Source organism: Falco biarmicus, chromosome 4 (genome assembly GCF_023638135.1).
Source record: "Falco biarmicus isolate bFalBia1 chromosome 4, bFalBia1.pri, whole genome shotgun sequence".
Classification (NCBI taxonomy): domain Eukaryota; kingdom Metazoa; phylum Chordata; class Aves; order Falconiformes; family Falconidae; genus Falco; species Falco biarmicus.
The window spans coordinates 101,706,114-101,994,471 of NC_079291.1; the positions used below are offsets into that span (position 1 = coordinate 101,706,114).

The following is a 288,358-nucleotide window of genomic DNA, read 5'->3' on the forward strand; positions in this document are numbered from 1 at the left end:
CCCAAAATATAGGTGCAGTCTGAGATTCATCTTAAGAAGTTAAGCATTAACTCTGTTCAAAATCAGATCTCTGCTCGTAGGAGAACTTGTGACTTTGCAGATACCCTCTTCTTTTGTATGCTTAAAGACTCAGACTTTTCAGATCAAAGGCTATGTCCTTTTGACTAGGAGGAGATCATTGCGTGAGGTGTTTTGTAAAGTAACTTGAATTGTTGCTTATGACAGCATGAAGGAATTCTTAAGCTGTATGGCCTAAAAGTATTGTATTTCAGGTGGTGTATTTCTCAAATACCAGGTTAGGGGTGAAGCTATTATTAAATAAAAGTTCAAAGGTATTGGTAAACTCATGCAAAACAATGGCAAGGCGTTTTTTGCACTGTCAGTGTACTTAGTAAAATGGGAAAACTCTTGACTTTTTTCTTTTTGTTTCCAGTCCATGCTGTACTTACACAGAGATTCAGCTAGTATGGTATATTTAGAACAGATAAGAACTTTTTAAAAAATCAAAACAATGATATACGTTTGTCCTTAACTGAGACTTTTAATATGTAAAGTACATGTCCAAATTCAGTTTTACTTGAGCTTTTCCCAGTGTTTGTTGTATTTGTGTGTTCACTTTGTCTTTTTAACTAATTTCCATACAGTAAAATTTCTTGAAGTAATCAAGCCCTTCTGTGTTATCTTACCTGAAATCCAAAAGCCAGAACGGAAGGTAAGTTAATACAATTTTATTCACAGGTTTGTATTTGTGTAATATAAAATGTTTACAGCTTAGTTTGCATTTGTGGGATTAGGATTTTATTTTTTTTCCTCTTCGGAGAATGGCAGCTTTAGGCAAAATTGTTTTTAGTGCAGGGCTTGTCTAGCACACCCTGTATTGTGGGTATTGTGGATACGGTTGTACAAGAATATATTTGCTGGTAAATGCAGTTGTGCAGTTGTGGTTATGCCACAGCAGTGAAATGTTGAAAGCAGTATATACCAGAGTGTAAACTATAATAGTTTAAAATAGCAACTTGAAAATCTTTGCTTCTTCAGTTCTAATCTGAGGTTATTTGCTAAGATACGCCTCTCTCTTTTTTTTTTTTTTTTTTTTTTCTCACCACAGGCTCTTTCTTAGAAAGATACAAGACTCATTTCTGTGAAAATACTAGAATTACTTTCCATTGACATAAGCTTGTCTATTTGGGTTAAAGTTTCAATAAAGCTTTGACGTTTTCCTTGGCCTTACATAGTATAAAAGGGATGAACAGTGAGTTATTTTCTTTAGGATGTCCTGTACTTTGTCCCTCATGAGAAAATCAAGTGTGCTTTAGCTACTATGAAAGTTTGCCTGATTGACTAGATCTGGTTATCTTGACAGCTTTATCATCTTTGGTTGCTGGTTTTTGGTTTTGTTTTTTTCCTTTAGATTCAGTTTAAGGAAAAGGTACTATGGACAGCTATCACACTCTTCATCTTCTTAGTATGCTGCCAGGTATGTTTCTTTCTCTTCTTTTTAAGGAAGAGCTAAAATGTTTAAAGGATATTATGAAGTCTCTAATCCATTTTTCCTCTGTTGGTTGGAAATGCAGATTCCCTTGTTCGGTATCATGTCATCAGACTCTGCAGATCCTTTCTACTGGATGAGAGTGATTTTGGCGTCAAATAGAGGTATGGCCAGTCTTTCAGGAGGGTGGGGTTTTTATAGCTTGAATCAAAACATCTTTGGACGTGTTCTTACGTTGCACTCCAACAACGAAAATATCTGAAGTAGAGGGGGATAAGTCATTTTATGTATTATGTAAAATCATAATCCAGGGTGGCATTGGGAAAGGCATAACTTTGTGGACAAAATGAGTTTATGGTTGGCTGTGTGCAATGTTATATGTACAAAAATCAAGGAGCATTTTGGAGTGAAAAGGATTAGGGAAGAATTACCTGTATTGCTGCTGTTGCTGTCTTTTGTATATATTTCAGGTGGTTTATGTTTCAAACCATATTACATGAGTGTTGTTTTCTGGGTGACATCTTTGAGTCTGTCTCACAGAAGACTAAAATTCATGATAATTTATTTATAAAGTTTATAAAATAGTTTATGTTTTTATATATATGTAGGGTTTATATATATAGTTTATATAGTATATATAGTTTAGATTATAAAAATAGTTTATAAAAAAAGCCTCTACGTTTTCTTGTAGAGGGAGTGGTGACAGTTTCTTGAATTCACTTTGTCATTATATATCATTTGAGCTATTTATTAGTTTATATCATAATGAGATGTGCCCATATGCATGCATGCAGCTTGGTGTACTCCTGAAAAAAGTTTGGGTTTTCCTGTTTAAAATTACAGATAATTAAGTGACTCATTGTCAAAGGCAGAAAGCAAATTCCTATCTTGTCCTGGTTTCAGCTGGGATAGAGCTAAGTTTCTTCTTAGTAGCTGATACTAAATCCAAAACACAGCATTGTATGAGAATAATGTTGATAACATACTGATGTTCTAGTTGTTGCTAAGTAGCGCTTATCCTAAATAACAGACTTTTCAAGTTTCCCATGCTCTGCCAATGAGTGGCTGCCTAAAAAACCAAGAGGGAGCATAGCCAGGACAGCTGACCCGAACTAGCCAAAGGGATATTCCAAACCATAGAACGTCATGCTCAGTATATAAACTGGGGGGAGTTGGCTGGGGGCCACCCATGGCTGCTCGGGAACTGGCTGGACATTGGTCAGCAAGTGGTGAGCAATTGTGTTGTGCATCACTTGGTTGGTTTTTTTTTTTTCTTTTTGGGTTTTATTCCTTTCTCTCCCTCTCTCTTCTTTTCATTACAGTTATTGTTATTGTTGCTATTGTAATATTGTGTGTTGAGGTAAGAACAAATTAATAATTGAAATACAAATTTTACCTTTTTCCCCCATTCTCCTCCTCATCCCACTGGGGGTGGGGGGAGTGAGCGAGTGGCTGTGTGGTACTTAGTTGCCAGCTGCGGTTAAACCACAACACTTGTTTGATGCGGAGTAAATCTGTTCTGGATAACAACAGTCTTTTTCAGTGAATGTGTTTTTTAAAAGGTACTAAGGAATATCACATTACTCATCAGACTGACTTTTAACAAGCTTCTGCTATTTAAACCTTTTACATTTGTGGAGGTTTGGAGTTTTATATTTTCTCCATCATGGCATAAAGGGTGGAAAAAAGCAGTTTTGAAGTTCAGAGGTGCCTGGGTATGGTACACCCCATTATTTTCTTTTGTTGCTCTTCCTGTGTCCGTCAGGTACATTGATGGAGCTGGGGATTTCACCTATTGTCACTTCTGGGCTCATCATGCAGCTCTTGGCAGGTGCTAAGATAATTGAAGTTGGTGACACCCCAAAGGACAGAGCTCTCTTCAATGGAGCACAGAAATGTGAGTAACAGCTGATATTCAAGGCTGATGTTCTAGAGTATCTAAACTTAACAAACAGAAAGTGTAAACTTACTGTGTGATGAATGTTCAAGTCGGGTACATGGGTTTCTCTCATGCTGTGTGTTCATGTTGTGCCACAGGTTTCTGTCTTTAATCAGCCTTTTACTGTCTGCTTTCTGGCTTGTTAGCTGTTTAGCTTCAGAAAGGTTTGAAAAGGAAAAATATCTGCGATTGGCACTGCTGCTGTAATCTCACCAGTTAAATTAAGTAATACGTAGACTGTGGGGACTGAACTTTTCAACTGTGTTGGACAGTGTTAACCTAGAAAAGTTACTATTAGGGTGTTTGTTCTAGTTGTTTCTACCTTGCAGTATCAAGCATGGCTTGTTCTCAGCAATAAGAGATCTCTGTGCTCAGTTGATAAATGGCTTTTAGAAAAATTTGAGTGTTCTTTAGCTATTTGATGCTGTATTGCACTATTTACTGATCTGTTCACTGGGAAAACAATTCATAAATTGCTACAGTAATATCATAACACCCTCAGTTTTCAATATCTAAAGCAACCTTCAGTGAAGTGTCTGTGTGTATTTGTATTTTTAGTGCCAGATTTCAGACAAACACCTTACCTTTGAATTTAAACATCCTGTGACAATGTATTCCTTCCCAGTTTTCTCTACAAAGAGAAAGTGGTTTGTATTTCTCTAATTGCCCACTGACCTAGATGTCCAGAACAAATATGTACTTTTTTCTTCTTATTCTACAGTGTTTGGAATGATCATTACCATTGGACAGTCTATTGTCTATGTAATGACTGGGATGTATGGAGACCCATCTGAGATGGGTGCTGGTATCTGCTTGCTTATCACGATTCAGGTGATTTCTAGTCCTCTCTTGCTTTCCCTCTGAAAGAGTCAAAAAGTCCACCTTACGGACTGCCTGCCCAACATGCAGAGATTGAAGTGTGCCTGCTTCCTCATTCATATATATATATATATATACACACACACACACCTTCCTTCTCTTTTAATACAAGTTACTTTTTTAACAAAATTTAAGAAAGGATGGGACTAATGCTGTATTTCTTTCTTTACTGTAGCTATTTGTTGCTGGATTGATAGTTCTGCTCTTGGATGAACTCCTGCAGAAAGGATATGGTCTCGGTTCTGGCATCTCTCTCTTCATTGCTACCAATATCTGTGAGACTATTGTGTGGAAAGCATTCAGCCCCACTACAGTGAACACAGGACGAGGTAATATGGCATAGTCTGTTTTCGTTACAAAATTTTTTACAAAAAAGGCAAAATCTATTTTTTGCAGTATGTCAACTTAAATGGCAAACGCTGCTGCTAGCATCTTGGCTGTGTAATTGCCATGTAGTGAATCTTGTTAATACAGCAAGTGCTCCTACACAAGGTGCAACTACAAAGACATTTCTCTTTAATTTTGTAGTGTCTTTCAAGATATTTCCTGAACTTGAATTTCTTACGGTGCCTCCATTAAAACTCAATAGTGGTAGACTGCCATTGTATTATGGTTGCTTCCCAGCTTACTGACAAATATCTGTTTCTTTCTGCACCTTGCATTTTTTTTTACTCTTTGCCCCAAAGACCTTATTCTCTGAATGTTACAGAAGGTGATTTTGTTTGGTGCTGTATAATAGAAAACATAACTGAGGTTATCGTATTTTCTGTAATGCAAACAATAACTTGTGTGTCACTGTGAATGATACTAGAAAGCATGCTGCCTCTCATCCAATTTTTTTGTTTGTTTATTTGGTGGGGAGGAGGAAAGGGGTAAAGACCTTAGTGAATGTCAGTATTTCTGGAGACCAATAAAATTATCTCATTTGATCATTGGGTTATGATTTAGTTTCTAGGCCACTACAGGGAGATTTAAAAAACAAATTTTGGACATACTGTAGCTGATATGAAGGATGGCAGTAGGAAAAGTCTGACAGCATGCTCTAGATGCAAGAGACTTGGAGATATATCCCATTCTGAATCCTCTAGTTCAGAAATATACCTAATGGGACAAAGCACTGAAGTTGGGAGATAATCACAGCACACCTAACTTGGTTTTTCTTTTCCTTTCCAAGGCATGGAATTTGAGGGAGCCATCATTGCTCTGTTCCATCTTCTGGCTACTCGTACAGACAAAGTCAGAGCTCTTCGTGAGGCTTTTTACCGTCAGAATCTCCCCAACCTTATGAACCTGATTGCCACCATCTTTGTCTTCGCTATTGTAATTTATTTCCAGGTCAGTTGGAATAACGAGGCCTGTGAAACTGTTGATATGGAAGTAGATCTGTAATCTGCTTCCTTCTATGAGAAATTGTATTTTCACTTTCTAGTGCCTTCAGAAGACTCATTTTTGTACCTGCAACGTTTGAATGTTCATTTAACACTAGCTTCTCTTAATCTTACTGTAGCCACATAATAGACTTCAGACCAACTTTGGTCACTGAAAAAAACCCCACATATGAACATGTATGTGCAGTATTGTCTAACCCAAATGCTCTTGCTTTTTACTGGAAAATACTCTGAAGTCTTCAAGCCTGTATGTCTCTTACTGTTTGTTGCAGCAAACTGCTGATGAATATAGAAGGTTTTAATGTTTCTTTTCCGGGACACTATGTTCAGTCTTCTTGAAACTTTAGATTTCTTCTGATGTCTGTGGCTTTCCATGCCTTCTTATATGTGTGTGTTTAGACAGCCCTGCCGGCTTCCAGGCCATTTGCAGAAGTGTTCACATGGATAGCCTTATGGGTAGAGTATGTGTAGTTGCACAAAATGATTGCAGGGGTTTTTTTCTGTTGCTGTCAAGGAATTGCAGTTGCATTTATGACCTGTGGTATGGGTTCATGCCAGTTGTAATGGGGGACTTTCTTTTGAAAACTTTTCAGGGCTTCAGAGTGGATCTTCCTATCAAATCTGCTCGCTACCGTGGCCAGTACAACACCTACCCTATCAAGCTGTTCTATACCTCCAACATTCCCATTATTCTTCAGTCTGCCCTGGTGTCAAACTTGTATGTCATCTCCCAGATGCTTTCTGCTCGCTTCAGTGGCAACTTACTGGTTAGCCTGCTGGGCACTTGGTCTGTGAGTATTCCTTCTAATCTTGCATACAGCTTTATAAGACCACCATTAAAATGCATGGTTAAAGAGATGGTCTCTAAATATTAAGGCACACTTCTACAGGTGGTCATGTACACTGAAATTAGCCATTTGTTTAATGGTAGAGTATGAGACCAGCTGTCTTGAGTGTAGATGTTAGGTCTCCATTTAACTTTTACCTTGGACTGTTCTTTGCTGTCCTAGGTATTTTTGCTCTTCGTTATTGTATTCGATTTCCACTTTAGAAACTGCTTGTCATAGTAAAGTTGAATCTCTGTGTGCTGCTGTACTGGTAATGATACACAGTGATATGAAGGTGATATAAATCCAGACATAGCCTAATGGCTAAGAAATAGTGAGGTCACCTAAGTTACTAAAGAAAAGGTGACTTCTTTCTTCTAGGACACGTCATCTGGAGGCCCTGCTCGTGCTTACCCAGTTGGTGGACTTTGTTATTATCTGTCACCTCCAGAGTCCTTTTCTTCAGTGCTAGAAGACCCTGTACATGCAGTTGTTTATATTGTATTTATGCTGGGCTCCTGTGCTTTCTTCTCCAAGACATGGATTGAAGTCTCTGGCTCCTCTGCCAAAGATGTAAGTTTTAAAATGACAAATTGTGTAAGCTTACGTGATGAGAACAAATGGGCTGTTGTAGGAATAAGACTGACTGTCTTCTGAAATAGCTATTTTGCTGGTAATCTTGGTAATATTTATTGTTTGTATTGACAGTGACTGTGTCTTTTTTTGTAAGTGGGGAGGATGGGGGCAGAATGGGGGTAACTTTTTCCCCGTTTTCTTTACTGCTTTTTCAAGAACAGCGGCAACAAAATTGCTTTCATTGGCATTAGGAAACTTTCAGCATTCCTGTGTAACATCTCATCAGTGCGAGGGCAGGCGAGGTAACAGGAAAGGTAGAAACTTTCTGTGCCAAGTAACAGATGCACTGTGTACAAGGCAGCTGCCACTTAACTTCCAGGTAAAGCTTGAATACCCATGCCTGGCATAGAGAATTCTTAACTTCTTTTGGGGGAAGATTAACTAGAGGTTGTTATTTTTAATTTGAGAGCACTGATAACAGAGAATATAGTGCAGCGCATTAATGTACCTGAGCCTAGCTTCTCAAAATTTCCATTTGCTACAGGATATTTGATATTCAGCAACTGTATCATTCTGAAATTGGAATTGGAAAACAAGATGGAAAATAGTTGTCATCGTGGTATGTTTGTATTGTGTGGTTTTGGGTAGGAAATCAAGCTTGGCAGCCATATGGAATAGCTTAATCCATTCTTTAACAAATATGTAATAGTTGCACAGTTACTGTAACAGCGTGAGCACTCTCTCATTTTGGACTTGAATTTAGCTGCTTGTCAGGCATGCAGGGAGGCACTCACAGCCATGTGATTTTTATTTCAGTATAAACCAATGTACAGCTTTTAACACTTTAATATACTTTCCTTATACTGAATAAAATTATTTTAATTTCACGTAAACAAGGCCATATAAAAATTGGTGAATCATTACTTAAATGTTCACTGTATGGTGGAGGACTGGTAGCTTAATCATCTGAAAGTGTGTTTTCTCAGTACATTAGATTCAGTGACAAGCACCTTTAGAAGGTCCCTTGCTAGAGTTTGTTACCCTTTGTTTTTAGTGAAATGTTTGCAGGGCTATATATTGTAACCCTGTGCAATTGCAGAAACCCAGTTTAAGAATAATGTCCCAAGAAGGCATTCTTTTAAATGTACGGTTTTTAATATGGCCCCACAAGCTGTTTCCCACATTCATTTGGACTAACTGAAACGGTGTGGATGCTTTATAGGATTGTTTTGCTAACATCTACTAAACACTAATCAGGAGAAGGGTAGGTGGCAGAACAGGAACTGAATGGTGTGTATGAAAGCCTACCAGTTTCCAGAGTTTCCTTGTCTAGGTAGGACTAGAATTATCCAAAAAGCTTTGTGTAATTGAGAGTGTGGAAAAGTGCCTGTGACTGCAACCTATCTGAAGTTAAAATACTGGATATTTTAAACTCAGATGAATAATATAAAAACCAAAACAATACCAAAAAACACCTAAACACACCACCATTTACTGAAATGTCTTGCTTCCGTTTTCCTTCCCGTAGTACTGAGTTCCATGGCCTTGGCAAATAATGCTAAACTTACTTGCTCCATTCCTTGATTGAATACAGGTTGCCAAACAATTGAAAGAACAACAAATGGTAATGCGAGGCCACAGAGAAACTTCGATGGTACATGAACTAAACAGGTGAGCTACACATTTCACAGGCTGTTTATGCAAGGTGTTATGGGGGAAAACACATGGCAAACTTTGCTTTGACTTCCGATTTCTAGATTCTAGAACAACATTCTTTCAGCTTCATAACGTGCGTGAGACGCAGAATATTGTCTCGTTAATGGAAGGGTGGTACAGTACAGCATATTCTCGCTTTACAGCTAAGAGAATATGCCTTAAGTTCTGGGGGTTGTATTTTCCTGTTCTTACTTCTTTTATAGGATAGCTAATAATGAGCATTTGAATTTACTTCACTACTTCAACCTGATGCACAAGTTGGTTTTTTTTACTGTAATTTTTAATGTGTTACATCTTGAGTACTGTTTTCATGCAGACCTTGCTTCTAAAACAAGTAGTTACTTAAATCTACAAGGTGCAGAGGTAGGCAGGGGTCAGCCTCTAGGTTTTCTAACTGCAGAGTAGGACCTATTCATCCTTCATGTTACAGAAAAGTTATCTTAACTTTAGATTTCAGTCGTCTGCAAATGAGTTGAAGAGCTAGTAACCATAAGCTTAATCTGTGTGCTTGATTGCATGGTAGACTGCAATACCTTCTCTTCTTAGCTTAGCATTTTTTTTCCCCTCAAATTGGGTTCAGCTTTTTATTTCCTTACCTGGTATACTGGCACTATTGCACACTTCTTACCTTGTATTGTGGACCCAGGAGAGAAGGGAGTATTCTGCTATTGACTCTTTTCCTTTCATCTAGTTTCATTCTTGGTTTTTTACCTACCTGGTTGGATTATCTCTGTAGTGTTCTTTCTGTTCTTGGTGGGATTGGTTTTCTACAAAAAAATCTGCCTCTTAATTTAGACACTTCCCTTAGATCCCATATGCCACTAACCCTAGAATATTTGTTAGTATCCTGAGCAAACCTGGCACCTTTTCTATTCTCATTTTGTGTTTTACAGGTACATTCCGACAGCTGCTGCGTTTGGTGGTCTCTGTATTGGCGCCCTCTCTGTGTTGGCAGACTTCCTTGGGGCAATTGGGTCTGGAACTGGAATTTTGCTTGCTGTCACTATCATTTATCAGTACTTTGAAATTTTTGTAAAGGAACAGAGTGAAGTTGGCAGTATGGGAGCTCTTCTTTTCTAAACCTAGCTTCTCATGGACCCAGGAAAGAGGGGAGGAACATTCTCAAATATAGCCAGTCAGGTGAAAAGAAGTAAAATAAACTTGATAATGCCATTCTATAGGAACACATATTTTAATAATGTTTCCAAAGCGCATTCCCTTATGTTCAAACTTTTCTAGCGTACTGTTTGCATTTTATAAATTGATGAGGAAATATGTACAAAATATTTTTTTTTTAAGAAAGTTGTTTGTTAATTATGTATTAGGAGAATCAGCTTTCTGATTTGGATTTAGTTCAATGACTCTTGAAATTTTTTTGGAGCCCCTTTCAAATTTAGTATACCTGAAGCTTTTACAGGTTTTAATAAATGTTTGTTAAATGAATGTTTGGAAGGGATTTTTTTCCATTTAACTTGTTTTTGCAGCTCCTTTGCAATGGTGGTCAGAAAAATCTCTCCCTCTGATGCTCAAGTTCCATAATTACAGTTACAAGCACAAACAGTGTTTAATATGTTCAGGTTTGTGTTTGGGGTTGTTTTTTCAGTATGGCAGATTTGGAAGGCAGTTGTTTCTTTTTACTAAATGATATCTCTAACTCCAAATGTTTTGTCTTGTAATCACTGCGCTAGACCTTGTCAGATGTTGAATATTGGCTTGAGACTGTTGTCAAGTTTCTGTATAAGGTGGGAATGTGTTCTTTCCCACCACCCCTCCTCTATAAGCAGAAAACTCAGGTCAATCTAGATTCTGCCAGAGTCTGTGCCTAAGAGTTGCAACTTCAAAACTTGGTCATACTGGCAGCTTTGTAAAACATTCTAATTAGTTTTCATTGCCATTAGTGGTAGTTCTGATGCTAGCTGAAAGAAATGGACGTTATGGCTGCTTAGATGCAAATCTGCTTGTGCTCTTTGCTAAAGCTAAGTTTCATTGATATAATTAATTCTGGTCTTGTAGCAATCGGGATGTTATCTGACTACTCATACCTAGTGAATTTTGAGTCTCATTGCCACAAAGGAGTGTGAAAAGAATGTGTGCTACTTGTCTATTTCTATAGGCCTAGATATGAGACCCTTGTCAGATAACTCTTGTAAGTTGCTTATGTGGAAGCCTTTTCCATCCTATAATGTCATTGATTCGAATGGTGCATAGAAAAGTACCTTTTCAGAAGGTATTGGGACTCCTGTTTTTGAAGATCACGCCTTCAAATTGGAGAAGTTACATTATTGGCTTTAATGGACCAGAATAATACTTAATTTTCCATTTTAATTTAGATTGTCAGTACTAATCAGGTGCCTAGGACCAAATGCAAATATCTGTGTACGAGTCTTGTAAATACACTTTTCCTCAATCAGTATTGGACGACATGGAAACCAGAATGAGGAGTTATAATATTGGAATGTTTCTCTACACTGCATCAACATGCCTTCTGTGCATTTTGGCATGTTCGGCTAACAGTATATGAATTACTGTTTCTGCTTGGCGTGTCGGGACTCTTACATACCCAAGGAGCACGGATGACATCCAGAAGCCCTTGTTAATGCACTGAGCTCAAATACCAAATGTGTGAGAAATCTGCAAATTCGGGATGAGATACACCTATCAATCAAAGTGAAACTCCTGGGGTGAGGATCACGATTGGGAAAGGGACAAAAAGTATTAGGATAAAGTACCCGTGAAATGCTCGCTACCAACCATTCACTATTACTTCACACTGTGTTCAATAATTTTCCTGTCTTTTGTAGAAAGTACTAGCATGCCACAGCACCATTTTGATGTGAAATAAGGGACGGTTAATAAGTGACTTTCAAAAGAGAGGGAAGGAGCGTGGTATGGTTCTTCTGCTTTGGGGATTTTGTTGTTGCTGGTTTTTTTTCCAGGAAGCCCAATACAAATTTTATTTTGAAATAAAAAGGACTCCACTTTTGGGCCCACAGCTCTGGCTGGGCTGGAGCTGTACTTGTATTTTTGGTCATATCTGTTTGAACCGGTTGCAGTTTAGACCATTAGCTCTTCAGTGTCTAAGCAGCACTTGTTCTATGCATCTGTACTTTTGTTGTCTAGTGGTGAAGTCTTTGTTATCAAGCAGCTATGTCCTCAAAGCAGGACCTGCTGGTCATACAGTGGACGTTCACAAAAAAGAAATAATACCTAAACAATCTGCTTTATAAAGAAATAAAGTACATCTTTGGAGCTAATGTTTGGCTTTTGGTGCTTTGAATACTGTTAAGGTTCTAACACTTGTTAAGTAACGTTGCCTGCCTACAAGACTCTGAGTGATCCCTCTCAGAACAGCTTGTTTAAGAGTGTCAGTGTAAAATAAAGACTAATTGTGTGTACTCCAAGGTCTTCTCTCAACAATAGGTTGCCAAAATAACAGAACCTTACCCATTCCTCTGGGCTTTCCTGTTCCAGAGGAATTGTAATTCAGAAGGCATTTCACAGGCAAATAGTGGGAGAGTGAGGTAATGATGCATCAGTTTTAACAAAAACTGTGTTTCCACATGAAATGCGTGCCAGTCTTTTTGTAGCATGACTTTAGTAACAGGAATTAATTGAAACAACACAACTCAAAGCTCATGATACTCCTAGTATTGTTTTGCCCTCTGAGTTTTTAAACTTAACTTGGAGTAAGGAAAAAAAACAAATTTCCTCCTGACTAGAAATACCCTAGTACTTAAAAGCAAATTTATGTAAAATACTGGTACTGGGTGCAAGAACTTTGTCCAAGATGCTGGTTGTGTATGAACAGCATTAGTCGTTCTAAACAGCAGTGTGATTTCTCCCTTGCTCTTTTACGTTCCCTCGGGAAACTTGCCTTAATAACTGTGGTTGCTGTAGGAATATTGTGTTGTTGCACGTATGATCAGAGAAGTAATTGAAGTCACTGTAGATGAGTTATCAGCAAGACAGCTAGGTGAAATACCAACACCGAGGCAAAGTCTGAGATCCTCTTTCTGCTGGTAGCATTTCAGTGCAAAATTATTCACACAGCCTCTTACACGCTCTCGATTTCACGTGAAAGCTTGTGCCACAGCACTGAAGTGCCGAGTGTTTGATTTTGTCCCCATCACCATTATTCATGAGGCCTTAAAAATCATCTGGTTTATTTCTAGTTCACTAATTCCTAGGGCCTATCTCCATATAATTTTGAGATGGTAAACAGAGAGACTTTTTTTTTTTTTTCTTAATTCCTTGAACGTTTTGTTTGTTGTTGGATATTTTTTGTTGTTGTTTAAAAACAAATTCCCTTTGGCTGCAACTGTAAAGGTTGTTGCCTTACTCCAAAACATTTCATGGCTCTGCTCCATCGATTTCTTCTGGGGATAACCCTGTCCCTGTACCGTAAACAGTCTGTGATTTGTGAAATAGATTTCTCAGCCAGCTTTCAGTAAAGGAGGAAGCCGAGTGGCCTAGTAACTGCTTTTCCTAATTATTCTCTCTTACAGCGAGCAATAACAAGCTTTAGGCAGCCTTCAATTTGATCACCACTTTGGGGAGTTGTGTGCAGGCTTTTGTAAGCTGCTGTTTGCTTACCGACGTGGCGTGACACACTGACAGGTCCTCAATCAGCCCTCGCTGCCTGGAATACTAAAGCTGCCTCCTGATGCCCAGCCGGGTGCTGAGCGGCCGTTCGAGCCCTGGTTATCACGAGCAGAGTGCTTTCAGGGAAGGTGTGCAGGAGAGGGACACCGATGACATTTCTGAAACTCTGTTTTGCTCGGTACGCAGCCTCCGGCAGCTCTCCCGCACGGACCCCCAGCCTCCGCCCGGCGAGGTCAGGGTTTGCACTGCGGCCAGGGCCGGCGGCGCTGCTGGCTCCCTCCCAGCGGCACCGGGAGACGTGCAGGTGTTCAAACAATGCCTGCTTGTTGTGGGGGGCCTGGCTCTGGGAAACGCAGCCCCCCCCCAGCTTCGCCAGCCCTTCCCGAGGATGGCTGCTGGCACACGGAGGGGAGCGCTCGCCCGCCGGGTGGCAATGTTACGCTGCGATTCGAGGCACCGGGTTCAAGGCAACTTGGGTCGGTGAAGTGCTGTTAAACCTGCTCCCAGTGCACGTTCTTCCCTTTGCTGCGGTGCTGGTGGCTGTCACAACGTCAAAACTCGGGAACAGAGTTAGCCAGTACTTATTGCACGGTATCGTATTGTATTCTTAGAACTGGCACCAGCACTGAGGCTGTTTGAAGCCGAAATGCTGAAAATGATCGCCTTCTGTTGGAGAGTTTATAATAATTAGAGTATTTTCTAGTATTCTTCAAGCACGCTAGGTGTCAAGGGGCAGTTGCTGTTACAGCCACTTAGTCGTCTGCGTATGGCTACAGGATTTAAGCCTAGACTGAGGCAGTTTATGGGATTGGAAGGAAGACCAAAAAAAAGAAGCATTTAAAAACAAAATCAACATCCTAAGCCGGGGACCTAATTAGTCAGCTAGACTTTAAGCTGCCGTTTTATAATATGTGACTGGATGGATCGGCTAAAATGGGAGCTCTTCTGTGGGCCAGGTTCTAGCAATCCTCTGGCTATTGCTAAGGTGATGCTAGCCAAGCTGGCAGCGCTTGGCAGAAAGGAAATACCCTGACAATTGGCACCTCCTTTGGCAGTTGTATCAGAGGGGCCAGAGACTGAATGAGCACAGACATGATACGCTTTGTCATCGCAGAGTGGGCTGTCAAGGTCAGAGATGGGATGTCTGCTCTGAGACATTTTTTTTGTTGGAGAACAGGAAGACTGGGCCAGTCAATTTTCCAGCAATACGAATACCTGAGAGCTTGAAACAGAGGGAACAAATAGAACAGTTAGGATATACATTTTTAAAAAGCTGTTTCAGACATTTTTTCGTATTGCTTTGGAGAAAATCCGGATACATGGCACATATAAAATCCCAGATTCCCCTTCTTATATGTTAAGTCTAAAGAGGATGATTCTAAAAATGGTGTGAGCAGTGTTGGGGGAATATTAGCTATCTGAAATCTGAGATGAGTATTATCCACTTTAATCTTCAGCACGTCTTTAGCCATTTGATGTTCTTACAGCTCTGATGTGTCTCTTCCGCCTGCCTGTGGTGTGAAGCTTTAGAAAAGAAGGCAGCTGCAGACATAAGGGAGAAGGAAACAGTAAGCAGAACGTTTTGCGTGATTAACTTCACTATGGAAGTGTGAATTTTCTATTTGTTTAAATAGCTTTATCTTTTGGCAATGCAAGACCAAGGAATTGTTGCTGCTGCTGGATTCCCAAGGGCTGCAGAACTATGCCTAATGCATCTAGAGCAAGGGCTTGCCTGCCGTGACCACAACTGTAGTCATTTACACAACGATGTGGGATTGCAGCGCTCAGCTGCGGCCAGTAACCGGTGGGTGTGTGGTGAGAGGCCAGAGCTCCATGAAGGAATTCTGGGAAGAAGCAACCAAGGCGGTGAGGACGCGTATCCTTTTGAAGCCAGGATGTACTCAACGTGAGTGTATCTAAGAATGCTCTTGAGCTCCAGGATTTTGATGATTGCTGGCAACAAATCGTGAGTGTGCTGTGCTGATGGGGGTGGTGATTAAATATTGCAAAGGGGTAGCTGCCTACTACATCTCCCCAGTAAAAGGAAAGCCCAGAATACCTGGGTACTATAGAAACTGATGTTTTGTTTAACCTTGGTATCCCAGCCTGACCTGGTGTTCCCTTTTCACTATACAAAGTTTTCTTAATATTGTACAGATGCAGAAGCTTGTAAGATAGGGAAGCGTGTTTGCTAAAAGTGCTTAGAAAAGGAACTAATTATCTCAGACGTTTGAGGATAGAGCTTGAACTGGTGATCTTTGTCATAAGAAGAGCTTTTTTTTAACCTGGCCCATCTTGCTTTGAGTAACTCTTGAAAGCAGGAGAGATTTACAAGGGGGCAGGGGGCTTTAACCTTTTTAGGTAGGTAGAAAAGAACTGCCTCTTATCTCAGCACCTCCTATTTCTTAAGCAGTACAGGCTAGTGGAAGCCAGCCAACATTTGGGATAAGGCTTATCTAATTTAATGATGGGACACAGTAACAGAAGCTGGGGGTCTAACACAACTTTCTGCAACTGAGGAACATTGCTGTCATTTTTATTTAGCTTTCAACACTCGTATCTCCCTTTTTGCAGTGGATAGCTGGAAGCTTCCATGGCGTCTCTCATGTGTGAAAAGAAAAGAGCTCTAGCTCTAGGGCAAATAAACTTGAAGGGTTGCCATTTTTCTGAAGTCTATTCTTTGCTATTACTTGTATTGCCGAAGTTGCTTGTTTTGCATGAGAGTGCCCATTTTGGTGGGTATTGGCTGTAATTATGAGAGAGATATTTGGCTCCAAAGGTTGTACAGTCTGAATAAAAAACATTTAAGAAAAAAAACAACCCACTCAAAACCCAAAGGAAATGCTGTAGAGAAGGACAGGACTTGTCCTTGGTCATACAGCTGATCACTGCAAGAGTCCTGACTCAAATACAATGTCTCTACCACACCATCTCTGTACATACCTCTTCTGTTGATGTTGCCTGTTCTTGAAGCACCAGAAAGAAATGCTAACTCTGTAGAGTTTGAAATACAGATTCAAATTGCCCTTGTGTATGTATATAAAGTAGGTGTCTTTAGAACATAACCGTGAGCAGCTAATTAATGAAGTGGTACACTTCATTCTGTCCTTAATCACCAAATCAGTGTGTCAGCAGTGAGCTCATGCCTGCAGGAAAAAGAGGGTCAGAGAATCAAGTGGTCCATGTGCCAGCAGGGTCGTGTTTTTCTTTGTTCTTTCAGAACTGTTGAGACATCACAGCCTTGATGTTATTTCATCCTTGTAGAATATCTCTACTTGTCCAGAGTGTTTCCTTTATGCATAGTCCATTAAGCGATGATCAGAGCTTTGAGCGCCTGCAATTCATCGAGTTTAACGCTTCACGTTTACTATAAGAGAAGGCAAAACCATTTCTCTGTGTTTTTGGTTGTTAAAAGTAATTGCTATAAAGTCTGGATCATCTACCCAAGCAGTGCAACAGACTGATGCTACCAGGGTTCTAGAAGGCTTTGCTGGAGAAATAATGAAATTGCCTGAAAGCTGTTACATTGCTACGGCCCAGAGAGCTTTGTTATGAGCATAATGAAGTAGAAGCACCCTCTAGATATCAGGAGAAAGGATCGTTATTTATCCTGGGCTCAAGCCCACAACTCGGAAGACCTGAATAAAAGCCTCTGTCCTGCTTTCTTGCGTTCCATGGGTGTGTCTGTGGTGGGAGGTTCTTGCATGAAACAGGTATTGCTCGTGTAGGAGCTTCAGTCCTTCTGTGGATGTGACCCTTCCACCATCCACACCTCACATTTCCCACTGATAATGTGCTGCAGCAGAGGTAAACACGTTGAAGGGCACTCTGTGTCCATGAGAATGGGGCAGTAGAGGAGGAAGGGAGGGACTAAACAGGACAGAATTGAATTTCTTCCTGTGGTTGTAGTTTACCAGGGCATCCCTGATGTGAGCTGAGGTGCTGCTAGCATCCTCCAACATTTAAATGGGAGACTGGGGTGGAGGGGAGGTAAGAAGGGAAACCCTGTCATCTGCATGTGGCCCACTGATGGGTTTATCTCTTGGCTCCTGAGGAGCTCTGCTGTGCTCTGGTTCCTGCTCAGGTCGGGGGAGCAGGGGGCTGATGGACTTTCAGCACCTGGCTGGATATCTAGGAAATTTCCATCTCTGTCCGATGTTCCCTGATAGCTGGAGAGGGAACTTGTTTGCTGTTTCTACAGTAACAGGAAGATTCTGTTATGAGGGGATTTGGCATGAGGAAAGTGTGAACAAGGACAGGTTCTGTCCCTGCTGCAGAGTCACTGTGTTACCTTATGGCTGGGTACCAGTGACCCTTTCTCAGATTGGGATTTGTTAAATGCCTTAAAGTATTTGTATGGGGAAAGCCATTCACGGAAGAGCAGTGCAGTCTGTAACGATTCACTGCTATGTGTTTTGCACCTTTTTCCATTGAGTGTTTCTGTTACTAGTAACAGTCCTTATGTTACTTGCTACCTTGAACGGTGGATAGCGTCCTGCTGGCCTGGTGGGTTTCCTGTGTAAGCTGTCTCACAAACACATCCTGAAGAACCAACCAGATCAAAACCGCCTGTCTAAGCACAGCCCTGAAGCACGTACAGCAGGCTAAGCTAGACCATGCAGCCTACTGCCCTGTTTTCAGGAAGTATGTGGGCATTGTACAGCCTGTAAGAGCCAAGCACAAGCATTGTCAGTTAGAGACCTCAAAAAGTCTCCTCTTCTCCCTGCCCACTGGCATTCACACATGAGACTGGTGCTTTCCGGCACGTGCAGGCGCTCCAAGTCAGCATCCCCCAGCCTGGAACCTTCCCAGCAGGTACCTCTGTCATCTGGAAGGTTGCTGCTTTGTTCCATTACCCAGCAGAGCTATTACTGCAGCAACAGAGTGCAGATCTGACCAGGCGGCAGCTTTGCCTTTCTCTTGTAAATCCTCTGGCAGGAGCCTGATGTGATTCTTGCCAAACACCTCTCCAAATGGTAGGAAGACCCAAGAGGTTTCATAAGCAGCATGAATGCCCGGAGATGTGGGCAGCAGAGGTCAGAAATGGCCTTTCTTCACCCTGTGTCAGAGCTTTGTGCTCACATAGATGTCTGCTGGAAGGCACGAGAGGCTGATGCCCATGGCTCCCAAGTCAGGTGGGGCACAGGAATTTTGCAAGCTTGTCGAACGTGACCTTTTAAAGGGCTTGAGATGAGCTTCACGCAATTTGTTTTCATCTTACAACAGCAAGAGCGCTTGATTTTCTGTAACACTGTTTTGCTTTATTTCTACCTAAAAGACTTAGCGATTCCTGGATGTACATTTGTAATTTTCTCACTTTCCCCTATGTACATGTTCCATGGGTCTTTAATTGCCACTTGATGACTGCTTACCTCCTGTCCCAGCCTGAGTGGGATGGGGTTACCCTGCTCTGATTCTGAATGAGGGAGTGTGGCTGGTGTTTCTGAAGACAAGTGATGATATGTGTGGATCCTCCTGGCAAGATCCTGCTTTCTGGATGGGACAAAGCAAATTCATCCTCTGAAGAAATCTATCTGGAAGGACAGGACCCTTTAGGAATATATAGTTATCAGTCTCTCTAATCTTAGGTGCCCATCACCTGTATCCAAGTTGTACAATATAGATGTCCAGAGGGGCCAGAGCCATTCAATAAAGCTGCTGCTATAGTTCTCTACATTAATACTGAGCTTGAGTGCATCACTCCTGCGGTCAGTGGTCTGGAAAACTACGTGCAGCTCTCAGACCAGAGAGAGCAGTCGGGATAATAAAGGAAGGCACAGGCTGAAGCAGCACTGGGATCCTGACAGTCACAACTTGGAACCCAGGAAAGATGTTTTTCTGGTGCTGGGGGATTGTCTTTGGCCTCTGTGGCAGCACTTGGCTTGCTAGTTCCCAGTATTTCCCTAAATATATTTTGGATTTCTGCAGCTCCTATTGTTTGTGATAAAGGGTTGGACAAAAGGTCCATTGATCAGGCAGTTCTTGTGATCCATCTCTGTCTGCCTCTCAAGGCAGCAAGTTTGTGATTGCAGTGACGCTGCAAAGCCACTGCACTACATCAGGCGGGCATAACTGCTGGGAGGAAAAGAGGTGCAAGAGCAGCGGGTCCAGACCTGGGGGTCCTTTTTCCTTTCTCCCCCCACGAATATGCGAATCGCTGTGTGAATACGGTGCAATGTGCGACAGACTCGGCCAACTCGCTCCACAACGAATTCAAATCCAATGGTAAACTTTGTTCCCTGCTAAACTAGAAGATGGAAGCGTCTGCCAGGTTTGAATGTGTGTGGCATTTGAGCCCTGTGTGGAAGATTATTACTGATAAAGATGCTGAATTTTATAATTATTTTTTTACAAAAGAGGGCAACTAAAGAGTGGAGAGGATCTTGTTTCTGGAAGAAAGCCCCTGAGTTTCTTAGGAAAAGTGAAATATCTCCCATAGTTGTTGTTTGAGCTAAACGTCTGCTTTTCTAACAATGAAAAATGATGTTTGGTACAATTAGATAACATATGGAAAACAGCCATATTGATTCAATTCTTCCTGTTTCTTTTTACTGTGTCGTATTCAAAATACAGCCCACGTTGGAAATGAAATCACATTGCATGCAAAGATTCTTGCAGTGACAGAGTAATTAAGTACTTTTATCCCTAAAATAGTAGGCAATAGGATATTGAAAATAAAAAGCATCAACATTGCTAATGTGTGTACAGAAAAGGAGGTGTTATCTTGTGGCTCTGAAGTAGAACTTAGATTCAGGCATAATAATGCAGATACACAAGAAACTTCTGTTTCAAAGAACTAGGTGGCGAAAAAAAGTGTGAGATTTCAATAAAGATTCATTAGAATGTGGTTAAGAGTGTGATATTAAGGACTGACAGTAAAATTGGTCAGAATTAGTTGCCTACTGTTCTAACTTATTTTGAGTTATTTTACTTACGTATTTTATAGAAGGCCTTTTTTTCCAAGTAATGGAACACAGAAGTAACATCGTGACTTTAAAACTTAACATGTAAAAGGATGTTGTTGTATTTTCCTAATTATTTTTTTTTACATTGGGCCCTGCCTGTTTCTGACACCTCCTGTTCCCAGTCCTGCTGCTGGGGAAGACGGGCATGGAGGTCACTCGGCCAGATCCAGGGACTCAGCCCTGCACTTGCTGGTGCAGAAGCTCCTGTTGTGCTGGGTCCAGGAAGCTTTGGAAACTGGGGTGCGAGGAGTGCGCATGGGCAGGCAGGAGCCGCTGGAGCTGGGGGCGATGCCAGGGAAGAGCTGCTGCGGGGTGCAGCCCCCAGTCTGGTCACAGATGGGACTGGAGTGGGAATGGGAGCCCGTGCCTCCCTGTGATCTCTGTAGGCTTTGGATGTGTCCACTTAAGCTTGTCTCGTCAGCTCATCCGTTAAGTGTGGAAGTCATTAATTTCACCCAGATGGAAAAACTGTCTTATGCTCCTGCTCCAAAGGGAGCCTGCGCTGGCTTCCTCCGCGTGATGAACGCACGCGGTGGTGGCCCTACCTGCTGCCGCTCGCCGACCTTCTGGCTCCTTCATCTCGCCTCTGCGCTGCCCCGCTCCGCTGGACTCTGCTGTCATCTCTCGTTTGCAAACCCTCACATCAGCGCAGCGCGGGGCCCGCTGACGGCTCTTGCCGAGGCGCTCTCCTCGTTGATGTGCGCGGCGGGAAGATGAAGGAGCGCTCTGACAATGGGGACATTGTAGCCGGGTTTCTGCACCCTGGCTGGGGAAATGAGCCGGGCTCCCCGGAGCCCCGCATCCCCGCTACCTGGCCGTCTGTCAGCCAGATGACGCGGGTCCGATGCCGCAGGCGTGCGGATGGGGTGTGGGAGAGAGGCTTTGGTGGGAGTGAATTGTGACGGCTTTTGGCTAGGAAGGTAATTGAGGGGAACAAAGCTGTTTGAGCAAACAATGCAATAAAAGGGGGTGCAGGATTTGAGGTCCCCCATGCATGCTGATTTGGAAAGCGTGTGGCCGTGGAGGTCTCTCTAATACAAATTGAATACATCATTTAATTCATAACTTGAAGTAAAACCTCTGCCTGGGGTTTTGGTGGATTTGCTTCTATACTCAAGCTCTTTTTTAATTCTTTCTTTTCTTTTACTGGCATCGGCTTCCTGGGAAGAGTGTTGCCAGGGAGCCCGCTGCGTCCTCTGGGGGTTTGTTCTTTCTTTTGCCTTTCTTCTCTTCCTCTGCCTCTTTCCCTTCTCTGTTCTCTTGTAATGCACAGCCTTTTTCAAACACTCCATCTCTCTTCTGCTTTTCCTCTTGCTTTCTCTGGGATTGCATCTGCTATACAGAGGGTTTATTCCTCCTCTACAGTTGTACTTTCTCTTGCCTTTAGTTAGCAGATTTCTGCCTTTCCCTTTTTCTTCCCCATTCCCTACATTTTCTTTCTTATTGCTCACGCTTTCTTCTCCTGTTTTGGGGAATTTTATTTTTCATTCTTTCCTTCCTCTTACCTTGCTGGCTTGCCATCCTCCCTTGCAATGTCTGCTCCTTGCTTATCAACCCCTTTCCTTCACTTCTGCCACCTCCTTATCCCCCCTGGTGCTGTACCTCTGAAGTGAGATGGTCCAGCTCGGGGGACAGCAAGCCGCCAACAGATTTGTTGCGTTGCTCCATTGCAGACCTCCTCTGCTTGGGCTCCTCCTCAGCAGCAGCAGAGCACCAGGCTCTGCTCAGTGGCTCAGCGACTCACCAGCACCACAGGTGGGCAGTGGTCCCTCGTGGAGGCGTCACCAGAGGCTGGAGAAGTTGGGTGTTGATTTCTCTCAGGGGCAGATCTCCTGGAAGCCAGTGCAAGAGTGAAGAACAGAGTTGGGGTACATGAGGTATCCCTCCTTCATTCACTTAAATAGCATCATCCTGCTGAGCTCGCCCAGCCGAAGTGTAAGGGTTCGCCTGCTGTTACCCTGTGCGATACTGGGTGGTTGGATTGCAGGATTCGGATGATGCTCAAACAAGTTCATGCGGGTGGCCTCTCGACAGGCAACAGAGGTAGACTGGAGTACGGTGGCCAGGCCAGAGGTGCTGCCCAGCATGATGGGCAAATTGTGTGCGTTTGGCTCTGGGCTCTGGGAGCTGGGCTGGCAACTTCATGTGCTCTAAACGACCAGATTTGACGTGTTGGTCTTTGCACCACCCCTACAAACGGACAGAAGTGTTACCTGCTTGAGGCCATTGGATGTTACGGGTACCTTGCCAGTTTTCTCCTCGTGCTGGCAGAGCTGAGATGGTCTCTGCCAACCAGCCTGACGGTCCATTTTGGAAGAAGCAATGCTGAGCCTTGCCCACACTGGCGTGGTGAAAGCAGGGATGTGGATTTATTTTGCTAGGCTGTCTGCACCTTCTCCCATGACCCGGTCAGACCTCGTCACCCAAGAAACATTGGGATTAATCAACTCGGATGGGAAACTTGTGGCGGATGCAGGATGTTGCAGTGAGTGATTTAGCTGAGGGCAGCCTCCATTCCTTCATTCGTGTTGGACGTGGCCAATGCTCTCATACAGCAGTAAGGGTCCTACACTGCCCCAGGTGCCGTGGGGCAGCCGGGATCCAACACCACGGTGCTCACAGCCCCACGTGTCCTGCTGTCACTTGTCGTAGGTTTGAGCCTGACGAAACCCCATTCCTGACTGTTCAAGCTCAGTCCCAGTGGTTTGGGAATGTTCCCTACTTTCTATTTTGGGCTGTATATTTTTCCAGACTTTTCCAGGGTGTGTGGCGTTTCTCTACTCCGTTGGCCAGTCGTGTTCCCCCCCCCCCCCCGAGATGGCTGCCTCTCAGCAGCAGAAGGAGCAGCTGAAGCACCACTAGGCTGGGCCACTGTAAAAATATTCTTTATCAAAAATGAGCATTGCAAAGAGCACTGTAATTCTTTTGACCACCCCCCTTCCCCTTTTTTTTTTTTTTCCTGTAGGAATATTTCTGCTATTTAATTAATTATTTTTTTTGTTTTAATATCTCTCTTTCCAGACTTTTTATTCTAGCCCCACTGCCTGCGATCCCTGCAGGGTGGGGGAGGAGGGCTGAGTGACAGGCTAATAACCTGCTCCGGCTCTCGCTCCAAGCCCAGTGGCAGGTGTCCCAGCGCCCCTATTGAATGCCACCATCCAAAAAAAAAGAAAAAAAAATTATCAACAATCTTCCTTCAACAATGATTTATTATTGCCATAATTTGCCTTGGTACAATGAGCTGCGGAGCGTATTTCTGCACCCAGCTGACAGGTATTTGATGGCTCCAGGTTCCTATTTTATTTAGTCCTGAGCCTAATATGATTTGGTTACCCTCGCCCCCTCCTCCCCATCCCTCTCCTCCCTCCCCACCCAACCTTTTCTCATTTTGTTTTGTTTTCTACGAGTGTGTGTTTCGCATAACCCTGGGCCGGCTGACAGCGCTTGTAAAAACCAGAAGTCGATCTTGCAGTGGCTTTTCACCATTAATCAAGCTGCCTGGAATTGGAAAGTAACACTGACAGGCTTTTATCTTGGAGAGAAGGAGGATGGCAGATGTATTTTATGGTGGATGAGCCTTCACGGCTTCTATTAGACTGGGACTTCAGCGGTACAAGGTGGTGGTTTGGGGGAGGAGGGGAGCGAGGGGGAGGAGAAGCCGGGGAGCAGCCTATAGATAAATAGATCCGTCAGTCAGGCGATGTGGAGGTCTCCAGGCGGCCAGCCATTGTAGGTGACAGAAAAGGCAATCAAAGACAAAACAAATCAAAAGGTACATCTTATCAGCAGCAGGCCAGCTGGACTTCCACCGCACTCGGAGGCCCCGCCGAGGGCAGGAGAAATTAATCGTGCTGTCGAGGCCAGAGAAATTGTCGCCGCTGAAGGTCCAAGTTCAGGCGAGCGGAGGTGGCCAACATTAAAGGAGAGGGAGAGCGGGGGGTGGGAGGAGAGGAGCGAGGAAGCGAGTGCTGCCGTCCCGCCACCTCGCTCCCTCCCTCCCCCCGGCCGCCGCGGGCTCCTGACAAGTGCATTCATCGTGCGATGATAGCTCGGCACCTATGATTGGTACCTTTAATAATATAGCCCTCGCTCAGCTGTCACCCTGAAAGAACAATTTTTCCTCCCGCTTGCCTCGATGCAAAGATACATCTGTAATGAGAAGGGTGACAGAAAGTAGGAGTGCGGGGAGCCAAGGAAAGTTTGGAAGAACATTAATCAAAAAGTGAAGCTGGAGGTGATGCCGGCGACTCGACGCGCCCGTGCCTCCGGCAGGGAGCCAGTGTCGGGTTTGAAGCTCCTGTCGTGTTCCCTGGCCTGCGGCACCTCGGAGCACCCCCAGCGGGGGGAGAGGGATCCTTTGCCCACCCTTGGAGAGGAGCAGCTTTGAAAGCCACCGTCCTCCTGCCCACCGGAGCTGGTTGTGATAAGAGGGGCTGGGGAGTAGCCCTGTGCGCAGGGAGTCCTTGGTGTAAACCAACACGACTCTGGTGTGCAATGGATTTACGCTGGACAGGGATCTCTTTTTGCCTCTGCTGCCTGGAGAAAGAAATATGTGATTGCAAGTCCTGTGAGTTTCCCTGCAGCGGGGACCTACTTGTGTCCTGCTCTGGGTAACTGGGACTCCATCCTTTGGATCCCAGCCAGACCCAACCCCATCCTTAGCATGGCTGTGCAGAAGCTGCTGTTTCCCCAAAGGAGTTTTGCCTTCCAGGGCATGGTGCCCTTGTCTCCAGGCTGGCCCCTGTCCCACCACGCTCTTATGGCTCCTCCTGCATGCAAGATGCTTGTGTGTGGCCCAAAGCCTCCCCAAAGCCCTGAGCTATGGACCGAGTTGCAGCGCTGTGCTGCCCGGAGCTGCTGCCCAGGGGTGCACCGACACCTTGCCCTGCATCACGGTGACGGATGTCAAGGAGCTCCTGTCACAGTCACCCAGCACTGCACGCACCCGTCCACCCCTCGAGCAATGGTGCCTGTGTGGGATCCACTGGGGAAGACTGTGGGGGGTGAGTTCCACCCCTGGCGTAAAAGAGAGGCCAGCAGCCCCGTGCCGGCAGGCTGGGGAGAGCAGCAGGCATGTACATCTGCGGGAGGCATGGAGGGGGCTCGTGTTTGTTGTATTTAAGGAACATGCCTATTTTAATTTAAGGGATAAGAGCGATGTCTTCAGACGCAGTTACCTCCTGTGGTTTTTAGTAGCTTTCCAGGCTGCTGGCTCTGCTCTGTTGGTGGTTGTCAGTCCCTCCCTGGGACAAAGCCCTTGGGCTTGAATTCTTCAGCATTAGCATTTGGCAGTCAGTTCTTTCATTCTGGGTATTCACTCTCTTGTACCTACAACCGATTTGCTAATCTGCATCTGTTTTTGTTTTTATCCTAATAAAAGTGGGCATTATATGCAGATCTGGATCAAACAGGTTTGTCTGTAAAAGCTGGGGGTGCTGCCTCTGCGATCCATCCTCTCAAATCCCAGAGGATCAGTATGAAAGCAGGGAGGGTTAGGCAGCATCTCCAAAAGAAGTACTTTGTTCTATATGGTTTCCAAAAATTGGGTGGTGATTACTCTCTGCCTTCTCCATGAACGCAGGTAATGCCTGCAGACAGTAGTTGGTGGGTGCGTGAACCATATGGCTGGCGTAAACGTTGGTAATAGGTGGTGGTGAAAACAGTCCTTGAGGAGCATTTCCCTCATCCATACAGAAAAGTTGAATCCAGAGTGGGTAAGCACAGCTCGTGCAGGGAAGCAGATCTCTGGTCTCCGTGCGGACCTCCTTAGCAAGAACACACAGAAGAGGAAACAGGTCCTGGACGCTTGGCTTGGTCTGTCCATCAGGGAGCTTTGGAGAACGCTTAAAGGATCAACTCTTTACCTATCCTCTCTAAAGATGATACAGATTCAGTTTGCTGGTGCTAAAATGAGGAAATAGTGCCTTTGCCTGGTAACGTTTTCTGTAGGCTGGTGTCTGCATGGTCTGGAGCTGTAAGAACAGGGACCTCTAACTCAAATGCCTGAGGTGATTTTGAAAACCGAACAACCAAAGCCTGAGCTTCACTGAGACTTGGGCTCCTTCTAGATACGGAGGTGGTTTGGGAGAACGTGATCCCAACACCTACATTCCTGAATTTCCACTAATGCTATCAACCTTAGCATGAGACCATCCGTTCATCTGAAGCTTGGGTTTTGCAGAGGTACTGTGCGTTTTTAATTCTCATGTGCCTGTGATCTCTGAAACTTAAGTGCCCAAAGTAATGGATGCTGGAAAAGTGTTACCTAAGAGAATGACTCATAGAAGATTGCAGTGCAAATCAGGGATAGAGTTGGGCCTTGAGATACCAGGACATGACTTCTGAATTCATTTCAGCCGTTACTTCTGTAGTGGAAGGATGTACGGTACGTGCAACACAGGCTTGGCTTCACGCTTTCAGAGCTTATCATGACTAGTCAGCTGTATCTCCAGAGTTACTGCATCTACAGGGGCTCGCGAGGTGGGAGATGCAGAACCGGCAGCAAACCTCTGCCAGGTGATTGCATCCAAATCGATGGGACCCTGGGAAGCGGGTTCTTTTCCAGTGCAGACAGTTATCGTGCTGACGTTACTCTCTGGGCTTGGCCGGAACAAAAAGCTTTCGGAGCTAAAACCCCAGGTCTGTTAGGGAATCCTGCATCAGCGTCCTAAGTGCTGTTGGGGAAACGGTGCCCCATCTCCTTTATGAATGAGTCTCAAAACTACAGTCCTAGGGTACGTGATGATACCGATATGCAAAACACACAGTGCAACCTGCACGCTGAGAAGCTGTTATTTAACGTTGTATTGCAATACTTGGGCAGGTACAGAGTGTAGGAGGCACAGCCACAACCAATGGCCTCAGCTAAAAATGTGCAAAATGACATTACACGAAATCCATCCTCCTAGTCTAGATCCCCAGTAGCCTCACTGCAGTCAGTGCAGGTTTGCAAGAATGTAAGTGGAGCCAGAGCTCCATTCGTAATGGAAACCTGGTGAATTATAAAACAAAGCAGGTTTCAAAGTGCTTTCTTGACATGCGTTAATCTCTTGCTAACTCTAAAGTATTGCACCAAAGAACTAGACACTGCATGAAATCTAACCAGAGAGGTTGTTACCTTGGGCAAGATGCATTTAAATGAGAGATGAGGTCATATTTGCATCATATTTATAGTTATGGCAGAGCACAGATATGTTGCAGTATTTTGATTGCTTTTGCAGATGGGATCAAATTGTCCCTTAATCGCATTAAAGAAATCAGGTTACGATCTGGCTGCTGTAGCACCATTCCACTAAGATGATTATCAATAACTTGGTCCTGTCTGCAAACACCTTAATGAAATGGGGAAACTACTCAACATAGTTGAATTTGCAGTGTAGAAATGACTCAGTCTTTGGTCTCCTGCTCTTACCACTAGACAATACTCTTCTTCTGGCTCATAACTTCTTAAAGCACGCACTGAAGGTCACAGGATAGCAAGCCAACCCCCGCCCTTGCCATGCCATGGTGAGTGTTCTTCCTCTGCTCCTCGGCAGCAAGCAGAGTCCTTGAGCCCTGCCATATCTCCTGGACATTGGTAGGGCTGAGAGACCCTGGAGTGATCGCCTCTGCTCCTCTCTGGCTCTTGACGTGGCAGGAGCTGAACTGTGCACAGCATGTTACTATGACTGCTGCGTTCACAGTTACCCCGTGGGGTGTTCTTGATCCCACCCGTGCTCGCTCCGTGCTGGAGAGGAGCAGTAATTCCCTCTGAGACAACGGGAAATAATTTCACTATGGTTGATTTTTTTTTTTTTTTCCTGGCCTAATCTGAAACACGTCAGCTGGCCAGAGCTCTCGCCTACTTTCCCTCCCCAGCAAAGGTCAGCACAGACCCTTCCAAGCTTTCACTGGAAGTAGCTCAGCAGCACCTCCCACACCTCCTTGCAGTCTGCATGCCATGGTCAGTGGAGGTCAGAACCAGGAGCCTATTGCAAAAGTCAGCATGACACCAGATCATGGAAACCACAGGTTTGTTTTAAAAAGGTACTTCAACCTACAAAGTATTGTTTTTTTCCTTCCCCCAAAGAGTGCAGTGTATTTTCTGATCTCAGAAGGTCCATTTCAGGAGGTGGGATGGCCAGTCCCCAGGAATGTCCCCTGCTAAGAGCTGCATTTGACACCAATATACTGCCCATCTTCACTGTAAAGATTGGAAGCTTTCCAGGACAGAAATCACCCCTTGCTGTGGGGGCACACAGCATCCCGGGCAACAGAGCCATGGCCCCGTCTGGGACCTCCAGCCATAACCAGGAAACAAACCAAGGAAATAGCATGTGCTTGGCAGACATCCGTTCTGGACCAGGAACAAAGTTCCTAGGCAGTTTTAAAAATCTCTTCTCATATGCATCATCTTTGTTACAATGCTCTGGGACTCAATTCAGTTGCCCGAATGTAGGTCGTGAGGTGAGGCACGTGCCACCCAGCCTCCCCAGCATCTGCAGGGGGTTGGCAGCTACGAGATGTGGAGCAGCACCTGCCGTGGCACCGTACGCCAGCCTGGGGGCTCGTAATTACATGTTGTGGTTTCATGTGTGGTTGCTGTCGCCCTTGGGCGATGTCTTCACTTTTGTGAGCGAGTCTGGAGTGCTTTGTGATCTGGCGACGCTGGTCTCGCTGTTCTTGAGGGCAGCGGTGGGTTCAATCGGGCTCCCTGGGAAGCCACAGATTTCGTTGGAAGTAAGATGAGGTTTTGTTATCTGCACCACTGCTGTGCTTGGTACCTGCTAGGTACCACCACTGCCTGTGAGGAGGTACAATAGCTCAGGTCAGAAAGCAGCGAGCCAGGCGCCAAGGGGATGAATAACCGACCCAGAAAAGGACTGTTACAGCCACAGGCGTGCTGAGCGCCCTGTCAGGCAGAGCTTGGTGGGGCTGGAGTCCAGTGTCGTGGGGAACTGGCAGCTGCAAGGACAGTGCCCGGGTCTAGGGAACCAGGGAATGGTGGGGATGCTCCTTTCGTCCTTGCTGAGGGTTGCTTGGCAAAGGTCCTTAACCAGTAAGTGGCCTTTGCTGTGGTGGGCACGGGGCTGCCCCCTCCCCCTGCTGGCCCCAGCAGCCGCCCCGGGCTGGCCATGAGCAGCTCTGCCTCGCTCTGCGCCCCCATTATCCCGTTATCCCGGGGCGAGGGGCGCAGCCTCGCTGGCTCTCTGCGGTGCTGCCCGCGCTTGGCCTGGGAACGGAGGCACGGACGTGTTACCCCACCTGCCTCCAACGGCCCCTGCAGCTCCCGCTCTCCCACGGGAGACAGGATCCGTGCGGGGCGGTGGGATCGAGGCCGTGGTGAGCGGGCATCAAAATCTCAGGTTGTGCCTTTTCCTGCTTTTCGTTGTAGACTCGGGAATGAGAGTTTTCTTTCTTTGGGAAAGAAAGAAAAAGCATCAGCTGCAGGTGTTGAGGCAGGTGCGAGCTGCTCTTCGCTTCCTTGCCATCCCTGCACTCCTTCCTCTCCCTGGCTTCTGATCTGAAATGTATTCAAGTCTCTTCTCTTTCTCCTTGTTTGCCTGGTTTTACATCGGAAAACTGTCACGGTGCTGTCAGCCAGTGGAGAGGGGCAGCAGCAGAGCCAGGGGCTGGTGCCTGGTTTGGGATGGGGGCTGGGAATGGGGGCTGGGACCCAACAGCGTCTACAAGGTCAAGTGAGCAGTGTTAGGTCCTCTCCTCTTTGGAAATCTTTAATTGGCACCCCCAAAAAAAAAACAAGTGAAGGTTGTTTAAATTGTTGTTTGTAATAAAAATAAATTGGTTCTTAATTTTTATTGTTTAAAGGAAAATAAGTCTGCTCTTTCCCTGGCCTGCTCACTTTATCACCATCTTGCCATTAAATAAATTCTGCGGTTGCAACCTTGCCCACTTCCAGGGTATCAGTGCTGTCTCTGCCTGCTGTTAATGACTTGCTTGGACGTGCACAATTAAAATATGTACACTGATGCACAGGCTCCAAGGCTATAAATCAGCATAGGAGATACTGATGGTGAACTAGGAGTCCAAAGCGTATCTATACGCAGCTCCCACAACTGACACAGAGCTGGGCACTTGCATTTCTTCCTTTTAAAGGTACTGAAATGTTAGGCAGGAAAAGCTCCTGTTTGCTTCTGGGTGCTCTGAGGCTGGACAAGGATAGTGGAGTTTAAAATAAATTCCTGCTGGTAATGACTCTTGATTACCAGGGTATCTGCTGCCAAAACGAGCAAAAGGCATCATCATCTTCACTCCTCTGGAGTGTTTCCCACCCTGAGGAATGCTGAGGGATCTCATGCTCCAAGCGTGTGTGCAGGCATCAGCACAGAGGAAGGGTCTCCTGAACAAGCATTTTGTTGGCCTGGCTACGGCGCTGAGGATGCAGGGTGTAAAACAGCTCACTGGCATAACACCCACACGTCCTCTGGCTGCCCTGCATCCCTAATCCCAAGGTTCTAAGCTTGCCTCGTGCCTGCTGTCCCCCAGCAAGGCCCTTACCCTGCTGTAAGCTGCTGCGCACGACCCAGTGCTGCTCTTCATTGGTACCCCAGTTTCAAACAGTAAAGGCCAATGCAAGAAGGGAATCACAAATTTTTTCCGTTGAGAGCATCTGGACCAATTTTTGAGATGGAATGTTTTCAGGATGTGAGTAGCCTTGAGTTTTCCTGACATCGGTGGTCTCCTAGGTGGGTCCGTTTTCAGAATGTCTCCCGTTTTTCTCATAAAGGTTAATGGCGTTTCAGATGCTTTTGGCCACACGACAACTAAGATGCAGCAATTTCTGCCCTCAGGATGTATAAAGGGGGGGAAGTCACCTCTCGGGTACTACCACACCGCGGCATGGGCTGAGGAGGCACAGACACTGGATTTATCTGTATCCACTGTCTCAGAGCAGGATCCAAGTGTGGCACCGCTCCATGTCGAAAGAAAATCACAGCTTATAATATTCAACTGGTCACTATAACCCCCACCCAACCCAGGTTTAATATTAGAACTATTTTTCACGTTGAAACCGAAATAGTACAAAATATGGGCTTGCTGTAATTGTTGTTAGATTATGTGTCACCCTGATAAGATGTAACAAATATTTTCCTACACAGCAGGGCCCGTTTCCCTGCAAGTAATGGATGGAGAAACTTCTCATAGTGTGTAGGCAATCGGTCGTAAAAACTTCCCTTTATAAGATTAATGCATTAAGTGCAACCTTTGTGGAAAGCAGGAAGAAAAGAATTAAAATAACAGTTTGTTCTTTCACATTTAATATTAATAACCAAGCTTATTTGGTGGGAATGTTCCTTGCCGCATGTGCGTTCCCCTTTCGAGGGGCAGCTTTGTGCCGAATAGGTATTTCTACGTTTTTTTGAAGATCCTTCAGCAGCAGCTGTTGTGTGTGGTGCAGTGATTCTTTCAACAGAACTATTTTTATCGGTAATATGAAAGACTATTTTCATGGGCAAAGCTTTGACACCAATAAGTCTGCTGGACGTCACTTAATAGGCTAGATAAACATTTGCTCACCATTTAGCGTAGAAGGATTTTCCCTTTATATCACAGCTTTACGTCTTTCGTAGACACTTAATGGCCATTAGAGAGATGGCACCCTCGGGAGAGCTCTCCGGAACCAGCGCTCGGTCAGGGATGAGGCCGGGGCTTATTTGCTGCTGTACAAACATTAACGTGCAGGAGGGAAAAGGGGGGCCCTTGCCACGAGCTGGTCTGCACCGACTCGGGTCCTTCAGCAGCAGAACGGTGTTTAGGAGGCACACGTCAGCAGGCAACAACCACCCCTCCCCAGCACGCCCTGCACCCAGTTCGGCTGCTGCCCGTAGAAAGAAGCAAGAGCCATTCCGGGGGATGGTTTGGTACCAGCTGCCGCAGAGCAGCATCTAACTTGGCAGATGTAAGGATGGTCGTACATGATGAAGTAATGATTTATTTTCTTTTTAAATTGCTCAAGGTTTGGGAAGAATGCCGATTTAGATTGATGGCTGCTGCTCCCCCCCACCCCTTCCCTGTGTATTTTGAGATCTTGTTTTCTTCCTGAAGTACACTTCTGTACCTGCAGTCAGTCTCAAGTGACAGGTCCCATCAGTCATGCAGTCAGCTATGAAACTGGGGTCGGACGCGACCGCTTATTGTCAGTGTGTGGCACGCAGTTCACTTCTTCCTAGGTCTCTGCTCGATAACTGAGGTCTGGTAGGCTATCCAGCTTGTTTTACAGAGGATTGCTAGTTTTACTCCTTGTCAGAACAGGTATTTCTTCCCAGTTTTACAGAGCTTGAGTTTTTATGAAGAACATTTTGTAAGCAAGGAATTGGTTTGCCAAAGGAGAAGCAAGAGCTTCCACCCTCTCCTGACAATGGTAGGCAGTGGGAACAGTGGTCTTAAATTTCATTTTTCCAGGACACACCACCCGTCGCTGCCCCAGTAGGTCTTTTGCTGCTGTGCAAACAGAACTGAATTTATCAGTAAAAAGCCGATGCCGTCAAACGTTGATTGGGACTTTGAACAGCTCTAGCATTAAGCATTATTTAGAGCTCATTGAAACTTCTTTATAAATCGATCAGTTAGGTATTTCAGAAAAACTCAAGGAAAAATGGTACTTATATTCTTGAATAACTACATTCATCACTGCCAAGAAGGACTTCCAAACTGCAATAGCAAAAAAAGGTACAATTTTGACCCTTCAGCAGCTTAATTCGCTGGGTCTCTTCCCATCATGCCATAGCACTACCACAGAACACGGCAACCCACCCCAGTAAAAAGGTACTTTAGAAGCACTGGGAAAATTAGTCTGATGGTGTAATTGCAATCTGTATTCATTTGGAATCAATGAGAGAGAGATTTTTAGGTTTGAAAGCAGGATTACTCCTTGGCCAGAAATATTCAGAGATAAACCAAAAATCATTCATTAAATATCTCTGTCGCTACTGTTTAGGTGCAGACACAGAAAAAGGAGTAGATAGATTATTTAAAGTATGAAAGCTAATTAGGGTTGGCTGACAGATTACTGAATTTTACTTTGAAGAATGGGGCAGGTTTTTACATGACTGAGATGGTAGAATGTGATCAAAACATCATTAAATCCGAACTATCCACCCTCTTTCCAGCTCTGCTTTTTTTTCCCCAGCAGTCTCTGCTGTCCAGTCCATGTTTTTTGGAGCCGAAAAATCATTAGCAATTTCCACTAACAGCACTTCAGCACAAGGAAGAGATGCCTCCGGAGCATATGGGAGTGGGGACAGTGGGTTTTAGCAGCTGGACTCCTTCCCCAACAACATGATGACTGAGCTTGCAGGTTAGTTTTAGGAGTCGGAATTCTACAGTTTTAACAAGGAAGCTCTGTTACATTTGATACACAGCAATTAAGCCACGTAAATGTATTTTATACAAACATGCATGCTATGGCTTTGTGATCATTTCAGCCTCTCTAACTACCAGGAACTCTTAAAAGAAAACCTCTTAGGAAAGCAAAATGAGTAATAGAGGTGCTTTTTACTTAAAAAAAAAAAAAAAAAAAAAAGCAATTGCCAGTGTCTGCCTAATGTAATGGCACTGAGATTCTCCCAGTGTGAGGAGCCAATGACTTGCTATGAAGGATCTGTAGAAGCTTTAGTAGCTTTATGTTTGGTACTCGTCAGAAAGCTTCTCATTTAGGAACATGGATTAAAATTTTTTATGAGCTCAAAGTATTAATTGAAAAGTTAACTTCCCCACTTTGCAGCTGCTAAAAAGGGTACCTAAAACTATGACAAGTTATTATTTCTTCCCTTCCCACCCTACCTTAAGAGCTACGTTTATTTAGGTAAGTGTACGTAAAGTGCTTTACATCACTAATGGTTCTAACAAAGAATGTGAGGCTAGACACTTTATAGGGCTTCTACATTTCTTCCCTACTTCATCTGTTTACATGGTTATACAGATTTGTACTTCAGTGTCACAAGGATCTTATTTCTTTAAATCATTTATCCTTAGAGTGCTGTGAAGCAATGAAGTACCCATGCTTTACAAACCAAGGAAGCATGCTTTGTGAACAAGAGACCAAGGCCAAGTTCCTACAAAGTCTCTGCAGAGCAGGATTTCAGGTTTTGCTTGTAAGTTTCTCCTGATCCTGGGTGTTAAAGAAAGTAGGGACAGAACATGGTGAAAAAAAAAAAAAATCGCCAACCATGATGGAAAGCAGTTTTTATTTAATCTGCTTAAAGAAAACCCAAAGAAAGGTAAAGTTACTCTGGTCTGGGAGAATGGCTTCAAGTAGGACCAAGGTAATCACTATTACTTATTTCTGCTTTCTCCAAAGAAGTCTTCAGAAAAAGGCCTACAAAAACGTAAACACTTTCAAAAGGTCCCATTGCTATTACTTTCCTTTGCTGCAGGTCTATTTTTGTGTTTCAGATCCATTTTGCTGATAATGGGCTTTGTTAATTCCAACTTGTTTTGACTGTTTCTCTAGGCAGGTCAACACCCATGGCAAACACATGCAAGCTTCCAATGTTCTAGAAATATTTTATTATAAAGCACTTCAGACAAACTGATTTAAAAAAAAAGTTCTCATCTGTAAAAGGAAACTATTTTAGAACAACATTCATAAAGAAAATAGACTGTTCTTAAGCATCAACTTCAGTTAGAGCTCTTCTGTAATGAAATCTAAAGACAAAACTGATGGGTCAAGAGCTATTAGTTTTATGCATACTCATAAAAGGGAGCCTAAGATGTTACACAGACATCATGGAGCATCTTACTGTTGGTAACGAAATAGGAACATTTGATAGTTAATTCTGGCCTGACAAAGCAGTCCAACATTTAAATATTTTTCAGTCCCAAAAGAGACATACCATTAACAATTCTCATTCAATAATTAAGCCAGCCCTGGGTAAGGGTTCAAGCCACTTCAAAGCATCTAACATGATAAGCTCTTTATTTCATGTACTTCTCCTGTTGATCAGCCAAGATTTTTGCTGAGGATTTGGCATCATAGAAAAGTTCATTTATTTCTTCAATATGCTCTTTCTCGATGCTGTCTTTCCCATTAATCTTGGCAAGCAGGTTAGCTGGGGTCAATAACTGCACAGCATACCTGTGATCAAACAGAGATGGATACATCATTACAATTCCGTGTGAACTGAATATATGTAGGCGTGGGAGATTTGTTAGGAAACACACAGCTCTACCAGCACGTAAAAAGTCTGCAAGACTCTCCAGCACATACATTCTTTAAAGGATGTAAGAGGAGGATTACCACTCTTTTTAACGTCAGCACCGCTAATAGACTGCGTTATTGCAAGTGAGACAAACCTCTCCCATACAAGTGTGAGTTATCCTACAGAGTTCTTAGACCCAATCACACTTAAGAGAAAACCCAACTCTGCTCAACTTACCTTAAGGTTGTCTTGGTACCAATTTCCCCTAAATGGTTTAGAGCTTCTTCACTAATATTAATTCCTTCTGTCTGAGCACGAAGTTTTATGATCTGTTGGGACGAATGAGTAAGTGAGGTACCAGCCCAAACAATTAGTATGCTAAACTACTTAACTTAGTAGCTGGAAACTGTCAGCTCAGAGATGAGACATACTATAAAACAAGATGGTGTGGAGAGTTGTCCTACTGTAACTTACCACTGAACTAGAATCTGTAGAACATTTAAGTCTTAGAATAAGCAAATACGATGTTGAAAAACAATTATCACAAAAGGCAAGTGAAGTAACATCTGGACTACTAACCCTTCATGATAACTGCATGGTTAGCAAAGTATCTCCTAAAGAGCAGAATAAAAGAACTTATACACCAAAACAGAGAAAAGTATGCAGGAAGTAAATGCCAGCTGGAGTCCTGTGGACAGCTACACCAGTTACTAAATTGTACAGTGAATCACTGCTGCTATACAGCAGAGCCCTCCAAAAAGCCCTACAGAAAGCTACGCCCCTTCCTTAGCAGCTCACAACACACTTTTTATTCAATTGACAAGAAGATGATAGTAAAATAAATCAAAAAGTTACTTTCTATGATTCACCTATTCCTACAAGAAGAAAAAAATCACTAAGAAGAATCTAATCTTTCAGGAACAGTCTCAGGCTCGTACCAGTTTGAAGATCTTTACAAAGTTGGAGAGCAAGATATCACCAATAAGCCTGAGCATATAAAGCTGTAACAAAAGTGGCACAAGTCTCTCGGTAGTCCGTATTACCAGCTGAGTGATAAGGGGCAGACTGGATAATGATGTTGTGTTGTAGTGCTGAGATAACTCGAACTGCAAGCCTCATATAATACAGGTATTTTTCACTTTGGCAGCTTTGTAAACAAGATATCAAGAAGCACTCGTTTAAATTAAGGCCATAAAAATGCGCTAGGGGAGTCAGGGAACAGAGTGGGGGAAAAAAAAAAAAAGAGGGGCTTGAAATGGCAGGAAGTTACGCTAAGATATTAATACCGAATATTGGCAATACTGCTGCAAATTGCAATTTCAGATTGAAATTCAGATTTTTGTCTATCTTTTAGATCACCTAAACATCACCTTCCTTTCATTCAAATACTGCTACTTAATTCCTCCCCTGCTAAAAACAAGGTATCTTGAATGCCACATCTTTAACAATGCTTTTTTCAGTAATTTTTTATCAAGCAACTTAGCTACAACTTACTGAAGAATTGGGGCCCAAGCCATTAACCCAGCAAATACATACACAAGCAAGCTGCTATGAAATAGGAAAACAAGTGTTTATCAGGTAAAATACACTAGGAACCAGAAAATCCCAGTTACAACCTCTAACATCTAACAGCAGACACACATGCAAAAGTTTGATTACAACAATACCTGACTAGCACATGCATAAAAGTGAATTTTCTCCCTATTCTGGTCGCACTAAGGTAACTTGTGGGTCTTGCTCTCACAGCAGCGCTACACAATGGGACTTCTACTTTACCAACACAAAGAGAAATATTTTGAACTGGTTTATGAACAAACTTTCAGTAGATACACAGACAATTCTTTTGCTGATAAAACAAATCAATTGTGAAAGGCCAAGGCAGTCTCACACAGAAACATGAGCAGTGAAAACTTCTTTCTAGCATGAAAGAAAAAAGGGAGCAAAAATAAATAAATTTATGAATGTCTTATTTTTACACACATACACACGCACCCCCAAACTATATGTAGTTAGAAACCAAAGTTAAGTGTAGTAGTTCCTCCTCTTCTCCCAAGAGAAGTAATCCAAAAGTCTTAATTTAAAGAGAAGGTGAGATTATCCGATTATGGGAACATAAAGTTTGGACTCTATTTTTAGCTTTAGGAAATGCTACTGTAAACACTTGCTTTCCCTCACCCCTGTGGAGGGTGGAAATCACAGCGCTTACCCAGCTCTTCTGAAAGTCAACAGTTCAGAAACTAGCTCTTTAACAGTGTATTATCTGTGTGATAATACAGCACACTAAGCAGGTATTATATATAGCGACCTTAACAAAAAGCAACTCAGAGCTCATACCCCTACTACCCTAACTACACAAAATTCACATACAGTACAGGGAAGTGCAGACAGCAGTCTTTTAACATCTCCAGGCTAAGTAAAAGTCACACTTTAAAATTTGTTTTGTACACAGACATAAAATAATTGTATTATTAAATCATTGGGGTGCTTCTACTGTAATCTATACCATAATGCTTTAAAGTGCCCTCCCAGGCACACAAAAAATCATCCTGAGAATGGCTCACAGCAGCCACATATGAAAAGCTCCTCAAACCAAGTGAAATGAAGCTTTGCCTCTACGTTTATATTCGATAAATGCCTCGGCTTCACCTTGGCACTTATCCAGCAGCAGGAGACTATTATCTTGTGACAACGCTCTCTTCCATTGACACTATCTCTTAAATAATACAAAGAATTGACATGATAAACCGTAATGTCTTTGCATTGTGTCACTTCACAGCATCGAGACGCTAATGAGGGAGGATCTTTGACACAATGCATCATAATGGCACCCAAGCATTATAATCGATACACACAATACATTGGGATGGCCCCACAGGAAAAGTTCCAGGCATTCAGAAGCCTATCTCTGCAACACTTGCTGTGCTTACATTTCCAAACTTGACCAGGAGCATGAAAAACCTCTCCGCTTCAGGCGACAGACCTAGGGGGTTACAGCTACAGTACAGGGCACAGAGGCAAACCCACAGTGGATGAAGCTGCGTTCCTCAGTCCCTCTCTTCCATGAAGGAACAGCCTGACGTCTGGGACCAAAGGTCCCAAGATGTGACACTTCATCTCATAGCAACTGGAAAAGCACTACCTGCTGGAACCTGCAAACTCTACGGGAAGCACATCTGTGCAAGAGATAAGCTCATCTAACAATTCATTGCTATTTCATGCAAGTGAGATGTCACTTTCAGCTCTAGATATGCTTACCAATACAACTCAGAGGGTGGGAATCAGGGAAATTGCATGCACATTTTAACCAGCTTACTGTAAATGGTTACCAAAGCAGCATGCATTTAGGAAGTGGTTAGCTTTCTGGCACAAACCCTGGTTACCACAGACAGCTCTATAGTAACAGAATATGCAGAAACACAGTAGTCAACCCGATAGACTAGAACTCTGGGGACTTTTTACAAGTTCTCTTAAAATGCTGTGCATACCTGCTTCATTTCTTGGGGTGTATACAACATGGTTCGGATAATCATTACTCTGTCCAGCAGGTCCAGCGGTATTCCATGAGGAGACACTACATCCTCTGTGCCTCTAAAGAGAAACCAAACAGAAAAGAGATCGAATACTATTCTGAGTTCTGTACATTAATTTGATTAAAATCAATAGTAAGTGACTACCCATCTACTACTCTACAATTCTTGTGTCTTCCTGCAGAGACACACTCCCCAAACAGAGACAGGAAAAATTGTAGTCTGAAGTTCATACTGGACAGCTCAAAGGAAACAAATACTATTTCTGGAGCTTTTAATATGCCACTCAAAAACAGATAAGAGGTGGTGCCTGTCTGCATTGTATCTTCCAATAGTCTTAACTAATATTCCAAGGCAATTTCTACCAAGGAACAAATCATTCCTATTATGTTGTTTAGCAGTATCAGTAGATATTATATACACTACCATCCATTTGGAGAACATCCCCTCTTGCTGAGCAAGCCTTTACTCTGTTCAATCCTTCTCCCAGTCCCTCCAGCGAATACTGGAGTGGTTCACATTCCATGCTTGCAACTCAGCAAATTGAGAAGTGGAGGTCTGCGCATGAAGGACAGAGCAGGATCCCCCCAACCATTTTATTTGTTTGACATGTAACACCCAACAGCAAAGGCTGCAGACACATCTACTTTTGGCTTTCCAAGATGACCATGATTTGCTGTGAAATCAAGAGTGAAGATATCCAGATTTCATGAGATCTACAGAGACTGCAGGTAAAAGCAGTAAAGCGGTGGTAGAGCACTACGTTTCTGAGTTTAGTGCTAGTATTTAAACACTGCAGCTTTGGCCATGGCTCTCCTTGGCAAAAGAATCAAAATGCCCTGCAATCATCCGCTGTACTCTTGAGCAGATGGCATCCTCTCCTCTGAAATGATTCCTTCTCTATGAGGTTACAGAATCAACTATACTGTCTATACAATTAGTATTCCTGCCTCCCAACCCCTTTAAGGGCTGTCAGCAGGCAAATCAGAGCATCACTAACTACTTGAGAGAGCAGTATACAGTTAAGAGCTTGCTTTTAAGGACTTAATTTAGCAATATTGGATCCAACTGTTACATGGAAAACTTCCTTTCTTAAATCACAGTTTTCAGATAACAAGATCTGCAGTGAATCCATGCTGAAAGATCTCCGTTTGCTCTACTTTTACAAGACAAGCCTTTTTATGCCTTTGCAAAGAGAGCATTGCAATGTCCACCTTGAACATTTTTGAACGGCTTATCACCTTCACTTCCAAGCAATGCAAACAGAGAAAGATTAATACCAGATGAGCCACTAAGAGGGAAAGAAATGGCTGGTTACACAGCTGAATTAAATCAATTTGAAGAGTAGCAATCATTGCTAATGACAGCTTGTTTAGACATAATTAGACCTAGACCACAAATTAGCAGTAGAACTTAAGAAAGAATGTGAAAGAGGAGAGCATTTTTACTGAACATGCGAAGAATGCATTGTGTGGGTGCAAAATACTGTAGTGGAGGCACGAACTTGATTGGAGATTAAAAACAAGTTAGTTGGCAAGACTGAAGAGTAACAGAAAGCCAGACCAACACAGCAGGAAAGAATGAAGAGTAGGGAGAGGCTGAATTGTAACATGGTTTAATAGTAAGAACAGTAAATTTAAGTCTGATGCAACGAGGAGACAAACAGCAAAATAATCCAGAAGAAGCAGGAAACTATGACATTAGAGGTTTGTAGTTCTTGTGTTTTCAATGTCCCTAATGTGCAAGCATCAGATGTGTAGAGGCATCCAATGAAAAAGGTAATTGTTATAGATCACCCAGGAAGTAAGACAATGCAGAAGCTGTTACGAGAGGGGTGTGTCAGTGGAGGTAAAAGGAGTAATTCCATCCTGCTTTAACTCAGTCGGCTCGGCATTAAGTGCTTGTCCCCTCCGGAAGCTCACATGTAGTTCTTGAGCTCTGATGCAGTTTGCAACCCATGTGTGGGATTATCACAGATGTCAAGAGACAAAAGCCTTCAAAATTGTCATTCTACTGCTTCAGCTAATTCCAAGATTTATGGACCAATGACAACCAGAAAATTCAAGTTTAGACATCATACCTGATAACACAGTTTCCTCGATTGGAAGCAAAGATGACTATGGGTGAAATGGAAGATTCCAGTGCTCGGTGCAGGTATGTGAAACATTCAATATCCAGCATGTGCACCTCATCTACAAAGAGTACACCTGGGACTAGCTCTGCGATGCCTTGATCAATGTATTTATTTACCACTTTATTTATCTCTCCTCGAAGTTTGTCTGAGAACAAAAGGAAACTGTTAGTTGTTGTACTGCTAGTGAACTATAGGTCTGTATGAAAGGCTTAAGGCAAGTAAAACGGTCCTTTTATTTTTTCATGCTTTGGTATCTTACTGCCACAAGGAAAATCTGTGACACTAAAAATTCTCTGGCATTCAGTCCTGTAACAGGGAGACATCTGTGCAACAAAATATTTCTAAACTGAACTTCTCACACTTCACTGGGGTAGTCTGTCCCCTCACATGGCTTATGAAAACCTATTATTTTTGTGGCTTTGGGGAGTTTGGTGGTGATGGCAGTCAGTCAAACTTCAGCTTAAACCATGAAATAAAGTTTCCAAGTATGGCTGAAAAGAACATAACTGAAAAAATAAAATATTGCTACTGTATTTCAGCAAAGATGTTGTTTAACGAAAAAAAAAATAGGGCTATATAAATTCCTGTGAACATATGGATCTCAAAGCTATTCAAGATGTTACATCAATAAATCTGACATTAGAATAAGCAACATGACCTCTGGAACAGATGAAATACTTCAAAAGACCGCCATTCAAGTTAGGTATTGAAACAGTCTTTGATCTAAATTTAGATAGTCACTTACTGAAACATTTCTTTCAAAGCAAAAAGGAGAACAGATCTTTCTGTAGATATTTTTTTCCCCAATGATCTGTAGGTAGGAAGAGTAGCACTGCACTTCTGAGCATCAAGTCAATAGACAGCTGCTACAGACGTGTCTAAACCAAACCAAAGTTAAGAGTCTTTGGAAGCCATTTTTCTGCCCCACAGAAATTCAATATGTTTGCCTCACATAAGAATGCACGTTAATAACGTTTTTTAGATTTTGTTGTTGCTTTGCAGTTTTGCTCTTTGTCAAAACTGTGAGCCTTGCACTCTCTTGCAGGTATGTTTTGAGAAGGGGGATGGCACTAGCATTCTGACCTCTCTCTCTCCAGAAAGACTGGTATATATTTTATCACCGTATGTGTGAACCAATACCATTGTATTCTTTCCAGCCGTTGCAATTCTAGCAGCTATATCACTACTTTTCAAAATCTGAGTACTTATGAATAAATACCACACAGGCATTCACAGAGATGCTGTGTTAGTAACCCCATTTTTAATCATTTTCTAACTGGCAAACATATAGGTTATGTTGATCTAAAACCACTGTGCAGGATTCATACCAGTAATTTCGGTTTTCTTAGGCTTCATCAATTGTCCCATCATAGAAAGGATGTCTTGTCCACCCTAGGAAAATAAAGTTACAGATCAGCTATGAGGTCTCATAGTCAACACATACCTAGAGAATTTTATAAATCAGAAATTGGTTAAAGAAGTTGTTTCTTGCAGTTAACTTGATACTTTATATCAGCAGTGGTGGATAATCTGTCAAAGGTTAGGTCACTTCACCGCAGCAGTATTCTAAACATAACTATTTAGATACCTCCTCACCCCTTCTTTAGCCTTGTCATTTGGAGAACATAAAAACCCCCAAGGAGATACCCTCTTTTAAAAACACTGGCACGGAGAAGGACTGAAATTGTCCGGGAACAGAGACTTGGATTGCCTGCATGCACGGTAGGTGTTCAACCTGTCAACACAGGAACAATTATTCTGACTTTTGAATAGCATGATTTTTATCAGATAAATGATTTTGTTGGAAAAAAGGATGTTTACTTTGAAATTGAGTAGTTAAGGGATCGTAGTATCATACTGTAGGGATGCCAGCCTTTAAACAAAGATATTGTTAGTGGCTTTTGTCTATGATATACATGGAATCCCCTCAATACCGAGTTTATGTTAAGATACAGTGAGGAGCAATTTGCCTATTTCCCATTTTTTTGCTGCAGTATGTTCAGAGCTCTATGAAAGTCACAAGAAGTTTAACAAGAGGTCATGAAACATTTCTGAAGCAAGCAGGGCCATCAACAGAATCCACAGCAGTCAAAACACTTTCACCTCTTATGATAGTGCTTGCAGGTTCCATTTCATGGCCACAAAACCATAAACACAGAACAGAATATATTAATCCACATTCAGAACTTTCAATAAATAGAATGATGCAGATCTAGCTGCTGCTACTTCACATCTGTAGACAACTTTCCTTCTGCAGAGAAAGTAATAATCTCTTTTCCTGGTCAAGAGGAGCAGCCCACACTGCTCTTTTTCTGCAAGGGATGGAGCAAAGAAGAGAGCTAGGTCTAGACCATGTATATACTGTGAAGGTAACAGATCCCAAATATCCTAGTGGAAGCTCTGGCTATAAGGCTGTTCTCTGAAGTGTTAGGAAATGTACTCTGCCAAATATTCCATGACCAGATGCACGAATCCTAATCTAGCAACTGCTTCTTTAAACTGTACAGCAGGGCCATGGAGGCAGTCAACTGCAGCACGACCTCCCTGAAGAGAGGAGAGGTAGACCAGCCTTCAAGATGTAACACCTACTCCTTTTCCTATAGTGGAATCTTTGGGGGTGATCTAGGACAGCTCAGCTTGCCACGTCTCCTTAATTACTGCAGTAACCACCACATCTATGTCAAATGATTTTTCTGTAAAGACTTCATCTGTGGAGTCAGATACCTGAGGTCGAGCATTGGCCACATCCAAGTCATGCAGGGTGACATCCTGAATAATTTCCTTTTTCTTGTGCACATCACCCTTTGGCAAGGGAACATACTCTTCAGCTTCAAGGTCAAATTCCGTAGCATAGATATCACACCTGCCTTGCCTCTGAGGAAAAGCAGAGAAACCCAGGTATAGAATTAGTTTCAGTGCCAAAACCTTGAGTGACACCAACTTGATAAAGGGCTTAGTTCACAATTCCAGTCCTGACAAGCTTCAGCTGACAACTCAGACATCCCACTCCCTGCTTAGCAACAGGCATGGCATACCCTATCTACTGATCAAAGCTCAAAAACTCTGTTGAAAAACACCTGATATTTTCAGTAGTAAGAATATTCCACTCCTCTCTCCCCTTCTTTTAACCGTATGCAATTCTTGCTAAGGACAAATCCAGCAGATTAACTAAAGATTGCGAGAACTGTTCAAGACTGCTTTGTAGGTGGGTGATTTATTATATGATAGAAAATATTATGCTCATCCATTAAACAGCAAGTATCGCTATACACTACTTTCTAAATCAGATATGAAAAGAATGCTAACTAATGCAGTATTCCCTTCTACATGTATATATCTTGTGGAGAAAATACCAGAGCGATAAAAGAAAGATTAAATACACTGCACGTGTCAGCCTGAAAATGACTAAAGTTGCTTGGTTTTTCCCCCTTCCCTTAAAGATGTCTTGATCTTACAGAAAAGAAAACTCATCCAGACAGCATCAGTGATAGCTTCCTTGCCAGATGACCTTAATTGTGAGCCAGATCACCATGTTCTTTCAGTGCAAGAGAGAATTTTCTCTCAAGATAAGGAAAACACTGGGCTCTCTTTAAAACTTCCATGTAACCATTTCATGTCAGTTAAGGTTAATAAATCGGAGAGCCTTCTGACAAAGGCAGAGAAAGGTCTGCAAGAATACATGCACCTGCATAAAAGTGCAGAACTTTTACCTTGACGGCTCCACTGTTTGCTTCAATATAAATAACATCGCCAGTTTCCACTCGCTCCTTCTGCAAGCTTTCAAATATGCTTGGGTCCAGCTGGAGGCAAGCAAACATTATAGTGGTCAAAACAGTTCCATTTTGTTATGGTAATCAAGGAAAAGAAGTTTCATCTAAAGCTCACTCCCACCAGACAAAATTAAACTCCAACTCCCCCCAACAGTACCTCTAGGATTTTATAAAGCTGTAACACCTGGAGTAGTGATAGAGAATAAATTTGGAAGAAGATGCACCCAACTTTCTTACCAAAAATATCTGCTGTCTGAAATGACGGTAAGTGCCAGAAACGTTATGATACCAGTTACTAACGCAGGATACGCCTTTGTGTAATGTGACAACATATTTATACCTAGGAAGCAGCAATTCTCTTCCTTTCTAGCAAAAATTCTATAAAAAATCTGGCTATAGCATTGAATTATGCTACTTGATTTCTTGAGTCTTTATCCTCTGTGCAGCTATGTGAGGAAGAGTGGACGTGGAATATGCTAGATGCTTTTGTTTCTCTCAGTACATGTTTATCCACTTTTGCTCTGCGTTTTCTTATTTTCAGGGTGAACAAATGCAAGACGATACTTAACAACAGAGACAGTTTTTCTGCTCTCTCGTACTCTGACAGGGGAATTGAACAACATGGACAGAGACTTGTACAAGAAAACAAAGGGAAGGTGGGTCTGAGCTGGCAAACTACCAGCTCAATTTCCAGTTCTCTATCAAATATTCACTAGAGCGTATCTCCCCATGTAGAAAGCCAAGATGTGACACAAAGAACCATTTATACTAAGGTAAGCAAGATTCCCCAAAACCATCCTCAAAAATTCAGTTGAGAGTCAGGAAAACAAAAATAAACAAGACCTTTCTCATATGTTTGTTACCATCAACATGAATTTATAGCCAGGGTCAGAGTGAGCGTATCACGGATGACACAGATCATAGTTCAGATTCCCAACTCAGCCCATTTTTCTGTGGTATTAGTAATGCTGCAAAATTGCACCAGGGTCTCTTCCTGCCTAAACTCGCCTTTAACTCGTTGAAGATACAAGTGTCTGCTGCCACAAAGAGAAGTAACAGGAGCCCCTGAGCAGCGGGGATATCTCTAATTTCAATTAGTAGGAAACAAGACTAATAGCTCAATATTCTACATAAAAGCAGAGAAACATCAGGAGTAGGATAAAGATATCCAGCAAAAGAAAACAGCCTCCTGGCGTCTCCATCTACAGAGATGGGGACCAAGAGCTTGAAATGGAAATAAGAAGTGCAAAATATAGAAGATGCAGACCCAAAATACTTAAGAAGACTTTTGAGACTACCATACATACCTTCAGCTGTTTGGTTCCCTTTGCAGTTTTGAGTCCTATAATTACATGGCTGATGGTTTTGCCATAGCCCCCCATAGGGTTTTCAGTCTCACATGGAGTTAGTTCTGTAACTTCTCCTTCATAAACCTCCTTGGTCTCTTTAATCCTCAACCCTGCAAGAAATTGTTTAGAATAGCTTCAATATATGAATCAATGGCTGTATACACTCAGGAGCCTGCTGCATTACTGCCAACAGAATGTAACATAGTATGAGGCTACATTACATTTACTGGTAATTTTTTACCTTTAACAATGGAAAGATTAATTATTGTTCTTCAATATTAAATGAGAATATTCACCCTGTGTCATCAGGATGAAAGTTCAGCCCAAGTTTTGATCTGCAAAGCAGTTTAGTAAACTCTTAAGAAATTATTTTCTTCCAATCATTATTACTAGTTCTTGAAGCAAATATCAGTATCTTCTCTCTTTTCACCCCCCCAAGAGTGGATTTGTTTGATCTGTTCCCCTACACTGAAGTCAGAGAAACACAACATCTTCTGAAACGAGTGGCACTAATATAACAGAGTTTTACATTATTTTTGGACCATCAGAAAACTCCTGCAAAGCAAAGCAAAAGACAGGAGAAAAAAGTAGCTTCATAAAAAACTTTACGTTTTAGCAGCTGAGCTAAAAATAACATAAATTGATTAACAGGTACAGTGTTAGAACCTCGTAAGATTGAGAAAAGGTTAATATATCATTTTAAATATTTTTCACGTTAATAGCAAAAGGAGAGCTAGATAAAATTCAGCAAAAACTGCTATAATGCAAATTTAAAACTATTTCAAAATAGCTGACAATGACATCCTTCATTTTCAGACAGCCGAGCAATCATCATAGTATCTGGGTATCTTCTATTCTAGTCAGAACCATTGTAATTAACTAAAGTTACTTTAAATTGATGAATAATACAGGGCTGAAGAGTTTTACAGTTAAGACTGTTCCAAAGAAAAAACACTATCATCACCACCACCACTACAATTATGCATACATTCTAACTACATAAAAGTTCAAAGAACCCACATCTGAAGAGACTCTATAAAGTATTTTATGAGACACACATGCCATACCAAAAATAATGAATGGGCTGTAACAAGATATAAGGAAGTCATCCTGCCCAGTCTGAGGCTATTAGGACTTTATAAAACTTTCCTTGTTCCATAACTTTTCATTTAGCTTTGAAATAGATCAGACACTTCACCAGTAACCTTGAGCTGCTGATAGGGGAATATAGAACTGACAAACACGAGTCTGTCTCCCCCTACTGGGCCCAAATTAAGACTAGGATCTGAAATGCGAGAAACAGGTTAACGGCGGATAGCATGGCAACTTCTTGGTAAAAAATGTTTCCTTTCTTTTATTTAGCACCAAATAAAAAGTTCTATGGAAAGTTAATTTCAGTAGTTTTTAAAATTTTTTTTCAGGTATGTCAAAACATCAGACAAAAAATTAATGAACCTTTGAGTTACAAAACTGACCTCATCACATAGGCTACACGTGCAAGGAATGTGAAGCAATATGGGGATCTGTAAAGTAAAACTGCTGGTGCTGAAAACTGGACATTCACAGGTTTCTTTTTCCTTTTTGTTCTGCTTTTAAACTTCCAGCACAATCTCTATTCTGCTCTGAAAAACTGGAAGCCCATGTGTGTTTGGGATATATTTTTCTATGCCGCTAAAGCCCGTCTTCCTGTTTCATTTAATCTGAAAAGAATTCATTTCACATGCTCAGACTGTTCCACAACACAAACCAAACATGAGTCAGCAAGGACAACCTAGAGATCTGCTTCAAAAGCATCCCTCTAATGTGCTCACATAGATATGTCTATAGAAATATTTACAGGCAAGCATGACCTGAACAAAAGTAATTGATGCTTTGAGATTGCTGCTGATTATCCTTTGTTTTCAAATGAATTTGCATGTATCAACTACAAATTTCATTCTCAAAAGAGTTCTTAAACTGAGGTATCTCCTACTTACAAATCAGATGAGAGTCCAAGAAGGCAATAGTGGGCGATTTCATTTTTTGGTTCAACAGAGTTAAATATGGAGTTAAATAGCACTTGTTTGATTTACCAGCAGATACCATTTGGAGACTCAGGGAACAGATACGCTATTTAAGTGGCGATTCCAGCAGTTATTTTTTACTGCAACTGAGCTCTAACATTAGCTACTGTCATACTTGCCAGCTGCTAATAAGCTCTATACAGGAGTAATTTCTCTCAAGTGAATTTTTTTAACCTGTACAATTCCATTTTCTCATCTCCCACTCCATCCCCTTCTGTTTCTTTTTATAAACTCTCTACTACATCCCAAACAGCACTTGGACATGAGACTATGTCAAGTCTGTTATTAAAAGAATCTCAACAATAATACAAGTTCTGTAAACTCAGAAACACACGTTTCCTTATACAGTGATGGGTCCAAACCAGTCAGATTCTGCTGTTTCCAAGAAGAAGAAAAAAAAAAAAAAAAAAAGGTTAAACATTCACGTTAATATCTCTGATTATTTTTATAAATTGAGGTGGCTAAACCCCCTGAAAGTAAAATGCAAAATATGAGCAACAGATGATGTACACAGAACCTCCTAGCAAGGAATCATATGAAAAACCAAAAAACCTAAATGAATACTTTAGGTATTGATTGAAATGTGAGCTGAAGCTTCTTTTGCACCCAGTCACAGCTGATACTGCGCTGTGCATACAAAATCATTTTTTAAGAAATGCACTCTTGTAAATTATTTGTTTACCAGGTAGGGAAGCTAAAACATACCTGAGATTTAAACACAATTAGTAAGTGTTCCATTAAGAGAAACTGTGGTTACCAGTCCTTTAAAATATTTCAGTTGGGTTTTTTTATGCTGATAAAAATATTCAATAAAGGCTGTGTTATGGAAATGTGACATGGAATTCAACAGAAAGGAATAAAACAAGTTCCATCTTTCATTAACATTAATATTTGTTTAGAAGTGTCTCTGTATTGACATTCAGGGAATGCAGGGAACTAACAATGTAGCTGGCTGTTAAACCTCAGAGAGTTAAAATACTGCTATCTCTAGAAATGACAACACGGATGGCATAAGTTTCATCCGTTGGTTCAGGTTTCCAAATCTCTGACAGGGAACTTCATCACATCAAGGAAATTTTGCAGACTATTGAGTCTCTGGCTTCCCTCCCCCAGGTCCTGCCAGTTTCATGGTAACTAGAAGACCAGGGACTACTTAGAGCTGCCTTCTTACAAAAGTCAATGGAATACTTTTGTTTCATTGCAAAACTGAGAGACTTCTTCCTCACTGCCATGAAATACTTAAATGAAGTCCAAAGGAAAACATGGTACAGAAACCAGGAAAATTAACTGTTAATACGTCAATACCAAAATCAGCTAGGCTATCTTTAGCCAATCCTCATACAAACAAGGGCCACTTCTAACTGCATTTATCAGTTGTCAGCAGCAATCACCTAAGAGATTTTAGATACTCATTGAGGTAATGCTGCAAACTTAACCAACTTCCATCAAGCTTGCAAAAGCACTCTAAAACTGAGGAAGACATTAAGTTAAGACATTATTTGTTTTGTTAGCAGGGAACTTTCTTTGTGCTCACTGTAATACCAAGTCAGGCTAACACTGCACTTGGGAGTCCCTGACTATGATTGTTCACTTAGTAGGGTGAAATCACTAAAATAAAAACAGGCAAGAGCATTTTTCCATCTACAAGTATTTCTGCTAACGTAAGAAACTAAAAATATTTTTTCTTTTAGCTTTATTCAGTCAGAGGCAAAACCAGATGAACCTAGAGGATGAGAGGAGAATCTGGGGAAGTAGAATAAACTGTAATACAGCAATTAAACTGTGGTTTATAAACAGAAAACCTGACTCCACTAACTGTGGAAGAGATTCACTAAATTAACATCAGTACTGAAAGAAAGAACATACCATTATCTGAAAAACCACCATGGCCACTGAAAAGTTTTTCCTTTTTAGATGACTGAGAAAACCCAAAATAAGTATCATGCAAACACTTAATTATTCTGTTTTTCTAGAGCTTACCAATTGCACGTCGGAAGTTTTCCATTAGAACTTCTGTTTTCTTGATCTCAGTAGAATAGACCTCACTTCCAACCATAGGACAAAAGGGAACTTTACTTCCCAGTTCCTGAGCAATAGCTAAAGCCAAAGCAGTCTTTAAAAAAAACAAACACAAAACCAACATGTTAATTTTTGTGAGAATTAACAAAGGATTCTTTCTGCACAGATGTAACTTTCCTCATCATATTACCTTCCACATTATCAACTATCAATTTAAGATTAAAAATGTTCTACCTGACATGTATTTCTCCATACAACCCTCCTCCTCCCAAACAAGTTAGGTGCACATAAAGTGACTTTTTTCAAAGACTAACAAAACATCTCTAAGGAACAATACTGGGATTTTGAATTTGACATCGAATACAAATGCAAAAAAACTTAAATATCACTGGAAAAAATAAACAAAGCAAAAAATATTTGGGCTTTTAATATAAAATTAACTTCTAAGACTCTTCTGCAGAGACCATATTACCTATTTGTTTGGTAACCTACAACAGGTGACTTCACATTAACGGTGCCTGAACACAACACCAGATTTTTGCCATGTTGATGACATGGCAAAAATCAAAATATAAAGCAGGAAGCCATCAATACATTGATTTTAAAAAAATTCCAGTAATTAAAACATTGCATAACTATTACCCTAAGCCGTTTTTTATAACAAATTACATTAGATACAGGAATAATTTCTTTCGTATAAAAGAAAAATAATAATACCTTGCCAGTTCCAGGAGGTCCAGCCAACAGCACAGCTCTGCCAGCCATTTTCTTGCTTTTGATTAGTTCCACTATAACCCCACAAGCCTGTAAGTTAAGTAAGTCTTTATACCAGTAACACAAGTATTTCTCTAATATCTTCTCTTCCAATATTACTAAAAGTGTTTAGAAATATTAGGTTTTGTGAGTCCGCTAAAAATAAAGAGGATTTCAGTTTCATGCACACAAAAAGGGAGGCAAGTTCAGAAAAACCCACTTCCTACAATCATTTTATCTCACACAGACACTAAAAAACAGAAAAAAAAATCACAGATGACGAAACTCAACCTAAGAGCACAGACTCCTTTCCCCCTCCGGGAGTTGCATGCATATATAATGGTTTCAAAATACGGCAGGAGATGCACCTTTGGCTTTCTGAAGGGCAGAGCAGCTAAAGCACCTGCCCAGGCCAAACGCCGGACTGAAACAGAAGCTTCAACCCCTACTTACACCAACTCTCTTCACTTTTGGTAGGTTTCATTGCTTTTTATACCTCGATTTCTACGTCTAAAACGCGGGAGGCAGCCACCAGCCCTTGCCGCCAGCTAATGCGGAAAAGTAGTGGCATAAGGAACAGCCTCGATCCCCATCGCTTCTCACGCAGCAGAGGAATACACGGAGGATCCGAGACGAAGACTTTCACCCACTATCGGGACTTCTAAGAACACCCAGCACAGACCAGGGCCCCTGAGACTGCCACCTCGAGCCGGGTGGGGGCTGCTGGGCCCCACGGGGGCCCTGGCCAGGCCCCGCCGCCCCCCTCGCTCACCTCCCGCGCATTCTCCTGCCCCACGAGCCCGGCCCCCGCCGGCTTAGCGGTGCCGCTCTCATCCAGCCCCAGCCCCTTGACATGGCTGTGAGCAGCAATGCGCTGCGTCTTCGAGGTGCTCTTCACCTCCTCGATCTTCATAGCGGAGCAGCACCGTACCCAAACGCCCACACTCGCCACACGCGGCCCGCGCGTTACCAAGGCTCCCGGCGCGCGGCCGCCCCCGCCCGCCCCGCCGCGCCATTGGTCCTTGTGGCGGCGCTCTCGGTATTCATTGGGCGCGGTGCATGCCCGTCACTGGCAGGGAGCGCATTTCTTTAGGGTCCGTCCACCCGTTTCCGTGTGCGGCGTCTTCAGCGGGTCCGGCTGGGTGCGAGCGCTGCGGCGGCATTGGGCCGGGGGGGGGGGGGGGGGGAGGAGGGAGAGGCTCCGGCCGTGCCCGGCCTGAGCGGGCTCCCTGTGGGGAAGCAAACGCAGGCCCTCGGTGGGGGCGCGGGGAGCAGCTAGTTTTTGCTCGGCAGTTTCTTGGCCTCACGTCTACATGAACACCTTCTGCCTTCATTGGACCTGACTGGCGCTGGAGCCAGCGCCTCCCACCGCGGCGGGGCAGGGTGAGCCCCGAGTGTCCCCTGGCTCGGCTCGGCGCTGGGCGCTGCCCACGGACGGTGGGCCAGGGCCTTTCTGGAAAACTCTGCTGGGTTTAGCTTACAAAAGTAAGCTGAGGCTTTTGAAGGGCACCTTCTGAATCCTTGTCAAAGACCAAGTAAGGCCAATCTCTTACCTGCTTGGTGTTGATCACTAACTTATATCTTTCACTGTAACTGCAAAATAATTCTATCCCATGTGCCCAAAACCTTTATGTAAGCACCTGAGGCTTTGACATATGCTGTATGTATGTAGCGTGTATGTTTCTCCTGAGCTTTGACCTATGGAAATGAGGAAAAATCCTCCACCTCCTCAGCAGGTAGTTTCGTGGCCTCACAGCCTTTACCCAACACTTCCTCAGGCCTGTGGCACTACAGCTTTCAGGGTCCTACAGCCTCTAACTGTGGGGCAGCTGTAGTTCTGCTGCACCTTCTATGTAGTGCTTAAAATGGAGGTCACTCACACTAAAAGCTTAGGTGAGATCTGGGAACCTACAGTTCCACTGGCTTCTTGTTTGTAGATATTGGGATCTGTCCCCCCTAAAAGAGGGGACTCTCTTCCTATGGATATATAGTGTTTTCTGTGTTTGCTCATGAAACTATAGCTGTGTGCAATGTTCAATGCCAATGGATTAACATGGTATGATGCAGGGATGGTGCCATCTCTGCTTTCCCGTGTGCTGCCAGGGAGAATTGCAACAGCAGTCCTGTGGTGGTGCAGGCAAGGAGAGCGGCTTTTAGGAAGGCTGGGAGTTACGGTTCAATTTTCAGAAGCCCGGTGAACAATATATATGCTATTCATTCCCTTTTTGTCTGAGAGCTTCCATTAGTTTTGTCATAAATGTCATTCAGCAAAGAAAAGGCTTTGCTATTTGTTGCTTCCTTTTTCCGTTCATTATTCTGTCAGTTTACATAATTAGTTTAAAATTGTAATTATAATTGCACACATATGTAGTTCAACACCTTTGTAAGGGTGTGCTATTATACAACTGTTTAAGAATTTTTTAATCTAACGAATATGAGCTCTCCTTTAAATAATTAAAGTGTGTATACTGTTGGACTCTATACATCCTCTCAGGGTCATATTAGTCACAGAATACAAATGTCTAATGCGTACTGAAGTGCAGACTTTTTTCTTTGTAAAAGAGCAAATATACAACTCTGATTTCTCTAGTGCATTAAACTGCCGCAAGTGTTGTGGGTAAGTGGTCAGAGTTCAAATTTCTGCCAGATCTGGCAGAATAATTAGTAAAGTCTTCTAAGAGCTCTGAAAGCAGTGATATTGTTAACAAGAGGTCCAGGCTAGGTATGGCTCTCCTTTTAAGAAGAGCTGGCAATAGGTGAAATACATGGTAATTTGTTAACTTAGACTGAAATCTGTCCGTGTTATCTTGTTTGATATCGCAGCTAGGCCTATTTTTGAGTTCATGGCATTTCAAAGACTATTTAATAATGTTTGCTTATTTCTTTTTGGTGAAATTCAATATATAGGAATGTAGATGGCAGGAACTGAGAATTGCTGTTAATCTTCATTATAACTAGGAGGAAGGATAGAAATATTCCATGTATGTGAAAATCAGATATGCTAATAAGTTTCTTTAACTTTAGAAATACAAATTCAATTATATAATTTTCCTGATGAAAGGTAGTAGGAAGCGTTGTTTGTCTACAACAATACGATGCCTCAAGTATTGGAGCAGAGCCAAAAACTTTAGTCTGCTGGTGACCGTTGCTGTTCAGTAAATAAAATCTACTGCCATGATGAAAGTAAAATTCTAGTATTGACCTGCAGAAAATATTATGAAAATTATTTGGGTTTGTATTTGCAGTGGGAGAGGATATTTCAATATAAAAAAGAACCAGTAAATAATTTTTGCTTGATAGATGTGAAGCTGGCTTCTCCCTCTTATTTGCTCAAGTTAGTATTAATTAACAGGGCTTACAATCATCCATAAGCTATGCATGGTTTGGCATAGCTCATTGTATTGATTGCTTTACTCGTTCCATATGTTCTTTGAGCATCATACTGAAATTGCAGTTAAAGAGTGAGAGAAGAGTACATTTGGGTGAAGGAAAATAAACAATAATCCTTTAGACCACACAGGATTAATTGTTTATTCCCCAGAAAGAGGAGAGTACAAGTGGAACTACTGGAAAGTTTAGAGCTTAAGCTCTTTTATAATTGATGTCTGATGTATTGTTGTGCATCAGTAGGAGGAAATACTGAACCTCAACTTTAACAAGTTTTTTGTGATTTTGAATATTTATCACATTGGAGGGGGAGGGTAAAATAATTTCATTGCAAAGCATGAGTCATCTTTCTCTTTTGTCCATGCCACCAGATAGAAGGCAAGTAGGTTGTTTGACTATTCTGCCCATCTCATGTTATGGATGCTTTGAGTATAATTTAATATTTCACTAGCCAGTTAACCAGAAAAAATAATACCTGTCACTAACAGTCTGAACTGTTATTCCCCAGGTTTAATCAACTCATTTTACCAACGTTTCTTTTGCCCCCCTGTTTGAGGTCTCCTATTTGGCACAGACGTCATGCGATACCTGATGTGGGAGCTGGAGACTTGAGAGCTGTTTTCCTAGACTAAATGTTTGAGGTTACAGGACGTGGCCTAGTTTCACATAAGCTTTCAAATTTCAATGGGACATGCTGAATCCTGAAACTGTCAAATAGTGTATTATTTTTGGAGTGAGAGAGAGAGTGTGTGTGTGTGTGTAAATGACCTTTACATTTTTACCCTATCCCAAAAGTCTGACTTCCTGCCCTTTCTCCCATGAGTCCATAAACTTTAGCAATTAAAGTGAACACTTTTTAAGGAAAAAAAAAAATCAGTATAGGAGAGAATGACTGGGAAGGAGAATGGTGTATTGTATTATATTAAGGGGAAAAAAAAGGAAAACTGCTAAATGCTATAAATGACTTGTTTCATGAGAGGTGTAGAAAAATCTGGAGAAGCTGGGATTCTTCCATTTTGCCATGTTCCCTTCTCCATCTTAGTAATATCAAGACCTCTGTGGGTGTGTGGGGGGGTCTTCAGGTATTTTTCCTGCAATTCTTTTGCAGAAAGATTTTTCTTACTCTTCATCAAAGCAATAGGAGTGATGAGTCTTAACAAATGACATCTCTCAATTTCCAAATCTGTAATTAATTCTAAAACTTTGTGAGCTGAGTGGACCTCTCTAAACACTGAATCAAAGTGCTTATGTCTATCAAATTTCTGCTTGATATTGATGATGTAAGTGTATTCATTTCACAGGCTTCAAGTGGTATGTTGCAAAATCATACCCACAGACTAAAATCCTGGAGACAGAAATATGTTCTGAGTGGTAACAATAAAACTGTAAACATTTTAGCACTTTTTTTTTCTTTTCCCTCTCCTTCCTTCCCACTGCCTTCCCTGTCTAGAGGGTGGCAAGTCTTTTCTGTAGCTGAAGGAAGAAAACTAAGAACAAGACTACAGTTCTACCTGACTCCCTTTCTTCTTGCAAGTCACTCATGAGTATAAGGTTATAAAAGAAGTGCCACCATTTTTATCTGAGCAGTGGAATTAAACCCATTTTCTTACAGATTTTTATCATCCTTCCTTAAATCCCTATAGCAAAAGGAATTATCTTTCTTTCTTTTTTTTTTTTTTTTGTCCCATGAGTTCTATCCAGTATCCCTCTCATTGTCTGAGCAAAATACAGCTCTTCATTTCATTAGTAATTTGGCAGCCAAGAAAAATGGGTCACACCTGAGCTCTTGCTGGAGCCTTACACTATGGGCCATTGAAATGGGCGCCTCCTTTACCTCACTGCTGGTTTTCACAAGAGTTACAGAAACATTTAAATCTGTACTTTGTCAAAGCTTGTTGAAAGTGGCAGTTATTTTAGATGTTCTGGATAATGCCTCATCTGGTAAGGAATCAGACCTTTTTCCATCTCTTCCTTCTGAACTCTTCTAATAATTAATGCCAAAAAAAAAGAATCAAATGGTAGGTAATATGATACTGGGATACCTATGTGGATTGTAACTGTGTCGGGCCTTTTCCTATGGGAATAGATTTGCAACACTTTGTCAATATGCATTGATGTAACAGATTGAGACGTTCAGGACAATGAAGTGTACGTGAGCCTTATGATTTGACAGGAAACTATTCCAAGTCTGGGAACTTGGTCTGAAAAGTGACATTATGCTTAATTTGGGTCCCATGACAGAGCTGCCATCAAGCTGAACTATTCTGCTCAAGAAGCCGATTAACTGGGCTAGCTCAGTGCATCGGCAGTACTCCTTGTGAGTTCATTTATTTCCTTTAGGGAGATAGCTGTCTCTCAAATAGCACTGAGTGCTAAGAGTGACTGATACTGGGATTTTCCCTGTCATGGAGTCATTGATTCTGTCACCTTGACTTCTGTGTGTTTGGGAAGGAGGGGTAATTTGTACCTAGCTGTAAAGCTCTGCAAACTCTTCTATATCGAAAGTGGTGTTATATGAAGTAACTTTCTTTATAAGAAAAAGCCTGGAGTGTGGAGTTAAAGCCTACAAACTAAATCCATGATGCTGACGACAACCTTAGGCAAGTCATCTTGCGCTTCTGGCTCATTCATTAGTTACTCAGATGTGAATACTAGATACTGTTAGCGATATATATTACTGCATAGGGAGAGCAAAACAGCTCTTCTCTCAAAGAAAAAAATCTGTAGAGTGCAGTGCAAGTCTAGTCTACTTGGACACCTGTGGGGGAGGTCCATCACACAGTATTGTTTTCTTGGCTTGTAAACAGCTGTTATCATTTGAAGTGGTACTCAGGACTACTTAGTGGTTGCTATTGAAAATGCAGAGCGTGTGTGTTAAGCTTTATCGTGTAATACATTTGGCCCTGTGTGCCTCCTGGGTTATCAGTAAAGCTAAGTGACTTAAACCAGTGAAACGTGCTCCTGCCCTTACCCTCTCAAAGACTCTCAGGCCTCTCCAGTGGTCATCTACTTGTTTGTTGGTTGGGGTTTTTTTTTATTGTTGTTTTGCAGGAGAGATGTTCATCCCTGTTGATAATCACGATTATTCTTAATCCCTTAAAGGTATGATTTTTAGGAAGCATCCTACACAGCATAAAAATGCTTTTACAGAAAAATAAATTATAGGAACCCAGAAATTGTTGATTTAAGTGAAAGGAGAACAAATTATTCAAATCTTGACCTGCTTTTTCAAGTGAGTTTGCAATGCCCAAGCAACTTTGAAGTCAAATCTGAGGACCACGCTTCCAGCAGTGGCAGGGTGGGGTTATCCTTGCAGGTGTGCAGTGACAGTGGGCTGAGCTAAGGCAGCCCTGAGTGACTAATTAGTGTGGGTATGATGAGAGCAAAGCGCCGGTGCCCCGGGGCAGCTGCAATAACCCCTTCCCCAGGGGCCCTGCGCAGCCTCTCGGCTCCATCCTCCTGCAATTAGCCCTGGCCTTGATGAGCCCCAGACCCGCACCTGGGGAGGGGGCGCCCGCCAGGTGTGTGGCCGCCGCTGTGTGTTGCTTTAATTGCCTCCCCCTGATGAGGCGGCCTCGGAGCCGAGGCCCGGGAGGGAGCCGGGAGGTCTCGCCCCAGCAGGTGCGGCCGCTGAGCACGCGAGTAGCGGCGGGTTTGGCCAGGCTGTGACACCGCCGGGACACCGCTCGGCGTGTGCGTGCCGGCTGGGGCCCGGCCGGGCTCTCCCGCCGCCCGGGGCTGTGGCTGCGGAACGGCGGCGGCGGGCCCGCGTTGCCGCAGGGGCGCTGTTGGGACGGACCGGCCGGGTGCAGCACCGTCATGGCCGCCGGGCCCGCGGCGCCCCGCGTCCTCAACGTGAACGTGGGCGTGCTGGGCCACATCGACAGCGGGAAGACGGCGCTGGCGCGGGCGCTGAGCACCACCGGCTCCACCGCCGCCTTCGACCGGGCGCCTCAGAGCCGGGCGCGGGGCATCACGCTGGACCTGGGCTTCTCCTGCCTGCGCACCGCCCTGCCGCCGCAGCTGGGCCCGGGGCCCGGCGAGCTCCAGTTCACGCTGGTCGACTGCCCGGGACACGCCTCCCTCATCCGCACCATCATCGGCGGTAAGGGGGGGAGCGGGGGTGGCCGCCCCTGCCCGCCCCGGGGCCCCGGTGGCGGAGAGGCCTCTGGGGGCGCCCCGACCCTCGGCGAGCTCCCCGCTTCCCCCGGTGAGGCGAGCGGGGCTGCCGCTCGCCGGAGCGTCGCGGTGCCGGGGGCTTGGCCTGAGTTAGCCGGGGCCCCGGGGGGATGCGGCTGTCCGACGGGGGGGGGAGGCCTGTGCGGGCCTCCGGTGGCTCACGGGCCTCATGACTTGGTTACACTTCGTGATTGCCCCACAAATGAAACGCCAGTGCTCTTCGAAAAGCAGCCTAAACGTGAAGCCTTTGAGTGCTCTTTGGACAGTCAGGCCTGCTTGGTTTTCTTATGCATGGGGAAAAAATAATATTGTGTATGGAGGCCTTCTTTGTGGTATTTAAGGGCAATATTAATTTCTAGGTTCTCACTTGTTAAAGCTGTCAGAGCTTGATATTCCCTGTGGTTGAGAGCTGTAGCGTGCTTGCTGGACATGCTTGTGCCAAACTCGAGAGGGGAGTTCTAATGTGATAATCTTATGCTTAGAAATAATTTTGTGGATTTTAGTAACTTTCTGGTTCGGTTTATGTAGGTGATATCGGAAGGTCAATCTGGTTTGCATTAGAGCACGTGTTAAATTAGCTCACCTTGTTCTGTGAGAAATAACACCTCCCCCTTCCACCTCTTGTAAAAAGCCTGAAGAGGCTTGGCTTGGCTAAGGAGGTGAAGGGGCTGCAGCTGCAGGCTACTGAAAGTGGTCACAGGTTGATAAACTGCAACTACAGGGACCTCTGGAAGCTAAGTTAGTTCCTAGCATGTCCTCTGCTGGTGTCTCTAGTGTCAACTAGTTGGTGGCTTCACAGGGCAGGCAGTGTATTTCTAGTCAGCTGGACTGAGGTTCAGACCTAGTTACTTTCTATGATGTGTGAATTAACCCTCTTTTGAGCAGACACGTTATTTGTAAATGTTGTTAGCAGTAACTGCATTGCATTTTTTAAATTTCTTTTGTATTGGATAACAAAGGTTTACTTGTTTCTCGGTTCCACCAGCAGCGAAGTGCTCTGTACCACTAATGCGTGCTCTGCAGCTGCAGGGGAGGAGTGACTGTGCTGAATCCCAGAAACCTGTGGTCTTCCAGTCTTTTGTACTTTACAATTAGCTATCATTCTTAAGTAATCGGAAGCACCTGCTTGTCTTCTGAGGAGCAAAGATTACTTTGGCAAACTTTTCTTGGAGGTACTGAATAGTGACTTGTAGTTAGACATTCCTTTTTGCCAGAAACTACTTCTCTCTCATGAAGAGGACATGGGGAAACTTGGAAAAATAGCTTTTTTTATCATTTTAACATTTATCTGGGTTGATTATTTGATACATAGACTTATTGTGGCTTCCTGTTGGTTTTATGAAGAAGCATTTAGTCACAGCTGTTTCCAGTGGTTGAATAAGTTACTCAGATTTCCTTATTGATGGGCCATGCTGGGAGAAGATGACTGTGGACAAGTGGACTAGGCTAGAAGGCATGATAAGAGTTTTCTTCGCAGCAAAAAAGATTCTTTACAGGTAGCAATTCAGACACATAAGTATATCAAACTTGCTTAGATCCAGTTATACCAGATTATGTGTCTTGGTGAAAACACTTGGTTAGTGTGACTTTTACTGCAATTGTAGGTATTAAGAAAGAACGGTAGAGAAAAGGCAGTGTGTTAATACTTAGCTTATACAGTTAGAAATCTCAGTTTTCTGCTTGATAGCATATGTGTATCTTTGTTTTCTTTTTACTATCAGGTTTAAAAGGTGAAACCTTGATGATAAAACCTGATCTGTGCCTGTGAGACTACTTAGGTGCTTACGGTTTTAGTATGGTTTGGTGAAACTCAAACTGAAGTATAGCATATCTTGTGTAACAGGATACATCCTTCAGTGTTTAAGTGTCAATATTTCAATATTGCCAACTTTTCTTGCTCTTCAGAAATGGAAAGCCAGGCCTTCCAGATAATGATACTTCAAAAACACAGATTGTTTTCATCTGCTTTCTAATCATGAGTATTCAAGGTTCACAATTTCAAGCATTTTCTTTGTAACCAGATATGCTACTACTTTTTTTCTTTTTGATGGAATCTGAGATTTCACTGTTAGTACACATTTTCTATATATAAGGTTTTAAAATAAAACATTAAGTGCAAAGTACTTTATCTTCCTGTGTTTATTCTGCACCTCGGATTTCTCATGCCTGTACAATACTGCTTTTCTGAAATTAAGTCCTGTGATAGCTATAGATCTGAGTTACCCTACAGAAAAGATAGAGGCGGGAGGGATGAGGGAAGGGGAGCTAGATGTGAGGAACCTAAGGGTGGAATGATAACAGAGGGCTCTGAAGAAGCAGCCTTCTCATATGTGTTAATCATGTGCATGCAGTGGAAGCTGTAGGTGTGAAAATATGTTATTGCATGTTCTTATTGTTTGAAGCTCACTTTTCATTGATAGTGGTGTAAACTAGTTGGCTCACCCCGAGTTGACCCCATCTTTCGGAAATGCTGTCTGCTGTGGCTAGGTAGTGCCAGCATTATTCAGTCAGGTCTCCCATGAGGGAGAAGGGGTTCCTTCTGAAGAGCTCCTTTATTGGCTTCACAGGGGAAGCCAGTAGTGGTGTGGTGTGTGTTTTTTTTTTTTGGGGGGTGTGTGTTTGTGTGTGGTTTTTATCTCAGTTCTTTTCTTCTAGGGTGCCACTTTCATCAGTGGTGTCCCAGGCTATCTTCCAGTCCAGTGCCTTCCTCTGTCATCTGTGTTCCCAGAGTGCTCTAAGGGTTAATTTCTTTGCCGTGCAAAGCTGATAAATCTGCTTACAGATGAAATTATACTATTTACCATTCTTTAACATATTTCTGTATCTAGCTAATTCTTGAAGTGTTTTTTTTCATGGCTGAATCTAGTGTTGCATTTTTGTCATGCTGTGCCAGGTAGTGCTTGACCTTGCAAATACTTCTCACAGTCACAGATGTTTATTTAGAGACAATACCTTAGGATTAAATGAATGCAGAATATTTGAGCAGTAACCAAATGGAATGGAAAATGCAAGTCGTATTTCATTCTGTGTGGCTACATTTTTCTTGCAAAGCTTGTCCTTGAAAACAAAACATATCAAATGTTAAATCAAAAGATACTTTTTCTTTTTAACCTGCATGCAGGGAATTGGAAATGTTGCAGACAGTTCCACCGAAGGCTGTCTTAAAAAGTTTTAGCTGGAAGGTGATAGTGAAGGTTGAAATGGAATAAATGATAGGCACTTAACTTACTACATCGTGGCTTTCACTTGTATTTAAACCACACTGGTTTATTCTTCAACAGCAGACTCTTGTGTGTCGGATGTAGCAGGAAGGTATTAAGTTATTGGGGACAGCAGTGTGACTTGGACTGTGTCATGTATTTTTTTTTTGAACAGCAAGAACAGAACTCTGTTTTACAATAATTTGAAGACTTTCCCTGTGCTCTAGCAGGATTTTGTCTATCATGTATCAAGCAATGCAACAAGTACTTTGTTTACAGCTGTTCATAGTTGATTTACTAAACAGAGAGAACAAGCCTGAATAACTGAATTTTGAGAGTCAGGTCTTTAGCTTGTCCCTGTGTTTAGCAGTAAGAAGCACTCGCATCAGCCTTATGTTTGCATTCTGCATGGAGGGAATGACTGCAAAATGCATTACTGTTATTTTTCATTGATACCGCTTGATTCTATTGCTATAGAGATTTCGAATGGTATTTTGTTAAAATTTCACACAGAGGTGGGGCAGTTTCTGTCACAGTCCTATGGGTTTGTTTTTAAGCTTCTGTTCCTTTGTTAAATTTCAGCTCTCTGGTCTTCCGCAAAGCTGATGCTAATGTCATCAAAGTAAAAGAAGAGTTGCTTTTACATTTGTTTGTTGCAGACCTATGCATTCAGTAGGGTCTGGAATGGTTTCTCAAATGAGTTCAGCAGTAAAGGGATGCCTGCAGAGAGGTTATATGAGTTAATCTTCCAGAAGAAATTCAATCTCCATATTTCATTTTAAGACCACTTTGCGTAGCAAAGTAGTTTAACCAGTAGCAGATTTTTTACTTGCTGATGGTTAATTTCATGCCCTACAAAGGGTCAGCACACTAATACAGAAGAACATGATTACCTCATCCTCTCTTCCCCCCGCACACGCAGTGAAGGGATACCGCAGTGTTTGTTTTAGGTGAGCTCTTGTCAGATGCCCTTTATCTGTTTGATTTTGAGATGGGTCCTCAAAAGAACTTCTAAAAAAGAAAGTTGTCTTTTTTTGGTTTTTGTTTTTGTTTTTTTCCTTTGTGAAGTTCAAAGGACAGAGTAGCCTTATAGTGTTTTAATTGGAAAGCTACTGCTTGACCTTGGTTGTCTAAACCTGGGGGGGGGGGGGCGGGGGCGGGAAATTCTGACAAACTTGTAGTTTTGTAATCCTTATGCCTGCCTGAACCTTTGACCCTTTTACTTTATAACTAGAACTTCATTGTCACCATTTGTCCCTGCAGTTCCTTTCAAAGAAAACAGCCTTCCAAGTGTCTGTTTCCACTTTGCTGCTGTGTTCTGTTAAGGAAGGGTATTAATTCATACCTGATACATTGGAGGGGCCAAGACTTTTGAACTTGCACAAGAGCTTGGGGAGGGGGAAATGAGCATAGCAAAAGCATGTCTTGCTGATGCAAATGAGTACAATGAAAACAGTCTTGGGAGATCAAGGGAAATGTGGTCTTGCTACCAGCATTCAAATTCAGTCAGATGCAGATTATTTGTAAGATTAACATAGCACAAAAACCCTCCTCTTTTATCACAGATTAGTTGTTTTGCCAAGTTTGTTGTAAGCTTTTAAGAGGATTTGTAAACTCAGGGTTACCTTTGCATTACTGTCATGAAAATACACTTCCATTGGTGTGAACTTCTGCTGGTTGACACCTTTGTGAAGATAAGACAATTCTTGTTTTTTCTGTTCCAGGTGAGTGAGCAAGTAGAGTTTTATAGTTGTAGAGTGTATATATGGATGATTTAAATTTTTGTGGAGGCCGCTTGCTATTGAGTGCACATGTAGAAGGGAAACCTGTTCTTCTCTGGAGCAAATTCCTGTGTTGTTCAATGGACACCATGCTGATCAGAGAGAAGTCACTGGAGAGTCTTGAGGAGTTTGGCTGCCAACTTGAAGTGAGAATAACGTAATAATGAACCTTGTTCTGGCGGAAAAATATTAAAATACAACTCATGTTATATAATTTATATTCATGATCCTTGATGTAGTGGTAGATCTTGTGGAAGTACTCATGGGCCAAGAGAGTTCAACTAACACTAATGTGAATGTTTTCCAAAGCCTATTAAACTTGGGTTCATGGTGCTTGTAAATTGCTGACATTGCTTTGTATTAAAAATGCAAATAAATAAACTTTATTTCTGTAAATGAAACCACTTTTCTCTTGAAACTGAAACTGTCTTTAATTCACTTTAAGTAATTTGGCTGGTGCCTGATACTTGTCTGACAAATTAAAGGAGTATTTTTATTGACATTTTAAAATGAAAGCCACTTTTTAAATTAAGGACCTATGCATAAAGATAAGGCAGCTGGTATAAAAATATTGCTGCTCTCTCCCCAACCCCCAAAGTGCAACTTTGTCTACTGGATATTAAGAGTGCACAAGAGGGCAGTGTTTGCCTGCGATGTGGGATCCTCATGATAAGTGCGTAGGGTAACAGGTCAGCATGGATGGAGTGACCGTACTGTGAATCGAAAAAGAATTAAGTAGAAGATTTGGAATGCAACTGTGGCTTAATTTTCCCATTCCTAAAGAAAATATCCTCTGTGCTTTAAAGGAAGGTTAGTTGTATTTCATCTGCAGTTCAGATAGTGCTTTTTATTGCTTATGCGATAAAAAAAGTGTAGTGTTGTCTTATGTGTTACATGAGATGCATATAACACAGGTGAGATGAAACAACTGGTTTTCACTGAGGCTGCATGTGAGCAGTATGACTCTTTATCCACATAAAGGGCTGGGTTTTTTTATTTTACAGTTAAGGAAAGTTTATCTAGTTTACCCTGTAAAGCAATTAGTGATGTGGGAACCATGGAATTTAGCGTACCCAGTTCCCCCCCCCCCCCCCATTTCCCTGAGTCATTTAATAACTAAGCAAAAGTAAGGTAGTTGTACTAAATCTGTTTTGAACCACTTCTGTGCAGTGTGGGGTTTGTTGTATGAGATTGAGTAGAATGAAATTTGTGTGTGTGTACACCAGGGTACTTTCAAATAGTGGTCTTCCTGTGTAATTTCTATCTTACTTGTATCATAACTATAATGATTCTAACTTCCTATTTATTATGCATCACTTCTCATTTCTGTCTGTGTTAATGTTTTTTTAGTGATGTGACAGTAGGACTAGTGTAATTGGCTGTTATGATTTCTATTCTATGTCCTCTTCTGCTTTTTTGACTTGAAGCTGATTTCTCTATTAAACTTACAAAGGTTCAACCAGCTCCTAAACTAAACATCAACTCTTAAGTAATATTAGAGAGCAAAGCGGGAAGTCCTCCTCTCCTTTTATGGGTTGAAAAGTTTAAAAGGAGTGAGAGAGCCATCGTCTTGCGATCTCAGAAGTTATAGTGAATGATCACGTTCTCTTTTATTTCTTGTTAGAATCCTGTCAGAAGTGTACAGTTTCCTGTGTTCAGTTAAAAAAAACCCCAACCTTAATTTTGCATATCTTGTTCTGAAGATGTGATTTCTAATTGAATTCTCAATCTTAAATGTAGACTGTATACAGGAGTGGCTTTATTGAACCTTGTTTGAATGATAGGTTGTCTCTTGCTAGTATAGGACAGTTTTTCTATAAAGCTTTTGAGTGGTTGTGTGCATACTTGCTTGTATACAACAAAATTGTGCTAATTCACACTTCATTATTTGACACAAAAAACTTGACAGCTTCTCAGGAAAACATAATAACCGAGCACTGTAATGGTGCTAAGTCTGTTTGATCATTCTTCCTATTGATTTAAAAACAGAATTTCTTTGTTCCATCATTCTGTGTGCAAGCATTCATCAAATAACCACATGTCCTTTCATTTCAATTTGCTTCATGTTTCTCCTTCTTGAAATTTTGTAAGCTGTTTGGGAGAGTGGTCAAGCTTTATTAATCCATGTTAGATGTTTTTAAATATCAGCTAATGTAGTGAAGTCTTATAAATACCTGCATAAAACTAGAACAACTCACTGTAAAATATGTAGCAAGTTTATAGTTAAAATTACCCTTGTCAAAATAAATTTAAAGCACATTTTTCTAAGTAGATTTGTAACTGATGATGGATATGTTTGGCTTGTTAAATAGTCCAATTCAGCAATTCAGTGGTCTGCTAATCAACAAACTGGCTTAGTAAGGTTCTACTGTATTTGTTCTACAGCTTGACTTAGCAGTTGTCTTCAATTAGTGGATGCTAGATAGCAGTTAAATGATACATTGCTTATGTATAGAACACACTTTTAATAGCTAGCTTAGCTTGATGGAGCCGTGAACTTAGCTTCCTTAATGTTCCCTGGTTGTTTGTTTTGTTTTTGTTGGTTTTTTTTTTTGTTTCTACTAGAAGTGATTATATATGTTCTTGGATGACTGTTATAAAGTGCTGTGTATCAAAACTCCTAAAAAACCAAAGCACAGATGGGAAAATCTAGGTTATAATAGTAAAGCAGACATACGACATCTAGCTAAGCGAACAAACCAACCCCCCACATTGTCATTGTTGAAGCCCGTTAAGTGGAGTAAAATTATTTCTCCATGTGACAGCTAGTTGTTTTCTGTCTGGGAACCCTAAGGTTGGCCTGGCAAGCTGAAGAGCAAGGACAGATGTTCTGTGGTGGTAGTTTCCAGCTGGATTCTTGAATGCATTGTGTTCTGTGGGTCACAGCTCATAACAAAGTAAAATTGAGTGAGAGCTCCAGCAAAGAAAGACTTGAACAACTTGTTTGATAGCTGTGATTGCAAAGATACTGTGCATACTGTGAGAAAATATTCTCTGTGCTATCTGTAAAATTCAGATTAAATAGCCATTCTGAAGTGCTTCCTTTAAACTGTTTGCTTCCAAAAAGCATTGCAGGCTAAGTAAATACCAATAATTCTTATTTCCCATCTCCTTATCAGTTATTCTACCAAAATGTTCTTGCACAGCCTATCTAATCTCTTCGAGTGAACATGAAATGGTTAGTGTTGGCTTCCAATTTGAATGACAATCTCTGTTTCAAATTTAAGCTGATGAATTCTACATTAGATTGTAATTATCAGCATTACCAGCACTAGGGGTGGTTGTGACCAGACAAACAAATATATTTATATATATATATATGTGTATCTCTATGTTGAATGTAGCAGCGGAATGAGTTGGTGAATAGTGGAAGAAAAGGAAATGGAATTGAGAGGATAGCTTAAACAAAAACAATAAATTGCATTCAGGAGCATTGTGGGGGTAAAAGATGATAAGGGGGACTAAAAATCAAGGTTTAACTTTTGAGATTTATGAAAGTTGACCTGGGTAGGAATTCAGGCCCCTTACCCCAAGTTCCATAGAAGAGATGATTCATTTGGCTTGCAGGTTTTCTTTAAAAATGTATTATTTTCTTATGCCATGGAAGGATCATGAGCATTGTCGTGTCCATGGCAGATCTGCTTTTTCTGCAGTGCCAGGAAAGTGAATTTAATCCAATCCCCTGTAGCACTTTTTTGTCTCCTGTGCCAAAGTTTTGCTTTGTTTCGTGTCTTATTTGGGTTGCAGCGTAAGGGCTTGGGTGCTCTTTTTAATTGTGGAACTTTGCCTTGATTTGTTCGGCAAAGATTCACCTGTCTATTTCCATTAAATTTATTGTAGAGCAGGTAACTATATTTTAGAGACATTTGCTGTATATGTAAAACTTGAAATGGTCTTTAAGAACCTGTTGAGTAAGGAAAAGCTATAGAAGTGTTAGAGAATTGTTGATAGAACTATCCAATTGTATTAACCACGATAGGCAATGGGAAATGTCTTTTTGTCATAGATATTTATTGATGCTTAAATTTACTTCTCTTATATTAAAGACTTCCCTTCCAGCAGTATGGCTTTGGAGAGGAAAGTTTCTGAAGCATGCAAAAACTGTGTTTTGGAGAAAGAAACAAAATTATTGTAGTTTTCTTTTTTTAGGATCAAGAAGAGGGGGAGGGAAAATGGTTTCCTTGTATTTGACTGTGCCGTTGGAGAGAAGACAAAGCTCAGTCTCTTGCTGACTAATGTCATCATCGAGGCATTTTTTTTCTCCCACAGAGCAATTTTGTCTCCGCTGAGACCCCCACAGCCATTGGCAAGACCATGGCCTGAGATTAAATCTCATGCTTGGGTGAAATTCTAATGACTGTAATTGTTTCCTCTTTTTAAGTCTGTGGTCCCTTCATCAAAGAGTGGTGCGGAAATTATGCATTTATGTTGTAAAAGGGAGGTCGTGATTACCTGAACCTGTGGTTGACTTCAGGGGATTCTGTGTTGTGTTCTGGCAGTGGTTATCCATGCTGACATTCTAGTATGTGAAATGATTTAAAGTGTGGCTTGGAGTATATATGTAAAGTAATAGTGGCACGCCTCAGTCCTCTCTGGGGTTTGTGCTGCTCTCGTTCGCAGTCACCCACTGTCGGGTGATTGCTGCCTCTCGGTCAGCGGAGTGCTAGCAGCTCGTGTGTTTTGGTTGTCTGTTGGCATAGGAGAGAAGGCAGAGTAGTAGATGTGGATCTAGGTAGGCTTCTGTGAATGATCTGTTCCAAAGGTAAGCGCCTAACCTGGTGCAGCCATGCAATAGTGCTGGAGTTGTCTCCCCCAAATTGCAGAGGGCTTAGGACCTCTCTGCAAGTGTTAGTGTTAACCCTCACTCTCCAGTGTTTATTGAAGGTGTTTGGCATCTTGAAGGGATCGCACCAGTATGGTAGTGCTGGTGTGGAAGAACCAAGCATGAGTATGTCTGTGAATGTGGATATGAAGAAAATTGCACACAATTTTATAGAGGTAGTTTGCCTGATCCTGCAAAATGGGAATATATGCGTGCGTCAGTGTTGCTGTGTGATGGGAAAATTCACAGAATAATTTTGTGTTATTTGACTTTATTGTGCAGTTCTGTATGTACACAATTTTGGAACTAACTTATTTGGAGGTTTGCTGCTTTGAAACAGCAGGACTGCTTTTGTGGGGTTTAATGTTTTCTTTGTTGTAATTTAAAGCCAAACAAATCAAATGTGAAGATAAATTTGTTTTTTAAACACAAGCCCCACTGTCCATTTCCTAACTTCTTTGGAGGTTTATGAAAAAAACACAGTTTTAGGAGTTTCTGCTCTAATTTATGAATTGTCCTTTAAAGATGTCAGAAGAACTGACCAAGAGGTGTTTAAGCAGAGAATAAGGAAAATTATTCAAATGGTACTTAATTCTAAGTGCTTAGGCTGCATTTAGAGAGTAAAGAAACCCTAAATAGTGTCATTCTTAAAAGCACTCAGCATCAGAATCTTTCCCTGCTCTCAGTGAGGCGATGTTGTACTTTTCAATACTCCAAACTGAATACCGAACAAAAAAAAGAAACCCCAAGTGTCAACAGTGCTATTCACTTAAGGACGCAGCCTTGGGCATATAACATGGTTACGTTGGCCACTGTCTGGCAATATTATAACTTAATATGATGATGTGCCTCACCTTAAACATTCCTAAAAGCCTGAAAAGCAAGTTTTTACACCAAAGTTATATGCATGTCTTTCATATAAATAAAATCCATAATAAAAAACCCTTGAAATAATTGTTCATAATATTTCTCCTTGTGTATGGTGTAATGACAATATTGCTGAACATCCAGCAGTCACAAGTCGGGTATTCCTAAGGAAGTTTAAGGAAATAGTTTTGTTCTTTCAGTTTGCTTGTGATAGATTTTGACTCTGTGGTGGGTACCAATGTGTACTTCTTTCCCTCAGTAGACTTTTCACCTAACAACTGAGATGATCCCATTATTTCAAGTGCTGTGATAAAGTTGTGGTGGCTGGTGATGTTTACCCATGTGTTTGTAATTGAGCTCTCAATTTACTCTCTCTGGTGTGTATTATGATATCCAGGAATGCTAGTTTTTTCTGTCCAAAATTGCTATTTAACTGGAATATCTTGTGGGGACAAGATTCGCTTGTCTGTGGTGCTGTGTAGTGCTTCTAGGGCACTATATATATTTTTAAAAAGTGTATTTAGTTAAATCAAACTGTATCAGCCTTTGCATGGAGAAAATACTCTTTTGAGGGAGGGAGGGAAGGCGTTTTGAACTGAAGTGAAATTCCTTAAAAAAACCACCCAAAACCTCAAAAACCCAGTAGCTGAAAGTCTAGTCCTTAACAGAAAGTTCATCTCCATGTGTGTTTTCATTACTGAACTATATTCACTAACAAATTGTATGTGGGTGAGTGTTTGGGTGGTTTTTTCATTATGTGTCCCTAAATGTGTGTTCTTTTTTGTTTTGAAGCTTTATTTATGGTATGAAATAGTTGATTATTCTAGTAATAGCCAGGACTGCTTTTGTGGGGTTTAATGTTTTCTTTGCTGTAATTTAAAGCCAAACAAATCAAATGTGAAGATAAATCTGTTTTTTAAACACAAGCCCCACTGTCCATTTCTTTACCCACCCTGCACCAAGAAACCAGTGAGTCTTTAACTTACTTTGATAGTGTTCCGTTAGTAACATAGTCAAATTAATGTAGTGTTTGAAGGTTATTTTGGTTACTGTACTTGTTTCTTTTCCCTTTGAATTTTAAAGATGTTTATCTTTGTCCCATTAAGAAAATGGTAGACAGTAGCTAGGAAAACTGTAGACCACATATAAAGTGATGCCAGGTTTATGGATTTTTTGGTGTGTTCTTGCATATAATTGAGTCAATCCTAGGTAGAACCAGAATTGACTAATGTGAAATTTAAATTAGTGACAGTATCTTTTCAAAGCTTATGCATACTGTTTTAAACCTTTCTGCAGTAACTTAGGGGCTCATATAAGAACAGTCGGAACAAAATAGTTACAAGAATGTTTGAGGTTAAGCTGTCTAATATTTATTTTAGCAGCCTATGATACTTCAGCAGCATTTTCACTTTGTATAAGAGAGCTAACAACTTTATAGCATCTCAAATGCAACGGTATTTACTGTTTTTATTGGACACTGAAAATTTTTAGAATAACAGCATGAAATCGTGAAAATGCACGCATTTTGGGGAGGCTGTTATTCTGTTTGGAAGCTGTTATGCTTTCTGTTTGTCCCAGCCTGTGTAGGTTCCCCTTTATGCAGTTTGTTCTGAAGTGGAATAAATAAGTTCTGTGAATGAGAAATGTGTTTCTGCTAAGGGGATGCTGAAGTGGGGTCTGAGGTTCCCTAATAAAAGACAAAAAAAAAATTAATGTAGGGATTGGAAGCATAGTACGGTATAGGTGCAATAAAAGCAGCCGAGATCAGCTCAGCAGAAACAGTACATTTATGAGAACTTGTCATAAGAAGCAGAGTTCTGTGGTTAACAGTCATGATTGAAATACAGGATGCTCAGGCAGTAGCTTACTGGTGGCAAACATGACTTTCTAGTGGGTCAGCAAAATAGCCCATCAAGCTAGTTTTCCAATATTAAATATATTCTGGGAAATATGGTTTGCTGCTAAGTGGTAGAAATCATTGGAAAATATTTTAAATGCCTGAATTGTAATCTCTCTTTCTACTTCTGTTAGCTCTGGGCAACCAAAAAAATTGAGCTTTAATCACCAAGGCTGTATTCTTTCTTGGCGATTTCAGCATTTCATTAAGCAGTGATTAGTACTCTTCAATTATGCATTCATTTATCTTGGTGATGCATTTACAGTTAGAGATAGTGTTGGTTTATTGAATTTGGCTGATGCCTAGCAATTTCAGCAGATTTTTTTTCTTGCCATTTAAGAACATGCAAGAAAGCAGTAGAGAGGGGTTTTATAGCCTTGGCATTGTGTTTAATGATAATCTTAGATTATTTTTTTTATTTTTGTGAAGAAAAGTGGAAAATACAAGGTGGGGTTTTTTTTCCCCGCTTAGAACTTTTAGAAATTCTGTTCTAAAGTCCATCTCCAGGCTTTGCCTTTGGCTGCTGGACATGGGTGGTTGGTGTTATGCCTCTTTCAGGTGCAAGGGAAGAAGCAGCGTAGCAGGCTGATCTCGAAGCTCGTAGTTGGAATGGATTTTTCTCCATGTTCCTAAGCTGGCAGTTCCACAAATGAATTAAATGATCTTTTTCCCTTTTCTTAAGGGGGGTGGGGGGAGAAGGAAAAGAGGAGGGACAGTGCTGTGGGAAATATGGTTGAAGAACAGTTTCTTGATACTTAAATGTTGTCCTTTAGGAGTAGGAGGAAGGAGGAGAGAAAAGGATTTCAATAAAAAAAAAAGGTGTCCTTGTTTGTTTTCTGTCATAACTGGGTAAGGATTAAATAGTGGTGGACTGTGAGTTGGAACGCTTTGAGGGAGGAGTGGTAGGGTTGCTGATAACCCACTTTTGCTTCACTTCTATTTGTTTCATGGGTTTTGTTTGTATGTCTTAAAATTATGCATTCCGTTTCCTTCTAGCTTTAACGGTATACAAGCTTGAGTTCTAGTTTATTAACAGAACTGAAATGAAACAGGCTTCTTTGCCTGCCCAGTGCTGCTGCAGAAGGAATAGACTATTGCTGCTATCTCTTGGTACTGAAAACTTCAAAGCTTTCATTTTGCTGGTGAAACCCTGCGTAAAACTTGTGTAATCTGAGATGTTGTGATTTAATTTTCCTTAGACAACAGAATCTAGCTCTTTGAGAGAGACAAATCTTCTCACTGTATGCTTAAATCTTATTTTTGTGAGTAAAAGAGAATGCTGTGTATGTTTAAAACATGGTGACTACAAATAAGAAATTTTTTTTAAAAAAATTGTTTTCCCCTTGTGGTCTCAAGTCTACCCCCTTTGTACCTTGCTCAACAGGGCACTCTAGAGGTAAAAATCATGTAAATGGATGCTAGTATTACTTTATCAAGGGAAGAAAAAAAAAATTAAATACACATTTATGTGATTTTAATCTTTTTTTTTTACTTCCATGTAGACTAGTAATTAAAGACACTTTTGTTTTCTCTACCTACATTACTTACCCTTTTCCTCTTCATACACTTTATTTCAATGTTGTGTTTTTACAAAATGGAAAGATAATTTTTTTCCTCAAAAGCAGATTAGCTGTGACATTTCAAATACTTCCAATAAATTTTTTTTATTAATTGTACTTTAAGGAAATCTTCTAACAAAATTTGATTTAGGTCTATAGTAAATTGTCAGTAAGAATATACTTAATAAAGTTCCTTTGTATTTCTCTTCCGTTATTATTATATGGTTCTTCCTTTGTATTTCTCTTCCATTATTATATGGATCTTCAACAGCAATTGTGTCCATCATTTGATGTGAAGACTAAAGTGGCTAGGTAACAAATGAAGCATATTTACTCAAGTTTATTTCAAATGAAATTCTCATTCAGAGTTTTCTGTCCCTTGTTCTGTAATCCTAGTTCCTACTGTCAGAAAACTTAATTTAGCATCTTGTTCTCTCTGAGTCTAGAAGATGTAGATCAGAAAGAAGACCTAACAAAATGTGAAAGCTAATAGTTAAGAATATAAACCCACTCATACAAGGCAAAAGCATCTAAGAATGGGTTTCTGCGAAGAGGGAAGTGTGTAATGTTTAGATATTATTGATGTGCTTTTGATACTGTTTTGTATTCTTGCTTAGGAATTTCTTCTCTTAACTCACCTGAGAAATTGTATCACGGAGTTTAGATTAGCAAGCACAGATGATTTTGCTGGGCTTCTGAGCACTTCATTTCTAGAATCCCATCCAAGCTAGATGGTAATGGCTCAGTGCCTGTAGTTGCTGCTTTTTAAATTTTTGCTGCGACTAGTGGTCTCCAGAAATGTGCTGGTTATGTTGTTCCATTTTTAAACACTGAAATATAAATTTACGGCTATGGCATACTTTGTAGGATCATTACTGCTTTGTATCCGTGTTATTTGCTTATTTACCAAGGATTCTTAGTCTGTTTGTGTATTTCCATTGAATAACTTGAGCAGTGCCAGCATTCCGAAGAGCTGGTCACATGAGCTTGGCAGGGCAATGTGTATTCTGCACAGACTTTGTTTTCTGTAGGCTTTCTTCCCACTTCCTGGGGATGTTGTCAGCCTCTGTTTTAGCTTGAAAATTTAGATTTAGATTTGGGAGAGAAGTTGTTCTGAATTATCAAATGAAATATAGGAGGGTGAGTGTGGGATGTGGAGCTGGGAGACCTATTGTACTTTTTTCTTCTGACTCTTCTTGGTCACAGAAGCAGAGCTCTGGTCTCGATAAAAGTTTTGATCTTGAGTGTTTTATTTAACCGACAGATGGGACTGCTCACAAACTTACTTTACACAAACTGCCACTACTACTTGTAAAATGCCTGTACCTTTGAGTCAGAGCTTGTGTGGCTTTTTTAAGTTGTTTGTTCATCCTAGAGAAAAGGCTGGAGGACTTGTTGCGAATTATTCTGAGAGATCGATGATAATCTAAGCATGTTGTGTTTTATATAGTATTTCAGCTGTACTGTGAAATCACTGTGCAGGGTTGTGCAACACAACTTCACATTTTGAAATTCTTCAAAATACTTATAGAAAACCTTTTTCTTTAATTATGAGGGGGTTTAGAGGTAAAAGGACTGTTGTTGTATGTTGATGGCTTCTGTATGTACACCTTGCAAGATCTATGGTTTTCTAAGTATAAAACTTGAAGCAATAAAATAACCTGGCTGTCTCCAAGTTGGAAATGTTTTCATTATTCTAGGGAGCAAGTGGTCTAAATTTAGCCTGGGAGCTTTCTAAAGCTGGCACCTTGTTTTGCGTTTATCTGTGAAGTGCCATGCACGCTTGCAGCTTTGTAGAGGTAACGGTTCAGAGCCCGGTTGGTTCCATGTAGCTTCATAGGAATGAACTCTGTAAGGAAGCTTGCATGATCAAGGTCCAAACTAGTGCAAACTCAGACCAGGGCTGTATTTTGCTCCTTAGTTGGCTACAAAACTTCATCCACGTGAGTATCTCTTAAGTAATAAAGTAAATAATTTAGAGTGTTTTTAAATTTTTTTTTAAACTAATTCCAAATTTCACTGGAAGAGTATATCTTTTTGTGACACTACTGTCAAATTTTTTCTTAAAAACCATCTGTTTATAAATCTTGATGCCTTAGCTTTCTCACTTTCCCTCCTCTTAGTACTGTTGAAAACATTTATACAAGCATTGCTACTCTCTCTTATCTCTGCATGATTATAGATCATAAAATTTCAGCTCCTCTTAATACAGCATAAATTATAGTCTTGGCAAGAATTGTGTCTAGTTTTACTTAGTAATTAGACTCTGCACTCCTTTCCTAGTTTATAGTGAGCATCACCTTTTATTATATTGAGAATGTATTAATGCGAAACACAAATATCATACAACCTGCAGTATCTGGAGTGCTTTGTGGCGTTGGCAATTTAGATAGTATATCCAGCATGATAGTTTGTTTTGTCCTGAAGTAGTGGGATGTGAGATTTACATGACTATTGACCTCTTGGGACCACTCTGAAATAAGGTGTGTATCTTGTGCAATCCTAGTCAGCAAAACTTTAAATAAAAATAAATACGCTGTCAAAAGTCCTTCTGTTGGGCTGGCAGGAAGGATGAAATAGTACCATATGCTTGATAATGGCTTCCTCGGAAGCTGTCCTCTGGCACAATCTGATGTGACTTGGTGGAACGACAAGCTATGCAGAATGCTTGTTATTGTCACAATTTGATATTGTATTATTAGTCGAGGCCTGATGTCTGCTGTGGACTGAAGACTAGAGAACAGGGTACAAAATAAATCTTTCTGGAATTTGAGTGGTGAGTCAAATTTATCTTTTAAAACAAACAGAAGTTACAGCCTCTTTGAATGTTGAAGACTCTGTTAAAGCGAACTGAGAATAAACCAACAGACCACTGCTGTGAATTTGGTTTCAAGTTTTAAGGTTGCAGTGGTTTTTCCTCATAAAGACTTTCCTTGGTAGTGCAATATTAACTCTTAACACCTTAGCAAGAACAATTTATTGGCAATGCTAACTCTTCAGCTACTCACCTCTTAATCTGAAACTTGTAAATTAACAAAGCACCTAATATTCCATCATTGCAGCAAGGTAGGTTAAGTGCTGGCTAGACTGTCCAGAAAAATTTGTCTTCCGAAGTATTGCCGTTTACTTTGGCTCTGGTTATCTGTGACAATGCAGAGAATGAAAGTGTCCTATTTCCCAGAGTTGGCATCCTTAATTTAATTGTGTGTGACTGATTTGTTTTAGAGATTTCTTTCTTCCCATGTGCCGTACTGCTATAGCTGTATAGTCATGCAGGTGCTTCAAATAAAACTTGGCACAAAACCTGAGATTGCTTGCAGCATGTCTTTCTTGACAAGCTTTTTTTACGTGGATGTATTTTTTCATCCTTGATGCAACACTGCTGTTCTGTAAGGGTTCTAATTCTTGTTGGTATTTGGTAGATGGTAAAGGTTTGAAAGTTAGAGTGTTAGTGTTAGAATTCTTGTAGAACTGCATATCGTGAAGTTGAATTAATTTCCCACTTTGCGTGTGGATGGAGTTGTATGCTGAAGTATATGATACAAGGAGCAATATAATTATTATTCTGTCTTTATTTTACCATTTGGTTACATGCTGCAGCAGGAATACCAGTGCAACAGTTTTCTGCACTACTGTCGCAGAAACCAAGAAACTCACATCAAAGTAGGGGTTCACCATGCTCCAAAGTACAGAAGACTCTGAAGGCTAAGTGTAGTATAGTCCTGATAATCTGAGGTAGCCACCTTTCTTTTCTAACTTCCCACTAGATATTGGTAGCTCTTTCAGTCGTTCTGGATTGAACTGCTTGGCAGAGAAGCAAAGCTGTGGTTGAATGCATGAGATACTAGTGTTGGAGATTTAAACTGAAATAGGCATGTTTATTGCTGTCGGTTCTAGCGGGTTTCTTCTTTGTTCCTTGTTTTCCCTCTTCCTTTGATTCTTAATTGTAGTGAGATTTGCTCTTCCTTGACTGACATAACTTTCAAACCTTATCCATAGCATTCTGTCAATGCAGGTTACTTAGCTCTACAGCCTTGATGTCATTCCATGGCTGGGCACCATGTTCATCTTTTGGGCAAGATGTTATGGCTCCTGGTCAACTCCGGGGTTCCCTTCGAGAAGAACTTCCTGACCCTTTGTACTTTGTACAGTATCTGCCTCGTGGGCGGACTGTGGAGCCATTGTCTGGAATGCGTGTCTAATGTGTTCCACTCGGACCCTCAGTTCATTCCATAATGTTAGCTTTAATTGGCTGTTTTTAAACTTTCATGTACAATTTGGTTGTACATGGTAAATTACCACCCTCTTTGCCTTTTCCTAAGAGCAAGAAGCTAGAAACTAGGCTGTGCTTTCCCTTGTTGCCTTTTACTATTGCCCTTCAGCTCTTTTAGAGGTAGCACTGGTGGGTAGTGTTTCTGTCAGAGGGCAGACCTTTTTTTATTAGTGGTTTTTTTCCTGTAATCTCCCAAAGGCTATACTTTTTAAACATTGCATTGTATTTTTTAACTGGCTTCTGCATTTGAAAATTTTTAAATAATTAATATTTGTTGTCCAAAGAAGTATCTTTAATAGCTGTTGCCTAGATCTTAGTGTGCCCCAGTGTGTGTCCCTTTTATCTTTTTTAGATATTCATATATTTTAATTTCCTTGTTTGTTCATATGAGAGCTTCGGGACAGAATCAGTCATATAACCAAGGTTTGTCTTTACTGCATAAGAATGCTTTTGTATGTGCTTCTGAAGTGTCAAAATTTATGGCATGAGCAGAATAATAGTCTCTGCTATTACACAGGTTTCATCCAGGCTTAAATACTTGATCGGAGCATCAGCAGAAGCTATTTTTGAGAAAGATGGGTAGTTTGGTTACATGAGGAAAAAAAAGTTGGCAGTACTGCATACAAAACAAATTTTGCAGTTCAAGCTCAAAACAGTGATGAGTCTCTTGTTCGTACTTGGTATGAATAAAGTAAAACAAAGCCTGCCTTTATCCTCCATAACAGGCTTATGAGCTCATGTTTCGGCTTTTCCTTTCCCCTCCCTTTCTGACATGGACTGTCTTTTTTTTTTTTTTTTTTTTTTTTCTTTCCTAAACAGTCAGTAACTCTCTGCAGTATTTTTAATCTCAACAAGACATCCAGTGGCTGATGATGCAAAAGCGTTGCATCAACAAAGAGGGGACGATAGTCAGAGCATTCCAGGTCTGACATTTTTGGCCAAGGAGCTGTGTATTGTGGCTACTGATTCCTCCCAGCACAGCATGCTTGCTTCAGGCAGGAGACTACATTTCATTGACTCCTGTTGTGTGCCTCCCTGCTCCTTATTTTAGGCTTCCCCAAGAAGTTATGACTGGGAGTCTCATAGTTTTAGATGAAAGAGCCTGTTGTCTTGTTGAATTATCTCCTTTCTGTCTATATCTAAAGCAAAGCTGGCAGGTAAAAAAAAAGATATGGTCAAACAAAAGCTCTGTTATAGTATCATCTTGGGCTGGATTAGAATAAAACTGAGAATGATCGAATGCGTTTTTATGTGTTTGTTTAGACTGCTTGTTTACCTCTAGTCCATTAGCACCTGGGAGTGGTACTGGACTCACTGCATTCAGCTTCAGAGGGGTTCCTGGGTGCTGGTGGGGTCTAACCCACAAAAATCTGTTCACTGAAATAAATAACAATAAGTATTTCCCCTTTTAGATTAAAAATTGTCCTTTCACAAATTGTGTATTATAGAATTTTAAAATAATATACATGTGTAATCATGGATATTGAGTAGTCATAAGCATATTGTACTCTTGGATTTTTTTTGAGATAAAATTGGGTTTAAAACCTAAACCACTTTAAATTTTTAATACTGTAATGCAACATTTTAAGCTAATGACTTTTTTTATGACCGAAGCGAATGCAACTTGTGAACCTTTTTGTTCACTAAAAGTATAGCAGATACCTTTAAAAATGGGTTTAAGAAGTTCCTCATGACAGCTAGACTTCTTGAATCCATATGAAAAATCTGCCTAGATCACATAATTTAGCCTTGCGGCACTGGTTTTGTTCTGCAAATAAACTATCAGAAATTGATTTATAAGCTAGTTGTTTCATAGATGTGCCTGTTTGTTATGTATGATTGTTGCTGTTGTAGTTTGTGTTCCTTCACAGCATAAAGCCTTCAGACATCTTTTCAGTTGTGTCTGTTAAACTGTTACAATCAGGTACTTCTAGTCATGAATTTTTCCCCAGTTTAATAAAGGCAACGTGGGGTAAAATTTGTTGATTTCTACCTGAATGCATCATTAACCATTACAAGAGGGGAAATTAGGGTATGGGCTTGGTGTCTTTTTTTTTTTTTTTCTTTTGGTAAATCTTATTTTTGATGCAAAGGCAGTTCTGTCGCCAGCCAGTCCAGCATGCGTAGACTCTCCCCCCCATCATAAAACAATGAGCACATTCAGGCACAACTCGTGTTTTCAGTTATTAAAAAACGGAGCCGTCTGTCTCTGCCTGTGACTTTAATCTTTAAGCCTTTATTCCCTGTACCCCACCCCCTCTTTCTTTCCCCAACCTTTTGTTTGTGAAGTGCAGAGCTACAGGATATGTGGGCCTGGAGTTTCTGAATGTATTGTACATTCCCCTGGCAATTACAGATGTTTATAACCCTGACTGATGTTATTTCAGTATTGTGGAGGGTGAAGAGAAAATTAAAGAATGCTTTTTTTCTTTGCTCCTGGCAGTCTTTAATTTTTTTTTTTTTTGAGGGGAGGGAAGAAGAAGAAAAATGTAAACTCTTAATTTCTTTTAAAAAATGTTGTTCAGCATCCTCAGATGGAACCCATCTGAAAGGTGTGCATGAATCTTCCCATAGCCTACTGTAACTCTTCTGTTGGGACAGTGCATTGCATGCGGTATTGTAAAAAAACTTAATGGTACTGGATTTTAGTACAAAATAAGATCCTTGGTGTGAGGTCCATGACCTTTGGGTACTTTATTTCAAAGACAGAGACAAGGTATCTTAGGACTTGAAATGCTTTAAGAGTAGACTCACCTTAATTTGTTTCCAGCTTTACATGGAAACTGGGTTTTCCTTTTTTGTAGAAGAATGATTTAGAATCTGTTGGACTGGAGACTTACTTGTGGACTGGCGACTTGCAGAACTGTTCAAGAAAATTTCTATTTGTTAGTCTCATAGAAATATGCTCTTGATCTGTACAAGGTTTAAAATCAATTTCTTATTGGTTTCTTGAGCTATCTAAAGCTGCAGGTGTGCTATAAGATTAATGTCCTTGAATTGACAGAGAGGGGAAGAGAAGGTAGTAGCAAATCTCTGTAATCAAAGTGTTAATTTGTGTGTTTCTTGGAGACCCCTGTGCATTTCATGATCTTCAGGCTAGTTGGCCTAAAGCATTGCATTTAAGTAGAGAAAACTTTAATTAGAGTTGTGAATTTCAGGGTGGTTCAGCAGTATCTTTAAGGTAAAACTTTCATACATACACAGTTTTCTGACTGCATGCAAACTGCTGTTTGTAGCTGTGCAAGTTCAGAGTTGCATGTCTAAATGTATATTCAGACCTGTATAGCTACACCTAGTGTGATGATAGTCCTTTTTTGTGACTTTTGCATGAAACTTCTTGTTGGCTGATCTTTCAAAGATATAGCAGAAGAATGAGCAAGAATTCACAGTGAGATATTCTTTGGCTAGGCAGGACTTTAAGAAGTTAACACAAAAGATAGCAAAAACATCTTACTGTCATCTAATATGAAGCTGACTGAAATATGCTTGAAGAAATTCTAACAGACATTCTAAGATGTTTCTAATTCAGTAATTCTCTTAAGCACCCAGAGGGAGGCAACAGATGCTCTGTAGTGACAATTCTCCAGCCCTTTGGGAGGAAAAAAACCTGGCTGGTCATTAAGCATAGCTCATTCTCTTTATCCTGAGATAATCAAGTACTCAGGTTGTGTGTTGCTTGTGTAAGGATTTCTGAAATGTGCTATCTTTTTTTGTGTTACAAGGCCGGGCATGGATGTGATTGAATCCTAGATATGCTAGCATAATGATACCATCTTGTAAGTATTTTAAAAGAACTTGGAAAGATGAAGAGCTGAGTGTGAAATAGCACTGATACAGAATAGAATTTACAGAAACTCACTGACTGCTGTTCAGGTGTCTGGCCTTTCCCCTCTCCAAGTCCAGTACTGGGCCTGTATGTAATAGTATATTCAAATACATACAGAAATAAGAGCACATTGTTCAGGAAACATTTCGGTCAGCTGTGCTGTTCTTGGAAGATGTGTGGGTTAAATTTTCTGAAAAGTTAATACAGAAGTTCACTGCCTGAAGCACGAACTGGTTTGAAGGAAAATGTGTGCATGTAGGCACTGTTCGCCTGTTTATGTACTGCTCTCCCTGAAACACTATCAAGTGATTCCAGTCATCTTTAATGTACCACTTTTCTCTTTCCAGTACAAACCTGGTTTCGTATGACTGTTGTAACTCATAACAATAGGCATACAGGTATATCCTACTGTAGGCTGAAGCCTTAGGATCCTGTAGTATCAGGGAGGTAGCAGGAATTTCTGTGGCTGTAGGTACTGCAGAGGCTTTCATTCGCTATTTGTCTCCATGTGCCAGTGTTTATCATTAGCGAAATGTCAGGTGTAACTTTCCTGAAGCTGGGAATTGTCTGTTTCTGTCTGGTGTGAACTGAGTTTTTAGAGATGGAGCAGAAGACTTCAGATGTGTGGAAATCTGGCAGAACTGGGAATGGGCTTATGTCCTCATTCATGCAGGTTCAGTGCCTTCGTAATTCTTCCAGATGCTTGATTCTTTTTATACTGTTTAGCCACTGTTTTCTCCTTCTGATCTTGGAAATAGCTTCAAAGATGATGTCTGTACTCTTTGAGGGATGGAGTGGGCAGAATGGTCATACCTTGTAGTCATATTTTTTGCAACATATTTAGCATTATCATATGCAAATACGTTTACCTTTTTTTGGGCTTTGAAACCTGGCGGGAGATCTTGTAGAGAGCAAATGTAAAGCTGATATGAGTAAAGACTATAAAAAGGGTATTTTTTTTTTTACATGTAGTTTCCTCTAACCTGTTTGCTTTTCAATGTTTACTGTAAAGACTTTATGGACCTTCAGGAACCATTTATGGTCACTATGTGAGGCTCAAGTGAGATGTTACATTAATTCTTCAGAGCAGTGCAAAAACACACATGGCCTTGACACCAAAGCGCAATACCTGTGAATAAGAAGTCTGAAACTTGAACTAATCATTCATCAGGACATGGGAAAGTTTACTAGGACCTTGAGCGCACAATATCATCTGGGGAGGTCAAAGCGAGGTTCTACAAATATCCATCTTTTATTTTGCACCTTTATTTTTCCTGAAGCATGAACAACATAGAGTGTTGATTTACTGTACAACTTACTGCCACATTGTTTCGGAAACCGTGTTTTATGAACTCAACAACGCTAGATGGAAGGAACAGGGCACTTCATTGTGAACCTTGAAGTTTTTGAGTCTGACATGAACTAGTGGAATTATAGGTGCCATTTTCGTATGTCATTTGGGAGCCCAGAAATTTGACATGACTTTTTCTTGTGTAGATGTTCTATGGTCTGGGTGCCAAATTATGGAACCGAACCTCTTTGTGCTAGGGGTAATACAGGGATGTAGCACAAAAAGAAAGTTACAATGCAGATGGAAACCACTTGGTTTCTTCTGTGCATTGTTTTGCTTTCAAGTGTATGAAATAACAGTTTTTCCTACTGTATGCTGTGGATTGTATTCCAAGGATGATGGGCTTTATAATGCTGTTCAGCCTAAAATTTTAGGTAACTTCCACTCTAGTTTTTTGTAGCATCCTAAATATTTAACTTTCCAGCTTTACTGGTATTTGTATTTGCATATACACATATATGAATGACACTTTAAAAAGTTAATGTTTGCTAACTAATTCACAATTTATGCACTTTAGACTTCAAGCCAAGAAAGAGAATAATGCAGCTGAAATACCATGGTGTTGTGTAATTCAGCAAACGCTGACTTTTTTTGTAGCAGTCATCTGTGTCTACTTAGAATGATTGTTGCTTTTTCAAGATATGTAGGTATTTTTTAAACCCTACCACAATTAATGTTTTCAGACTTAAAATAAATGGAGGTCTCTTCTGGACTCTATTCAGTTTGTGCCTTGTCAATATAGAAATTCATATCTAGTAATAGGTGATATTGCAGAATAGGATTTTGCTACGTATGTAAGAAGGATGATATCTTCTCTCATGTGGTGCTTTACTTCCATTTTTATACATGCTACGTATTACGTAGCATTTCTTGTTACAAGGATTATTTACTTTACTATAGATAATGAGGGGAGAGTGGTTTTTTTTTTTTGGTGGTGATTTTCTGATTTTCTTCAGAAATATTTTGAAGAACAGGAATTGAAATGCCAGACCCTAGTAGTTACTCAGCTAATTTGGTACGTTTTCTTTGGCAACAGTCAAAGCGAATGTTTCAGAGGGTCAAAGCAAGAAAGTCAATGATGGAATGAAGTGTCCTTTGCTTTAAGCTTCATCCTAATGCCTTTTACACAGGGTGAAACCATAAATGTTTTATAAACAATGAAAATTCATCTAGCTGGATGTAGCTTTAAAAATCTTAATTGTGTAAATATCAAATCTGTATTTTCATTTGTCTGAAGCCAAATGGTGTCTGGCAGCACTGAGTTCAGGTTTGTTGGCATTTACCATTATATAATTGATTGTGCTCTTTTATTAGAGGTGTTCTATTTCTGTTCTCTTGCTCAGCTTTGTGTGCTTTTGTCATTGCATGCTGTTAACATGGATTTTTCTTAGTAAATGAAATTGTATGTGAAGAACTTAACTGCATTTGTCTTGTCTCCTTTTTTTGAAGGTGCTTATTCTTCCAGATTCCTTTTTCAGTTAGTGATTAGATCTAAATGTGGTATTTTATTTCAATATTACATCACATATATAGTCTAATAGTTTTATCTTTTTTGACTGCTTCTAAACATAAAACAACTTTGCTTTGAACAGCATAGAATGACTGTGTCTTTTTGTAATTTTCTAAACTAATAGTGCTAGTTTTGTGTAAATATGCGTGTACTTAATAAGTTTCTTCCAACACTTCCAAACAATACAGTGACATTTATTCAGCTTTAAGTTTCTCTGAAATCCCTCAGGCTGCTGTCTTGTAAACAACTTGGCCTGCAGCAGCATCCCGTCCCTAGAAATGGGAGGCTGGCTTTGCTCTTTCCTTCTTTCCCCTTGCAGCTCCTGGCCGTTTGGTCCTGCTGCCTCCCTTGTGCCAACTCTGGCTCTGCCTGGAGCCCCCTGCATCAGCTGGGACACCTCCCTGGTCCAGAGGAGAGCTGTCTGGTGGTGCTGTGTCGGACTGACTGCTCTGAGCTTCAGCTTTGCCGTTCGTTGGACCCTCTGTGAACTGCGGGAGACCTGAATAGGCATGGTGTGGGGGAAGCGTCACTGGGAGCAGGAGCTTCCCAGCTGGCAGGGCTGCAGCCTCCATCACTGGGGTGTGCCAGAGCGAGTACCTTTTCAGTATGCTCCTCTTCACCGATGACTGCTTCTAGGTGGCTGACTATCTACAAATAGCGATGTAGATCAATGCAATAAAGTGTGGGATTGGCCTGGCTTGGAACTACATGGGTGGAAATGTCTTTTTGACTTGCATGTCTTATCTTTACAACAGAAGTAAAGGAAAAAATCTATACTGTCATGCCTCTAAAAGTATGCTTACAGTGAAATGAAGCATACCTTTCCTTGTCTGTAGAAGCATGTATCCTTAGCTGTGGCTGTTACTCATGCTGCCCTTGCTTATGTGCAGGCTGAGGGAAGCTTACTTGGCTTCTGTTTGTGTTGGGGACGGGGGAAGAAAGGTGTAGAAATTATTCTTTTGCCTAAAAAACATTCATAGTAATCTCTTTTTGGTAGTGATTTCTATTCGGGTGTCTTTGGAGGAAGGATTCTGTTTTATTGTGTGTATTTTTTTACAAAACTATGTGTAACTAACGTGTGATTTACTAGTGAATTATTCAGATTGTAATGAGAGCTTCCCATACTTGCCTTGTTTTGGAATGGTCTCTCTTCTGTAGTGATGGAAACTGCACAGGTGTTCAGACATTTCTCAGGTTGGTGCTTTTGATTTTCCTCATCAAAAGAAGAGTAAAGACCTCGGAACACATCTCTGTAACCTTCGCCGCTGACAGTGCAGTGCAAGCCTGTACTGTTCCCCAAACAAGCAAATCGGGGAGTCACTGGGATATAATGAGAGATACCAAGACAACAGGACAATGCTAAATTTCTCTGTGTCACAGGGTCAAGTGTATCCTTTTTTTCCCTCATGTTTTCAGAGTGCCCCATCTGAGCTTCCAGGCTGCCTGTGCTTGCCCGCTGTGGGCTGAGCACCCTGCAGCTCCCCTCGCAGCGCTGCTCCTGGCACAGGGGTCCAACAGAGTTCACTGTGTTTCAGACTGTAACCAGAAGCATGCAGTGAGAAAACTTATTCAAACTGTTATTTGCTTCGTAGTTGGACAGGGGGGGAAAAGCGGGCTTTAAAATAATTGGCCTATATGCGTAGCTGTTCTGTCCGAAGCTTGCCTTCCCATAATAATAACCTGGGTCTCCAGTCTCCAGGTGTCTCTAGAAAATGCGTACGGGCAAGTCTTGTTCTACACTCTAATGGTTTGTGTTTTTTCTTTGAAATGTTTTCCCTCTATAGCATTGTCTCCTCATAAAATAGTTCAAGTTGGAAACGACCTCTGGAAATCATCTGGTTTTACCCCTTAAAGTGGGCCAGCCATTTCTGAAAGTGAACCCCTTTAAGCTAGATCAAGTGTCCCAAAAATCATTTAGGGCTTCGTGGATGACCCAGTGTACAACACTTCTCCGAAGAAGCTAAAAGCAACATGGGACTCCTTACATTCTGTAAAGTCTTACAAAGGATCTCTTGATGACCTTTTCTCTTAGTGTGTTGTAATGCTTTTTTTGCAAGAGTTTTCACTGTAAGGTTTGTCACTGTAAGGTTTGTTTGGGTGTTTTTTTTCTTGGTAAGAAAAAAAATTATAATAATCTCATTCCTGTGTGCAATATTGTAATAGCTAGATCAGCATGTAATAATAAATTATTGGAAGATATGTCTCAGTCTGTCTTAGCGTGACCTTCATGGAGGCCTTAGCAGCTTTGTTCATGCTACTTCAGCATGGCCAATCAAGCTTATTTGACATAGTCGAATCATTATAGGCATTTCCTCCCTTTGAAGAGCACAGGCTTGTTTCTGATGCATAGTTAGAACGTATTCAAACAAGTAAGATCTTGGATGACTTGACAAAGGGGAGGGTAGAGGCCTTGATTGCCTTTATCCTCTTCAGGACAGTATTGCACACTTTCATCTGGGAGATGAATTATAAAGTGGGTTCTTTTGTGAGGTCTTTATTCCTTATTAGCAATTATCTCTTTGCATCGCTTACCGTTTGTAGTTGAGTTGAACTCAGGATTACTAATAAATAACTGTAAAAGACAGGTTATTTGACATAAGAAATGGGCTTAGAACTATGCCCTTGTGGTCATCCTGCTTTCTCTTTGTAGCTCTCAGTTTAGGAAGGACCTTAGTGGCTGTTTTTCATTTAAAGGGAATTTGCGCAACCAGCGGTTTCTTTACTGTTCAGAAATCAAATATAATGCATATAATTCTAAGCTTTACTATGCATTCAGAAAGAACTCTTCTGGGTTGCCAGGTGACCCTCGCTGTCAGAGATATTCCAGGTTATCCAGAGTTTGAAGCTGCACAGCTCCCTGTTTGGGCTTACAGCTGCTGAAATCTTTGGGAATTGGCATGCTTGGGAAATGGTGGTGGGATACTTGAACTCCATGAGTTCCTGTTCTTTTCAAAGTGTTTCCTAATGAAAGTTGTGGTATCAGTTTTGATCGATGATTTGCATTGCTTTACAGAGGGTTTCTTCATGTGTAATTCATGTGCTCCAGTTGTGTGTATGTCTCTTTCCCCCTTTGCACCTCCTATATCTGTTTAAATTTTGGAAGATTTCCTATCCTGTAAAACATCTTCTTTATTCATCACAATGCCTCCCCTAAAGTACCTAGCAAAATCCTGTGTGACTTGTAGCATCTCCCAAGGTGTTACTCTATATGAAAGCAGAGAATAATTTAGTTGTTTCTGAATAAAGATTCTTAACAAAACAAAAAAAATAGCAGAGGGGGCTGTGAAGGGGGAAGTTTCATACTCACTGCGTGATATAGACAATATTTCCTGAGACAGGAGATACTAACCTCAAAGAATTTAAAATAAAACATTGATTTTATTATTTTTTTTTGAAAGGGGAATAGGAGAGGCAAAAATGGTAGAATAGTCAGTCTTTTTATCCTATGTGCAGATGAAATTGATTAAACCTTAAAAACTCGCCTCAGTCCACCCGGTTTATTAATTGAAGAATTTCCTCTTCCCCAGAATGGGAAGTGCACATTAAAACAGAGCTTTGCCCCTGAGTAGCAATGATACTTGAGAACGGTACATTTTCTACAATCCTATTTTCTCTTCTGCACTAGAGGAAATCCTAACATGGTAAAAAGCATATTTAAAAAAAAAAAAAAAGTATGTTTAAGGAAGTCCTCTTTCATTTCCTTGTAAAGCATGAAATCAAATTATAGCTTATGGCCCACAATTATTTTACTTTTACATTTCAAATTCCATTTTCTGCTTCCTTTCGGTGCCTGTGAACAGAAGTTGTGCTGTTTGTGCAAAGTCAGCTAAAATGATTACTGCAAACAGGACAGGACACAGTAGGTTAAAGAAAACAGGAGTCAGAATCTGTGCCTGTATTCTGTGCTTGTGTGGCATGCAAAACCTCCCTCATTCACACAGGGACTTGACTGCTTCTTGTCTTCCCTCTACTAGTCCACGTTTTACTGTATGGAGCCAAGTCAGCTTTATATTGAAGGATTATGGGGAATCTAATGCAATACTAAATTTATGCTTGTCAAAATAGTACCTGTAAATGCTCTAATATTCTTGACCTACATTTGTTGAAAACAATTGAGATTCTGGGCATTTATTGAAAATGCCTTTGGTGTTCTTACTCCTTTCCAGTAAGGGTGAAATTGCTAGCTGGTTTAGTGCCTGGAGTTTATAACCGAATGGTTCTGAAAGTGGGCACAGTGCACATAAAATAGTAATTAGCTTTTGGAACTGATAAAGTAATATGAGAGGCTGAAATGTTTTGGAGTTTTTTTCCCTAGACCTAATTATGCTCTCTTTAACTTTGTGTAAATGTGGTGCTTTGCTGTATGGCTCCATTTACACACAGCTCAGTCTGGGAGTTTGGGTGTACGATTTTCAAGCATGCAACAGGCTGTACAAACGGAAGGTGTTTTGAGTTCATGTACATGCAGAACTGCAACAACTTCTGTGATTGAGGTTGAAGGAGATTTGTTATTTAAGATGTAATGTTCTGTTCCAAAATAAACATGGCAGATGTAGTGCTTTACAGATTTTAAATTTAGCCTGTAGATTGGGTACTCACAGGGTGTTTCCTTGTGAATACTGGTATAACAGATCTGTTTTTATCAATTGCATGTTTTTGTGTAAGGATATGAGACAGTGGCATGTGAACATTGCAGAGTTCGTTTACTTCAGCTTCGGTGAGCAAAATCAAGTCTGTTTTAAGTACATAAACTGTGTGGAAATCAAAGATGGGTATGATGCTACTCAACACATTTACAAGGAATGACTCTAATGCAGGGGGTGAAGGTCTGCAGCCTGGTTGTCTAGAACTCTGGATAGGCCTTTCTTCCTGTTTTGGTAAAGGTTTGAAGATATAATAAACAACATAAATGCAGAAAATGCAATAAACTTTTTCCTGAAGTTTAAAAGTTTGGCAATACATACTTTTTTTTTAAATGCATACTATTCTTATGGGTAATCTTGTCTTTTTGGGTGTACTCAGCAGCTGGCGAGTTCTTTCAGGGTCAAGAGTGAGATCTAGTTCTGAATGATGTGATGCGGTGGTGTCATTTTGCTCTTGCCTTGGAGAAATGGAGCTGATGGCCAGTTTAGGGAAACCGAGTTGCTGCCTTCAGCGCTTTTGAAACTTGTCTTAATATATGATATCTCTGATTCAACTAGTCCCATGAGCAAAAAGTAAAAATTTCTTTCCTGACATCTGCTCATAATCAGATACTCCCCAAAATTCAAAAGCAAGAGTGGGTTGGATGTGATTATTCAAAGCAGGGGCTAGACTTTTTCTTTTATTTTTCTTGATTTCTGTGAGTTCTGTGTTCCCTGTCACCTTTGTGGTACAAATGAGTGCTGCTGGTGCTGCTTGCAGTCTTTTCTCTGTGATGCGGTGCTGTTGGTTTAGTTGCATTTTCCCTGTATCTGGCTGTCATCCAGATTCTCTATGTTCGTGTGTTATCTTTCTTCTTTGTTTTTCTTCACTCAGACCATATACTTTACTTTGTGTTTTAGCTGTGGTTTAGCTGCTTATCTTGCAATATAATTCCCATCTTTCCCCACCCCCTTGTGTTTTCTGATGACAACTAGTTTGTTTCATTTGCTTTTTACAGGGCTATGGCTGAGCTGTATGTCATCACACAAAGGATACTCCAGCAGTTGATCTTTCATTTTGCAGACAAGTGAGAAATCACACATCAGGAGGACTCTTTTATCTTCCTGAATGTTCTTGAACACCTCTTTCATAGATGAAATGGCAAAGAAAAGGTTACACTGCCTGTTTTTTCTATAGGGAAAACTGTTTGAATACTTTAGTTTAACTTTATCATTGATTCTATATGACCTGCTTCAATGCAGATGAAGTATTTTTCTTGATTGTTGTACTTCCTTATATGCAGATGGATCCTTTGCATATGTGCCTGCTTCATTCAGATTAATTTCAAACCGTGTGCCTGCGTTGAGGGATTGAGGACACTCATCTCTTCCGTATCACTCTTCTTAACTGTGTAGGACTGTATCCTGTCCCCTTTTTTGAGCAAAAGCGAACAATGTGTTTCAGTTCTTCTGTGTTCCATTTCGCATGAGAGCCCATGGCAGGTATTCTGTGGTTGGATAGTGCAGGTTTATTGAGTGATATTGTCACCTTGTTTTGTTCTTGTTATTGACATCTCAGCTTGGTATGGCTGTAGTATTTTTATCCCTTAATTAAAAGGTCTTTCTAATGAGATTATGTATATAAGAATACTCTTACAATCCATCCTCATTTCACCTTTCCTAGTTAAATCTTGCTCTGCTGTAGAAAATTCTTTAGGAATGTTTTTCCTTTTGACTGAAATCCAGCATGGTAGCAAGTTGATTGCTCACAAGTGCCATTAAATAGTGAATATGAAATTAAACACATCGTGAGTCTGCTATTACTGTTTACATGCTATGAGGAAAAAGTGTACTGAATGAGATGTTCCATGTCCGGTGGTGGGTAGCATTACCGTTTTGTCACCTCATTACAAGTGAGCTGCCAACTTTCCTGATTAGAAATGTAACATTTGTGAATCTCTGTGCATTTTGTTTTGACTTCACTAGATGATTTCATTTTAGTATTTAATGAACTGTTATGCATAGATGAAGGGTAGCTAAGGAAATGGGTTCTAGAGTAAAAATGTAAAGCTGTCTAAGGAGAAGATTGAGGGATTGGGAAGAAGGTGAATTGTTAAAGATGGCTTATTGAACAGCTCAAAGAAGAGAGTTGAGGACCTAAATCTCAGCATTACATTTTTGCCTTGTTACCCAAGGGTCCTGTAAACTTGAGCAGTCATGTCTTGATAGGTGTGAGTGGACGTGTATACAACGTCCTCATGCCCTGGGGAGAATGCAGTTAAAATATTTCTGTCAGTGCTGTCCTGATCTTTTCCTTGGTTGCCCCACAGTTGAAGGGCAGCAGCTTCCCACCATGCTTGGGTGCCAGCTCTCCCCCTGCCGTGCTTTCAGTTCAGTCTTGCAACATCTCTTACACTGTGGCCAGTTAGTATGTTAAGGCTTTAGAGGAGGCGCAGTAGTTGTACTGAGGCACATATTTGCAAACTCGGGTATGCTGCTGTGCCTTGACTTGTAATATATTTTTGTTTGGAGTGTTGTGATTTTTTTTTTTTTTTTGGTGTTTCTGGAGTTTTTCCATGGACTGTTATTTTTCTTCTGTCCATCTTCCCTTTGTTATGAAATGCCCTGAGGTAGACATTTTTGATCTTCTAGCAACTAGGCTGATGATTTCTATGGCTTTTTTAAAGTCTTGCTATTGGATTCATAAATACAGCAATTACAAAGAAAATACTTGTAACAGATGTATTCAAAGCAGTTGATTTAGTGTTTCAAGATAAAGTGGCCCTTGTACTGAAACTGCATATAACTGTTTCAGTGCAGGTTTTGGCTCCTCTTGGAGGGGAGAGATATATTATGCATATTATCCACCACCCTTTTCAAAGCCAGATTTGGATCTGGTTGTTCTGAAGCATAAGGATTGCTGTATTCTAGTAGTCACACCAGTTAGCTAAAAAACTGCAGCATTTTTGTTCTACTAGATGCACTTTTTATAGTATTAGTAATCAATTTGACTTGATGGTTTGGTTCTAGTTATTAATTTCCATTCATTGTAAGGATGTTATCTGTGTAGTAAGAATTACTGTGTGGTATAGTTTAATAAAAAATACGAATGTCGTATTAAGTTTATACAACTGCTGTATATACTCACAAAAGTGCGTGCATTCAGGTTGCTAGATGTTTTGTCTCACTTGAATTACTTTCGTGCTGTTTGTTCCCATTGCCTCCTGTCCTTTAGGTCTGCACTTCTGTATGGTGGTGTAAGTCTGAGCTTTTTTGTACAGCCTTGATGATGCTTGTGTTATTCAAGCAACTTCTAAATTAACATAATTCTTGAAACGATGAAAACAAAAAATACTTTTGAAAATGTAAAGTCTATCTTCAGCTTTTCATGGAGAGATACTTGATTGGTGGAAAATCTGCAGTAGCTTTAGGAAGGTCATAATTATCTAGCTAGCACTCTGAAGGGTTTAGCATTCATTATTACAAGATGAAAGCTTTGTTAGGTTTAAAATAGTCATTTGTAACCATTTTTTTTTCCTTGTTGTAGCTTCCACCCACTCATTCACCCATGCACTTCAACCTCAGAATGATTTCCTATCCTGAGTTCATGGGAATTATGAACAAGGGTAGCTGTTGTCATAGCCATTGTAAAAGCTTAAGAAAAAAAAAAAAGTGGGAGGGAGGGAAGGTTGGAGAGGGCAAAGGAACAAGGAACAGTTGTATTGATTTCTTGTTCTTCTGGTCAAAAGCTTAAGGCAAGTATTAAAAGTACGTAAATTCGGAATGCTGCAATTTTGCATGATCTCTAGCTTCGATCGTCTTTCAAAATGGTTTTTGACTTACAACTTTCTGGTGCTTTAGCTTCAGATTTTGTTTGGGTTTTATGTTTAAATTTTGTCAGTGTTAAAGTCTTGCACTTTTTTTTTTTTGTATTTGGAGTATTTCAGTTACTAGGAATGAGACAGGAAAATTTTGAATGTAATTAGTGGAAGGCTGAACATTCATCAGAAGCTTCCTTGAAAACTAACCTAAATCCATGACATTCAGATTGCTTCAATCAAAGGATTAAGGGTTCATGACAACACCACTTTGAAAAATAAAATAAAAATAATCTATAAGCCTGATAGGTAACTTCAGCCTAAAATTTAGGAATTTTTTCGTGAAGAGATCTAAGAATCAGATCTGTTTATGGCTGTATGTGAAGTATTATATTCAAGTTACATAGATCTGAATTGGGAGCGAGTCATAATATATTGCAGAGTTTAAATCATCTCTTCCTCATATTGAGGGACTGTAGATATTTATTGAGACTTGGGATAAACCTGCCTCTAGTGGTGGTCATCTTGTTTTCACTTTTATGAAATTTTGAACTGTGAAATAAGAAATGGTGGGAAGCAGGTGGGGACTGAGGAATTGCAGATGTAGTTATGTGGCATGTAGTTGGCTCTTACAAGAGTTGCTCAGAGTGTGCAACTGCCTGTGGTGTTGTATGTTTCTTTGGCTGTGCTGTATTCTTGCTTAGCTTCTTAGATTGTCTTTTTGAATTGAGGCAAATATCATGCTTGTGTTGCTGCAAGGGTAATTTTTCTTTTTCTTTTTTTTTTTTTAAATGCAGTGGTAGTATCCTTAACTTCAACTATTAGTATGGAGGAATACGTAAACTATCACATGCTTCTGTAGTTTTTTTATGATCCCATGGTAGCATGTAATAGCTTAAGTTCCCAACGTCTTATTTTCAAACACAGCTGTGTTTGAAACTGATGCTTATTTTGTTCATATTCCTGGGCATTTGTACATATACTGACCATTTTTATGGAAACTGTTTGAGAAAATGATCCTTAATGTTTTTATGCTGCTGCAATATTGACTATGAATTCTCCTCCAGGTGCCCAGATTATTGATTTGATGATGCTTGTAATAGACGTGACAAAAGGGATGCAGACGCAGTCAGCAGAGTGCTTGGTAATTGGGCAAATTGCCTGCCAGAAGATGGTGGTAGTTCTGAACAAAATAGATCTCCTTCCAGAGGGGAAGAGACAAAGTGCCATTGAGAAGATGACTAAGAAAATGCAGAAGACCTTGGAAAATACAAAGTAAGTTAAAAGGAACATTAACAGCTAACTTGTAATAAAATGTTTAACAAAAACACTTCCCGTATTTCCCTTCCAACATGCCTCTAAACACATTGAGACACCTAGCAAAGATGATGAGAGCGGAAAGATTATCACAAACTCAAATGCAGTCTTGAATTTGCATCTGCAAATTTCACATGTAGACAAATACTTTCCTGTGATTAAGCTTTTCAGCTTAAAGGGCTGCTTGTGGTTCGGAGGATTGGATAAAACAAAGCCAGAATATCCAGGTGAAGACCTGTTGGGTGTTTGATTGGGTTTTCAGTCTATGAGCTTGCAACTTCTGTTGTGATCTGCAAGTCTTTTTCTTTCCAGAAGGAAGAGTGTGTTAGGGCTTTTCCTTAACTGAGGCTGAAAAATGTGATTTCCCCAACTAGGGAGAGCAGAATGGTTGGGATTTTATATAAAGTAATGTGACTCTGGCTGGGATGATGTTTGTCAGTCCTCTTTAGGTCAGTTAATTGAGGTACCTAATGAGCGAATGTGACAAGATTCGTGAGTGGAAATGTGGCTATTAGAAGTGGATAGATACAATAATACAATACAGACATGCTGTTTGTTTAGTGGTTACACAAACTGAAGCACAGCTTGCTTTGCCCAGAGAGATATGAGGATATAGCTGTTAGGTCACATTTTGGTTGGAAGAATCAAAAGAATAGAGCTTAGTGTACAGAAGAGAGAATTTCACCGGGACCAAAAAACCAGAGCTTGGTTGGATATGGCAGTTCCTGCTTACCTTATTTGAGAGGTAGTGTCCCTTTTCAACTATGCAACTCTCACAATAGTGACCACAAAGATGTTGGTGTCTTTCCAGCTCCTGTGTTGTTGGGTCCATTCATTGTGCTGGGAATGGTACAGAGAGGTAACCAAGACAGTTAAATTCTCTTGTGAACTTAGAATCCTACAACTTTCAGTTCTCTCTGGCAACTGTTGATTTAAGAGCAAGTAAATACAGGGTGGCTTGGTTTTCTCTGTAGGTTGCTTCCCTTTGTTTTAGGGCAGATGGAGAAAGGAGACCCCTGAAGTATATCAAAGCATTTTGGATCAACAGTTTTTTGGTAGCTGTGAGCTTGTTGATCAAATTCATAGGTAATCCCAATGGAGATAGCACTGAGATAGTAAAGTTAGGAGAACTTTAGACATAATTATCCAATGACTTATGATTTTATTTGGTTGTTTGAAAGGTTAATATGTAGAATGTGAATTGACTATTAATAGTAATGCCGCTTATTTTGTATCTTTCTCATCTATACCAAGAATTTAATGATTAAGTGTTTAGCTTAATACTGCTGTTTTATTTTGTCCTCCTTTTTAAATTTGTTTATTCTTCTTGAATGGTAGTAATTGTTGCTGCAGGTGGTACTTCATTCTTGGTTTAGTCCAAGATCATATTGGAATGTTTTTTTGGGGAAAAAAAGACCTTTCTAGTTGCATATTCGTAAAAGGGAGACAGATTTTTGTAAGGAAGATGGTGTTCAGAAATACTTATCTACACTGTTTGAATTAAATCTTCTCTTTATATCCTGGAGTACAGATGGGTATTTACAGCATGTCTTGAAAACTAGTAGACTTTGTCAAAACTGAAGGGGGAGTGAGTTTTTGAAACAGTTGTTGTGCTAACCGTGAGGTCCTTGCCCCGGCCCCCTTTTTAAAAGAGAGATGTGAATCTGCTGATCACGAGAGCTGTGATTCTACCTAGAGAGAAACGGTCTTGTCATAATGCTTTAATTGCTTATTTGAACTCTGAATCCTAGAAATGCTCTTACTGGATTTCTGTGGTGTTCTCATAACAAAAAATGAGTTTTTGCATATGCAGTCTGTGCTTTATGGTGCTTTGAAAGCATTGCTGACCTGGGCTTGATTGTATAGCGCTTGTCCTGCGGTATCTCAGGCATGTGTTACTTCTTAACAGCCACTTTCCCATTTGACTTTGAATTTCCAAATACATGGATTTTAACTGTTTTTGTATTTCTAAACTACTCTTATTAGCAGGGCGTATGCTGAGACCATTTGACAGCTGCGTCTGATCCCAAACACTCAGCAATGAGGTATTTTCTAGGACCAGTTTACTTCATTATTATTTCTCTACACACACAGGCATGCATGCACAATTCCATAGCAGTAAGCAAATCTGAAGTCTGTTGCAGCTGTAGAGTAGGTGTTGCCATTGATGCTGGGGAAATTATTGTAGTGTTGTCAGGAGATTTCATGGAAGGTGAAAAATATAAGCAGAGGAGAGTAACTGTCATATATTTGAATAGTTTGACACTTGTAAATTTAACCTAATCAAAACTTGCTTGTTCCATGGATTGATACCAAAAGTAAAAGCAAACTGTCCCTATGAATAGAATTTCTATTTTTTTCCTATTTTTTTTGCACATGCCAGCTTTTATCTTTGTCCAGCAGGGTCTAAGCTCTGCTGACAATAAATCATGTGATGGAGAAAGAGTTTTAGTAGGGCTGAATCACGTTTAGACATGCCTCCAAAGGCAGTATATGATTATTCCAGTTTGTTCTGGTATGTGGGAAAAGGAGTAAAGCACCTGGTTCAGCATAAATTTCTATTTAGTCCAATACAGTGCCCTAAAGTACTTGTATGATAGTAAGTTTCCATAATTTTAATGGCTAATAACAGAAATTCAGTGTACTTTTTTATTACACCTTGTCCCTAGATGCCTCAGACTTATGTCATGTAAACAAAGAAAATACCTTATATGCTTGACTAAATGAGCTCCCTCTGTAGAACCCAACTTCCTTTTTTTTTTTTTTTTTTTTTAAAGTAATATCAAGGCACTGTCTCTATCTTCCAGTTCACTCCTGTATTGAGATAAAGTCTCTAGGGGTTGGGTGTAAAAAGGATGACCATGATAATTACTTTTCGTCTGAATCTGTTGCATAAGAGTCGAGTATCTATGAGAACTAATAACGTCGTTGTTATTGATACTATTCCATTGCCTTAATAGATCTATTTTACATGATTTGTCCTGACTTTTAAAAAAAATGCAGTACTAATTTGACTTTATAGTCTTAACTTCCCTTTCCAAAACATAGGCAAAACAAGCTGTCGGAGGATTCAAACACTAGGTTGCATTTTAGGGAGCAAAGGTGGAATCTGCTGAATGAATTTGTAAAACAAGCTGCTGGATACAAAGGACTTGAGTAAAATTTGTTGTCAGACAACACTAAACTGAGGTTAGCTGTGGAAGTACTTCTCTTCTCTGAACCTTTGCATGTTTGAGATTTGTGAGTTTCATGAACTTTGATTCAGTAGATTTAGATCTTTCTGCTGTCTGCAGATCTTGCTGTCTGCCTGTAGACTCAGGTAGATATCATGTGTCATCTTGCGTTTGGCTCCTGTTTTGAAGGTTATGACTCTACAGCTAGGATTATAATTGCTTTAATGAAAGCTGAAAATGGTGCTAGTCTCCAAGTAAAATGACTTGAATGCAAAGCCACTGCAGTAGAACTAGGTAACAGGCCCTTGCTTCTGAAATAAACCGAAGATCTTGCTTTTGTCTGCCACAGACTTGAATCAGAAGTAATATTAAACAGGACTGGAGATTTCGTAGTGAAGTCCTGCAGCACAGATGCTGATAATTCAAGAAAAAATTGTCAGGTTTTCACCATGGGTGAAAGAGCGGATAAATCTGAATTTGAGGGAGGCTTTTTTTTCCTTGCTTTCATTGTCAGATGGGCCTGGAACTACTTTACATTGACACATGGAGATCTGTGGTCTAATGGTGGGCATCTTTCTCTCTTTCAGGTTCTGTGGGTGTCCTGTTGTTGCTGTTGCAGCAAAGCCCGGTGGACCAGAAGCCCCAGAGTCTGAGAACCCGCTAGGTGTTTCTGAATTAATTGAGGTACCTGCTGAAGAACATAAAAGTTCCATCACATTTTATGTTATTCTTTAAGTCTTTTGGAGTACACTGTATTAGTATCTAGAGCTGAGGAACTCCTGCATTATGTCAGTTTTCTTTAGGGATTCCCTTCCAGTGAGTGGAGGACTTGAGGTTGCATGTCCCCAAAGTGGATCTCCTTTTTCAGCTATTAGGCTTCAGTGCCTTTGAACAGCTGTCTTAAGAAACAGCTATCACATGTGGTGAAATTGGTTTTAAATTTGTAAAGAATTACAAAGCATAATGAATTAAATAGCGTTAAAATTCTGCCAAATCCTTGGTAGGTGTTGTTTTATAGTTGTACCACAGTTAAGAAAACAGTAAAGGTATGTAGTCAGGCACTGAAAAGTTACATGTTGGGAATTGTCTCCTTCCTTTGTGTGTTTGTTATCCTCCAGTGTTTAAGTGCATGATTCTTTATTCTGAACAACCCTTACGTCATTCCTTGCACAGGATGGACAGCGCTCAAATAGTGAGCAGGTAGTCTGTAGTTTGTTTTGGTTCTCGTTGTTCTCTGGGTGGCCTCATGACTCCATTCAAGTGCCGCTGTGCATTCAAAGTAATTAATTTCCTCCTGGACTTTTCTTTGGCACACATCACTGTGGTCTTGAACACTTGGCAAACAGTTAATTTACTTCCAAAAGACCTACAGGAAGTGTAGAGGTGACTTTAATCTATATTCAGATTGGGAAGCTGAGGCACAAAGGGGCTAAGTCCACTGAGTTTACTAATTTTGGTTGCCAAATTTAAGGAAACTAGGAACTCTTTTGGGACATGCTTGTGTTCAGATCATAGTACGTGCTAATTTTGATAGCAATTGTGAGCGCTTGGCACTTCTGTTAAGATTTGGGGTTTCTGTTTGGACAGTCTGAGGCATGTAGCTGATGATTACCTGTGAAAAGTTTCATTTTTAAGAGAATAGTGATACATGGGAGTTCTGGCATAAGCAAGCGTAGAATTCATTCTCTAGAGGAGCACCACCTGCCTTCCTGATGAAACCATCTTTCTCTGTGATACTCTGCCTTGCTTACTGCATGCCTTGCACATCTGCAAAAGAGAAAAGAATGGCCTGGATTTACCCTGTGTCTTGAATGAGGTAGGGCCTGGAAAAACCCTATACATGATTGTATAACTAACATATCAGACCCATATGTACAAGAGAAAACTTTTAAGCAAACTGATGCTTCACAGGTATCCTTAGTTCCAGCAGTGTATTTGGGTGTGTGAGTTTGGGGTTTTTTTGGAGGCGGGGATAAATTCTCAGGTTTTCATAAGTTATACAGTAAGTTATATGGCATGAATCTCGTACTGGGAAGGGCCGGAGACTTAAAATAGCTGTTTGAGAGCAATTTATAGCTTGTAGTAGACTTGTCACCCTTTCTGTGAATAAGCTTTAGGGAAAAGTAGCATCTTTGCCCTGGAGGAGTGCCACTGTTATTTGCAGACAGCAGAAAGTAGCCATAAAAGAAAGGCATCATTCTTTGCAGACTTCTCAAGGTCTGATTTGGATGCTTTGGATGCTGCCAGGTTTAAAATATTTGTAGATTGCTGAAGTTAGGGTGCAGCACTGGTTGTCAAAAATCTAGGGATGTCTGGCCCAGTGCAGCCTGGCTTGTACAGAGGCAGGATGTTCTACGTAGCTGCTCTGTGCTGAATGTCACACTGCCTCCCAGGTATGTGTGGCCTGCGATGGACATGCTGGTGTGATGTGGGTATGGCCTTAGAATAGACTTAGCAAGAGTGAGGCTGCCCACAGCAATGTCTAGAGAAGTGGAGGTGGGCAGGTCCTTAGTTCTGTCTTCATCTGGTTCTGGGTAGATGCACAGGGATGTTCCCCTGCGTTAAAAACCTTTGAAGAAAATACCCATGTTGCAGCTGTTTCTGTCAACTAAGACCTAATATTAGAAGAGCTGGCAAATGTTGAGTCCTGCCATTGGGCTTCAAGGTATTATCCTTTCTGTCCTTGATAAGTGACACTCTCTGTTGTTCTGCCATTACAACTTGGGCTTAATCTGCCGTTTCTGACCTTAAAGCAGGCATTAAAGGCAGTGCCAAGTTTATATGCTGATGTTATAACAGATGCAGAGATCAAAAGTGATTTGAGATGGGTGAACTGCTTCCTCTGAAATACTGTTGGGTACCTGACTGCATTTTTATAAATAAGGTCTTCTGTCTATGATGATAATACATTTTAAGAAACATCATATTTGTCAGCAAAACAGAAATCCTAAACTTGGATAATTTCCCTAGAAAATGGTACTCATGTAGCTATTTTTCTTAGTGGTTTGATCTTCCAAGAAGTGTTAACAGAAATCTGAAGGGGAAGTTGACTTTGAAAACTTAACATAGTATAGTAGTTTTTCAGGGAGGGAGGCAAGGATGGGCTTTATGGGACACTAATATCTGTGTACAAGTTCATTTTCACAAAATCCAAAAAAGCTGAAGTAGCAAAACGCACTGTAAAATTGTGCTTTTGAGAGAGGGAAAAGAAAAGGAAGGGGGGGGGGCTTGCAGGATATTTTTTTCTCTTTGCTTTGCTGCAGTGTTTATATTGAGTTTGGCAGCAACTTTATCGCCAATGCAGTTTTGCTAACCAAGCTAAATGTGCAGCGCCAAATCTTTCTAAGGCAGAAAATCGAACTGTTCCTGCTAAGTGTGCGTCTCCTATGGTGCACACAGTTAATTTGACATTGGTACGTTCTGAGCTCATTGGGAGATGCCTGAAATCAGTAAAACTGCAAGCTTGTTCAATCAATCATCCGCTTGCCTGCCTTTTGCTGTATGGCTGTCATGACTTTTCACCCAGGCATGATGCAGCTTTTACCTGTCGTTTATTTATTTTTTTTCTCCTCCCCCTCCCCAGGTCCTGAAGTCCCAGGCTTACCTGCCATCAAGAGACCCCTCAGGAAACTTCCTTATGGCAGTTGACCACTGTTTCTCTATCAAGGGTCAAGGCACAGTGATGACAGGGACTGTTCTTTCTGGCTCTGTTAGCCTTGGTGACAATGTGGAGATTCCTGCCCTGAAGGTGAGTCTCTCATTTTCACTCCCCCCAGTTTTCCTGATAGAAAGACACTCAACAAAGAAGGGAGTGTTCTCTTCCAATTGGAAATTATTCAATTATTTTCTTTTTTTGTGTGTTCTACTATAAGCCACCTTATAATAGCAAGAGACAGAGATTTTTAAATAAGGCAGCCAGTAAAGTTACCTGTTCAGTTTTAGTTGAAGAAGAGAGAAGACTGACCTGAATTAGCATGTTAGACTTTCAAATTCAGAAAAGCAAGGTGGGCATGTATCCAAGATGTGCCCAAGGACTGAGCAAGGTTTGAGTGACATGACATTAATTTGGGACATGCTGCAGTGAGAAGGCTTGCAAAAGAATCTGAGGAGGTAGGCTTCCTGAGATGTCTGGAACTGAAGGAAATAACAAGGAGAACACATTGAAATGCTTGATGCACATTCTCTTTGATTGCTAGGGCTTTAATTGATGCCAGCATGTTCTGGGAGAACTGCTGGGATGCAGTAGGTGGCTTGCTGCTGCTGGGCTTTTTGGAGAGCCTGTAGGAAGTCAAGAGGCCTTTTAGTGGCCTATGAGCTGCTTAACGGTTGTTGCTATTTTATTTCTTTAAAATATGTTCATCCTTTAAAAGAAAACAACGTGACTTTATGCTTGGAACAGGCAAAGCCTATATCACAAATGCTGATTTGAACTGCTCTGACTCTCCCTCTTTATTAATTGTCCAAAAAGAGTCAAGACTTGTGGAACGTTCTGCAGCTGCCACTTAAAATGGACACAGCTGGTTACATTCTGAAAGTAGGCAACTTTTGGCTGAAGGAACCTGGATGGGACCCTTTTGGTGCTGTCAGTGTTATCGTCAAATTGTATTACTATAAGGACCTTATTCTTCTGAGTGAACGTTCTGCTTTCTCACTTTTGCCTGTACTTTGTGGGCAAGTGAAGGATTAAGTGAGGTATTCTGGTTTCACCTGAATTATTTTGCTGATAGCTGTCAACTAACTTTTGGTCAGCCTCTTCTGCGATACCTGTGGCTATCTAGTTTATATTATACTGTCCTTTGAATAAAAGGGATCTGCACATGTACCGCATCGTGTCTGCTTTCCCAGTGGAGTTCCTCACTGCCTATATTCTCATTTGCAGCATGCAGCCCGTTCTGGGAGTCACACTTGTAGTTCCTGCAGGGAATATGCTTTGCTGGGATTGTAGCTCTGGTTTCAGCCTCTCCTGCTTTCCCCTTGCCAGTGTTCCTTCCCATTTCTGTTAGGTTCTGCGTGCTGTCCTGGGCCTGCCTACACAAGGAGTCCAAGGAGGGGCAAGTAGTTAGGAGTACAAGGCTAGTGAGTGCCGAGTGATGGCTCCTGCCCAGTGGGGCCCTGACATAGCTAGTTAGCTACTTTCTGTTTGGCATAGCACCGGCTAAACTTCCTGTAGCTTTGTGCACTGAGAGATGGGGGTGAGACAGATCAGAGTAATTATTTCTTGCAAAGAAAGAATGTGTAACTAGATTATATCTGGAAATGACTGTTCAGCTCTTCATGTATAGTCCAAGAACGTTGTGGAGAAATATGTTTAGGAATTAGTCTGCTCTTTGAGAATCTGTATAAGTATAAAGGGGAAAATGACAAAAGTACAGTGAATAAGTTGCATATTGCAAATGGTTTAAAAGGACAATAGGAAAGGTTGTGAGTGGGATTTTAAAAGATGCTTTATTCCCAAGTGACTGGGGGAGCAGTGAAGTGAAAGGCAAATTAGTAGATAAACAGGTGATTGACAAAGAGAAGCCAGTTTCCTTGGTCTCTATGGCATTAACAGCATCCCTCACAGTTTTAGATATTTTCAATTGCTGTTGATGATTTAATCCTTCTGCTGTCTTGTGTGAAGTAAAAGATGCGTCCGTTCTCTGAGTGGTAATAGTGGTGGGCAGAGTTTTGCATTTTGCTTTTTGCCACTGCAGCTTGTGAATATTCTTGTTTGTATTGTGCAGCTGTGGAAACCAAGGCACAGTAAAAGGAAGCAACTTTTGTAAATTTGAGTTGTGTGTTGTACTTACCCCTGCTAGCATCATGCAGAGTTGGGTTAGGATACCTATAGAAGGTCAAACCTTTCTCAGGCCTACAAGGTAATGGAGGAAGCACATTTCACAACACGTTGTGGTTTATGACTCTATCTGACCTTTTTTTGCCCTGACCCTGTGGTAACTGAGATTGACAGCTGGTGCCCACTGGGCATTTAGGGACATTACAAACCAGCTGCTTTTTAAATTTGAAGAACCCTCTCACCAAATGAAGTGGCATCACCTTCCAGTTCTACTAATGGACTTCGACATCTTTGACCGCTTGAACCTGCACGAAGGAGGGACACAGCAATTAAAAATAAACAGTGACATTCTCAAACGCCCATGCTTGCTCTGATTGAGGCTGAGAGCACCAGCAGTGCTTGGATTCCTTTATGCAGTTGCCTATGTAAATTGCCATCTGGGGTTGATTATGCATATAGCAAAAAGAAAAATTATATGTGTATGTTTGGCAAAAAAGCTTTGACACAGCAAACAGTTCACTATCCAATTGAGTTAGTAATATTTGCTCACTAGCACTTGAAATCCACCTTGAAGAGCATGAACCTAGGATTTCTGCAGCAAAAACATAGTGTTGGCAGAATTCTGAATGTCCTTTAAGATTATTTCAGTGGTCTTTCAATGTCTACAGTCTTCCAGTTTATAAACTGTAACAACTCGTGACATTTTTATTTCTGCTTTGTGGAAGTTCCTGGGGTTTGAATAGTAAGGATTTTTTAAAAATAAAATGAATTTTATTCTACTGATAGGATTGGTGGTAATCACTTCAAAATATTTGTCTAAGTATATTTTGTGTAGTGAATTTAGTTTAAGTGAGCATGAGTGTCAAATTCTGTGCTGCTATGTCTTTGTATAGCATACTTTAATTAAAAAAGGAATGATTTTTTTTCAGTATGGGAAAGTATCTTTGCCTGCCTTATCCAGGTGAAGAAAAAAAAGCCTTAGTAGCTTAAGAACAGCAGCTACTTAGAGGGCAAAAAACCCAGGCAAGAACCAGGACTTTTGTTCTTACCATTGGTTGTCTTAAAACAACAAAAAAAAATCCTTATGTGAAGAGTAATGTAGATTGTTGTATGGTGTCTTCCTTCTGGCCAGTGTTAGTGATTCTAACTTTGGATTGCACAGCTGCAAGCACATTAGAAATACTGGAAGATTGGGTAAAGCAGATGGTAACACACCGATATTCCTTTAAAGATACTTTAGGGCACAGAAAATGTTCCAGGTTGGTTAATAAAAATTACTCTTTCTGTCTTAAGAGTTGTGAAAGATCATAGAAGAGGTCAAGTCTGAATTGAGTAAGGAGGCAGAGATAGATGTGCATGGTTAAAGGATATAAATCTGGTCATCATTAAAGTATCGACTCAGCTTTGCCTTAACTGTGATCAAGTGCTGCAAGTGTACAGCAGCCACAAAGTGTCTATGTGGCAGCCAGGTACAAGGACCACTGTTGGGTGGGTTTTTTTCAGAACTTGTAAAAAGTAGAAACTTTTCTTCTTGCTTTATAGTCAAGTTCCTATTTGTTCTGTTTGGTGTGGTTACTGACAGATGTTAGAGCAAGTTGATGCAAGCTGAATGGCTGGTGGTGGGTAGTAGCTTTACTGGAGCCTGTATAAAAGTACAGTATGCTGCCAGTTTGTACTGCTTTTTGTCAGAAGTTCATGAGCACCTTAAATGCTGAGTAGCTGTGTTATTGTTAAATGGTTATGTTGATATTTTTATGTAGGGATCATGTGGGAATTTTTGCTGTGTGGGGAAGCTGAATAGTGGATCTGGTGTAATATAGTACAAAGTTATTTCTTGTGTAATAAATCGTGTGCACACCCGACCATTGGACTGACCTGGGGAGATGCTTCTTTAGACACTGTCAGATTTCTTTGTCTGCTAGGTGTGGTTGAGCTGTAATCATTAAAGAAGAGGAACAGTCATACCAGCTCCAACCTTCACCATCCCTCAGGTTTGCAGCAGACAATTGCCACTATTAGTGTTGAGCATTTCAATCTCAAGTTGCAGGCGTATTTATGAAACGCTTCTCTTGCAGTGGGAGAGTAGTCATCCAGGTGTTCCAGTACTCTGATATACTTTCAAGAGGACACCAGAGACATCAAATATGAAAAATATAAGAAACTTGCTTCTGTTTATCTATTCAGTTCTCGTAGTAAATGAGACTGTCAGTTTAAACCAGCAGTGGTTTCTGGCTTGGCAAGGGCCTGTTTGCTGTCAAATTATGTTGACTTCATGAACTTTTAAGAAGCATCATTTTGTAAGTGTGACACCAAGGAGCTTCATGGCTTCATATACTTCCACCTTAGGAAAAGAGATAGATTATTGGTTTTCTTAAGCTGCTTTGTTGGCTAGATAACCTTGGTCTGTTTTTTGACAAACATTCTGTAGTTTTTATGGCTCATCCAACAAAAAAGGTCTCCAATGTCTGATAGAATAACCCAAATAGGAGTTGCAAGACTTTTTCCTTCAAACCACTGTAACTGTTCAAATCATAACAGATATATCTGCTTTTGCCCACGAGTACTTCAGCCTATCTGATGTCCCAAGACCTCTGAGCAGTGAGCTTTAGTATGTAAATGTATTAAGAACTTATTTCAGTGTATTTAAGGACTACTTGCACAGTTGCACGGCTAAGTCTTGCCAGAGAACATTTAAATCTCGGAAAAAGTTGGATCAAACCCCACTGAATTGGATCACAAAGACACTTATATGTGGACTTCCATGGTGAAATCTTTAATTTTCACCACTATCGTTTTGAGTTATTTGGACCTCATAATATACCCCTTCCAAATTTCAGGATATCTTGATTGTTTTTGCACTGCAAATAGATAGAACCCTTGCAAAATTTTGTGAGAGTATGTCTGAATACTGTTTATTCCATGTGTTTTTTCCAATGCTCCTTGAATTTTTCTTGCCCAGTGTAGATATAAACAGCTATATAACAGTATGTATGTCTTTGTGGCTTATCCAACAATGAGGCATGTAACAGTAGATATAAAATGCTATGGTTCCTCTGCTGGGGATGAAGTCTGGTTGGCCTTGAACATCTTCGTTTCATTGAAATGCTTTGAAGAAGGGCGGTTCAGAAAACTGGGTTAGGGGAAGAATCAATTAAATGTTACTGATTAAAATCGTGAAAAGGCAGTTCATAACGCATATTAAAATATGTGGGTGATAAAGTACAAGAATCTTAAATCCTCAATCAATAAATCAAACATATACACTTAATTTTATACACGCGGTTTAATTCAGTACAAGTATTAAAGTGTTTCTGTAATTGTCTGCCACTTCTAAAGCACAGTTGTGTTTTTTGGAGATTTTCTCCTTTCCTAGAAAACAAGTGTGAATCCTACTGGTTTTGCATCTGCTGTGGCATTTACTTAAAAGCAAAACATGCAGGATTTGGCTTATACTGGAAAGTACTCCGCTTTCAACATTTGGGATATTATCAGTTGTTTTGGAAGAATTAAACTCCTCAGCACAGTTCTTTGTGGTTAAGTAAAGGATTAAAGACCTGATCCAGTGCCTGTGGAATGAAATTTAGATCTGGCAGTAAAAACTTCTCAAATCTTTTTGGGCTTGATCTCTTGAGAGAATAAGAGTAGCAGATGCTGAGCTCTTTCTAAAGATAATTTCCCTCATTTTCAATGTATGGGTTTGTAACTTTACTGTGTGTTTTTTTGATTTGCTTTTTATTTTTGTTTTAGTACACATTTAAAAAAAAAACAACAAACCAACACTGTGTCTTCAAAAAAACACCAGCAAACAAACAAAAAAAACCCCAAAACCCCCATCACAGAACCCAAGACCCCAAAGAACAGAATCTATTTTAATTTTGTATTTTAAAAAATATATTTCTAGTTAACTTTAGACTTTTAAAAGGTTCAGGAATAAAAATGGTCAGGAGGAGATTTGTATGTTGCAATTCTTTCACTACCTGTTACTGAAGTACAGTGGTTTAGTTCTTATCACTTGCAGTTTTTTTATTAAGTATCATGTAGATACAGTAATAAGAGGGAGCAAGATAAAGTACTTTGTGTGTTAAGGTTTGTTTTCTTGAGGACCAGGGATAATACGGAATAGAAAGGGAGCTCGTTATATATCATAGGGATTTTAAATTTTTTATACTAGGTCAGAGCAGAAGGGAAGGAAGCCAGGGGAGAGCAGCCAACCTGAGCAGTGCTAATCTAAACCATACACTGTATTTTTGGAACTTGTGTGTCTAATGTGATCTCTGTAGGCAGAAAAGTGGCCTAGTCAGTGCTGGCCAGTTAACTCTTCAAATACTAAAATTAATCTGCAGCTTTTTTTGGAGGTCTAGATGTACCCTGTGGTCCCTTCCAGCTAGAAACAGTTGGGATACAGATTGCCTTCTAATGGATGAGAAAATTTGTCCAAAATATCCAAGTTTCTTCCTTCAGTGGATCTGAAAAGGAAGAGATTTGTGTGTAACTTCTACATGGCCTCCATCCACTTAAACTATCTTTAAATGACTTTGGGCATCCAGGCTCCACATAGAAGTGCAGCACTGCTGGAAACTGTGCTGTTCGCCAAGGTAGACTTTAACTTCTGCAGGATTTGCGTGGTACTGATTGCTTGTTCAGGGTTATCTGCAGTGTTGACTGGTTGTAGTTAATGCACGAGATAATTCAAAGTGTGTATTTGTGCTATTGACATGCAGGTAATTATGCCTTAATAGTTAACGAGTGCAGAGTTGTTATTGCCTAAGAACTGGTGTGTTGTTCAATGGGGATACAAGATGAGAAAGAAATACAGGATTGTCTTGACTCTGAGTAGATGAATACTGTGTGAGGTAAAAATCACAGTTTTGTTTGATACAATGACTGGTTTTTCTTAGATAAATCAAACTATGTTTTTTCTGTCCAGATTTCAGTAAAAAATAATTTGTCTCATGAGAACTGTTAGAAAAGCTGAAGAAAGTTGTTACAGAAATACAAGGTGGGAAGGAAGCTGAGGTGAAGAACAGGGAACCAGTGGACTAACAAGAAACTTATACAGGTAGAATTGTTCTGAGGTTGGTTTTGGAGCTGAAGTGTAATAGTTTCATTAGTGACTGTGTGCACTCTTCTACGTATATGTAGGCATAGTCACCATTAGCATGCCACGTTGGTGTGCTCTCGTGAGTAGTGTAGACTGCTGGACGATGTGACTTCCACGTGTAGTCTGTGGTGCTCAGTATTCTGTAGGTCTTTTGGAATTACCAACGTACTGGGTTGCTGGATCTGATGGAAAAGCTTGGTGTCCCAGTACAAAAGTGCTACAGCTGGACACATGGAATGTGTTCTTGTATGTTACATTTGTGAGCCATTTGGCTTCAGTAGGGCAATGTAGTTAAGGATAAATATGTAGGTTTGCAACTCCAAAGCAAAGTTGAAAAGGAAATCAAACATCTAATAGCTATTAAGATGATACCTGATATTCAGATTTCTCTATTGCTTTAACTTCCCTCATCTGCTTATTCTACTTTTTCCTGCCTATTTCCATCTTTAGCTTCTTTTCTAGTCTCAACATTTGCTCTTCAAAGTGACTCATCTTTTCCACTTATGTCACAGGCTGCAAAAACTTTTCTCCCTCCTTTCTCTCAGCTGTTGCAATCTTGAGTAACAATGTGCTTGTGTGTACTTCCCTTCCCCTCGAGTACATCTTGGCTTGAAACCTCTGCTGCTTGAAACCACCATCAGTCAAGGTCAGATGAGAAACCTTGAGGTGGCATTTTTAAAGTTGTTACCATAGGCTGAAGCTAGAGTGGGTCTGATGGGAGAAAGAGCAAGACCTGATAAACATTGAGTGGTGTTATCCTCTCAAGGGCAGTTTCTGAAGATGAGTAAGTCAGTTCTGATACCTCCTCCACAGAATATGCCAGCTATTGTTTTCCTAAGGCTACGTGTCTTGCATTTATAGTTTGAAGAGGAGCACAGGAGCCATCTAAAGTGGGTGCTCTAAGCAATAGCCCTGTAAGCTGTGTACAAGAGGAGAAAAATCTGAAGACGACTTGAGCCATGACTGGGATGCAACTGAACAAAAACATGGATGTTGTCCTGGGGCTTAGTAGGGTAACATATTTCCTGTCAAGCAGTTGCTGCAGTGATTAAGTGTTGTGTTTTTGGGTTTGTGTACCCTAAGGTTCAAGAGTAGTTTGAAACGTAAGTTAATGGACATTGCTATAGTAATCACAAACTTTCATCCAGATGCCTTTTTGTTTAAATTTTATGGTAACTTTTTAAAGCAAAGGATGGCTGGTTTGTGTTTGCATAACTTGTTTGCTTAAGCATTGCTGCTGCCAGACCATTAACTTTATTTTTATTTCTTTTAATTTATCAGGTAAAATTGTTCTCAATTCAATTGAAAACAGACCCACATGCACGTACACATACCGTTTGAGCAGGAATCTTAGTGGAATGCTTGAATAGTAATTGGAAAGGTAGCCTCCTATATGGTAAACATAGCTTTTGCATTGCATTCCTGCTGTGAATGTAACTCTAGTACGAGTAGTCTTAGTTAGGGTAGTGAGCAACTATCATGTTTTAAATATTGAAGTTCAAGTGCTGGAGGCTTTGGCAAAATTTCAGTAACCGGGGTGAAGGAAGGGAATGTCACATTTTGTTCTTCCTTGGTCATCCATATACAGTAAAATTCCTCTTTTGATCAGGCTTTTAAGAAGCAGAACAATTCAGAAAGTGCTACGTTAACTAAGCCATGGTTTGCATATTACAAAGTTCTGCTCAGATCTGGGCACTGGCAAAAAAAGCATGTGAATATTGAAAATGTTATGTAACCAAGACTGTTAAAGATAAACTTCTAAACTTGACCAAAAGACAGAAGAAAATGGACTAGTACATAATGCCCAGGAATCCATAATTAGTCTGTTACCACAGTACTTTCTTGAAGTATTACTAAGACACCATAGCAAGTCCTCTGGATTTCATGTCTTGTAGTGTTTGTTCCTGAGATGGCCCCATTTATAAAACTCTAAATTTTATTTTTTTACCACTATGAAAATTACGAGAATTGACTTTGCTCTTAAAACATTGAGGTGATGAGCTGCACAAATCTGCTGTTGTATGCCTGTGACAATAACGTGTTGTGGAAACTGTATGTAAGATACATCACTAGAGTATTCCCATAACTTTGTATTATAATAGCTGATGCAGTTTGAAATGAAAGAAAAAGTAATACTAGAGAGAGCCAATATTTACAATATCAGCTGGAATAATATAATTATGTAAGCTGCCCAGATAGCACTGTGATGAACATGATACGAATGCCTAGGTACAGATTTTCATTTGCAACTGTCTGAAATGAAAACTACAAACTCCCAGGCTCTTCATGGTTCTAAAGATTAGCTTGAAAGCGTATGCTGTAAAATGCAGTTGGCTTCTCTTTCTTTCTCCTCTAATGAATAAATAATTGAGAATAAACGTTTCACACTTCGGAAATCACAAGGAAAGGTGAAGTAGCCTTTTAAACAGTCGCTGTAGCTAATACATCTTTAAGTACTTAAATTGTAGACTTAAATTCAGGCCTTTGTGCAAGTTAGATTTAGTAGTTGACCTGTCTTCTGGCTAGGCAACCTATTTTTAAGATATATTCTGTGTATAGGGTGTGTAATAGATTCTGCAAAAGAATGGTGTAGATGGCCGCGCTCCTTGTTCAGTTTAGGTGGCAGAGATCATCCATGAGAACAGATTAACTCATTGGAAGCAATGACCCTGTTAAATGTACAGACTTCTTTTTTTTTTTTCTCCTTCAACAGAGAAGAGAGGTACTGAAAAAGATTCAGAAGTCTGTCGTTTCAGGTTTTTGTGAGGTTTCAGAACCTCTTGAAGTTTTTCTGCTCTTTCTCAGTATTAGTCTAAACCACTTCAGTTTTAATTTCAGTTACTATGTTGTAGTTGCTTTTTCTTAATATTGTATTTATTATATAACGCGTTCCAATAAATTTTTATGCTAACCATCCCTGGAAAAGCTTTTTGTCTGATGTGCCGTACCTAGTACATAAGACTGCAACAAGTTCAGTGGTGGCTTAGAGAAAAAAACGTGTGCTATTATAAATCAGTTCAGTTTTGAAATATGGGTATTATTCATGTGGTATTTTCTTTGCCTAGTTGAAGACACTGATCCTCCTTGTGGAGATTAGTTGACAGTAATTGGAAGTCTTCAGGGAATGAGGAATATGCAGGTATACCACAAACACTCAAAACAAAACCACAGGAGAGAGGATTGTAAGGGGAAACTTGCAAGTATGTATGTTTGGTAAAGGATTGAAATAAATGCCCATTAAGACTGAAATAAATGCCCAGTTTGCCCTTGAGTCAATGCAAAGCAACACCAGTTAGTTTAGTCTGAATGCAAAGAAACATACAAATCTTTGCAAAAATAAAACAAAACACAGAGTCCCACTCTGGACTATTTTGTGTTGAGTTTTAGGAGGGAATTGAAATCAGGTGGTGATTGGATAAGAATGTTCTGTATGACACGTTTCTATTTCACATGTTCCTTTTCTGCAGTTCACGTGATGCTCTTGTTTGGGGATGTCCTGGTTTTGTCTGGGATAGAGTTAATCTTCCTAGTAGCTGGTACAGTGCTGTTTTGGATTTAATATAAGAATAATGTTGATAACATACTGCTGGTTTTAGTTGTTGCTAAGTAGTGCTTACTAAGTCAAGGACTTTTCAGTTTCCCATACTCTCGCCAACAAAGAGGTGCATGAGAAGCTGGGAGGGAGTGTAGCCAGGACAGCTGACCTGAACTAGCCAAAGGGATATTTCATACTATAGAACATCATCTTCACTATATAAACTGGGGGGAGTTGGCTGAGGGCCACCAATTGCTGCTCAGGAACTGGCTGGGTCAGCAAGTGGTGAGCAGTTGTGTTGTGCATCACTTGGTTTTCATGGTTTGTTTCTGCCCCCCCCCCTTTAGGTTTTATTCCTCTCTCTCTTTTCATTATGATTTTATTTTATTCTGATTATTAAAATGTTCTTGTTTCAACCCACGAGTTTTACCTTCCCCCTGCCAAGTCTCCTCCCCATCCCACGGGGGGTGGTGGGGCGGGAGCAAGCGAGTGCCTGTGTGGTACTTAGTTGCTGGCTGGGGTTAAACCAAGACAGGGGAGAAACAGTTGTTTGTACAAAATGTATTAATGTGGCAAGGACCCTCAAATTAATGCTTCATTCCAGTCATGTCAAAGGCTACTTGATTGCCTGGGCTTTAGAGGAGGTTATTAAGTATCTTTGCCCCAGGGTAGGACTTTAATCTCTTATGGGTGGAGGTGGAGGAAGTTCTACAGTGTGGTGATACAGAGTGGGGTCCTAACTTGTTCTGAGCCCTCCCATGAGCCTGAGATGCTACATAAGATTGAAGTTCAACATAATTTATTCCGATGTGTTAATATTTCTCAGGCATGCGGTCCCCTAACTAGTGGGAAAATGGTGGAAACCTCCAGGCTGTACAAACTGTTGTGTGTCTGCTTTTCCTTCTGGCAGCACATGCTAGCAGATTAGTCACAGGTTCTAAGATACATTTGTAATCACACACTTTTTTTTTTGTAGTACAAAAGATTCAGAATTGCTTCGAGTCTTTCCTTTTGCTTGTGTCCTTCCATTGTTTTCGTCTTCACTTTCACTACCCACCTGTTCTATCTGTTCAGGTGGTTGAACTTCCATTTTCAAATCCAGTTTCCAGATGTGTGATATGTGCAGACAGCACATAAGTGGTTGTCTTTCCTGAGATCACAGGCTCTGTCAGTGGCTTTTTAGAGGCTTTCCTTTAGAGAGACTCTTAAATATTTTTAAATCGGGGCTGGGGGGGGGGGGGGAATCTTTGCAAACTTTGTTTACTATTAGGAATAGAGCTAATAGAGGTGGTAAGAGTAACAAGAACATGTTTAGGGAAGACAATTGTGGCTTCAGTAGCCTCTGCCTTTTTCAAACATGTCTATGCTGAACTGATTTGGTGGTTTACCAGAAGCATTGAGGATATTTTCTTTCTTTCTTTTTTTTTTTTTTTTTCTTTTTTGTAAAGGGGTGATTTTGGCAGGAACCCAAGCAGTGTTTTTTTAAAAATTACACTAATTTTCTACTAAATACATGCAAATGAGACCGCAAAGGTAGGCATTCTGTTTGCTTTATAAAAAATTGGGGTGTAGGTGCTTTTTTTTGTGGTTTTTTTAACATATGCTTCCTGTTCTAATTTTGATTAGAAAAAGCAAATGTGTGGTAAATTTCTGGTTTGCTTTTTTATTTTTTTAGTAAGGGTGATTCTAACCCTTGTCTGTGAAGGTTGCATGAAGTTAATATTGGCAAGATGATTTGAAGATTAATAAATGGGAAGAGAGATGGACAAAAAAATTTTACGTCAACTTTTCTGTTTCCCTCTTCCCATTTAACATCTAGGCATAGTTTTGTGGTTATGGTGTGACTCACAAGAAAGACTTAGGCCATCTGACATGTACATTACAAACAGTTGTAAAAACATGCCATTAGGTATCCACAATGTGTAGTGGGCCGAGTTAGTTATTTTGAATCCATAATGTTAAAGTTTTCTGGCACAGGGAGTGTAATTCCACAAATCAAACAATGTATTATTGCTTTTTGTTATGTTATCCCTGATGGACAAGGTCCCTTCTGATCAGCTCAGAAATGAAGTTTTAAATCCTGCCTTTCATTTGTTCAGTGTCATCTAGCAATGCTGACACCAGCCAGGGCTTTTTAGATGGACTTTGACAGAGAGAATACATAGATAGGATAAAAAATTTTGTAGTTATACACAGTGCTTTACAGTATGCATGCTGGTTTTCTTGCTGTTTTTCTGTATATGGAGAATCGTATTTGCAGAAGTTAGATTTGTGTTTAAATGTGATTATATTTTGGAGTTTTCCTTAACGTATCTCTAAATATTAAATTGTGTGGTGATAATTTTCTCCAATGTGAACTCTTACATAAGTATAGTTTGAAACTATTGGACCTATACCTATATTTATCTGAGCATGACCATGTAGAAATGAGTCTTGTATCTTCCTAACGTTTCATATACTGTTAAAATTTCTTGGGAATCTTTGTTCAGAATTTGTATGCATGTGTTTTGTTTTCGGTTTTTGAAAGTAATGGCTGTTGTAATTAATTCCTTAGCTTCAGCCTCAGCTCTGAAGGAGACATTATAAACATCAAATAGCTTTAAAAGAAGCTTTTTGGAAACTGCAGTATCTGTAGTGTGTGTGTGTAGTATGTAAGAGGGATTTCGTATTTTCATTCAAAGAAGAGTTGTCGGTTTCTTTTTTTTTTTTTTTCCTACAAAGCCATGAAGATGAGCTTTTTTCACACCGTTGTGATAGTGAGTTTTAGGGTCTGGTTCAGATTCTGTTTAATTTTAACTTTAACATAGTAAATACTTCATTGTGTGCTTAAATTTCCTTGCAAAAAGCAATTGATTCCATCTATTGTTTTTTACCTGTGTTTGTAAGTCAAATATTAAGACTTTGGTAGGTGGATATAGGAGCTATGAATGGGATGTTAAAAAAGTCTTCCCCATACGTAGCAATTTTAACAAGTGGGATCTGATTCGAGGCACTGACCTTATCTCCTACACTGATAATAAGAGGAAAGTATTTTTCGGAGTGCACAGAGATGTCACAGGAAGTCTTGGAAGTTGAGTGTGTTGGGTTTTTTCTGTGTGTGTATGTGGTGTTCAATTTTTCTAATACAGGTACAAAAAGATAGTCATAAAGGCAAACAGATAGATTGTCAGAGATGCTGATTATTCCAGTTACCACTCAAATAACTTGGAGCCGTGAGAGCTCACTGTTCCTGTAAATCAGGCTGCTTTTATTTAATGATGGATTTAGTTGTTTAACTGTAAAAAATGGCCATGAAGTACTGTAACTGTTGCGGTTTTTTTTAATTTTTGAGTCCAAGACTTTCCCCTGCTGTATTTAAAGAGCATATTGGATGCATTTTTCTTGTACAAGTTTTTGTGTGGAAATACTATCTAGTTTGAGTTTGTAGCACTCTGATCAGAATTCTGCAACAATGAAAAATAAATCAGAGCTGGAACAGGTAAATATTGGGGCTTTTGAAACTTCAGAGTAATCTTTTTACTGTGTTTTTGTTCATAAATACAACAAGCTTTAGTTTCTGTGAAGCAGACGTCTCAGTGAAAATGGGAGAAGCTGAAATCTGTGCAGGCAGGTGTTGAGCAAATGTCTCCAACAAGCTTTCACAAGGGTTGTGTTCTAGATCTTCCATTTATTTTATTAGTCTTCTCAGAATCTCACTTCTCAGATTTGGACTTTGCTGGGTGATTCTGTGACAGGAACATCCAGATGTATACCTGTTGCTTAAATCTGATTCCAGCCAGTCTTCCAAGTAATATTTGTTTATCCCTTGTGCATCCCAGGCTCCCTCAGGTGCCTTCTCCTCAGCACTGGTGTGTTGCTGCTTCAAGATAATTTTAACTGACAATGTTACTAGACCACACACTTGGGGTATTTAGCTATACCTTTTGAACCACACTTACAAAAATGTAGAGGACTTAAGTGTTCCAAAAGCGTGAACGTTTTCAGTCTCATCAATTATTTTTAATATTAAAAGTCAGCAGATGGAGCCAAAGGCTTGTAGAAAAATTAGTTGTGCAGAATATGTACTAAACCACAAAGCCCACTAAGTTTAATAATGTTTCTATTGAAATTTGTAACAGCAAAGCTATTTATTTGCTGCTAAACCTCATACTAGCATCCCTTTTTAATTCCCTTGCCCCTGGGCAGAGTAAGAGCTCACCCCTTGATGTACGGGGGAGCCTAACAAGACTAAAAAGAGAGAAATTTCAGTGGGAACTTGATTTTCTTTGTAGATTTAAATCTGTGGAAGGTTTTTTGCAGCATTGTTCACCATTTTATCAGAAAAAATGGTGTTATATTTTGTCAATATTTTTATTTCTCCTACGAGCACGGTAATTGGAATCCACTATTGAGGGTTAGATTGGAATTCATTACAACCTCATTTTCATTATTGCACAGTTGGTAAGGTACTGGGGTTTCATGTTTTTCTTCTGAAGCAACTGAAATAAGCCTTTGCCTTGGATAACATGTCAGACTTGATAGCCTAATAGGCTAACCCTATGCTTTTGTTTAATATTAACATCCTTTGGGGATTTTAAATAATATCTTTAGAAAAATAAGGGGGTGGAATGTTTTCTAAACAGTGTGCAATTTATCCCATTTTAATAAACTAGAAAATCCAAAGGCAATAAGTGGTACCTACTTTTTGCAGGAAAAGGGAGGAAAAAAATGTCATAGTTAAAGGATGAGATCCAAAGGGGATGCAGGAAGTGATGATGATGACTGAACAGAGACTATTCCAGTGGCACAGTATTGTTTTGCCTTTTAGTAAAGACAGAAAAATGAAAATGTCAGATGACTAATGGCAGCTGTTTTGTCTAAGTATTAAACTTCACTTTAAAAATTCTTTCTCCTCTAAATCTAATCTTTGAAGGATTATGAAATGTGCATATGTTGAACATAGAGTAAGTGGTATATAAATGTGTGCTTAAGTATTGCATGTATATTTTTTCCTCATTTTTGTTTTACTGATTCTTGAAGCTATGTCTTTTTAGTTAGGAGCAATTATCTACTTAGATTGACTCTGGAAACTTGGCTTACTGGCCAAGTTAAAAGCTTTTCTTATTTTTCTGTTTATCTTTGGCTTCATCTGTGTTTAAATTATTTTTTCCCCCACTCCTCCTGTTGAAAGACAGTGATAAAACTTCATGCAGTTGTACCAGCTTGCTGACTTAATTTCCTCTAATCAACATTGGCTGTAGTAGCAAGAGTTTCTAACATTGATGTTTTTCTTTTCAATGATATGATCATTTCTTAGTTTTGGATTCACTCTGGACTGTAGGGTCTTCTAGTTAGACACTTTTCTCCCTAAATAAAGGTACCCAGTCAATTCCAATAAAATATTTTCTTCTCAAGCCTTTTGAATTGTGCCAAAAACTTGTAAAATACAGGACTGGAGGGTGCAACCCGAATTATATCTTAGTCTAGTTTCCTAAAATTGCAAGTAACCAAATCTTGCAGTCTCACTGTGATGAGTAACTTTTATATTTACTGGATAATAATATTAATGCATCTTGTCCCATGTTATGATTTTATATTCTCTTTTTTTTCTGAGTGCTTTTTCTTATATTTAAGAGACTTCTGGATGTACAGTCCATGTTCAGCATTGATTTGCACTGTATCCTCTGTGCAGCCTTGCCCTTAAAGATGAGAGCAAACGCTGTTTTGGTTTTTGAGGGAAGAATGTTTTGACTAATGAAGAACAGTTGGTAGATGTGGTGGCTGATGCAGTGGGGTCTCCTTAGAAAAGACACTGTACAAAAAGCAGTGGTAACTTCTGGTGTTACAGTGGTGCACACTTTCAATTGCAAGTTGCTGCCTTTGTCTCCCCTTAAAATGTTCTTCTGCTACTAGGTTTCTCTCCTAGATTTTGGTAATGAGCAAACCTAACTGACTTTTTAAAATTGGTACTTTTTTTCAGATGGCTACCTCCATAGTGTGTGTGTGATGTCCTTGGGCATTTTGTAATCATTTTAAATTGAGAAGGTGCATACAACTACAACACACATAACAGCAAGAGAAAAAGTTGTGATGCAGTTTTGCACTATTGAGGAAGTACATAATGTCCCAATATTTTGTGGGAATGGGGGCTGAGAGCTAGTGACTATAGTGGGAAATCTCCAAATGAGGAAACCTGGTCATGAAATGCTTTTAAAAAATCTGATGGAATTTTTAATACTACACTGACAAAAAAAATCTTAAATAGTGTAGTGAATAAGGAAAAAAATTAGCATTGGTGGATAGGCTAGATAAGCTTCCTTTTGGACTAGATTCAGCCATCTCAAAGAATTTTTTGTGGCCTGCACACTTTGGATTACATGTAATTTCAACTTTAATTTAAAATGGAAAAGTTCTAGTTTTTGAGACTGAGGGAGTGACAGTTGCAGTTTTCCAGTCCTGATTGCAGACATAGCAGAGACATATGAAATCTTCCAGTCTTGGTATGTTAACTTTTAGGTCTAATTGTGGTACTTGAAAATGTCACTGGCCATTTCAGTGAAGGTCATCTCAGCAGGTGTGACTGGCCATGCAACAGCGATCAGACCCAAAGGATAGGAAGTGGAAGATTCTGCAAGGAAAGAAACCTAGCAGAAGAAGAGATATACATATATAGAGAAAAAAAAAAACCAAAAAGCTGGTTTTGATGTGCCACAGTACTGTATAAAGTATTAAAAAATTGCTGTGTGAAATACCTTTATGTGCCAACATTAACAACTCACTCTTCTTCCATAGGCTTCAGGTTACCCTCCTTACTTTTACCAAGCTTCTGTCATTGGTGATCTGCTGTCATGTATTTTTGCATGATGGCTCTATTGCCGTCTTGTCTGTTACCCATGCATGTTGCAACCTCAGTGAGCTTATTTTTAGGGTCCCTTCATGGACCACATTTAGCTTCCTTTTAAAAGACCCATAATTGATTAAAATTATTGATAAATTGACAGTTCTTTTCCATCTCTTCCTCCTGACTGATGACCATCTCCTTGTCATTGATATATAAACTCCCAGAAGTGGATATTCCTCAATTCTTTTAAAAAAAATATTCTGACAGAGTGAATCCTTAAAGAAATTAAGAAATAAAAGCACCAACAAAAGCAAAATGGCATTTTGTTCATTTTTTATCCTGAATATTTTGGTAAACATCATGTTAGCCAAGAGAATCCTGTTGAGCATTCACTGTGCCTCGGTGGTACTTGCACATCTGTGTGTGATGGGCTTGTTCCCTTCCCTGAGTAGCAGTAGGTTTCCCTTGTTTCTGTTACAGGTGTCTGTGATACTAGGTACTGGAAAATGAGGCAGCATGTTTTAAATAAATTAATTTGTGCATGTAACTCAGAATTGTTGATAGTTGTAATTTCTTTTGATCTTGATGAAGGTTGAACAAATCGTGTCACTAGAACTGCCACTAAAAGGTGTGCGTGTGTGTAAAATGTAGAAATGTTTATTCACTTGATGACAGATGATAGGTTTAGGCAAATAGAAAGTGTGTTTAGAAGATAATAGTTTGGAGTTCTGTCGTTTGAATGCAGCTCCTGGCTGTCATTGTCAGAATATACTCGGTATGCTTGCAGCGTGTATTGGGAATTATTTCTTTTATAACCAAACCTAGGGTTTTTTTTCAAATTGGACAGCTCTTTCATAGCAAGCTAACAAATCCTTGAGAGGCAAAGAAGTCACAACTCTACATCTATTGTAAATGCTTGTTGTATCAGAGGTGAGGGACCCTTTTCATGAGTTAATCAAAAAGACCTATGCAAACAAGCAAGAGGATTTTTTTTTTTCTTCAGTCAGTCACTACAGTTACAGAGCCTGACATTGTTAGGTGAACCTTCGTGATCTCATAGGCTACTGCATACTCTTGTGCGCCAGACCCCTCTTAATAAAAATGTGGGGCACTGGATACACAAATTCATAGCAGCTGTCACAGCTGGGCTGTGGTGAAATTTGGTCAAGACCCTTTGAACTTTTTATTTCACACTAATCCCATTTAGTGTGATCAATATATGGACCTCCAGCTCCTAGGTCTGTTAATTAGGTGTCAAGTGTTGGGTTGGCCGGTGTCAGGCTGTAAAATACAAACACAGAAAGGACTATCAGTAGGGAAGTGAAGTGTTTATTGTCTGAATGTATAAGAGCCATCGGTTCTGAAAAGTTACCTTCCTAGTCTGAGATGTCCTCAGGGATCTTGAGAGTCTTTTGTTTCTCTCAGGAAGGTAAATGAATAGTTAAATAAGCATTTTAACCAAAAAAATGGTGTGGCTGGGGGCTGCAGAATAATGTAAGAGATCCATTTCTACTAATAATGTGATGTTGGAATAGCTCTTTGCTTACCTTCCCCCACCCACCGCCCCCCTTAATAAAAATGCTTAATGATTGCTCTGGTAACTATTTGCATGGCGTTGTTTAAGACGGGAGCCCTTTCTTTTTTTGTGTATGTACATCTAAAATGAAGCTTCTCGTAAGACTTTACCAATATTTGTTTTAACTTGTGCCTTGTAGCATTTAGGGAATAGGCAGGATAACTTAAAAAAAAAAAAAAAAAAAAGACTCCTGAGATTCTCCAAGATGGGGAAATGAAGATTTAACTCCCCCATCTTTAGTTCTCTATTATTCAGGGAAGGGTAATGTAGAATGATATTTCAGCTTTCATACATTTTTTGGTTCCTTTATTTCAGCTTTCCAGTGACAGAAAGGACTGGGGAGTCGTGAGGAGTTTGTTTCATCTCCTTTGAAGAAAACCTTAAATTTATAATCCCAGATCAGACCTTTCCTATAACTCATGCAACTCATCCTGTTAACTGTTTTAATATATGGCACCGCTATTTCATTAAACAACATCCAGGAATAATTAGTTCAGCAACGATGCCTTGGAACAAAAGCTCTTGATTTCGTTTAACTTTATAAGTTGGTCTCTTTTGATCTGCAAGAACACATCTGGGGCCTTTAAGAAAGCAGAAAGAAAAAATATTAAATGTTTAGTAAGGCTGTTGTTGAAGGTTTTAGAACACAGTAACCCTTTGGTACCAGGGTGTAGCTCAGAGGCAAAAAAGTGTGAATTTCTTACTTCATAAGATATCACATGGCACGTCTATATGGTAAATGCTGGTTTTTGCTAGCTGGTGATCACTACAATTTGGCTTTATTTCCAGTTTTGTAAGATGCAGCCTCTTCATTCTTTCCTCAACTTTTCCCCTCTGTTTTTTTTCCCCTTCTGCCCTCTTTCTTCCCCCAGCTGCATATGAATGGATTAATCAGAATCATTATTGATAAACCTGACTTTTTTTTACCATATATCTGTGCATTAGAACTTGGTTTTGCTATATCAAACTTTGCACCATACTGCTTTGTTCCTTTAATAGCTTAGTATTATTTGCCAAGGCGGTAGGGATAAATCCATTTATTCTTTAGACTTAACTGCTTAGATATTCAAAATATCATACAATGCAGAGGATATAAATTTACTTGTCTGATCTTAATCACTGTACTGACCTGTATTAGAAATTGCTTGCTAGTTGAACTCTTTAAATTAAAATTTGCCACTAAAAAGAAAAATCCTACCTCAAGGAAAAGCTATAAAGATTTTGTGTACCAATTGGGTTTTATTATGTAAACTTAAAAAAAAAATGTGAAAAATACTTGTCTGATAGTAATTAATTCCTTTATTCCTTTTTCTTCTTCTCATAGCAGAGGTAGCCTTTGTTTTGACTGTACTTATTGCAAGGAATTCACTAGGAGTAGTACCATATCATTTGATTTGTATTGATGTGCATACTTGTGTGTGTGTTTGTTTGTTGCATTGCACTGGAGTGCTCTTGTGTTTATATTCTAAGCATTTCCTAGAAAAAGTACAAATCATCACAATTAATGTTAACGTTTGCCACAACTAATGAAGCCTACCAGATCTGTCAGTAATTATTTATCACCTTTGTTTCATTTTGTGTAAATGATGGCTTCTATTAACGAGCTTGTTTTAGAGACAGGACAGGAGAATTTTGTTCATGAGAAAGAAACAAGTGAAAGAACTTAGTCTTAATTTTCCCCTTGACCTGTCAAAATAAAAGTGAAAAGAGCTGAAAATATTATTTTTCATTACAGGTTTTATTTTTAAATGCAGCTTTATGTTCATTCTGTGTTTGTTTTCCTTAGTGAGCCTTTAACTCCAAGGTTGTGACCCAATAATGACCTCCTCTTTCCACTCTCAATTGCTTTTGACCTACTCCATTAAGTAAAAAGAAATAACCCAACAGAAGGGTAACAAGATCGCTGCTACCACACCAAGGAAACAGGCAGGCTTTGGGATGCTCTTCTTTAATCTCTCTATCCACAGAGCCTTCATTTTAATTTGCAAAATTGAACCCAGATCGAGAGCAGTAAAGCCTGAATACGGTAAATATTCATGCCTCAGTGATCTAGAGTAGCTCCATTACATTTCAGAGATTGGGAGAATTACCTTTTGGATTATGTATATTCATGGGCTGATTTTTATTTGAGATATAATATTACTCACATTGGGCTACATGTCGCACATTCTACCAAAACCAGTCTTCTCACAAAGCTCCAAATGTTCCTTACACGTAAAAGTTTTACTTCTTTATCCTATAGTTTCCTCCCTTTTATGCTTTTCAAAGACTGGTAGTAAACAAATTTCCTTTAAAGAAGAAGGAAAAAATCCCAGTAGAAGTTTTTCTATAAAACCTTCAACCCTGTGTTTACTGTGATACATTCTTTTGCATGTGACTTTGAAGTCTTCAGATAAAAGTATTATTATTGTTCTAAACCTAAATCTATTTGGAAAAAAAAGAATTCGGTTCATTCTGTCGGAAGAAGAAAATTCCAGACAGCCTTTCTTTAACCTCTCATTTTGCATTGGTTTTGATTTCTTCCTGGATTTTTTTGCTTTGAAAAATGTTTTATTGAGATAATTTTTTATAAGTTGCAGAAATTTTAGCTGTTATGTAAATGTTAAGCTTACTCTGCCATAGTTTTACTATGGGTCTGACATTCTTTGCCTAGATACTTGCTGGTTAAACTCATTGGCATTATGTTATGCTTTTAAAAATGCATATTTTGTCATCTGTAGCGATAGATGTCACAAGCAGTACCACTTAATTTAAGGCTACTCAACAACTTTAAGATTCCTTGTTTGGTTACAAAAAGCCTGAAAGATTTTAGTCAGTTGGAGATGAAGGTATATCTAGTAGGTGTCTGGCTTCTGCTACCTTCCACACAGCCTGGAGCGCGGGGACCTCTTCCCTACCCACGGCCCCCAGTGTTCAATGTGTACAGCTGTCACGCTCCTTCGGCCAGAAGACTAAAAGGGGATGCGATCCTAAAAGGGGATGATATGGTCCTCGAATCAGGAAGAGGCAATGCAGAGAGGAAATAAAGGTGCAGTAGGGCTTGGTGCTCTTGGTGTTCCCCCTGTGAATCACAGGTAGAGGAGATGTAAGGGGTGGAACCCGAAGAGCATATTAAGAATATGTAATTACTGGGGAAATACTGTGAGAGCAAATCATGCTTGACCAGCCTGATTGCCTTAAAATACTAAACGTTGGGTTTTTCTTGAGAATTTGGGTTGTGACAAATACACAGTTGATGTTCCTATCTGCAATGAGGCATAATGCCATGTTATCACAAGAGTGACAAGATGACTGAAGTTTACTAAATAAATAACTCCAGTAAGGTGGCATACATGCAATACTGTGTGAATTTGATGGTTTACAGTAAATAAGGACTTCAGGGAGGTTCAGGCATGAGAAGAAAATAAATAGAGGATAGTTTTCTTATTCAGTGAGCTTTGTCCAGCCTGTGCATGGAATGGATGAGGTTCTGTTGGAAAAAATCTGAGGTTACATACTTAAAGGGTACATGAGAATGTATTGGCACAGAAGGTGCAAAATCTTAATCTTAACACTTGCTAATTTTTGATTTGTGATTGTGTGCATGAACATAGCATACAAGTAGTTAATTATGGCATTAAAGCAGAGCAGTGTGAGAGTAAGATGACTGACCTGCTTGTTTATTTACTGGGTGCATAACCATATTTTCGATGCTGTGAAAGGAAATAAGCTAAAGGGATTTTAGTATCCTCTTTTGTATTGTGTTATTCCAGTGTTGGAGTGCAAGCTTTTCAGGCTGTGGCATTATTTTGGTCAGGAGGAGGAGTATTTTAAATAAAATCCGATAGCATGTGTGTGGCATTACATAGGCACCATAGTGGTCATATGGTGAATACCCTTATAAACTTAACTTTTTTTTAAAAAAAAAAAAAGTTAAAAGAATTATTCTGTGTGAAATAGTTTTTCCTCCACATGCTGTATTCCTTTCCTGTCTGGAGACAAGTGAGGCCATGGACAAATAATAGATTCTAGGAATATTCAGGATCTTTCAGAAAATTGTTACTAAGCCATATGATCTTGGCGGCACCTGCAAACTTGGAATTCTTTCTGACTGTGAGGTTTCTGCTCAGCTGGTTGTTGCTAGTTGGTCCTAGCTGCCACTGTGGTGTTGCCTCAGAAAGGACGGCTTTCAACAACCTGAGCAGTGGGGAAAAGTTTGCATGGTGTGACAGCTGTGCAACCATGTACTACTGACTGCTCCTGGTTTATCTCCATTTTTTGCTGTTCTAAAATCCTGGTGAAAGTTTGGAGCGAATGTTTCTCAGCATTCACTGAGATATGACATGAACTGCAAAAGTACTGCAGAGGATTAAGAAAATACTCCATATCTTAATTTTTAAAATAATTTTTCAAATCAATTATTTCCACAGAGGATGTGGATGGGGGAGGGCAGAGGCCCTGACTCATGATTCCTGAACGCTTGTTATTGCTCTCTTGTTCCTTCGCAGCCTAGGTGTCCTTTTGACACTTTCAAGCAGGGCTGGGTTGCCTTCACTAAATGCATTGCTGCTTACTCATCTATAGGGCTCAGCTTTACCTGTGAATGGTCATCCCTCATAAAGCAAAGAATTATGCGTTCTTTGTGTTTAGAAGAGAATTTATGTAAGGATTGCTTACATGTAAGAGCAGTCTTATGTCTGAATTAGAGCTTTGCCTAGTTTCAGTATACATGCTTAGACAAGTGTTGGCTGAAAACTAAAACTTGTGGTACCCTTTCAGATAAGTGGGCTGCATTTTTTTGACAGTGTAGCTTGATATCATCTGACCACCAAGAAATGATACCGGGAGCAAGAAGATGAGATGTCTTATTTATTTGAATTTGTAATAGAGCAACAGAGAGGAAGGCAGTCCTTACTTTCAAAAGCAGCCGATACGGGACACATTTTGGTTGTGCAGCTTGGCTGTAGTTTGCTGCTCCTCTTCAGCTATAAGGAGGCACTTCTGCTGGATGATATTAAGGTGCTGTTTCTTGTATTTGGCACTTTGCTGCAATGTATGGTCAATTTATGCCTCTCGAGGATTATTTTTCTTGTTTGGGTGCTGATTCAGTTGGGCTTGCTCTTGGTGTATTTCTAAACCTCAGGGCTGAAACTGTGCTTTCTTCATTTATCGGTTCCTCTTCCTTTTTGGATGTAAGTTTAAAGATGCAGCTGTTAGCAGCTGGGCTTTGAGATGTGATCTCTATTTTGAACTGGTTGGAGTCTGCATTTCAAGTGGGATATCTTTTTCAAATACGTATGTAATACTCTTTATAAATACGGCATTTATAATCCGTATTTTCTCTCATAGATTAATCAGACTAATTTTAACTTTGCAGTTTCTCATCAGTATTACAGGGAAGTATGGTTGCTGTATCTTCTAAATCAGGAAGATGCACTCAGTACTGGGAGGCAGCAGTATGGCTAGGTTCTTATCTGAAGAAGCTATGAGCAATGGCATATGGTTGATAACTTAATGGAAGCTGGATAAATAAAGGAAAAGAAGCTCTGACATATCGGGGGAAAGTCATTAGTGGACTTTTTCTGTATCCTGTTTTCTATTAGTCTGTACTAAACTGCTTTGAAAATCTTAGTGGGCTTTTCCTTTGGTTTTCAAAAAATGGGTTCTCATATTGAATACATTTGTTTATCTCAAGGGCTGAATTGTTTGGGTGCTTTTGATTTCTGTTTTGCATTTTTTTAATCTGCATTTAAACACATAAACTTATTCTTTCTCACCCTTTTTATAGACCTTTACATAATGCTTTAGGAACATTAATGTGATTATACAAATAAAATTTAGAGTGAAGCAAATCCCTTTGCAAATGATGTAAGATTTCAACACATGGCTCTTGATTTATATGGTGAGATATAATCAATTCCCTTGTGCCATTATTCAAAAACAAAATATGAATGAATTTCTTAGCAAAGTTTGTAGCAACTTTTATAACAGTATCCAAGTTTTCCTTGTTTACCTACATTGTTTGCATGGAGTAAATTCTGTCTCTTTAAAGTCACACTCAGTATTGTTCACTTTCTTTCTGTGTCTGAGTGCCTTATTCACTAAGAAAGAGTAAAATATCTGTTTAGTGGACTGCTAAAATGGGCCTTGCACTATTTTTGTGGACAGGATGAGATAGAAGTTGTTTTACCGTCAGCATTTTGAGGACAAAAATTGGATACTTGAAATAAATGGAAAGAAATGTCAAAGGTATTGGTCATAGCTGGTCTCGGTTACAAATTCCTATTGCCCAGGACAGAATGTTCTGAAGTGTTTCACGTCGTTCTGTTGGTAGGTGGTGCAGAGTGATCCAGCCCCCACTCCCTACTTGAAACTTCTATTGCTGTAAAGCTAAAGAAAATATGCAAAAGTTTAGAACTGTGCTGTAACTTGTGGGGCTCAGTAAGAGAAACAAAACCAATACTAAGGGCTGGTTGCATCCTTTTCAGCGCTTCCAGGTGTTTGCATTTTAAAGGCCGGGCAAAACAAAGATGAATTTTAGTTACGTACTTCAGCCTCTTGAAGAAAAACCCTACATTCGAAGTATTTTAAAACCACGGATGAATGTCTCTGTCAGTCGGGGTCAAAGTGAAATGGAATGAAATACTGTACTGATGTTCATGGTCTGGTCGGAAAACAGGAAGTTGGTGATTTAAAGCTTCTCTGGCTCTTGTTATTTGATCCAGTGGGTGCAGATCAGCTCACTGATTCACTTCTCTGCTGGTTCCACGGCTGACCTTTCGAAGGAGATGCAATTCCAACTCAGTTCTTGTGTGATCTAATCCACACCCCGCGCCTCCAGTCACCTAAGCACAGTCTAGCATTATTCTGGTCAGACGCTAATTCCTACACATGCTACACTTTTGGAACAGTGTTTATGGTCAGTTAAGAATCTGTGCTGCATACTCCCTTTACAGTTGATCTGGTACTGAGAATGTAGGGGAAAAAAAAGAATGGGCTTGAATGTTATGCCCATTTATTTTTCTTCTGATATGTCTATGGGAAATTTAGGTACAAGAACAGATACCATGAATGTAAGGGCAGAAACTGTTTACATCTAGAATAAATACAGATGGGCTGATTAAGTTATTTACAAGGTACCGTATGGGTCAGCATGAAGTGCTGATTTTTAGTAGGTTGAGAAATCCACTATCTTTCCCTTCATATGCCTGAGGACAAGCAGACCTGTCTGGAAGCTAGTCCCATCTACAAAGAAATCAGGTGATTCTTAAAGCTCTGGGTGAGCACAGCCAGGGTGGTGGGGGCTTGCCTCCTGTGAGAGAGTTGGGGCAGCACAGATAATCTGCTTTGGTTGAGGGGAAAAAGCTTTACTTTACATGATTCTGCAAATTTTCAGTGGTTTTCCTAATAAGGATATTGTTGTCTTAAAGGGAATATCGGGACCCAAAACTTTTCTTAACTTGCATTGGAAACTGTGAGGATGGTCAGTAAATATATTAATGGGAGCCATCCTGTTAAAGCCTCCTGCAACACTGGAAAATACTCCTGTATTGATACTCTAGAGTTTCCCCTACATGTAGGAATTAGGGCAAGCTTTTTGTCATGGAAAATGACGCTTTACAATTGTATTCTCTTTTTAGTGTAGTTTAACATTGAGAAATGTGAAGAACACAGCTAGTAGTCCCATACAAGCTCTGTCTGGGCACGTTTGAGAACTGCAAATATCATTGAAAAAGTTTAATCATGTGAGTGAATATTTTAAAAGTATTTGTTAATTCTCCTTCTGATAGTTACTTGTGGGATGCATGTCAGATACATCAGGCATAATTTAAGAGGGGAGAGTACCCATAGCATTTTCAAGGAATGCTTCGTAGATGCCTCATTAAAAGCTAAGATGCATTCTGAGTATATGCACTCAAGAACAGGTTTTTTCAAACAAAATTTTTGTTCTTTAATGTTATCTGAATTCTGCAAAAAATATTTCAGATTAATATATGTAGACTGGTTTAGGACTGGCAAATGTTTTCTGTAATGATTTCACTGAACTGTTTAGGTGGGTAGTTTCTAAAAAGGTAACATTATAAACAGGAATATTAATAATAACATAAAGAAAAAAAATATCTTTGTATCGTGGCTCTGCTTAAGGTAGAAAAACTGCATAGGTCTCTTGTGCATCTTCCAGTTCCATTTTGTGTTGAGGAGTGGCGGTGCTGGAAGATTTCTCAATTCTTGGCAGTTTATTCACCCTGTCCATGGTTGTAGAAGATGAAAGATCTACTGCCATTATGATCACATATGAGATCACAGTGTCTTTCAAAATGGTGTGGGCTAGTGTTTATGGCAATTTCAGTCTTGTAGTGCTTATTTATTTCTTTGAAACACAAATGTTTAGAAAAACTTTTTTAAGTCCTTAAACATGACTTGTATCACCAGTGTTGCAGCTATCGCAGTGATTGAAACTGGAGAGGGAGGGGGTCGGTCGTAGTGAGTGAAAGCAGGGTTTGATTCAAGCCCCCGTACTTCTAGGTTTCAAAGTACAACGTCAGAAGTGAATAGAGAGGTAGAGGTAAATGCTAAATTGTTTATCTCCAGTTCATCTAGGCAGGTAGTGCTGTCTAGGAGGTTTGGCTAAAGGAATAATGAACATATGTTTAAGTATACAAGTGCTTGAAACTGCAATTCTAGTGAATATTTAGAATGGCCTTTTAAGTCTGTTCTGGCATTAGTTAAGATCATACCAAACTGTTTTGGTCCAGGCTTTTTAGTGAGGGGGGTTTCTCTTACGTGAGCACACCTCTTCATCTCCATTCTCATAATATTCTGTGGATTCTCCCAAGAATCCACAGGCGTTGATGTGGCATTCAGTTTGAACAATGTTGCAATTATAACTCACTATCATCTGAAAAAGGGCATTTCTTTTGGTTTTGGTTAGCAGCCAGAGATCCAGGGAACCTAAACAAATTTGTAGTGGTGAAGCTTACCGCTATTGTTATGATTTCAAGAAGGGATACAGGATATTTGTTGTTTTCCAGGAGCTGTGCAGCTGCTAGATTTTTTTCCCTTTTCTTTTAGTCAGCTTTCTGTATATTGCCTGTGACCATTTTTTGCTGACTTACTTGGAGAGCTCTTTATATTCCAGTTACTGAAGATTTTAGGTCAGCCACTAGACTTTTCATCTACTCTATTTTGATCAAAGTTTGAGCAATTTGTTCCTCTCTGAATTTTTCTTCCTTTTTTTTTTCTCTACAGTCTTCTCTTAGTATGGTTTAGTTTGGTGGTGTTGGGAATAGGCGTACAAAGATTCGTCTGAAGCTAAGTACTATTTATGCCTTTCACATAGGGCACCAGGCTTTGTAGAAAAGGTGAAAAACATAGTTTTGTTTCCACTTAAGCATTGCATCCAAGATGCAGGACAAAAAGCTAACATTTTCAGTATCATCCTGTGAGTAAATGACTCTGTGATTAAAATTACTAAGTTAAACTTCTCTAGACTGTTTAGAGTAGTCTAACCTAAATGATGTTCTCTAAGACATGTCACGTACTGAGGATAAAGCCCAGATCTGCTGAATCCAATCCTTTGATTTGGGATTCTCTTCATCAGTGCTTGTGTATTTTGGTTTCTTTCAGGAGTTAGAAGATAAATGGGGTTGGCCAGGATTAGAAGATGGGCTACTAAGGGATGTGCAGTGGTTGGAGATAGATTTGAGAACAGTTCCAGCTGCATAAGACAGATAGTAATGGCTTGAATGCTGAGAATCGTACAGTAGCATTTGACATGAACCTTTATAATAGCTGCAGAACTGGTACTAAGAAAAGGGAGAGAGAAGAAGAAATTATACTGAGAGTCCGGATCTATTCTAGCAATGTTGTTCTGTACGCATTCACAGTATAATCTATTGTATATTGATAAAAACATAAATGATCTCTGGGACAGAGCATTCCTGTGCAGCGTTCACTTCTTGGATCTGAATTTTGAGGTTTCAGCCCTTCAAAAATGTTATGTTAAGGACTCTTGTCCAAGTACTTAATATTTATTTAGGAGATAAATATTTTTTTATTGCTACAAATATTATTACAGTATTAAAAGCTATCTAATGTGGGGACTTCAAGCAGGATGGTTACCTAGCCAAACATCAGCATTAGTATGAATGCAACAGGTGGCAACATAAACTTATCAGACAAAACACTTGGTTATGTGAAACTGGGGGTGGATGGGGAATATTTATTAAAGGATGGTTTGCAGAACTGAAAGAAAAGCTAAAATGAAGCCTCATAAAACTGGTTTAGTCTGATCAAGCTAAACCTAGACTTGATCTTTAAAAGCTAATTTCATTCCTCTCTTCTTGAGAACTCCTTGAAATAAGTAATGGAACAGCAAGCTCATTAAGGTCAAGCTTTTATAGCATCTGGGAAGAGCTAAATAAATCTTAAGTGGTGGCCAGTGTTGCACTTTTCCTCTGATAATCCCAACAGGTGGAACCCCACGTTTCAGTGACTGTAATACCAGACATATCTATGAACATTCAAATCTTTGCAAGAAAGCTTTGAGGACTTTATTTTAATCTATGAACGTCAGACTAGGAGATGGTAGATTTTTGTATTGCTAATGATTTTGCAATGATAGTTTAAAAGATTTTGTTGCGCTTGGTGTTGTACAAATACGTTATAAGGAAAGATATTTTTTTTTTGTTCTAAAAATTCTATGGTTGAATTCAGCCAAGTTAAAGTGTATTAGATTATTTTCATAGAAGAGGTGGGAAAACAGTCACACAGGTGCATGGATTGGTATTGTAGTGCTATGCTTTTGGTGGTGCAGGTGCTTAGGGGGAGTAAGCTATTCCATGGGTGCGGGTATAATGGGGTTGATTTTCAAATGGAATGTAAGTATTGCAGCACAGATGATGCAAATATCAACATAATTGTGACCATGACAATCTTGCAGTCTCATAAACAGAAGTAGAGTAAGTGAAGAGGCTCAAACCTGTGGTAATTTTAAATGATGGGGTATGTTATCAGGCTGTTCGCTTTCTTCTTTTGAATTGTGGACTCTGCTAGAAGGTCAGTCATCTTACAAGAAAGCAGGCTGGGATATGTGGCTTTGTGCTTGTGGTGCACTCATGTGCAACTAATTGCTGCTTTTCTTCTTTTTCATCAATAGGTGACAAAGAAAGTCAAGTCCATGCAGATGTTCCATACTCCTGTGACTTATGCTATGCAGGGTGACAGAGTAGGTATCTGTGTGACACAGTTTGATCCCAAACTGCTAGAACGAGGCCTAATTTGCACGCCAGAATCACTTCACACTATCCATGCTGCAATAATTTCCCTGAAGAAAATCCAGTATTTTCGAGGAGCTCTTCAAACCAAGGCCAAGTTCCATATCACAGTTGGTCATGAAACTGTTATGGGAAGAGTGATGTTTTTCAGTCCAGCTCCTGCTGACTTCAACAAAGAAATTCAAGAAAAAGTTTTTGATTTTGAAAAGGATTATCTTTATCAAGAGGAATATTTGTCCAAGGACTCAAATTCTTCAGAGGAAAACAAAGAAAACGATCAGTCAGAAGTTCAGCTCCCAAGACAACAGTGGGCTTTACTGGAGTTTGAAAAACCAGTCACTTGTCCTAAACTGTGCCTTGTGATCGGCTCCAAGCTGGATACAGATATTCATGCAAATACCTGCAGGCTGGCATTCCATGGGGTGCTGCTCCAAGGCATGGAAGACAAGAACTACATGGAGACTTTCCTTCCGAAGCTGAAAGTGTACAAACTGAAGCACAAAGAAGGACAAGTGGAAAGGGTAAGCTGACTCTAATGCTGTACGTGGGAAGGGGAAGTACTTGCCCTTGTGTAAGTACATATATTGGTGGGCTACAGAATGTTCACTGTTACGTTCCAGAGTCTTTATGTGCTTTTTTAAATGTTTGTATACCTAGTGTATTACATTTTGCCCGCTTGCAGGCGGTCAGAAATTGCTGCTTAAGTGACTAGTTTGTTCAGTTCAATGAAGTGTTGAGTAATTTGATGCTGCTTTTTCACTGATTCTTTTGCTGCCTGGCCACACTGTTCTTCCTGCAAACTTGCTTTGCTTGTGTACTTTCCTAAGTGGCTCATCACTTTGCTTCACAGTTGACAAAACTTCCAGCTTACCATTGACATATTTTACACAGTTATTCTGCAGTCTATTCAAGATGTATAGACAGTGTAAACCAAATAGAAAGTAGCATTAGATTAAATAATACCAAAATGCCATTAATTCTTGTATGCATTTTCACATTTTGTTAAATAAGAACCTTGGTTAGTAACATTTAATTTAGTAGGCAAAAAGATGCGATAACATGTTGGGGATCCAGCTTGTGACATGGAGGACTGGAGTGTTGATGAATGCACGCTGTGTGTTGCACAGGTGTTAATCTGCTGTAGTGTATATACTTGACCCACCTCATTGTGGCAGAAAAGCCTTCTTGGAAGAGTTAGCATCTACAGGAAAAATTAATTGGGACTATTTACTGTCCCTTCATTGTGGATAGAAACACTGTCTATAGTGGTTGGTATTATTACATTGCTGTCCTAATTATGATCAAGCTTTTATAGCATCTGGGAAGAGCCAAATAAATTACATTAAATTACATTGCTTACCCCTAAATAAACAGTGTTTATGTAAAACTTTAGCAAATGCTTACTTGATGTATTAGTGTGGTAGGTATTTTATTAACTTTTGGGTAGATGACTATTAATTTTTATTTTCCTAATCCAAAACCTGATTGTTTTAACAAAATATTTAGCATTTGCTGTTCTTTTCAAAATTCTATAAAGCTGTGTTGAGTTCTGCATAACATCTCTCTGTACTTTACTATAGACAAGTAAACACTTAGCATACCTTATCATGTTTGCAATTTATAATGTAGACTTCTTGAATACTTTTTTGTTTGCTTGCTTTACTAATTTAATAGAAAAAAAATAAACAAAGATCCCTGTCAGGCCATGATTTTCAATTAGTGAGGATCTTTTCTAAGTACCTCGCTACCTTAATTGATCAAGCAGGCAATTGGTATTTCCTTCTTTTCTCTGAAGTTTCTATATTGCTGTTCTAGCTTTGGGGGGGGAAAAAAAAAGTTTCTCTTTTGAATTTCCCCTGCTGACTTTGGAGGCTATTCTTTTTAAAGGAACTGCAGACCTGTAGTGTTGTATTGGGTTTTTGGATGCTGATTTTGTCACTAGGAAGGTAGGTAGGTAGGAAAAAGGAGGGTATCTGTAGCTTTCCAGAAGCTTTGTTTCCATTAATATGGGTTATATGGAACACCCAAAATCAGCAGTCACTCTTCAGAATTTTGGTAGCAGGTGTGTGGTTTCCTTTGTTTGAAATGGCCGGCTGCCTTCCTCTTTGGCTGATGGTTATGTTGAACGACGGGTCCAAAGTATTCTGTTGTGTAAGCTGCAAAGAAGCTCTAGACCAAATGTGTGTGTCTGGATAACAATTCTTGTGATGCTCTAGAGCCGTCTGAACTCATGGAACGTTTGCCTTTACTTTTGCTAAAAGTTTACTTGTTTGTGCGTGGCCCATGTTTCTAATAGGCAGTGAGACCTGGCTTTCCGACTCCCTTTTGTTTCCCTGTGGCTGTAGGAATAGGAATGAGAACAGAAGTCTGTGTGGCCCATGCAGACAGATGCTGCTTGTGTTTTGTTTAACTAAAATAAACCAGTCTCAGATTCTTTCTTTATTTTTGCTTCCAATACATGGCAGTAGTCTATGGGAGTTGAAAACTTGCAGAGTACCTACTGTGTGAGCTGCCTGACTTGGCTAACAGAGCTTGCCATTAGTCTCGGGTTTGCATTTTTAGTTGTTTTTATTTAGTGTTATTTGCAAATCCTTTGCCAGTTTATGTATTCTGCTATTAATTTTACTGCATACATAATGGAATAACATTAATCGAATTACACATATTTTATTTTCTGGTCCAGAAAATAACCCAATGAATGTAGGTTATTTAGTATTTGACCAACAGAGTAATTTATTAGGCTGATATATTAGTGAGCTGTTTTGATGGCTTCCTGTGCCTTTTAAAGTATAGAGCTGGTGGGTGTAGGGGGGGTGTGGAAGGTATTTTTGATCTGTCTTTGTCTGTCACATAGTGTGCCCTATATATGGGCCTTGATCACTGTTTGTACAAACACTAATTGGCCCTGTAAATGAACCGTTGCCATTGAATAGTGAGGCTGCGGATTAGGTTTGCTCTCTGATTTTGCCGCCTGTGGTACGGTAGATACTCGGGGTTAGCATTTTCCCTGGTGTGTGCCAGAAGGCTTGTGGAGCAAACGTCCTAAGAAACACTTGTGGTATAAAGTCACAGGGGCGTTCAGGGACTTGGGAGAGTTGGTGGGAAGAGGGTTGTGCCAGTTATAAAGGGCCGGCTGGAGAAGTACTTAGAGCACTCGTTGAGGTAGCTACTGGTAAGTCTGTGCTTTTGCAGAGACGAGAGCAGTGGGAACAATTGGGTGGTACAGTGACTTATTTTAGTACACAAAGTCGCTAGCTAATAGAAAATCCGAATCGGCTGGTCCCACCCTGCTGCTGATAGATGGCTGGAGATTAGGATCGCTGAATTTAGGGTGTCTATTCTTGGCACCGATACAGGAAAGTTTCTTTCTCTGTTGAGCAAGGAAGCTCTCCCCTCCTCACCTTCCCTGGGGAGGCGTAAAAAATAATAATTAAAAAATACACGTTACCTTCATGAGAAGTGAACTTTTCCTCCAAAGAATACTGCTGGGGAAAATTGGCTTCATAGCTTCCTGAAAAGCTGGGAGAGAGGGAGGCAGGGGCACATAACATTCGCCTTGCCGGGTTCAGCACAGGGTGGAAACATGCTTCCATAACTGAGTCGTAGTGGAATTCAGTAGTGCCCGTTTGTAAATCGTTGCTGCTAATCTGATGTGGGCTCTCCCAAGCCCCCCTGCTTGCTGCTAGAATTAAAATAAATTCCCTGCAGTTTAACTACTAGTTTACCCCAGAGAAATCAGGCATTTATGGTTTGGCTTTTTGTTCCTATTCTGATTAATTTCAGAGCTCTGATGGAATAGTAAGAATTGTAAATTCATTAAGTTTCAGCATCACAGTACTTTTGTGCCCCTTGTGCATGGCACCCTCCTGGATTTTAAGGTTTATTTTTTTAATAAAAGTAGTACAGTTGTTCTCAAAGACTTTTTTGGCTTTTTAAGAGCAAATGTGACATTTTTGCTGTTTCACATAGAAATGAAATTCATGAACTGGGTAAACACTGTATTTTAAAAAGGTAAACAATTGGATTTAAGCTTGAAAACAGTCTTGAATTAGTACATTTTAGTGAAAACGCACACCTAAGCTTCCTGGTTTTTCTTATCTGCTCAAATGATGGTAAATGTTCTATAAAAATTCGAGTACCCTTGCACTTCTTTTTGTACTGCTTGCTGTTTCCTTTTGACATCTTACCTCTTTCATGTTAAAACTGAACGGAGCACTGGGAGAGAAAGACTCAAAGCCTGACTACTGTTCTTCACCGGAATTTTTGAATTTACCTGTCTGCAGCATATCCTTGAGCTCCCCCCCCCCCTTCCCCCCCAGCTTGCTTATTTATCTGCTGATTTTTCTTTTAATTGCTTTTTTTAGATCTGTGTTACTGCAGTATCTGTAAAATTTGGCCTTAAAACATTTATTATCTGCCTTTTTGGTTAAGTTTGTGTTTTCTGAGAGCTGCATAGTGCAGGAAACATTGCTTCTAACCAGGCTGGGATTGCATCTTGCATATGAAAAAGTTGCACGACTCAAACTGCAGTTAACGATTTTTATCTGATGTTTTTAACTGTTGTAGAGGTGTGTGAATGCTTTTCTTTAGCTTTAGACCAGTTTTTTGGGGGGTAGAGTAAGTCTTTAGCAGTTAGTTTTAAGGAAAACAACTCTGCCGTTCTCTCGGAACTAAGCGGGCACTGACAAAGGTTTGTATTTGCTTAACTTGATGATTTTTAAATTACGTGAAATACTAGTCCAGTTTTCTCTTGCAGAGAGGACTTGAGAGAAGGGACAAGTTCATTGGAAGGAAGTTAGCATCCTTCTGGCATGGTTATGTTGAGGCAGAGACTGTTGCCTTCTGGACACTTCATTTTTGCAAAACCTTGGCTGCCTGACAAATGTACTGTTGATAGGAAAAAGGGCTTAGGCTGGCAACAAGTGGCTTGTACTGATAAAAGGGTAAAAGCATGGCTGAGAGTGCTATTGTGAACACCAGTGTTGCTTTAAGGAGTGCGATGTGGGAATCTCCGTGAAAAAAGGGCAAATGAGATGCTGTGAAGCAAGGTTGTCCCTCTGAGTGGGCATGCGGTGGGGTGTGCATGCTGAACTGTAGCTGGTCAGCAGTCCCTGGAGTTAGAGATGAGCAAATTACGAAGATAAACAGCAACTGTTGTCCTTGGTCTTGTGTTTCTGGAGACAGGCTGCTCACCAGTCAGCTCTTCACAGTTCTGTGCGCAAAAAGACTTGATTAATCCAAACACCACCTCTGAAATACCTTCCTTGGAGTTTTACCTCGGCACAGCATTGCACGTTAATTCTAGTCTGACTCATGAAGCGGTTACTCAGTTCCTGGGATAAATCCGTTATATTTGTCACGTTATTTGCTCTTTGGGTTCCATGGACATACAGGTTGAGTGCAGAGTTTCAACTGAAAGGTGAACTGTAGGAGTGCATCATGTTTTCCTGCATGACTCAGATATTCTGCCTGTTTTGAAAGTGTTTGCACAAGCAGGATTTATCTTAGGATGGTTGCCACAGGGTCTTATTGTCAAGGATGCTCGTAAATCAGTAGCTCTATGGCAGAAACAAAAGGAGAAGGAAAACTCTCTGCCTTGCCTGAATAGCACAGGCTGCACCTTCTGCACTTTCAAACTTGTGTGGTGAAAAATATATGCATGTTTCAGCTGCAATTGTTTCCCATTTTAAGCATAGCAGGGTGTTTTTCCTATGAGAATGGGCTTGTCCTTCCTAAAGATGCTTTTGCTGTGTTCTTCTGACATTAAGAATTAATTCTCTCTATGTATTTCAGTTTTTTATGTCTTTTTCTCATTTTTTGCCTTGCTCTTAGGCTCTACTTACTTGATGGTAATCACGTTGCACTTGTTTCTTCAGCAGTTTCCTTTCATGTGTCACAGCCATGGGATGTCCTAGTTTTATATATAGTCGCTCTGTTTCCAAGTTTTGTGGGTTGCTGGATAGTGAGTTTTCTTATTGAACTTGTTCCCATGGGGACTGAGGCTATCATGTAGCTAGCATGCTTAGTTTCTGGAGGATGGAAGAATCACTTACTGCTTAATAAAACATGTTACTAATTGTTTGAATATTGGTGTGATCTAAGTGTCCCCAAGGAGAAAAGTATTGTTGTAGAAGGAAGATGTGAAAGCAGGAGAAAAAGCTTATCTTTCAGCATCTTTTGAAAGTGTTGGGTTTTTTCTCTTCTTACGGTAGGGATAACAAGAGTTGTGTCAGAGCAAGTATGTAATCTGAGTCAAATGGCAGGTCTTTGTCACCACTGCTTTCTGGTCTTTCAGAAGAAGGGTGAGATACAAGATAAGAAGGTGGAGATCAGGACTAGTAAGCAACTGCAGGAAGTTTGAGAAAACTGTATTTAAACTTGTTGATGACCCAGACTATCCTTTAGAGAGCTAGGCATTTTGAAAAGCAGTGGTTGTGAAAATGGCAAATTTTTTTAGCAGTTATCAGCCATATTTTGTCTTAATTCCTTATGGCTTTTTATGAGTAAAAACACCAACGTTTCGTTTACAGAGTACACGCCAAGTTTACGGTAGCTCAGCCACACGCTTAACCAGACTGAAGGAGGAGGGTATGAAGAAGGAAAAATGAACTCAACCATGAGTGAATAGGAACATCCATCCATGTGGTTTACTTAGAGGATGAGACCAGACTTCTGGGGAGGTTGTCTTTCCTAGGGGAGGTGGGAAGTTAGTACAGGAGTGCCAGGGTATTCCTGTCTGGAAAGATTCCTGAATAGTGGATCGTGTGTGAGCAACACTGGCACATTTTTCCTTTCCAGATATCTTACCAGTAATACCGGAATTTGTTTCAGAGAGTTGTGGCTGTGCACTGTATTTAACATATTTGCCACAGAAGTACCATTCCTTGAATTTTGCTTTGTTGCATGGTTGCAGTACTGCTGGGAATAAAGAGGAGTAAATTTTACCTGCTCAGAGCTAGTTAGATTCTTCCATCTAACTTATTTCTAGATAAAGGATATTTCATTGGCTTACTAGGGCTAACTAACATTTCATCTGCTGTTTTCTTATAGTGGCACTGTAGTGCCAGCAGGGTAGCAAGTAAGACACAGTGTCAGCCAGGCAATGATGCTTTCTGGGTGACTGATACGGTGTGCAGACTAATATGGGCACAAAGTGAGTAACAAGGCCAAACTGTATAGTGCAAACTGATAGAGTGCTGCCTGCAGGCACAGGCAGTGACCTGGGCTGTCTGCAGAACCTTCTGTGACTCTAGCTGGGAGAAGTGGTGGATGTCACTCCATCTACTGTAAACATGCAGACGCCACAATTAATATTTTTCCTGCTTTGAAGTCTGAACATGAGTTTGTTTGGTTCTGCTTGGCTGCTGATGGTATGCTAAATACAGTAATAATACGGAGATGAAGGCAATCAGGTGAATAAAAGTGCACAGCTCATTCACTAGTTAAAATGCACTGTAAAATAGGAATATAAAAGATGCATTTATTTATTGGGTCTTGTTTAGTTTTTTAGTAAAAGGGTTTGAGAAGCTTAGTGGGGGACAGGGAAGGGAGGGCTATATGCTCATTAGGCATAAATGCCATTTCTGCTCAACAGTGCTGAGAGAAGAATGGTGATGTTTACTGACTGACACAACATATGGATTAGCACGCTAGAATAAATTTGTCATAAAAGTGTACCAGCTAAGTCACAGAATCTGCTTGCTTACTCATATGAAAAGACTGGTATTTTGCTCACTCACCAACAAAAGAATGGCTTGCTTCATGTGACTGAGTAGTAGAATTTTGCAAGGTTTGTGTAACACCTATGGTTATTATTTACATTATTAAATTTAAAATGCAGACATGCTTTTGGGTCATGCAAGTGTATGGACAGCTGGTCTTGATTTTTCTGAGGTTGTGTAAGAGTCACCTGTGGGGGAATCGGTTTGTCAGCAAGGCAACCAATACACCATTTTATTTATTGGATACAAAAATAAATTAAGAATGTTACTTAGGTTGCAAAATCAAGCACTTGAAAGTTAGGAAATACCAGATTTACAGTTGCCTATGCAACATTAATTCTGTTCCCCTGTGCCTCTACCCTGTGCACTTAATAAGACAGGGCTCCTGTGAAATTTTTTTGGATGTGGTCATGTAAAAGCTATATCATGGGGCATATCAAAGAGGGACAGGAATAATGTTGTATGGACATCTGGCATTTCTTAACTTCTTAAGTGCCCAATTCTGCAACTTGAATAACTTACGTTATATATAAATGTAATTTCCTAGGCATTTTTAAAGTAAAAAGGTAAAGTAAAACTAAACCTGCGTATTATTGAACTGTAACTATCCCTCTACTGTACACCTTTGCTAGGGTTTGAGTTACAATATTCAGCAGCGTAGCACAGAGTTGTACTGCTTGCTGCCACAAACCTTGTTAACCAAATGGCTGAAGGAAACTTATCCACGAGAGGTGGTGGGCTCTTGGGCTTTGGGCAGAGGATCCACACACTGGAGTTGGAGATCATTAGGGGATGGACAGACCTGGGGTGTTTGTGTGTCCAAGTGGCGTCTTTAGAAGGGGATGCGAGTCAATGTCCAGAGTTAGCTCTCCACTCCCCTGGCATTAGTAGCTTCAGGTAGCCCTTTGCAGGCCTGTCCTTGTTGCCTGCCTAATTTCCAGTGAGGATTTTGTAAGCCGCTGTTCTGTGTTCCTCTCTGCCCTCCCCAAGCAATTTGTGGGCAGTTTCCTCTAGAAACTAATTAACTTATTGTCACTATACTGCTACCTGCCAGATCTACGCACTGTTTCAAATGAAACTAGCCAGGTCTCGCTGGTGTCTCCTTTTGGATGTTTAAAATCTCACAACCTGAGATAGCCACAGTTAAAATACTTTAAAATAGTTGGAGACAGTGCCTAAGTGCTCTTAAGGGATGGAGATACCACCAGAGTCCTTCTGGCTGCTCAGGACTGCAGCCTGGGAGGAACCTTCTCCAGCTTGGCAATCTTCTCTGCATCCTTCTTGCAATGCCAGGTCATGACTTCTGCACCTACAGATCTTTTACTCTGCAGAACAGCCTCTTTCTTGGTTTGTGCTTGGATAGTAAGCATTACAGGGTTTGTAATCATTATAGCATTATCAGCCAGCCCTGGCTGGTCTGGAGATGGAGGTCCTGAGCAGTCTAGTGTGTAGTAACAGTCTGTAGCCGCCTCTTTTCCCACTGTTGCATTTTCTGAATAAAGAGAACACAGCATAATTAGTGTAAAGATGAATAAAATCATGATATCAACCATTTTGTTCTCACTTGGTGGGACGAATGTGTTCTTAACTAGGCTGTGTCAGGAATTCAGTGCCTGTGGTTTTTTTGGGGGGTTCAGCCCTTCCGAACTTTAAATAGAGATGAAAGAAGATTGCACTATAAAGGTGCATAATGAAGTTAGTGCCCTGTTTGTACTCTGTGTGTGCCTGGAGAATGCTAATTGGTATGTATAGAGCTTTTAAAATCTAAACTGGTCTGGTTATGCAGTTCTTATTGTCCGACTCTTCCTTTTCCACTACTGTTCTGGTTTTAACCAGTCTATAGTGAAGGCAGAATGCTCAACAAAGAGAAGGGCGTTCATGGCTACTTGTTTGATATTCTTAAATCCAGTTGTCCCCTTACTGAGAAAGGAAGGGCAGAGAAAGGAAGAAGCTTCTTGGATACAAGAAACAGGTTGGGGAGAGTTGGGGCAAACATCTGAAAACTAAAGTTAGCGGATACACAGAGATGTCTGGTGGCTTCTTGCTCTATTTAAAACAGCAATAACGAGACATGGAGTACTGAAGGAGATGGATTTCTCATCTCTGTTCCTTCCTTCTGGATGGATGTTCCGAGGCAGAAGTTTAGTTTGATCACTTGGAGGATGGTGAGAAAGAAGGTCTTTAGAGCCCAGCACACAACCAAAAGCTTCTAGTGCTGGAGGGAATTACAGAAAGAAAAACCTTTAATGCTTTTATGCTGATGTAAGCTATCGAGGAAATGGTGTGGCTGACCAAATCATTCTTCCTTCGTACCAAGTTGTTCACCTTGCCGTCAGTAACAACTATAAGCTAGAACAGTCTGGAGAATCAAAAAAGCTGCAAACCCAATTGTCAGTGAAATCCCCTCGCTTACTTTCTCCTTCACCCTTTTTGTGCTCTCATGTACTGTCCTTTTCTCAATGCATGAAGCCATTAAAGCTTTAAAAAAGAACAGGAATTTGCAGCCTCCAGAATATTCACATTTCTGACACAGAAATGGAAGGTGCTTGAAACTGTTTTCTAGAAGTAAATGAGCTGTCACTGGTCATGATGAAGATGTCTCCAGTGTACTTTTTCTAAAGTACAAAAAAGTAATGAAAATACTTTGTATTTTCAGTGTTGATTACAGGTTCTTTTTGTTCTTTTTAATCTCCTGTTTTCTGCTCTGGTTTCAGTGGGCCATTTATCAGTTTGCGGAGAGTAATGCTCAGACCTGGTTTTATGCTTTAAAAAAAAATGTTTTATTTCTATTTAAAACAGTATAATTTTAGATTAAATCTGGATAAGTTATTCTTTCAGTGTCTCTTTCCAGTGTTTAATAGTCAGAGCTCTTACTTTCTCTGTCTCAAAACTTTTATTTCCCGTCTCATTCTGGCACCACTTTGTTTGCTCCTGTATGTTTCTGTTCTGCTAGGCTATCCCCCTCCTTATTTTTTTTCCTACAGATATATTAAAACACAGAGTTACTTGCTCTCGAAATGTGTGTGATTGATTGATTGAGAGGGTGTTCAGATGACAGTAATTTCTGAGTTATCTTAAAAATGAGGGTGGCTTAACAGGCTGGACAGTATAGCTTGGTACCCCTGCTCAATGGGAAATCACAGAGATATTTTTCCTTGGAATTATACTATGGTTTACAGTGAATGCCAACACATGTAACACAAACTGGTTTTGCAAACAATATACGGTAGTGTAAGTACTGCTTAGATAGGTGGTGCGAGGTCGTTAGTTTGTTCTGTGAATTTCTTGGTATTAGCAGAAGTGTTACATGCTGGAGATGCACATACTTCACCTATGGTTATAAAGTGCTGTTTGCTTTTTTCCTGCAAACACAAAAGCCAAGTGGGAAGGGATATTTCATAAACTCAGTGCTATTGTGTCCTCTGGTCTAAGCCGTAAAACAAGAGTAACAGAGACATTCCCTTTGAACTTGAAATCCCTTTCTAAGCTGCTGATCTAACCCAAGTGAGAGGGGGAGACTATACCAGCCAGAAAATTTTTCTCTTCTGGGTATTTTTCCCTCCCCGCCCTTTTTTTTTTAAAGTCCTTAAGTGAGTTTGATGCTGCACCTCTGCCCATAAATTTAAAAAAATATTATCGTAATGTAGGTCAGTGAACTGAAACGCCACTGTACACCATGGGGGATTAAAGTCAGAGAGGCAGCCCTCTCCCACTCCTACTAGGTCATATGACAATATAAACAAGAAATGCAAGGAGCCTTCAGCTTTTTCTTGCCCTAATCCTTTGTTTATGCAGCACTTAAACTGACTTTTGGGGTCGTCTCTGTCTGGCATTAAAGCCCTAAAGCTTTTTGAAGTTTCCCTGAAGTTAATAAAATTAGTCTGCCCTCATTGCTAGGCCCCTTGCTGCTGCTTCAGAGCAGACTGCGTATCCCTTACTGTCTTTGCGGCATTTGGCTTTTTAAGTTAATAATATTTTATAACAAAAAAAAAAAGCGCTTGAGAGAAAAGCAGAAAGATCTCCCAAAAGACTTTTCAGCTAATAGGCAAAGTGATTGCCATTGTAGATGTTCTGAGAACTCAAAGGGGATTAACTCAAAATCCAGCGATTGGAGGTAAATTGCTGGTAAAGTAATTGGAAGTGTTGAGTTTCAGTTGGAGAGAACAACATGCATTTCTATGCCTTTTTACAAAGCAAGACTAAACCAAAAATTTAATTTTTCTTTTATTTTTCTAACATGGTTTTAAAGTTGAGAAAATGAGGTTTCCTTCGTAGCAATTTTCTCTCCTTCACCCTTTTATTTTACTGCAAAGACTGATCAGTTCTCTTAGTTCTTGTTACATCAGGCATTCGCTTGTTACTTGGTCGTCTTCAGGGTTGAATTGATGATAGGCTAACTGGGGGGGATGGAGGACACAGGATGGGATGTATAGTATTTAGTGTATGATACTGAGACTTTGGTTCATAAAAGTTTTATTCATAACAGCCATTCAGGGAAGTCATTGATCACTTATTATCTCAGCACCGTTAAAGCAGTTGTTTTTCTAATGGCCTATAGAGACGCCCAAGGAATAATGGTGATAGGGACAGAACACACTGATCAACTATAGGAGGGATTCTTATAACAAGTTGTCCTTTAGAGTGAAAGGAAGAGTGCAGCTGGAGCCCTCTGTTACTTTCCTAAGTTGTGTAGAAGAGCAAGACCCTAAAAAGCACATTTACTTAGAAAAGATGAGGGATTTTAAAATCAAAAGGTATTGAGTATGGCATACCTAAATACTAATAGTTTTTGTTGCTCTTAGAATCATCCATTTGTAGGTTGTTGTTACCGGTTTACTTGAAGGTACGTGCTTGTAACACTTGTTCATAAAAATCATTCTGTGTTTTTTCTGACAGTCTTCTGGGGAGGCTCTAAACTGAACCCTGCTAGCCTAGTATGATTACTCACCCTGTAATTCCATTTTTAATTAAGTTAAAGATAACTTTGAAGTGCTCTTGGAAAAATAAAATATGTTTGTGTTGTCTTTAAAGTTGTCTTCCTGTGCTATTTTGGGGGGATAACTACAAAAATAACAGATATATGGAAGATCCTCACTGGAGTCTAAGATACCATCTGTATTTCAAACACAGGAGTAAGAAGCATGTAGCCAGCGGTGGAGGAGAGGGGTGTTTGGTTTTGACATTCTTGTTTTAGGAATAAAAGATTTATAGGAAGAAGTAATATTTTCATTTCACCAGCTAATGCAACTGTAAAAATGAAGAAGGTTTTGAGAATGAACAGATTCTTTTTCTGCTGGTCTTCTATTTCAGACCTGAGGAACGGCAAGTGTGCCTGAAAGCTTATCTTCCCCTCTCTACCACCACCCATTATCAGTGGCTCTAGTAAAAGACATTATTCAGTTTGAAATTCAAGCTAGAGGTTACCAAGCAGTGATACCACCGTTAGTAGTTCACAAGCTATTTTGAGGCAGGGCTTGGTGAGGGGGTGGGAGAGGACAGACACACCAAAAAAAACCCCAGAACTCTGACCTTTTGGGAAAAGATGCCTGATGTTCAGGCAGCAAATGTTGTTGGGACATCAGAATACTTCTGCCTACAGCCTCGACTCTGCACCCAGCCGGGAGTGGAGCTGCCTGTGCTGTTGTCATCTCCCTGTGAAAGAAGGAAGAAGGGCTGTAGAAGGGTGAGATGCTGCCGGTGCTCTCTAATACCGCACAGCACTTTCAAGGCAGTTTATAGCTGAGCAAGTAAACCCCATTCAAAATAAAACAAAATTTAAATTTGTGGTGCTGGGTTTACTGCCATACTGAGATTGGCATTAAAATAGAGGCATGCGTGTGTAACAACATACCAAACAAAATGCTGGGGATTTGAGTCTGTGTATGCAATAGTGTTTATGGAGGAGGCTTCAGGGAAGGAGGATAGCTTAATAGAACAGAAATACTTTGAGTTATCATTTAAACTGAATAAAGGGGCATATTCAAAATTGGTTGTAAGTCTTTACCACTCTAAGTCACTTTGGTCTTTGAAACCCTTAGGTTTACTTAAAAATTGCTTCTAAGATACCAAGAGCAGCCACAACTTTTGGCACACACACCCCCACCCTTTAAAAAATTTAAGTAATATCCCTTATTTCTTCTGATAAATAAATGTTCTTGCTGTGGCTGCAAAGTAGAGTAACTCCAGGTGTTAGGTATATGAGGATATTCACACCTACAGGATTAGGCTCGCTTGACTGCACCTTATACTTTGTAATGCCTAAGGGAGGGTTGTTTATCTTGCCTTACCTGCTAACCTTGCTGCCTCTTGTTCCTGATAGCATAATTAAGAATTCAACTTGGGATGGTTCTTCCCACTGGGTTACAAACCTTGAAATTAAAATTGGATACAATGGTCATAAGGCTTTTAGTTTAACAAATCAATGTGTATGTGAAGGTAAGTATTTAAAAGGTTCTATTTAGAAATTCTGAGCAATTCTGTCATTTCTTTGGAAGTGTAGCTGTTGGAGTGCAGGTCTGGGGCTAAGAGACAGAATGTGATAATGTACTTAGCTGTAGGATAAGTAAAGGACTAAACTTTGCGAGCATAGGTACTTAAGTGACTTTCATGGAAAGGCTTTAAAGCAGAAACCAGATTTTAATTAACTGATCTTTACAGCATGTTCTAATGCAGGTTATGTTCTTCCTGTCTTATAAGAAAGGAGGTGAAAGCAGAAGTATGTTAATTCACAAAGTCTTCTATGGCTTTAGACACAAATTGTCTTAAACTCAGCAGTTTAGATGAGTTATGTAGAGTTTTGTTCATTTGGGGGTAAATGCTTTTCCAAGGACAGGGTGATAGGTCACCAAACTTTGTGTATCTCATAGGTACAATTTTTCTTGTCACTTTAGATTGTAGACTTATGAAGCCCTATTTCTTTTGCAGGTGATGGATGATTACAGTGTGATTGGTCGTTCGTTGTTTAAAAAGGAAACCAACATCCAGATTTTTGTGGGTCTAAAAGTCAAACTATCTACAGGAGAAGATGGAATAATAGATGGTGGTTTTGGACAAAGTGGCAAATTTAAAATCAGAATTCCAGGTAGGTGCATATCAGCTAACAAATACGAACCAATGTCAACTGTAGAGAATCCTTCCATACTGCCAGTCTGAATGTTACCAGTAGTCTCCTGAAGTTTTGAAATCTGCTCATAACCAGTTGGACCACTGGTTATTTGGTGGATTGTACCTCTTCTAATTAAATGATGGTGGCTTACATTGTGATACTGAATGACCTGAAGCCACATCTCCTGTGTCAATAAACTCAGGTCTCAAAAGGATTTCTTGTTAAGTGTCAGTAATGTATGAATCGTGCTCTGCTCAGAAAGATTTGTGGAAATCTCTCTTTTCTTAATATACATATGATTTGCACCAGAGCCCTTCTGAACAAATAAAGGAAAGAAAATCTGCAATCATTTTTACCTGTAGCTACTTATTAAATTTAGTATAGTGGATGCAAGTTCCTTAAATTGGCTCTGTTCTACATGTTATTACCTAGCTTGCCTTCAAGCAAAAACTGCTTGATAAATGAGTTTTTTTGAGATCTTGAGGGTTTTTTATTGCTTGTGTCTCCTGGTTTTATGATACTATATATTACTGTATATTTCATCCTTAGTGAATTACAGCAAGGATTTATGCCTCCTTAGGTTAGAGCATGGGGAATGATGGGTGCTAGAATTTATAAGTGTCACTGCTGGGTTTTTTTCCTCCTCCTTTTAAGATAGGAAAGTTGTTCTTAGCCCTTTCAAAAGGCAATAATAGATCCTGCATTTAACTCAGATTTTGGGATAAGATTTTAGTGATACTAGGAGTACTTTTGTATTTCTGTAGTGTCTTCAGCCCATTTGTCATGAGTTAATCCTCCGCCCTTTTTAGGGAGATGAGTGAGATTACTTCTGTTGTACAAGTGAAGAAAGCATGATGTTCTATGACAGCAAACAATCACATAGTGACTGATCTACAGAGAAAACTGAAGTTTGAGTTCTTGCTGAGGATGGACTGTTTTCCATTTAACTTAAGGCTTGATGCAACTGCACTAATTTTGACCCTCAGCAAATTTCCTTTCTTCTTCCTGTCACAAGATAAGAATTCCTGACTAGACAAAAAACCTTCTGTATTCTGTCCTAGCAGTAATTCCAGTTTTGTCACCAAATGCTAGATTTTGCAGATAGGTCTGAGAGCAACACAGGGCATACATGGAGAAAGAAGTCGCACCAGATAAATGTATGTTTTGCATTTTCTAGTATAAAAAAGAATTTGTGTTCACTGAGATAGGTACTTTTAGGTAAGTGGTGAAATGATGTGTAAATAACCTTAGTGCTGAGAAGAGTTTAAGTTGAAAATCAAGGTAACTTGCTTAAAAATGTAGTGTTAGTAGCTTTTCTCTCCCAGAGGCAAAAATGTGAAAGAACAACAGGAGGATGGCATCTACATTTCCATTCCTACGTTTTGGGTGGAGGGAATGATTCTTCATTGGACAGGGAAAAGCCTGATAAGGAGTCTTTTTTTACCATTGTGGATGCAGGCAGGAGCTATAATTGCAAAGCAACAGTCACATTAAGAAAATCATACACAGATTCAGAAATTTGCTTTTTGCTCTGTATATGGAGTTAGCGGGAAGAAATGATACCTTTCACCAAGGTGTTCATTTCTAATCTTGGTTACACTCTTCTGATGTTTAACAGCAGACCATGGAACAGAGGGCCCTTTATAGTTTGTTCTTTCAATGAGAAGAATACGTAGCAGAATACTAGAATGTAATATCTCTAAGGCAGGCAGAATAATACAACTCAGTTTGCTTTGCTTTAGACTGGGTCAAACTCGGGTACCCTTGTTGTCTCGAAAGAGGAGGCAATAAGCTAAACTAGCTCAAGATAAGTGTCAAACTGTGTAGCTAGCAGGGGAATGAACCTCAGAATTTGGAAGGACCTAAAATGCTGCATCTCCGAGAGTTGCAGAGATTTGTGTGTAGGGGGAGGGCTATTGCTGTGATGCTGTTTAAGTCAACTGCAGTTCACATTCCTTTGTTGGATCAGTGTTGCTTTTTTAATGTGTCTGCATCCTGTTTGTGGGGTTTTGCTTTTTTTTTAAAAAAAAAAAAGATACAACCAATCATACTATTTTCTCCCTTCCCCCCATTCTTCAGCCTTTCCTCCTCTCATATAGTCTCTCTTACAAATTTCTTTTGTGAAGAGCTCTTTTTAATTTTTCTGAAGTTATTTCCCTACGATTCCTTCACAAATCTAGCAGGGAGTGGGAGGAAAGGGAAGGAAACATACAAGTTGAAAGCTGCCTTGGACTGCCCCAGCCTGGCAGTCAGTCTGTCCTCTGGTATCTAAAACCAACCTTAACCTCTGGAATTGAACAGCTTGTTTGGATAGTTAACCTGATGGTAGCTGGGGCTGGTTTTTGAAAGAAACCTCTATGCAGCAATAAAAACCAGGTAGATGTATCAGAGGCTTGTATCCTGACCACTTCAAGTGATAGCAGACCATGGCACGGTGCAGAGTGTTACATGGTCCCGCTGGTGCCAGCAGCTTCCAGCACCGTGCAAGCAAGTGTTGGGCTCCCCAAGTGTTGTTCCGTAGTCGCTTGGAAATGGCTTGTGTTTGCCTATAGATCACAGCCAGGGAACATTGTCTTACGTTGTCTGTGGGCTGAAACTTGGCAAACCTCACAACTGGGAATGGTAGAACGTGGATCTGTTTCTTATTCTGGCACTGCTTGTGTGCAGCACTAAGTCAGATACTTCTCTGCTCTTCTGCTCTGTGAAATGAGGATAATTACTATCCATTCTGGAAAAAAATAATATCTCTGATTTAGATTTATTCCAGGCTTGGAGCATTAATATTTCTTGAAAAGGCTTAATTATCTTTCTTTAGAGTACAAAAAACACATCTAGAGTACAGCATGTGATTGGAAGTTACTCAGTCACTGAAAGATGTCAGCAGTTTGGAAGAAATTCAGGGAAGAGCAGCAAGAATGCTGGAGAGGCTGAAGGGATTGATTTATGAGGGAAAGAAGATGAAAAGAAATGCATGAAACTTGGCTAAATGATGTCTGAGTGGGAGATATGATTATCTGCAAGTATTTGAAGAACATAATGGAGAAGAATCCCTTAGGGTGGTCCAAGGAGGTAGAAATAAAGCTAATAACATGAAATAAAGCAAAGCGTACGTTGGCTATTGAGAGATGTTATTTAGCAGAGGTTTCTTGCGCTGCCAGATCATCTTTGCAGAGGAAGATGATGTAGATCCATTTTGAGAATACTCATGTTTAGTTTGCCTGGATGTTTGCTAGTGCCTGTCAGGGTAAAACAGGCAGGCAGCAGGGTGATGGAAATAGAACGACAATATATTTTTCATCTCATTTCTCATTTTGTGTCAGGCAGGCTTTTATTGCTTCAATGACAAAGTATCGCCTACTTTCTAGACTGTTTGCAGCAGCATCTACTTTAAAAAAATGTCTTCACTGGCAGATCTGCTATTATGTAGGCCTGGGTTGTGGAGCTATTTGTGTTTTAACTGAGAAAAAAGTTTCAAGGCATGTTAATTGACGGGATGATGTTTCCAGACTGGTCGTATGATCAAATACATAAAAAGGAGGACATAATGTCTAAACTCACAAGAGAGTTTTGCTTAGTTTAACAGGCTGCTTAAAAAACAAACAGGATTTGAAAGGCGATTTAAACTACACTGCTTTGTAAGTTATGCTAGTGTGTGTGTCTGAGGGAGAGAGCTACTGATGAAGTGCTTCTTGCTGAGGTGGGTGATGTGTGGCAGCTGTTTTAGTTGTAAATGGGAACACTGCATTGTATAGTTAAAGGTGAGTGAGTGAAAAGTATTGTTCACCTTTGAAATGATGAACAAGTTTGGGGAGGCAGGAACTCTTATGTTTAAGTGTCTTATTCTAAAGAAGACAAGAGCTAACAATGATAGTCTTTGGAGTTGCACCTAGGAATGTCATGCCAGTTGATAAGAAATTCAGAGGCAAGTTCAGTGAATAGTTTGAATAACTTAGTGCTAATTGTGGATTTTGTTTAACTGTCTCTCACCCAAGAATTGACCTTGTAAAACTCTGCCTGGTTTGCAAAATCATGTTCTGTTGATGTGTCTCATGACATCTTTTAAAAGATTGACTCTAGATATGCTCATTTCATTGGTTTTGACATGTTGCATTTATCTTGTGCTTGATTATTGTAAAATGTAGTAACTTTTAAAATCTAATTGGAGCATATGTGATCTCTCAGGCATAGTTCACTTTCTGTCGCTTTACTGTCTTGTTGCTAGTGAAGTGTTCATCCTTTCTGAGGCACTGTGGTGTGTTTGACTGCAATTCTTTTCTTCTTCTTCTGACTCAGTCCAGCAGAAATTGCTGTGTGTGAATGAAAAGCTAGCTTATTTCTTAATGTGAAAGCTGTGCATATCTAAACACTCATAACAGCTGAACTCATTTCTGAATTGAGCAAACTTAAATGTAATAAAAGGCATGCTTTCCATAAGAAGAGATATAAGTTAGAATATTAGAATACAAGCTTCTTTTTACTTTGCTGTTCTTTTTACCTGTGCAGGATAGCGGTGGTTTTAAGCTTCTTGCAACAGGTGAAGGCAAACTTATTTCTGACCTTGTCTTTTGCTGCCAGTAACTTTTTGCCTTGCATTTATAAAGGTTTATTGCGTATGAGAGCAAGTCTGTTTTCACTGTTTCCACTGCTTGTCGTGGTAGAGGGGTTGAATAAAAAAAACCTCTGTTCTGAAGAATAGCACAGATAACGGTCCCTAATTCAGGGAATGCCTCTGGGATCCTACAGTGTTGGTGTAAGATGACATAAGGTGGTAAGAATTAACCGATGTGCCTTATTCTTGAGAATCCCTCCTGTTCTTATGTCTGAAATTAAGGGTGGAAATACTGAATATGTTTTTCCCTTAGTGTATTGTGGAGATGGTGTGTCTTTGGTGGTTTTATATTTTGCCATATACTTTTTTTATTGGATGGGATCCCACGCTGGCTTGCACAGTGGTTAATGGCATAGTGGGAAAGCTTTGATGTTAAGAGCTGTAGGTGGATAGCACTGCTCTGCATAATTTCAATTCCAGTTAAAAATTACGGGTTTAAAAGTAGGATTCAAATCAGTTTATTTTTTAGCACTCTAAGGATGTTGAATCAAGGTTAAATAGTATGAGGGAAATGAGTTTTGCAAAGATGGAAAAATGCAACAGTAAAATTATGTGTGTACCACGTTGTTTTCTGTAACTTCCCTCTTCAGAAATACCTTAATTGTGTTATTTTCTAATTTTTTTTTATTATTGTTATTATTCAAAAGGTGTCACTTCTTTCGGGTAGCTCTCAACACACCAGCGTAGCTGGTATTTGTGGAATATTAGTTACAGCGTTTTTTAAACAACTGTAGGAGACAAGCTTTAAATAGTTGATATTAGATAAATGTCGTACTCCCAGCTTTGTAATTTGGAGGGCGGTCCTTACTGACATCAGGAATGGGGCAGGGTAAACCTTTTCATTGCACTGAGAATAATTAAACGTCCTGTCACTAAGCAGTGTACTTTTTTTTTGTGGGAGATCTTGACATTTGGAATTCTCGCTTGTGTTGTGTTAAAATAGGATAATCTTCTTCTCTTAGGCCAAATGAAATTTAGGCACATTTAATGTCCATGTTTGCCCAGCCTGGCTCCTCTTTTAATAAAAGAGAATAAAAAATTGTTGGCTCCAAGGGTCTGGTGGGTTGCCATCCCTGTCAATATCAGGTGAGGCTGAGCAGGATTTCAGTCAAGAGGAAAAACAAAAGCCCAAGGGCGAAGAAATCTGTGTAGCTGTGTTTTATTTAAAAGCTGGAGATTAGCTCTGCTTGTTCTTTCACAGTCTCTCTTTCCCTACCCTCTAAAACAAACAAAACCTAAAACCCTTAAGGGGCACTTCAAGCATAAATCTCCTTCTCTCCTTTTTGTGAAAGCTGCCAATGTAGTATGGACAGAGGCTGGGAGAGGATTGTTGCCAGGGAAGCATCACTTCCCTGTACGATCCCCTCTTGAGCGGATTAAACTCTAGTGATGTGAAAGTCCTGGTGACCACATAGGAACCAGGAGTTTGTACTGCATTTATACAAAAAGGTTGGCCTGATGGAATCAAGTGGTGACATCCTGTAAGCCCATATTGACCTTTGGAGCTGAATATCCAGATTTATTGACCTTAGAGTGTTCTTTTTGTGGAATCGAAGTCAAGATTTGTGTGTGTTACTTCTGAATGAAAACAGAAGTCAAGGAAGTGTTAACTTATTAACTGGCTGTCAGCCTCATTCACGTTAGTATCAGTAGATCCTGGTCTTGCCTGTAATGACAGAATTGCAGGACTAAGTCTCTAAACTCAGAGCTTTGAAGGGTGATGTGTTGGTTGTAAGATTGGTTTCAGAGGCAGACGGTCATTGCATGCTAGAGTAGATGCTGTGCCCAGGAGAGGTTAAGATGACTCTTTGAATTTCAAGTTGCTGTTAGAGTGTTGGTTCAGCAGGTTGCTGTTCTGGGATCAAGCAGACAAGGATTATGGAATTAGCAGGCATCAGGAGATGTAGCAGTGTTTGAGTGCTTCTGTGGAAGAAAAAGGTCCAGGTCCTGTGTAAGCCCTTTTGTTGGGTACAGTGTGGGCTACACAGTGGTCTTTCGGGTAATTGAAAAGAATGAGGTAGAGCCTTCCGCCACCCACCCCTTTTTCCCTTTTTATTTCTGTGCAAGAAGAGCTGCAGTAAAGTGTCATTAACTCAATGGAAGGACTGTTGGTGATTCTACACCATATGATGTAATCTCAGTTTCTCTTCCCTACTCATCATGTACACTGATGACCATCGCACTCCCCTCGAAGCTACGGCTATGGGTGGTCTTCAGGAAGAAGTCCTGTTGCTCTCTGATCGACGATTCAATGGTGGTAAAGAGCACTGTGTACTAAACCCTTTTCCCTACCCTGAATAGCAAGGCACTTTATACTTGCACGAGTGTAAGCTTAGCCTCAAAGTAAACCCAGCTTTAACTCTGGGCTTTGCTGGCTTTTGTGTTCCTGCTTAGGTTATTATTTTTGTTACTACTGCTCTGCAGAGCATGTTTTTGTAAGCTTTTTGTTTGTATTTTGAAAGCAGTAAAGATGTAGGTGCTGCCTCAGTCTAAAGACAATTACTTTGAAAAGACGGGAGTCTTAAAGTGACAAAGTTAAGCATTTAAAACTTAAAAATATTTAAAAAAATATCTTAATTAGCTCTCCATTGTGAGATGTGTTCTGATACAATGGCCATTTGCATGACTGCATTCTCCCTGCTGACACATACAAGGGAAACATTCCAGGGTTTGGGTGATGCTTCATAACTGACCTGTTGTGCCATACTATTTTTTCTTCTCATTGAGTAATCAACTCCTTTATTTTTTGCGCTTCATGGGAGTCCTGCTGTCAATATGAAAGCAATTATTTGTGCAATTTAAGGAAAAAAAATCCTATTAAGAGAAATAATTCTAGCAGATGGGATTTGTTTGACCATAGCATGGGAATCTTTACTTCTACAGAACCCCTACTATGTGGGAAAGGGGGAAAAAAAAAAACCCAACCCAAACCAAAAACCCTCACCTGGCGATTGTATACATTTTCTTCTTTTAATATTAGCTTCCAACCTCCGTTGAGCCCCCTTTCACTTTGACTAGTTTCTGCCTATCTTTCTTAGTCTCTGAAGTCTTCTGCAGTAACATCTTATTCTGCCCTCAGATATTTCTGCCAGCAGTTTCAGGCTGCTGTAGGGGTGTGCATGGTAGAGGGGATTTGTTTCTGAGCTGTGGATGCTCTAGTGTTGTTATATCGTGAGCTCTTGAAAGGAAGGGCTGAAGGGAAAATCCAATCTAACTCTTTGCTCGAGATTGCTCTCTGCACAGAGATGGAGGCTGCAAGAATTTAGCTGCCAAAACACGGTCTTTTCTGAATGCATGCTGTTTCCTTTTTTGCTTCAAAGAACAATTGCTGTACTAGTATCCTAAAGTTAAGTTTCAAATCCCTGTTGGAAAATAGAAAGATGCTATAGTTAGAATTTATTTATCTTAATTTGAGGATAAAATGTGGATCTGATAGTGTAGGGAGAGCTTGGGAGATGACTGTGGGTTTTTACAAGTATTTTGAAACTGAACAGTTGTTATTTCAGTTGCCAGTGACATTGGTAGTCAGCTGTCCAAAGTACTCACAATGGTAAGCCCCCAAAAGAATGATTTTTCTTTTATTTAAAAAAAGAAAAAATTATCTGTAGAGATTGTTTCTTTTCTTAGATAAACTCAGGTCATGTATGTAAGATTCTCCGAAGCCGCAAGAGCTAGATACATAAATTAAACAAACCGAGATTTGCACTCAGTTGCATGTTTTTAGGATCTGGGATTTCAAAAGAAGTGCACTTATCTTGAGATTTGTGGTAAAACTGAGAGCTGGTAGAGCTGCTGTGTATTATAACCTTACTTCTGTGTAGGGTCTCTTGTGGTCATAAGTCTTTGCAGTTAATCCAGGCTTTGTTATTTTGGGGGAATGTAGTTATTGTGGAAAGTTGCATTCCCTAGGAGAAAAAAACATCTTGTGTATTTAGGGCTGCTACTTTGCTGAATTGTGAATAATTACAGCAGCTACTTGGACCCTATTGTGCAGCCCACATCACTGGCAGGACATGTCTGTAACTGATGTAGCTGAGCAGGCTGCTGTGTTCTGGGATGGTATCTGTGATCGTTGCCACTAACCTATCTGGTGATCTCTTCAGAATTGTCCAGTACCTTTGGGCTTCATACTGCTGTTGTATAAACCACACCTGTCAGGCTGTCCTGAGCCTTGCCGAACGTGCTTAGGAAATCCTCTGTTAAATTGGGTTACCTTTTTGAAGGGAAAAGGGGGTAAAAAAGAACCATGTCCAGTAGATGGTAAAATTAAATATTGAAGATGAGGAAATGAACAAGTTTTATTTCCCCTTTAAAATTAATCCTGCCCTATTTTGCATATGTGGCAGTTGCAAAGTTCCATAAACAACCAACTGCAGAATAGAACAGTAAAATTTTTGCTGCATTGTCATTTCAGGTATTTATCACTCTAAGTGGAGATGCCTTGCTGTAGTCACTACAGCCTGTTCCTTACAGACCAATTTCTGCATTTAATTTTGACTTCACTGGGTCTATGCTGTTAAAATTGTAAACAGTTTGGATTAGAATATGGCATGGAATGACATGATCGCTCTTACTTTCATCACATACTACAGAATTTTAGCATACTACACATCCTGCACACAAGAGCAGGATGCATGTGCTACCTTCTGTTTGGCTTTTTGTTGTCCTTTTTAGGTGTTTCATTTTGCAAATTCAATACACTCTTGCTGTAATTTCAAGTGTGAAAACATTTTTTTCTTTCTTGAAAAAGAATATAGCTAACAGTGTTTTTTATTATGTGTCTATACAGTTTGGCTGAGCAACCTTAGAGCACTGGAAAAAAGTAAATCCTGTAATACCTTCTATCTCCTAGAGCAAACGGGAATATCCTTTTTTTTTTTTTTTTTTAATTATTTCATTCTCATCCAGTTCAGCATAAGAAGCCTGATACTTTCCTCTACAGGCTTAGGATGCTTCAGTGTGTGCCTTGAAAGATGCTGAAAGCCCACGTACAGCTTCTTCTGAAGAGTAAGAAAATATATGTATGTCTGGTAAAAATTTATATCCGTTCACTGCTGCTCAGTTAAATGTTGTCCTTCTGGGAAAGAAAGGCCCTTTTTCTTGCTAAGGGCTTACAGCTAAATGTGAGGGATTCAGAGGATCCCTGGGGATTCAGTTATGGGACTGAACTGCCAAGACATGGTACTTTTTAAAGTGATCATTGAGTGCTCCAGAAAATGTGCTGGGGACTTGCACGTTTTAGAATTGCTGCTTTAAATGTTTAAGGTGGAATTTTATTTTGAAGAGTTACTTGTTATGGTGAGACAACCCAAGTACTATGTGCGCAGGTGGAGTGTGGGATTTCAGGGCAAACCTTTCACGAGGAACTGGCTCTGTCCTGCTTCCAGCGGGCAGCTTTCTCCCAAGAGCCTTCCTGCTTCTGTAGAGCATGGAAGCGGAAGCCATGAAATCTAGCTTGTGTTCCCAGGTCTGTAGTTTATACAAGACCAAAGAAGGAATTATTTCCTTCACCTTTATTTCTACTTTTTTGTGTACAAAATTGGATGTTACCATCCTCGGGTGTTACAGTCCTCACTCAAGGCTCTGCAGTGTTTGGGTGAAAAAATACTTACGTTCCAAGCCTTTACGTAATTTAACTTTGATCTTACTAAGTGTCTCCAGAAGGGTAGCTCATGCATTCACATTGCCCTCTTGCAATGAAATTTCTTTCCCTTTCTGTAAACTGTTTGTACTTATTTACTTGATTTTGATCATTCATCCCATGGGCCTTTCACCTTCCCTTTCCACCAGTGTTTGTTCTGGTATCTTTTTGAAGTCTGAGTAAAAGCATACACCATGGGGGCTTCCTGGAGGCATGGAGCTTTGTGGTTTGCAAATTGTAGGCTATTTGAAGTATTGTCTCACAACAGTGGCCAGTGCTTAGTGGCTGGGAACTGTTGTGTGACAAGGACGTTAACCTTGAGCGGCTTATCCATGTTTTGAGTTTGGGGAAAAAAAAAATAGTTGTTCTTAATAGTGTGCATTGATTTCAAGGAAGTGTGTGTAAACCGGTCTTTGGTTTGTGTTTTCACAAAGGGATCTCAGTGTTAAATGAAGAATAGGAAATAACTGGAGCTTCAATAGACCTGTTTTTTGGTTGGTGGTTGGTTGTTTTTTTTTCGGGGGGGGGGGGGCGCGGGAATGCTGTAACATGATTTTGTATATTATTACACATAAACAACAAAGGCATTTCTTGCCTGCAACTACAGTATTATTGCATTAAGAAAAGCTGCAGAAAATACTTTGAAAGCACTTAATACCTGTAATAAAAATTATAGGTAGAGAAAACCATCATCCTGCTTAGAAAAGTCTGGTATCTGAGGTTGTAACTTCAGTCACAAGAATTTCATCTTGTCTACTTTCATGCTGTGGGCTTTGTCATAATAGTTTTTTTTTTTTAAACCTCTGGGTGCTTAATTCCCCCCACCCCTTTCCCCCTTATCCCCCCCCCCCCCCCCCCCCCCCCAACTATTCCAGATTAGGAAATGGAGACAATTTGGTAATTCAGGGAACCTGTTACAGTTACAATTTACCAGTTACAACTGATGAGCTACCTGGTTTCATTTTTCCCATGTCTTCTAATCTCCTCCTACTCTCTCTTCCTTACCCAGTCCTCTCTCTGGCCATTTACCTTTTCTTCCTCTTGCAGCCCCTTCCTCTGCCAAGCAGCCTTGCCCACACGATCTTGAGCAGCCTTAGCTGCTTTTTATTTTTTATAAAGTAAATATATTAGCTACAGAACCCTGAACCAAGAAAATGGACCGGTGCCATCCCTTCAATTACTTCATTGTTTCATCCTAAACTGTCTCTTTGTATATAAATGCAGAATATTGGTTTGTATGGTACAGCCTTTTGCTGTGCACCTGAGGATTTTTAATTCGGTATGTGGTTTTCCTGCCAGGTACATATTTACTTCTGAATGCATTTTTTTACCTTCTCAGTTTTCTGTCTGTGAAAGAACAACGTTTCCTGTTTCTAATTTGAACAGTTAATGTATGGATGCGTTGGGCAAGGGGCAGTTTGCCTGCCTGTTCCTAAAGTATCGGCTCATCAGGATTGGTATTATAATATGAATACAACATGAAGAATATGCATTTGCTTTCTTTATGATTGCAATGAATTATCTTTTCAAGCTAGCACAATGGTAACATGGGCTGTGCCAAGCAGCATGTGCCAGGTAACACTGCAGGCACGAGAGAAAGAAGATGTTTTCAAGGACTGAAATTGTGGTAAAGAATGCAAGTTTCTGTTGACAGGAGCAGGCTGTATATCATGAACTGAGGATTTTCTTTTCATGGCTCATTACAATCGACTGTTCTCACAAGTACCTCCTCAGAAGATGTATGAAGATTATAGTCCCTCTGGAGTTCATGTGGAAATTGATGCCGGGTTCCCCAATACCTGACTTTTTTCCCTACTTTTTCTTCATATTTTCCTTGTTATGCTCTTCAGTAGTTTGAGGACATAATGCAATTGGTTTTAGTTAGTGATTTATTTTTCTGTCTTGAAATTGTGCACATTCAGAGCAGGAGTTACTTATTCAGTAAATTATCAGCATTTTAGTTTTTACTTTAAGTGAAACTTAAGCTTATGTTTAGTGACCCAGTCTCTGTCTTGAGTTGCTCTTCGATTTAAAAGAAGTTGAATATTTTAAGAACCCTTTTCCATTGACTAAGCTGGGTGAAGGCTAAACAGAAATGAAAGGTTTTGGAGAAAATCCTAAAATATGTATAACTTCTAATATTTGCCAATTTATGAAAATCAAATTAGTTTCTCACACCTGTGAAAATAGAATAACTTGAGTATTTGTCTGGTTGATCACTGCATTTCACTAGTGTTTACTCTTAAATATGTGATTAAGTTTCAGAGTATGCTGGAGCAAAAGGAGGAGTAATTCTCATGTAGAACTTGTTTCTAATAAGCAGAGGGGGGAAAAATCCCAGTTTTATTTGGCATTTGGAAAAAATTAAAGGTAGATTAACAACAGATTTTAAACGTCTTTATTAAAGCTCAAACTCTTACAGAAAAATACTGATACTTGTAAGGAGACTGTGCTATAGAGTTTTGCAAATGAGTTTGAATAACCTTACTTTCTCTAATTTTCACAAAGAAAGGCTGGATTTGCAATATACACAAATGGTTGCTTTGGGGATGGTTAAGGAGAGAGAGAAATCCTTTAAACATGGGGGAAGGGTCTCTGTTACTCGAATCTAAAGTTTCCTGGTTTTGCTTGTTGATGGCTGGGAATCTCCCATTAAAGACCTGTTGATTCTGTCTGTACTTGAAGCTTTTACTCCTAGATGTGGTTTTGATTTCAGGACACACATACATATGGATTACACACATAATAAGTGGAAGCATGTTATGGATTCCCTGCTACTTTCATTGAACCAGGTAGTTAGAATTGGTTTGGGATGGAAAAGGAGGAAAAAACCAGCTGTAAGCAAATTGATGGAGGGTATTTCAGTCCACCCCTGCCGATTATTTCTAATTGAAGCTGTCTGAGCCAGTCTTAATACAATTTAGTTATCGCCAGCCAGAAGGATTTTATTTATGGAATGGGGCCTGTTGGAACTTCCTCCGACCCCAGAGAAGCTGTGAACAGGAGAGAGCTGATCAAGCAGGCATGCCTGGCTAGCGTATGCATTTCTTTAATAAGGCAGGGATTGATGTCTTTTGCAGTTCAGGGGTTAGGTAAACAGCAGTCCCTCGGTTCAAGGCTCTCCATGTTCAGTTGTTTGTTTATATGGATCTCAGAAGGTTAGGTTAGCCTTCTTGACATCCCAGAGGAGCTTTCCTGACCATGGTATAACCTCATGTGCTCCAGAGCTGCTCAGGAGGTGTCGCATCCCTTTTTAGGAAAGGTGCTGGCAGAGTGGAGTATCTGCAGCTCGTACCTAGTCTCGAAGAACGGTGAATGTAATCAGAGTGGTTGGAGCACTGTGTCTTCAGTTACTCATAATTTGCATGTGTAGTGTATGTAAACTACTGTGCCTCCATTCTGGGCCTTGATATTTGCACACAAAAATGACTAGAACATAATTTAGGCTCTTGCTGAATTGCAGTTTTGAAAAAATCAGTGACATACATGACTGATTTCACCAGAACTTTGAGGTTAAGACTTACAAATCTGTGCTTCTATTGACTTGGTAGTGGTAGTCCATTAAACTGAACAGGATAAACCCTGAATGAATAAGTAGCCATGTTAATAATTTTTATTTAAAAATTAGCGATGGTTATGTGTTTGAGCAGTACTGTGAGTTACAGCGTGCATTTCATGAGGTTCATTTCCATGGCTATCATATCCCAGTCTTCCTTCTCCACAGAGACTGGTGATGGTTGCATGAGAAGTGACAAAAGAATGGTGCAAATTCATCTGCATCTTGTTGCAGTGTAGCGGTGATGAGTGGAGTTCTGGAATTTGAGGATGACTTTGCTTAGGGTTAGAAGTGTGTTTTATCATGCATGTGTCTGGCTGCTTTTAAAATGTGACATGTTATGAAGTTGGCTTAAATCCCAGATTTTGTTGAATCGGTTTTTGCTGATTTGGTGTCTGACAATTCATATTTCATTTTTCTGCAGCATCTCCAGTCTGTAGCCGTGCAGACCCAAACAGATGTTAATAAACTAGCCACACACCTACATCACGGCTTGTGAAAAACCTTGCATACAGAAGGGGGAAACTGAGGCACAAATGTGGGCTGTGAATTACCACTGGACATTTTTAAGGGAAATCTGTACTGACCCTTCCTGTCTTGTAACCTGCAGCATCATGCTGCTTGACCTGCAGTGTTGTCGTTTTCTTGGGATAGGTTTGTGCCAACCCTAGAGCTTTTCAGGAAACCTGAACTTTCTTTGGTGGTCTTAAATAGGGTGCTATTAAAGTATCCTGTCTTGTAAAAACCCATATGGGTGGTATTCCAGCTGAAAGGTGAGGTGTTCAGAGGGCGAGGGGGAGGCCACTTCCATGCTGGCTGAGGTTTCAGAGTGCCAAAATATGAACATCTTGTCGCTTTTAAATAATGTGTGGGGTCTGACTTAACTGTTGGGTTTCGTATTTAATCAGTATTAGTATGATAACAGGAATGTGACAACTGAAGCGAACACAAAGAGATTATCTTCTTAACCAAATGCATCCATTAGCTAGGAAATATAGATTTCTATTAAATGAAGCAGACAGATGGGCTATTGGAGGTGACTGAGAACAGGAGGGGGAGAGGGCTAAGAGGTGAAAGTTGAGGTTTAGAAAATCTCTATAAAAATAAAAACAAACCATCGATCTTGATGGTTGGCGTTTTACCCTCCCGTTGCACTTTAGGGATGGTGCTCCGATTCCTATCGAGAACATTATGCTGAAACTTAATCTAACAGAGCACTTACTCCTGCCAAACTCTGGCTCAGCAACTGCTCTGCTCCCCGAGAAAGAAGTGGCCAACAAGGCTTCGAATGCAGGACGGTGTTGTGCCATCTTCAGGAAAACTGTTGCTTTGAGATCCCAGGGGAAGGCAGATTGGATCTTGTCTCTCTAGTCTTTTTTTTCCTTTTTGGTAGAGAAGTGCTGTTGGGGAAACAAAATCATGTTACAGCAGTTCAGAGCAGTTGTAAAGTAAATTATTCATCTCTGTGTGTGTGTATATGAATCCCCGTCTAAGAACTGTTGTAACCATGTTTATAGCCAATGTTTGAAACCAAGGTTATAATAGTATAAATAATTTTAGATAATGCAGATAAGAAAATAACAATTTAAAAAAAATTTACAAGATGGACAATTCACTAAGATAGATGGAGTAACATAATACATTAAAGAAATATCTGTAACAGCGCAAACATGACACTGGTGACAGGGAACATCTGTCTTGCCAGCCATCCCTGGGCTGGCCACAGCCTCATGTTGCTGCCACCAGCCTGGGGAGCCACATGTGCTCCATTGCAGGAGTGAGTGCCGAACCCTCAGCATTAATAGGGGGTGGCTCTGTTCCGCCGCAAGGGCGGGGTAGTTTTATTCGGGGGGTTTGTGTTGATATGAATTCTAAGTATGTTTTCCTTGAAGAAATTAAAGGAGCCACGTGGGATGGTGCTGCCTAGAAAGAGTGGAATGACTGAACAAATCGGAGTTCATTTTTCTGAAAGTTGTACCTAATAATGGGACCTGATAATTGTGGAAACAGTTTCGCATGTGAGCAGTAAGAGTCTGGTTGGCTGCAAACAGTTTTTCACTAGTTACTGGCATCGTCCATCCCGTTTTGATTTTGCTGGATGTGATTATTTCTCCCCCTGGATTTTGAAGAAGGTGCCAAGCTTCCTTTGGCCAAACTTTGTGTGGAGTTTTTCCATTTGGTGATGGTGGATAGATAAGAAAGGGGGGAAGAAAGGTGTGGCAGGAGGAAGAAGCAGCATCCCTCCTCTGTCTGCTGTTTCCAGGCTTCACATGGAATTTCATAAATGAATGTTATGTTTTTACTTAAATTCACTGTCTTTGCACTACTTCAGCTTGATTTTCCTCTTAAACCTGAAGTATTAACAAAAATGGGACAGCTGGAAGTCCAAAGTGGACTTTTCTTGTCCCTTTACACTTGGCTCACTGTCCATCTCTGTGAGCCAGTGCCAAACTGACTGGATCATCTGAGGGAGCACAAAGACCTCTAGATCCAAGATGCTTTTAGAAATGCGAACTTTAAAACCAGATTGGTTTTGTATTTCCCCGTGGTGTCCCTTATATACTGATTTTTAGGGTGTTTTTTCCCTTCCCCAACAGGTCATCGCTAACAGGGAGGAGAACAGATCTTGGAGAAAATGGGTGGAGGCAGGTGATGGGTTAGAGACAGCCGCCTGCCACGGGGCCGAGGGAAGGCTGCAGCAGGGCCCTGCTCCCCAGCAGCGGCAGAGACGGGAGGTGTGTGTGCTCCGATGGCTTCGTGAGGGGGTGCAGGAGGTGTGGAGCCGTTTTTCAGGCTGCCCTGTCATTCCCGCTTGGGAACCTGACACATGGGCCCACTTTCTTGTGTGTGGTGTTTTGTAGGAGGGAGGAAGGTGACTGAGTGGCTAGCCCCTTGACAGGGCAGTTTTAAAACATTCGTAAAACTTTTATTGGGCTGCCACCCTTACAGATAAATATTTTCTGAGTTTATGGGCCTATTTTAAAGATTGAAGCTTAATAGCAGCTTTGTAGCCCTATCCGTCCCCAAAATAGCCTTTTGGCAAACCCTACCTCTGGACGCTGCCATGCTTTTCTAAGTTTTTGGAGTTTCTTCATCACTAAATTATTAGCCTTTTGCCTCCTTCCAGCTTTGTATGACTAAATGGGACCAACTGTTAAACGAGGCTTTCCCCTTCCCCCAGCCTTGCTGAGAGCTGAAAGCTGATCCAGTGTACCGTATTTGGTCATCATGAAAGGAGAAAGATTGCAGTATTTAAATTTATTTCCTTTATTGTGTTTTAGAACTGCTTTATTTGTGTCTCAATTATCAATCTTTTCTTAACGCTGCTTGTGATTTTCAGATGGTACAGGCTGGTGACATTTCAGATGTGTACTGGCATTTTTCAGGCACTTTCTCAACACGCTTCCACAAATATAAAAGCTTTACAGCGCGTCTCTGCATTAAGTGGGGAAACCAGTGGGCTTGCAGCCAAGGCTATACAAAGGAATGCTGTATGTAGTGCTTGGAGGAAGATGGAGCTGCAGTTTGAACATCCATGCCATTTGATTTTTGCTGTGGTGTATCCAAAGAGGTTTCATGAATTTCAGCATGGGCTTTTGCTCAACGCTAACCCAAGATGTGTGCATTTTGGCTGCTCTTGGGAGAGCTGTGTATGATCCCTGTGTAGTTCAAGTCCTGAAAAATGAATGGTTTTGGTACCTGGAATGTTGCTTCATGTTACTGGCTCTTTGTATTACCCCATACAGTTGTTGGTTGATCTTCCCACTTTTCTTAGCAGGTACAGTTGTAATAGCTAAAAATGTACTGTTCCTTTTTTTCATTTGCTCAGCTGTGTATTACGACACTAATTTTAATCACTCATTTCCTGAACAGCAAACTTCTGTCATATGGGATTGTATATGGTGTCCTTTGTCTTATCCCAGGTTTTTCAGGAGGGGTGGGGGGGGCGTGAGGCTTTTTCTGTGCGGTGCACAGAGTGCAGGAACCCCTTTTCCAGTATGGGTGAGTGCTGGTCCCTCAGGCATATTCAGAGAAGTACATGGAGTAGGAAGTTACTTGAAGGTTGATTCAGAGGTTCTTGGGAAAGACTAGACTAGTGATAATGATACAATAGGAGCTTCAGGACAACAGAAGAGACTAGAATAAACTTTAATTCCCTTAACAGGGTTGCTTGGTCCTAACAGATTTTAAAAACAACCAACCCCACTTGCTTTATTTTGGGTGAGGCTGACAAATCTTATATAGTTAGGGAACTCCCTTTTCCAGACCAGTATTCAGTAATACATTTGCTGGCTTGGGTTCCCCCTGCTGCCCCCCGCTCCCCCCCCCCCCTAAAAATAGAAATATCTATTTTGATACAAAACAATACCCTGAGACTTTTGTTTCTGTATTTCCATTACTTCTGTTATTTATGTTGGCACATCTTGGGACTTGTCCTAAAAATGGAGCTGATGAAATAATCACAGCTTTCTGGACATCTAGAGCCTCAGTCCTCAGAACCATCTAATTTATTGCTTAGATGAGGAAACTATTTACTTCTGCAGGACTGTTTTTCTGCAAATGTGACAGTGATAATTAAAGAAAAAACATAGGAGTGGGTGAAAGTAATGTATTCAATGTAAGAATGAATTCAAACAGCTTGGATGCTTAAATAACTCGCCACAATCTGCCTGTCTCGGGACAAGGCAAAGATGTTCAGGCATGGTGTTCTGCAGGAGACTGGTGACCTCCAGCAGTGTATGCGTTACATGCAGAGGTCTTGTCTGGCATGATTCTGGGCAGAGCTGGGCAGCTTGCATTTTTCTACATTCATATGTGAATTTTATTGCTATATTCATTATGTAAGTATGAGTATAATGGATAGTAACTGTTTCAAGTCCTTTTCCCTGGCACTTTGTAGTAGTAGTAGTACTCCTGATAATGCCTGCATGTTTCAGAAGCAGATGGAGTTTATTCTTTTACCCTAGTGAAGGAAGGTATTACATATGTTCCGAAGGCATGGAGCAGAGATCTAGAGATTAAATAAGTTGCCAGCAGGTTTATGGCAGTGCTGTGACTGTGAAGTTTTAGCTTACCACTAGTGTAAGAGCATCTCCTGGACCTTTTGTAGTACGCTTGATTTTAGGTTAGTTATCAGGTTAGACAGCAGTCTGTTGTCATTGATTGTTGATGATGATTTTTTTTTTTTTTTAAATCGCTTGTCATAGTGGTGTGTTTTGATCCATTGTTTTCATTCTCAGCTGGGGATTAATCTTCAGAAGAAAACTGGTGGTTACCTAATTCATGAGACTTGTAAAACAGTCTGGTAAGATAACTAAAAATGTACTTTCAGGAACTATCCCATCTTAGACTGAGATGTTGCCTGGATGGTCTAATGATTTTCCTTAATTTCTAACATCTTATTGTTGTAAGGACACAAAAAGATGAGTTTTTTAGCAAATACACCTTAAGGTTTTGGTTTTTTACTCTATCTGATACCTTCTGATCATGTCATGACAGGACTTTTCCCATTTCAAACCACTTGATGCACGTTGGTGTTCCTGCCACAGCAAGATACTGTACTAAGCAAGATGTTCTGTAGCCTATGTCTTTTCATTTGTTAATAGGTTGATACATAACGTGTATAACTCACGCTTGTTGTTTGATATCCTGATAGGAAGTTTGCATGCCACCCTGCTCTTGGTACTCTGTCACGTAGTCACAGGTACTTGGTTTCTGAGCTGCCCCCTAACAGGAGTAGGGCTTGCTCCGGCCATAGGAGGGGCCGTTGTAAAGGCTCCTGGGTGTGTGGGGGCAAAGTGTAAGGCTTGGGGGGGCTGCTCTCTTGGATCTGGCTTCTTTACTTGATTCTTGTTATGCTACAAGAGGGGGGCGTGGTGGTGGTTGGTTTTGGGTGGGTTTTTTTTTTGGTTAAAGGCCTGGAAGATTGTTTCTAACTTCTAGCGCAATGGAAGTATGCCTTGTCATATGCTATTTTATATTAAACCTTTTTTCAATTACGTTTTAAAGAAAAAGGAAAACGTAGCGGCAGGATTTTGTCCTCCTTTTTGATGAAGGACAATTGTGAGCAATTTTGGAGAAAAAATACTGTAACAGTGAATGTACATATACCAGAGGTTCTTGTAGATTCTTTCCCAAAATAACAGACCAGCGGTAGAAAATTTCTCCCTGTCTACATAATAGAAGAAATGGATACAGATAGCAATTAATTACTTTCTCAATATACTGCAGGCCAAAAAATATCCATAATGAGGGTGTAGGTACAGAAATTGGCAGCAGACATTATTCTTAGTTTTATAGAAAATATAAAAAATTTAGCTGTGTTTTCCACCAACAACCTTGGAAGGTTGGAACCAGCAAGCCTAGGCAAGCTGAGAGACGCTTCTGGTTCTTATTTGACTTTTGAACTCTATATCTACCTTTTCCTTTTTGTGGTTTAAATTTCACATCCATCAAAAATTAACGCTGCTTAAGGATGTAATTTACTTAAATCAGAATTGTGGTTCTGATGGGAATATATGAACTGCAAACAGGGATTCATGCTCTGGAAGCAGAAATAGTGAAACAAGGAACAAATACAGCTTTGGGGGAAAAAATACAGTTCTCAAGTTTTGTTGTAAAATAATTAGCCTTCTGTGGTAGGCACAGAGACCATAGAAAAAGCACAGGAGCTGCTCAGTTGCCTGTGATTTGACTTAAAGTTTATGACCTTGAGTAACGTGCCTGCTCAACCGCACTTAACAAAAGCATATTTGATGAAATGTTAAACTCATGAATTAGATCTCCACGAAAAGCCTTTGTTAAAATTTGTAAAATCAGAAATAAATCAAGATCTTCAGACCTCAGTGAAGCTGTTTAAACATGAAATTAAAAGGAACAGGCTGTTTAATCAGCAATGACACTTTGTAAACTTAATAAGATGGAGCTTTTCTTCGTATTAAAAAAGGGCTGTGTATTTCAAGGTATTGTATAAAGAATTGTAGCATTATGAAACCCGTTTTGTAAGTGGGGAAGCTGAGACAGAGATGAAATAATGCTGTGAACTGATAGAAGCCAAACAAGCAAAGCTGCCTAGGCCTGGTTTCTTAATTTCCAATCCAAATGTCTATCCGTTAGGGCTATAATAACTTGAGAGCAAGTTGTATTACAGTTTTGGGGCTTCTGTAAGGCAGTACTTGTTCCTCCGTTTTCCTTAGTATGAGCAGCAGTTATTGGTTCAATTGTATTCTGATTTGAATCATTGGATGTCTAGAGTTACTCCCAGTTGACACTTACAAAACTGGTAGAATCCAGTTTATTTATGAGATAATAAATGTGTTGTCCCCGCTACATGCAGCGGCAAGCACGTGTATGCCTTGCATAGAGCTGTCAGCCCAGGGGCCTGCATGGCATCTGAGAGCCTATTCTTCTCTCTTTCATTGCCTGGTGAGTTGGTTTTGTCTGCTTTAGTAATACATTGGAATTATTGTTATTATTTTGTTGGTTGGGGGGGGGGGTATGTAGTTGGGTACTACTATGTTGAAACAAAAATAGGAAGCATTTCCTTTGACTGTTGCACTAGATGTTATGAGCAATGTATAACGATGAAAGTACAATTTTTGTTTTCTTGGAGGGCTTTTACCCTTATTTTTCACTTTTTAGGGGTTCAGTTCTGATGCTAAAGCAGTGCTTTTGAAAACTGGAAATTTCTATGGAAAGTTGGATAGGTTTTTAGGTCACAAGAAAGTTAGAAATGCACAGTGGCTCTGAATGTTAACTTTTCACTTTGTCCCTGGAACTTTTGAAGAGAGACTTGCATTTTTTTGGCATTGGTCTAGTAGTCTGGTCTTCATAGACTTGCCGTCTGTAGTGTCTTTGTGCTAGTGTTCCCCCCGGGGCACCATCTTATGTTTTAATTTGCAGTTTCAGTTGCTGATGTATGGGCTCTTCTGTTAAATAACTTTTATTTTCTATGCCATTATGTCTACACACATTACTTGATTTGTGTTGCATACAAAATGTTTTCCCCGTTGTATTTGGAACTGGTTTGTAACAGAGTTGCTGTTGCATAATTCTGACTGAAAGTTACAACTTTTATCAACACAAAGTGCTTGTTCTATTTGAAAAATTTGTGTTTTCCACTCATCACAAACTATTTATCCATTATGTGAGCTGGTTTTTATTATTTAAATAAAACTATTTCATACATGCTGCACATTAGCAATTGTTAAAGATTTGCTGGTATGTAGAGCACTTACTGCTATGAACACAAGTGAAGAGCTTCTGTAAACAATTGATTCAAGATTTCAAAATAACACAAGTGCTGAGGAAACTATTGCACTCAACTATACTGTCACATTTCCGTGGATTAATGAGTTGCTTTTCATTATATCAGTGACTGTCTGAATGCTCAAACCCCATCACAAATGTGCTATAAATTCATAACCTTAGATCTCCTTTTAAATCCCAGTGAAGATGTTCTGTCGTGCATATGATGTGCCGAGGAGGACGTTCACAGTTACTGAAGCTTAGCTGATAGGCACTAACCTGCTTCTGTCTCTGAGCTGTAAAATGACAAATAGTTGAAAAATGTATCCTTTGTGCCAAGATGAGCCATTTCTGCCTGCAGTTGTAGAGTGCTTTAGGGCAATTCAAGAAAATATTCAGATGTTGGCTGGAGAATACATTTAATTCTTCTGAGTTGTGAGTATTCATTCCATCAGTGTGTGCCTATACTTTTCTCACTGGTACTCATAAACTTACTGTGCTGAGAGGTTCCCAGCCTCCTCATGCTTTGTAGTCTTCCCGCCTCTCTTACTTAACCTCTCCTTCACTTATATTTTTAGCTTGCTGTGTCTGTGATGAAAAACACTGTAAATGTGAAGATAATCCAGTGGCTATCGAATCCTTTGCTTAGGATTCCTGCTGTGGCAGGCATGTCAGTGTCATTAATCTGGTCAAGCTTGCAGGTTTGGCTATTGTACTTTGTGAAGCGTGTTGAATCTGTTCTATTTAAATAGGTAGTATTACAATTAAGAAATTTTTTTTCATTAATCTGCCCTTTTGAAATTACATCCAAAAATTCTGGAAGCTTAACTGAATTTTGAAACGCAGGCTGGCCATGTTTGGCTTGGGAAGGCTGAACACTCATGCAGTGCACGTCACTCCAGTGTATACTGGATGTTTTGGTGTTTAAAAACATGCAGTGTGTTCTGCCTGCAAAACAATACGCATAAACACTCACATACTTTGTATATTGGGGCTGCACATCTCAGCTTGTGTGGTATGATGTACACACTCATGTGCACGCCCACACACTAAACCTTTGCAGGTCAAAAAGTGAGGATAAACTTTTGAACTCAGCTGGTTCCAAATTAAGTACATGTGCAGGGACCACCAAAGCTGGGGTTACCGTATTCCAGAAAAGTGCCGGACACTGACACCCACATATTGTACTGCAGGAGACTTCTTGTTCTTCCCTTAGAGACAGTGTGTTTTCAAGGCATCATCCTTCAGGCCTCTTTGCCCTTTCCTTGTCACCAGAAAGGACAGGCAGCAGTTTGGTGACTTCTCCCTTCGTTATGGAAATGGGACTGATACAGTAATCAGGATGCTACATATGGAGCTTTTTAAATTACTGCTCTTCAGTCTTTTGTTAGTCTTCATTATTCCTGAAGACTTTTTTCAAGTCATAAAAATGACATTTTTAATATGCAGAATTAAAAAAAGGCAATATGAAGAATACATTTTTGTCAATAAGCTTTTACCTTTTAAACCAGTTATCTTAGTTTCTGCTCTAGGTATTTTAATTGAAGATTAACTACTGTTAAAGAGTATACAAATTTAGGTAGTATATATTGGGAGTAGTAAAATAGGATGGAACAAAAGGTGGGAATAGAGTGGCCTGTCCATTATAATTTTAGATTGCAGAGCACAAACTAAACTTCATTAGAAGTCAGTACAGCCGACCAAGAGGTTCTTCGAAAGTTAAAACTATTTTTTTTGAATTTTTTAAATTTTTTTTGTTCCGATGAAATTCACTAGAAGTATACTTTGGAGTTGCAAGTTGAGCAGGTCTCCTCTGAGTGTTTGTTTTACTTATGCTCTCTTTCTTTAATAAAAAATTGTTAGGTCAAAGGTGGTGCATGTAATTATGAAACAAAATCCTAAAAGTAATTGCTGTATACTTCTGACTTAACTGCAGAAATTATCTTGGTGAACTTGCTCAGTATCTTTTTGCCCAATACAGGAAATGAGACTGGTTCATTCCTGCCTGCAAAATGATAGAGCAGAATTTGGGTACCACATGGGCTGTCTTAAGTGTGTGCATTTAAGACATGGAGGCTGATCTTGTTTGAGAGGGAGGGAGCTGAAGATGCTGTTTCGTTCTGACCACCCACTCATGTCTCTTGGGCACAAACTACCTGGTTTCCTTCCAAAGAGTTAGGCTCTTACCTTCCCCGTAGTATCCCATATTTCTTCTGAAGGATAAATGGATAGCTGTCCTGAGGAAAATCTTGTTAAGAGTTGTTTAAACCTATTTGGAAGGGAGTGCCTGTGGTAGATTTTTGTAAACACTAGGTAGATATTTTTTTTCTCTCCTTGGGAGACTTTTTTTTAGAGTTTGAATTTTAGAGCTTGAATTTTAGCAGCGTAAGTATCAACATGAACCTACTCTAGATCCATAGCCTTGATGAACTGCATGTAAAACACACACTTTCATGAGTTCCCTCATCATCAGTATGCAGGATGAGGGAATGCTGCTGCTTCCACTTTGATCCACGAAGGCTGAAATAGCTTAACGAAGCTGGGGTGGTGGTGTTGGCATATTAACCTCCCTGAGGTGTGCTTCCTCGTGCATTACCTGAGATAGCTCTGCTCTGTGCTGTTGTCCGCAGGGCATGTAGATCTTTAAATGGAGAGTGTGACTGAATATTGTGGTGCATTGCAGACTTTCCCCTCCTCTGATATCTGCTGGTAAGGAAGGAACCTGGATAAGATAGGACCTCAGGCTTGACTTAACATGGGGTATAATAGTCTCTATGTCGCTAGCTTTGCACAGAGAAAATGGTTATCGGCTAGGGCTGTGCCCTTTGTCCATGATGCTTTCCTAGTCCTGCCCTTTTTTTGGTGGTGTTTTGTTTTTTTTTATATATATATTGTTCTTGTTTCCCCCCCGCTTGTAAGAAGGGAGGGTTTGAACCACAGATTTGCCATGATTCTGCTGCAAAATCAGTAACAGCTGTTGGAATTGTAAATGGCTTCTTGGTTGCCGTCACAGAACCTGCAGTTGATCAGCTCTGCCCTGAGCAATAAGTGGAGACATCAGGACCACTGAGGCTAACCAGAGAGTAAGAGTGGAGGGAATTAAAACCCTGAGGCAGGGGTCTAAACAGAGAACACAGGCACAGATGGGTACTGGAAGGGACACTGTTTCCTTTTATTGGATGTCTTTCTAGGTGCGGTGAAGTGCAAAGTTGACTGCAGCAGTGTCATAATGGATGCTAAGAGGAAGATGTAGAAGAGGCTTCAGAGAACATAATTTGAGTGTGAATTTGTCTAATCTTTTATTCTCCCCTCTTTAGAAATCCAGTATTCTAGCAAAACTGTGGGCAAAAGATACTCCATGCTTTCATAGGGTCACTCACAAGTCATTTATGTTGATAGGCTAAACTAAGTTTCTGTGTTGTCTTTGAGTAAGTCAGGATATCATAAACATCGATATGTTAGTACAAGGCAAATGTTTAACAATTATTTGTCAATAAAAATAAATCTTGAGATGTGAGAACTCCTGCTCCTGAAATGGACTGTACTAGAACCCAAACTTAATGAAATCAACTGTTGTCACACAAGATGTTGCCTTTGTGGTTTTGGTAGTGGGGCTAATTAATTTTTAACTTGTTTGTGTGTTTTGGCTGGTCATATTACATCTTCTGTAATCTAATTTTCCTCTTCTTCAGTGCTGCCTTTTACACTCCCTAGAAACACCAAATTTATTTGCGAGGTCTGGAATTTTTGCAATGCAAGTCAAAGTAAATTGGTGCGTTGGAAATGTGCAGTGACTCTTCAACCAGTCACCAGTCTGGAGAGCTGGGATGGCTGCCGTAACACCCTGAAATACTAGTTGCAAACCTTTTCCCTCTCACTGCTGGATTTGGACCCAGACCCTCAAACAGATTGGCATAGGCAGTGGGAATCTTGTAAGTTAGGTTGCTGTAATTCATTCTTTTCCAGCAACCACCTGGCATCAGGACATTTCTTAATTTCTGCATTTGAGCCTTGTGCACTGCCTGCATCTTATTTCTAAACAATATCAGCACCTGGACATTTCAGAAAGACGAAGAGAATCTGTTTGGGGGATGGCTCAGGAAAGCTAATCTCCTTCTGCCTTAAATATGATCTGCTTAATGTGGACTTGGGCAGAGGCTGTACCTGTGTTTTTTGATATTTTACTTGACTGGATTTTAGAACAGTCTGTGCCCCAGGAAGAGTGTAATGAGGAAGGAAACCCAGCCCTTGGGTGCTTGCCTAGAAAAATGGAAGTATCGCTGTGGCATGGATAGAGGTATTAAGTTATTAATATATGTTAGGTCTGTGTCACACTGTCTCTGCAACTTGTTCAGTCTCATTTAAAGTCTGATTTAGTGTGCCTGCCCCTTTATAAACGTATCACTGTGACTGTATTTGTGAATGTTGCTGTTTACGTGGAGCCCAAGTACGGTAAATGAATTACTAGAAAACACTAACTTTGGATTCAAAGGTTTATTTCTGGTCTTTGTGATTACTGAGAAAAAACATTAAAAGACTGAAGTGAAAGTCTTGGTATTGTGAAGGGGAATGTAAATAAGTTATGTCTTTAAAAATAATGCTTATATTAATTTTAAGTGGTTTTATTTGGAGGGTAGGCTGCTGACTTTTCAAAATTAACGTTATTGAAGTAGCTTACAGGAAGAGTCCCATTCTGCAGATATCCCCCACTTTCCCAATATCCAAAATCACTGGCTAATTTATTTCTATAAGAACATTTTAAAATAATGGTGGTTAATACAAAGAGAATCAGTTAAGGCTCAGTAGTGTTCAACCAGCATGTTCTGAACGAGGAAAAGCATAGTGTCTTAATTAAAAGAAATGCAGGAAACTTAGTTATTGCAAAGTGTTTTTTCACTGCTAGAGGATTTGTGGGTGACTAAGAAATGTATAGACTTGAGGTTTTTATTTTTTAAATAAAAAACAGATACATGTCTTCATCCTTTGCTGGCTTGTTGACTCAATTTACTTGGATGGAATTTTTCAACATTTAAAACAAATTAAAATTCATGAATCATTTCTGCTTAAAGGCACAAGCTTTCCTAGATGCAACAGTTAAGATTTCTAACTGGATACATACATAAATACTGTTTTGGCTATGTAAATTTTGTACTTGCTCCCTTAAAGGAGATGAAAGTTTTAATAGGTGGGGTACAGTAGGTGTTAGCTGTTAGAAGATAATTATTGTGCTTGAATAACTGTCTAGCATTGCTTTGTGTCTCTACTGTTTCCTGCAAAAGCAGTGATTAAGTTTTTAGGATAGATGTGAAGACAACATGATACTGTGGCAGACGGTGATGACATGGTTTGTAAAGATGGTTTGTGCCGCCTTTGACAAAGTCTGCAATTTCTTGCTATACTTGTTGAGAGAGATTTTTCAGTTGTGCTGTAGAGATCCATATATGCTCTTAAACCCTTAGGTTTTGATGCTTCTGTGCTTGTATGGTGTGACCCTGTTCAGTGGTGGGAGGTGTCATTTCACCCAGGGTGCATGTGTATTAGATTAAGATCAGCATTGTGTTACTCTATGGTAAGTGCAGTGATGTGAATTTAAAAAAAAAAGTTTTAATTATTGTGACCAGTTGATTGCTGGTAGAGCTAAGCAAGCTTTTTCACAAGCATTTTGTAAATGTGGCAGGCTCTATCATGAGGTTTTAATTTGAGCTTTTCTGGAATTTCCTTAAAAATGTGACTCGGGGAAGGTAGGTGAGCAGTCAGTGGATGTTGACAAAAAATAACGGTCATTCCAGATGAAAATGTACATTCTTGTTCAAATACGTTATTTCAAGGATATTTCAACTGATTTCATGTAGTTCAGGATTTGTTTAGGAAGCTCGTTTCTCCACTGCTGTAATACCCGTGCACCCAGTTACTGCAGTGCAGCTCTAGGCACTGTGTTGGTGTTCGCAGACGTGGTGCCAGCAGTGGCTTGCTGCTTTCTTCTCTGGACTTTCTTTGCAGAGGAAAAAGGGGAGCAAGGTGAGGTGTTTGTAGCTATACATGTGCACATGCATATGTATTACTGAGGACTGAAGAAGTTGCATTGGAATGTAAAGTTAAGTTAAAAAAAAAAAACAAACGTAAAATAGTAGACAAATTGGGAAGCAAAGCAGTAATAAGCTCTTTTGGATGTTCCTTGCTAAGACTAATTTGTACCATAATGGACTTTCACTGGAAGCTCTGTTCATTTTTTGCAGAAGGGATTTTTAAGAACACCGCAATCGTTGAGTGAGTTTTGTTACGTGGGCCAGGTATTTAGTGTTTGAAGCTTAACCAGACTGAGCATCCTGTAACTATAGCTGGAAAACATGCGGTGCCTGCAAAAACAAACCCATCCAGTCTCATCCCCTCAGGTAGCCTCTTCCGTACTTTGTTACGTGGCCCTTGCTTTTCTTGCGCAGCCTGCCTCCCGTTCGACTGAGATCCACCTGGGAGTGGCATTTCAGTTTGGCAACTTTACCCAGGAACATGTGCCCCGTTACGGGCTTCACCCATTTCGGTGTGTGCTGTTGGTCTTGGCAGACTGTGAAAGACATTGGGAGGGAAATACACTGTGGAACTGTGAACCTGAAGAGCCATTTTAGGGAAGAAGTGTATGAATAATAGGGGAGGAAGAACTGACAAACATTTGAATTTGTCTTGGTAAAACAAAATTATACAAATTTCCAGCATCCTTTTTTGTAGAAAACTATAGAAAAGGAATTTATAGGTTCTTAAGACTGAACACTTCATAACAACCCAACACTCGCGTACTATTTATTCTCCTCCGCTTCCCACAACATGTTATTTTGCTTGTAATAATTAGTTTGAACTTTCATCTATTTCTGTGGATCAAGTAATTTTCATACAACTTCAGGATTTTTTTATACGCTTTAAATCTTTCTTCTAAATAAAGTTTTTTTCATAACAAAAAAAGCCATGAATACATTATAATTTCAATTTTCATGGTGTGTGAAAGATTTCTGCACTAGGTCTTTATTGTTTTTGAAGAATTCATCACCCTAGTTAAGAAGCTTAATATAAATTAAAGAAGGTATTAAGGAACATTAAGACATCAAAATGTGGAGCGTTCTTTTCCTTTCGATTGCTCCAAATGCAAACAAGTTGAATAAAATGCAATCAAAGGGCCTGTTTGGAGAACATTGAGTGGCTTTACAGCTGTGCTGTAGAGAACCTCTGGTAAGAGCATAATTCAAATAAAAAGGCCTTTCTTTCCTCCTCCTAATTCTCTTTGTTGTGGTGACAACAGAGTACAAGCCTGATAAAAATTTAATCACCTTATCTTTTTAAAGCAAATTGCATATTTGTTTACACACAATATACATAACATAAAAAAGAAAAAGCTGCTATCCAATCCCCCTCCCCTTCTAATCACATTAAAGGCCTTTGCCTAGAAGTTGAAAAAAATTTTTTTAAAAATGTTTTATTCTTTATTCTGAATTCCCATTGTTCAGGATTGCTTTATAAAGGCAGCCCAGGGGAAGATGAATATCGCCAAACTTAAACTCTGGACCAGTGCTGAGCAGCAGATGCCTGGGATACATCAGCAGAGTTGGTCCAGCTTAACTGGCTTCTGTGGTGCCTACTCCACATCAAGAGTTGCAGGCAAGATGGGAGGATTACAGACAGGCCTGCGGATCTAGCACTTTGATTTGAAGCTGCTTTGTAATGAATTGCCTTTGATTCTGTGTCAGATCTGCTAACCTGAACTTTTTCCGCATTGTATGCATTTCTGAAAGGCTGCTGTAGGAGAGACAGTCTGTTGGTACTGTTGTTGTTGTTGCCTTTTCACTAGGCTGATGAAATTTTAGTCCCTTGTGTTGAATTCAAAACATGTTTTCAGTTGTTTCCACTCACCTTAGTGCATAGATCATGAACATCGTTGGTTTTGTTTATTTACTATTTTATAGGTACTGGGGTGCTGAAAAAGCACAATCAAAAGTATCTTCTGGCCCACTGCTGAGTAGCTCCAGGCTGAGACCTCCCTCACTGGATATGAATTTAGTCTTAACTAGATATTCTACGGATTTTAAAGCTCCTATGCTTAGTGGTTCCTTGATCTATCTTTACATACCTGACTGTACTTTTTGGAACATTTTTATGTTTTTGTTCCTCTTAAGGATTTAACCAGCAAGGACCACCTCAACAATAAAATTTGTGAAAATCTGTCCTGTGCAACAGTTGTCATAGACTCTGCCAAATTTTACTCATTGTGTTGATATCTGCATGTTTGTTTTTTCTCTCCCTTCCTGGGAGAGTGCTTCTTAGAGGTCCAGTGACAATAACTGATTTTAAGGCACTGTTCTGTCTTTGACTGTCTTGAATGGGCTTGGATATTTCACGCTGACCTGCCTGTAACTTTCCTATTGTTGAATTGTAACAAGAGCCTGTCTACACCTCCAGGCTTCCAACTACGTTAAATATATTTGTGTTAATAATTTGATGTCCTTATTAGTTGCGTTATTTTTTCACAGTTGCTCCCATTGTGCACTGAGCATTTTCCATGAGCTCAGTTTTTGCCTCATGGAGCTTGAAGAATGTGCAGACTGAAAGCACAGAATCAGTACGAGAGTTGCCTTTCCTGGTAGGTATGCTGGGAGAAAGAGTACAGCGCTTGGGCAGGATCTCGATGGCTGCATGGACCTTGACTGGCCACCAAGTGAAAACAGAGTTTAGCAATAACTGCAGGTGTGATATATCGGCTGGCATAAATTGCAACCTTGTTAATGTACTGAAAGCACTTGTATAGCCCAATCAGAAATCAATTTGAAAAGTCTTTCTTTTAGGCTAACGGAATAGTGTTGGATTTGAGGCCAAAAAAATTATCTTAGTGGCTGTCTTGTAGCTTTGCAAGTTGATCCATTGTAATTGTACACACTTAAGTTGTGTAGCCTGAACCCTATAGTGATGATGGTGCACTGAAGCCTCCCATGTAACCCGTATTAAAGCTAGTCTCTGGCATACACAGACAAAAAATTGTGTAGAGCATATAAGTCATAGTTATGTTCCAACAAGTGTGAAGTTGTCTTCTTTTTATGAGAGTTGCCATAGGAGGGCTTAGCCAACAAATGGTTGTGGCACACAACATAATGGCAAGTAAAATACATGTTGATCTATAAGACAAAGTCAGGTTTGGTACTCTCAACTGAAGTATGGCCAACTAGCCAAGAAATGAAAGTCTCAAGATGTTACTTCATTTTGGAGCTGAAAGGTATGTTTGGTTGAGGGGGCATTTTGGAAAACCCACTGTGGGAACAGCAGATATTCTTCTGAAGTGTTGTGTGGGCTTGTGCAGACTTAAATAATGTGTAGACTTAATTAAATAATGAGATGATTGCAGAGCAGTGGTATGATACAGGGTGGGTATTTGTCAAGTGCAGAAATCTGTCCGGCTGTGTGGCTTCAGATGACAATGGTCCATCTGTATCTGGTGTTTGATTATTACATTTTACTTTTGCCAAAAAAAAAAAAAGGTTAATATGTGGTTATGTTATGTAAATTTGGGAAATAGGTTAATATATCCTGATCGTCTTGCTGGAAGTTGAGAAGCGTAAAGCTGTGAATGAATGGCTGACTCCCAGTGCAATGTGGTATGCTGGGTGTCCTTGGTGTAGATGACAAGTTTATGACTAAGAAGAGGGAAGGGGCTGCCTGCGAGACACGTATAGGGAGGTATGGCATTGATAACCATTCAGCAGCCAATAGATATGGCGTGGTGCTCGAGTCTGTGCTCCGTTTAGCAATATGAAAAATATCAGACTGAAAATCAAGACGCTGACTTCATGCAGAGGGTATGGCAGACTAATTAAAGAAAAAAAATGTGTACCAATTGAGCCTATAAAACTCTTCCTGACCTTGAGAAAACTCCCAGAGAGCTGTGGGAAACTCCAATCTGTCCCCTCTGAACTTTTTTGTGTTGTTGTTTAAATATAGTAACTGCTTTTTTAATTAAAAAGAAAAATTAGATGGCATTTCAAATTGTGTCCATGGTGCCTTGGGGACCTATTACAGTACAAATTACCCTATACTATTTAGTGAGGTCTTGTTTACTATTGTGTGAAGCAAGGGTTACCAGTGTAAGGATGTAGGACAAGAAGGGCCCTTCTTTGAAAGTCTGGCTCTGCACATGAAAGTGACGCCAGCAATTGGAAGCAATTTGTGGAATTGTTTGATTATATTAATTATGGCACCAGCAAACAGTGCTTGGGAAACAGTTTTGTTTTCTTGCATTCTTTCTTGATTGCTTGCAGCAAAAGCCAAGATACAAAATGTGCCTTTAAGGACTGCCGGAGAGTGCAGTTCAAGCCATTGTGTAGAATTGGCACTGAGCTTGAAAGGGTTGTGTCCAGCTTGATGTGAGAGTTTTCCAAATACAGCTTTGGCCTGAACTTCACCTAGGTCAGCCTCTTGAATTAAAACAGCTTCTGTCTTCCTCATCAAGGAAGATTAGCTCTTTCCCTGCTAAGTAGGAACCCGTAATGAAATCCATGTTGTTTCCAGTAGTACCACCTCTTACAATAACGTCTTTCAGTCCAAAAGCCTGTGTAAACTTAACAAATTGATACACAAGACTCAATTCAGCTCACCACTGAACTGCAGCCTTCTCTGATGTGGTACGGGGCAGCTGTTCCCCAAATTATGGGAAAATGTTGTAGTAGTTAAGGATTTCCTAACAGTCTACCAAGCTGAGACAGCGGGAATAGCTCTGTTGGTGCAGGCTGGCTGTCAGAACGCGGGGCAGCCTACTTCTGCTCAAAGTGGCTGTAAGATGGTTGGTTTTTTCTTGTCTCTGTCATCAGACAATGAATTATGGATTTTTTGTGTAGATCCACTGCCACACTGAGGCATTAGTGTAATTCTCATTTAGAAGGAAGGAAGGAATCTACTTTCTGGCCTCCTTGGAGGTCTGTTGTTCTCCCTGGCCAACTTCACCTTGTAGGCCTATTAATATTCACAGGCCAGGCAAGGTGATAGTAACAGATCTTGTACCAGCCAGAAGAGAAAAATGAATCTAGTCTGGAGCTTGAAACTCTAGCAGAATATTTGAGAGAGCTAACAAGGGATGTGGGGAAAGGTGGTGTGAATTCAAAATGGAATTACTGGAGAATTGTGAAGGGATTTACATAAGTAAAATTCATTGCCTGATCTGTGAAAGTAATTGAAGCTCAAATCCTGAGCTCCTGAGGGTAGCAAGGGAAGGAGTATCCCTTGTTTCTTGAGCGAGTCTCTGATCAACTATTACATTGAAATTGTCCAGGTAATCATATTATGCTTGTTATCATGGTGATGAATAGCTAGGAGCAAAGTAGATAGGCTCCTGTAGGAGCACTGTACTTAAATCTTTTGGCTAGAAAGGTTCATAGGTTGACGTACTGACCCTGATGTCAGGTAGAGAATTCCTGCCTGATCCCAGGCTCTGGGTAGCTCAGGACACTGTTTTTGTCCCTGCTCTTTGTGAAACACAGTATATTAATGACAGGCCGATGGATGCCAAGTTAGATAGGGCTAGCAGTCTCAAGACGACCGGTCATCCAGCATACTAGATGTGGTGTGGCATATCTAATGTTCCTATTACCGTGTTTATGGGCAGAGTAACGTAGTACTCTTGTTCTTGGAAGGCTTACAACAACATTGCTTTTCCTGATCAGCTCAGGGTTCGTTTTTTTTTCTGGGACACTGAAGGAGAAAAATGACCACCTTAGCTTGAATAAAATCAAAAGGTAGAATTCTGGATATCTTTAGCAGAGGAGAGAAACAGAGTTGCTACCTTATAGCTTAACATAAAGCATTCAAGGAACATGATTTTATGTTTTCCATTATTCTTGTCCTTTCTGTCTGACTGTAGAGAAAACTGTAACAGGAGGAGCCGGGCAAAGCGATCCTCTGACTTCAGGGTGCTTCTGCTCCAGAATGTTACTTCAGGGATAATTGCACACACTTTTCATGTTTTTAGAGCCCGGATTACTGATAGCTCTTTTATAGACTGCTGACATGGTTTGGGACTAGGTGGAGAACAAATGCGTGCTTGCCTAGTGTATTGTGGGACTCTGAGAACCAAGACTTGTACCATTGGTATTTCTCTTAATTTTGCTGGAAACTAGTGATAGATTTGTTCTTCTTGTTTTAAAGTTGATTAGAATCTGAAACAGATAAGAGTGCTGTATTTGAACCTCGTACCCCTCTTTAAACATAGATAAATGTGGGGGGGGTTAAGTCTTGGCTGAATATACATAGCTGTTGCAAGAAAAAAAATTAATTAGTTTATAATTATGTTGTGCTGAAGTACTGGATTCTGGCGTCCTGTGGTACTGGCAAAAAGTTTGTATTTCATTTCAATAGTCTGTCGTTGCCAAAATAAGGGGGAGAGACTGGACTTTGTCCACTCTCAGGTGCAGCCCTTCTGCATCAGGCTGTGGCGTGGATGTCTCCATCTGGGGCTCTAATTATTTCTGATTTTCAGGTCAACTGGCTTTTGTATGCTGTTAACAGAAGAGTTGATGCAGGCACACACTCCTTAACTGTGTAATTAGGGTTCAGGCTCTGAGGGTTCAGTTTAAGGAAATCCTGAAATTGTGAAAACCAGCTGTTACGAATAATCCATTGTGAGTGAGGATTATCCCCAACCCTTTGCCTCTTTCAAGTTTTGCGCTTCCCGCCCCCCCCCCCCCCCCCCCCCCCCCAGGAAGAAAGAAGAATGTCTGTTTGTCATATTAAAAGGTTACTTTTGACTTGGATAGAAATTATTTCCAACATCCAGTGTGCTATGTTATTCTTTGATGTTTAGTCAATTTTTAGTATTTCAATGTTGACGGGAAACAAGAAACTGCAGGTAGTTAAGTCTCGTACCTGTAGTGTCTGAAGGAAGTGAATAGGATATTTTGTTTACAGGTGGGAAAAATGAAGTTCCATTTTCCACCGAAACTCTGCTCACAAATTCCTGAATGGAATGGCAGGTTTGGAGATAGTATCAGCAGGTCAAGAATAGTCTAGGATTTCTTAATAGTGAGTGCAAAAGGGAGTATTTTCTATTCCCGTGGTAGCTACTGGTGTAGCCTCAATGTGCTTTTTCCTAAAGTGTTGGTAAGTATCCCAAGCTGGTGCTTTCCCAGCAAACCATGGCAAGTACCATTGCAGGCAGTTGGTGTGATCCGTTTGCTGATTTTTCCATTGGTAGGATGAACTTTTAATTGTGACCTGAAAGCAAAGTTCTTATGAGTCAGGAAACTTGAAATCTTTTCATATATTTTTTCCCCATTACAATTTTTAATGCTGTAAGAAAACTCTAATCATCCATGCAGATACCTTAACGTTTATTGGGGCTAACTGGGATAATTAGCAGTAGGCTTTTCTTACAAGTGTGTGTGTGAGAAGAGAGTTGTTGAAGTTCAGCAAAATAAATTATTCTCCTTGGCTGTGCTGGAGAGCATGCCCTGTACCTGTATTATTACACCTGTTTTCAATGATGTGTGTATCAGTTGCTTAAAAATTACTCCTGTTTCTGGCTGGGCTACAAGATACTGTATTATCTTCTCATCTGCAATGTGTCTGGCATTCAGTCTTTAAAATCTTCTGTTCAAACACAAAGTTTAATTAGCTTTGAAAGAGACGGGGCTGTTCCTAAATATTGAGGGGATCTGTGGAAATAGAAGAAATACGGAGGTGGGAAATCTGAAAAATAAAGTTGGAATAGGAAAGAGGTATAAAACCCCAGAAAGTCAGAATAGCAAGTGGAATTGGGAGTCAAGGAGGGAGGAGCTGGACTTGAGGAAAAAGAGCAGAAACCTTTGGAGACCTTTTGAAGGAGCAGAAGATTAAGAAGAAAAAAAAAAAAAGGAAAAAGACAACAAAGATGACAGAAGATGTTGATAAAGAGGAATGGTAATATTAAGTGAAGGAGGAAGCGAAGTGGGGAAGTTACGTAAAAGGTAAAAAAGAAAAGTAGGATCTAAGCTTACAGGTATCAGTTGAAAGAAAAATGTATATGGGGAAAAAAGCACAGTGGTGCTCCTTCACCCTGCGTTGGATTAACCAAAGGAATTAGGAGAGCAGATGCTGTGTCAGCTTTCATCCGCCCTCCAGATGAAGTAGTAGTAGTAAAAGCAAAGTGAAAGTAAACCAGGCTGGTTATGGACACGTATATGGACACGCTGTAGGTGTGTGCTGAGGGGCGCTCCCCAGCAGCCTGGTGTGCGGGCTGTTCCCCCAGCGTGGTGCAGGGACCGCGGGGTGGGCACGGGGTCCTGGTCCTGAGGCTTTGCTGGGTCCCTGTTATGCTGAGGCCTGATTAAGCTAAGGAGAAAATGAAGCATTACAGACACCCTAAAACTTGTGTAGCTGTTAGTATTTTCATTGAGGGGAAGGGGAGGGGGAGCAAAATTGATTTCCTGTGTTTATGCACAAGAACGGGTCCAGAATTTTGCAATGCAAAATTCCCATATGAAATTACTGAAAGCTGAGTGTTTCTATGCAAATTTCTTGCATGACTAGTTGTAAAACTCAAGGCTGCAATGCATTTAACTATGTAAGATACTGCAGTTCACTAAGCTAGCTTTTATTTATTAAAACTGTATAAAACACGGCATTTGTCCTTTATTTTATGCATGTGAAACTATTCTTAGACTTGGAAAGTATTTTTCCTGATGAAGTACCACTTTTCATTTGAATTTGAAAATTTGCTTTTTTGCATTTATAGATGGCTCAACTTGGACTAAATCCTTGAGGCCATACTGAGACAAAGGATATAGTGTTAAGTGTGTGTATTCTTATTTGTTAATTATTAACAGTAGTTGAAACCAAAAGAATCAAGTGGATTGAACTCTTTTACAACTAGATTTTCATATCTAACCTGAGTTAGTTGATGCTACGAGTACATTTTATGTAAGACCTGTCTGGGTACTTGTTACAGACGTGGTTATGATGAGTGGGAATGAATTTGCTAGGCTTTTCAAATATCTTATGCGCCTCTGAGGACTGCCCATTAATAATATTAATACATAGGTATTTTCCACTGTTGTATGCAAGGCATTTCTTAGAACTTTGAAGCTAAAGTTTGGTTTTTTTTAAACACATGGTCCTTTTCAATTTAATCCATTAGCAACTTGGCAAAATAAAGTAATTGTCCAACAGAGGGGGGGAAAAAAATCTATTAACATTTGCTACAAATCCAAGTAGTACAGGCAGCACTTAATTAATGGAACAGATTTTTCACTGTGTTCAAGCTCGCATAGCTATTGTTCAGGAGAGATTAGACCCTTAATGTAAGTAAGTTAAACTAGACCTCCATCTAAAAATATCCGTCATTTCAGCTATTAAAGCTCTGATGTCTTCTTCGGTGACAGATATATTTCCCTTCATTTCCTTGGTTTTGTAAAATGTAAAGTATGCATTGTGTGTAACGCGAGAAATCCACGGAGGTAGATGAAACCCCGATTGCGCCTCCCCGCCTGTCTCTCCCTGCCTGCTCCTTTGTGCTGCTCCCTATCACGGAGCCTCTTCAGCCCTTAGACCTCCTGGCACCAGAGCAGAAGAACAGAAAATGCCATTTGTTAGGGTACGATGCCAGCCACCTAATCTGTTTGCAGAATGTGGGCCGTGGGATCTGATTAGGTAATTTAGATACCTTGTGAATTTAATCATACCTGAGCTGCCTTTGGCTGTCAGCCCGTCACTTCACTGGTAGGAACTACCACGTTCTTCCATTTCTTCCATGAACTTCTTATCCGCAATACCTTTTTTGAGTCCACGTGGGTGTTAATGGTTGCAGGTGAGGTCTGTCCTCTCCATGTGTGGAAGATAGTGATAGGGTGGAGGAGATGAGATTGCTCAGTTCTAAATAAGTTTTCCCCAGGACAGTTCCACGTGCAGCATCTCCTTTTTATTTGAAAACGAAATTTTGCAAACATGAGACTCTTGGTTTAAACACCTAAGCTGATAGACCAGGTTTCGGATGTGTTGGGCCATCCAGGTGCTCACCGGTGCCTCTGGCAGTTTTTGAAGCTCCGTTTATCCAAAGTGGTTATTCCATCTTCACAGCTGGGAGCTCCCCACTTGCAGGCAGTGTTGCTGGGGGCAGAGGGGCTGACCCCCCCGAGGGCACTCTCCGCCTGGCTGCAGGCAAGGGCTTGCAGTAGCAGCCTTGGTGCCTCGCTGCAGATACCTGCCAGGGAAAATTTTGGCTGCAATTTTAATGCCACATCTCCTCCCTTCCTCTCTCCTTTCCGCCAATTAGCATTTTTTTGGAAATTAGAGTCTTGCGAAGCCTACTAACATAAATAGAAGTGTTTTAGGATTTGTTTGCTTTAATTAATTTAGAGTGTGTCTTTCTGAAAGGATTTAGTTAAACATCTTTCTTTAACAGTAATGTGCCAGTAACAGCAACATTAGTAATAGTGATAAGACCCAGAAAGGGAAACCGACTAGAAAGCAAAATGAAATGTTTCTTTGTCTGAAAAATAAATGGTCTTCCCAGGAAAGTGGAGGAAACCCTGTTCAGGGACACTTCCAATTAGGTTGGTCAAAACAGCAGAAAACACATAAAGTGAAATAAATCCTGCAAAGGTGGAGAGCAGGTCTGTGAGGTCACTCTTTTTGCTGTTTTTATTTTGGGTTTGGTTTGGTGGTTTTTTTAACTATTGCAATTTTTTTTCAGCAGAACCCAAGATATTCTTGGAGCTTTCCAAATAAGAAATAAGTTCCTTTTCATGTAATGATAAATTATTTTTCCTGATGCAGATGAAGTAATTGTAAGGCTAATGATATTAATGGAATTTCTATGAAAGCATCCAATTAAAAATTGAAACAGCTGCATCAAACATGACTAGACAATGTAATAAAACCATGTAATAAATATGTGGTCTGGCCGTGCCATATTACCTAGTTTGATTAATTGAACCTTACACGTGCAAAGACAGTCATTATCAGACTTCTGAACCATCAAGGAAAAACATTCTCAATTATTTTCACAATTAAATAATCATTGCTTTTTCTGTGTTCTGCCATCTGAAAAGAGAAGATGGCTGCTGTCTTGACTGTGAAATAAAAGATCTTGCACAACTGTATGAAGCAGATTCTGCTTAATGCTGGACTTCTGCAGCCGTAGTGTAGACTGCAACTTATTTAGTTATGTACAACATGAGTTGCTTTTCTCCTCTTTTGTGCTCTTGCATTTTTTCAAAAAAAAGCAAGACCCCTCTGTTTCGCAAGCAGTCCCCAAGGCTGCGCTGCAGGGCATTGGGGCTGTTGTACAGCCTCTGGCTATGAAATGGCAAAATCGACAGTTTCCTGGTTTTGCTTCAACACTTCCCTCATTTCGTCCCCCTTGCCATGCAGGGGGGATGCTGCTTGAAACAATTTGGTACCTGACACAGCAAGATGAGAAGGTGGGCTCTGGTGCTGTGTCCCCCTGCAATCAGCTGTAAGTGCCTCTAGATGCGTCTGTGCTGGAGCAAATCACCTGTGCTTGTAGACCTCCTGTCTCCAGTAAATCATAAGCATCTCAATCTTTTTGTCAGGCTGTGATATGAGAATCCACATCTGAATTTCAATATGAGGGGAGAGAAGCTGATTAAGTGTTTGAGATAAGGTTATGTGACACCACAGGTTAAAAATACCTGAACTGAATTTGGCCACGTGCCTGAGAACCACATTACAGTGTATTCGGGTGGCACTGAATAAGCTTCCAAGAGGTTTGCTGTCCTTTGCTTTAAGAAAGCAATTCTTCAGGAGTGGTCTTTTAGGAACTGCATCTCTCTTGTTTTACAGTGTTTCTATGGACTTTGCTATCTTGCATTTCTTATCTGAAATGTCACCAATGTGTCAAGTTAAAAGAAAATATTAAAGTGTTATAAGCCCTAGCCATTTAGGAAGAAAAGGACAAATATTTTTGTTCAGCACAAATATCTGGAGAAAGACTTAGGTTCAGTCCCCAGAATCCTGCACAGGTTAATTGTAGTTCTCCTAAAAAATGACAGTTGAAACCCTTAACAAATAGTGTGTTTTAGCCAAAAAAAACCCCCAACAACACTAACAAACAAAAAAACCCCAAACCCCACAAACCAGTGTAATTTGTTGAAACCTAAGCAGTGTGCTTCTGGCAGGTCTGGTAAATTAGGATAAAGACATTCAAGAACGTTCTGAATCTTAGGGCTCTATATAATTTTAGTATTTTACTAGTTGTTTTTCATTCGTGAATTATATTTTTATAAATACTCGTAATAATGAGAAGAAACTTTGGGAGATGTATGTAAATAATAGGAGAGGTCCGCTGGTAGAAAGCGGGTAAAAAGGCTTAGACCAGGCAAGTTGGTCTAGCTTGTTTAAATTTTTGCCTGTATTTAAAAGCTGTAGAAGAAAACAGTCAAGATATTGCATTGAATTTGGAGTATCACTGTGTGAACTATATTTGAAGGCTTCTCTTATTTTTCACGTGAGTTACCATATTCCAGAAGTGTGATGCAGAAAGGTGACTTTCCTAATGCATCTGATTTACTTTATTTTCTTTGGTTGCTTTGAGAAGTAAGCTTGTCTGGTTTTTCCGTTTATACTGGAGTGTGATGTTGAGCGTGTTTGTCACGTGTGTTCTTGGGGTTTTTTTTACAGATGGACTGAAGCCAGATACCAAGATGCTTCTTACTGTTGCCTCCAAGAAGAAATCCAAGGCAGGGAAGGGGGATACAATCAAAGAGGACGAAAGCAGCAAGAATGATTCAGCCCAACCTGTTACCATCTCTCTTCTCTTTAAAAGATATGTCTTTGACACACAGAAGAAAATGATTCAATCCTGAGAAAGCAAGAGAAGGCTTCTTGATTGCACCTGAAAGAGGGGACTCTGAGATGAGTTCAAGTGAAATGTGTTTCTTGTCTGAATGTATTAGACCTGTTCCTCACAAACAGAGCCTGGAAGCTCCTGGTGACTATATGCTCCCTTCCAAAATCTCTGCCGTCTGGTTTTGTTCTGTTAGAATCTGCTTATGTTGTCATCTTTGTGATGTGAATCTTTATGGTCTCTTGGAGAATGTCACCTGCCAGACGAGCACATTTGGGTGTGTGTTCTAATTGTGGTTTTTTTGAGAATTGTTTTGAAGTTTCTCTTGATTTAAAAGTTTGCTACCAATATTAATCTAAATCTAGTAAAGATGTGCATTTCACATGACCCACAAAGTGGAGGTGTTTAGTCTAGGTTTACTCCCCCTAGCAAAGTGGGAGACAGAAAGTACACGATACAATAGGTGAAACCTAAAATGGATATTTCACATTCCTTCAGCTGCAACTATGTAAGATGCTATCTGAGAGATGGTATGGATGTTTTTTATGAATACGATTTATATAGAGATGTTTTTCATATTAAACATAATGGTCTGTGTAACTGAGAGTCTTAATTGTTCTGTTTGCTGTTCCAAAGGTTCAGAACTTATCTTCAGTGGCATTTTATATAGCTTTTCTGAATTTCCTGCCCGTGCTGTGGTGAATCCTATCCAGAATTGGGGGGGGGGGTGGGGGTTGGTAACAAAAATGTCTTTTGTGTGTGCGAAAGGAAAAAGTTGCCTCTGGAAATAGGCAAGGGCTTTATTTCATTAAAATAATGATAGAAGATTGCAGTGTAAGCCTTGTAAAATGAGTATCTCCAAGATGCTTTAGAAACCATTAGTTGTTTAATAGGGATTTCATGGCTGCTTTAGTTCTTCCTCTCAATTTCATGTCCTAGGCTCATAAAAAGGAGAGCAGTTGGTAATATCCCTTTGTTATTTACAAAGCATAGGACACCTTAACATGAAAGCTAACAATAATTCTACAGGTGCAAGAGCTGCGGTCTGGAACAGAAATTGGACTCGGGCTTGTCAGCACGGAAAATGTTAGTTCCTGCCTTTTGAACAAAAAAAAAAGTACTTCTGCTTGTTGGTGTAAGCAGCCTGTGACCCATTCACTGAAGCCAGCCATAGAAGATGACCGTATGTATAATGTAAGTGCATTGGTTGCACATGGAAGCAAATAACTGTAATAGACTGCTACACTCATTAATCATATAACACTCAAAGTGTTATTATTCAAACATTTATTAATGGATGTGAGTGCATCGTGCTAACATGATACTGGAAGGTTTTTTCAGTCTTTTGCTTTTCCTTTTAACTTTCAGGTAACCAAAGTGGATACAAATGGCAAAAATATCAGCTATTGAGAGGATATTTACAGCTGGACACTGGTGAGACAGGGCAAATTTGGTTTCTAAACTGGGTTGATGGTACCCCTTTAAATCAGAACAGAATTAGCACTTTGTGGAATAATCCCAAACAGTTTCTGCTGAGTGAGTCCCAGCAAAGCTTTAGCACATCCCTTAAGATTATGGGGTATGCTTTCAGTGTGATCCCAGAGGAATTAGGCAGGCAACTTCAGCTATGGCTTAATGTGACTTGGGCTGCCAGCCTGGCTGGAAAATGTATCCTTCTATAATGAAAAAAATGCATTTTGCACCCCTGTCACCTCTTCTTCCCCATTTCTCTCCTTTTCCCAGACACCCCCAAAGGCAGTCTTTAGAAAGAATATTTATTGTTATCTTTCTTTTAAGCCTTTATCAAATCCTGTTTTGTACTCTTCACTGTTACCTCCGCTTAAGATACTGCAGTGACAAAAGCTAGAGTAACAGATGACATAGAAGGAATGCCGTTATTACCATTCCAGGTTAGTCTAAGAGTTACTGGTATAAAAAACATTCTCATTAAAAAAATCAAAAGTGAATTATTAAGGATCTTACATTTTTATCTGTATAGTTCTAATGTTCTGGCTAAATTTTAAATGGGTCACTAAATTCTGCCAACTCTGCTTGGAGTTTTGGAAGGAAAAGGGCAGTCATCAGGAAAGCTCCTGCTATAGGATATTGTTGGCTGCTCCACAGTTGTTAGCCTTGCACTTACAGGTTTTTGTCTTTCTCATTTCTAAGGCATTTTTGAACAGTTCTGGAAAGGAGGCTGTCAGTGTAAACAGTGGTATGAATTTTCTACGAAGCACTGTCTGATTAATGTTTTCCCCTCTACGCTGTGGATTTGCCCATAGCAGGATCAGTGAGCCAGTTGTTACGGAACTTGATCCATTTGAAAACTCCTTAGTCCTGAATGTTTAGTTTTGCAGCCCTCTCTGTGGTTGAAAGGCCTTCTAGTACTGAGGATCCCATGATTTATTTGCTGTAGGGTACTGCAAGGGGGGCAGCAGCAACATCTTCCAGAGCTGGACCTCCATCCCTTTCTCATCCAGTCTTCTGCAATATACTTATTTTAAAATCTTTCCGCTATCTTCTGTCTTGTTTCCAGACTGGTGTACTAACACAGTATCTTTCTTCCATCCTCCCAGTCCAAGACCTAACCTTCTCAGTGCTCCTGTTTCCGATCTTTGCTCATTGTTTTTCTTTGTTCTGGCTCTGCTCTTGCCTCTGGAGAAGGAGATGTAAATCTGGGTGCTGGCAGGGCTCCTGCAGCAGGGATTGGGAGCCCCACATGCTGGGGAAGTTTCTTGCCCAGTAGCTTACACCAGCTCCCGTGCCTGGTGGGTAACTGGCTGTGTTTAGGTGCTTGGGCTAGGACTTGAGCAAAGTTTTGCAACAGCTGCTACTGACCCAGTGGGAGCAGGCTGTGCAGAGGCATGCATGCCGTGCCTCGCGAGTCCCTTTACCCACAACTGTACCCTGTTCTTGTGCTTTGTAATCCTCTATGAAAAGCCCCTTTCCCAAAGCTCTGTCCTTTCGTTTTGCTCCCCTAGCAGAGGTTTGTGTAGGACAGGCAGCTGGAGAGGTATCTGTTGAAGTCTGGGGTTTGGGTTTGTGTTCTTCCCCATTTTTAATTCCAAAAGAAGAACCTAAGCGTGCCCCAGAACTTTGATTATAATGTGCTATTACTGCAGATCTCTGGCTGCTGTCCTGAGGCTGTTGGATACACATTCGAAAAAGGGTGAAATGGTGGAACAAAATGATTATGGGAAAATCAAAGCTTTTAAAGACATTTGTAGGATGAACAGATGTTCAAACATTCTTTTATTTGGTTTCCAGACAGACGTAGAGACTTCCCTTTCATCCTCATAATCAGTGCATTATGCTGTAATTTGTAAAAATGGCATTAAAAAAATATTAACAGGGTCATATTGTGATCTATTGACTCTGTGTCATTAAGCCGTGAAGTTAAGAACGGCAACTGGGAACAGGGGTTAAATGTTGCAGAATGTACTGTACTAGCATATATTTTCAGCATGTATTATAATGAATCCAAAATGGAATAAAGATGTAAGGAGTGTTTTTTAATACTGCTAAGGTTGTCAGCGTTGCAAAACTAGAAATTATATGGCTGTGCAGATGTGCAGTGAGTAATACATTTTTTGGGTTGTGGGGAGAGTAGCAGTGAGAAAAGCTTTGTTTTTACAAGCCTGTTTTCTGCTTTTCCTTGGAATTTATTTTGGGACTGCAGTCTGGCTTGTGAACCTGCCAGAGGTCTTGAGCTGTGAGGGTCAAAGCATGCAATCGTGGTAGCAAGGATTCAGTAGGTGGCATCCTTTACTTGGAATCAAAACTAAATCTCCCCCACCTAAAAATTGGGTGCGCGCTGGCATTGATAATGCAGATTTTGAATCAAGCTTGCAACCCATCTCTCAAAGAACAGTTTCTGTTAAAAACTACAGTGCGTTTAATGACTGGGGCGAAGCCATTCATTCCAATCTGTTGACCAAGCCCTGAAGTACCAAGCGTCCTTTCTGGGTGTGCTTGTGGCTCGGTTGAAAATAGCTCTTTTCCTCCAATCCTGCCAGTTGTATTAATCGGTGGCAAGTACCTGATTATGAAAAAATGAGCCATCCACTCTGGCAGAGTTCTTGGTGTCTGTGAGACACCTCTTTCTGGGCAGCAGGCACTTGACTTGCTTGGTTGAGCTCTGCAGTTGAATAGCCACAGGGTGGCAGAGCAAAAGGGAGAGCCCAGCGCGGTGATGCAGCCATGTTCCACCCCAGGACTGGCCACGACTCACTGCTGGGAGAGCAGCTCCGCGTTCACATCTCTTGAAAGCTCAGGGATCTTGTGAAATGAGAGGTGAGAGGCAGCAGAGGAATGCTACCTTATTAGCAGTTTCAAAAACTCTCTGTGTTTTCCGTTTAGTTTAATATCCACAGTGATCTGGAAAGCTCCTTGTTTACGAACACATGAGTTTATCCTCAGTAAGTTCGTTTAATAAATAGAATAATTCTGAGAGAGCTTAGAACAGGGAGTTAACCTGCCAAGCCTGGGAGAAGGGGAAGAACTATATGACCACACTCTGTGGTGAGGTGGGTCTTGCTAGATGATGGACATCCAGAAGGAATTCAAGGGTTTGGGGAGGTTGTGTTTAAGAAAGATATTGGAGAAAGGTGAGTAGTCATCTGGGATTCCCCCCAAATTCTTCTGCTGTTCTGTGCAAAAATAGGTTAAAACCTTCATTTGATACAGTTGTAGCTCCACCGTAGACAAGATGTAAGAGGAAGAAGAGTACGGCTGATCTGCTTGCTTTCCTGTTGCCAATGCCAGAATATGGAGTCTTTCCCACATCTGCTGCTGTGCATTTGGCACTGGTTTTAGTTCCAGTTGTTAGTGGACTTACTAGGATAGAATGGGCTTTCCATTACTCTGTAAGTGTTACAGTTCTTTATTTGTATGTCTGAGTGTTTTTTCAAGATGTAGTCAGTCTGCAAGACTCATGTCGTCTTTTCTCCCCGCAAGGTGACTGTTGCTTGTCAAAGGTGAAAGCTGTAAGGGTCTTCTCTGTCTCAGTCACGTATTTCTGATATGTATTTGTATGCTTTTCTTCATAAATGACAGGAGAGGGAATCCCATCTAATTCTTTCCTTTTTGGAGCTCACATTCAGGATCAGCTGTGAAAGGAACTCACCAGACAGAAAAAACCTGCAAGATTTTTTTTTGAATCTCAGCCCTGCACTGCCCTACAAGGCTCATTCTTAAAAACATGACCATCTTTTTGAGTACTGAGCAGTCCTGCCTGCTCTAGTTCACATTTCTTAACCAAAAGGTTAATTTGAGGTCTCCATCAAGAGTTGCTAAACTTAACAACCCTGGTGGTGACCGAGATGCCTGCTAGCACCATTGTGTTGGCATTTTGGCTAAGCTGATCTGATTACTTATGATCCTTTAGGAATCTAGGCTGTTCATTAGGTCTAGAAGGTTCTGTTTAGATCAATTTCTTCTCCTTTGATTGGAAGTCATACAGTCTTTTTGTGTTTTGGTTGATCATTCTTAGATTTCTCAAGGGTCTCATTCATGTCAATCAGAGACTCCATCCTTCTTGGACCGCAAAATTGCTTTTATTAGGCTATATATGGCCCCCATTCGGAAGTGTAGGAACCAGGTTTTTTATATTGTTTTCTGTGAAAACTGGTAAGTTTAGTGCCTATAACTTCAGTCTGACAGTTAGGAGTAATCCATGCCCTCATGGTGAATTCATTCCCAAAACAGCATTCCATAAGCAAAAGCTGAAACTTAGACCCCACAGTGGTTTTGCCTAAATTTCTTCCTTTCTGCTGAAGCAAGCAATCCATCATCTAGTTTTCTGTGTTAAGCTTCACTTTAACCGAAGCTGAGTTGAACTCTCCACCCTCTGTGAGAATAATGTTTTATTGCCTGGAAAATTCAAGGTCTTTCAGAAGCTCTTTTAAATGCTGTCCACTTACTGAAAGGTTATCTACATTGGTGCCCACCTGCATTAACGGTTATGTGATTTCTTTTCTGCAAAATGTGAGTCATACCGTCTGTGGGACATTAGAAACGGAAACATGGTATCTAGAGATAATCATTAGAAGAAAGAAAAGCTGCTTGTTGTGCAGAAATTGGAGGAATTGGAAATAACCAAAATTACTCCCCCCAAAAAATTAGACATCTAAACTGGTTTTGTTGCCTCACATGCATTCCATAACTTCCTAGCCTTTCATATTACTGCAGAGCATATGAAGTACCATTTTTATATTGTAGCCCAGGAACGATTTCTGTCTTGCCAACGATACCCTTTCTGGTAATTGACTTCTTGGTTGTCAGCACAGACCAAGCTAACGATTGTAGAGAATTGAGTGAATATTCCAAAATCTTTCCTGAGTTGCAGCTGCCAATTCTAAGCTTAATATTGTGTAATTCTTTGCCTATGTGCATCAATTTGTGTTTATGTATTTTGAATCACGTTTTCCTCTGTTAGGTGCTTACTTGGCTTTGTCTGATTCTTTTGGAATTCCTTAGCATGTAGAGTGACTTCTTTGGAGTGAAAGAATCTGAGAGTTGGTCCTGTCTGCGCATTTAAGCCCTTGGGCTGAGGTGCTAAGAAAGGAAGGAGAGAGGGTGCTTGAGTGACCTGTAATGTATGCCTGGGTCAGGACACTTGCCTTCAAAAGTGATTCTTGTTTAGGGATTACACATGCATCAAAAGCATAATACAGCTCATACAGGAGGGTAAGCAAGCATGCTTTTATTTTCTTTAACTGATTTTTTTTTCATACCTTGAGATTTAGACATAGAGATGATGATATAGTTTAAATTTAAAAGTGAGGCAATAATTGAATTCCATCCAGTGTTGCTCAGTGCATCAAACCCTCTGTTTCTTAAGTCTCATCCTCGGGTGCTTCCTGACAAAGATTACTGTAGAGTATTATACCTATGAAAAAAATCTTTGAAATGTTGGTACTAATCAGGAAGTCTCACTGGGAAGCTTTTTTCCCTTCTTATTGAAGAAGGATGAGGGGTGTCACTGTGGGCTGACGTCCTGGGTGAATGTGCCCTATTGCAGCTGAAGGGGAAGGTGGGGTGGCAGTGTTCTGGCTTAAGGGCAGAAAGATGCGTAGGTTAAGTGGCACAGAGCGTGAGATGTGCTTTCTCATGTACATATTTCTTGTTCCTCCTTAGATGAACTAAGGTAAGTTTCAGTTGTTAATCAGTGTAGAAGGGAAAGAGGAAGGGATGATGTTGCATCAGCTTGCCTATTTAAAAATGTTGTTGGGGAGCTCTGGCAAGAGAAGCATTTTGTTTGGAGAGAAATCCAAAACACTGTATTCCCGAGGTGGTTTGTTTTTAACTCAGAAGATTGATCTGTGCTTACAGCCCCACTGAGTAAGTGGACAATCTGGTCTCCATCCAGTTCAGAGTTGTAAATCTCATTTTGCTGTGTGGCAAAGCATGGCATGACTGGGCAGTTTCAGGGAGACATCCAGGTTTAGAACAGTAGAAAAGCAAAGAGGTTTGCCAGTTTGGGATGAAAATAGAGCTGTTGGGAGCACACAGCTGGATGAGAGGCATCGGTTTAGGCTGAAATGTATTTATAGAAGCCTAGAACTGCTGCAATAACAATATCCAAGCACACATTTATTTAGTAATGTAATTCTGTTGTTAGAACAGGTATATATAAATGTTTAAGCATCACAGGTTTTTAAGATAACAATTTCTTTTAAGTTAAAATTATTGCAAGATCAGTATTGAGAAAAGCTCTCTGCATCAGTTCCAAGTACTGACATTATTTGTCAATTTTTCCCCTTGGTGTATATTATGTATTTAAAAAACATAGCGTACAGTTCACTCTCAGTGATGTGTGTGTTGCAGTAAACCCATGCCCAATTGATGAGTACAGTATTGAATGAGTTTAGTGAGTTGTCTGTCCACTGTCATGTGTGGGATGTTGCAGGGCTGGAGCTGGGTCTTCAGGCTGTAGCTCCTGCTGCTTGTCTTCCCACATTTCACTTGCCTACCACGTGAAGGCTGCTTCTGAGTGTGCTGTTACTAGCCTTGAGGGTAGTTAGTCCAAACTCCTCAGAACATTTCCTTTCTTTCCTGGGACAAAAGTAAGAGAAATTCTGAAATAACTTAATCTTTCACTGAGGCAATGCAGACAGAATTTGTCTACTTGTTCCTTGGTCCTTTTTGACTTGGTCTAGCTTCCAAAAGGAGATGGTAAAATGAATTGTCTGTTGTGTCCCACGCACCCTAACAAAGGAGGCTTGCCTAGGAAACGTTACTTGTCTCCCACTACTAGAATGGGCAAAGTGAACTCATGGTAACTTTGTCTGGAATTATTTGCTTAAAATACTAACATTCATATGATCTATGAAAGAGCAACAAAGACCACCTTCAATTTGTAGGTAAGGCTTGCTAATTTGCAACATTAGTTTTGCTGGTTAGTGCCCCCCACACACACCTTAATTAGAAATTTTAATTAGAGCATGCTGTGTATTAAGATGTTAAAGCTTTGACTGGCAGTTTGGAATTGCAGAAGGATCAGCTGTCTCTGTAGGGCTGTAGCACACAGGGATTAGCTCGCACCCTTCTGCCTGCAGGTATATTTTGCTGCTTGAGTCAAATCATCAGAAAATTTCTTGAAGATAGCATTCATCTTCCAGACCAGACCTTGTCTGTTCCAAGGGACCTGAGTTTAGAGATCTACAGATTCACTGATCATACATAAGGTGAACAGACAAAATTTCAAAACGGAATGACGAGTAGGTGAAGTGTTGAACTATTTCACCATGGTGTTGGGTCAGCCTTGCCCCTCTGCTTGCTCCAGTTGTGATGCTGCCAGTGCAGGGAGGATTCCCTGTCCCTATCTTTGGAGATCAGTTACTATGTTGGCACTGCAGCAGCTCCAGTTTTCAGTCCTGGCAAGTGATGTAGAAGAGAGCTGCCTGAAGAGTTTTCACCATTTTTGATCTGCTGATGTCAGCATAGCATGTTGCTGGGTGTGAGGGAGCCTTGTGGGCTGATGTATTTTGAGTTGCTCAAGCTCCCTTACCTCATTTTTCTTCCCTCCTTCTTTCAAGCAGATTTGTGGGAAGATAGGGATAGATTCTAAAACATTAACATTTAATGTTTCCAGCGTCACACTCTTGGAAAGTATGAAAACTTCTGCCATGGACAATTATGGAATAACCTACTTCCAAGGGAACTGTTTCCCCAGAGTCCTCACACTTGGTGGGTATCTTGTGTCCTTTGAGTCTGAAGATTTGTATTTTTGTTCTGTCTAGTTTAAGTGTGGGTTTTTCTGTTACCCAGACAAATACCTGATCATTTAAAAAATTGCTGAAACGCGTTTTCCAAGATATCTTGTGGCACTCTAACCCACAAGCTAATTATGAAACTGCAGTTTTAATTTGCTCTTTTCAGTTGATTTTGTGTTCTGCTGGAACAGAAGTCATGATTTCCCTTCCTTCTTGCTGTCAGTTTGTTTACCTTTATCAGATACCATCTGTCTTCGGAAGTGCAAGTCTTCACAACCTCTGTTGGTATGGAAAATTATTCACGCTTCTAATAGTTTTAGTAAATCAATACAATCTTCAAAATAAAGATTGATCAGTGGCATTTTAATAATTTCAGCAATATCCATCCCTTTTCTTAAGCATCTATCCCCCAGAGTCTTGCTATGCAGGGTCTGTGTTCTATTGAGCTGTTCACAGTGATGCCCAAATCTTTTATCTTGGATTCCTTTATTAAGGTATCTGTGTAGTTCAATTTATACGTTCTTTGTGGTTACCTTTCACTTGTCAATACTCAATTTCAGCCTGCCTTTGGTGGTACTTAAGTTCTTCCTCCTCCTCTTCCTGCCAGCTAAATTAACTTCGGGCTATTTGCAGATCTCACCCAGTTATAGTTCTACTTTTTCTGGAAGGTCATTAAAGTTAAGTAACGCTGAGGTTATTCTCTCTTTGTCTTTTTTGCAGAAGGTCTTCGGTAAGCCAGTGGTTTATGAATGTGTGTAGATAATTCCAGTATAGTGAAGATGACCAGTTGTCCTTTGATTTTTTGAGTGAGTCACGTTTATCAAGGTGATTAAGCAGCCTGGTTTTGATTGTTGCTTCATGGTTTTACCTGGCATTGAAGTAAGCTCAAACTGGTCTGTAATACCCAGGAGAATTTTTGACTTCTGTTTTAAAGAAAGTGGTAACATTGGTAATTGATGTCAGTTAAGGCATGTTTTTGTGAATGTGTGAATCATTTAATAATGTTATCGTTAATGCAGCAAAGCATTTTAACAGCTGTTTTGTGCCGATTGTCCACTTACTTAGTGGACAATCAATAAAGTAAGTAAGGTCACCTTGGCTACTTAAAAAAAAAAAAAGATGAAGAAAAAGAATCTTAAGGTTGTTCAGAAGCACGTTGCTGTTTTGGGGTCTTTTTTCTGGACAGTAGTAGAATAACCTGAATCAACAGTTAATTTTTAATGAATGTTATCGAGCTGCTTCCCTTTTTGCTGAACAGTTCTATTCCAAAATTGGTCACAAAATTGGCTTGGGCATCAACAGTTCTTGTGTTCTTCACCTGATCATGGAAGCAGCTTCTGTTTTAAGTTAATAAAAGTGACTTTTTCGTAATTCATCTGAACTTTAAGGTAGCACTGTCAGAAAGCACTGGGGAGTGAATTTTTGCTGGACTTCTGCAGATACCATGCATCTTGAGCTGGGCAACCCTTGAGGAGTGGTTGAGCAAACCCAGCATTCCCATTCTGCACTTGGCTACTCCTGGCTTCTGCCTGTTGCAGTAACTTCCAAGTGCAGCATTTTAGAACCTTAAAAAAGGAGCATCAGGAGAGGCTTTGCAACAAGCTGGAAATGAGCAGTGATGTAGAAAATATGCCATGATTGAAAAAGGCTGATTTAATTAAATGTTTATGGACGCTCTGGTGTAAACAGCCTGTGGCTCCTGGCTTGCAAATGAGGTGCCTTTCTCTTTGTAGCTAATGTAGCTGTTTGTGCTTGCAGTACCAGGGCTTCTGTCCCTCAGCTCAAAGTATGAAATCCAGGGAAGTGACTGTGCACCCTACATGAGGTAATAGAATCTCTTTGCTTAACCACAGGTGTGCAGCCTTTCTCGGAGAGAGCAGCAGCGGCCCAGGTTACAGTGCAGCAGTGCTGCATCCATTCCAGCCTGCGGCGTTTCTGTGTTGAGGAGCAGCTCTGTTACATGCCTGATCTGGAAGACAATACGGTAGCGTCTCTTCCTGAGATTGCGCTAGATCAGATGGAAAGTAGGGTCTATTAAGCTTCCAGTCTGACATTTCCATTTTTTCCTTGGAATCCTGTGGCTTGCTTTGTCATGTGAACTTTGCAGTGATGTTCAGAAGAGAAGCAGTTGTTCTCAAAATTTCTCAGTGATTCTTGGAGCAACTGTGTCCAATTTAGGATCAATATAAAGATATTAAGAAAGCAAACCCTCTTTTGTCCTATCCGTTAGCAAGGTCTCTTCTGAATCTGTTGTTGATAAGCAGCTCTTTGTGCCTCTTCAGTAAGGAGTTGTTGTCAGAGGTATATAGAATGGCAGGAGCTATTTATTGCTTCTTGAAGGGAATCCTAAGGTCTCCTTGTCCCTCTCCCTAACCAAAAGGACGACCAGCTTATATGTATGTTGTTCTTTCCAGGTGTCCAGCTAACGTGTTTTTAGAGATTTTTGTTACTAGCTGTCACAGTAATATAATTAGGGTTGTTTTGGAGGAAGAGGGAACAGGTTCTTTCTTCCTGGTATCTTACTTGAATCTTTCGTGTTGCAGTGTGAGTCTCTTGATATTTTTTTTTATCCGTATCCACTGAGGTACAGAGAACAGACTATTCCTTTTCTCTTTACAGCGCTCTTTTGTGTACTTGAAGACTGATCACAGCCACACTCGGTGGTCTTTTCTCTGGTGTAAATGTTCTTAGTTTGTCCAGTCCCCCCACTGGGCGGCTGTTTCCTAGGTCTGGAGTTGTTTCTGTCTTCCTGAGTTTCTCCAAATGGTCAATGTCTTTCCTTAAGTGCATTTCTCAACTAGGCAGTTCTCTAGCTAAGGCCTTGTGACTACTGACTGAATAAAGCAGGATTTTAACTTTGGTTGTGTCTCAGGCCATCTTCCTGTTTATGCTTCCCCATCTGCGGGTTTTGCAGAATCAGGAGTTTATTGCCTTAAGTTTAATGTGTGAGCTCAGTATCATGATGTCTCTCTGTAGCTCTGTTATATGGGCTTTCATTTTCCATTCTGTACTTACACATTTCTATGTCCCTTCTTAAACAGCTTCCTATTTTTTTCAGACTTCCCTGATTTGCTGGGATCACTTAAATTCCAGTCCTTTCCTCCAGCATACTCATTCCCACCTGTTCTATCCAGTCATCAAGATTATTAGTGAAAATATTGAATAGAATTAGCTCAAGGACAGACCTCTGTGAACGATGCTTAATATCCTCCCAAACAGTGTACCATTGATAACTATTCCCTTAATGTTCCCCAGTGTTGCGCTCAGCCTGTAATGAGTTTCTCCAGGTGGTTTTTCCCTAGCTTATGCAAATGCCTTGTGGAAAACAGTCAAAAGTTCTTTTTCCTGACCTGTATTCTAGGTGACTTTTTCAGAGTTTTTCATTCTGCTTTCATTTGGCTTCAGCTGCAAAATGACCCGTGTAGAGCCTGCTGTCCACAAAGCATGTGTTTATTTTTGGTTTTTACTAGAATCCATTCTTCAGAGAGAAGTCAGGGGTTTTTTGCTTTAGGTTTTTTTTTTTATGTGTGAGAAGATGCTCAGGAATGTGGACTGCCTTGATGCAAAGTATGCTGTACAGAGGTGATATGCAGGTTTTCCTGGTTCTATAGGTGCGTTTTAATCTTGACCTGCAAGACCCAGTCTTCACAGCCGTGACTTTCTCATTAAAGTATGCAGTAGTCACAGTCCTGAATGGGAGCAGTTGTCAGACACTCAGGTGCCAAGCATCTGAACTCAGGCTGGATCATTTTCAGTGCTGCAGCCTTTCTCTCTCATGACTCACATCTAAATCAAAACATGTATGTCTTTTGGAGCTAAGCAGTAGCAAATTTTGCAGCTGAATTGAACAACAGTCTGGTGACAAGGATGAATCTTAAGAGTCTGAGGAGTCATTCAGGCTCACTGTCATGTATGAGGTAAGCGGAGACTTGAATTGCAGGTGGCTGTTCTGGTCCATTTCAGTAACACAATGCTTTCAGGTGTGATTAAAATGTTTTTATTGATACTTAAAAATCAAATAAAACATTTGCTGATAATTCCTTCTCCTTTCTTGGCCTTTTAATAAGCATATAATAAATTCAACAGCTAATGTCGGAGGAGCTATTGGATTTAAGCCAGTCTGAACATGTAGATATTAGGATGCCTTCTGCACTTTTGTGTGTAACAAATGGGTCTCGGTTATTATAATGTGATGCACAACGTCACCTCTGTGCAGAGTGTTAGGCAAACAATCCCCAGCAGAAAATGTTTGCTATTGCCTAAGCCATAGGAAATGCTCTCTTACTCCATCAGATTTGCTGCACTTGCTCATCTGTCCCCTGCCCCCCCCCCCCAGCTCAAAAGAAGAGGGAAATATATCTTTGCAACCACACAAGCAGGAATTAGCCCAACTGTATTTTACAGGTAAGCTAACAAATAAGAGGAGAATCTGAGCGGCCCCCAAGGACCTGAATTTGTTTGGTACTGGGCCGTTCTATCTGCAGCTGGCATCGGCAGAAACCTGAGTGCTCCATTAAAAGTCGACAACCTCTGTTTGGTGGGGCACGGGGCAAACAGAGCCAGCCTGTTCTGCAGACAGACTGACGGCCTTTATCTCCCTCCACTCAGCTCATGATGGGAAATGATGAGACTCTGAAACAAAAAGCTCGAAAGTAGGACTCAGTACTCTTACCCTGCAGCTGTTGTGCCAAGGAGGAGTAGCAGCACAAGGTTGCCTTTCAGGGGCCATGTGGGAAACACACTGAGTGCAACACATTAAGTGAGAGTTGGGGCTCTTCTGGGGGTGCTGCTAGTACTAGGGGACTAATACATGGTGCTGATATGGATGCCAGATAATGGCCAGGGGTCTATGCATCTGAAAATCTTCCTTCTGAAATCTCCGGGATTGCATGGGTAAGTTACCACTCTCAAAGACTAGGGGGGGACAATAATCTATTATAATGTCCACCCTTTCAACTATTCCCATGGATTAACACCTTAAGCAACAGCTTAATACCCTTTTGCCCACCCCAAGGAGACTAAAACCTGCGCTGTCCTGTAGCATTATCTTGCAGTGAACATGATTGCTCAATTAATGCCTTGATGCTCCGGCTGCTCACAAAGCAGAAGGTAAGGGTATATGTGTCTTTGCACCCGTGATGGAACAGTATTGCACTGCACCTCAGACGTGGGCTTGTGGATGATTCACATGAAAATTGATTCACATGAAAATAGATAATTTGGATGGGTTTGTCTTTTTAAAAGACAACACTTTAGCCAAGGGACAGTGTGCCACACAGGAAGTACGCTGGGCTTTGATGGTATCATAGTCTGAAGGGAAATGCGTGATGCTACCCTGAATGCAAGGGAAGTGGTCTTTCCACTCTGAGTTTGTGGATATTTTAATGATAAATTCATCAGTTCTCCTATGCTGAAGAATATACCTTTACCCCATCCTTGCTGCTCCTCTGCGCCTTTGTTCCACCTGCAGTTTTCATCGATAGAGCTCTTCGGTACAGCCAGCAAGTTGCTGTTTCTCACAGGCTTAAAGGCCATGTTTTGCTTCGAAATACTGTTGTTTTGTTGCTTGCTGTTTTCTTCTAGAGTCTGGGTATGTGAGCTATTCAATAATAACACTGGAGTTTTGGGGTTGCTGGGGCTTTGTGCACAATGCTGCTGTCCTTTTACTTGTTGTTGCAATCAGACAGTGTTATAAAGTGTGGAAAGGGAGAGTTCCCCTAACCAGCTGTCTTTTGTTCATCTTAATCTCTAGTCAATGTGGTGACCTTTCGATAACAATCAAGATAGCAGTTTGTGCTCTAAAAGCTTGAACCTAGAAATGAGCACTGCAAATATCCTTTCGCTCTTAGCTTTCCACACTGTGTTGGGTACATAGGTTGAACCGTTATTCTAATTACCTTTTGAAGGTAAAGGTGGTATCTCATTAATGGGATTTTCAGAAGCAGTAGCCCTAAACGTACTCTTATAACAACCAAAGTGAGTGTTATGGCTAACTTCAGTGGGATGGACGTGCCTGCAACGCAGCTGAGGGCTCAAACCAAGATGCTACACTGCGTGGCTGCATGAGTGGTCTCCGTGATCTCCAGCAGGATTAGGGCATTTTCGCCTGAATTACAGGAATGTAACCTCTCATTTGTAGCACGCACTCTGATGCCTGTACAATAGCCTCTAAACCTCTCCTCATACGCAGTAAGATCTGGCATCCCTACAGCAGAGGAAAAAGGAAGGGAAAACATGTGGGAAAGGTAGCACGTGAGCACGGACAGCTGAATGCATTTGGATATTGTATTTTGGTTACAACAGTGTGTGAAACCTAAGGATAACCCACTGTAAAAATGGGGCAAGTGTGACTCCACAAAAAAACACTTCGGGCTTAGAGCTTGTTGCCCATGTTTTATGTCAACTTGACCATGTTGTGCTGTATCAAAGAATAATCCAAAGCAATTGCCTGTTGAATGAAGCAGTACAAGACCTTGCTAGAAGGGATGTGTGGATGTGCTTTGCCAGTATGTATCACTTCTTACAGAAGTCTTAAAGATTTCAGAGTCTTCCTTGGGCACTCTGGCTAGCCTGAGATAGCAGTGGATGCTTGAGGTCTTGCGTTTTCGTAGGTGTGAAGGTTTGCGATGAAGAGGGTGGTAGGAATGGGGGGCAGCAAATCTATACAGGCACTTTTGGTTGATTTGTGATTAGCTTTTAAGCCCCTCTCCCTGCACCATGTATAGGTCCAAGCCTACTGCTTGGCTTTGTGGCTTCTGAGACTTCAGAGGAGCTGGAGTGTGGAAGATGCCCAATGATTTGAACGTCAGCAAGGATTTAGCTGTCCTGCAGTCCCCTTAACAAGTCTCTGTGGCATGCATGTTTAATATTGTCTGCCAGGTAAGCGGATCATCAGTCTTTTTGGTCTTAGTTTCAGCTGCTTTGTGTCTGTTGTCTTCACGCTTCAGAAAAATTGCACTGGGTGGTCTCATGGTCTCCGGAGTGCCTGTCTCTAAGCGTTTTCGTAGATACCTCTCATTTGGACTGTTCTCTACCTCCTGGTTTGTGACCAATTCTTTTTCTCCCTTCCCTGTTTTTTCTGATGTTCTTCTTGTCAAGAGGTTTTGTTTCTTACAGCACCAAAAGCAGAGTTACGAGCGGAAGCAATGCAAAACTCTCATATGTCCCCATCTCTCTTCAATCTGTTTATCTTCCGCAGAGGCCTGATAGTGAATGACATTCATATAAACAGTGGGTAAAAGACCTGATGTGCACAGTTCAAACATCCTGTCATGATCTGGGCACATGTACTTGATAGAAAAATAAACACCTACCATGCATAAACATCTGATGTGTTTTCCTGGTTAAAACTTTGTGTCCCTGTGCTGTTTTTTTAGGACCTACAGTTCATTCTTCTCTGTTCCCATCATCCATAAGGTATAACCTGGTCGTAATTTTGCTTCGAGCTGCTGGCTGTGACTTTATTCCTGCTGTAGACAAGTTTACCTGACTGCAAGTTTACGTGATATAACAAACAGTACTTCAGGAAAATACTTCAATGCTTTTCTCTTTCCAGGAATGACCCTTTAAACCACCTTACACATTTTCATTTAACCTTGTCTATCCCCCTCAATATGCCTGAGGGAAAGGACAGTGTTCAATCTAGAAAGCCGTGTAGGTAGGACCAGACTATTATTTTAAATTTTGGAATCTCTATTCTTGCAAATATTTCAGGACTTAACTGGATAAAGCCCTGAGCAACCTGGTCTGGACTAACTGCTTTCAGCAGAGGTTGGTGCTAGACGGTGTCCCAATATCTTTTCAAATCTGAGTGATCCTATGAATCGGTGTTAGATTGTGTGCAGCCATAGTTGAGATCAGGTGCGTTCATGCTGAAATTCCTGTAGCTTAAAGGAAAAGCAGCAGCAGCTGTCAGCTTGTTCCCTGGAAGCTCTTCAGCTTTGGAGTTGGTCTCATTCTGCCAGAGAGCAGCTGAAGTGTGACGACCTTCACAACACATCACACTTCTTTTTAGGGTGTTTGGAAGCTGATTCCCTGTGATGAGAATCCAACTATGCAACTCTCGGGCTCTGAAAAAGGACAAACAAGAACTTTTCATTGCCAGCTTCTGTGTGGTAGCCTCTTGCTGAAAATCAGACGTTTTCAGGAACTGAGGGCAGACTAACAGATAAGTTGCTGAAAAAGTTGTATCCAGAAGGTGCTGTGAAACTCTTTCAGAGGCACCATTTGGAGTTATTGTGGTTGGGTTCCAGGTTCTGTCTGTGTTCAGTGCTGGACTGTCCTGAACATCTCTGGTGCTGCCCTGGCTGTGGTGACCAGTGGATTCTCTGTGCTGCGTCTGTGAAGATAAAACTGATCTGGCATGCGTGGCTGGGAAGTTACTGTCCACATGCAGTGTTTTCACTGTGTTCATCTTATCTTAGTGGAGGGACATGAGAGCACATTCCAGAGGAGTACTCCATTTTCATGAGAAGAGGGTACACACTCCCCTGTATTACCCAAGGGACAGACCTTGTGGCAGACCTTCAAAGTTTGTGCTTTGTCCTACATCTGGGCAAGCAGATGACAAACCCAGTTTAGGGGCTGCTGAGGTTAGAGGGGATCAGGCTTTGAGGCTGAAGGTCCTCAGTGACACCACTGTAGCGTGTAGAAAGGCTTCGTAAAATCTCTGGTAGAGACTTACATGTGCAGTTGATGGTTTTGTCTGCAAGAAGAAATTTGTTTTTACTACGAAGCTGCATTGTGCGTGCTGTTCATCCCTAGCTGTCTCTTTGCCCTCCTGCTATCCTCAGCTCTTTTCAGAAACCTTAGATTTATCACTCTTGGATCGTCTGTCTTGTTCTGGCTTTTAAAAATAAAAGCTTTTCAAAGGCCCTTTGGAACAGGCTGTGTTATTTTTGGCTCGGGCTTTTAGTAACACTCATTGCAGAATTAAAACTTCTAATTGGAAAGCAAAAGAAATGCAAGGGAAGGAAAACACATTGCTGCAAAACTAAGGTGGAAATTTTAATTGCCCCAGAGGCATGGAGTTCACATCCATTGCAGAGTTTGTTCTGCCCCAGAAGATCACTGTAGAAAAGGATCACTGCTTTCCATAAGTAATCTAGAACCTTTACATTTTAAAACCTCAAACAAGCGTCTCTGCCAAGATACTTGGATGCTGCCTCGGTTGATGCAGATGTCCTAGTAAGAATTATTTAAAATTTACACACGTGATGTGGGGAGGTTGAGATACCAGAAGAAAGAGGTAGTTAAAGGATGGCAAGGGAAAAGTTGTAATGAACAAATAGATGCAATGGAAATATAAATGCAGATGACCTCTGTGACCTTGGATTTTTCAAGTGGTTCATTTTCTGTATGCAAACTTCTTGAAAATTGCTTTGACATCACCTGCCAGCAGGCCCTGTGCTGTAGGGGAAGGAGGTACGTAATTGCAGAAATTCATATGGGCTCCTTCTTGGTTTGAGTGGGTGCTGCTTGATGCTGCTCTCTTTCCTTTTCTGTGAGCGCGTGCTTGGCCCTGGTCAAACCCTCAGATCTTTCCATAGTACCTTTCACCGGGATGGGGGTGGCATTTTTCTGCTTGTTGGTGTTTGTGTGTGTTTGTGTCCGCCAGAACCCTTGTGAGGTCCCAGTTATGCTCTCTACAAAGCTGTTTTGAGAAAAGGGGGAAAAGAAACAGAGAAAAGGAGATGATTGACAGTAGCCCTTTAGATTTCTGTTGTTAATGCACCAGTAATAAGATAAGGCTTATCTTTAAATGTTCATGGAATCGAGACTTTGATGGAAACAGGCTTTTGGGTTAATATATTTTTGGTAGATAAAACAGAATGAAATGGAAAGACCAGGGGAACATACAGTATATGGAGAAAGACATATTTTTCTTTTAAATCTCTCTCCTCGCATGCTATCTGCGCGAGTGTTTGACGTGCATATATAAATGGTGTGTTTGTAAACACACACTCGGTGCATGTCTTTTGGGGGAGACGTGGGGGCCTGAAAGGGGTGCTGCTTGTGTAAGAGGCAGCTGAATGAGATGAAAACTGCTGCTGCCTGCCAGTTGAGATGGAAAATCTCACCACCTCTCTCCCTGCTTCTGTTCAAGTGCAGCTATTGTCATGTGGGTAAATGTGAGCAGGTAAGAGGTTGCAAAGTAGCACAGATTTTTTTGCCACCGCCGTCGCCTCCTCTGTCATGGAAAAGGAGATGCATGCCGGCCCCTTGGAGGAGTCTGGGCAGCAAAGTTCTGTTGATTGAGCCACACAGGGGGAGTTTGGGATGTTGCAGTCATTAATGCATTTCAGCTCAAGCCTGTTGTATGATCTGTTTTGCGTATTTGCACATTTGGATGAAATTATCTTGCAACCGTGCGTAGTACAGTGTCTGGAAAGGCCATGCCAAAGGGGTGCAATCTGCTTGCAGCGAAGAGCTGCAGCATCTGTGACTTGGATCACAGACCATTTGGTGGTTGTTTTTCAGTGTGTGCGTAAATCACAATTGTTGATTTTTGTCTACCTGGCTTCCTCCCTCTAGCTCTTCAATAAGGAGTCATTTTTCCTTTCTTTTCTCTCCCTGCCCATGACCTCCTATGCTGTAGCCCCAGCCATCTGAGCTGTGCAGGCAGGTATGACAGGGAGGCAGAGGAAGGAGGATGAAGCCCTGTCGTGCTGCGGTGCTAATCTAGGGAAGAAAGCGGAGGGGAAACCATCGCTAATATGCAGTACAGCTCTGTGGTAACATGCAGAGTTCACCTGAGCTTCCAGGTGGGGAAGCAAGTTTGCCATTGTAGGTTTAGGGGAAGACTGAAGAGAAAGGCAGGTGTGTTTCATGGTGGTGTGTAGAGTAGGGATGAGGGGGGAGGTCTCTAGAAAGGCAAAGAGAATTGAGCTCTGGATGGGTGTGCATGGGTACGTGCTCATCCTGGTGAATACGATACAGGGAACTGCACGAAGGGCTACAGTGGCAGAGGCAATAGCTGCTCTTCCTATCTCCCAAACAATGTTCTGAGACACTATAATCGGTAGCTTCTGTCATAAAGAGGAAAAGCAAACGGAAAGCCAGGCATTAATCAGGCCCAAATCCACATAGACTGAAGGTGGATGGGATCTGGTCCTGTACATACAGAAATGCAACCTCTTTGCAAGTGTCCAGGCTGTTTTGTCTGTAACCTGCCTGGACTCAAAATGATCTCTCCTCAGGATGCCCCCCAGCATCTTACCAGATCTTACAAAACATTACTGTAAATTGCTGCTCAAGCATTGTGTTTAACTGCTGGTGAATGCTGCCTGGCAGGTGAATGGCACAGCTGGGAGGGGAAGATTCCGGGGTCTTTGAAGGCAGACAAAAGGATTAATGGGCCTAAAAAACCTGTAATTTGGATCAACCTGGGAGAGCAAGAGACACAAATTTTCATGTGACTTCACCAAATCGTTAGTGTGGCTATGCCAAATTAGGGCTTTTCTTTTGTTGTAATAAGGTCTCTGCAGCTTGGTTTAGGGTTTTGCTTGTTTTTCAGAAGTTACAGTGTCAGCTCTGAAAATGAGACTCATGGGGCAAAAGCTTTGGCTCTTTTCAAAATTGGCGGCAGAAATCTGACTTAATGCCATTAGGACTGGCATCAAAGCCACACAGATAATTTTTCATGGAACAGACTACAAATGTAGTAGATTACAAATTTCTCGTGTATTTATCATTTATGTTTATTCCAGCCTTTTACTGAGTGTTGGGTTCTTGGCTCTGACTTCCTGAGCTCGCTTATCCCTGGTTGTGGTCACGCTGGTGGTGGTTGTTGTGCTCTTAGCTGGGTGAGTGGATGAGCTCCTGTGAGCACCTCACAGGTGCCAATATTTGTGCCACCCCAAAATTAGCAAGCTCTGCCTTTAGGAGCTAAATGCGTTTTAGAAACCTGCAGGTACGCCGGTTAGAATGTGTTTGTGTAACTCGTGGACCTCTATATTTAATTAACGTAAAACAAGTGTCTTGAATCTAAGAAGCTATCTAGTTGCAATTAGTTCTTGTTTGCTAATTAATTACCAATGGATGATTAAAGACTTGTTTACTGAGGTTTAGCAGCTATCAAGACACACATCTAGTACTCAAGGGAATTTACTATGCAGTCACTGAATTGTTGAATTAAATTCTTATTGGAGACCTTTAAACTGTGACCAAAGAAAGCTGCTCTGCATCCAGAGTTTCTTCTAACAGCTTTCCCATGTCCTCCTGGATCTGCTGCCATGGGTAGCATTGTTCCTAAGGGGGGGGGGGGAGGGGTAGTTACATGGATCCTCCCAGCTCTCTGGGGCAAGTAATTTGTTTCCTTCTCCAGATTAATGTTAAGGAAAACCAGGATCTTGTGTCTTGGTTGTGTTGGTAGAGTAGTTCTGCTCACGTACACTGCCAAATGCTGTCTGTCTAGCTTGACAGTCGTGTTCCATCTTTGTCTCTTTGCTGATGCACATCACACATCTTACTCCAAACAGACTGCCACGAGTGGAGTCTTTTTCTACTGAGATTTGTTTGCAAACTCTCTTTTGCTTCTGCATGTAGGTTTTTGGTTTTGCTTTTTTTTTTTCTTTTTGACAGTTTGCTGGGTGGTTTTGTTGAATTGTTTTAAGTCTGTGGGTTTGTTTGCAGATTTGGTCCCTGTGTTTATGGTCTCTTTGGTCATCAAACCCCAAGTTTCTGCTCACCACTTGATGAATGAGAACAAGATTTGTGGTGGTAATTAGTGGCTTTTTCGGGTAATCATCTTGAAGAGCCTTGAGAAACTGGTACTTTTTCTGCCTTCTGAAAACTAAACACTTGAGGTGTCTGGAGATGTGCAGCTAACACTACTCGCTGCTTTTGACAGCTCTGCCCTGCACATTGTGGGTAAAAAAACAGATGGGAAAGTCAAACAGCAATGTTCACACACAGAAGCTCTTGAGTTTACCAGTAGAGAGTTGTTTCCTACAGACTGGCATGAGCAAAAAGCCGTTCATGCAGGTGTTGGTGAATAATAAGGGACAGAAGCATCATTTATGACAGCATCAGTTTAGAGGTTGAAGGTATGGTTTAAAAGATGTCTTGCAGGATCTTTCAGCCTCTCTGTCAAGGGCTTCTCTTCATTTGGGTTTTTAGCCTGTAGGTCACGAAGGGAGATGGAAGACCAGCGAGGGTGCTGGGAGTTGCTACATGGAGAGAAGCCTGGTAGGATTTCATGGAACAATTTCACCCATTCTTTGATTATTTTTGTTCTTATGCTTTCCTTATTTATAAGCCTGAGGTTTGGTTTGCTTTTCTACCAGCTCTCTCACTAGGCAGAGCTGGCAGGGGAAAAAAAAAAAAAAGAAGAATGAGCAACTGTGGCAGAAAAGTGATTAAAAAGAATAATTAGCATTTGCCCCTGATAAATGAGCAAAGCCATTAATTAGACTGATTTACTCCTGGCTTTTTTTTTCCTTCTCCCTTTCCTCTCTTCTATTTTTTTTTCCCTTCTCTTTATCAAATAGCAGCGCCGTGACTGCCCCTTTGGTACGTTTTCATCAGCTTTTCACCAGTTGTCAGAGCTAACACCCTCCTTTCCTGGAGCCCAAGCAGCCTCTTGTAGCTAATGGATATGGAATGCAGCCAGAGCTGATAGCTGCTAGATCTCCACTGGCTTACAGGTGTTTCCATCATTACTGGCATATTATCTGCCACTGGGTCCCCTTCCTCCTCCTCCTCCTCCTCCTCTTCTTCTCTTTTCTCCCTGTTTTTGCCCTTCTTTCCAGTGTTCTAGCAGTAATTACAGTTTGGAAAAAAAAATGCTGGCAGATTTTTAAGAATTTTATTTAATGCAACACGATGTCCCGGTGATCAAATCAATTTCTTTTTTTGGCACGGTGACAAGCAAAGATGCTGCTGCTGTCGCCTGTTTGAATGTAATTACTAGGATGAAAGGGAGAATTTTAATTAAGACAATTTCCCCCCCACACCTTCTTCCCTCCCCTTTATTCAAATCATGAGCTGGGGGCTGTGGTTTTTTAGGGTTTTTTTTATATATGCTTTTTTATTAAGAAATATTAGTAATCATCAGGCTCTTGCATATTATATCATGAGTATGTTCTCCCCCCTGCTCCCGCCCTGCTGAGAGCTGGCTGAATGCATAGGTCTGTGCAGAATGGGAAAATGATATGTACGTGGTCTCAAATGAGGGCTTGGTGCTTTACAAGCAAATACAAGCATAAAAGTCCATGTTTCAAATCTAAATGGTGCAAATGTGATCGCTGGCATATATATGGTGCTTGGAGCCTTTTGTGATTATTATATGCATTCCTGTAATGCCCAGAGGCCAAATTCTTCATGCGATTTAGGGCATTGGAGGCAGAGACAGGCCCAGCTGACTGCCTAGGAGCCAAACACCACAGAAACATTGCAAAATCTGGATTTAACCTTCCCTCTTCAGACCCACCTCTAATTTAAGGAAGCGTTTGAATTGTGTGCTGGGAAACAGGTAAGAGAAGGTGCTTCTGAGGTAGGACAAGGAAGAAAGTTGCTGGCAAAGGGGAAACCTGTGCTGAAATGGGAGAAAATTATGCTGGGGCTCGTTGGAAGGTGCTGGTAGGAAGCTGAGAAGTAAATGGCAGCTGCTATCATGGAGCTTGGAAAAAAAGGGAATGAGGGCTCATCTGGAATGAGCAAATACAAGTGGATGTTTCTTATGAACCTCTGGCATGGGAGGTGCATTGGCAATGGGTTTTGAAAGTAAAGATCATGGATTAGGGCTTTGTGGGGAGGATATGGGGTGTTGAGCTAAATATTTTTGGGGTAGTTAACCAAATCCTCTAGTCAACCCATCCAGGTGAGTCTTCTGATTTTTATCTCGGGGTAGTTGCCTGCTGGGGATTATTTTAAGTGGCTGTTGTCTTGGATGGACACATTACCCTGCAGTTCTGTCACCTCTGTGCTCCTGAATCCCACCACCATTTGCAGCAGTTACACAGAGATCAAGTTGTCTGGGACCGTACCACAATACCAGGGCAGAAGCTAGGGAAGGAGCACGGAGAGGGATTTTTCTCATCCGTTGCAGGGAGGGCAGGGGACACCTTCCCAGTCCTGCTGAGATTTGCCTGTATCTGGTTTTACCCCCCAGCTTGCATCACAAAGCCCGTGCTTCCAGGCATGGGCAGAGCATCCTTTGCAGTCTGGCAGGCAGGTCCGTTAATGATCCAGGTTGCTGGTGCAGGGTAATTCAAACTGCCTCTTCCCCCCGGGGCAGGCAATGCACTGCCTCCAAAATATGCTTTTTAACCTGCAGTCCTGGGACCAGGACAGAGCCATTACTTGGGACTGAAATTAGGTCTTCAAAGGGTTGGTGTTGGAGGGGGCTACAGAAGAGGAAATTCGTTTCCCAGCTGTGTTTTTGAAGCATGTCTCATGTCAGCGGAAGGTAATTTAGCCCAATCTGGGTGCTTGGTTTCCCAGAACAACTGCAAGTCTATGTGCAAGTACCTTAGCTGGGAAGTCTGCGGCAGGTTTCCTGAGCAGGACTGGTCCCCAGGCTCCCTGCCCTTCACCCTGCCTTCCTGGGGATCACTTCAGGCATGGCTTGAAGACTGCTGGACAAATAGGAAAACCTGCAGAGCAAGGTAGAAGCCTGCCAAAAAATGAAGGAAGCAAGCTCTGTTTGAGTCTCTTCGCTTGTTAGTGATATTCAGAGGGGTGACACCTCTGCCTCCCGTGCTGGCTGCCACGGAGCAGCGGAGCTCAGGCATTTGGGCAAAGCTCATTGAAACAGCCTAAACAAGGGAACTGGTAGAACTTGAACCTTGGCTGAATAGCTGCCCTGGTCCTCTGCAAAACAAACCATTCCTGTTTATAAAAACCATGTCCTTACACCTGTGCTTTCAAGTCCAAAGTGGAAAATTGCCTCCTTTAGTCATTCCCAAGTGAGTCGAGGGAAAGGTGTGCTGTGGTGGGGCGTGAGTACCAAGGTTACCGTGTAAAAAAGGAGGTCAGGGTGGGGTCTGGGTGAGAAACAAAACCAAAGACAAGATGCTGGGACAGAGAGGGGATAATCATTGTGCTTTGAAAGGCCTTGGGCTCTGCTGGATCTGTCCTGAGCCTGACTGAGCCATTCACAGGCTGGCATCCACCACCACAACGGCCAATTGTGTTGAAAGACTTTTGGATGCCAGCCCTCCAGAGTTTGGCAGAGCTTGGATGCCCTGGGTTAATGAGCAAGGATCGGTATGCATGCCCCAACCACGCACAAATAGATGCAGTAATCTGAATTACTCGTGTGCAATCCAGGTCCCTGGCTTGCTCAATCCCGGAGTGGAAATTGCGCCTGAGGTTAATGCACTGCAAAGAATGTACGGGAAATGTTTTGCATTTTAAACAAATAAAAATCAGTGCATATTTTTTTAACGCTTGCTGACCAGCTCTTCACATCCTGTTAAGCTAAATATTTGCACGGCAGTAGTGCAAAGAGGGCTGAGCAAGGAACCCCTGTGTTTCGTTTGGGTGGCTGTATATTGCGATCAGCTGCTCTTTCCTCTTCTGTCTGTTTTTCTTAGCAGGGTCAGGACGAGTTTCACAGTCCGAATGGTTCACTGCAATTCTCTACAGGATATCCTCATTTTACTTTAATGGGGAGGAAATTAATGAAACATACAGGCCCTGGGGCTTCAAATACTATACATTAATATTATCCCAACGTATTGTGGTATGTATGCTCTCTCAGACTAAACTTTACACTGGACAGAGGAAGTTGTGATCAGATTCAGGTGCCTGTGAAATTTAAGTGCTAGGGGGGGAGAGGGGGGAAAAAAAGTAAAGGAAAAGAGAAGCTTGGAGCAGTTTCCTTCCGTTTCAGCCCCTGATCAGTGTGAGAACAGGGATGTTCAAATGGGATCAGGTCAATACAAACCAAACAAACTATCCCAGCTCTTAGGACAGGACTATTTAGCTTCGCTGTATTTGTGTATCTGGGAGGTTCATTCTTTTGATTTGTTGGTTACCTCCTCTGGAGAGCGAATTCTTCCCATCTGTGGGTAGACCAATAGTAATCTAAGACAGTGGTGGTCTTTGCAGAAGATGGGCTGCAAAACGATTGCAAATCTTCCCACCTCCCTTTCTTCCAAATAAAAAACACCACAACTGCTTTCCAATGCCTGTAAGCAGGGAGACAGTAAAATGGGAGAGTATCAAAGCAATAAAAGAAAATTAAATTCAGCTTCGGTTTTCTTCGGTAGTAGCAGGCAACAGTGAGAAGACAGGGCTGAGCGTTCATCCGTTACCCCTTGTGCAAACCACCTTACAAGACAACGATTTTCAAGCAGCAATGCATGCAAGCTCCAGCACGACCCAAGACCTAAGGGCTGAAGGTGCCTTACCCTGGGAGTGGATCTGTAGACTATAAAGCCTTTCAAGAAGACCAAAAAGCTTTGGCCATGGATTGAAAGCAGTTTAGACCCAGGACGCTCAGCTGCTGTCCCAGTGTTGCTCTTTGCCACTTAAATACAGCCCCTCTCATGGTAGCTGTTCCTGTGGTCGGGAGCGGGTCATGAGCACCGGGCTGTGTCAGGCCCACTACTCGGAAAGCTGCTGACAAAATGAATTCTGGTTTTCCTTCAGGGATTTTTGTTTCGTTTTCTTTCGCTTTGTGGTGCAATTTCCTCATATTACAGCAACTGGCACTGTCCTTGCATCAAAAGGAGCAGAATCCTTCACAATTTTAGTGGAAGAATGTGGAGGGGGGGACCTTGTTTGGAGAAATTGGCTGCATCGAGGCAAAATAAGTTAAAAGGTCATCACGGTTTTGGGGTCTCAGGGGATAAACAAGGCATTTTTTCTTTTTGTTAGAAATGCACTAAAATGCCAGAAATTTCTATGGGCTGAAGAAGGAAGCAACCCCCTCCCATCCCCAAACTCCGCATTCCCAGCTCTGTCCATTTGATTTTAAATGTTGCTGAACTGCTTGCATGGTGGAGGAAACCACAACTTGAATATTACCACATTTTGCAAACTGAAGGCTCTGCCTTGGGATACGGGGACAATTTATTAGTGGAAATATCTTTAATTAATTTGTGCACAAGTTCGTGTTTTTCTTTAATTCTTCTCCCCAGGCACTTGACCCATAGTAATGAAATCCGAGAGCCCTTTTCAGAAAATGACTTTCTCAGCATTTTTGTTCCTTTTAAAGTTAAGTGTATCGCATAATGACCATGAAATGTTATCCTCTATTAGGAACACACTTTTCACTGAGAGTCTTCAAATAGACTTTATTACCAAGGACTCTGTGGTAAGCTGCCATCCGCTGCCTTACAGTCAGACAGGCCTGGCTTTGAACTCTGCGTGCCAGTATCTTCGAGGACAAGTGCTCTGCTTTGGCAGCTCGGTCAGGACTGGCCACCACTGGAAGGAGGTGAGTCCTGGGTTTGGTGCCAGGCTCAGGAGAAAACGCAGCTTTGACCATGAGCGGCCAAAAGCTGGCTGATGGACACCTGTACCCATGACTCCAGAAGGGACGTCATGAACCAGCTCTACTGGTGTTGGGGAGTCTCATGCCCTGATCCCTCGGCAGGTCTAGCTGCCTCCAAATGCTGCAGGCAGGAATACAGACCGCTAGGTCTGGGTGGGGACCACTGCCAGGCTGGCCCTTGCTGGCCCAATCCATGCCAGTGTCATATTGGGGTGGCAGTGTCTCAAAGGTCGTTTCTTCTCCAGGCTGTCCCTAGGGAAATTGTTCAAGCTTAGAAAATCAGGACGTGCCTCTAGAGTTGCTTTGGTGTCTTAGATGCACTTTGCCTCTCCCTGCAAACGGTCCTTAAGGACAGAACACTTTCCTTTTACACAAAGATGGGTCAACAGTCCCCTGTGGTTTGGCATGTGGGAACGTTAGCACTGACACAACAGACACACTGGTGATTGAGGGCTTGTCTGGAGGTAATGCTGCCAAAGCAGAATGGAATTTTTCAGGTTTTTTTGCAACAGAGAAAGATGGATGGGGGGTGCTTAACAACAACAGGCGATGAACAGTTCTGATTTATAACCCATCTGAAATATGTTATCTCCCCACCCCACCTCCTGCCCCTTAACTGGCACTCTCAAAACCTGGCACCTTCTGACGCAACGTTCAGGGTGCTGATTCAGAATGGACTCGGAGGACATGGTGTCGTTGTGGACTAGCTCAGCCTGATGCTTCTTAGAAAACCTCATTCGAGTAACTAATGGGGCTTTTGCACCCACCCTGAACGTATGCCAGGGAATTCACCACACTGTAACATTACCATATTGCCCTGGAACGGGCAGTCTTGGCCAGAGCTGGAGAGTCCTCTGCACCCCTCCAGCTCCAGGTCAGAATCCTTTGGGGGGGGGGGGGCAGTAACAGAGGGCACTGGCTGCTCCCTTCTGTCTCTGATGCTCAGTCCAAGTAGCTCCAAACCCCAGGGGTTGGGGTCGGCTCCCTGGAACCAATTCGCATCATGCCTAAGTGATTTGTCTTATCACAAAGATATTATTAGTGTTCAGAAACCCCCCAGCAGCAGCAGGAAGGACTGTTTCACAAAGGGCCTGTCCCTATTGTTTTGAGGTCATCCATCTCCCTGTCCTGGTCCCGTTTTCACTCTAATTTGTTTAGACCACAGAATGGGCGCGTGAACAACTCGTTTTGTTTTTGTTTTTGACGAGTGACCACAAGAACATTGGCTGCATGTGCTTTTCGTTTGGTTGCAGTTTAACAGCTGTTCCCTTTGAAATAACCCCATTTCTGCTGGCTTTATTTCTTAGTTGCTCTTACCCAACTTTTCTGACCAGTAAAGCTTCTCCCTCCTCCCCACCCACCTGGCCCTGTTCCCTGCCCTCCCCACCACTACCCTAGGAACCCTTTTGGTTATTTCAACCTCCGTGATTAAACTGGCCCCCAATTGTTATCAAGAAGATTCAGGAAGGAGGATGAAAAAAGGAAACATAATCTTATCTGAGAATAGAAAATATGATAAGGACCCCCTATCTGGAGGCTGCAGTGTCCCTCGTGGTGGGGCTGCAGCAGTTCCTTTGAAAATAATCACCGACACCATCTCTGCTAAATCACCTTTCACACAGCTCAGGCCTTTGATACAAAGGCCCCTGGCAAAATTAGAGCAGGATTGTGCAGACCCCAGAGCAAACACATTAAATGCTCAAGAGATCAGAATTAGGGGGCACCCAGCTGTAATTGCATGGGAGGAACTTCTGTATATTGCGGGTGTGTGTGTATGTATGTATGCACATTTTTGTCTCTCTCTGGTTGCTACCAAATGATGACTGCAAGTTATAAAGTGTGACAATGAGGTGCTACTTAAATGGCCTTTTGTACCTTTTAATTATTTGCATAGGAGAGGAATTAATGCTGGACTAAATGCATTGTCTAATGATTCTGAGTATTCAGCTCTTTCCAAAAGCCTCAGATAAAGCATGAACAGGGCAGTCCTGTGCTGGTTACATGTAAACAGCAAGACCAAGCAAGTCTTTCTTGCTTTACTTTCCTTTTATTATTTTTTTCTTTTCCCTGCCTGTTTTGCTGTCAGAAGCCTCAGGGTTAAACTTTTCTTAATTTATTTCAGCTGACGTGAATTTTGTAGTCTTGTATGCTAATAGACCCTGTTGGGCCCATTGCAGAAAAAACCCTTAGTGTGTTGCCTCTGAGAATGTGGAGACTTTTGCATGACTATACCTGACCTGAAACAGCCCTGGTGCAGTGAGAGGAGGCTGCTAGGGCTGGGAAAGTGAAATATCCTGCAGCGACAGGACAGGGCTGCATTGAGTAAATGCGTAGAATCGTAGGAAATAAAAATACATGGGCCATAGGTACTGTTATTTAAGAAGGAAAACAAAATCTCCCCTGCAAGCGTTCTGAGGTTCTAAGCAATGTCTAGAGATTTCACATATTCTGTATTTGGGTCCTCAGCCAGGGGGTGCCTTTCAGAGGGTGGCATAAAATAGCCCTTTCTAGGCAACGAGGTTATCTTAAAAATGTTTTCAATCAGTAACCTAGAAATGGAGGTTCCCTGAATCTTAGCTCACTTCTGAAAATTGTACATTGCTAATTGACTCTATGCATTTCTGATGACCATGGCTTATATCTTATAGGAACTGATGCAGATTAAAGTGGAAAAATCTTAGAACACCCCCATCGTGCAGGTGTTATCAGCCAGATTACCCATTTTTGAGATACTTCAAGGCAAAACTTAAAAATATGCTTAGAAAAACCCCAAAAAACCTACACAAACCTCCAACAGCCCAGCAAACTCCGCTCTTGTGGAGGTTCGGAAGTTCTGCTCAGGGCATAGGAAGTGCTGAAATTGTCCCATCTTGTGTAATAGTTTAACTACAGAATCCAAGCTGAATTTGGCAAAGCTCAAACTAACTTAGTTCCTTTGCAGAATAATCATCTGGAATTAAATTCCTTTTTCTCATAAAAGAAAAATTACTTTTTTATATATATCTTTGTGGTGGTACACTGCAACACAGGGGAAAGGCATTACAGTGTTGCCACATGGTATCTCAAGACAAGGTGTCAACTCTAGTGTTGTATCAATATTCTAAGGTAAAAAGTTTGTAAAGGACCAAAAATTTAAGTGCTGGCCTGGAAGCAAATTACACTGGTGGGAAATGGGCACGAGAAGTGATAGATAAGCTCAGAAATTCTTGTCTTTCTGCTGATCTAGCTTTCAGGGGCTGGCATTTGTGAATGCAGCCCATTGAATAGGAGCGCTTGTAGCGTGTTGGTCTGTAACAGATATGTGGTCCATGTGGGATAAGGCTGTGGATGACTGGCAGAACCTTCTGTCCAATTTTTTCCAGATACGCAAAATAGCCCCTTTAGGTCTTTTCCTCCTATTCTTCCCCCTTGACAGTGAGAATTATGGATGGAGGTGCCAGCCTCAACTTTAAATTTCCTGTTGCATGTTGATTTGCAGGATATTTGTGCAAGTGAAAACCACGTTGATTTGTGGAGCATTCAGAGGGCTGAACAGTGAAGCTGAACATAAATCCATTTTACCTCTCATAGATGGGTAGAATCCTTTCAGTCACTTCTGTAGCTGGCTATGAAATGCATCTAAACGAAATCCTCAGATTTCCTTGATCCTTGTGGGAAGCTTAAACCTGAGATGTCCCACAAGGGGCTAAAGTAAAAACCTGGGTTCATTAAAATAGCTATGTTTTACAAGGTCTTTATAATTAGACATGATTGCTGACCCAAAGGCACTACACTCCAGTTCACTTGCAGGAGGATGAAGTGAGGCACGAGCCAGCCGAGGCAAGCTGGGGTTTCATCTGCAAAACTGCTTGTTGGCATGGGTCTGGAGGCATTCCCACCCCCTTGGTGCTGACCAGGCAGTTTTCTAAGGCTGTGCAGTGAAACATCTCGGGGAACTGATCCGGCTGCAGGAGAAAAAGAGAAATCCTGCTTTTGTGTCCCTTGCTATAGTGGATGGGTTCCCCCGTCAGGCTGATGTCACGCACCGCTGCAGCAGCACACGGAGGGGACTGCACACTGCAGGGCAGGGGCAGTGGAAGGGATTCCCTGAAGCTGGTATTGCTGCTGAATTTGTAATGTGAAACTGTAACCCCAGCAAAGGAGGACAGAACAAGTGTGTGAACAGTTTAGAGAAACAAAGGGGGGTTGTGGTGTGTGCATGGAATCCCCACCCCACCACCCCAAAAAAAACAACAAAACAAACAAAAACCCAACAACCAGGAAAAGCTGCTTTGTAGAAGAGAGTACTTCAAAAAACAAACAAACAAAAAGATGCCTCCCAAACCCCTCAGACTAAGTTCTTTTTCATAAGAAACAGCTCAGGAGCAGCATTGTTCTGCCTGACCCCCCAGTGGAGAAGGGGGGCTGTTTCAGGAAGCTTGCAATGCAGAATGGGGAGAGGGGAAAGAAAACAAGCAAAATCAACAAGTGCATAGTCAGTGAGATATAAAAGTCCTCCCTCGTGTGGGTTTTAGCAGGAGGAGGAGATGCTAGTGCCCAGGAAGGGAGGAAATCTTTCCCATAGTGTCTGACCCCGGCATCCCCTTCGTGCCGCCAGAAGGACAGCGTGTAGGACTGGCATGCTGCTCCTGCGCTGGCCCTTTTTATGGCTGCACCTTTTAAAGAGGGGTTCCCAGGCATTGCTCAATCTGTAACCTTTGTGCGCTTCCTGCGAAGCGCTCTCTTAAATTATTTTTTATCAAAAAGGCCCAGAAATTTGATAGGGGAGATGAGAAGATGGGCATGATCAGGGAGGATAATAAAGAAGAACTGTCACTTCCCTGGCTGTAGCTTTGTTGGCCCTCCTGCTTTCTGAGATAAAGACACAGCGGCTGGTCTGGGTTCTATATCAAAAGGCCGATTTGGCTGCTTGATTATATATGAAATATAGATTTAAAGCTTAACTTATGTTCCCAAAAGCGAATCAATCGCAGGGTAAAGCCTGACACATTTGTTATGATCACTAAAGAGCTTTGCTGGTCTTGATGCTCATAGTGGCTCGAGGGGCTTTAAAAAGCTGTTTGGATCCAGTTTACTGAAATCTTACCTGTTCAGAATTTATTTATATATTTATTAAGAACAGCTCAGGGTGGGAATATTTTTCTCTCTGCTGTCCTTTTACCCCTGAGTTTCAGGAACCACCACCAGAGGAGTGAAATCTTCTTTTGCCAGGCAGAAAGGAAGAGAGACAGAAAAACTTCCAGAGCCACCATGCAGAAAGGCTGTGATCTAGCCAAGTACTTCTGAAGTACTTCTGAAGATGACTTTGCTCACTCCTAGGCTAAATGCTTTGCTGGATATGCTGGTTTAGGCTTTGTTCCTGGAAAACAATATATTAGACCTAGAGAAAAGCTGCCCTAACATGACTGAATGATATCTAGTACCCGTGCAAGCTCTCATAGAACAACCTGGGGCATCTCCGTGGGTACCGGAGGAAGGAGACACCTTCCAGGGGCTGTGGATCTTTGCCATATTCACCTCCCTCGCAGCACTGACAGTGCACAGCCAGAAGGTCAGTGCAACGCTGTGAGCGTGCCAGGAAGCAGCGGTTCGAGCCATCCTGCCTTGGCTGACGGGCCTCTGGGGCTTGTCTTTTCACAAATGACACACACATGCATGCACAAATAAAACCCTGGCAATCTCTTTCTGCAAGAGCGTCGCTGCTTCCAGGGGGAAGGAGTGCAAAGTAATTTGATGCCTTCATTATCTTCATAACACGAACCAATTTGTCAGCAAACTACTGTGCGGCCTGATTCCTGATTGCAGAGAAAACCAGGCTGGGAGAGAGGACTATTATTTGCAACTAGTTTAAGCATTGTTCTTTTTCAGAGGAATATAAATACACTGTGTAAAGCTGGCTCATTAGACACTTAGCCATTTGTATTTATGGTTTAATTAAATAACTGCATGGGAGGACTTTGTTTTCTAATCACAATAACGGTAACGGGTTTGCCCTCTTTATGGCAGTTTCTTTCTGATGAAGGCTTTGTAGGAATGAGCGCATTTAATCTGTCAGCTCCCATCCCTTGATGGAAAGAAGAAAGTGAAATATTTAAACCCCTGTTGTACAGATGGGGGGACTGATGGGTGATGCGTTTCAATAACCAGCCCCAGGTTACCCTGGTTACTGACTTCTTCTGAGAACACTTATTTTTCTGCCTGAAAAGCAGGGCTAGGAAGTTAGGGTGAGTTGCTGATTGCTCTTTGCTTCTAAAGAGCTCCCCATGGAGCTTTGAAAGAGCCACTTTCACCTCACTTCTTGTTTTGTTACAAATTCCAGGCTTAATCTGACTTTCTAGTCACCCTATATCTGTTTTTCCTGGCAGATATGAGAGAATTTTGCTTGCTCCAGCTCTGGTTTTAGCCTAGAGCAGGTAGGATGTGATACGCTGGGTATGATTGCTCTGAACGAGCCCCTGTGCAGTGTCCTGCGCCGCTTCCCCGTCCCGGGCGCTAACCCCTGAGCGCTGGATTCTAGCTCAGGCTGTGCAGGATGGGGCAAGAACTACTTGCTAGGCTGGGTGTAACGCAGATGCGAGGTGGGCTACAAACCACCAGAAAAGCTGCAGCCAAGTTCGGTAACCTTTTGCCTGTCTTTGAAGATGGCCCCTACTCTGGTATTACTTTCTGTTCTGGTATTGTCTTCAGGTGTACCAAACCCTGTAGGTTTCTTGCCACGCCATGTTTCCCGTAAGAACAATTCTGCAGGAGATTTGCTTTGACTTTTTGATGGGGGAAAGGCTGAGTTATGGCTCTGGAGTAGAGGCCAGGTGAACGTAATACTGTTTTTAGATAATGGTAGGTTTTCTGTGCCTGCCCGCTCCTCTTCTTGCATTAGCTCGCCTCTCTGATCTCAAGCTGGAGATCAAGAGGACAGAAGGGTTATGAGATCTTCTGATCGGGTATACATTTTCAGGCAGTGCTTTGACTTTAAGGCTGAATTTTCTCTCTGAAAAGTCAGGGGAAATCTAAAGGAGCTGCCTGTTGCTTAGAGAATAAAGAGGAAGAGTGCTTTGACGTTATATTTTGTTATTCCTAGTCCCTATGGTAGCTGATGTTTCTATTTATTATTTTTTTTACTCTCTTCAGTGTTTAGTGTGGTCCCTTAAATTGCTTAAGCTTCTTTTTATTCTCTTTGACTCAGTTAAATCAGATTCCCTCGTACCCTGAAATATAAAATACATGGAGGTTTTCTCTAAAGCATAGTTTATGCAAATAATTCCCTCTCTGCATTCCTGTGCTGGAGTCAAGCACTGCATATCTGATTGGGCTCTTAATGACTTTTGGGAATCATTTAAATATCTAGCTGACTAGCCCAGTTAATAATCAAAGCTGCAGCTCCTTGAAGCAGGAGTGACTCACGGAAGAAGAAGAAGAATGCTTCTGGTTATTTCTCAGCCTGGCTCCTGCCCCTTCACCGATGTGCAGACTCTGAAGGGCACGGCATTATCAGATGTTCCCAGGCAATGTGCATCCTTTCTGTCTTGCTCCCAGTCACACGTTCAGGTGGTGCAAACTGCCAGCTCGGTTTCTGAACATCTGTTGCCTGTGCATCCCGTTACAGGAAGATTGCTGGAGCTTGCAGATTAAGCAGTTCAGGGGCAAATTTAGCGTTTGAATTGCAGATTTTTTCTGGGGGGGAAACCCTTAGATGTTGCAGTGGGGATAGTGCTTGGGAGACAGCTGTCTTTACTCCTGTGTGCTTAAGTGTGCCTCGATGCTGTTAGTACTGTGAATGAATCAGAAAACAGTGAACATTAGGAATCCCGAAGGCAAATCCCAATCAAATTCAGGGTGTCCTTTCCCAAATCAGTGTTACTCTAGTCTGATATTTGTCCCAATTTTTAAGGTGTTTTTGGACCATCTCGCCTAATGTCTCCTCAAGTTTCATTTAATTTCTAGAATGGGCTCTTTTTAAAAATTTTCTTTTCTGGAGTGTCATGGGTTATTGTCACATGCTGTTACTGCCAATTGCACTGCAGCTGAACAAAAGTCTGCTTTGATAATGGAAATATAATAATTACTGTGTGTTCCCCCCTTCTCTTGCACCCCGGGATTGCTCTCCTGAGCACTGCCATGATGTCAGGACTACCTTTGGCATCTCCATGTTCTGTTTTGTGTCCTCAATGGCAGTATGCACTGAGACGTGCTGCCTCTCTGATTTATGAATAGAGATGTATTCCACGGGAGAGAATGAACGCCCAGGGGAGGAGAGCGGGGCTTTGATCTCGCTGTGCTTTTGAAATATGACTGTAAAATCAGAATTAGATGGTAATCTCTTTGGGGCAGGGACATCTTTGCCCTGTACAGTGCCTAGCATGCTTTGGCTGCCATGTTATCCACAACAGAGGTTGAGTAACGAGCGATGCTCACCAACTGTGTCTATTGACCCTGCAGAGTTGAGGGGCTGTTCTCTTCTCATCCTATAATTAATGGTATGTTTTGATTCCTTTCCCCTACTGCTCATCTCCATAGTAACTGGACTTTGCTGGGCTCTCCGATTGTACGTGTGGTGGGATGGATCCTGCCTGGCCGTGGTCTGGGGTTTCCCAGCTGGTCGGGTCTGCCCCTTGGCTCTGCACAGCCCCGTGTCCTGCTGCACCAGCAGTGTCGGCTGCCGTGGCTGCTCTGTGGGACTTGCTAGCCGTGGTTGGCCTTGAGCACCCTCTGTGGCCTCAGGAAGCCTTAAAATGGCAAAGATAGCAAGGCAAAGCATGGGCTGTGTTTGCATCGGAGTCCAGCAGGCTGCTGGCCCAGCCTTTTGGTTCTTCTCCTCACGGAGAGCTCCATTCCCAGGCATGCTGCTGCCTCCGGTGTGCTGTAAAGGAACATTATTGCAGAAAGGGATCCAAGCATCTCTCGTTTTAGGTGTATTTTTATAAAGAAGAAAAATCTGAGAGCCACTTTGTCGCTCCTTGCAACAAAGCCTCTGTTCTTAAAAGGGGTCTGTGGCTTTGCTTGGCAAATACCTGAGCAATGTGGGGTGGAAGCATCAGTCTTCTCTTCTGGAAAGCTGACCCTGACAAGAATCCCAGGGAGAGCCCTGCAGCAGGATCACCACACAAGGGAGATGCTGGGACCAGTCACAGATTTTTCCCTTTGCCAATGTGAGCGCAGAGGTGCCATTCATCCGGGGCCGGTACACTTTTCTTTCTCTTGGTTTGAAGTTTTGGGGAAGGTGTACAAAGACTGGGGAATTTAGTCACTGGACTGAGTTGTGCTAAGCCCACAAGATGATCCTCTAAAATTTCCTTTCCTTCGCTGTCTCCCTCTTTTTTTTTTTTTTTTTTCTTTTCTCTTTTTCTTCTTCTTCAAACACCACCCCACCACCCCCCTTCAGATGTGAAATGTAGTTAATTTTTTTTTTTTTTGCCTGTTATTGCCTGCCCTAAATCAAAGGTTTTCAGTGGGGGAGGCACAGCTGAAGATGTTCTGTCCGCATCCCTCCAGAACTGCTCTTTTCTTGGCTCTAAAGGCAACACAATGCATAATGATTTCACCAAGCTTTTTCTGTCACTGCAACTAAAAAACCTGGTTTAATTCACAGTCATCGCATCTGAGTGGAAAACTTGCCTTATCATTGTAGGGCAAGAGGAAGGAAAGGACACTTAAGGTGTGATTGCTGTGATTCCTAGATGAGTCGTGGTGCCTCATACTGAAAGTGCTGTCCACGTTCTCCTAAACTGTGTATGTGGCTCTGTTCTTTAAGGTGAAAGACAGAGTTTCTGTCTGTTCCGCACCTGGTGGTTCAGGTTTGAGGATAGTAGCTTGCATAGTCTTGACAGTTGGAGTGGTACAGCTTTGGGATAGAGGGCTGCCCCGCTCTGGGATGCCTTGTTGCAGTGGGGAGGCTGTTTACCCTAACAGTACCCATTTTTTGAAGAGAGGGAACAGGATGGGCTCTCAGAGTATTTGAACTGAGCTGGCTGTGAAATACAGTCCTTGCAGAAACTCTTTCAGAGGACTGTTTTCCCATCTGTCATGATAAGATGCAGGAGCACTTTTTAAACAATCATGCATTCTCTAAGAGTAGATCAGGGTTTTGGAGAGAGGCAGAAGAGATGCCTTTTTTTTTTTTTCTTTTGAGACCTACCAAACTATGAGTTTAAGCTGAGGTTCGCTTAGGTGATGTTTCCAGCTCAGTTCCCTGTAGGTACTTTGCTCTAAAATGGGACGTGTTGAGTCTCATTTCATATGGGCTACTGAGCTGTATCCTAAAATACTCACGTAATTGTCTCGGTTGTCCAGCTACAAAGATTCATTAGCAGAGACAGAAGCTTCTTGTCTCCCCAGCCAGGAAGAAAAAGGCAAAGGACTTGTGAAAGGGAGGGGGGAGAGCTCAAGAGGAGACTGTGCTGGCAGATGACTACGGTGAATCTTACAGCCCCATTTAGCACATCTGTCTCTCCAGAGTAGCTGATGGCATATGCGAAATGCAGCAAGTCCTTGGGTTATTGTGTAACTTGTGGGATGCCTGCAGCCGCTGTTCATAATTAATCATTTAAGCAACAGTAAAATCAAGTGACTTTACTGACAGTATCCAAACTGCTGACCTCAATGCATTTTAAAAGTTCGCTGGATACTGAACCTCGAATGACCCATGGATGGATCTGGAATAATAATTTTCATAATCCTCAAGTCATTATCTTAAGAGGGAACGTATTGTTCTTCTAATTAAGTCCGTCCACACGCTGTGCATCTTCCCATGCAAATGCACTGCGCATAAACTAATTAAAAGAAATATACAGCCACAAGGACTTAAACTGTCTTTTATGCAATCTCTTTAAATTACAAGGAGTCTCCCTCCTCCTCCCTCTCTCTCTCTCTCTCACACACACACACACTAACAAGGGATTCGGCACCATATTCAGCAGGGAAAACCACTGAGCAGTTTTGGATCAGAATCTGGAATTCCCCAGAATTTATTAGAAAGCCTTTGGTTTATGACATTTTTCTGAGGGCCCTGGATGTGTAGAAGACCCTAATTAAGTGAGAATTATGATTGTTTAATAGGAGACAGTCCCTGCCCTGAAGAGCTTACAGTCTAAACAGACAAGACAGCCAAAAGCTGTAAGAGCCTTGTTTTGCAGTTTAACAGCTCAGCCATTGAAGAGTTGAATGTCTTTTTCAAGGTCATACATACAGAGCTGGAAATTGGAGGCAGACCTGCTCCAGCACTGTAAGTACCCGAGTCTTCTCCCTCCAGCAGTAGACCAAAAGATGTAATATGTAGAAACCTATCTGAGGCAACAGCACCAAAGGGCAGTTTCCCAGTGAAATTCACTGGTATTTAGTTAGCTGGAAAATGGCTGAGAGACTGCTTGGCTGTTTTTAGTAGTTGCTTTATGTTCTCAGGTGTGGTGGTAGAGGCTGTGCCGCTGGAAAGCAGTGTGTCAGAGGCTTGTGACCATCTTAAAACATTTCCTGCTGTGTCTCCCCATTTAAGCCTCAGCAACACTGTGCAGATACAGCAGAAGCCCCCCCGTGCCAGCAGTGTGTGTGTGTGTTCATGCTGTCTGCGTGCCTCGTGTTGGATCATGATTTTGATGAACCCTAGACTGGCCTCCATTTGTGCTTGACTGTGGCAAGAACGTGAACAAAGGCAAGCTGAAGGGTACTGTCAGGGTCAGCCTTTTTGCTGTGATTTCCATCAGGACTGTTGCTGACATTGCCTTTGGCTTCTGCTTTGCAGAAGAGGAGTGGAAGCTCTGGATGTGTCCTGCTTGCTGTTTTCATTCCTCTTGTAGGATGTGTGTCTGGTGCCTGCAAGTCTGCCAGAGCACTCTGGTGTTACTGCTTGCTCTCCTCCAAAAGAAATCAAAAGCAACTGAAGTATTTTGTCTAATACAGCACCATAGTCTCCATGAATACAGGAAGAGGTGTCTGTACACACTAATGTGCTAGATTTGGGGGTGTCTTAAGTAGGTATGCCAGCAAGGTAACTTGGATTTTTGCCTTCCTCAGACTTTCCCCCAGCAGCCAAGAAAGGTGTTTGCAGGATTATGAGATGCTCCAGATTAAATCTGGGGCATCTGAGTTGGAGCAATAATCCTGAGAACTGAATCTGAGTTTAATGATGGGGCATCTTGGTGTTTTCACTGGCCTGAATGGTCTTCAGTAGGCTTGGTGGCATTTGCAAATCTCACGTGCATGACTGTGGACTTGCTGTGCTTAAGGATTGTGAGTGACAGGTCATAGCAAACAAGACAGTCAGCGAAGGAATAGTTTGTGGGTCGTCTGACCTGAGTGAAGTACCCAGACAAGGAAGCTGGTGTTTACACTGAGGTGAACTGGGACAATGCAGTCATATCCACCTGTGAGAGTGGACACAAAAGCAGGACACCTGAACCAGGTGCTAGGTGAAGATGGGCTGTGTAGCTCACAGCCCTGCCGGGATGGAACAGGAGCCTTTCTGAGTTCTGGCACATACACTGCTTGGTGCCTATACAGCTTCTGAACAAGTGATGTCTGTGATTACTGAGGCAATGGAGGTGCAAATTTCAGGAACAGCCCATCAGTGTGTCTGAATGCCCTCCACAGCAGGACTCGTTCAGGGGCCAATGGCAACTGAGCCCTCAACAGCCTGGGCATGGTTGGATAGGAATTTGCACATAAATTTTGAGAAAGCACAGGAATTTCCTTGCTCTCTTTTGTAGCAATTGTTTATAAGTGCAAAGTGGAAGATGAAATTTCCTTAGGCCAGTCTTGGTTATTGTCTCATTCTTTGCACGTGACAGGTTTCCTGGGAGCATCCCTGCCAATGCAGCAGTCCTTGAAAAAGGCAGCTGGAAAAGGAGAGTGAAGAAGAGCCTGGCTCTGCGGCTGGGAGGTCCCTGCAGCACAGGATCAGAACCAGAGCGAACAGGCAGTTCTCCTCTTATCTGATGTAGCCTGGAAAGCAGACAGATAGGACTGCAGCAATCAGTATGATGGGAATGTGGTGGGTGGACTCTACCAAGAGAAAAGAAACCCTCCCCTCTATGGATGAACCTTCATCTCTCCGTTTCCCCCCTCTCTAGTCATCATTCTGGTAAGAGGGAGGATCTCTTACCCATCCAGTGATGAGATGAAAGAGTGCCCCCCATTTGACACTTCATGAGTTGGCTGAACCCTACAAAATGATCTTCATAAAATCCTGATTCCAAAGCATCAAAGCCTTTTTCTGACTGGTAAAAACCCTAAAAATTCCTGGAAGAACTGCCAAAGGGCGATGGGGCTGATTCTGTCAACTGCCTTTGGTTAGAGCTGGGTTTGGTTATTTATGGGGGCCGGGGGAGGCAAGAACTTTCCAGATGGGCGGCTGAACCAAATACAACAATGATAAAAATCAGTGCAGTTACATGAAGGGAAAAGAACGCCTGCGCTGAAGGGCTGCTTGAGGAACACACTTCCCTGTGCTGAAACATCCCTCGGCATGGTGCTGCTTGTGGCATCCCACCCCGCAATGTTTCATCCCCATGCACTGCACAGATACCTCCTCTGTGTCTGCAGAAACGTGCCATTTTCTGGGGGTATCCTGCCTGGATTTAATGGTACCTACCTAATAAGACTCTATGCTGATTGAGGAATAAGTGAGGAGTAAATACCTTATCAGACTAAAAACATGGTCAGGAGAGTAATCGCCCAAACGCAATCAGAAGTCATCCCACCCCAATGACATTATAGCAGGGCTGGTCTCTCAGCCCATGCAAGAAGCCAACAACTGATTAGCAGCATGACTTTTGTCTGCCCAGAAAAGCTGCAGTGTTCTGATGTCCCAGGTCATGCTGGGGCTCCAAAGCAGCAGATGTGTGTCTCATGAAATTGTGGCCCGGACACTCAGAATCAGTGTGTGAGGGACTGAAGTTGGGGCACAGAGTATCAAACAGGTTGCACAGAAGCCCTTGGATGAAAAGTGAGGTGTAAAGATGAACATCTCCTGTGTGAAAAGTCTGAAGAAATTTGCTGTTGCAGTGTGATGGTGTAAAGGAACTGAGTGAGCAGAGGGACAATCTTCAAAATCATCTGGGTTCTTAAGTCATCCTGAAGTATGAATTCTGATCATTTAGAGCCCTGTTGGTGTGCGTGGCACTGCACAGTTAAAAGTCAGAGTGAAAAACTCTGTCCCTTTTCCAAAGGCATTGCATGCAAAATCTAGGCAGAGAAAGCACGAGAAAGCATAAGAAAGGCAGAAGATAAGGGATTGGGACTGATCATTAGATCTTTGTATGCATCCAAGAACAGAGGAGGACAATTCAGTAATTCCTTTAAGAATGAAGCTTGCTCGACACCTGCTTTGCAAGGAAGCATGCTGAGTATCTGGTGCAAGTGGGAAGGTGTCTAGGAGTCAGGACTAAGTGGGAGAAGTGAAATACCTGGTGAGAAAGGAAATTTGCTGGAAAGGCTTGGAGTTGGTGACTGCAAACTGCCTTTGGCTGAGTGCACCCTTGGGTTTCCTGTGTTAGTGAAGGTTTGGATGCCTGCATGGGTTGTTAACAGCAGTACAATTAGCCAGTCCAATATCATCATCTTCCTAGTGTTGATCTTTATTCTTAGAGGCATCTTTTGGTGGAAAACCTCCAGTACTGTCATGGAAAGGACATGCAAGGGGTATACAAAGAAACCGTCCCTTGGGCAATTCTTTTTTCCCACCCACTGAGTCCTGTGGTACTTTTTTCAGCCTGGTGTTCACACTCCTTGGCCCCACCTGCTGATCAATACGTGTTTACACTGTTGAAAAGGTGGTGAGGCTCAACCTACTGAGGCTGCTGTTCATCACAACGCAGGGAATTCCAGCTCGCTAGGTACGTTAACGAAACTGGGGGAATCAGTCTGCCTGATCCACCAGACAGAGCCTTGTTCAGCTGGGTTTCTTTGTTTAGGGCAGGTGTGTGGTCCCACCGTCACGTTGCCTTTCACCAGCCTCCTGTCTTGTGGGAGCCCAGCCCTGTCACCTGCTAGCGAAGGTGCTTGCTCTTGTCTCTGCTCCTGACCCACGGATGGACCCTGCTTGCAGCACTTCAGCAATTTGGCAAGAGAAGGCCAGGATGAGGTGAGTGATTTGTTTGCTAGTGAGATGGCAGGACCCTTGTTTCTTGTCAAAGGCACGTGAGGTAAGAGATGCCATCGACGTTTCAAGGTGTTCTTATTGTAGGCCTTCGTCTGAAATGACACTGTTCATCCACACTTTCTCTCCAGCTTCTTGATGAAAACAGAATTTTCTCCTGCTGTCTCCAGTCTCTGGAAAGCCCCTAGACAAAAGAATTTTTCAGACACACCATTTCCTTTTGTGAATCAAACTCTAACCCCTTAATGTTCAGCAAATAATTTGTTCCAAAGCGACTGTGTTGTATGTGATCGTAATTACATTTGGTTTTTAATAATCACAAACACTCCTGTTTTCTAAGAACCAGCAAAACTGATTTCCAAATCATTTAGTTTGAATGGCATGTTTTGTGTTTGTGTAGCATCTTCTCCCCCATATGCGCTTCTAAAGAAAAACAAACAATGTGTTAAAAAAAAAAAAAAGCAAGTGTGGGGGGGAAAAAAACCTTGGAGAACTTTAAAAGACTCTAAACCTGAAAAGGGAGGGGTGGGATCAGCTAATTTGTCCCTCTTTTGTATGGTTTATTAAGCCTTTTGTTCTGGAACGCATGGGTTCAGTGGGAAAGCGGTTTTTGATATATAATGTATTTACTTTTGCTAATTAATTAAAGCAGTATTCATATGAAAATGCCGACTGATAATGGCTTTCACAGCAACAACTGTGTTTTTTAAAGTAGCAACTTTTAATTACAAATTGACTGGCAGAAATATATAAACCCAAATATTGTTCCGCTGATTTCCTTTTAACTGTGTTACTCTTGCTTGATTTATCGGATTAGGGCTTTTCACACATAGTGCGTACAAGATATTGTTTTTAATGAGAAATTAAAAGATTACCAACAATACCCATAAACCATTAAAAACACAAACTCTAGATGAATGGTAATTAGACAGAATGATTTGAGGCTGATAAATTGGAAGCAATTAATGTATTTGTTTGGGATTCTGAAGATAGCTCTGGGTGTTCCAGAAAGCACTGAAGGGTTCAGATTTGGTGCTGAATTGCATGTGGAGATACCTGCACTGCTTCGAGTGTCAAGGGGCACCAGTAGAGCACCAGTGGAGATGATGCTGACGGGGCTCCCCTGGGCTTTGAGAAGTTACGCGAAGGGGTTCTGTGAGGAGGGTGAAAGGGCAGGGCTTCCTCGGATCAAACCCTTTCTGTGTTTCACTGTTACTGGTGATGTAAGGGAAAACTCAAGGAGGTAAGAGGGGGGGAAAAGTGCTGAGGAGAAGTGAAGGTTTCTCATCTGTGCTGTGGTTTATCAAGATTGCATTTTCTACTCGACCTGAGCAGTCCTGAGTCAGTAGGCCTGTGTGAGACACTCTCTTTTGGGAGATGAGGAGGTTGCATTCATTAATGGTGACTTGTAACCCCAGCAAGAGCATCCTGTTTCTATTCTTTCTCTTATTCTTGGCAAAGCAAATGTTTTGGGATTCTATTTCAGCAAAAGGAAGTACTCTCGGGTGGCGATGCCTTTTGATATTGTTCCTTGTACTTAGGTCTAGAACAGAGCTCATCATGATTTCCCATCTCAGGAGAATTTCTTAGGACAAGAAAAGTAGCCAAAATCAAGTAATTGCCTAAATCAGGATAGTGATGTCTTTTCTCAAAAATCTTAAAACAAAATAGCCTTCTCCACCCCAAAACATAAAGCCCCAGGCAACATATGATCTGAACAATTGAAGCATCTCACTTTGATTTTTATTATTTTTATTTTCAAGTTTTGTCCAGGTGTAAATTAAACAGAACGTTGAAACAGATAGTCATGGCAAACACACACATGAAACCTTTTCCCCATTTCCCCCCAAATCAGGAATACCCATTAGAATCCGCCCTTTCTTACACACAATGTTTTCCTTCTGATAACTTGGCATTCCTGATGGGGGATGGGGAATTTTTCGTGGAAAAAAAACCCCAAAACTTGACATGGAATTCTGCAAGTGGAACTCCCCTCTCCGCCATTGGCTTATCTCTGTATTCCAATCCCTGTTTTGGATATATTTGTTCCATGAGGCTTTTCAGTTTTTATCCACTGTAGAAAGAAATGCATTATTTAACAAGGCAAGAGCACAGTGTACGCCCTTCACGTCTAACCATCAGCTGCTAGTGCCTTGTGCAGGGAGCCAGGTTTTCAAAGGAGCTCATATTCCTGAAAGCACTTAGCTGAGTGGGTGCTGGTGGGTGCTCAGTTCTTTTGAAAACCTGGTTGTCACGTTCCTAGTGGAAACTGTTGGATGGAACCGGATTTTTTTGAGGCTTTGCTCTGAAAAAGTATGTCTTCTATGGAAACTCTGTGGCTCATCAAATATATGGCCCAATTCTTTCACTTGTTGACTGTCTTCTACCCACACATAAGTCTTGCTGCTACTCTGAAGCTTACGTTTGCAGGAGCAGGAGCCTTGTCTTCTGTCCCTGTGGCTCCATCCCTGTGCAGCACGCTGTGACTCTCATGGGTGATTCATTACGGCTATCCTCTGTCCTACTGGAGTCGTGGCTGGCTTGCTTCCAGGGGTGAACTGGACAAGATACTGCTTCACCCCATGGGCTTACTCTGGGGAACGCATACTGGGTTGTTGCTGCTGCTGTGAAGTAGCTTCTTGGGCATTTAATGAAGTATTTTTTGTTCCTTGTACACCAATTCAGCCATCAAATTAATAAATAAGGTTCTTGGAGGAGCCACCTGGGACCTATTGCAAATGCTGGATGCCAGTAAAATCCAGTTGCATGTAGCAAAAGGGAAAAGACCAATAAGGAAACAATAACAGAAAAGCTCTATTAAAAAGGCATATGGATACAATGTTGCTGGCCCAGTTAATGAACCTGTTATATTCAGTAGTGCAATAAAATCCAAAGTAATGGCAAATGAAACTTAATGCCTTGTAAAAGAGTTCAGCTCCTTTCTTCATAGCGACTCTTTTTGAAATAAAGGCCTGGTCCAGCAGGAGGGGTGTGTGTGCTGCACAGCTCAGATAGTGTCTTAGGAAACATCTGATTAGCTGTGGACAGTGTTCAGGTTGTTTGAAGTGTTCCGGCTTTTTTGGCCAGCCCAGCCTTCTGCAGGAGGCTGTGGAAGAGGGCGGCACATGGAGAAGTTGACCTTGACCCTGTGTGTGTGGGATCCCCTGTGTTCTGCTCTGCCCTGCAGGCTCAGGGATTGCTTCACACTAGTGCAGCCAGGAAGCTGCTGAGGTGATGTTACTTTTTTCCTTTATTCTCAAATTCCTGTGTTTTGCCATCGTACTGGCTAGAGCAGCGGGCTCAAAAGCCCTGCAAAAGAGAGGCAGAGGAGTCCTCCTAAGCCTGCCTCTGTGTGCATTCTGTCTGAGGTTTGGTCCAGACTTTTCCCTGACTTTTTACAGCATGTGATTCCTGCCTGCTTAAAGCAAACCCCATTGGTTTGGGGACAATAGACCCATGATTTTGCTCCCTATTACAGGTTCTGGATAGTAACAGTTTCTTTAAGTTGTAGAGCTAAATCCCGATTGTCTTTACTCAGCTCTCAAGTCAAACTTCCTTTATGCGAGCAAAAAAATACGTGGGAGCAGGGGATTTGCAGCACCAGCGTTTTCTGGTGAAGATAGTGGATATTTTTTGGTGGTTTAGTGCCTGGTCTTTGGGAATTAAATAACTGCTTGAGAATTTTAGCTTCATTTCAAAGGCATGTTTCTAGCCCTTCAGTTTCTGTGACCCCCTCCCCCCCGCACCTTGTAATTTGAAAGTGTGACTTGGATATGCCTGAAAGACTGGGGATCCACAAGGCAGGGAAAAAGAACCCAAAGCTGATTGTTATTAAAAACAAACACCACCACCCCCTCCCCAAACTGATGGTATTTGAATTCCTGGGTTTGCATTGCTGATTTTGGGCCAAGGGAACTGAAGGCAGGTAGAAGCCTGACTTGCATTAGATCAGAAGCAGGAACCTGGCAGTTTGCTTGAAAATGGCCTGAGCCTGTTAAGCCTGGTGAGCCAGCGCCTGCAAAACGGGTGAGCGGGGACACAGTGAGTGCCACAGAGGGAAATACCAGCCCTTAGAGAAAATCCTTCCTGCTCCCACCCATAAAACCTCATTTTTCTGGAGAGAAGAATCAGTCCCGCAAAGGGTGATATCCCCACCTCCTCCTTTACTAATCAGGTTCTCTTTTAATTTGCAGTGCTTAGTTTCCCCACATGAATTGACTATAGTTGGTAGATAAAGCTGTGAACGGCCCTTTTAAGTTCAAATGATGCTTCTAGCTGCACATTGCTCAGTTAAAAATGTGCAGGGTCCTTCTTTCCTGACATGTGCTAGCAGAAGTCATGGGGTGCACCCTGAGAAGCAGCCCCTGCTTTCTTTATTGTTGTTCTTTCCTTCCTCTGGTGGCACGAGTCAGGGGCACTGCCGCTCCGAACCGACAGTGTCTCCATTTTGGCAGTCTGTCCATTTCATTGTTTGAGCTGTGGCATGCTATAAGGTTTATCTTGATCCTCTGTAGTTGACAATAAAGGGGCAAATTTCTGAAATTCTAGTGGGATTTCTAAAGATACTTCCTTCCCCCTTTCCCCCTCGAAAGGAAGCAACCTCCTGCAAACTCACCAGCCCGCTTCTTTTCTTACAGGGTCAGGGCTGGCACCCTTTATTAGCTTCCTGCATAACCATGGGTTTGACTTGGCTTCTCTTAAGGTTCTTGCTGAAATTGGTCCAACACTTTATCCTCGCATCCGCCCACGCACATGAATTCCTCAGTGTCATAAGTTGGTTCAGATCCATGTAAGTCATGGCATCTCTTCTGTCTTTGCCCCTTCATCCACCCCTGTGAAAAATGTGTGGAGTTGTATATATTTGCATTTGCCTCCATTTACAAGGTGGGGAGCCTTAGTGATGTGGAACTAAGAGATGAGGGCAGCAAAGACATAGTCTGTGGAAGGTTATTAGGGCTTTTGAATAATGAAATGCAAGACTATCCCTTAAAGCTGGATGTGAAGCCTGCTGAGTTCAATGGAGAGCTTTTCGTTGATTTTTGTGAACTCTGGATCAGTCCCTTCAAAAGCAGCAAGGACTACGGTCCTAGTCAGATGATATGATTGTGGTGATAGGGCTTAGCATCTACGCAGGACCCTAAATAAAACCTCAGGTCTTTCAGAAGTGCTCACCATGAAAGGAACAGGTCCTATACTTGGTATTACACCAGAGGCCAGTAGGTGTTTTGTGCTTTGGAAACTCAGCTCCTTTGATTAAATGAGAACACCATGTATTTTCAAATCTGGTTGCTGTTGTAGTTGTTGAATGCTTGAAAGTCTCTCTCTGAACACATTTTTAGACTGCCTCCCCTTCTGTTTCAAAACTGAATTTTGCAAGGTGTTATGTTCCTTCAGCTCTTAGGGCTACAGGCGTACATACACAAGGACCTTAGGAGGATCACTGTCGGGAAATTTAAAAACAAAAGAAAACAAAAAAGATTTGGATCTTTTTTTAAAAGAGTTAGATCAAGGACGTGAACATTCGAGATCGTTTTCGAAATGGCAGGCCAGCCAGCAATTTCACAACTAGATCTTGATTTGAACTCTGAAACTCCAGCAAAACTGGGGTATGTGATCCCAAGACTGGGGTTGTCTAAACACGGAAATCACTCAGAACTCAAGTCAGCAAAAATGTAGGTAAAGGCACTAAATAAATGCAGCGGTCACGGGTAGCTAATCTTCCCACCCAGGAGCTCTGGTGTTCTCGGTACACAACCATTATCATCTAAAATACTGCCTGTCCCATTGCAGCCTGGATTTGGTCTCCTTGCCTGTGGATTAGACATAAGGAATATAAAACAAAATACATGCACAAAACCCTTGTGTTTCCTTTGCAAAATCAGGCTGTGCACATAACTAATTCTTTTCATGTTAATCTACACTTACAACCCGATAACAAGCTAGAGCTTTCTTCTAACCAGGCTTGATTAAATTTGGAAGATTTCTTCCCAACAGGAGAACCCTTTCTGCTTTCATGCAGTAAACATGATTTTGTGCTTTCTGTATTTCCCTTTTTTATTTTTATTTCAGGAATTCTTTTTTTCCTCCTTCTTCTTATTATTATGAATAAGCTAGTTTTAAATCAATTTCAACAGCTGGAATTAATTTTCCTGTTACTGACTCTTCACTTGGGCCTGTCACAGAGCGGGAGGCTTTCTATTAGCATAAACATAACTGAAAGCTCTGGAATTTGCATTAATGTACTTTTAACAAGTTGACAGTCTTTTGGCACACGCTCCTGAGATCTGAGAAGCAAGGGGAAAAAAAGACTGTATTATACCTTACACTGGCCGGATTGTAAGAAGCTGTCAGGTAAAACCTCAGGTTTCTTTTCCTACTACAAAAATATGGGACAAAATATCCACTCATGAGCAGGTGCATATATCTGACAATTTTGCAAAGTCCTTACTGCTTGCCTCCTAGTCTCTGAAAGAGCATGCTCACAACTTGGGAGCAAGCTGTTGTATTGTTATTTAATGGTTGTAGAACTTGCACAAGGGCTAGAGGTGCAAAATATTTTACAAAGGTTTTAAGGGGTCTTAGGAAACGTATATTTTAGTGACGGGCCTATGGGTGCTTTGAAAAGTGATCCAGACTCTGCTAAGTAAGTCAGAAGGTGTGTCAAGTAAAGAGCTGGCCCTGCAAGCTCCTTGCTACCACCAGGTAGGAATTCAACAGGGCTCGGCCTGGCAGTTTTGCCAGCAGATGACAAATCGTAAGCGAAGACCCAAAGTCTGAGACGATGGTTTTATACATCTCTGTTGAAGCCAAATAATTAAAGTAAGGGTCTTTCCATTTGCTTCCAGCTCCAAAGTGGCAAGTGAATTGTGGCTGAACCTGGCCTTCGCTAGCCACAGGATCAGAACCCAATTTGTAGATAAACAGAACCTGATGTTCCCACCAAATGGCACGGCCGTAGCAGCAAGGCCTTAAGGGAGGATGGCTATTAGGAAAGCCGGTGTCGGTGACATTTGGCTGAAGTCTGCTGGCTTTGCAGTGAGTGTGTAGAGAAGTAGCTGGGCAACTGCTGGATCAGTGTGGGCAACCAACGAGCTGGTCTGTGTGCCGCTGTCTGCGTGCAGGGATGTCTGCGTGAATGGGTTCTGCCATGGCTGGAAGCGAAGAGTTAACTGAGCCCCCACACTGCAGGCATGGGCCTTATGGATGGCAAGGCTATCAAGGCAGGTAGCTCATGATCCCTCATGAACATGTAGATGTTCCTCCTGCATACCAGTGGGCTGATATGTCTATTTAAAGAATGCAGTATGTTTTCACTAATTATTTAGGATAAAGGTGTATTTGCAAAAAATGTACAAGCCAACATCAAATTTGTATGTATACTTATATGTGTTTCCAGCTATACTAGAAAAGTAGGCAGGAGAAAAATACTTGGGCTGCAGATCAGACTCACATCAGTTGCCATGGGAATAAAAGGAATACTGAGAATTGAGGGAATCCTTTAAACTACAAGATTTTTTAAATTGAGTTCTTATTTGACTGTTTATTTAGGCCCTACATTAAGACAAAAATATGTGTTTAGCCAGCTCCTCCTGCTGGATCCGGAGCAACTATTAAAGCTTATTTCCACAGCGAGATTGCTGATCCTGGCCCCAGAACAGAGAAGACGGAGGCCTGGGAGAAGGGCTGTGCTTAGTGGCACTCGGCTCGCCCTGCGGCCAGGGGCTCGCGCAGCCCCCTCGCAGCTTGGCACGGACAGGCGGGCTTTATGCTTACATGGTAAAGCTGCTGCCAGTGGTTTTGGCGAGGATGCGGTATTCGTCTGCTCCAGGCATTGTTCCTGGCTTTGCCTCTTGATTTTGGAAAGACCAAAATGGTACCCCTTCGGTCTGGAAACTATGACTTGATCTGGCCGGCACGGGAGTGATCTGACGCTGCTTACAGGCAGTTGTATGGGAATAGTCTCACTGCTGGGAAGAGTCACTGAAAGGTCTGCTAGCTAATTAGCAGGGGGATTGTAAACAGCTAAAACCTGACTGAATTCCTCTGTCAACTCAGGACAGGATCCCCCTGCCACTCCTTTTTCTGCCTCTTCACTTTTTGACCACAATCGGTTCTTCTGAAGATAATTTTTCCTCTCATGGCTGTTTCAGTCGTTACTATGAAAACTTACCGTGGCTGTTGTTCGTTGCCTATAGGAAAAGGAGCAACTCAGTGCTGTGGAAGGGCAGTATCTCCTCAGTCCCTTTCAAATCCTTTGTAGTTTGTCCCTTTCCCAGGAAAAGTCCCCAGGGATGCTGGCTGAGAGCAGAGGCAGCCTGTCCAGCGCTGTTTGGCTCAGATGCTGCTGTCCTGTCTTGCTTTGACTGATGGAAGGCACTTGAGGTAAATCTGCCTAGCTGTGACTGAATCACGTAATTTTTCCTGAGCTAATCTGCCTGTGTACTTGTGGCTGTGTGGAGCTCACTGCAGGTTCCTTGTCCAACCAACAGCCCATGCCAGACTGGATGGGATAGAGATACTTTGGTGAAGTCTTGAGTAGCAGTCACTAAAGTGGTGGAGTGGAGAACCGGATGCTCCTTCATTCAAACCTCCAGACCCTATGATCATGAAGCCAAGAAGCCTTCTGAAAGATTTATCTCCTTCTTAAGGCACTTCAAAGAGCCCCCAGAAGAAACCAGTTGTGTTGACATAGGCAGTGCATCAGGGCCACAAATGCATGAGCATGTCACCCATCTGACATCTGTGTGTCGTCTTTTGATAAAAGAGAAACATTTCTCCTCTTTCACAAAAAGACATTTTCCATACCTGCCAACCCAACCCCTTACAATTGCATGAGCCCAGAAATAATCCCAGATGCAGGAGCGGTGAAAGGATAGCATAACATTGGAAGCAGAGGTCAGCATCTGTGCTTGTGGTGAGGGAAGCTATCCAAAGCCAAAGGCCAAATGCCTACACCAGCACTGACTTCACCAGCATCAACGGAGGGCATTGCGTGAGTCAATGCTGACAGCATCAGGCCCTGGTCAGGGTTCGTGTGTGTGAGCAGCGGGCAGAGGAGCTGTGGGCTGGGAGAGCTTTGCAATGATGGGAAGAGTGTGGGAGGGGAAAAGAGAAGGGTAGTTTGGTTTAGAGATACTGTCCGCAGCGCTGATTCACTGGCTAATCGGATCTCCGTGGCATTTTTCCTCCGGTATCTGCTCTGGGCGTCTGTCACTGTTTTTGAGAATTTATCTTTCTCATCAGAGCTTGGGGCTTTTTGTTGGTTTTTTTCCTTTCTTCATTCAATGCCTGTGAAAGGAAAACATTTGAAAACAAAATGCCCTTTTTTTTTTTTTTTTTTTTCCAGAGCTCTGTTCAGTAGGCCTGAGCTGTGATGAAGTTCCTTGTCATGTGAATTGCCAAGGAATGTGGGTGCCCTGTGGGCAGTGGCCAGCCAGGACTACCTACAGCCTCTGCTGCATCCTTCCATTTTTTGGTAGGAGTTCTCAGTTGCCCCCAGTCTCAAAACAGTACTTCAGGGCCACACAGCAAAGGCTGCTGTATAGCCATTTTTGGCCGAAGCATGCCCTGTGGCATGGACCTTGTGGGTGAGGGTCTGGGACCTTTCCTTAAGTCACCGTGTTTCAGGCAAGCATGAGGACTAGCAGACTGCGATTGAAACTGGCAGCTCTGATGGGCGACGATGGAAAAGAGTACAGCCTGGCCTGGAGAGGAGTACAGCCTTGCCTGGTGGGTCCTTGTCCACATCCTCCCATGGAAACAGCCTAATGAAAAATAGTTGACGAGCTTTTATTATAGCTCAGGTTCTGGTGCTGTTAACCGAGGGGTTTGAGAAACTGTTGTGGAGCTCCACCCTGTCCTGTCAGTCTGGCCCGCATGGATTGAGGTGAAGCCATGAGCTAAGTGGAGCTCGTGATCACTGGTGTGCCAAACCTCCAAACTCTGCAGCGTGGAAAAAGGGGTTCAAGTATTAGTTATTATCTGGCAGCTGCAACCTCCCCTCCAACTCCTGTTGTATCAGTTAAGCTAAGCACAGCAAGAGAAGGGGGGCTGTTTGGGGAACATCTGATAAAAGAACTTTAGCTGTGCAAAGCTCAATTGGTGAGACTTCTCCGTAAACATCATCTGTTGTTAATTCAGCCTTGCATGCTTACAGACAGACATTTGTGTTGATTATGTGTGTTTTCTGGAGGAGAGATTTTTTAAATATGGAAATGAATGGAGCTATTTGCACAACTGGTTAGCATCCATTTCATATTATTACTGAATATATGTATTATGGAAGTGCCTAGAGACCTTAGGTTGTAGTAGAGCTTCACTGAACAAGGAGCAGACTATGCCTAGGGGAGATACGCCTTACTACAAGTAGTTGGAGACAGTCCCAACCGGGGCAGGCAGCTAGGCAGAGGGAGGGCAGGCACAAGGGGTGAGGTGACCTGCTCAGGGCCAGGCTGCAGGTCTTCTGGCTCTGCCCAGTCCTGAAACACTCACTGCTGGGCTCCCAAGCTTGTCTTGGGCAAGTGACAAACAAGGATAGCCATGTAAGCAAGTGATGGTATTGCTGTAACTCTCTCTGCACTGTTTTTACTGTCCTTCTCGTGATATGTCTGGCCTTAGACCCCGAGCTTTTGAGGGGAGAAGTGCTGGTTTTCTTGAGAATAAAGCATGATGCTAGTTTTATACTTTTTCTGTATCCGAAGTGCCAAGGACAATAAAAAAATGTTCTTCTCACTTAAATAACATCAAAATTCAAAAAGTGGTCTCAAAGACATGTATATTAGTTTATAGATCTGTATAAATCCATATGTTTGCGTGCCTAAACTTGAGGACTTGGAATAAGGCAATGAAAGGGAGATCAAATACAATTGTAAGTGGAGATACAGGCTGTTCTGAGCTGCTTTAGGATACTTTGGTTGAGTATTTAGATGTGAGTGAGAATCTGAATCCTCCTTTGCTGGAGCTGAGGTTTTGTGCATTTGAATTTCTACAGTCTTGAATGTGGAACGTCAGGAGATCAGCTGAAGGTTATGGCCATTGTAACCGTATCCCAGATGGGGCTGATGTGGGACAAACCCCAGCTTGTTTCTTGCAGACAGGTTCCAACATAGAGAGTTAAGTTACTAATTCTAGACACCAAAAACGTAGAAATGCCAGTTGACAGGTGTGTCCCACTATCGTGGAGTGATACTTGTGATGTCTCTGTTCTTGCTGGGTAACACCATAACCCAAAAAGGGCTCACGCTAGTTTCCAGAGGCTGTTCTTGGAGTGAAGTGTAAATTTTCTTTGCATGCTTTGTCCTGTCTAAGCTGTTGCTACCATCCTCCTTACTCACTGGTGCCTTTGGCCTGATCTTTTATGTGCCAGAATCAAGTATCTCTGTATGTATTCTTTCTGTCCCTTAGTCAAGGATTTCCAACAGCATTCAGGGTCGGCCAGACTCTGCTCCTATTGCAACCAAAATGTGTTTTTTCCACTGACTTCATTGGGCACTGTTAGGGCAGGGCTTGGTGCTGTTGGAAATCCCGTATACCAGCTGACTGAGCAGGCAGGGAAGGGGCTTAAAGGATCTAGCGTGTTTCATGGCAGAAGCAGCTTTTTGGAGAAGCGGTATACATTTCTCACAGTTTTTCTGTGATGTAGTAGGTTACCTTGCTTGGGAGTGTTGTGGCAGGCATAGGACACATAGTCCTATGTGCAGCTGTGTAAATCCCTTCCAGTGCAACTGGAAGCAGTTGAGGAGTCAGTGGGAATATATAGAAGCATTTGTTCCTGAAAGGAGCTTACATGTTTCCTTCTGCCTGGTCTATAGTATTCCTCTGACTGACTTTTTTTTAAAACTTTCAGACTATTTCAATTCCTCTCTTAACACTGCAATATCCCTTTTCTTGAATACACATTCCCACAAGTCTCAAAGCTGCACCAGCCCTACAGGGACCAAAACAATTGTCGCCACGCACAGGACATGTGCCAAGCCTGTGTTCTTCTGGAACTGGCAGTAGGCCACAGCCAAGAGCCCTCTCCCATCTCAGGGTGAGCACCTGTCACTGATGCAGCTGTCACGCTGGCTGCAGGACCCCAAGCTGAGCTTTGTGCGCTATGGGGAGGCTATACAGAGGGACACCAGGTTAACATGACCTCAAGGAAACCTGTCCTCAGCCTCCACTTCATTAACGTCACCCAAACCTTCAGAACCTGCCTGTGATACCAGGATGGCCACTTGTTATGGCTATCACAACGGTAAAATTGTCACAAGTAAAGCCATCCCATTGTCCAGAAGTAGAAGACAATAACGTGGGCACAGAGGGCCCATCCTCCACACCCCCCTTCCCCTCGCGACTCCTCCACGCTCAGGAAGTGGCAAGGCTGTAGTGTGTGGCCAAAAACAAGGCAGAAAAACTCTAGTGCAAAAGGGACTTAGAGCTGATTGGTAAGCCAGGCATGGGCACTGAACATCTCTCAAGAGATAAGTCTCTGACGCTTGATTCTTTTCAGTCCTTTTGGAGACCGTGATAAGGAGGCGGCAGTTGCTTTGTCAGGGTTGCTCACACTCTTTTGTGCAGCGTGTTCAGTCACTGAACTTGCTCAGATAAGACAAACATCTAAACTCCATTTCCGGAGACACGTACCGGTCTTTGCACTCAGGCAATGGTTATACCAGGGGTGGGCTACCAGAGACAGGACTGATGTTGAACGCCTGTAAGAAGGATGCTTCATTGTAGCTGGTGGTTCTGGGTCTCCTTTGCTTCCCCAGAGCTCCAAAACTGGAGTCCAGATTTTCCAAATGGTCCAAAGATCTGGATTATTTGGCAAAGGTGGCCACAAGCATCCCAGCAGCAGAGGGGCAAGTGCTTCTGAAAAACTCATCAGAATTTTGGGTGCTTTGGGCTGAAAAAAGCTAGGCTCTCCCAAAGTCCAGTTGCATCCAGACCGGTGTGTATCCCATTCGCAGGGTGACTCCTCAGCCATCAGAAGAAAACTTGTACTTAGTGACTGCTCCAGTCACTGCTGAAAGACAGCCACAGGGGAACAGAAACGTGATTGATTAAAGTGAACAATGTCTGGACATGATTGTTTAGGACAGGCGGTGCAGGAAAATAATGTAGGCAACGTGAAATCTGCAAAGAATTTCCTAAGGTGTCAGGACGTGATAAATGCCCGAGGTAGAAATCAGTCCGGGCGCTACTTAGCACCCCTGCTGTAAGAAGTGCTGGAGCAGCTCTTGTAACTGCAGTTGGCTAGAGTTTCTTTCTGAAATCTCATGCAAAGAAAGAGCTCTGCTTTGGGGAGCAGTCCTGCTAGGAGGAAGAAAGAAGCACTCTCCATTCAGGTGCACTCATTTTTTCAGCTTCTGTGCTTTCTGTAGAGGGCTCCCAAATAACTGCTTTTACCTGTGAACTCTGAGAAGTCTTTGCCTGAGTTGGCATGGGCAGATATGCATCAAATGGCCAGAGCTGTCCCTGCTTCAGCAGGAGAAGCAGGCTCGGAGCGGTCATGCTGTCTGGGTAGCAAGGGTTACGGGGCGCTGTGTCTGTGGGTGTTATATTTTCTATGTTGAGACTCAATGTGAAAAGGCTGAGATACAGTTTGTGTTAGACCTGTGGGTTTCAGGGGCATTGTAATATATCTGAATACATTTTACTTGTGTTTCTGGCATCTTCCAGTCTGGCAAGAAGCAATCAAGTACCTTCTGGTCACCTAGGGAAGTAAATCCATCTAACAAACCTTCACAACCCAGAGAAGACTCAGTTCCTTGGCAAGGGGATGATTCCTCAAGTTGAACAGTGACAGCCTGAAAAATGCCTGTCTTGTTCTCCTGCCCTGGGATGTTTCAGCATGTCCTTGCTGCCTGCTACCCACCATGAGCAACATTCTGAGGTCCCTTACCCCATAAAAGCTTCATTTGCTGATTCATGGTATTAGCCTACAGCCCTGTGCTCAGCCTAATGGTAGGCTGATTCCAGGTAGCCTTGGAGGAGATGAGAAAATATGTCAATATTGGAAGGGAGGGACTGCATGAAGAAAGTGGCTTTGACTTTTTTGGGTGCAACTTCTAGTGGTTTTGTTTTTCAGAATGAAGTTAACGGAGTTAAACTTGGTTACACAGTGGTGTCCATCCCTGCCTCCTAACTCAGGACTAGCCCCTTGCAACCTCCTGAGGCCTTGGCTTGGTAGAACTGAGCGTACAGCCTAAGGATCAAAAAGAGCCATGTACCGCTTCTGAGGAGATCCCTCGTGAAACTGTCACCTCACACAGAGTCAGTTTATGCACCAGGATAGCAGTAGCAGACTGGTGTTGGCTTGCCCTAAACTGTGTGCATAATTTTGCTGATGTTCTACACTGAAAATGGATGTACTTTAGATGCCTCCTAGGAGTCCTGGAGGGAGAGGGACTGCTGAAACATTAGGAATTAACTTCATTATTCTGTCTGAACCTCCTCTGAGATCTCTATGTGAAGGCATTTAACAGAAAAATCTTCTTTTCCCTCCTCAAGCAGATTTCAGCTAAAAGCCACCAAGAGAGCTGGGGACCTTCAGCACTCAAAGGATTTGGTCCCTGTTGAAAGCACTGTCACCACTATGTCCCTGGGGATGTTCTTCCTTGTGACCCTGCACAGTGCTCAGCTTAATCCTCTTGTAAGCAGCAGTTGCATCACTTGGGCATCTCAACCCCTTTTATAAACCGAGACACCAGTTATAAGATGCCATTAAATTTTTAAAACGCTGCAATGGAAAGGCCTTATTATTAGGCTATCTAGGATGCAGCTCTGTCAGTGCAGGGTTCTTCAGTTAACTGGGATCCAAGTCATTACTATGGCAGGGGTTTTTTTTGTTAATTGCTACTACCAAGGCAATGATTTAAGGCATTTAGGAATTTCAGTGATGTTTCTGTTCACTGTCAGTTTCCCAGGGTCAAATATTGGGCCTAAGGCATGTTGGTGGTGTCCTCCTGCTGTGAACAGTGACAGAAAATCCTGTCCTGAGAGCTGCTGTTTCTGGGAGGAATGGATGTACACAGACCTCCTCTCTTTTTTTTCATGCTGCACTGGTTTCTCTTTTACAGGTCACTCAGAAGTGCTGTGTAATGGTGTGGATATCCCAGCTTCTCCCAGGCTGTTTTCACCAGGGGCTGGGAGCAGTTTTGGCAAGCAGTGACCTAGTCATGGTGCCAGGGACCAAGTGACCTCGTGCTTCACCGTTTTTCCCCTGTGTTCTGCTGATGTGCTGTAGAAACTGGAATTACATGTTCTGCCTGCAGGCAAAGCAGAGCCCCAGTGCCCTGTGGCAGCATTTCCCAGATGGAAATGCTTCTCCTGCTTTATCTGCCTACACCCATCTGTGTCTGAGGTAGGATGTATCTGCTGCGCACCTATTCCCCCCAGGTGCCAGTCCATCCTGGTACCCTCTGCTCCCCCCAGGCTTTTATGTCCTTCTTGCTCATCCCCTCCCCAGACCAGCTGCCTGCCCTGATGGAAAGGCAGCCTGTGCCCTTCTTGTGGAAGGCAGCTGCCTGCGTCAGGGAACTCCAGGAGCTGCCCAAGTCCCCAGCAGTGAAACTTTGTTGTTTCAAAGTCACGTTGACCTGAGTGCTGCAGCAAACGTGTGTGGCGTCTGCTGCCGTTGTTTCGCATGAGGGAGCTGCAGTCAAATATTAAAAAGGCAGCAAGAGCATTAAATTATCCAGCAATGGAACATTGTCATTCCTCCATAAAACTATTTTGACCTGCAGTTTTCTATGGAGTCCATTGCTCTTAAATGTGCAGTGAGAAAGGAAATTAAAAATTAATCTTTATTTCCATCTCAGAAGAAAACCTTAATTCTCTGCATTGAAATTATACTCGTAATCCAGGGTAATAAATTATAGTTTTTAATTGCGGCTAGTCACAGCCAATCAAGTGGGAACGTCTCTCTTTCTCTCACTTGCTTTAACTTTACTATACAGAAGAACTCGTGGACTGCTGGAAAAAATTCACATACATTGACTGAGGCTCTTAAAGTTGTGTAGAGTAAGCCCAGGATGTAATTACAGCAGTCAGGCTCTGCTCTTGCCTGGCACCCTTGAGCCAATGACCTGAAAGAACCTTCTGGGCATGAACTGCACCGTAGGCACGGGCACAGGAAAATGGGTAAATTCTGCCATTTCCACATGGAGAAGGTGTGGCGTAGCATCTTGTTCGAAGTTATGCAGTGAGTCAGTGTTGAACGAGGAACAAAATCTTGATCCTGGTTCACCTTTTGACTATCAGACAACACCCTGCTGAGCAGGGAATAGGAACAAGGCTGCCCTGCTCTGGCCCACTGACCAACTCGGCTGGCCTTCGAGCATCTGGGCTCTGATGTCATACCTCTTCTGACAAAAAGGACAGCTGGTTAAAGCAGATACTTGTTTATGCTTGGTGTCTGATGCAAGTAACCTCTGTGTTCTTTCGCATTACAGCATATTGCAGACAAATGAAATGTTTCTTGGGATTTGACATTGCTGTATTGCATATGACAAAAGCTACCTTGGAAATGGGCTTACTAAGGCATGGCATGCTTTAGCACCACCAAGGAGGTGTCTCTGTTCCCAAATAACCGATGCTCTGCATGTGCCAGCTCTTCCTGTTGCTATCCCACAATTTTTATCTGAGTACTTGCACGCTTACCATACCACTAGACCATCCTGGCTGGCTGTCATCTCACCACTTGCATAGTGGCACTTAGCCAGGGGTTGTTGTCTCCAAGCCCAGCCCAAAAGGTATTCAAATACCTGTGCAGTGCAGGTACCTGACCTGCTTATGTAGCACCTTTCTGCAAGCAACATAGCCTTGGCTTTTTTTTTTTACCCATCATATCCCAGACAATGTGATAGACCTGTGCGAACCAGGAGGGTTTAAAAAGTGTCTTAGCACTTCCAAGCTCAGCTAGGAAACAGGAGAGCCAACAGGAATGCGGTCCTCAGTTGGAGGGAGAAAGAGTGGTGGCTGGAGGCCACGATTTTGGGAACAGCTCCTAGCTTTTTTCCTATTTTTTTCTGAATTGTACCAGTATGTGGAAGAGTTGGGCAAGAGAAAAAGGGTGGGGAAGTGGCTAAAATATCAGACACAGCTATGGGAAAGAGATGAGGTCCACCTGACATAAGCCTTAAGTGGTTTTTATCAATATAATCACAGTGGAGGTGTTTGTTACTAATCAGGATTAGCCTGGCATGTCTGTAGTCATTGATTTGAAAAAGACTGTAAAATCTCTGCGGTCAGGGTCTTCAGTCTGTGAACATTCCTCCTCATAGGCTCAGTACCGTTAGTTGCAGCGAGAACAGTGCGGTGAAATCCTTCCCCTAGGATGCATAAAGAAGTACATATGAAAGAATCTACCAAAGTTTTTTTGCCCAAGACCTCTGGTGTTCTTGATGAGTAGCCCCTAGATTCCAGAGGGGAGGTTTTAAGAGGTCTTACTCTGCATTTGTTAACACTGGCTGTTTCCAGAGAGCCTCAGGTGGACAAAAGGAAGCACTGGCATCAGCAAAACATCCCTTTGCCATTATGACGGTTTCATGCCCTCAGAAATTCTCCTGCCCACCCCACGTCAGTGTCTGTGAGCTGCTGTGCTCATCAGCCAGGGCTGCTGGCTGTGGAGGATCTCTGAACTGGCAGGTCAGGGGGCCCCGAGTGTGCCCTGCAAAGGGCCCCTGTGCAAGCCCTTTACCATCTGTCCTGACTCAGATGATCAGCAGCTCCACATTAGCAGGACACACGCGTGCTATGGCAGTTGGGTGAAAAGGCTCATTTACCCATGTGAAATTTCACAAGGGAACAGGAGTGGTCTGGGTGGGAATGGCAGTCCTGCGTGCCGTGGGGAGCACTCCTTCATGGGCTCTGCTGTCTCTGCCCTAGGGCAAGCTTGGAAGTGAATTAGATGGTTACAAGGAGATAAATTTTGACATCTTGGAGTTCTTCTGCCATCTCTGGATGCCTCTGCTCTTTCAAGCATTTTGTTACACAGAGCGCTCGCAGAAATGTGTGCATCAGCAAGGTCTGCTTCTGTCTGAAGTCCTGGCGATGTCGATGAGCAGCTTGCACTGACCTGTTCTGGCCATGTCTTTGCTGCTACCAGCGTGCAAGTTTTAGCTAAATTAAAGGTAACTGATGTATGCTCGCATATGGTAAGCAAACCTCTGATTTGTTTCATCTGAGCTGCTTTTAAGTGTGAATTCTGTCCCTTTCCTAGGTAGGATTCACCACACCGTAATAAATTGAATGGCTTGGAGGCTTTTCCTGGTGGTATAGTTGAATTTTGCAGTTAACAACCTTTCTTCCTTTCTGATTCTACCAACTGGATTTACCTCTAAGTAATTCTCCTTTCCTGGAGCATTTAAACATGAGTCAAAGCTGCATAGCATTTCCACTCTTTCGCTGTTTTCCCTCCTAAATCAGTTCCTTACGGTTCTTGGTCATTTTTTATTCTGTCATTATTTCCCACTTTCTCTCTTCGTTTCCTACAAATAATGCAGCAGTAAAACAATAGTTGGGCCTCTTCTCCTAGTTGTTGGAACTGCAGGACAGCATACTCAGATTGCTGCTGAGGTAAGTGACAAATACAGTTTCTTATGGCTCGTGGAAGTGATCCTTACATTTCAAATTAGACAACTTTGTGATGCAGAAGGCAGAGACTGCCAGTTACATACTCACCCAAAACCTTTGCTTCCCAACAGGGGCAATCTGGGATAATACCCGGTGGACTATAACTTCTATGTGCATAGAGACAAGGCCACTTCTGGAAATTAAATGGTTTATCTAAAGTTATCGTACTGCTGACTGCTCTTTAAAAGAGGTACTTCAGGGCTGGGGAAATAACTGCCATTCTATTTGTCAAATCCAAAGGAAGAATGATCCTGAAATTTATTATCCTGTATGCATAATTTTTGTATTTAGCAACATATTGAAACGAGGATTTATAAACTAAACAAACATGTTTCCGGAAGATGATGGCAGCTGTATGCCTTTAGCAGTGGTGGCAGCATAGTGAATATATCTCATTAGAAAATCTTTTCTTTTATAGGACAATAAAATTAGTGAATGAAAGCAAAAAGAGAGGTATAATGGATCTGGATTTTAACAAGCGTATGAATCAGTATCTCATGAGATCTTGCCTGAAAAAAATGTAATTGTATTTGACTGAGCAAGGACATGCAGAGAATGAGGGAAAGAGAACAGGGGAAAAGAATAGGAGGGACAATCTTGTGACCATGGTTGGAGATTGGACTAAGATGGGGTGGCCTGGTTTTCAGGGCCCCAGCCAGTGGGTTTAATTCCTTGCTCTGCCAAGGACTTCACAAGGGCACATGACTTCTTTTCTGTGGATCTTGGTTTGCCATCGTTACATGAAGACTGGTACTATCGCCATTCTTGCTTGTGAGAATGATGGCATTTAAAATCAAGAGATTCCACAAACCATGGGAGTGGAGACCATTTAACGATGTTGTATTTTTCCACCCTGCCATATAGGCAATTGTAAGAAATTATCCGTTTCTCATCATTTCATGCTTCATGCACAAAGGGGGCAGACTCTGATTCCTATTAGAACAGTAGCATTGCATACACGTTTTCCATTGGTGCAGTTATTGAGGCAAGCTGCAGAAACAAGAAAAATAAGGCAAAAGGTCTTTGTGGCTGTGGGACAACCCCTTCCCCACAAGTAACTGTTATACATCTGTTACAGGCAACTGATTTTTTTTTTTTTTTTCCTTTGATTTGACTAGGATTGTGTGGGAAGAGGACAAAGATTTATCTGGTGTCTGGAAATTTCCTGTAGTGACAGCAGGAGAGAAAAAAATGTGTTTTGCTTTTCCTCCATCCTGGAAATATGTAAAAAGAGCTCTTCAATGGGGCTATGCAGTGATCGCTCAGGCTCGCGGCCATGTCATTTACTGTTTGCATGGCTTCCCGCTGATTGGGAAGGAGGGGATTGCCTCCTGTGTCCCCCTGCAGCCTGGGGACACTGCTGTTCCTGAGCCCAGGAGCATTTGCTTTTGCCCACTCCCCCAAACACGTGCCAGCCAGAGAGATTGTCTCTAATGTAGGCTGAGCAGCTCTTCCTCACGCGCTCTTCTGTATCAAACACTTCCCACCTTGAAAACTTCCTTGGTTAACTGCTCATTTCAAAATCATTATTAATGTATTTGCACAGGGATTTTGGAATTTAATTAGCCTCTTTTGAACTGCTCTTAGTGTGTTTGTCTAGAGAAACAGAAAATCCCTCCATGACTTGTTTGCTTTCTTCATTCGTTGGTTTTCACTGGAAGGGAAAGATACCGATGGGTTTTGCAGGGTTGCATCCTCCTGACGCGACTGGTGCTGCATCTGAGGATAAGCCTGTGAAGGAAGATGCTGCTTCTGCGGTGCATCAAGGCCTCTCCTGCCCAGGGGCGGCTGCGTGAGCGTTGGCACAGGCTGAACTGCTGAGCACAGTGGGACATGGTCAACTGGTGCTAAGGATCTGTGCAATGCCCAAGCACGTGGCTCACTCTTACTCCTGCCCCAGACACGTTTGCACTGTGGCAGCTGTGCTGGCTGAACTGCACTCCCATTTCCCTCTTCATTAGTTTCCCTTGGGAAATTCAAATCCCTGACTGTGACTTGAATGTATCCTGCTTCCAGCATCTAGAGGCCAACTGGCACAACGGTTTTTTCATCTCACTTCTTGAAAGTGCGTGTTCAGGGCAGCGGTTCCGCTACGCCTCACCCAGAGCGTGTTGCAGGCTGTGCGGGTACATGCATGCAGATCTGCAGGCACTCAGTTTTCATTTAAAGGCTGTTTTAAGTTGGGTTTGGGCTTTTTTTTTCTTTTGTTGACCCTGCTTTGAAAAAACAAGGCTGGACAGAGCAGGACAGGGTTTCTGGTGTTCCCTGCTGCTGTTAGGAGCACACACACATGTGCTCTCTTTCTCTCTCACAAACCACAGTGGTTATGACCACTGCCTCTGGTACTGTTGTATTGGTCCCAAATTGAGGAAGGATGACTAACTTAATCACTTGATAGTTTTGATTTCTAAAATTAAACAGCCTGCCATATGTGCAACACTGTTACTATATTTATGCCAGCAGTTAGCAGACAGCATCAGCCGAGTTAGAGGGGCTTCGCAGCTGCAGCTTGTGCCTGTGCTGCTGTTGTGTGTACACAGATGTTTCTTCGCCTTTTTCCTAAATGCAGCTCTGTAGACATTTCTCTTGTAAAAACAAAGGCACTTGTGCGCATAGAGCTTTCTGGACAAACTCTCAGCCATTGCTTTGTAAACATGTCCTGATGCTCCTTGGTGTGTCTCGGCTCCAAAGAACGGGTGGAAGGGTTGAGGGACTGGATCAAATCCAGGAGACGGTGCAGCAAGCCAGAATTGAAGGCTCAAGCCCTAGTGCTAAAGCAGCTGCTCTCTGAAATACCAGGGAGAGAGAGTGAGCTGCAGAACGGGGCATCCCTGGGGAAAGGGTGGGTGCTCCCCACAAGGAGTCACCTCGAGAGCAGAGGGGTGCATGTGGCCCCAGGGACACGGGCAGCCTGAGCCCTTCAGGGGATAAAGGACGAGATGCCTTTCTTCCACTGTTCGCATTGTAGGAGCTCAGTTAGCACCATGCACATTTATTTGGATTCTAGGAAAGAGGAAATAAGAATAAGCAGTGGATGAAAGCCAAGGTGAAATGTACTGAAGTGGAAGGAGTGGAGCCTCATTCTTTGGAGGAGGACAGACTGAGGGATGAGATGTTAGTGATTACTTTGGTTCAGCAACATTCCTCTGTGATCTTAGACATGTTACTTAACTTTGTTTTCTAGCAGGAAATCTGGCTTGCCTTGCAGAAGGATTTAAGAGAGGGAATGAATATTTAGCGCTAACTAAGAATGTTTGGGTGAAACTGAAATATTTTGACATATTAGATCTGATTTTACCAACTGACTTGGTGACTTATATGTGCTTTTGTTTGGTGTTGAGCAAGTGTTGCTGCAAAGCATTAGCAGCAGTGTGTTTTGGTAGGGTTGCATGTGCTTAAGTAAGTGGCAGGAGAGGGTTTGTTTTTCATTTGCTTAGGCTTTTTATTTAAAACAATTGGAATCCTTGGGGATTTCTTTCTTGTGGAACAGAGCTAGATGGGTCTGGCAAGTGCCCGTAATGGAAGCAGAGAGTATCTCTGTCCCTTAGGACAATGTCAAATAGAGAAACCCATTATCAATTAGGTCAGAAAAAAACCCAAATTATAGACAAGTTTCTGTGTCTGCTGCACACTGTCCTCTAAGGATGTGTGAATGATTCTGGGGTACAGGGACACCTCAGAGCACCCAGGGGTAACCCATGCACTTCATAACCCCATGCACTAACCTGTCACTTGTCCCTGCAACTTTTGGAGATCACCTTCCATACCTGAACATCTTTCCAGCGCCTATAAGCTGTCTATAGCTAGTTCTTGTTTGACTCTTAGGTTGCATGATACTTGCATGCACGGACCAGTTTTTATTCTGGAATTTCCCCACGATGTGCAAATTCTTTCATTGACATATAGGGGCAAAATGAAACACTGAGAAGTTGCTTGTTCAAAATCTTCCCTCCACCGTTTTTTGGGGGGATGGTAGTGGTTTTTTCAATTCACTTCCTTCTGCTCCTTGTTTATTGGGAGCTAAGGAGGAGGCCTGTTGCTCTTACTGTTGTTTATTAAGCTTGCTTCCTTTAGGAAGATTTTTCAAGCCCACTGTGGCCAAGGCAGGGAAATGCCTTCCTATGCTCCACCTCTGCTCAGAGGGCAGGAGTCTGGCATACAAAAACACAAACCCTGGGAATACTCCTTTCTTAAAGAGAGACAGAACAGATTCACAGCACTTGAAGTTTTCTTCTGAAACCAGGGATTGGCATTTCCATGCATTCACAGAACTGCTTTTGTACCTTAAAACAGTATCTGCCTTTGCAGGCAAAAGGAGACTTTATGATTACTGTTCTGCCTGTGGATAGTTCCGGGTAAATTACTGACAGTTCTCAGGTGTCTGGACAGCATGGAGCATTGGGAAAGGAGGAGGGATGCTTCTGTGCCAAAAGGCAGCATGAGCAGCAGGCAGGTGAGCTGGCTTCTCTCTCCGACTTGTCACCTTGGGTAGCTCAGCCTCCCTGCTCAGTTTTGTATTCAAACAGTACTGTTTACCAATTTTATTAGTAATGATACATAATAAATTATTAATATTTATTTGGAAAATACTTGAATTATTTGTAGAGAGCTGTTCTGGGATGCAAGGGTGACTATAGGGTTGGTTTTGGTTGGTGGTTTTTTTGTTTTGTTTTTTTTCCTTTTTTTTTTTCCATTTGGTTAACTTACTTTGAGCAAATACTTGGACTCATATTTTAAATGGTAAAACTGCAGCATCAAGGAACGTGCTATTTATACCAGCAGGGCATCTGGCCCTCTCCTTTTTGCTGCACTCTCTTTGCCTCCCATCTGAATGGTGATACGGGATGTGTATTGATCCTAGCTTTTAGGACTTGTTCTGTTTATGAACCCAGGTGGCAGTGGAAAGGTATGAACACCGTTTGAAAAGGGAAGATCTATTTTAGAATGACAAAGAGAATAAATTAACGCAGCCTCCCCTCTCTAATGGTCTGATGGGCTGCCGCTACTGGAAGGGATGCCCTGGTGCTGTCTACCTGAGTGATGCTTTAAAGTCTCCAGCACCAGGGGATTTTCTTGAGCACAGTATCGATTTTTCTTACTACATTAAGCTCTTAGTTTCGCTAACGGTTTTCTTTGAAATCATTAATATTGCAGCATGCAGTGTGAGGGGTGAGATAGCTCTGCTGCTGTTGTGTGGGTACTGTCTGTGATCACTTCCTTCTTCCCTTCCTCTGTTGAAGCCCCATCCAGCTGATGCACCTGGAGGAGAGCGGGGAGAAAAGGAAGTAAAGTTGCAAGCCAGGATGGCCTCTGACATAGGTGAGGAAGACCAATTTTTCACGAAATTTGGAGGCAGTGGTTTAACCTTTCCTTAATGATGTGAGTCTGGGGTGGGAGAGTCAGAGCACAGCTTAGGGCTGTGGTTGGGGTCCTCTGGGTGGGTATGTGGTTGCATAGAATGGGTGAGGGGAGGCTGTAACAGCTCAGTGGGGGCTGAGAGCTGTCACCAGCATGTTTATTCCTGCTTGAACAAGGAATTTGTTCTACTAGCATTTGACTGAGGTTTAGACCAGGTGCCAGGTTTGTTACTGTTAGAGAGATTAACACAGCTGAATCGGTAAATCCAGATGGTTATGGTGATTTCAAACCTATCCAGCTCTCTGTTGCAGACACAGCTATGCTGTTTGAAGCAGCTCATTCCCTCCATCCCCTGTCTCTTTCCTCTGTGTCATTCTTCCTTCTCCGTGCCCTGCTTCCTAGCCCAGCTTCCTGCTTCCAGGGCTGTCCCTCTCCCCAGGGGGGTGGGAGGGATACTGCAGCATAAGTGGATACTGCAGAACTGTCATCCTCTGCCAAAGACTGCAGAGACAGCCACCGGGATGCCCAGGCAGGATGGGGATTATCCGCAGTGGGTATGGTCTCCTTTTGCAGGTATGCTGCGGAGGGAGGGTGTTAGTACCAGCTCTTTTGCTCTGGAGGAAAGAAGGGGAGGAGGGGGGTGGACTGCCTCTTCGCTGCTTCTGTTGGCTGTTTCTTGACCCCTGTGCAGCATCACTGCTGTCTCTAAACAACTTTATCTCAGGAGCTCAAAGGGTTTTAGAAACTCTTGTGTGCCAGTCTTCCTGCTACTTCCCAGGGGAAGGATATGGGTGTTCTCCATTCTCCATGGACAAACTGAGGTCTCTCATGTGCCAGGGCAACCATCTAGCAGTGCACATCTGACCTTCACATGGTTACACTTAACCCTAGGTGTTATTTAGTGTAATGGGCCATAACCCCCCCTCCAACAGGACTGCCCCCTTTGCCAAACCATCTAAAAGCCAGTTTACACAGGACTTCAAGTTTCTAGGTGTTTCCCACTGGCCGGGGCAGGACCCAGCCCCATGCTGTTCCTGCTCATCCACGGCTGCAGGAAATCCAGAGGCTGCTGAAGACATTCCCTCTCGGGCTGCATGCAGCGCCGCTCTCCCCTTTGCTGCATGGCAGTTAATAATGTTGATAAAGTCCCCTATGCTTTACTACAAGGGATGAAGCAATGATATAGGACAAAAATAATCTTTCCTGTCCAGAAATAAGTCGCTGCTTTCCCAGGCTGTGATTAGTCATTCTTGGATCAGTCTGGCTCCCTGGTCCTCAGGTTCTGCATGCACGAGCCTAACAACCTGGGTCCTCCAGGTCTAATAGTATTGTCTCATTTCAGGACAGGGCAAGGAGCTTTTTGCCTTTAGCAATCCTGACTTCACTGCTGTGGTGAGTTCCTGGGAGATGTGGAGGTCTGTCTCTCTCTTGTTACAGAGAGAGGAGATACGATCTGGTCACAGAAACGATGAGTGCCAAAGGTCTGATGGCTTCTGTCATCTGGCCCTCGCAGTTCTTTTAATGTCAGTCCTTCATGGGAAGGAGGGCTGGAAAGGACCTGCAGAAATTGTTCCCTTCCACTGCCCCAAGATGGAGTCAACTCAAAGATTTGTTTTGGTGCAGCACAGCACAGTATGGGCTCTGCTGCTGTGTCCAGGTCTGCTCCCGACCCCGTTGGACCACCGTCTGCAATGGGAAGCTCAGGTAGGAAGCTGCAGTGCCGCCTGCTCTCTGCACTGCACAGTTGTTTTGAAGAATGCTACCAAGCCACTGCCTAGTTTATTTGCAGTGGCAGTTAAAGGCAACCCATCCCTTTGCTCTGGAGACATCATGTTTAGTCTTCTGTGTTGTCATCCTTCACCTAAAACAGTAATTCACGTGCACAAATTGTGTACGTAAAGCTGGAGCATTAGTAACAACTCTGTGCTTTGATTTAGTTTTTAATATTTTATTCTCTATCGTGTCTCCATCCAGACAGCTCAAATAAGGGGCAGTCGCTCTCATCACTAGAAAGTTTCCGCGGGTTTGCTGACAGCACATGTGCTTGAGGAAGTGCCGAGCCTCCTACCTTAGCAAACAGCAGAGAAATTTTTTCTTTTCTACGATCTTCCCCCTCCCCCAGTTCACTAGTGTGTCAAAACCTTGAGTTTTGTGTAAAGTTGTTAAATAAGCTTCTAGGCAAAATAAAAGATCAAAAGGGGTCTAATTAGCTGCAGTCTGCTTAGGAATTGTGGATGTTCACCTAGTTTTCTAAATTGACACTTTTAACATTAGAACTCAAAGCAAAAACCGATGTAATTATTCCCTTTTTTTGAAGCTTAGGTTTAATGTCTTTATTGAAAATTGGGTACTTCTGTGGCATCTCAAGATGCTTTATTCTATCAAATCTGGAGCAAGTCATTTTTCATTTTGGATTGTAATGTGGTATAAATGATAAGGGCCTGATTCAGAAAGCTTTCCCCCCTGCCACTGGCAGCCTGATGAGAAAGCTTCATAGTCACATCACAATAACCCTGAAGATAATCTACGGTTTGAGTCTTTGTGACTCAAAAAAGCTGCTGGCTTTTAATACAGGGGTAAGACTGAGGTTTTGAGCTCTTAGTTAGGATGCCTGAACCTAGCTTGTCATCACAGGATTTTTAGTTCTTTTTATATCTTTTACTAGACATAGGGTGTTGAGGCAAAAGTGTGTTTCTCCTAGAACGTTTCTGTGCTGCAGTCGTGTCTCTGGGAGTACTTTGGGTCTAATTGACATCTCAGAGAAGGTAACATGTAATTGAATGGAGAATGTCTGGTGGTTAAAGCAAAGGAGGAATGAGAGATAGATGAGGTTTGCTGCAAACTTTTCACTTTTTTTCTCATATGACCTGATGGTGTGTCTCACTTTCCACTCTAATCATTTGAACATTGCATGTATGATTCACTTCCACGTGTTAAAACTCACCAAATTTGACTTCAATAACCTAGAGTAGCACAGACAGATGAGGGGAGGGTCATCACGATGTCATGTGTTGGAGCTGGACAGGTTACAAATCTTATTTATACTGTGGCAGGACACACAGGCTCCATTTAGAACCAGAGGCTGATGGTGCTGGCATTTTACTAATGCATACAAGTCCTGGTGCCTGCCCTGAAGACCTTACCACCCATAAAGACAAATAGCAAATATAGGATTTGCATGAGGGTGATTGCTGAAAAGGGTCAGTCCCTTAGTGAACTTTAAACTTTTTTTGAATGTTTATCTAAAAGTTCGTGCAAACGGAGGTGGGTTTCTTTGATCTGAGATTCTCGTGAGAACTGTCTTTTGTGATTTCAACTGCTCCCTGGCTTGTGTCAGAAATGCTGTGAGTGGCGTCTCCCCGGGGATTTGGCATAGCCCAGGTTTTAGCTGGGCTGGAAGGGAAGCAGGGCAAGATTTATGCATCGGAACAGGGCTTGTGGTAAAGAAATTTTTATTGGCATCTCTTATGTTGTCCTAATTTGAAAGCTTCGATTCCTGATGATCATGCTGGGCATAGGTTCAAGGTTTCATTTGCACTTGGCTCAGCTGAGATGCTGGAGGAAACTTCTGTGATGGGAGGCAGATCCTTTTCCTTCAGAAACATAATTTCTCAGTAGATGGTAGGATCGGATTAGAGCTTCCTTTAAGAATCCAGTAGGGATTTGCTTGAATTTTTCTAACTCTGCTTCTCTGATGCGGTGTGATGATTAAAGGAGAGCTTTTCAGGTGTGAGAGTGATCTGGCTACTTGCTTCTGCGGGTTTTTCAGTAATTAGAGCTCACTGAATGAAAAGCTTGGTGCATCCATACACTACCAATTCCTAAGAGAATGCGTGTTCGTTCTTTATTACTCCTAAATTATGTTATTGACTGACTATTAACAGACATTACTTTCCAACCCTGAGACAGCTGCTTTCTGGAAGAGGTTCAGTTATTCTTTGTTTGTGCCTTTTCCCATTTGCTACTTAGCAAGATGCTCAGTGGCTTCAGTGGTAAGAGACAGAGCCCAAAAGCAGCTCTGAGAGCCACTGCAGTTTGATGCAATTTAGTGGCTGACATAACATAAGGCTACTTTTGTTAAGGAGCTAATGAAGGGGAGTGTCGGTCCCTCTGTCCCACCCAGAGCAAAAGGATAAGGATGTTCTCTCTGGCTGTATGTTGGGTCGAGGACTCGACCTCCAGTGAACAGACAAACATTGTGGAGCTGCTCTGTGCTGTCAGACTTGGTGCTGGGAGGGTTTATGTCATACAGAGCATCACTCCTGGGAAGCTGAGCTTGGACAGCACGGAGCAGCTTGCATCTGGATCTCATACTGCCATAACCGTCATTAAATAACACTTTAAAGTTTTAGAGTTCAATGTTCTTGTTTAAGTATTGAATAAAGGTTTTCTTTTAAGGGAATCTAGCTTAATCATCTGGTTGCATGGCTGACTTGAGTAGGAGCACTGAAATTCTGCAAAATTCCAAAATGCACCAGAGAATGAAAATCCTTACGCTTTCATAAACTATAGAAGACAAAGTAATTGGACTGATAGGTTTGTGATCTGTTACTGAGGGACATGAATGTGTGCACGGTAGAGGTAGGAAACCAGCACTTCCACCAGAACACGCAGCTGCTGTCTTAGGTGAAGTGAATACACTCTTTGTTTTTTGTTTCACCTTTCCTAGGTTGCTTAACCAACCTGCCTACTCCACGGGCTTCATTTAGAATTATGTGATTTTCCCCTTTTTTCTCACTCCTCGGGAACATGCAAGTCTTGTAAATTCCAGTTTATTTTTTAATCCTTTAGAAAGGCACCTAAGTTGGCCAATACACTGTGCAGCTGCCCCTCGAATCCCCTGTATTGCCTCCAGACAGTGTCTGTGCGTTAGTGCCAATCCGAAAATTCCCAGAGCGTATATCACCAGTGAGGTAATAGAAATTTGTATCTGAAAATGGGGTTATAACTACACATTAAAAAGTTGGATTAGACAGGTTATTATATGTATTATTACTAGGTTTTGACTACCTACAAACTAGGACACTAATCATGTAATTATGTTACTTGTGATTACCTAAAAATGCTTCCTCTTCAAATGGCCATTGCAAATTGGATCTTTCCTCTGCTGAAGTGACCTGTCTGTCAGCTGCTCACTGTGATTCATTAAATATGTTGCAACTGAGTTATAATCATCACTAGTTTTATAGAATGCATCCAAACCCAAGGATGACCTTTTTAATTTTCACTGAAACAGAAAGTCATAGGTGTTGGTATGTCTCCCTCACCTGCAGAAGTCTTGGTCCTAAAGCTCACTTCGGGTAGTTTTGGTTCTTGAGAGTTTCTTAGGAGCTTTCAAGGCTAAGAAAGCCTCCTGAGAGCAACATACCAGCATACAAAACCCAAGATATTTGTAAAATAATACTAATATCTATAATTTCTTGGGATTTATAAACTCGATTTCAGATTACTTTCTTTTGAACGTTTTGTTTTCAAAAGCATTCATCAGGGTTTTCATTTCCTTTCAACTGACAAATTTTGGAATCAGACAAGATACAACTCTGCTGCTGGACAAGGCTTAGAGGTAGAGAGAATGTCTTTTATTGGACAAACTAGTATGGCTGGAGATCTTAAGCAAACTTTGAGGCATATGAGCCCTTCAAGTCTGAAACAGAAGCTTCCAATGTTAAGCACATGCTGAATAAACAGCTGCTTGGGGTTTAGTTACATACCTGTCAATTAGACCATCTCAGCAGAGGTGAAGATAGTACGAGTATCTCTAGGTCGTAACAGTGACTACAAAATAGTGCTAGATTATTTGTAAGCACCATCTGGGACCCAGATAAAAGGTGGCAGAATTTTATGAGGAAGAGTCTGTGTCTTAGGTGTGGGAAAAATGTTTCTTTCGAAGGATCTAGCAGCAACATATGAAAGTTCCTATTTTATGCTTAGGAGTGTGTGTCCTCCAGAAATGACTTAAATGTGCTTCAAATTTTCTTCTCATTTAATCTTTGCAGGAAGCTCAGAAAATGGCTTTTACGTTTACAGCCTTTTCTGCTCTGACACAGGCAGAGTAGTCTTCAACATGGAAGCTGAAACCCTGTCCCTGGGGTGGCATGTCCATGCAGAAGGTCACATATGACTGACAATGCTGAGCCAGTGAGATCTGCTGTTCTGGTTTTGTCAATGATTACCCTGGCCTGACAAAGGTTCTGCCATGACTATTGTGGTAACTTCTCAGAGCTGATTGGGAGCTATTAAAGAGTGATAAAAATCAGATATTTCTGACCATGGTGATCAAAGGAGGAATTCAGTGATCCTACAATAGGTGCTTGGAGTTCCCCGGGCATTGCCATCAGTATTGTTTAATGACCCAAGTGCTACGGCTGTGTTGGGTAAATAGCAGCTTTGGCAGGCATATAGAAAAGAAGGTCTTAGGAGACAGGGGTTTCAGAGCCACAGCATAACTCACTTGCAAACTGCCCGCTTTCCCTGAATGCTGGCCGCTGTCATATTGTGACCGTCAGCCAGGAGGTTGACCCCACTTCCAGAATCCTGATTTATTCAGAAACCTGCGTATTTCCTCTCTCAGGTTTCAAACACATTGCTTGTGGTCTAAAGGCAACAGTTCCACCAGCTGAGCTGTTGAAGGTTTCTTTCTGGCTGAGGTTATGTACATATGTTAAAAGCTGGTGTCAGGTGGACTTTGCCTAGTAAGATTCTGAAATGTTCCTCCTTTAAGAACAAGGGTAATTTAATGCTCCTGCCCTGCCTATAGGAATAGTCTGGTTTGGGAGCACAAATCCTCCACTCTGCCGTGCTGAAAGACTTTAGCAACTTGTGCTAAGAAGTTGAGAGACTTGGTGCATGGCAAGTGTTATGCTGAGAGCTCAGTGAGGGTAGCCACCAAGTCCCCTGGCAACCCAGAGTGTTTTTTCCCCGTGTTATCTTTCACACAAAACTTGTGGGCATCCTCACACTGCTCAGTGTGTGGAGCAGTGGCTGGGGGGACGCTGGATTGCTGCATCTCGGGCTTCTCATACCTGAATCCCCCAAATTGCCTGAACCCACCACACATTGGACCTCTGTGAATGTCCTTCTTGTTCCTGCTGACCAACAACCAGCCATTTCTCAGGCATGGAGTACGTGTGTGTGTGTGTGTAGAGTAGTAGTGAGTCATTTCTTTGGGGCTATTACTTAAGTCTTCAAACCATGGAAGGAAACCAGGAGCCTGTTTAGATGTCAGTAAAGGTCACTGGCTATTTTTATAGATTACATTAAAGAAAACCAAAACTGCACAAAAAGAATATTCAGATTTTGAAGTCAGATCTTTGCAAAACATTTTTGCTGCCAAACTATCGCAGATTGCTACAGAGCATGTGCAAACTGCTTTCTCAGGGGATCATAGTGTGGCCAAAAGTGTGTTACTCTCCCTGTTAAAAGTTATTCCCTGGCACCATCATGACCTTCCTGCCAAAATTTAATGAGTGCTCCAAAGTATAGCATTGAGATTGTTCAACCAAATGCTTGCAAAGAGATACCAGTTTTAGGCGGGAGGTGGTGGGTGGGCTCTGTGTTTGGTTTTTTTTTTTAACTTAGGTAAACAATTTTTCTGTAGCGGATGAATTGCATCGGCTGAAATTTTCAGCCCAAATTCCAGCTGGGGCAGACAACCAACATGGGTAACTTTAATTCAAAAGATTAAAGTCTGGCAAAATTCTAAGCAATCAGAGTCTTATAATAGTGAGTTTTATACAACGTGGTCAGCCTATCAAAGGGAAATAATTTTTTTCTGTCTGTTTTGGTTTTGATGTCATTCCATCAAACATTTAATTGGGAGACACAGCATTAGCTTGAAACTCATTTTGAAGCAATGAACATTAGTCAGACATAAATGGGCTGGGGGCAAACTACACGAGTGCCAAGTGGTAGGAGAGATTTTAACAAGGGGCTTTGCAAACCACTTCCCTGAATGAATAAAATCAAAGTGAAGTGGAAAACAGACCTCAGCCTGGGCTCTGATGGAAGGAAGCAGGGCTTGTACGAGAGATAGGAGGCACCTAAATGTTAGTCTTGAGCAAGATATGCGACTGCTTAGAAAAAGCAGGTTAGGTTGGGAAAGCTCTTAGGCAGCAGGCCTGGCATTGCAGGGATCTGGGCAGAGAAGTGGTGGACTTTGACAATGCGGTGCGGCTGAGCGGTGGCTTGATCCAAAAGCCTGCCAGCCTTTCTCTTGGGGACAGCCAGGGTAAATACTCTGGTGGTTTAGAGGCAATTTATGAGGTTAAATTGGAGGTTATGTGGTTAAATTGGCCCCCATGCAAATGTGGGTCAAAATGCTAATATGCCTGTATACAAAAACTGTGCAGGCAGCAAGCTGCTTGGAAAAGTCATACGTGCAGTGACCAGACCTCAGACACCGTAACGTAAGGAACAACCTTTGCTAATTATCAGCTCTTGCCACTGCAGAGTATTATAGTTGAGGGACTGCAGGCCAGAAAGGCAGGTGGGACTTACTCAAGGTCTTATCTCAACTCGGAGCACAGCTGAAGGTTCATTTCCAGGTCCATAGTCTCACCGCTGGAGCAGGCTGCCCAGAATTACTGGGAATACGTTTGTTTTTAATCTTTGCAATGTTCTCCTTGCTGTGTTGCCTGGAATTTATCTCCAAAATATTTTGCAGGGGAAATGTGATTATAGAGCTAGAGCTTTGGGCTATGCATGCTTCTTTTCAGGCTCCCAATGTCTTTGGAAGGGGTAAGTGTTACTAACTTGCCTCCTTTGTTTTTTGACAAGGAGAGTAATTTTTTGTAAAAAAAACATTTTTATCCCTTACACTGAGTTCACAACAGCTTTAGCTTAACTCAGCCCACATTGCAGGAACTTCGGGAGGTGTTTTACATTTGTTAAAATAGATTTGGGTCTTTTATTGCTTTTATGACTCTATCACTACCTGGGGTCAGAGCCTTGCCGTGACTGGCATGTGCAGTGGGCAGAGAAGTCCTGCCCACAGTGGCATAAATGAGAGAAAGTTGCTCAAGCCTGGGATGAGGTCTGCTGAGCAAACAGCGTGCCCAGCCCTTCTGCAGGGGGGCTGAGTCTTCAGTTCCTGTCCAGCTCCTCACACAAAACCCTGTGCTTCCTCTCCTGTATCTCCGGAGCCTCGTCAGACCCTTCCTCTTCCCAGCGTATTGAATTGCAGCTGTCTCAAACCAAATGGCAGCGAATTGCCGCTCCTGAGCCTGCCCTTGTTTTTTCCCAAGCAGAAGGAAAAGGATGAAAGTTCCCAGTTTTGTGTGGTCACTGGCCAACTGTCCCAGCAAGCTCATATCTGCCCTGTTGAGAGACGTCTGTGCCCGTCTCAGCAGGGGGAGAGCATGAATGCGGCCGAGGAGCGCCGGTGTCAGGCAGGCATCACGCCTGCCTTTACCAGGCTGATGGGAACAGACAGGGACAAAGGTAAAGCTTGTGGCATGAAAAGGCTGCTTGTTGCAGCGTTTCATGGCCAGTGAGCATGACCACCCTTCAGGGCTAATTACCAAAGGAGAGAGAAGTATGTTCTTGTCAGCAGACCTACAGGGTTACTATTTAATGAAGCAGATATGCAGGTAGCTTGTTCAGTGGCATGAGAAGTGACTGACTTGTGTCCACAAGGATGTAGGTGTGCGTGGCGGGGTGCTTCAGGTGCCTTTCGACCCCCGGGCTTCTCTCTTAAGTGTAGTTGGGCACAGCTCTCCTTTTAGCAGTGGTGATCCGCAGCCTGCTTTCCTCTTCTCCGCTTTTTTCTCTCTAGCTTCTTAGCTCTCCTTTTCCCTTTTCTCTCTACCATTTTCCCCCTTTCCTTACCCCAGCAACTCTTGTTTATTCCATCCTGTCCTTTCATAGCGTTCCACCTTATTTTTCCTCCCCTTTTTCAATTACTGATGCTAAATGGCATTGAGCAGCGGTGTCATCACTATTTCATCAGGCCTGCCCCAGTTCCCTGCTAGTGGTTTGTAGAGCATGTGTGAGCTGGGAACAGCCAGTATCCTCCGTGTGCTTGCATCAGGGTCCCCTGCCGATCACAGTTGCTCCGCACATCTGACAAGTGTTACTTGTCCTTTTCTTGGGACTGCCCACGGAGGTGTGCAGGGGGTTGGTGAGCTGTGCCAAACCCTGGTGGTGTGCTGGCAGGGTTACAGCGAGTGTGAAGATGCCTCCATGCTATAGGAATCCCTTTGTATTGCTGTGTAGTCATATGCCCAAAAGTTAGTTGTGTGTTAATCCAGTGCCTGTGGTGGTCTCTGTGGGAGAGATGGGACAAAACACAAGGGAATTAATCAAATGGTAATTCTTTTTTTCCCAAACCAGTGGGTATGGGCAGACCTGATGGCTCTTTCTGACTCCTAAACTTGTATTCTGATTTCATACAATTTATTCCATCCAGTATCACCTTTCAGACGTGTCCTGAATTCTAGGCTGGGGTATTGCTAAGAAGGAGCAGCATCCTATGGTATGACTCCTCTCAACATTTGTTACGGGAACTACTCATTTACTTCACTGCAACCTATGCTTTGACCTGACAGCAGAGCTATGTTTTACAGGGGATCTTTCTAACACGAAAGTTGATCAATATATGTATATTAGACAGTTATGGATCTCCTCTAACAATGTCCCTTGTGTGTTTACCAGAAATGATAAATTGATTGTAAAAATGTCACCTGCGCTGATGGTCCTCCCATGGTATTGGGAAGAACATGCCAACTGAAAATTTAGCATGACAGCAGAGATTTTGAAGCACAACAGCCTAGGTGTGTATGGGGAGCACAGACTGAAGAAGGGAGGATGTTTCAGGTCAGAAACGAAACGTGTTGGCAGAAACTTTGGGAGAAGACACATTATGTCTGTGTGACTCAGGCCTGCTATTCCCTACCTGTGGGGTTGACCCTTGGATTCTTTTTGTAGGAGGTGCTCCAAGCGAGAGTCAAAGCTGTGCTCCCACACAGATGCTCTGGGTCCCAGCCTCTTGCTCTGTGTCTCTACAGAAAAGACAGGGTGTTGAAAAGCAGCCCTTGCTGGCTCCAGGACCTGTCACCTGTCCACTTGTAGTGACTCTAGGAAATGCACTTGTTTATAGTTGTGCTGCTTCACACACTCTATTTCTACCAACAGGATCCAGGCCAGCTCTGTGACTCTGCAGGCCTGTGCTGTCCCCTGGGAAGGGTCCTGCTGCTACACTGGCCACTGGTGACCTCGCAGGGGACATGGAACCGCTGGATGTCACAGCACCACAGGGAGCAGAGAAGGGTGCAACAGTATCACGAGCCAAGGTGGAAGGAGCAGAAAAAGTAGCAGCAACAGAGGAGGTGGCAAGCCCAGAGGGAGCGGATCTGGGTAGAAAGGTGGTCACTCCTGAAGGAGCAGCAGCAATAGTGGTGGAAGCATCAGAAAACCTAGAGGCGGAAAGCGTTACTGAAGCATTTGCCCGAGCAGCAGAAAGGATTGCAATATCAGAAGTAGCAAAAGTGTTGCAGTCAGCAATAACTGAGGTAGATGCCCCAGAAGCCTCGGGTTCCCGCTGGGGTGAAGGGCTGTGGGTGCGTGCTCCCCTTGGCTGGGCTCACAGGTACCCGCTGTCACGGGAGGCTGCAGCTCTGGCACCGAAGCTAAACCTGGCCTTTCAGCCTTGCCCTCTGACCGCCTCAGGTGCATGGGACCATAGTTCTGCTTAGCATCGAGCAATGGGGAGAGATCCTTATTGTGCAAAAATTGAAAGCCATCAAAAAAAAGAACCAAAAAGCCCCAAAAACCCCTCCCTGAAATTCCTGCTGAGAGTTTGTGCTCTTTTCCCATCTGGTTTCCCTCTGTCTTTCAGATGAGCTTTTTTTCATGATAGCGGGCACTTTATCACGCCTGGTATAGTTAAGGTTACAAAGCACTCTCCGTTACAGCCCCGCTAGCCACATGCTCATCCTGTTCCAAAACATTCATATTTGGGGATCAAAAAAGGTCCATGCGTGGTGTTTACTCAGAGAAGAATTTTTATTTGACATTTGAGCAATTATGCCTTGTGTTGTTCGTGAGTTTGCTGAGGGTGATAAACGCACTTTTCCCATTTGAAAAACCTGTCTTTTAACGTTGATGATGTGGTGACAGATTTTCGGCAGGGCTGGGAGTTGGGTTTACCAGGGCTCCATGCCCACCCCGAGCACCAGATTTTCAGATGTGTTCAGCACCCAGCAGCTCCCTGTTGGGTGTGAGGCTTTTGGACATGTTTGTTCCCATGTGTGGAGCCCATTTGAAAAGCTGCCTGCCTGCAGCACCACTAAGCATCCACTTTCTGCTCACAGGAAAATCTGGATGTCATCTCCCCAGGCTCGGATTTCATTTTGGTTTGCAGGGTCAGCTTGCTGCTATCACCATTTCCTGGGTTCCAGAGCTGTCCTGAACACACGGAATTTCTGTAGGATATGTTCCTTTAACTTATTTCACAGTTTGAGCAAGTAGTTTCACTCAGAAAGGGCTCTTCAATGCATGTTTGAGTTTTGGTGTGTTCTTATGCCTAGTGGAGATCAGCTGGATTTAGGCACATGCCAAAACAATTCTCCAAATCAGCCTGTGAATAGGGACCTTTACTTTTAAATATCAGCAGCTTACTTCCTAGTGACTTTTCCAGTGCTCATTTATTTATTCTCTTGACTTTTCAGCTCAAAGAGAAGAGAAGCACGTGGCTAAAGCCAAGGAATACCACTCCACAGGAGGAGGAGTAGGACTGGATGAAAGAGGGAGAGGTGAAATGAAATGAAGGAGAGGTGATGTTCTGGGTCATACCTAACAGGGGGCTGGTACCCTGACACTGTGACCGTTCCTGGAATGCAATAGGGCTGCCAATTACATCTCTCTTGTCACTGCCTATACTACTGAAAATAAAGATGTGCCATATTCCACACACAGTAGTGTTCAGGGTCTTCCTTTGTCTCCTGGTTTTGTGAAATAGTGGCTCTGCACCTTTTCCTCAAAGATGAGGAAGAGCCAAATGTGCTGTTCATGTTGGAAAACATGCTGCTGGCATGAAATTATATAAAAAAGAAATAGTGTAAATATGGGGTCAAGTTTTTGTGCCTGTAGGCTAAGAGATGGTCTATGGGAGCACAGGTAATGTGAATTAATTTCACATCCTAACAAAGCAGGTGCATTTACGAATCTATCCAGCTTGCTCCGTCTCTGAAGCATTTCTTGCCTAGATGGGAATAGTAGGTATCATCTGGGTTTTTGGGGTGGGTTGGTTGGGTTTTTTTCTTCTCCTAATTCTGCTTATTCATCTGGAGCAGGGAATAGGAAAGGTCTCTCCATCCAGACTGGTAATGGTGAAATGCAGGAGAGAAGAAGCCTAGAAGAAATTCAAGAAATGGGAAACAACATCTTCAGAACAGTGGTGGACTTGTCAGCATGAATGACATTCCCCAGGCAATGGAGATTGATCATTAGAACAGTCTTCTGCTTTTTGAGAGGAAAAGAACACCAGGTTTGTCGTAAGAACTTCTCAGCCTGTGAGGTATAGGTAAGTCTGTGTTGTGTGGGAAGAGTTGGGTGATGGGGCAGTCACCCTAAGAGGTAAATGGTGATAAAGTGTTACAGAGAGTATGGGATTAGAACAAAGCCAGTCTTGGTGTGTGTCTCCCAGGTTTTCCTATGAAGGATGTTCACAACTTAGAAGCACCTGATGCCTTCAGTAAATGTCTGCTTCATGAAATCCTTATAAATACTTCATGGTTTGCTGCTCCAGGCTTGTGTTTAGCAGTCTGGGGAGATGGGGCCAAATCCGTTGTTGGATAAAAAATTTCTGAACCAAATGCAGGAGGGAGCCTGAGTGCCTGTGTGTGATTTGTTGCTACACCCCAGATGGGGTGTCTAGGCAGTGCCACCGAGTACTCTGGGTGAAACAGAAACAGCTCCCTGACCACAGATGGTCATGAGCAAAGCCGTAGCACTTTTGGAAAGAGTAAATATTGCAGCCCTAGATTCTACCTCAAAATCCATAGGCGTATTGACAACCCGTTTCTGAACTCCTGTGTAGTTGCAGCTGGATGTGATATTCTCCATACACCTTACGTCCAGCTTCCAGTGGCGTTTCTGTGGGAAACACGACATTTGTTCTGGTGCACCCCAGAAGTGGCAGCACATCACTAACAGATAAGGCATCGTATGGAGCTCTTCTCTGCATGAGATGGGGTCTGTTGGGATAGATCCCTGCTATAATGTAAGGGGGGGGGTGTTTGGGGATCTGCCGCTACCCTGCACCAAGCTGTCTGGCAGCGAAGGTCTCTCTCCATCTCCCTCTCAGGAAACGTGTCCTTGTACCACGGCAAAGGCGAGGGGTTTCAGTGCCAGGCTTGGGGCTTTGCACCTCTGCAGCGCACCCGGTGCACCTCCTCTGGCTTCTCTCTCCATGTAGTGACAGGCAGGGGAGGGGAGAGGAGGGGAGAACAGCAGCGTCTGATTAAAACTCAGCCCCCCTGGCCCTAGATCTGAGGAGACAGAGCCCGCCCTCCCTTCCCTTACCATAATTTTATTTTATTACAAAAAGAGCCCATATTAAAAAAGCTCATGATTATGTTTTCTGTTCACCAAGACTTTTCCTGTATTCGACCTTTGGATAACCTCCAAGGCTTGCAAACATTTGAAAGGAGTAAAGGAGCTCGTTTTATTGCAGGGCCTCAGCATACATTCTTTCCAGCCTATCTTTAACATCAGTTGACAAGAATTATATAATTGCAGTCTGTGATCCCTTTAAGGCTAAAATGTATTCATTTTCCCTCAAAGAACACTTCAGGTTTCAGAGTTAAATGTATATGGGGGGGGGGGGGTGTCCCATCTGGGTTATTCTGTAAAAAGCCGTTTTCTCTTAAACTGGCAAGTCTCATTCTACCAAGTCGCATGGATTTATTTTTTACTGCGGTTTTAAGCTCACATGTTAACAAGTAGAAGAAATAGCCTCCAAATCCCAACCTGTGTTTCCCATTCCATTGGAAAATTAGTGGGTTACAGAGAACACGCAGGGGGAATTATACTCCTTAGGTGGAATCAAATAAAATTTCAACATACTGATTTAATCAAATTAGTGTCTAATGCTAATTGATAGGCAGTCTGGAGATGGACAGGTAGCTGGATTGGATTTGATCTTGCATTTCAGAGGCATGACGTAATCTGCTGGGTCAGGAAGGAATTTCTGGTTTCCTATCAGAATGGCATCTGCCACCATGTTTTAGGAAGCTGTGGATATCGGATACTTGGATAGGAGCTGGGGAACGATGCCAGAAAAGAAGTCTGAAGATACTACCTGGAATTTAAGAAATGAATTAGCTGTTGCCACGATGACGTTCTGTTTGCATATGTTCCTTGCCATTCAGGTTTTCACTGGTGTTTGTGCTCCTGGAGAGTGAAAAAAGCACATAAACATGTGAGTATTCCTGGAAGCTTTTTGTGACAGCTGTGTCTGTGTGTCGGGGCCAGTGGTGCCCGGATCCTCTGCTTGGAGGGAACAGGAGTGATGCCACCACAGTGCTCGGAGCCCGTCCACGGTGCTCCTCGAGAACGGAGCGAGAAGTTCAAATAAACGGCAAAACCCCTCAACCCTCCAAGTATTTCTGGACAATGACAAATGGAGGGAGCAGCAACCTGGTCATGGGGTATTTGCATGCAAGAAGAGAAGTGAAATTCATCTAGTAAATTGGCTATTAGGAGTGATATAGCTGGTTGAAGCTGGAGAGGAGACTGGGCTCAATGGGCCAATTGTCTGCCCTGGTGCAGCAAAGGGGGCTGTTTGGGGTTGAAATCCAGAGGTTTAGAGAGTTGCTGTATTCAAAATAAGTAGTCCATTTTGCCATGGACTTACCCCAGACCTCAGTTTTCTTGCCTGAAAAGAGGACGACAGCGGCAGCCAGCGTGCCTGCCTTCCTGCTCTTTTATCTAGCACTTGAGGAAGTGCAAACTTTTATTCCGAATAATGTTTGCCAGTAAAAATGGATCCCTTCTTCAAATATTTAGTTAATCTAACACTGATTGCCCCCACTCCCTAAGGGGAGGAGGGGGCAGGGGCAGCATTCCTGGTTTTATAGAGGGGCAGGTTTGAAAGGGCTGTAAATGCATGTCACGGGGGTTGGATACAATAACCTAAGAGAGAGGAGCCAGTAACAGAATCCTTTTAATGAACTACAAACCCGCAGTTTATAAACTTGGACACAGATTATGCTCCTGCCTAGTGTATAAAAATAACCACATTTGGATGCCTTTGTGGCCAGAGGATCTTATAACCTGTTAAGTTTTCGCTGCCTGTTTTTCTAACGCAGGCAGGACCTGTGTAATACCCTGCGTTGCAGTGAAAGGGAAAATCTCCAGTCTGTTAAGCTGTTCCCTGCCTTTGGTAGCCTCTCTGTATCAGGATTCACATTCTTGTTTCCGTTTCAAACAGGAGACTAGTTTACAAGGCAAGTTCCTCCTTGGAGATCACAAGAGGCTTTCTTTCCCCTTTCTTTTTCTGAGAGGAAGGATTAGGTCACCAGTAATACCGTTTGCTTTTTATTTTTTTCCTCTCCTTTGGCTAATCTGCTCTCCAAGATGTCCATGTTACAAGAGAAAGAAAAGGCTTTAAGTGAGCGTGGGATTTTTTTCCCCTCACCTCAGCACTCCAGCCGAGAAGGGTGATTTACAGAAATCGCCGCATGGAAAAGCCTTAAAACAGAATTTGAGATGCTTATAAGACAAAGCAGAAAGATAGCAGAGCGGCAGGTGCCATCTCCTTACCTTGCAGGGTCGTGTTCTGCCTGCTCTTAAGGAGTTTGGTAGGTGGCGATTACAAATATGTCTACAGCGTATCTGGGTGCATTGTACACGCAGTTACAGCTTTGTGTAACGAGCTTGTGTAGTCCCTCACCTGCAATCATGAAGCTTATCATTATTCAAAGGCCTTTATTTTCTATCATTTCTCTGCGATTTATGTGGTGCAAGCATTCATGGTACCACATGTTAAGATGTCCTCTGTGAGTCTGGCACCCTTCCTGGTAGCAGCATGCAGCGTGCTGTACATCGCTTGGCTTCACCCGAGGCGAAGACGCACTCTCATACTGATTCTTCGATGCGGAAAGTTTTGGGACTCTCTAAACAAAAGGATTTTGGTCAGAGCATACCGGGCACAAACAGATTATTGCTTTAGTGGAAGCTGTATTATTCTTGCTCAAATACCAAGTACTGGTACCGGTTTGTGGTAAGGCATAAAGATTTTGCAGCAGTAAATATGAATCTGCATCGGGTAGTTTGTACCTAGCACGGGTACAGCTTGTTCGTACTGGTCACGTTACATTTACCAAACGATGTTTAAAGGGCCAGGTCTGCCTTGATTTAAATCAGCACGACTCTGCTGAACTGCGTGCCAGTCTCCGCCAGCCAAAGTTCTGGCTCTCAAATGTTTTCAGCTATTTTTTTTCAGTCCTTTCTTTCCAAGGACTTTGAAAAATGCAATTAAATGGACAATAATACTCAGCAGTTACGCATAAAAAGCTGTTTATCTAAGGATATCAAAGTACTTGACAAAGGTGTGTGAATCTCACAGTGCCCTTTTTTTGCAGGGTGGGATGCTGGCATGCAGAGACAGCGAGCGGTTTATCTGAGTAACAGAGTCGGTAGCAGAGGTAGTAATTAAAACTTCGGTCTCATGACACCCAACTCTGTACTGTAACCACTAGACAAACTGCCTCCCGGAACCGTATCTCATCTCTATCTCCCTACATATGCACAATAAAGCCTTTGTAGTATATGCTGTACACTTGCTATTGATAGTTGTATCAGCTGAAAGATAATGCTTGCTCTTCTAACTGGCTGCGAGTGTGCTCCATACAACCTCAATTATCTGAACATAATGGGGGAGAGGGGAGAATTTTGGATAATCGAGGTTTCAAATAATTGAAGGAGTTTTCAGTGTAATTAATAGACATGGTGGGGACACGGCGTGTTTTGGAGAGCAGGTTTAGATAACTGGTGTCGAACTGTGCAGTCAGTTAATAACCAACGTGCTGCTGTTTGGGATATGTTTTTGGTTTTCTATTTTCTGAAAGGAGGTGTGTCTCTTCCTTGCTTTGTTTCAGAGGAGAAAAAAAAAAAAAAGGACAAATGCTTTTCAGACGTGTTGCTGGTGTCCCTTTAAGGTTGGTGAAGACCAACAGCTGTCCTGTTGGTTAATGGAAAGCCACTTACAGACATGGGCAGTTTAAAAATACCGATCAATAGGCACTACGCAGCCCAGCCAGCGGTGGGGTGTGGGCTATGTGGGTGGCTCTGAATGTCTGCAGAGAAGTAGGACCAGAGACCATCTGAAAAATAATTTCCCCTGCATATGCCGTAAACTCTAGGATTTCAAGTATGACCCAGCTGTTAATGAGCTCCATACAAGCAAACAAATGTCCGGTTACTGTAGAGACGCATTCATTTATGAAGATAAAACATGATCTGCAGGACCTGCTCACATAGTGTCTTTACACTGAAAGCTGACCTCCCTGTGACGGAAATCTTTAGTAGTATGACTTCGTAATAAATTTCACCATGCCATCTAGGCAAGCCTCACATCCCTGCCTACTTTCTCTACAAGCAACAGAGTAAAAAGACAGGATAAATTTTGCAAAGCGTAGCACAAAGTGTTACTGACCCTGTTCAGTTTTCATCGCACCGTACGCTCTCACCACAACTTGCTTTTTAAGACCAGCTCAGTCCTCTGCCTCACACCAGACACAAATTAAGAGCAGCCTTTCCTCTTGAAGCTGTTATGAACTAACAGATGGGTGCAGGTAAGGCTGAAAGATCTTCAGGAGGGGGTTTAATCTTGGTTTTTATGAAATCCAGTGTGATTTCATCCAGAGGTAGAGGAGGGCTATTCGGCATTGACCAGCCTCACAGTTCATCCAGAAGCATTCATCTATTCTGAGACCATGGTAGGTATGTGCCCACTATAGCAGAAACACACACACGCATTCAGATTAGTATAAAAAACACAGCTGGGTTTATTTTTCTCAGCTATTACCTGAGTGACAGGATAGCTTGACATCTGGGAGCTGATGTCTGACTTCTTTTCCGAAAAGATCAGTTCAATCTTAGCTGTTTTAAATTATAACCTTAACTTTTTCCCTGTAAGTTTGTAGTACCCAGTCTCATCAGCTACTTCAATCGCCTGAAAAATAAATGTATTTTCTTGTGCGCTTCAGTGCTTACTGCAATAGGCACTCTTGTGCAGAAAGAACGTGCATATTTATCTTTAATACAGTCTGGATGTATATACGCACACACACATATATAATTCTATCTCTATTTAGGCATCAATCTGTGTATGTGTGTTTATGAGGGCTTCAGTGGAAACAGGACTGACCCCAACATTTTACGCGTTATTAGGAGGAGCAACAATTCACCCTTTAAAATGACTATATTTGGAGATCTGAGTCTAAACTCACGCTGGTTTAACTTAATTTTGTGGCTTTTCTCCAGATTTTCATAACCAGTGGAAGTGAGGACAGGACCGAAAGGAACATTTGTGCTCCTTGAAGGTGAGCGTTTGTGCAGACACACTTGTGTGCTGGCTGCCCTGAGGGGCCAGGTGAGCACGAAGCATTCAGCCCAGCGTGAGCAACGGCTGCACCAAACCGTGGGGCTCTTACAGTCCAATTTTTATGCGTTTTCTCTTGCTGAGCTCTTTCCCCCCCCCCCCCCCCCCCCCATTTTGGTCATCGCAAGTCCCATCTATTTTATGTTATTTATTTATTTGTTTTTAAAATATCCGATCAGCTGCTTTTGTGGGAATCTTGTGCTCCCTCTTCTTTTCCTAGATTGTCTCAAGCCCTTTTCGGGATCGCTCTGTAGCGCATAAAGTAGCAAGAGATAAAGCATAAAGGGCCCGTGATAAAGCCGGGAGTTTTGTTTAACAGTTCAGATAGTGAAAGTTTACAAGAGCAGTGCTGGGAAAGCTATGCTGTGAATAGAGCTATTATTGTCATTATCACATTGTTTAGACTGGTGGGCCAAAACACAGGCATTTCGTGTTTGTTTAACAGTTTCACCGAGCTGTATATTTGTATTGTCCTTTGGGCCGCGTTGTCAGAGGGCTGCGACTGACATACGAAGAAGTACCGGCGATGCCGGGGGGGATTTGACAGCGCAAGGAGCCCTTCGCCGCCGCACGGGAGGGACGAGGCGGCAGGGGGGGTTCGGCGCTCCCGAGCCGGCGGGCGGCTGCCGGGGGCTGGTGCCGATAGGGGGCAGCAGCCTCCTGCCGCTGGGGGTGCCGGGGCGCGCAGCGCGGGCAGGGCGCGCAGGGCGAGCAGCGCGCTCCGGGCGAGCAGCGCTCCCTCCGCGGGCAGAGCAGCAGCAGCAGCGGGCGGCCAGCGCTCTGCCGCGGACCCGCTCCCAGGCTCTACTGCTCAGACCCCTTTCCCCTCCTCCGAAAGAATCGAAGCCCCGCTTATCCATTGTCTTTATGCTAAGAGACCGCTGCAGTAAGGAGTTTTTTGGTGTGGGTTGTTCTGGGGTTTGGTGTTTTTGGTTGGTTTTTTTTCCTTTGTGTGTGTACAATTGCAGATGTGTAGTGGGGAGGCTTCTGGCATAGTCTCCTAGGTAACTTCCCCTTATTTTCGAAAGAACCACCCGTACACCTAGAAACAATATTGTATTACTTGCACAAAAATACCCTCTGAAGAACATCTGAGTCAACGTGGATATAGAGCATATAAGTTCCTGTAAAAAAGTAGCTTTTTATTTGTGTATGGGCACATATGAAACCCAAGATGATATATCGTATTATGCTTAGATCTTTGTTTCAAGATATAGCTATGGGTAGATTACACAATGGATTGTCTTGTAGTTGTTATTTCCGCAGTTCTTACTCCCCTATTTTCAGTCTGTGTACATTCAGTACTTAAAGTCCACAATTATCACTTTTCCCAACTGTCTCTTTGCCTGTTAACAAGATCCTTTAAAAAAAAAAAAAAAAGACCAAAACAAAACACCTTTTAGATCCCATGTGAATTTGTTACTCCAGTGTCCGTAGAATCGGTGCCCAGCCCTGAACTTTACAGGCAAGTACAAGGGCAAGCTGCTTGCCCCGGCAAGCTGGCAGTCAAACCCGGGGCTCACCAAGCACACTGAGGCGAGCAGCAGAAAGCACAGAGCAAATGGTTACAAACGAGCGCTGCTCCTCGGTTCCACAATTTTCTGTTCGTCTTAAATGCACTTTATTGCACCTTTTCTGCAGTTTGTTCTGAGGACGGCCACACTAATAATCCTTATCCGACACAGAGGAATCTCCCTCCTGGCTCTCAGCTTGAAGCTGCGGCTGGCATTCTGCTGCTCTGATTTGTTGACTTTGATATTTTTTAATTATTATTCCATATTAGCTCTCGCTCAGGTTGCTGGTGCAGCTTACCTCCAACCACAATCTGAGACTGCATAACAGTTGCTATAATCTAGCTTCAGCGTTTTCCATCGCTGTAGTTTCAGGGCTCATGATTTCAGCAGAATGTATGGCTTGCCATTGCAGCAGGGGCTCTCAAACTGCGCGACAGCCGTGAATTCAAAGTGAAGAATCCACGAGAGCGGCTGTGTGCATGTGTGGCGCTGGGGCTGTTAGATACAGGCAGATTCTTTAATATGCCAAAAAAATTTTTTATTGTTGGTGCTCTGGAAGTTTTTTGTACTATTTTTCAATGACAGCTTGAGCTATTCCCCAAACTGAAAGTAGTTGCTTTTCCTATATTTTGATAGCAGCTTCTAATAAATGGAATCTTTTCCTGGCGTTTAGAAAATCAGCGTAGTGAATACAGGCTGAGTAGCAAGCACAATTATTTTTGAAGTTGTTCCGTGTTGTGAAGTATCAATGTTTTATATGTTAAAAAGCGTACATGCAATTCCTTGCAACTATTACGCTCACTTTAAACAATGAAGTCTTTGCTCGGCAATGGTCCTGTGTTTGTTAAGGAGTAAGCGTAGCGCTGGCCCCAGTCAATAAATGAAGCTTGCTTGTGGCAGGACTGATGAAGCCATTGTATGAGGGGAGTCCGTGTAAGTATTTGATGATTTTTCTTGGGGTTTTATTTGCTTTTTTTCAGGCAAAATAGTGTTACTTGGAGCAAGTAATTAATCTCTTTTATCCTTCTGGTGGGGAGTGGGGGGGAGTCTAACTGCACAAACAACACTGAAAACTTAACACTGAACCTTGATCTTACAGGATTAGTTCCCATCAACTTCACTGACTCCATTCACAGGAGTAAAGGCCACAGGAGAAATCCCCCACAGGAAAACATATTCTTTGCCCTGGAAACCTTGTTATCTTATATGATCCAGGTATAAACAGTTGGTTCATTCCTGATGCACAAAGGGCAAACTCCTGCCTTCGTTACTCTGGCAGGGTTTTGCCAGGGCAAACTTACTCCTGGCTTACACTGTCTGTAACCTCACCGGGAGCATAAGTCAGCCCTTTAGCTCTAATGGGAGCCTGTTTGATCTAGTCCTTTATTGCCAACTGGTATCAGGAAGGGAGCTGGGTGCAGGAACATGACTACCACTGAGCTGCTATTTGTTGCACTGCATTATCTGCAGTATCCTTGCTATTCTAGAAACTTTTTTTCCCCTGCCTGGAACATTTTGCTGCAGCAAATGAAGAAGGAGGGGGGAGGAATTGAAGAGACCTTCATTTGGTGGCATAGAAAATTTGCATAAAATATCGCTCTAAGCATTGAAGGATCTTATTACATAGGGTTTTGATGATAATCTTTGTTGAAATAATATTTAACACATGCTGCACTTTTAATTAAGTATCTGAATAATCTCAAATTAATACCAGAGGTTTAAAAATAAGTTTTCATTTTAGTGAACTGTAACATAATAGCAAGCTGCATGGCAACCCCCTCCTTTACCCTTTGATTTAATTAAATGCCCTTCTGTGTGCTGCTTCTCACTTCAGAAATGCACATAAAGAAATCAGACCCTGACATTTTATTTAGGATTTTGCCACTTTCCTTTTTCCCTACATCTTTACTTATTTATTTGCCCTGCTTCCTCTAGGGCTTTAAGGTGTTTGGGGCTCAGCTCATCTGGGGCTTCGCAAACTGGCCTGCCTGTTACAAAAGGGCAATTACTGCATGTCATGTTTGTGCTGGTGTTTCGGTGCTGTGGTGCTGCCACGCAGGTCCCCGTTTGGAAGCAGCAGGCGGTGGTGGGGAAGCGTTGGGTCGCGTACGGTGCACGCGTGCAGCGGGGAGAATGCAGCCTGCTCAACCCCGGGGCAGCTCGCACAGCGCAGTGAGGCACGCTGGAGTGTGTTATGCTCCTGGAGTTTGATTATAAGGTAAAAAGGGGCTTAACAGCGTAATGGTCTCAGAGAGCAATCAAACCATTGCAAATAAATTCATGGTTATTCTATTTATTTTTTCAAATTAAAAAGGCCTGATCCAGCCAATTTGTTTGCCTTCCAGTTAGGCGTGTTTGACAATCACTGCTTCATTATTCCATCTTAAGAAATTCTGTTAACCAAAGGAGGAGAAAAAAAAAAAAAAAAAGACCTCGCTCAGATCCATGTCAGTGAAATTGTTTTGCCGAAGCCACCTCGCTCGGCGAGGCGAGTGTGAGCGCGGGCTGGGGGGAGGCTGTTTACCGCCTTTATGAAAACGTATTCGCTGTTTGGGAGCACGAGGATGTGAAGCAGGCTGGCTTTGAAGGCTTTCTGTTAGATTTCCCCCTTTATCCCTTACCATCTATCATTGTAAAGGAGACATATATAACCGCTGCACTTTGTATATTAAGGGGAGCTGCCTGCTTTTTCCCTTTGCTAAGATAATGACGCTGAGGGTTGTTGACTGCTGTTATCTCTGATGACAGCCTTATCTGCATGGCTCTGATTCCCGCTCCCAGAGTCCGAGATATCCAGTCCTTTGGAAACTGACCACTGCTCCCATTACAGCTGGGCAGGATGGAAAGCAAATATTCAGGGGCAATAGCGTTCTTAATTGGCTACGCAGTTTGCTGTGTTCCCCCCCCTCCCACAATACAAAGTATTGAAGGGAAATGCTGGGAGTAAGGAGAAATGAAAGCCTCAAAATAAGGTCAGATAACAGGCAAATGCCCCCAGCCCTCCCCAGACAGCTTCTGGTGGGGACAACAAAAGGCAATAACCAGTCGTTGAATGGCATTGGTGCATGGCTCGGCTTCTCCACGCCACAGGGACCCCTTGCTAATGGATCTAGGAATGATATTTGCACAGTGGAGAGACTGTTACACCCTCCTGGCTGCACTGAGTAAGAATCCAGGAGTTTACTTTAATTCCTCTAAACGTAATAATCTGCAGTTAATTGGCTAACGTTCACCGTGCCTCCAAGGTACGCAGCGCTGCCGTAGTTTGGCATGCCGCATTCCTGTCCCACAGAGATCTCAATGCAAATTTCAAATATTTATGAATTTAGACTCTTAACGCTCTTGAGAAACAGCTTTGTTTTACTGCTGTGGAAAGTAAGATACAGAGATAGTGTGTAACTTGACTGGGATCCCCCCCCCCGAGACCATGCAGTCGGCTGTGGAGCCCAGGTCTCCTGACACCCCACCAGCACCCTGCTCATCAAACCCATCCAGTCCCCCCAAGTTTTATCATAACAACCCTAAAAATAAACAACCAAACCTATTTTCCACAATGTGGGTTTATGCAAACCCAGCTGTATTAAAAACTCCTCTTGGGGTGGAAAAACTCCTGGGTAATTCCACCTTAAAGCAGCGCTGAGCAGGAGCTGATGGAGCAAACTGCGGCAGAGCTGGGAGCTGCGGGAATCAGACTCACCGCCCCTGCGAGACATCTGCCCTTTGTCAAATATAGGGGGCTATTAGAAGCTTTCTTCCTCCCTGTCGTGTCTTACAACATGTTTCAACCCGAGCACTTAGACCAATTTTATTGATATATACGATCCAGCCTGTCTGTACCGAGTTGCACCTCTTCCGTCAGTTCTCTGCGACCCAGGCTTGCCCAAGCTGCTGTTCGAGGCTGCCGAGGTTAACTACAAAGAGAGTGTTACTGGAAACACGCACTGCTGAAGTATGCTGACGCTTTTTTTTTTTTTCCATTTTTAAAATGTGCTGTACTGGAAACTGCAGTGCAGGGTTGGGGGGAGACACAGAGTTTGCCCTAAAAGTTTAAAGGGATGTTTATTTTTCCAGTGCTTCAGAAGAAGGCAAAGCTGGACTTGTTTTAGGACTGAAGAACAATTATTGATTGAAAAACAGAATTGGTACTGGAAAATTGCTGAGGTTGTTTTGGTTGTTTTGGTGTTTTTGGTTTTTTTTGGTTGAAGAGGCAGCACTATATAACTGCAAAATTTCTGTTTGAAAAACATTATCTGAAAAGCTATTTTTGTCACATAAGTTTTTCCCCTGCTCCCGGTAGGATTTTGTGCAGTGTAATGTGTGACCACCATGGGCTGCTTCTGCACTTTTCTCGTGGCTAACATTGCGGGGCTGTTTTCCTGAGACATATAAAACAGTACTGATCTATGAATGTTCAATTAAGATTGTAGGAAATCTGTTTAGGTTATTATTAAATCAGCAGAAAATTCAGCTGCAGACCACAGCGTGGAATATTCTTACACACACTGTTTGAAGAGGAGCTTGGGTATTAATAACTTGTCTGTTTTTTCTCCTCCAGTGCTTCCAGCTGGTCTTATAAAAGTGAATACCTCACCCTGTGGATCTTGCTTTGCTGTTGTACAGGAGGATGAAATAGGTCAAGTGCATAACGCTTATTTTCCAAAGTTACGAGGTCTGAGAGGGGTTAGGATGGGATCTCACTGTGGCAAAATTGGGATTATAAACTCAGATATAATATTTCCTTTTAGCTGGTTCTGTCTAGGGCTCCGGCTCAAACCCGCTGGCTTGGGGGCTTCACACACAGACTGGCACGAGGAGGAGCCCTGGCCACCGGTGTCCTGGCTGCTGGCTCCTTGCTCACATCACCAAGGCGCATCCTTCCCTATGGAAGCCTCACCAGATGTGCCGGTATCACCAAGAGCAGAGCTGCACGGCGGTGCTTGCCTGAGCTGAGCTGCCCCGTAAGTAGCACGACCCCATGCTAAAGCCGGGCACCCCTCTGCTGGGATTTTAACCTGAGCTCTGACACAACAGCAATTTGATCGTTCGAGCGCGCCGTTACGCAGCCCTGGTGTCGATAAGGGTGTTCAATTCCGACATTTGCAGGATGGAAACTTTTTCCCTGATGGTTTCTCTGTTGTAATTCCCCCACCCAGCACTTGCCATCCTCGACCACAAGCGTGGTTGTTTTTCTGTATCTTCTCCAGGCACGTGGCACAGCAGCGGTGCAGCGCCATGGCTCCTTTCCCACGCCGCAGCCCCATGATGGGAGGGACGTTTCCCCGTGCGTTCAGGATGACAGCGGGGGAGAGGGGGTTTTGTGTTGACGAGACTTATCTGCGGCTGTGGGAACATGTTCTGCCAGAAGCCCGCATCTCCTGAGCATTAATTACATAGCCCTGCGTGCTCCTCTGTTCCCAGCTGTAAAATGGAGATACCCTTCTTAACCCACACCATCGCTTTAGTTCACTGCAGCTCGCAAAGTGCTTCTGGATCCACAGATGGGAGGCACTGGAGAAATGACAAAGATGATTAATAAGGAGGTTATTAACAAATGCCACAGGTCAAATTCTGCACCGGTTCCCAAGTTTGTGCATGACACGGAGGTCAGTGTCATGAACGACTCTGCATGTGGCTGGGAGCTGGACTTGACACTTGGATGTAAAGCCAAAGACAGGCAAAAATTAGGTTAAATGGATTTGACCTGCGCTGATAGGAATGTTTCTGAGGGAATGAGGTGTTTTCCATGGTATTACTAGAGTATAGAACCATCTTCTGTGTGAGTTATGAGTGGACCCACAGACTAGAGTAGTTGTTTTTCAAGCTGGTTTGTCTAAAATTTTGTGATTTGAGGCGCTGTAGACACAAACGAAAACTCTGAATCTCTGATGGTTTCGGGCAGGCAGCAAAGTGTGTACTTGCTGTGGGGGAAAAGCACTGCTCTTCTGAAGCACGGTTTCCATTTAAAGTTTTGGAGGGCTCCTAGCTCTGGTCTGCCTGTGTTTATCTGCACCAAGTGTGAATGGGAATTGGAAAAGGGAAAAGAGAGAATGGCTGCTTTTTAAAAAGCTAATTTAAAAGCAGATGCAGTCTTCTGTAAAGATGATTCTGATTGTCCAGAGCTCTTTTAAAGGGACAAGGTTAAATGCATTTGTATTGAGAATGTGAGATTAGACACACGCACAAAATGAACACCATCATCTTTATTTATTTCATACTTAAATGGCCAAGAGTGTAAGACAGTCAGTTCCTGATGATTCAGGAATGCGAGGGGATTTTCTGCATTGTTTTTTTTATTGTGTAAAGCTCTTTATCTCTGGCTTTGTATATTAGCTATTTCTGCGTTGCCACCAACCTTTTCTGACCACTACCCTTGTGTAACCAAGGGGGGAAAATATGCATCAACTGCAAATGGCACAATCAGTTGGAAGCTACAGGTAAAATACTTGTGAACCTATTCCATCTGCCCCGATTTAACAGTAAACTGCCTTGCATAGGAAAGGCTGATATTCCTACTGCTATTCCATACAAGATCTGAAATGACCGAGGGTTTAAAACAACTTTATGAAGCAGGGAATTGCAGTTTCATTTACAAAATGCTGATGCTTTGGCAAAAAAAATGAACAGACCCAGTTCAAATTGATTGCAGTCTACGTTCAACGCTGTGTCGGAGCAGGACTGCCTTTTTTTGTATATTTTTACAGTGTGATTTTAATCTTGGCTGCAACTGTTCATTGCTGTTGTAAAAGGAAGAACTCATAATAATTTGAAGAAAAAGCCTGGGGAAGTGGGAGTTTCTTTTTTTGCCAGCTTTATAGACAGGGAAACTGAGGCATGGAGTGGTCCTGCAGGTTTGCACATGAAGAAAGCTGGCAAAGTGGTGGAGGAGCTGGGAAGAGGGCCCAGGACTCCCACACCGTGATGCTGGCAAGAGATGTTCCCTGTACACAAGTATCTTGGGAGAGAAGCCCAAAGGCTCTTCAGTTGACAGAGTTTGCCCACACACATCAACAACGCTTTTGGGCCAGGGAGCTGAGGGCTGGAAGAAGACACTTTGTGAGTTAAGATTTGGTAGCTTGATCTCTGGTAGAGCAGGGTGCTCTGTTCATTTCTCAGAAGAAACTGAGAAGCTGGAAGCAACTCAGCTTTTAAGCCCTTTTTGGATAAGTGTAGCCAAAAACTTCAAGGGTCTCCACATGGGCTCTGCGAAAGGGACCTCTGGTCTCAAACTGTGCACTAGTGTCCAGAAAGATATTCCCCATCAGTGGAGTCCCTTTCTTTAAAAAAGAAAAAAGTATTTAAAACAAAAAAAAATAGATATGTATATTAATTCCAGCGTGTCACAGACAGTCTGTCTTGTCTCAGCTGTCTGGCTTTACCGTCCCACCCTTATTTTGGTAGCGTCATCTCTCTAGATATTATCTTACCTTTCTGGAGCAAGCACAGGCTCTTGCTTATTTAGATGGGGCCAGGATCTCCGCCGCAGAAAAGCGGTGTGTCACTGTGTGAGTTCAAATGAGCTGTGTTGAGTCATGCCAGCTGAGGATCCTGCTGGTTGGATTTATTGCTGAGAAAAGACCAAAAGTGAATACCCAGCACGAGGGAGGTTCTGTCTCATGTGCCCCATAGGCTTAATTAGCATACAGATTTTTGTTCACTGCTATTTCTTAAAACCAAAACCACTAACAAGCAAATGATGTAAATGGGAAGAAAGGCAGAAATGCTGTGTTCATGGCTTATTGCTGTTTATATAGCACCAAAGTTGGGTAAGGCGCTCTGAAGGCATTTAACAGGCATGATGGCATGAAATACTGAATGTAACTAAGCCAGATGGAGCTTTGGTGTTGATTTTAGTGGAGTCAGGATTTCCCTTTCCCAAGAAGTTTCTGTTTTAAGGGTAATTCTTGCCTTGAACAGAGGTTCGGCAGGCAACAGGATAGGTTCAGATCTTCTGGGCAAGTTCTGGACCTGGAGGAGCCCCAGATAGTGAGAATGAACCCTAAACACTGCAGAGCTGTGCTTGCCTGGGGATGTCCCTCTTTAGAGAGGGCACGTCCCAATGGACCTATGACTAATCAGACTTGCTGGTTAAACACTTGTTATTCATAATTAAAAAATTGCCTCTGATAACCAGGGCCTACATTTTCTGTACATGCCTACTTATTTCTTTGTTCCAGGTTTAATCTTGGCAGTGAATATACCAGGATTCCTGGTCAGATGAGAGTGGACTATGCTTTCTGCAAATCCTCGGGCTGAGTCGCTAAAAATGTGTTATTTCCTCGCTGTGGTGTTATCCAAGATTTAGAGGTTGCAGTCCCACACATCGGCCAAAACAATGGCCTTGGCTTGCAAGGGAGAAGTTTTTTGAGAGGCTGGTTGAATTGTTGGGAGGGGTTTGCCCATTTTCTGTGTTTGAAACCATAAGAGCATGTAAAAATTTTCAGGCTTTTCCCAAAGCTATGAAGGCCAATACTCTTTTTTTTTTTTTTTTTTTTTTTTTTTTTTTTTCTCCAGCTGAGGAATATGAGGGGGTTTTGTGCTGCTCACCTTAGGATGAGCATCTTGGGTACCTGAGTGGTGAAGCTTCTCTTCCTGATTTGTCTATGCTCTTCTGGAAGGAGCATTTAGAGACCACCATCCCAAAATCAGGCGCTCAGGTCACAGTGTGTGTGAGAACCCCTTGGTCTCGTTTCATCTCATTGCTTGCCTCTGGGAGCTAAAACTGAAGACACAGGAAAAAACTCATATATTATAAGCTTCATGACAGGACAAGAGCTGGCAGCACTGCAAGCTTGTGCTCTCAAGCCAGCTAGGAAAACCTAGGTGTGGGAGAGAGGACCCAGCAGAGCTGTTTCCTGGAATGTGGAAAATGCTGCGGCAAGTGTTACAGGACTGGAAATTTGATTTTTACACCAGCCCCTTTGGCTGCATTCTTGCCCTTGTCTGGTTCCCATGTTTGTCTGTGCCAACACGTTTCACTGGCATTTACGGTTTGTGCCGGGTAGGTTTGACATGGGTGAATATTCACCCCTTCCCCCAGAACTGAGTGAGAGTTTTGCTTCTCCAGCTAAGAACCCATTTCACGTGCCTGTGTGGCCCCTGATCACAGCTAAGCAGTACAGCAACAGCCACAATACACGTGAGAATAGGAAACAGCCTTAAAAAATTTTTGAAGGAATCACAGATGCTCCATAGCTGTAAAAGTTGGTGCGAGTTTTTGTGTCAATTCCTCCTCCCACCCTATTCAATCTTCTCTTCTACTTCATGGCCACGATGAACGCACCCACTGGTTTCTGCAGTTGCAGATCTGTTACCTCAGGGTGCTGCCTTCTGTGCTGGGTGGCTGGGTGCTACAGATCAAACTAACTCTTGAAGTGGGATCTAGATCCAAATCCAGAGCAGCCCTAGAACACCAGGGCACCATAACAGCATTGCCAAAGGAACCAGCAGGCTGGCAGGGGTATTTCCCTTTTTGCAAAGCAGTTTGTCTAAAGGCTCTGGCTCATACGAAAGGGGGTTGCAGAGAGGTGGTTGTAGGTCTGTTCAGCCAAGTAACAAGTGATAGGATGAGAGGAGATGGCCTCAGGGGAGGTTTATATTGGATATTAGGAAAAATTTCTTCCCTGAAAGGGTTATCAAGCATTGCAACAGGCTGCCCAGGGTAACAGCTGAGTCATCATCCCCAGAGGTATTTAAAAGACTTGTAGATGTGGCATTTGGGGACATGGTTAGTGGTGGGCTTGGCAGTGCTGGATTATCAGTTGGACTCAATGATCTTCAAGGTCTTTTCCAACCTAAACAATTCTATGATTCTGTATCTGACACATACCTCACTCAAGCTGTTCTTTTGCATCTGCTGGAGTCCCATCCTATGCTCAGCAAGAGCTGTTGAGTGCGATCGGGAAGGACCTAACAGCTAAGTTTTACAGTGCCCAAATCTTTCCTTCATTGCTTTAACATCTATGTAACATTTCTTTCTGCTTTTCCTTTCCAGAATTGAAAGGCCATTTCATGGAGCATACTGACCTGCCCTGGGGGACTCTCCCTGGCCTGTGGTTTCGTGTTTTGCAGTCTCATCCAAGACAACTGCATTTGGGATTTCCCTTCCAGCCTGTCTGCCACAGAGCGCTTTGGAGCAGGTACGTTTCTATAGTGCAGGACTGAGCCTGGGGAGCACTGCAGAGCGTGTGTGGGAAAGGTGTCCTGTGCAAAGACTGCCCTTATGCACTGTTCCCCATCCCCACGCTGGCAGTTCACGGTGTGTTGTATTTGCATAATGTACATAAATTGAAATAGGTCTTAAGCAATTACATTGGCATTAGTGTGTCTTTTTCCCCAGCCAAGCAATAAAGGCACCATGTCTCCTATTGCAGAGCATGCCAACACTTTAAATATGCTCCTGCCAACATCCCATGTAAATCACCCCTTATCCAGCCCTCCCCTGTCCTTCTGCAGGTTGCAGTCCTGGAATCCCATCTTGTTGTTTGGTTATCCAGGGAGTTCATTACTTTCTCTCAGGTACAGTTGACATACCAAGACAGGACTTGTCTCAGAACATTTCTGCTCTGACGAGTCCTCTTGCTTCATTGCAAATGATACATGATTGATCTGTGCTTCCTTAGAGCATCGCCGAGCAGACAGAGCAATGCATTTGATCTCACGGTGTGTTTTTGTGGCAGGCCACTCTCTGGGATCGTAGGGTCTCTTTTTTCCACTATGAGTGTGCCTGAGTGTGTGCTGTGATGAATCCTGGCAGACATCCCCCATGCCTTTAGCACCAGCTTGTTCCAGTCAGCCCAGTGTGTGCTCTTTGGGAAGTGACAGTCCAACTTGCTGAACGCCACATTTTAGCCTATTAATTACTTGGGCTTGGTAGCTGGGTCTTTGGGGAACCTCTCCTCTGTCTCCAGGACTTCAGTAAAAGAACTTGACCAAATCTCCTTGCCTTTTTTCTAGGCAAGAAGGTTTGTAGTTATTCAACCAAGTTAATGTGGTTGGGATCTTCCATACACCATTTAACCCTTCCTGCTTTTGGCTTTCTTGAATCAGCAAGGTACCTATGTGCCATAGAGGAGGAGGAAAATTAAGCTTTGGTTAATTTGGTGTGTCTGCATGGGGTTTAGAACATATTTCACAGAGGTGGCTTCCAAAATACTGGAACCAAGTGGAAGGAGACTAGTTTTCAGGTGAACATTAGGAAATTGAGTGAGTGAGAGATGCAGTTGGGATTCATTACGGCTTCAAAGAGTGGAGAGCACTGCCTTGGTTTGGTGGTGCAGGTACAGGCACCATCCCATCCCAGCTGAGCTGAGCCAAGCACACCAGGCAAGCAGAAGTCAGGGAAGCAAGGGCAGTGAGCCTGTGTGCAGGGGGGCATGAAGCCAGCCCTTGTCAAGGGGTTCAAGCCTGGGATTTTGCTCTTGTCACTGTCCTTGTGGCATGGGCACGTCTCTGCTGTCCCCTGCAGCAATGGGTTCAGCATCGGGGTGAACTGCAGCATGTGGAAAAACTTGTAAATTCTGCTTCGTGGCTTGAGGACTGACTGGAGGGCTTTGGGAGAAGACTTTCTCCCTCTCAATGGGCTTTCACTTCTCAGCAGGGAGAGAGCAGAGCAGCGGGGCATTAACTGAGGGGGTTTAGAGGATTGGGAAGGACCTGAAAGGGGAGGATTTGGTGGCGGTTCCTCTGGGCGAGGAACGTGGCGTTCAATGCTCACATGCTTCTCATTGTATTGAGAGGATAAAGCGGGGCGACCGAAGGGACTCAGGGCTGGGGGTCCGGTCAGGGCCAGCACGAGGGAGCCCAGCCCCAGCGGGAGCCCGGCCAGCCTGAATAGCCAGCCTGCCTGCCTCCGAGGCCTCCCAACACACCGCCCTCCTCACTTTGAAGCCCCCGGTGCTGTGCTGCGAGAGGGGTGCTTTCTCTGGCTCTTGTTTGCTGATGATCCCTAAATTAAGAAATGCAAATCTATTCAGGGCAGATTCCTTTTCCAAAGGCAACTTGCCTCAGTTGCTAATTCCCTGCATGGCTTCTATACAGATCCCTCGCAAACACCTGCAGCTTTCCCCCCCCCCCCCCCCTTCTCCCCCTTTTTCCAGGGAGGGGGGTGGCGATGGGGAGTTTATTGAAAATCTTTGTTTTCTCTGGTACGACGAAACTTGCTTTGCTCTTTTGCCTCCTTTTCTTTCCCTTTTCACAGAACAAATACAGCTGATCCATCTCCAGCCCCTCTGCACGTGCCAGAAGAATAAATCGTCCGCCTCGCCCCCAGCCCCCTCCTTTAATTCTTCCCCCTGCTGCTGTGTTTGCTTATTCTCACTGCAGCTGTAGTGCTGGTCGCAAGCGTGAGTTGACCTATTGCTGGCTTGTTTGGCACTGGCTCTGCAGAGCCACCCCCCCAAAACAAGACTTTGAAATCGACTAGGCTGCTTTTTTTTTTTTTTTTTTTTTTTTTGGTGTCGTGTCCCCCCCCCCCCCCCCCCCCCTTCTTATTATCATAGCACTTGCCTTTTGTTGCCAGTGCAAATACAAACACACACACACACAGAAGCGTGCGAGCCGCAGAGCGGAGGGGAGCACAGCCCCTGAAATATTGCACTGTCCAAAGTCCACGGGTTAAAACAAACATCAACACTGCGTCAAATAGTTTGCCCGTAAGAGTCTTTTGTTATGAAGATAAGCTTGTTATCTCTTTCATTCAGATTTTAATCTGACAGGTCATTTGCATACTGCCAGCCGACTTCAGGGTGTGCATTAGATCCACTTTGCATTTAAATCCTCTGTCACTCAGGCAAATAAAAAAGGGAGGGGAGGTGGAGGGGGCAGCAAAGAACCTCTTTCAGATCCTCCCAGTTATTGCTATTAACTTTTTGTGTTGATTGGTGCAGAAAAGTTGTCCTGGCTTTTGGGGCTTTGCTTGTTTTCGGGGCAGCCGGGATGCTCCCAGGCCATAAGCTGCGTGGCCAGGGTCTTGCCAAAGATCCCACTGTGACCCCGAGCCCCTTCCCCACCCAAATCCCTCTTCAAACCCTGCTTTGCAGACTCTTTCCCCAAAATGACCCCTGTTGCTATCTAAAACCTAGATCTGCTCAGCACTTGGTCCTGCCCACAATCAAGTTAAGTCCATCCTGGGCTTGCATGCTCTTGGTAATAACAGGACAGGGAACAATGAACGTCCTGGCTACAATGCAGCTAAGAAGTCACCTGTTTAGCCATCTCCATGTAAATGTGCCTCTTCCCTTAGTTATTCCACTTGTCTTATATGCCTTTTTTTTTCCCCCTCCTTTTCTACCCAAAGCCTGATCCTGCACCCTTACTCCTGGAGTTTCATCACATCCTGCTGCTGTGATCCCAGGGGCAAGGCTGCTCATACAGGTACCGGAGATAGGTTGTGTGACAGTGATGGATGAGCTGTGGGACACAAGCCACCTGTGATGCAAATGTAGGTTGATGGGGTTGTGTTGCACTGTGGGCAGAGAGTTACAGCAGTTTCTGGTGTCTGTAAGGTCACAAAAAGCAAACCAAAAAGCAAACCCCAAAAACCCCCCACTTGGTGCAGGTGTTCTCAGAATGCTTGTCTACTATGGAGCTGTGGTTCTTGTTACCACCCCACAGCCTTGCACCTGCCCTTTCCAGCCCTATTGTAGGCCAGGAGAAGGAGCAGGGCTTGGCTAGCTGTGGTCCAAGGCCACAGGTGACACACTCCAGGGTCCTGGCTCCCTGCAGGGACATTGCATTTTTCTGTGAGGGCAGAAAATTGGGAATTTCAAATTCTGAATCTGATTCCTCCCATGTCTTCTATGTTTGGACGTGTTGCCCGTGCTCACTCTTCTCTTCCTGAAACCAGCACAAATAGCACTGAGACTCCTGTGTTTCTTGCAGTGCCCAGCCCAGGCTCCAGCCCGCCCTGGTTTTGGGAGGACTGCTACCCGGCTATCCCCGCCGGCCAGCCGTGGAGCACCAGGTCCTGCCTGCTCCTGCCAGCACCTCCCTTCACTCACAGGGTTTCCTGCACCTCCTCTGAGATGCTGAAACAATGAACCGTGGACAAGATTAAACCTG

General features: G+C 41.9%; 3 protein-coding genes and 1 long non-coding RNA gene across 9 annotated transcripts in view; 3 read left to right on the plus strand and 1 right to left on the minus strand.

Moving 5' to 3' along the window:
- SEC61A1 (SEC61 translocon subunit alpha 1) overlaps positions 1 to 12,068 on the plus strand; it is a 13,066-nt gene extending 998 nt beyond the window's left edge. Inside the window, exons 2-12 of the mRNA XM_056336543.1 lie at positions 645 to 712; positions 1,412 to 1,477; positions 1,575 to 1,653; positions 3,255 to 3,386; positions 4,150 to 4,259; positions 4,483 to 4,636; positions 5,482 to 5,642; positions 6,289 to 6,486; positions 6,904 to 7,095; positions 8,693 to 8,769; positions 9,708 to 12,068. Of these exons, the coding sequence (XP_056192518.1) occupies positions 645 to 712; positions 1,412 to 1,477; positions 1,575 to 1,653; positions 3,255 to 3,386; positions 4,150 to 4,259; positions 4,483 to 4,636; positions 5,482 to 5,642; positions 6,289 to 6,486; positions 6,904 to 7,095; positions 8,693 to 8,769; positions 9,708 to 9,894 (1,424 nt within the window). The 3' untranslated portion in view covers positions 9,895 to 12,068. The remainder of the gene's footprint in view (positions 1 to 644; positions 713 to 1,411; positions 1,478 to 1,574; positions 1,654 to 3,254; positions 3,387 to 4,149; positions 4,260 to 4,482; positions 4,637 to 5,481; positions 5,643 to 6,288; positions 6,487 to 6,903; positions 7,096 to 8,692; positions 8,770 to 9,707) is intronic.
- A 22,798-nt stretch (positions 12,069 to 34,866) lies between these two features.
- RUVBL1 (RuvB like AAA ATPase 1) lies at positions 34,867 to 52,132 on the minus strand. The gene is made up of 11 exons (XM_056337121.1): positions 51,909 to 52,132; positions 51,101 to 51,187; positions 50,345 to 50,477; positions 46,260 to 46,411; positions 44,893 to 44,982; positions 43,907 to 44,056; positions 42,511 to 42,574; positions 41,129 to 41,327; positions 39,007 to 39,109; positions 35,759 to 35,850; positions 34,867 to 35,457 (listed from the first exon to the last, which is right to left on the minus strand). Exons 1-11 carry the CDS (start codon positions 52,047 to 52,049, stop codon positions 35,298 to 35,300), a joined length of 1,371 nt encoding a protein of 456 aa, XP_056193096.1. The 5' UTR covers positions 52,050 to 52,132; the 3' UTR covers positions 34,867 to 35,297.
- A 6,170-nt stretch (positions 52,133 to 58,302) lies between these two features.
- Positions 58,303 to 187,068, plus strand: EEFSEC (eukaryotic elongation factor, selenocysteine-tRNA specific). 3 transcript variants are annotated; one of them, XM_056336806.1, is made up of 7 exons: positions 58,305 to 58,733; positions 93,296 to 93,503; positions 97,306 to 97,402; positions 100,302 to 100,466; positions 130,664 to 131,302; positions 145,427 to 145,583; positions 186,297 to 187,068. In XM_056336806.1, exons 1-7 carry the CDS (start codon positions 58,343 to 58,345, stop codon positions 186,479 to 186,481), a joined length of 1,842 nt encoding a protein of 613 aa, XP_056192781.1. In that variant the 5' UTR covers positions 58,305 to 58,342; the 3' UTR covers positions 186,482 to 187,068. The 3 variants fall into 3 exon arrangements, with proteins under 3 accessions (XP_056192783.1, XP_056192781.1, XP_056192782.1); XM_056336807.1 differs by having other exon boundaries at positions 58,306 to 58,628; XM_056336808.1 differs by lacking the exon at positions 145,427 to 145,583 and having other exon boundaries at positions 58,303 to 58,733; positions 186,297 to 186,439.
- A 39,857-nt stretch (positions 187,069 to 226,925) lies between these two features.
- LOC130149083 (uncharacterized) lies at positions 226,926 to 266,092 on the plus strand. Of its 4 annotated transcripts, none has more exons than XR_008821775.1 (4): positions 226,926 to 228,944; positions 229,023 to 229,192; positions 264,314 to 264,690; positions 265,849 to 266,092. It is a non-coding gene; the product is annotated as an uncharacterized LOC130149083 (long non-coding RNA). The 4 variants fall into 4 exon arrangements; XR_008821774.1 differs by lacking the exons at positions 226,926 to 228,944; positions 229,023 to 229,192 and adding exons at positions 251,862 to 252,278; positions 253,066 to 253,144; XR_008821772.1 differs by lacking the exons at positions 226,926 to 228,944; positions 229,023 to 229,192 and adding an exon at positions 252,987 to 253,144.
- Positions 266,093 to 288,358: the final 22,266 nt, after the last annotated feature.

Bases quoted from the DNA above. Each gene is read 5' to 3' on its own strand.
- RUVBL1 (XM_056337121.1), bottom strand. From the start codon at position 52,049: ATGAAGATCGAGGAGGTGAAGAGCACCTCGAAGACGCAGCGCATTGCT. The intron at 50,478-51,100 runs GTATTATTATTT...TTTTTTTTAAAG, and splicing joins GACCTCCTGGAACTGGCAAG to ACTGCTTTGGCTTTAGCTAT. The intron at 39,110-41,128 runs GTATGATGTCTA...GTTTCTCTTTAG, and splicing joins CGAGGAAACTGTGTTATCAG to AGGCACAGAGGATGTAGTGT.
- EEFSEC (XM_056336806.1), top strand. From the start codon at position 58,343: ATGGCCGCCGGGCCCGCGGCGCCCCGCGTCCTCAACGTGAACGTGGGC. The intron at 93,504-97,305 runs GTAAGTTAAAAG...TCTCTCTTTCAG, and splicing joins AAGACCTTGGAAAATACAAA to GTTCTGTGGGTGTCCTGTTG. The intron at 97,403-100,301 runs GTACCTGCTGAA...CCCCCTCCCCAG, and splicing joins GTGTTTCTGAATTAATTGAG to GTCCTGAAGTCCCAGGCTTA.